Below are 288358 nucleotides of genomic sequence, written 5' to 3' on the forward strand. Positions count from 1 at the left end.
ATAAGAATACATATAATATTTTTTTTTACATAATACTTATATTATCATAAATAAGTTCAATACAAATTATACCTGTGGGCTGTATACTGTACATATAATTACACAATATTATATATTTTTTGTTTTTATAGGTATTCAGACGATAGTCATAATATTAAGAGTAAAAGTATTGATTTGTTAAATCAGTGTATTGTATGGCTGGCTAATTAGAATATAATATGTATTATAATAATATTTAAACCTATTGTTTATTTTATAATTTTTATCATCAGTCAGTAAAGTTATTTTAACACAAATTTTATTCATGGCTTATATTATTTTAGTACTTAATTAATTTATCCATTAATTATTTTCATCCTTAGTACTTTATTAGTGGTTTTTAAGTAATTCTGTTTCATAAAAATTATCTTTATTTTAAATGATTTTATTCTAATTTACAATTTTTATTGTTAGTGTATAATTTTTCAAGAATACTTCGTGAGTACCTAATATAAGAAATCATTTTAATTAGCTTATTTCAGTTAAAAGTACTCGTTTTAATAGTATAACTAGTATTATAATATTAATTTATACGTATTAATTATATTTATTTTAGCTATATGTGTACACATATTATACCAGTATTGAATTCAGTAGATAAAAATATATCAATATAAATTAAATTATGAAACAATGTTAATATATAATTTTTTAATTGTAGAATACCTACGTTTTTATTAATTTGTAATATTTAATCAGATTGCACAACAACGATGACCGTTTATAAGATCACCATTAATAATATGATATACGTCTTGAATTCAGCACTGATAATGAGGGTAATGGTAGATTTCCGGTCACATAAGACTATAAGAGATACTATTTCATTAAATCAAAAATGTATTTTAAACATTATCATTTTGGCTTAAAATATGCATAAAACGATAAATCGTGACAATTTCACTTATTATAACTGCCCGGCAGTTCACCATTACCTTATGTGTGGATTAGGCCTAAAGTTTATACTCGGGGAAACCACATTAAAAAAAACGCGCCACATGCAATACCTCATGCAACATTAAAGTTGATATAATATCGATTTTCATAATGTGCTAAGGTGGTGTGGAAACTTGCATTGAAAATTGAATACAAAGTTCTGCATAAGTTAGTCTTATATAGTGATTTCAAAATTATAAGAATACATAGGCACATTTTTTTTATTAGTGTTTGAAGTTTAAATACAAACGAAAATTCATCAAAATCATGAATATTTGCAAATTATTTTGTAGTTAAAATTTATAAAAAATGTGTAAGTAACTAGGAGTTGAAAATGTAATACTAGATTTTCCACAATTTCGACTTACAATAATTATAAAAGAACTTAAACGTTGGCCAATTAAAAAATGTTATCCTTAGTTTAAATTTTTACAAATCCAAAATTCACTCGTAAAATAACGATTTACTAACAAATAATTTTAGATTTTTGTTATAGTTAAAAATAATTAGTCGTAAAAACTTTAAACATATACCAGTTGTTTAAATCGACATTTAATTTAATTTTTGTACTGCATGATAGTATTACCATATCACACGTATTGTAAGTTAAAGGAAGAGGGCATAAAAAAAAATGTGTACCCAGGGCAGCAAAATCCTAAATACGCTTCTGACCACGACATTGATGTCTAGTAAGTATAGTAACCATTATAGTTTTCTTATATTAGTCTTAGGAAAACTGTCGTCATCAGCATTCAATGTCCAATTTATTCACGTATGTCAGCCCTACTGCAGTTAGATTCTATTAGAGTCTATTACCACATTTCCACATTTTTTATATATACAATCATTAATGTGAATTTATATTTATACCCACGATTAACAAATACTATACATTACACATAATATGCATCCTGCAGGTTATCGTTTTATATTGATAATAATTATTACTATTTACTTATTAGTCATTATAGATTTGATAACATGAATAAATCAGTAGATTACATTGTGCAATGTGCATATACATAATATTAACACATACTATGCAGTATTGCAGTTCAATATAACGACGTATATAGCATGAAATTATAAAGAATTTATTGTATGATGGTCAATGGGGTTTTAGGGCACTGCATACTGCACAACCTAAAGCTGAAAATAATTTTAGTGTTATAATTGTCTATAACATTAATTAATTATAATTATAAATTATTATACGTGTAATTTGGGGATCTTGATTTTAAATATATAGTTAAGTACCTATTTATCGTTCAAAACCGAAAGTTTCCTAGTACCTATATTATACATAATGATTCACAATGTGTCAATTTACAACACTTATTATATAAGTATAGTAGTATGACAATGTTAAATTGTATATTACACTGTCGTTTTACATTTTTATTTATGGACATTATAATATTATACATTTATATCATATATAATATATAATATATGAATAGGTTGGGAACTTCAACTGAACATAAATTCAATTGAGTGCCCGTGGCATTTGTTGTGATAAATAACTAATCGTAGTAATATCATCAGTTATTTATGAGTGTGGCAGATTTGAACATTAATTATTATACAGGTGTTTGTCCTGTTGAGCTATTTTGTTGAACCGAAATCGCCTACATACATTTTGCAACTACAGACAATATAAAAGCGAACACGACCCAGAGACAATATTATGACTCCACATAATAAATCATAGTAATAGCAATAAAAATAATAATAATAAAAAGGGAAGACGACTCACCCGTGTATAGGTACCTACGTCTTAGAACTGTGCGCGCGCGCGGACACACACACAGACATAACGTAATGGGGAATCCTGGTAATGTGATTTGTGAATGTTGTCAAACATACTCCGACGATCACCAAGTGGAAGGGAAAAAAAATCATTTACAGACTCTGCGAGCGGTCCATTTATTATTGACCCTTTAAAATTATTATTTGCCATGTTGAACCTGCGGGTTTTTGAAATTGGGTTTGTTGTGTAAAGAAAGACGGTGTGGGATGGAGAAACAGATAAGTATCGCGGCATCCCCTTGTACACGCCGCGTGTTTCACAAAAAATAATAATAAAAAGAAATACAAGAATAATATTGTTTAAACGGTTTTCATCTCTTTCTTCGTTTTTATTTTTTCTTACCGAAACCGCACACACGACGCCGCGCCGCCTTTTTGGCTTCTTCTTTCACAAAAACTCACTATATCCGCGTATCACCCCTCCCTCGTTACATAGCCAATGGGAAATTAAATTCAAATACATACAACGTCTTCCAAGGTAGCTCTGCTAACGCCATTAATTGTTACATATATAAACGGCGCGGTGAGAAAGGGCGAGTGATCGAGAGGCTGCCGCGTTCAATGAGATCAATGAGAGTCGGCGGCGGAATGTTATATCGTAGTATAACAATATGGTCAATATATGTAAGGACTTAGGGGAAGGACCAATCATTTTCATCACATCCGTAACGTATACGCATATTTTAAAAATCACATAAAGATTTTAGGGTTTACGTATTATACTATTATGTTATTTTGACCATAGCCCTAATCGATTTATCAAATAAATAATATATAATATACATAGCTACCAATGTCCAATACAACAACTTATTGATGTATTGAGCTTAATTTTTTAAGTTTTCTTTAAATTATTGTTAATATGTTAAGCTAATTATACTACAACAATATTTGTTAAAAATTGTCCATAAAACGTAGAAACTAGAAAGTAAGTATACCTAAAGATAATGAGAATCATTTTTATGTACGAAACAAATACATTAATAATTATTATAACTATCATAAAATATAATGATTTTAAAATTGATTCAAACGTATTCTATACAGTTGATTCTAGTATAAGTATTAAGTACACTTATAACTTATAAATTTAAATTGTATGAAGATTTTAATTTAGTTGATTAATATATTTATCTGATTTAGTCAAGACTTAAGATATAACCTAACCTATATGCAAGCTCAATAAATTACTTTAAATTATATTTACGAATTTACTATGTATTTAAAGTACCTATATAAATAATTTAGTCATTGTATACAATTTATATTATATATAATAATTATTTTAATATTATAAAATAATTGTTTAATACTGTCAAATTAATTTATTTTTTTAAGCAAAGCCAACTTATATAAACTTAAAAATATTATTAAAATTGAAAATTGTATACCTAAACATTTTACGAATTTTTGTAAATTTGTTGAATGTCGTCAAAATGTAAATTCAGTCATTTAAATTTGGCATATAATAAAAATCAATGTGACTATAAGTATTTTTGATATTTGTTAATTGCTATAAAAAAAACTTATTTTGGAACTTCATATTTATTTTTTAACCTTTTGTAATAGGTTTTCCTCCAAGACTTTTGATATCACAATATTTGTTCTTTAAATGGTGTTGTGATCTTTCTAGTAAGCAAATGAGGTAGCAACCAATCCTGAGTCTATATGCTGAAAAAAAAATTGGGTTTTACTCTGTAGCGAAAATACAGGTTAGTGAAAATAAATATGTTAGGTGATTGTGTGAAAATATAAGAATAGGATATTTACATATTTTTTTTGCTCCTATCTTTTTTAGAACGTTCAAATATCTATGTAGATTTCAAAAAAAAAAAATTAAGGGGGTACTACATTGAATTTTTTCCAATAGTATTTCACTTAGATAACATGTAATATTTCTATAAAAAAAGCTATGCAAAAATGTTTGTAGGCGCTTAAAAAATTGTAGACAGCATACTGAACTAATACACTTCAGTGAAATTATTTAATTTTTACCTCCACAGCCGAGAATAATAACATTGGCAATTTGAGAATCGTATTTTAAAAACAAAATAAATATATCTATATACAAAAACAAATATTTTTAGTTCAATATTATCATATTTCATTACAATGTTTTAAAATTTGAATTAACTATACCTATTGAATATTCACACGGTTTCATATTTTTTTAAACTTAAACTTAACGTTGAGGTGCATTGAGGACTAAATCGTGTCAAACAGGAAAAAACGCTATCGTGTTATTTTCATTTTATTATACTGTTTTAAGTAAACAACATACAATACTTGACTAACAAATTACATTATCTCATTTTCTATAATTTCACGGCTTACGTGGCTCGTGGATTATTATTTTAATTGTTATTTCCCATTTTTTGCTTAGGCATAATAGTTACACGATATCTAAATCGTTTGTAACTGCAAGTACTGGAGTCGTATATAGACCAAACAATTGAAAAAATAGCAACATTATGTTCCAGCAATCAGTTATAAGTTATAACTATTATAAGCTGTGGTTGACAGGCGACAGTTTATTGGACAACTGAACATAGTATACTTATTTATTCAACACGTTGTATATAGTTCTATAAACGCGGTATAAACATTAAACATGCCTAATATTAAATTTATAATCATAACAATGGTGTAATTTAGTCATGTTTGTAAGGGGAGATGAAATGTTTTTACATTTTACCTATAACCTATAACCTTCTCCCCCACCAAAAAATGTATTTATCATACAAGCATTTCCTTCTAGTGCAATAAATATATGTACGCATATGACACGGAAACAAATAATTACAAAATATTCAATAATATATACAATATCAGTAAATAAATGTAGTTAACTAGTCTAATAGTTATCTTTTATCTAAACACGACACCCAAATCCCCCCCGTATTTACACCACTGTTTTAACATATTAGTGTATTTATTTGTACACTTCAAAACAGACATAAGCAAAGGAAATAATTAAATGAATTATTATAAAAAGGCTTTCTGTCAAGAGGAGAAAATAAAATTTAAGTATACATACGATCAGACCAATCAGTATGAAGTTTCTTCAAAAAATCAGTATAAATTATTATTTATAATATAGATATAAATTTGATGAGATATGAATTATTATATCATTTAAAAAATTATGTGAACAGTTTTAAAATCGTTCGACTCAGACTTAAATTTAAAAAATCAAAATGATGTTCTGGAGTATTTTTACGTTGTTTTAATTTACTAAAAGTCCGTATTTTTTTTTTTTTTTGAAAAAAGATAGTGAATATAAAACGGAAGAAACAATGCGTATAAGAAAAACATAGAACGCATTTATGTTTTTTGATGATAAGCGTATTCTTTAAAAAAGTAATACTCGTATATATATTTTCATTTATATAGAATATATAGATTCTATTTAATAATATTATATGATTATGTCATAAAATAAAATACATTCATTAGTTCATCACTTCGTTCATAATCTAAAAGTAGATTGAGTTAAATCTCTTATAAATTTTGATAATTTAAAAACTGATAATTAAGTATAGTTTGACACCATATACGTAACTATAGAGTTAAAGTTTAGGATTTGAAGAGCTAAAGCCAAACAAATTTTTAATGAGGACTTGGTTTTGTTGGAACTCACAAGTTGTTTTAAGTTATTTATTATTAAAGAAAGTCTATTCCTTGCCTATAATAAAGTTTTATACTAACAATTTAAATCTTTAAATTAAAAATGCTTACTGTTGAATTAATAATGAAATTACTTATATTTTAGACGACACTTATACTAATTTTACAAAATAAAAATTGTTAACTTCATAAAATTATTTTTTAGTTTGACTAAATGATTTGTTGATTTAACCAAACAAAATTGTTGATGATTGAAAGATTGACAGACAAATACTGTTAAATTTAATAGGATTTTCAACAAATAACAATTTATTGGCTCTATATCAACATTACTTTCATTAGTAAACTGTAATTTTTGTAAACTGTAGTGCAGTTTTTCGTCCTATGTGGCTTATTTCCAGATTTTACTTCAAAAATACTTAACACTGTGCATGGTTTGTAGCAGTGAAGAAAAATCAACACATATATTATGTTAACTATAATGTTATACATAGCATCAACATGTAAACAAAATATTAAATAAACAGCAATAATATTATGTTATGTAGTTAAACAAGTATAAAGCTGATAAAATTGACTTTCAAGTTAAACGTACGATAATTAGTTTTAGATATACCACAATTCGGTGTAATGATTTCAATTTTCAATGTCACTATAATGATAATGCTTATAGTCTATTCATTGAAGAAATTATAAAAACATGATAAATATTTAATATGTTTATTTGGCTAGTGAGTATCCTATATATAGTCAAGTGGTGCGTGTTATACTCGTTGGTCTACATATTTGCCGTCGTAACTCCTATGTAAAACCCTGCAGGTTGTAAAAGCGTGTTTAAAGAAAATAACTAAAAATACATAAAAATCAAGTATTTTCGTCAACAAAAGATGAGCAGAGTAAAATCAATAATACTTGTCTGGAAATTGAAAAGAAGAGATGTTCTTCACCAGTCCACCACCACTGTTTACCTGTACTTACAGGACCGCAGTCGGTTCGATTAAATAACTATGAAATACACGAAAGGTACCGAAATTTTTACCTTGATCCCAAGAATGTTAAAGGCTACTCATATAAATTCCCAAGGACTAAAACTTAAAAAGACTCTTTATTTAAAAATTCTATTGGATAAAATACAACATTTTAATTTATTATAATTTAATACGTGCATATAGGTACATAAATAAACTTATGTGTATGTATATTATATAACTATACGAAGAATTAATATATTATTGTTTTTTTTTTTTTATATATATATATAAAACAAATATTCTGTATTTTTATTTTTCAATAAAAAGTATGCTTGCTCATGCATAAATTAATTGGAAATCGTTTTAGTTGGGAGATGGGGTGCACATATTATTATATGAGTGGGTGGATTACATTAAATTATATAACTGGTTTTTATCACGCTTTATAAGGTGTTTTTTTTTTTTTTACAAAAAAATACAAAATTTATTTAAGCTTTATATTTTATAAAATATAAACAAAATTATTATACATAAGTTAAAATATTTTAAAATAATTATAACAACTTATAACGATGACATTTAACTTATTTACAATACTCATTCATTATACTTAACTTAAAAGACCAACCACCAACTGTGAGCTGTCAAAGTCATATGTTTTTCTGTTAGAAGTGTATTGAGTACAATTTATTAGTAATTTGAATTTTTTTTTTCTTAAAAGCATCTCTATGGACTTAAGTAGGAACTTCAGTAAGTAGTATTATAAACACTAAGATCTATATGCTTATAATTTAAATTATTATAATAAAATAATCTATATTATACTTTAAAACTTAATAGTAAGTATAACTACCAAATTTTGATTATTCGTTGTTTACGTATACATATATACTCTCCGTTCATATATACGTCTTGTCTTCCATCGTTCCGAGTCGTGTTGCAGTTTATCAGTTGTCTAACTGTTAAAAGCAGATCCACCGCGCCGTATTGGCCTCTTTCATTGATCGGAAACGAGTCCCCTTCAAAGTAGTTTTTATTTTTGGGAATAAATAAAAGTAGCAAGGTACTAAATCTGGTGAATATGGAGAATGTTCTAGTACTGAAATGCATTTATCAGTTAAGAACAGAAAAAGCATTGTATGCAGATGCTTTTGACTTACTGCAGAATTCATGCATTGTCCTTCCATAAATCTGGCTTGGTCTAATCTAAACTGTTTCTTTGTCGATATTTACCGTGTCTATAATATATGAATACGGCGTTGTCAATTGTTTCAGGAAATTTATAAAAATTTTATGATGTTCTATAGTATGTTTTAATCAGTTTTCGATGTGCAAGGATGACCAGGATGCACGTCGTCTTCTATCTCTTTTAGTTTTTTCATTCATCTATTTAAACTTTTCATACCACTAAAAACCTCGAATATCGTACTATCGTCGTTACTTAGAGTCCTTTCAATATACCTCAGTGAACATATTTAGACACTATGGTGAAGATTTTTTAAATTCAATAAAATATTTTGTATTAACACGTTGTTCAATTTTAGATTACCTAGGCATAATTTGCCTGATATTTATAGTGAAGTTCGAAACTATATAGTTCCAGAAATTTCATACGATATCGTCTACTTCGAACACCGTGTAAATCCAAAGTAATTAATTAAAAGAGTTTAAAATTATATTATTCGTTGCATTGGTTTGTAATTTGTATATAGTTTATAACTACTTTACAGTTACCCACGAAAGAGTTGATTACGCTCTTAATTGAAATTTGAAAGTAATCTTGTTTTTAAATAGCCACACCTCGTATATAAAAGCTAAGTAGGTACTTAAAATCCAAATCCAATTAAATATATATATATATTAAAAGTGACTTATAAAGTAGAAAAATACCATTAGGTTATTGTTGTTTATGGCATATTGATCTATCTACCAAAACCATTAATTGCCTTATATTTTTTAAGTATAAATGTATAGTATATTAATATGTTATTTCTAGAATACAAAAATGTCTTAATTTATTTTAAAACATGATAATATTATGTAGTTACTTTTTTAGAAGACAATTGTAATCTTGAAGATCATCTGCAGAACCAGATAGATACAAATACCATCAGTGGCGTATTTAGGGGGAGGTAATATAGGTGTTAGAACACCCCCCCCCCATCAACATCTTACTCGTACTTATTATAATAATTTTCATTAATATAATAACTTATATCAATGTATATGGTTTTTTTATGTTTTACGGGGGATGTAGAGGCAGAGCCTTGCATCTACCACGACTCTATTAAATGTTAAAACACCCCCGTAAAATGAATCCTGGATACAATATTTTAATGTTTTCTATGGAAATTGGGGTTTTTAATTTTCACTTTCGGTATTTACTTAATTTCACATTTCATATATAACATTATAGAGCCCAGAGCTTGCGATAATGTGCAGTTGTGCATAAAATGTGCAGTTCTAAATAAAAATGTGTAGTTCTTATTTAAATGTTGTGCAGTTCATAAAAAATATTATGATTTGAATTTTCAATAATTAATTTTATATTATGTCTATGAACTTGTAACATAGGACATAGGTACCATTTGACATTTTGTTTCCTGAATTTATTAGAAATTATGATTAAAACATTGATAATAAATATTTATCTATGATTATCAAAAGATTAAAATTACGGTCATAAAACGGTTCTAAAACCGTGGTCATGACCGTTACGTTATGCCGCCAAATATTGTGATTGTGTTCAAATTAAGGTTAACCTACTCTATGAATTGTGATAACATATAAACATTTGATTGTCGATTGATCAGTCTTCTGTGTTCTGCTATTTACAGTGCCAATGTGCCATTATGGAGTCAAAAAAGGTATGTAAAGCAGTTTTGTTTTCTTAGATAGTTAGTGTTTTTTTTTTTTAGTTCTAATATTTCTTTAGCGCAAGCTCTGAATTAGAGCCTGAAATCAAAAAGAATAAGTGATATTTTTTTTACCAGCATACCTGTAGTAGTATAATATATAACAGTTGAATAAATGGTAGATATATAGTTTAGTTAATAACATATACAGCTAGTATAATATAATTATTAATATTATTATTTAGCTCTTATAAAACATCTATAGATGTAAGCACATAAATAATTGTTGACTGTTGTATTTAGTACAGTGACATGTCAAAATATTCCCAACAAAATATCTCACGTAAATATTAATTCGAAATTTTAACCTTTTTATAAAAATTACATAAATATAATACAATTATTATTGAGATTAATAGAATACAAAAAAAAAATAATTAAGAAATATTAAAATAATATGTTTTTCATTAAACATTTTATTATTAATACAATACTAAGTTATATGTGCTATTGATTTTAAATATTTATTGTTATTAATTTCATCAGAGGATATCTTACAACAACATTTAACCACTGGGAGGCGGAAAAAATGACCACGGAAAAAAAATCCACGGAAAAAAAGCCCAAAAAATAAAACCCACGGAAAAAAAACCCAAATTAAAAAACACACACCGGAAAAAAAGCCCATGGAAAAAAAGTGCTATCATTGTAATCTTGTATTATGAAATATTTTATAAACTGTAGTTGATTGTTAATATACAATGGATTTACAATCATATAATATATTTTTAATAATAAATAATATATTTTTAAAATAATTTTATCATATAATTATTTAATAGAACATAGGAACAAAATATTAAAAATACAAAATATTTTCGTTTGTGGTAACATAATAATAACTAATAATTATAATACGAGAGATCGCATAGTCATAATAATTAAATAATATAATAATTTAAAAAAATAATTTTCGATAGTAGTCTATAAAAAAAAGTTAAACTCATTTAAGCAAAATCAACATTGATTAAGGGTTAATTAATAATCATTGATTACATTTGTTTATCATTTGAGACAATAATAAAATAGTGTCAAAACGATAACAATCAATAGTTAATACTATTAGTACTACTAATACTACTTTTATACAATATTAATTGTTGAATTATAAGGTTAATTATAATAATAACTTGTAGGCTATATCTATACATAAAAAAATTAAAATTAACTTAACTGTATAATAATGATAATTAATAAAAAGCTAAGTTAAAACATTATAAAATTTAATTGAATTGCTAAAAAGTATGTATGTATGTATGTATAATTTAATAAAGTATTATATTTTACTACTGTAAATATTATTTAAAATATGTATTTATAATAAATGTAAATATATTATGTATACATATTTTTTTGGGCTTTTTTTCCGTGGCTTTTTTTCCGGCGTGTGTTTTTTAGTTTGGGTTTTTTTTCCGTAGGTTTTTTTTGGGGGGTTTTTTTTCCGTGGGTTTTTTTTCCGTGGTCATTTTTTCCGCGATTCTTAACCACTATAGTCTAAATTTTTTATTATTATTATTATTTTTTTTTTTTTTTTTTTTTTGAAGTATTCCAGCTTTGGATAAATTCTAGAAATTTTTAATTTTAAATTTTAAAATGTGTTAATTGAATAACTTAATTGCTACTGTTATAATAAAGGTTAATATTTTGAGTTATTAATTATGCGGAATATTTTGTCATGAAATATTTTGACTGTGATATTTTGTCGTGGAACCATACAAATTATTTTAGTATTATTTAAGTTGATTTTTGATCATTGGTTTTTACGTGTTTATAATTACCTACACAATACATTCTATGGTAGTAGTATACTCAAAAGTTTAAATTTATGTACGAGTTAATAGTATATTATACATTTTATAGAGCACCTATAAACAGAGATGCAAAGAACCTAACGTGTGTTAGACATGACTTAAACTTATCTATAAGTCGGTACCTTTTGATGTTATAAATAACATAAACAAATTTTGCAATAATTTAAATTTTGACTGTGGTATGTAAACAGTTCGGAACTCCAACATCAACATAGGGATGTAGTTATGGTTTATTTTTTTCGTCTTCTTTTTTTTTATTTTTTCTTTTGAAATGTATTTCTATATACGATTCCGGACCGAAATTAGTTACGCAGTATGGAAGCCAAACATACACAAATTGTATTTTGTCCCACATTACACCTGCTGCATTCCTCAATGGTCTATTATATGTATACGTATTATTATGCAGACCGACTATCACAGTGATAATTGAATCTAACATTATTGTGTAATAAAGGATACGTATTATGTATATATGTAAGCATATACATTATACACTGTACAATCATATTCGGACCGTCGAATCAAGCTGTACAACTGGTCCAGCCGAAAGCAGCTCAAGTCTTTTATGATTTTGACATTATGGAAACCATATTAGAAATTATGTTGATTCATAAAACTTAATTTTTAAAAATAGTTTTGAGTTCCAGATCAACTTTTACATAATATACTATACAGAATTTCATTATTATTATTCATTAAATTTTCATATAAAGATAAATCATTTGTAATAATGTGCATTACACATTTAAACTCGTACCTATACTTATGTTATGTGTTATTATAATTATTATGTAGCCAATATATGATTATAAAGTATAAGTAAAACTATTCTTATACTATTATACATTGAAATACTTAAGTAGTAGTAGAGTGATTTTTAACTTAAGGCTCAATTTATAATATTGTTTTTTAATATTTTTTATTATTATTTGTCTTTCTGCGTATCATTATATACGTATTAATACTCATTATAGTTTCTAAATATTTTAAAAATAATAATAATTTTCATATTTTATATCATGATTTTTAAGGTTTTTAATTTGTAATTATCATCCTCACTTTAACTCTACCTTTACTTATTTTATACCAAAAAATGGTTTAATAAAAGGTGAGTGTTAAACCAATATAAACATATAATAAATTATACTTTAATATTTTATCTAAAAGTTTATAAATATTTAAAGTTTAGAAAAGCGGAATTGTTTATGATGCAGGAAAATTATTGTACTTTATTCGACAAATATTTAAAATTCATATTATTAATAACAAACTGGCAAAAGATTAGTGGTAGCCAGGTATTAGTAGGTTTGGAGAACTAGTTGGTGTTTTTTTTAGTAAGCCCGTGTATCTAATATCTATGTAAGTCGTACGTATACCAACGAAAGTTCTCAATGAAGTGTAAAAATAATGCAACAACTATATACGTTCTAAATCTCATAACTTACCGGCATGGACGCAGTGGATAAAAACGTTATTTGTTTTCTAGCTCATTCGTTTTAAATATATATAAATATATATTAGTGTAGTTCTATTTTGGTCGAGCGTATATAAATCGTATAATATATTTGTAGAAGAGACCCTCTGCAGCAAGTCGTTATTACGCAGTGGTGGCGGCAGAGTTGACGATGACGATCATGAAAATGACGGTGATGAAGATGATTATGATAATGATGATGATGCCGATTATGATTATGATGATGATGATTATGATGAGCAACTTTTGGACCACGCCCAGCTTCCAATGGGCAAGTGGTATGATACCGGGCGGCACACCTGTACCGCCCGGAGGAGGAATAAGGAGAGCGCGAGAGCGCGCTGTAAAAAAGACGACGTCTATGCAACGTATAGCGACGACGACGACGACGACGAAGACCCAGCTGCCGTCGTCGGGTAATATATAGCAACATCAGTGAGAAACCGACGTTTCTTGTGCACGTTAGTACCTACCGTGTATACGTAGTTCGTGTATACAGTATATATATATTACACGTATATATAATATTATGTATCCATGTGCGTACAGGTAAAACGGTGGAGGGGGTGTAGTAACCATAGACCTCATACTTGGTCACATTAAGGTAGTATATGTATAAGGTCTATCTGGTAGAAACATTATATAGCGAGCACCTGTGCGTGTACATCGGCGGTCACGGTATCCCACGGGTACGATCTCTGTTCTCACAGACAACACCGTGGTTGCGTACATCCCGTATAAATGTATAATATAATATGTAATGTGTGTGTGTGTGTGTGTGTGTGTCTGAGCGAGCCTACAAATACCGCTATACCACTGCAAGTATACTATATAGATTACTACTGTTTGCGTATACCAGACACGTAGGTATAGATACATCAGCTGTAGTATATTTGTATTAGAACTGAAACAATATATTTTCGGATACGACCTCGTCGGACTTTTGGGATTTTCTTAAAATTATACCTACACATCATAAATAGCATAACATTTTTTTTAATACCCACTTAATGTCTCAAAAACGCCGATGCGGTTATCCATCTTATATATTGCGTTATCTATACATTTCATAATAAATGTTCTTATTCTAAAACCAACTTTTAACGCTGTTTGGTTTGCTTGACGTGTGAATGAGTTTTTACCTCTGAAAATGATCGATATAACGTCATTTTAACATGTATATTGTATATACTAATATGTAGACTTTGGATATAATAAAAGTTTTTACATTTATTTAAGTCGATACAACAAATCTGTATCGTTTAATGTTATATCTGTATGGTAATATTATTAGAAATTAGGCATTAATATTTATACATAGTGCCAATGAGATATATATTATACAGATTACGGAGTGTGATTCACTTACTGATTTAATAAACTGTCCATGCGCTATCGATAATACAATACAACTACAGTTGTACGAGTGATTAATGATACAAATTATATGATAATACATTGATACTTAAGGGTTAGACCTTTTTAAAATTGAATAGAAAGAATTTTAAATAGGTAATAATATTTTATACAGGTAGTATTTTGACAAAATATTTAATTATACCTACTGCCTCTTTTTTTAAGACTTTGTAGCCATCATAATACATAGTGTAAAGATAACTTATTAGGACTTTTATGAGTTATATATATGGATAGTGCCTATATACATTTAAAACTATATATTACTGGTTCATTTTTATATTACTCATTTAACACGCGATGAGGTGATGAGAAAATAGTATAAATAATATCGTTTAACTGGATAAATCTTGATATAGCAGTAAATTTAATATTGCGGAAGTCACCTGTCATCATAAATAACATTATACAACTCGTTTTGAATGGGATACAGTAAGATCGAAAATTTTCCATTTTTTATTATTTAATTTTTTTACTTTTGTGCATAAAAAATACACCCTTTGTATGCACATGTTTTGACACAAAAATCCATTATGGCTTCCAATATATTATATAAGCCTTCTTATTTGTTTCCATTATTTTTGCCTTTTATACGTCCATTCTCCATAGGTCATTTTTATTTGAAATAAATAAAAAAATTGAAATTATGTCTGTTTTTACAATACAATAGCTATTATTAAAATATAAAATAGCCTATGAATAAATCATGTATTATATTATTTTAAATTTCTATTGACTTTAATGATGTGTGTATTTTTATTAATATTTTTTTGTATCTATATAGTAACATTTAGACGAACAAATTTGCTTTTGCAATTAGTGGTTTTCGATAGAATGTTTTTGATTCTCGGTTAAGAGCCCTCATAATTTATTCTTCAACAATTAAATAACACTAAAAATACAGTTATAGTTTTTTTCACGAATGTTTAAAGTTCAAATTTCGACAAATTTCGATAGTAAGATTTTTTAATCAGTTAAGTTATTTTATTGTAATCGATAACTTATTAACCCTAGGAACTTGAAATTTTTTACTATGTTGCTTAAATATATAATTATTTTCTATTTGTATGTACCCAATGAAATTTTCAAAATATTTAAACTAATTTTACTTACATTATTGCTCCATGGACCTATTTACGCTATTCAACGATATGTCGGTATTTACTTAAAAGTTATATGCAATGTTTTTGTTTTTAGACAAATATTAGTTTAACTTACTAGAAAACACTTCCTATAATATTAATGTTTAATAATTAATATTAATTATTGTATACCTTTTCATTATCACACATAATTGATAAATCCGCTTTTCTCTTTTGCTCAGAATCTTTTTTTTATATCCATATAGTACAATAATTCAGCATTTAATTACAAAGTACATCACATTCTGTTCATCTGCATTCGTATATTACAATAGCTTACTCAATATTATAAGATACATTCGCAAGTGTTTCCTGGATTTTTTTAAAATTTATTTAAATGAATTGCAAGTCTGTAAAATTAAACCCCTGGAGCCTAAAAACTCTACAATGTGTACTATTAATAGTCTAACTGCACCACTATATTTATGATTAAATTAATAAATTATACTATCAAGTAGAACAAAAAACTTATGATTTTTGAAATTTCCGTACGATTTTATGCATTAAGTAAATTTTGGCTTTAAAGCCAAAGTTAAAAGATTAAAATAATTTATCAACTAAATTTATATAAATCTGGCATTGAGAAAATGTGTTGCCGTTTAAAAAAATGCAAGTTGTACCTATGCTCATGCTCAAAATAAAAAGACTAAAAACTAAACTTATATAAATCGTTGAAAATGTATAATTAAATTCTCCTTGTAAGTTCCCATTCTAATTCCATGTCACTGGATAAAAATTAAAAATAGTTCATTTAATATTATAGTAATAAGTAATAACATATACTTTACACATCTTATATTTAACGATTTTATAATTTTAAAATATATTTCACATCTTATAAAATCTGCATTATAATGTACCACCTAATTAACATTAAATATAATTATAATATTTGTGACTTATTAATAATACATTTCTATATTTATGGTATTTAAACATAATTTATTTTTTGTTTAACACTTTTAATTTTGAACTACCTATACATTATTTTCTTGCTATAAATATACCTACTTTACTATGTGATAGTGTAATACGTTAAATTTACCCTATTAATCCTCTTAACATATTTTGGCAGGTAGATACCTGCAAATATACCTACAGTACAGTATTATATACCTACTATAAATGGGCAATCTATATCTGTCAATGGTATATGTAAGGATTATAGTATACTGAGTAGTGAGTACTGACGAGTATAATAGTTTTGCAAAGACGCCATAAGAAGAAACGTCAAAAATCAATTTCAAGCGACAAGAATAAAAAGAAGATAAAAGGGACTAACCCAGTTTTCTACATCTAAGATACACATAGGTTATATATAGGTATAGTTTCTAGAATAATGCAACCAACGAAGCAGTGTTATTTTTTTTTTTTTTACTATACGGTCTTGTTATAAAATGAAATAATTCAAAAAGTTATTGTAATAATATTCTGTCTACAGATTTTTCGCGAAATATATACTTAGAATAGGTATTGTTATTTTTATTTAGGTACCTATATGAAAAAAGGCCACATATGTGTATCTCAATATCATACAGTTTGCCACACCTTTACCTTTATGTTAAGATGACCAAAAAGGATTTTGACACAACAAAATCGGTGACTTGATCCGGAAGCGATCGGTGTCTCGAAAACAATTCACGGGATCGCCATGCAAGGCGATCAACGAACGTTACACCTTTGTCTATTGAAGTGCACAAAAGGCTCCGCAAGACCGCAAGAGCGCCAGTCGGGTTTGTCGGACTATTCGGCGTACGTCGGCGGTCGGGTACCGGCGGCACACGCGACGCAGTCCTCGTGTACATGGAGGCGGCCACGAATTGGGCGGAGCTCCATACACTGGGGTGGGAGAACAGTTGTGGCTCACACCCACAACAACATCACAGAGTCTGGTTCAAATTCGTTGACCTTGTTACCAGGATCGGTTCGGCGCGACTTCAGTGTACCGAATTCGAAGTTTTCCATCATTTTTATACCGAGATCGGTTTTGAAAAGTACCATTTTGAAAAAAATGGTCTAAACATTTTCAGTTTGATATCGTGCATTAAGTTTCGTTGATAGTTTTTATCGATTAAAAAATTAATATCTCGTTATTTCGAATTGTGTAACGTGCGGTAACGGCTAGTCGCCGAACGCGCATTTATAGTGCGGCACACCACTCGGACTAATTTAATCTTTTCCAACTTGATATTTACAAAATACCAATAATCGGGATCCACAAGGTAAGTGAATTATTAAAATACAAGTATTATACGCCAAAATGTTAGAATAAATTAAATATTCTAGGTAATTTATAAAGAAAACTTCAAGTAAAATTAAATAAAAATCATTGAAATTGTAAATTATTATTATGTTTCCGACATAACTATAAAATATAATATAAAATTTAGTCGAATAAAGTGTAACGAATTTTTAGTATTGAAAAAAAAATATAATTTTAGAAAATTCGTCATAAATGAAATTAGTTCAAAATAAAAGATATGTGATTCATAAAATATGTTATCATCTTTGTAATTAATTTGATAAAATTAATGTACTCAACAGTAGTTTAGTATACTATATTATAGTAATTATAATATTATTTTTCATCATCAATTTCCATTAAACAAGATTAATTATTTTTTCATATAGTTATAAATTAATAATATACATTCATTAATTTAATGACTGATCATAGTAATTAATAATAATGAAACTATAATAAGCTTATGATTTCTTAATGATCAAATAAATTCAGTTTCATTTTTAGTACAGCGAAATTCTTATAAATACATAGGTATTTCACACATATCACTGTGTGTCTGTGTCTAGACATAAAAAAAGATTTAAGATCACAAAAATCACAAAATCATATATGGTGTATACCTAACTTAACAGATGCTTACGGCAAACGGTTCTTTATAGGTACCTATTTGCAGGTCTGCATATCCGCAAAATAGATTATATAAAAAAACATTCTCAGCGGGAACAGTCTTTTTTTATTGTGGATACAATTCTTGGTAAAATCCCGTTACAGATTCTTTTATTTAATCTTTTACATATGATATTATGATATAGCTTAAATCATTTAGGTAGTCAGGGTCGAAATGTTACCTTTTATCTTATCTCCTAGTTGGAATATTATAATAGTAAAAAAACCTGATCTATAATAATTTTTAGTAGGTCTATTAATATTACTTTATACATGTGTTAGTTAGATATTCTATTTACATAGGTACATAAATATCGAACGTAACATAGTATATCGCGTACACATACACATTGCACACTACACAGCGATCATATATCGAAATGTGTGTGTATATCGGGCTATATCTGGTATACCTAGACATAATTTAAGAATTAGACATATTATATATTTTTTTAAATAAAATAAAATATTGTTCAATTTTAATTACGTTATTAAAAATAATAATACACTATACAATATACTTAGATACAGTTGTAACCTATAATAAAATAACCTATAATAATATGACGGTGATCCATTAATATCCTGATTTATTATTTAATAAAACAAATTTAAATATAAATAATATATACCTATAAATTTTTGATCTAATTGTAATTTTTAAACTATAATAAGTACATTTTTAAATTATTGACTATCAAAAATTAGTATTTTGGTCAATTAAAAGTATTACATAGTATTTTATATATTTTTCATATAGTATTACATAAAATTACATCATTTTTAATAATTAAATTTAAAAACAACCACAAGTCTGCTTAATTTTTCATTTTTTAGATTTTTTAATCTAAAAAATGATATTGTTCCTAATCAATACTTGTAATACTTACAACATCACATACCTAATTCCCTTTAAAAATATTAAAAATTTCTAATACGCTTGTTGATCAAACACTAAATACAATGGTAGACAAGTATAAATTATATTCAACAGGAGAACAGATTATTCAATATTTTTATTATAATATATATAATATTATAAACTAATATTTTTTTACAAAACTTAATTATTATTTATTTTATATTTCTTTCAAGTATATAGTACTAGAAAATTGTTTAATAAATAATAATAATTTCAAGTTCAATAAATAAAAAGGAGCCGGTCAGTTATTTCTATATGACGCACTCGTCTAGTTTCATTCAACTCGATACAACATATAATGTAGCAATAATTATAATAATATTTCTTGATATTATATTTTTCCTCGTATGTGGACTGTTTAGAACTTCAAAAATGTTATCTATTGTTTTAACTATTTTTTTTTTTTTTTTATGATAATATAATGTTCCAGTTATCTCTCAATAGTTTCTATTACCTATATCTACTGAAATAAAAAACTTAAAACTTAAGATGAATCGCTTTGAGCAGTGTTCGAAAGTGCTCGGTTTAAAATCTACTTATAGGATTTTTCAATCTGATGAATTACTAATGCTTATTGCTTGTATAAATTGAATATTATAATAACATCGCCAGCAGATTTTTGTATCCTCTCTGGCTTCTTTCAAAAAAAAAAATTAACTTAAGTAGTGTCCAATAACAATGTTCACGTATATAAAAACTATTCGTTTTTTTGTTTTTTTTTACGCACGAATCTCTTAATGACGTGTAGCAACCGATTGCTGTATGAGTAAAGGCCGCGGTAATGCGGTGTCTGGCAGCCGGATATGAGGAACGGCGGCGACGGCGGTGGCGTTGTTGCGGTGGCGTCCAGATACCGGTGGAGGTACACGTTGACGTTGATTGTGTGCATGATGGCGGCTGTCGCTGTGGAGGGCTGCGGCCCGTTGCGGGGCCCGTCCAAGTTCCGGAACCCGCGAAAGATGAAGCCGCTGGTGTTTCAGCAACACGAGCCCAACGTCAGCGAGTACTCAATCACCGCCAGCGGACCACCAGAGGGTCGGGTCCAGCGCAACGACTCCAGGTTCATGGAGCTAGTACCCAACTACAATGCGGACATCGAGTTCAAAGACGACGAGGGCACAGGTGCCGATCGACTGATGACTCAGGTAAGGTTCACGCTTTTTCACTCCATTACATTTTACGTGCGCGTAATACGATGACGATTATTGTTATATTATTATACACATCAGATACTATTAGTATCTATCCCGTCATCACCACCAACGGCTATTACCTCGTCCTGGCAGTCTTGTGTCAACCGTGATAAAATATACGCATACGTCCTTTAAAACCGTTATATAGATGGGTATTATTAATCGATTTGATTTGATCTCTTCATGATGTTATATAATATTATGTAGTTAGGTATCATAAAGTCCATCATATCCGACTTGTGCCACGTGCGTGTTTTGTGTCCAAACACTTCCGGTCCACGTGGACCTAGTATTATTTTACAGTCATAAAATATAACCCATAATATTATAATACATGACTGTACAATGTACATTGGTCATAGTTGTATGTATAGCATTCTTCATATCGTCATATCTTCGGTCACCCCGTTAATCGGTAGAATTCGTCTTCGTCCAAACTCTACACGTTTGTTTCCTTTATTTTTCACGACAATCCCATATAATCCGCACCGCGACCTTCTATAAATGACATATATTTAGGTGCCTATAGGTACGAGCCACCCGCCTGCGTCGAGTGTAAACTATTACCTTGACCCAAATTTGTCAGCTGGGATCGCACCCCCGTGTTCCCGGTGACAACTCGTCGCCTCATCGGGGGGTTCTTCGCGTAATAATATTAGCCATTATAGCATGGTTGCTCCAGCACCGCTGCACACGTCTCGCTGTTCTCGGTTTAAGATTTACACATGATATATTATATAATACGTCTATAACGCGCTATTATCATGACGACGGAATGACACATTATCGGCCCGGAACGATAACGCCGTCGAGTGCACGACCATAAAGAAATAACACGAGTAACGAAATCCTTCGTTTATTTATATATTATATGTATATACATATTATACGTAAATATTTTACGATAAACTTAGAGAAATTCTATATGCCTATAGATATTGAATAATACAACACAATATAAGGTATGCTATCGTGTATCCGTATGTTTAAATACTATGTGTATATAATATTTTAATACGTGCGGCGGTGTTACGTGAATGTATATCTATCGTTATAATATTATTATAGAGCGTATCATGAGAATTAATCTTTTTACGTGAAATATTAGACCGGCATAATAATATTATAATGATAATCCATTGGGAGGTACACATTGTCGGTTTTCGCTAAAAATGTTTTCAGCGTCGCGCGTAAAACGAATATCGCGACACCGAATTATAATATTATTATGGTACCTACCTACCTACGTATATTATGACGACGCTCTTATGGAGACCTGCAGCACATATTGTTATTCACGTGCTGTTATGTCATTCGTATGCACAGATCGACTCCGCGCAGCAGCCAGCAGTATATAATATAGTACGCTCTATATATGTGCGCATTATGCACCGAACTCGAGTGTTTTTTTTTCTCGTCGTCATCGTCGTCGACGACTATCGCGACGCCCGTCCGTCTAGCCGTCGTCCGCTGCGCAGAGCGTAGGTATATATTACGTGTAGTTTTTATAATAATATCGATTCGGACGTTATAGAAACACGACGACTTTAGAACGCGTCGAGTCTCGATAACTCGAATTTCAAGGGGGGGTCAAAATTAATTCGAATTTTACGAATGATTTCGTCGAATTAAAAAATTCCGATTTATCGACTGTATATTGTTATTATACCGACACACGATTTTCGGCAGCTCGTCGGTCGTGGGCGACCTGCGGGAGAAAGGTACGATTATAACGATATCGCGGTGCTATAGTCGTATATAATTATTGTGATACGCGTGTAATTCGATCTTTGGATGTCGTCGGAGCGGCGAGGCAGCGTAAACTGAAGGGGGGGGAGGGGCACGCCGCATTGTTTTCGAAACGATTTAGCAGAAGCACGAACGCGGACGAACAAAAACATAATAATAATATTATAAATACGAGTACATGTAACGACGACAATATAATATCGTAATAATATCATTTGTAATATTTGTAATAATTACAATGTTTTATTACGATTTATTATGTGTAGTATACGAGTACTCTATACCAATGCTTATCAAACGCGGCGTGACGGTCGTTACGAAAACCTAAGATAAGCGCGCCATTGTTCGTTTAAATTTGGGTGAAAAAATATCGCGTAATTCGCAACGGACAGCAGAAAACCCGTCCCCTCGCCCCCGTCCGATTTAATTGGATAATTTTTTTATTTTTTTTTTTTTCCGTCGCTCGTAACAACAATTATAACGATAATAATATTATAGGTACACAGTACGCATATGTCGTATAATATTATATATTATATATGTTTTATACGCACACACGCGCGCGCGTAATAATATGTGTATAATAAAATATTCGGGCTCGTGCCCATGTTTGTGTCTAGTCAACAATGCGAACCGACAAGCCGATAACATTGTTATTACGCGTTGTTTGTTCATTTGTCTGTGCCTGCGTACACGTTCTTCGTTCCGTCTCTGTCGGCCGCACGCCGCGGCCGGCGTCGCATCGCGTTATACCGTACGGCCCGCCGCCGCCGCCGCCGCCCGTGTGGGTACGTTTAAATATTATTATTATTATACGAACGTATATAATATAATATACCTTAGCACATAATATTATTATATATTAAAATATATATAATATGATATTTTCGTCGGTCGCGTCGCCCGGCGCGTTCACGGCTGTCCGGTCTCGTTATTTCGCCACAGAGCGTATTTGGCGTTTATGCGTCACCGACGCGCCGCCGCCGCCGTGCACCTGTGGCCGCCGGCTAGCTGGACGGCAGCAGGGGACGCGGTCTAGACACGCGGGGATCAGCGTGTCATCTCTCCTGTCCGCCGGTCGTGTCGTGCGTGTGTAACACACACGCGTTACGCACGCACAAGTGCACACGGGGGGGTTGGCTGCAGCGACCCGCGCGCGATGCTGCGCGCATCCATAGCAGATACGGATCTCCCGGCTGCAATATAATCGCGTCCGTCGTGCGTATACACACGATATCCATGTCGCTCGGTGGTGCCACACGGACGTTTTGGTATTTCGTTTTTTCTTTTTCCGATAATCGATATACCTAACGTCGTGTGTACACCGCCGAATCTCGAGAAAACCATCCACAATTGTCGTGCGCAAAATCTATACCGTCGCATCATCGTCGTTCTCTCCGCGGTCGTTATTGTTAAAACGTTTCACACAATAATAATTATTCTCGTGACCCTTATTCGTACGTGTACATAAATTCCGAATTCGCCGAGTACTGCGTGTAAGTACTGTGCCTTATTATTGCATTTACGCGTACCTATAGCTGCTGCGTAGACGTGAAATGAAATTCAAACTCGTCTATATACATCGTATGTATAATAAGACGAAATAGAGTGGTGTCGAGTTTCATTGAGAAAAAATGTTTCATTAATTTTTTTTATTATGTACGTACATATTCATATAGTATGCAATAACGACATACCATTCACGCTGAATAGTTACGTATGTATATAGGTATTAGGTACATATTAATTTTCATCGGTATCTATTATCCAATATATATATATATGTATATGTATATTATTTGTGTGTGTGTGTAGCTAAGATATCGAATATTATCAAAATTTTAAAAGAAGCCGATGTTAACTATACGTATTTAAATAAATATTATATTATATTTAAACACCGCGATGAGTATATAATATAGTTAAACGCTATTATAGTAGTATAGATAACTGAAGTTTATTACTAATTACGGTAATGACTATAACGACTAATGAAATAGTGACAGTAAAAATGGAAATATACTTATAGTAAGTTGCTTTAAATGTTTCGTTTATATGAGTATATTCAGTATAATACATATAAGTGGGTTATATGATGGGTATCATCGAGTTTTAAGAAAGGAAAGGATGTCTATAAAGATTAATGGATTAAATATATTTATAAAAGAAAAATAACGTAAAAAAGAAAAGATTCAATGAAAAATGGATATAAATGTATAGGTAGGTACCTCGTTTGACTTCATATAGGACGCATTGTAATTGAGTCCACGGGAACAGAGTTTTATATCCTATATATGTATTAATAAAATGTATTATTTAATGAATTCGAATACCACATATAGCTCAATAGCTGACAAGAATCCATAAATAGCATTAAGTGATTGACTTGTTTCTCACGGTTCTTAAATTCTATAATATACCTACTATATTTTTTTCGGTGCATGAATGTTTAACACTTTTTTTCATTTTATGGCTATAACAACAACTATAAATTTATGTATTATTATTTATTCTTTTAAACAAAGTCCATACATAACACAAATCAATGTATGTATATCTGGCATACCAAAATTTTTATTTTTATTCAAAATATATAATAATATATATTATTATTTTTTTTTAATTTTATGTATTTAAAAAAACGTTTTAATGTTTGAATATCATAAAAAATGCATATATAGTTACATACCAAACATATACCGTTATGTGTACGTCGAAATAATATATAAATACATAGAGTTTTTAAAATTTAAAAAATTAAATACACCAGGTATATTTTGACCATTAAATTACGATTTTTTTCTTTTATGTAAATTTCTAATGAATAAAAAATTTATATGGTCGACAACTGAATAAAAATATCACAACGAATACGTAGGTATAAATCTAGAAAAGTACCAGATATACATAATATTAATTATTATAGGTATAGATATAACTAAGACGATAATATAATATGGCATAAATAATATTTTGAAATATTTATTATAGTATGCAAGTATTTTGTAATTCTGTAGTAAATAGATATAGCTAAATATTCTTATAAAATTATATGCATAGTCTCATATAATAGGTATAGGCATATATAATGTAGTGTATCGTAAATTATTATAACGTATGACTGTAAATAGGCATTTAATGTGTCGATGTTCAAAATTTAAAATTATTTTTATACGATTTATAATTTATATGCATATATATAATACATGAACGAAATCTGTTTGGACATTAATTTCAACACGTACGATTTTTAACTTAAACACTACATTACTACCTATTTGTACTCTGTAGTCTAAGTTTTTAATAAAAAAAATTCTGTAAACACATATTTTCACTTCTTCGATTCGTTATATTTTTTTCGTTTTCTGCGTACTCACATAGAAAACTAGCCTATCGTGTTTTTCGGATTTTTCGTGTATTACATAACCTGCTTATAACGCATCAAATAACGGGAAATCAAAAATACCTCTTATGGGTATCCATTATTATGTAGTGTGTAAACACGAAATTCTACCACATCGTTATCGATGATAAATTTATAGCTTTTACAATATAATAAAAGTCACCGGTTGCTAAATATCGTTATAATTTGATCAAAGTTTACTGTACAAAAGATCGAAAATCTGTTGACACGATTGTGCCTCGCGATGTCATCGCCACGCCGCCGTACGCTTCGCAAACGCAGTCGCAGCTCGCCTGCACGCGTACATACCCATACGCCTCGGCCTGGACTCTCGACTGTCGCGGCTGCTTTCACCGGCCATATTGGACGGCGTCGGTGGCAACGGTCTTGGTTCGGATGGGCATATTATGTAGTACGTGAACACGCGGGCGTGGGCGTGGGAACGACTGCACGATAAATCGTGGACTCGCACGCACGCACGAGGATCGATGATCGTCGTCGTCGTCTTAGTCGTCGTCGTCGTCGTCGTCGTCGTCGTCGTCGTCGTCGGCAAAGTCGTAAAAATAAAAAAAAATAAAAATAATAATATAATAAATAAATAAAAAACCACACCAGAGAACCGGTTGCCTCTTCTTTTTTTCCCCTTCCGAGATCGGTCGCTCTTTCTATTGCAACAGCTCCTCGTGTGTATATATATATATACAGAAAGCGGGCCGTGTACGCGGTGCGTTTATTAGCGGGCCGCCGCCGCGAGACTCGTGTACCTTTTATTACATAGACCGATCGTACAGCGCGAGTTTCCCTTCAGGGGGCATCGAGCAGGGGCGGGGATGAGGTAAATCGATACCGCCATCTTGATGGTCACGAGTCAAACACCTCGTGCAGTCAAAATATTCAATCTACATATATATGGTTCACCACAGCTTTAAATACACACACATATATATATAATAAATACACATATTATAGAGTTATCTATATACATACGGTCAATAATAATATAATATGTTGGGAACACACATTTCAAATACACATACACAATCGTCGCAATAATATACTCGAAATCACAATACTTTATTAAGTGCGCCTCGTATTGTCGTATATACCCGCGTGAATTATTCAAGTATATACCTATATAATATGTATAGCTCACAGAGTCTTATTGTATACATACATAAGTATATAAGTGTCCCTTTTTGTGCGATTTCTTTATATAATATCAATAATACCTATTATATAATGTATATATATGACTTAAGTATATTTTTATCTAACTTAGGAAGCATAAATAGTCAGCATCTAAGAATTTTCATTTTTCATCTGCAGGTATAACGTTCATAAACTTACACTTTACAATCGATGATAATATTATAGAAATACATAAAATGAAGTTATACACCTAATACACCACATCAAAATTCATAATTACATAATATACTATACTATGCATATAAATTACTCATATAACCATTATACACAGCCAATAGCCATGTAAATATATTATGTATAGTTAGTACCATTATAATATTATACATTTTAATAAAAAACTTAGATACATTTTGTTAGTAAATTAGAATCTATTTATGATGATACTCGTAATGGTAATTTACATGAAACAAAACTCAAATTTTAGTTAGTTGTTATAATATTGGTTTATATTTTGATATTTTAACTGTATATATAATTTTAATTTTCTATAGCCTATTTCACATAAAACTAATTTTATAATGTTGGTAGGTTCGATGAATAATGTCGAGGTTGGTTTTTATTTTGAGTAGTAAGTCGTATCGGGGATACAAAATCACAACTTCAGACGTTAAGTCAATATCTGTGGTAAAAAGATGTAGGAAATATTTTGAATGCTGGGTGAAGAGGGTGTTGAAAAGGTATTTTAATAAGCAATAATTCAAATAAAATGCTGTACATTTATGTACCGTTATGTATTGAACACAATTGAAAACATTGAAGTATATAGGTACCTGCGTCCATAAATCGTAAAGACCTGTAGCACCCTGTCTTTTTGTATTGTCAGTTGGATATCATTGATAAAGAAAAACATAGCTACTGAAAAACTACTTTGTTACATTCATTGTCATACTTCTCATAGTATCTTGAAATAGGTAAATAAACATTATATACACATATTGAAATCTAATTTTGTTTTCATTCAAAATAAAAGTCTTATTTTTTCATACTAAAACATTATTGAAATTGAAGTCCATTGTTAACAAAACATTTTAAAATATTTTATACGTACCATTTATATTATTCTAAAGGACCAAACGTAAAATGAAGTTTTCGTGGGGCAACTCAGGTGCAACGTCTCCCCCGCGGGTGCATCGATCGTGAAATCGAAATTCGATCCGTCACCCCGAGGGGGCTTAAGGAGAGGAGGAGCAAGTCAAAACGCTAACTGTATACCCATTCGATTTATGTTATAGAAAATATAATATTATTGGAAAAAAAGGCGAAATAATAATATTTTTAAAACTTAGCGAACCGTATCAATTGGAATATGCCTTTGGTGCGCGCATCTTTCGTTCCGGTACAACAGTGTGTGTCCGACCGGCCAGTCTGGGACAATGAAACGTTACATTGCCGTCCCACCCGCTGGCCGACGCGATTCTTGCCAAAATGTTGTGACAATGCATTTTTAAGGTCAGCTCCGATTTCTTACGGAACATTAATAAAATTATATGTGTCTTCTGCGACCTTCGAGCACATTATAAAAACGATTCTACGACGGTTCTTAACTACCAAAATACGACTTCTCGTGTTCTTTATCCCCCTTTACGCTCATACATATCAAGACGGGGTTGGGACTGATATATTGGGCGTGTGATAGAAAGAGTCCAAACATTGAGAAATTATGAACGGTCTGGTTATACAATAGGACGTAAATAATATTTATTCTCCCATAGCGAAATTACTTCTAATAAAGGTTTTATTAGGGATGTTTTATGGTAGAGTTGATTTAAAAAAATTAGAAAATTGAACATTGGGTATATATTTTAATTTAGTTGCTTATACAAATTTAAATATTATATATATGTGTGTATACGTGTATTTAAATGTTTGGTGTTTAAAAAAAAAAACAAAAAATAAAATATTATTCTATGACAAAACCCAGGAGGGCAATTTGGTAAAATTGATCTATTATGTAGGTAATTTATACATAATATTCATAATGTCCTTGATAGAAAAATATCCCAAAAAACTTAATTTGAGATTACTTACATACCCAAGGATTAGATACTACCATATAGATTAGTTGATAGGTACTTACTACTTGGTATTATAAGTATTATTTCATTAGTAAGATAATCGAATACGATTATCTAAATATTGTAAGGACTACATAATCTTCATATCTGAGTATCTGACGGCAATATTTATATAAACATAACATTATAATATAGACCTTTATATTTAAAAATATGAATACAACACTTTTTTTGAAAACGATCGCTACTTTATACAATATTCGAGTCTATAGCAGCTTACATTTATTACGTCTTATTAATTATTACCTATATGGCTTTATATACATTATTTATTATTTGATTAGTTATTGACCGATTAATGTTTCATTGGCATAAATTTAGTAATTTTCAGTAAGCGTATGCTTATAGTGCACTTTTGATAGACGAATCATTTTCTTTTCTCTTAATTTTGTTTATAAATATGAATTAATCAAATCGTAAATAAACACTCGAAAATCTTTTTTACGTCATACTCGGCAGCACGTGTAGAAAAGATATAAACAATAATTGATATAATATATGCATACGATGTACTCAAATCAATTTATGTTTTTATCAATAATTTACTTACATAAATTGAATAAATAAATTATATAAAATGGAATAATCGTCATGAATGATTTATGTTAAGTATAAAATGTCTGTGGCTACCGCGTGGACTCAATAATACGGGTCAACCATATCTATAACATTCGAACCATTTGAGGGGCGCCCGTGCCAAATATTTCGAACGAGATTAATGGCATTGAGTGTACGATGCAGTTGAATAAAAATAATAAAGATAATGAAAAAATGTTTAAATCGTAAAGAAAAAACCGAAACAAAACGTTCTTAAGTATAACTATTGTTCTCCTAATGGACGGGTTATTATGGTAATGAGAAAGAGATCGTGGTCGCCGTCGTTGTGTGTTTTTTCTTTTGCTCTTTTCAATCTATTCTACGGTTGTGCTTGTTGTTCTCCCCTATCGACAGCATATTGAACGCGCATTAGGGAGATGGCCATCTGAACAGTAAATAAATCAAAGCCGCGGTGAATGGGGCAGAGGCGGCGGCTGTAGCGGCAGCAGCAACGGCAGCAAGCAGCATCGCGGCGGTGACTATACGGTTGTGGACATACGTGCGCGAGGGGGGCATTGCGGGGTAGTAGCCGTGACGGGGGGTGGAGGAGAGGGCGGTAAAAAACCCACACAGGTCGACCATGTAACAACTTGTAAAAAACACACCAGCAGTTCATTTTGTCAGACTCGGAATTCTAATTGTCGTCGGACACACAGACAGCATAAGTTAAAACGCGCTATTAAATACGCATTCCGCCGGTTCTCTCGGGGGAGAGACCAGTTTACCGGTTACCATACACTGACAACATGACATTTAAACAGCCATAAAACACTTTTTATTAATTCCCCAACAGATCCGTCACAAGAGATCGTTGTTGTATGTTGTTGTTTTTTGGTTTTTTTTTCAATTCTTCCTCCTGCTCCTCGTCACCCTTACCCGTTCACCTAAACTCCATCATCCTTCCACCTTCTTCACCGCGCTCGCAGGCGCTCGCGCGCGTTCCATCGTGTGTAATGTCAACTGGATTCTCTATATTAGCTGCACACGCTCGTGTCAACACTATCAATTATATATTTATAAACATGCGTACGCTAGACGCCGCCGCCGCCACCGCCGCCGGGAGTTTATTATATGTATACAACTGCAGTGATTCTTTTATAGTCTTCCGAGACCGCGAAGGTAATTAAAAATACACAGTCGTACGGACGACCTGAGGATTTTAATTACATGTTACTCCGCGTTACCTTTTTTGTATATCATCATCTAATAATTAAGTAAATCAGAACAGGTCCTTAAATACCATTTTTTTTTTTTTTACAATAGTGTAATTTTGGAAAAACGTACACAATTTTTTTTTTTACCCATCATATTTATACATAAAATATATGCTATTGTAGAGTAGAGATCTCATTAGTAAAATACATGTTAAAGAAAATAATCTATGGTTAATCTAAATAATATGTATTATAACAATAAATATTTGATTAAGAAAAAAAAAAATTAGGTCAGCATTTTAAAATAATTAATAATTATTTGTTTGTACTTATGATGTATCTACTAAACAATTTTTTTTATCAAAGAAATATTTCTAATTTATATGACTCCTAGGCATAATAATCAATAAATAAGATAAATTAAATTAATACATACAACGACAAAAAAAGAACAATGATATCAAATATTTAAGAAGAAAGAGTAAGGACTATCTAATGATAGAACCCAATATAAAGCAATAAGTGACATTTTTAATTTAACGTTTAAATGAAATCTTTAATAATTTAATTATTATTTTATCAACTAAATGTAAATTACACAAAATTAATATATTAAATTGGATTTTATGTGAAGATTACTATAAATCTGTACTGGAAAATGTCAATTGTGTATTTTACAAATATTTTTATGTAAAGATAAGCATATTTTTAAGTAGTAAAATGTGAAAAATTAAAATTAAAAATAGTAATTCTCATATAATAATATGTAACTATATGAGAGTTTTTGTTGATATTTTGAAGAGTTATTTGCTTTTAAATTTTCTCATTAGTTTTCTCACATAAGAATTACTGCATAAAGAAAACTACAAATAATTTTGAATCTATTCAAGAAATTGAATAATTTAAGCAATCACAGTTTAAACTTACCTCTGTTTAAAGTCTTTTTCTCAATTAGATAATTTATTATGGCTTTTAAATTTAAAATCACGACATACTTTAATGTGTTGAGATGAAGCCAGGTCGTTGTATCCTGTCTAACTTTTTTATATTGTAACATGTAATATTGTACATAACATTATGATAATATGATATACAATACTGTTTCGTATTATTTGATTAAACAATAAATAAATATGTTTTTTTCATTATTATTTGATCTAGAACACTTCTGGATAAACGTGTTTTAACTACCTATATATTATTCGAAATTTGAGACGTTTTTACCCGTGTTGTAGTGTGTAAGACCACAAATTAAATATTATAATTTTTATGAATTATAGTGTTTTTGCGGAATACATTTTCTCACCTACTCAAATTTTTTCTTGGATTATACAAATTATACCCGAACTCGTATCAAAACATCACCTTTTGCATCAGCGAGCTAAATAGATGTTTGGTAGGTTTTTTCTCATTCTTGCTCCTCGTGTTTGTCTTAGAGTGACGTTAACTTGTTTTTCGTCGGTTTCTAATTACACATGAGCTTGTGTTTATCGGATCCTAGGCTTATGTTAATCCCTACATCAGAATTTCATTAACGGATTTCTTCGCCACTATATAACCCAGTTTGACACGTCTCTTATTTACAATTTTTTTTTTTTTTATTATTATTATTAGATGCTCGTGTCTTCATCTCTTACTAATAGTTAAAATGTGTATACATGGTGATCATAAAACAAACCCCTTTCCTACGACGTAACTCATCCATAGGCAAAATCGTAAATATGTCTAAAAAATACTTTTCTCAAATTGAATGTCACATTTTGTTTTGTTAGACGTGAATAAACAAATAAAAACTCTGGAATGAATAATCAATATGTATATATATGTATATATATAGCTCTATGAATACTTAATACTTATTATTATATATTTTTAACCCATAAAGTCATCAAACAACATTTTGATTCATCGTATGTTTATTTGTTCATTTTCCACAAATATTTGCTTTTCACCTCAGATTTCTTTGAACGGTCCCCACGTGCTCGGTTCATGATTTCGTGACGATAACATGGTATCATTGGATTTAGTTAAGCGCCGGCGCCAGCGTCAACGGATTTGTCTGTCGGCTCATTCTTATTTTTTGCTCCTCGCAGTGCAGGTTTTCACACCTTTTTATTTGTTGGCCGTGAAAATCAATCCAAAGTCACGTACCGAGAACAATGCACGGTGTAAACGATTCAGCCAAGAAAAACGATTTATAATGATTATCATTGTATTTTTGACACACGGACGAATAAGCCGATCGATATCGTTCAACATCGAACGAGATGAAACATACGTATTAATTTTCTATTATAATTTTAAAAAAAGAGTTAATACTATAATTATTCACAGCTGTTAACGCAATTTACAGCCGTCTATTACTGCAGTACCTACTGTAGGTCAAAACGTTTACTTTTCTACACGATATGATTTTATTTTTATTAGGAACAAGTCCTGTGTTTCTGTGGCATTGGTTCTGCATCCACCTACAATTATTTGTTTACGTACGAATGCGCGCGTGTTAATTCGTTTTTAAACATATTATATATTATACCACGGTAATGCACATACACACCACTTGTGTGTGTGTGTGAATATGATAACAATGCCGAAGAGGCAAAACGTGCTCAGACTGTGGGCAATAAAAAAATAAAAAAAATAAATATGAAGGAAAAAGAAAGAAGAATGAGAGCCTGCCGACGACCTGTACGGGTCAAAGGCTGTCAAATTGCTCGAACGCGTACCATGAAACCGCTCATAACAATTAATTGCATTGTTTGGACTGCTGCACTATACTATTATATGTATACAATATATATTATACATACACACTGATACACACAATCGTATTACACAATATATACACCACCACGTATTGACGAATGTATATATTATACTTCTTACCTCTATAATATTATGCATACGTATTATATATGTAGTAATGTAGTAGGTATATAATATTATGTTTAATGCGTCCGTGTCTCTGTTCGGCCGTCCCGCCACCGCCGTTGTCGGCGTTTGACACCCGAAACTGAACCGGAGCGGTCAACCAGAACGGTTATGGGTCCGGTAGTATTCTTGTACGTAATGGTAACATATATAATATGTATATAAATATGATCGTTAAACACTATAAAATATACACCTGTAAACGCGATTTAATGCTCTACAGCGATAAACCACATACGATCAGTGGCGTAGTTATGATTTTGTTCTGGGGGGGGATATACAATTTATTGGTTAAACATAAAGTGGGGGGCTCAATAAGTCAATGATTTAAACATTAAAAAAAAAGGCTCTGGGGGGGGATCTATCCCCATATCCCCCCCCCCATAACTACGCCACTGCATACGATAAAAAATATTAAAATCATTTTTGCTATTTTTTCTAGCTGCATATTATTATTGATGTTATAGGTCCTACCTACATAGTATTGTATAGAGCTTAATGTGCAAATTTCAACGTACAAATGTACGTTAACTATATTTTCTTTTCATGTTACAAAAATATACATCTATTATAATTTTCCCTTATAGTTATTTTAAAATTTGAAACCATTATTTTATACGATTAAAAAAATAATTTTTGTGTATGAGTCACTTTTAGCGTGATAAGAATTTTATCGAATAACAAAAATATCGGTATATTAAATCCCAATGTTTATAGATGATAAAAGTATAATAGATATATTACAATTATAGTGTACATTAATGTCTCCACTCTTCATTCAAATAATTTTATTTTAGATGTGAACATTTTCGTCAAAATGTTTATTATTATAAAAATGTAATTGCTTGTTTTTAGTCAATATGTAGACACGAATAAAGTGTCATCCATATCAATATAACAAATTAATATTCAAAAATTCAAATTAAATAAATCATAATTAATTTAATCTTCTTATACAATGAACCTATACAACCAATACATAATATTATTGTACAGCCAATTGGTTCCATATCTCAACTAATTTTTGTTTTTCAAAGACCGGTTTATTTCATATTGGTCGTTGTTACGTTTTTTATCACGTTCAAAAAATCAAACTTCACCTAGTCCGGGGCAAACGGACTTCGTTTGATTAACAATGCGGGCAGCTAAGGAGAAGTCGTTCGGCAACTGGTTTGAGTTCATTGTTCTCAACTATGGTCATTGGCGAACGATCGATTTGTAAATGCAGAATTCAGTTGAACGATTACCATCGAGATTATCTATTGAAAGAAGAAAATAATCTCTTATAAATATTATACCATATTTTTATTTCTTTTATCGTATAATTAGTCACTGATGTTTAAAGTAAATATTTAACCTTAAAAGTTCTAATGTGTATGACATTTTAAATTGTACTAGAAAAAATTCATTTCGAAATATTTGGCTTAATAATTTTAATTGGTTCTATCCTTCTATTCTTATGATTTTGACGTAAAACCGGATTAAATTGAAACCACTATCAATACTTGAAATGTACATAATATTCACACACAAATCGTTGATGACATTTATAATGGAAATATATATGAACATTAACCATTTGCACACATTTTGATGATATTTCACCAAAAATTTAACTATCTATTTGTGGATCCTTACTTAGTCACTTATAATAAACTGACAACCCGTTTGGACGCATCTGCAATAAAAATATTATTTAATTGTTTCAGTAAAATATATTGACGTAGATACATAAAAAGATTATTATAAATTAAAATTCATAAGCCAGCAGTACCTATTTACCACGAAAATATTAAAAATGTTATTTAAAAAATAGCTATAATATAGGTAATATTATAATTTAATGTTAAACTCACTTACCTCTGCGAAGTTATTAGTTTATTTATAAACTATAACAGTAACCTATCTATTATTAAACCACTAATTAAAAGCAATTTGATTATTAATATCTATTAGTAGAATATACAATACAGAATAATTCAAAGTTAAAGCTTATTATGCTAAAAAGCGCTCTTTGAACAAAAATCATTCAATAAAGAAGAAATAAGACAGAAATAACTAATAAGACATAAGTAAATACAGAAAATTAGTTTGAAAAACAATATTATTCATATAAGGCATATTATTGGTTTTCTTTTAAAATTAAAAATTATAAGTACAGCTGTTATTTCAATTAAACAAAAAATCAATACGAGCTCGACCAATTTAGTTGTCCTCGCAATAAATCAATTGTTATTCAACTTTTTAATAACGCATGTTAAGGTATTAGTACTATTAAAATTTTTTTATATTATGAATGATTTTTAAGTGAACTTATTATATAACTGTTAATAATTGTTAATGTAAACGACCACAATGTTTTGGGGCTACTTTTTTTATACTTGTAAAAACAAAAAACAAAATATTTAATTACCTACTAAAATGGAAAATCATTTAAACATATTTTGTTATACCGAGAAAAATCGTTTTATTCGTTATTAAAAAACACGTAGAAATCACGTTCCTCGACATAAATTATTAAATTCAACTACCTACAGAAATAATGTTCGGCAAGCAACGATGTTAAATAATAAATAATATTATACAATTTAAAGTATAGTGCTTATGGTTAATGTGAATCATTAAATGTGAAATTAAACGTTAATCGATAAATCGTGGAAATTCAACGATATATTTTTTTATCACTTCGGAGAACTCGTACTCGAGAAGTTTTATTTTTTATGGGTCTTTATGACACGTCTTTGTGAACATCACCCATTACATGAATATTTTGTGTTGACTACCGCCCCAATAATATGTAGTACACACACAATAATATATTATACACGTATACGCGGAGGACACATTACAATATATTATAGTTTATCCCGCACCTCGCCCTTGGGTGCTTAAACGTTTTGTTTCTTTTTTTCAAACCAAACCATATATTTTATCAAAACACTACTTATAATATATTGGATACTAACAGTTCTGTAATACGACAGTACTATATGTATAATATGGTATAGGTATTATACCGATATATTAAACTATAATAACGATTAATGCACCGCACCATTACGATAATATACAGAGTTTATAGTGATGTAAACTCGCGTATAATGCACATTATTGCACACGTCGGTTATAATATAATATATATAATATCGTTATATACTGCATCAGGTGTCGCTGCGCAGGCTGACGGATTGTTGTTGTACCCATGTCCCATACGGGGTAATAATAATAATAATAAAATAATATCCACCTCTCTGTATTATGCACCGGAGACGCGGAATTCGCCACGAAATGACCCACCGCGTAGTTGTTATATGCCGAAAGGACGTATAAAGTAGCCGACTTCACACGCACACACACACACAAACACTTCATAGCAGGCTTTAAGGTTACGGTGCACACACGGGGTGCGTGTATAATGTATTGTAGACGCGGCGTCGTATACACATACGGTGCAGCAGTCTTCACGGGACCGAATTCGACCGTAAAAGCCAGTGGTACTTTATTAAAATATTGTGTAGATATAAAATATTATCATCCGACTTAAACGCGTAATATAATATATAATATATTAGAATATTATAAGTACCTAATCGTGTAAATATTACCATTTTATCTAAAGATGATTAATACCTACTAACGACGGGTCCACGACGAACGCCTCTCGTCGGGGGATGTAGATAATGGCCATCATCATCGATAACGATAACGATATATATCTAATTAATGTTGCAGCGGTGCACCCGCAACGCATACTGCGATGCAGGTATGCGCGACGACGCAGGTCGGACGGGAGATTTTTCGGGCGGCGGGGGTGGAGGCGCGTTGTTGTCGACCGTCGTACGGTCGTGTCTGCTCCTGCTGCAATCGGGTGCGTATCGACGAAATCCGAGACGGCGGTCGGAGGCCAACCGGGTCCCGTTCGACACTCTCGCGCGGCGCACATTACACGCGCGCGCGCGCGCGCGAGCCCGAGACGACGACGGCGGCGGCGGCGGACGCCCGGGAGGTGCCTGTATAATATAATCTCCTGTATAATAGTAATAATATTATTCGATTATGACCCCCCCTCGGGATCGTGTAAACGATAGGAACAAGGTATATTTTTATTTTATTTTTTTTTTATTATTATTTTATTTCTGGTTTTTTTTCTCTGTATTTCACCCTGTACAATATACGTATGTTATAATATGTTGTGTGTAGTTTTTTTTTTTAAGGAAATTGATTTTGACGGCACCACGCGCATACAACACTATAGATACCGCTATTATGTGTATAGTTTACGACCGCGCGCCACACACTATAATATTTATTATGTACACGGACAATTGAGTCTCCCGTTTCGCGCCACACGGTACTTTTTTTTCGACCGTTTTTTTTTTTTGTGTTTTTTTGTTTTTTGCTCAACACTAGTAGACAGAGATCCCATCTCTGTTCGTTTTTTATACGTATAAATCCTAAATTCTGTGTAAGTACGCATGAATTAAAAGGTCGACTGGGCATACTTGCGGGGTGCATATTACCTATGTACTATATATTAATATGTATATGTTTTGTTAAAGAAATATGCTGAGGTAAGGTAAAAAAAAAAAATACAAAAACGAGTTCTTGGTGAAATCGATAGTGAATTTTGTTCGATGAATTCTAGAAGGAGAAAACGACCTTATTTTTTTTCTTAATAGTACACATATATCTGACATGTTGGTACAATGTATACATACTTCCTATATAAGTATACATAATATATTATAACGAGATTTTTGACAAATTTTTATGATGTTCAAATAATGAATAATGAATTCACTACCTACCTACTTGTTGTAGTGATATGTGTTTTTTTTTATTACGTATAAAAAGAAAAAGAAATATTTCCAGACGCGCGTACTTTATATTCATAATAACTTAAAAATTAATTTAATAGCTTAACGCGAGTTACACATATATTTCATTCTTAATGTTTAACTGCGAAGTCACGACGACAAAAAATATTGCACCTCGCCTCATATATGTTTATACATAATTTATAAATTTATCATTTATCGTGTACATGGTTTATAAATTAAATTTAAAATGTGTGTAGGCCGCATTACTTGAAACACATATTTAGGTTTAACTTGTTGAAATAAAATATAAAGTAGCCGCGCATAACATAGTATTATACATATTAGTAGGTAGGTTAGGTAGAGTTGTACATGACGTTATATTTTATGCGTCGGACAAGAAAGAGGCCTAAGAAGTCGCAAAATAATAGATTTGAAAAATACTTGATTTCAACTCGATCGTTGAAATTATCGGTTTTCTTCCCACAACACGACATAATATATATATACCTATAAGATATACTTATAAAACATCAGCCACACGCGGTCTTGTACACTGACAAAGGGATGTGCTAAATCATTGGTTTATTTTACGTCAAAATAATAATTTGACAAAAATACGTTTCTACAATAATAATAGTAGTAATAATATAATAACAACGATGTATAAAAGAAACCACCCTAGTAGAAAGTGTGTTTGCCGACACCGACGCAGCACCACCTGCCCGGCACCCAGGGACAAGGTGTGTAAAGTCAAAAGAGACTAACAAGCCCGACACGTATATAATAATGTATAATGTACGTAACTGCAGCAGGCTGCAGTGTGCAATAACACACGAGTATACGCTGCACTGCACCGGCGGCGGCACACAGCACTGATGGCGGTGCTCTGCGGACCGCGAGTCGGCGGCGGCGGCGAACGATTCATTGTGTGTAGCCACCGCTTACACGTCGGGTTTATATACATAATATTATAATACGTATTATACGTATAGACACGCTGCGCGTTTGTATGTGTTATTTGTGTGTGAGCTGGCCGCGAGCGCGATCAGAATGCCCATTATATCAAATTGCTTGTCAAAATAAACCGCGAGAGGCGCCTGCCGCCGTCCCCACAAAGGACACACTAACACCGGCCCGGGTGGCCCGCTCAGCAGCCGCTCTTTTTTGGGGTCCTGACGGTCGTCGCCATCGTCGTCGTCGTCGTCGTCGTCGTCGTCTTCGTCGTCATCCGACGGATATGATATATGCGCACATCGTATATTAAATGTATTATTACATTATGTGTACGATGTGTGTACGCGCTCATCGGGCAGATCATAATCTCGTACCCATAATATTATATATTATATAGGTACCTATATACTCGTCCTCCGCCGCCACCGCCGCCGCTGCTCACCCCGCGGTGCGTACGTTCATTATTATTATTTAAGACAATGCCTTTCGGAATGCAGGCCGCACCGAACAAAATGGCCGCTTGTCGGGTCGGCAATTGGGTATATTAAGCGTGGGCGGGGAGGTGGTGGGGGCCGGGCAGAGGGAAATACCGACGTGCACCGTAACGCATTCACCAAGTCAACTGCGCGGCGAAGGCGAATTCGGTTTTTCCCCTTCCCCCGACGCGTTTCCGTCGCGTCGTATTATATTTTCATTCTCGTTTTCTCTCTCTATATTATATTAATATACCTACCTAATGCTGCAATATATATATATATATCGCCGCGTGAACCTATACACGATATTTTATTTATACACAGCCCCGTTCGTTGCGCGCGCGCCCAACTATATACGCCGCGTCTGCGAGGCGGACACGACATTCTTGGTTTTCTCTCTGCCGCTTTTGACCTCGCCGCCGCCGCCGCCGCCGCAGTACCAACACCACACATACACGTTTCGCCCGCGGTGATCACCGGGCCCCGCCCAACGGTGCCACCTCGGCACCCCCCGTGCAGCGCCGGTGTCTCATCATCTTTTGTTTTCCGCGCGTCTGTGCCGTGTGTGTTGTTCCGCCGCGCCGCCTATATGATGATGACGGAGAGCAGAGACGTCGGCGCATCGGATACGTAGTTACGGGTCGTCATGACGTGCAAGCGGGAGTCTACGGAAACCCCGTTGACGGAAAACGCGCGAGGGCGAAAGTCCGATTACGCGTCGAGCGAGTTGCAGGACCTCACAACGGATTATATGGGATCCTTCGATCGATTTCGGGTTTTCGTACGGGTTAGGTCGTAGGCGCTTGACCCGCAGTCGTCGTCGTCGTCGTCGACGTCGGTCGTCCATATACCTAATATCATAAATATAATATATACTTAAACGGTGTGGTTTAACGTGTTTTTTCAATCAGCGGTAGTCACTATATGACGTATATATCGGCACACTTAGTGGCCATAATGTATGTCGGAGCTATTTTTATACAGTTTTATATATTCAACAAGTTCTATAACTACTATATATAACTAATCTAAGGTTGCGTATGACCGTTAATGTTTTATATTAGTTACGATTAATAATCAAGTTCGAGCGTTACTTATGGTCGATGGCTTCTCTTTTATACATTATAATATTCACCCCCTCGTATGTGTACAGTGTACTGCACCCGTACTTACTGCACGCAAGTTGAATATACTCCAAATCATAACAAAATATATAAGTGTAGACTGTAGAGGTCTATTTGATAACCTGAGACAAACAAATTATTTTTATAGTTTTTACTTATATGGTACGATATTGTAAATTGTAATGTTTGTTCAATTAGGATACATTACTATGATAAAATTAATAAAAAAAAATACATTTATCATTTAAAGTTGTTTCTATCTATATGATCAAGTTTTGTGGAATAGATTTTGTAGTTTAAATTCGCAATAATTTAAATTGAAACACACATTGATGCTGTGTAACAAATATGTACACACACCTATACACCTATCATAATGTTATAGTTAATCGTTATCAGACGATATAATCGATTGAAAAAATAACAATAATAAGCACATTTAACGTAAACAAAATCATTGTTTAAGTGATGTTAAAAAAAATATACTGATTCATGACTTGTACGTTTTTCGAATTTAGATCTGTTGTTAGTGTACCATAAATCTTGTCTATGTGGTACATTTCGGTGTCGAAAAAAAAATATAAGCTTGTATAATGAAATTATAACGCGCGTATTTATAAACAATCTAATATAATAATATACACGTGGCAATTTCTCGGGAAACAGTTACGAGCAAATAACGAGTGCAATTTTTCATGCGGCTCGAGGCTCGCTGGTGCTGGCGGGCTAATTTGTCGTTAGTTATCTTAAATAACGATTCCTAGAAGATCCGGCGGACGTGTGTATAAGTTATATCGATGGCCTGGCGCGCGCGCCTTAATAACAGGCATAACCAGAATGCGATAGTCGTCCAATAACTAACTCGCGCGCATAATTCTGTTTAACTGGTTGCCGGAAAGTAGCGACGAGTCGCCGTCGTCGTCATTAACAACGTAAAAAACTATGGTCGTTGGCGATTGTTACGCCGCGGTGTGAAAATGGTGTATAATATATAATATTACGTATAGGTATATAATGTACTTAGTCAAAAAACCTGCCTCTAGTCTCTACCTTGCATTCTTGTGGGAAATTATACGACGACACGCGGCGCTGCATTTTCGGTTGTAACATATATTATAATGCGGCTGTTTTTGTTTTACTCATATTTGTCACGTTAATTTCTATATGTTTGAACAAGGATACATTTAATTAACGTCCAAGCGACGTTGAGATACATTTCGAAAGTATTTTAATTGTGTATAGCAATTACAGATTGTACATTAGATTATTTATCCTTTGAAAATCCATTTTTTAAGTATTTCGTCCAACTTTTGATAATGCGTATAATATATGTAATGCACTAGCCTCTTGATAAGCCATCGTTCTTATAAATGTTGTTTCGTTTTCAGAGGTGTAAAGAGAAGCTCAACACCTTAGCCATCAGTGTGATGAACTTATGGCCGAACGTTCGACTACGAGTGATTGACGGATGGGTGGACCGGGCCGGTAGCAGCCTGCACAACGAGGGGCGGGCGGTAGACATCACCACGTCAGACAGGGATAAGTCCAAGTATGGCATGTTAGCCCGACTGGCTGTGGAAGCAGGATTCGATTGGGTCAATTACAATCGTCGGTACATTCATTGCTCTTGTAAATCAGGTGAGTCCAGGATCACGATATATTTGAAATACAGTTAATATTATATTATGCAACCTATACCTGTACTTATCAAGACTCCTAGTAGTTCTAGTACTTGCGTTTTTAATTTGTTAATGCACTGCTGAAAATTATATGTATGATATGTATATTAGGTATATCAGAACGTTAGGTACCTATATAAGTTTACATATTCAAAATGTAATCGCTATACAATAATTATTTTACAGACTGGCTTGCTATATGCATAATTTTCGAATTTCTAATCATTTCAACCGTTATTAGGTACTTAAAATGTGTTTTACGCATACATAATAACGTGTGAATTTCATCGCCTCGACCGTCCGTTTAATTAATAATAGGTTTAACGTTTATTCATTATTGGTTGAACACATAGGTAATATATTATAAATTTATAATAATTGCAACCCATAGTAATACATAAAGGTTATCGTTTCGTATTAGCTGTATTAAAATTATAAATTTAGTAATTACACAGGATAAGTATACCGTTTAATAATAATTTATATGTATGTACATTGTACAGGTTTCATCACTTCTGACTTCATATTATTATCTCTACGACTTAACATTACAATAAATTATTAACATACTTAGTTGATCGTGATATTCAAATTTCAAAAGTTAACTAATAAGTAATAGTGATAGCGATTATCGCAAATAATAAAGATATAACATAAGTATTGTCCTGTTGTCTAAATTGCGAGCTGTCTTTTACAAAGAATTACTAAAAATTATATAAAATAGTTATTACTGTCATATAAATAACTATAATAAGTAAGTAAAATTTGCGATAAAATGAGATTTGGAGTTTTTTTTAATATACAATTTAGCGATTTTTATTTTACACATTAATATAATGTATAATATTAAAATTCAACGTTTTATACGAGGGGCCGCGTCGACCATTGGTCTATTGAACATTCAGTCATTCAGAAGAATATACCGTCGTTCGTACAGGGGAAAAAACACTCCAACATTATAATAAGACACTGTATATTAGATGTGTGCGATGAGAAAAACATAATGTACATATTTGAAATAATTTTTTTTTCCGCTCACTCGAAAAGTCCATATAAATATTATTTACAAATAGATACATGCGTATACATGGAGAGGTATCTCCGACGACTATAATATAATATGTAGTCATTTAGCCCGGGTAGTTTGTTTAGCCGAATTTCTAAACGAGCGTGTGAGAAAACCTAACGTCGTGTCGTAAACGCGGAACACGTATAATAATATATATGATGTATTGTATAGTATATATACATAAGTACATATTATTATATATAATATCGGTATGCGTATATATACGAGTGCGCGCGCGCCGGGTGACCGTGTGAACGACACAACTGCCGCGATGATGACGGCGGCGGTGCAGCATATAATAATAATAATAATACCTATACATATAAAATCCGTACAAACAAAAAAAATAAACCGGCCGCCTGCCGTCCGTCTGCGGCAAAGGGACTTTCCGGTAAAATCGTCTCGTTTAGGAGGTTCGAAAAGAGATAGAAAAATGTTTGCGCCGAGCAAACAGTAAATAAAACGTTTTGTGAACGACGGCCGACGACGAGCATTATTTATACGCATACATGTGTACACACACAAACGTTCGTGTTAAAATATTCGGAAATTATTGTTTCCGACCGTACACTACGATGTAGGTATACTATATATATATACTGAATACTACTCGCCTATACCTATACATCTGTATAGACATAATAATAATAATAATAATACTCACTCGTCTTATGGTGGGACGATCGGTCAACAAGTCTACCCGTCCGGTCCGTGTCCGTCTCTCATCACGCGTTCGTATTTTCCGTTGGTCCGTCAAAAGGGCCGCGTATCGTTTTCACGCGGCGGCGGCGCGGACGGATCTCATTAATTATCGCTTGCCGCGCGCGTATACACCTCTGCTATCCATCATGCACATTGCACACGCACACTTGTCTCCGGCGGCGGCGTGACGGGACGACGAGACGACGAAAAAGAGGACGTCCGGTATACTCCGGTTCGCTATACCCACCTATATTCTATTATTTTTTTTTTTTTAATATTATTATACACATAATAAACTCGATGTTCACGAAATCGCCAGACTATATAATATTTTAACATAATATTATATAATAATGTACAGTCGAAGGCCGAAGAAAAAGGAGTAGCGGAGCAGACTGCAGTATATAATATTAAATATAACATTATGCATTATGCTTGCTGTAGGTATTTTGTACATTTAAAATTGCAATCGTATATCCGTATATTTCAAAAACATTTGAGCTTTTAAATGTTAGAGGAGATTCATACACACTTCTACAATCCTTTTCCTAAAAACGCTGACTTGGATACTGAAAATATTATCAACGTTTGCATTTTTTATATAGTATATATATTACAAAATATATAATTGTTTATTTCGAGAAATGCATGTGATCGCGTTATTTTTTAACGTATGTATAATGTATATAGTTAAATACGTCGAAATATAGTAAATCATAACATTTGATTTGTTATTGGCACCGTTGTTTTAAAACGATATCGCATTTCTTAATTACAAGGTCGTGTATAATAATGATGATGTCTGATAACGTGCGTACAAAAACTTATTTGCATATATATTTACAACACGATTTAAAAAATGGTTTATAGTTATAAAAACAATTAGTATACCTTTCTATACAAAACGAGTACTAAACGTATTACGATACGTGAACGCATACTACCTATACATATATAATGTACCTATATACTATTATAATATTATTTCCGTGTAACTGTGCAAGTACAGCAATGTATCGGTAGTAAACGTTATCGCAAATCGCATAAAACGATTCCCGCACACGATTTGATTATTTTTAAATTAAAAAAATTAGTAATTGAATAACAAAGTGCCGATAATTATAATAAACGACGTGGTTTTGCGAACCCAATTATTAACAAGAAGCTAGTTTATTGTCGTCTATTGCGTTTTTACGCGTCATTGGCCTAACGGATCTGCTATAATTTAATCGAATATTTATTAAATTTAACCTCACAGTAAAATTATTAATATAAAATAATCCAGTGTACGTTCATTAAATCGTACTGAAATTATATACGTAGTTAAAATCTGCACGTAACATTTCTTTCATAAGAAATCTCATAAACTTAAAACCACGTGTTTTAAATAAAAAGTTCCTTAAATAATTGTATCTTTAAAAGTTTACATTCAAATAGACATTTCTGAATCACCAAATTAATAATGTATACCTATTAATTTTTTTATAATTAATTATACATTAAATAACAATAATACGAAAAATGAATATCAATACTTGAAGATTTTAAAGGATATGGGTATTGTAGATAGGCATAACAATTAATTACTAAATAAATCACTCTGTATAAAGTATAATACATATTATTATGTCGTATATTGGTACAAAAGTACAATTACATTTTTAATGTTGGTGTTTGTGTAAAAAATATACACATAGACGCATATGAGTGAGTATATATACACACTAGGTACGTGTGTCGTGTATATATGTAGTATGTAGGTAGTTGGTACAAGAACCTACACTTAGAGATGCAATTATTCATATAATTATATATCTATTATAGTTTTACATGACAACAATGACATAATAGTAGCCACCCTTAATTTATAATGACAAACATGAAAAATGTCCGTCGAAAGGAGGAAACCGAATTAATGTTATTGATGTCATGTTAAACAATAGAACTCGTATTACCGTGCGTCCGTGTCAATCCTACATAAGTGAACACACAGTTAGTGGTCGTCAAATGTATAACAGTCCACACGAAAGTATTAAAAAAAACCCATAAGTCAGTAGTCACAACAAACTAGTTATTAAAATTAATTTTGTGACTTTAACATTAAATGTATAATATGTATAAATTATTGATATATTATATCCACTACCTATAGAGATATTGCAAAAGATTTTTCTAGTAGGTAATTTATATTCTAAGCGTTTAAGGCTTAGTAGACTATATAAGCTACGGTAAACAGATTAAAAAGTAAAAACAAGTTTCTATATTATATTTAAAATAATTTTATGGTTTAAACAAAAAAAACCATGGAAATCGCTTTGCTGTAAAGTAAATTTCGAATATACTTCATCATTGAGTATTTTGTTGATAACTCCACTGAAGTAATGAATACGTAAAATTATACATAAAAATCATAATAGATATTTAAATCATAGTACTATACAAAAACGATTTTGATAGCAGATTGGGTTTAAAGTTTAAAATATTTTGTAATGTATTTATACTACATACTATATTAGTACAATATAATGTGGATTATACTATTTTTTTAACTTATAAGTTATATAAGTCAGTATCGTTAAACAGCGTAAATTAGTTTGTCGTAAAATAGCTTTAACAAAGACAATCTATCTCATTATAATAAGTAGCGGATCTAGAAATACGAAACTGGGGGGGGGCTAATTTGTGTAACAAAAAGACAAAATATATAATTTTAGTAAATACATGTATATGCATATGTATGTATATTAATTACATATAATATTATACAACACGTCCAAAGGGGGGGGGGCTAAAGCCCCTCGTCTCATCTGAATCAGAGTCTGTTTATAATTATTGAAAATATCATTATGTACCTATATATACAAAACAAAAATGTACGTCATGATAGCAAAAAATTTGTATATTCTACGAATAACATTTTTTTATTACAATAAATTTACTAATCTTGTTATTTTCCGTTTAAATATAATAATTGAAAATATATAAGCTAAATAAAAAGAACTGCGATTGTGTAAGAATCACTTAAATAACTTAGAATTAGTTTGAATTTTTAAAACAGTATTGCGTATATAAATTATAATTCAATAATTTTAGTACGTTTCAAATTTTTCAAATTAATTTTTTTTTAATTCCATCAAAATAATAAAAATAGTTAGAGGATTAGTTTGACTAGCTCGAGAAGTAGTTATTTTACGTTTAAATGACTAATTTCGTAAAAATTTGATCTCAAACACTAATAAAAGATTGAGTGGCTTTACGAATTTACGATAAACCATTTTTTTTAAATTCTAATTAGAATGACTCATAAAGTCATAAGGAATCTTGTATTACATTTTAAAGCTTTCGGTAAAAATTGTAATAGTTTTTATGGCCAACATTAAAAGTGTAGTTGTATAATAATTATTCAATTTTAGTTTGATTTAATATAAATCGTATACAGCTGTATATTATATAAAGTTATAACAATTATAACTTACAAGACAATGCTTAAATGTCATGATATATATTTTTTTTAATATAGCTATTATTATAGACAATTAATAGATAGTCGTAAACTCAAAAGTTAATAATAATAGTAAAGATAATAGATATGCGTATAATTCAACATATTCAGTCATGATTAAAATATTTTAATGTGTGCAAAAAATGATACAGAGATAAGGAACATGGCTAATTTTAATTACATTTTATCAATAATAACTAGTAATAAGTATTATTCATAAGGGTATCAGTCAAAATAATAAGTAATAACTATTAATTATAACCATTATTTAGGATTAATGTACATCATCTTCTAAATATAATATATTCGCAGTATAGAATTTGCTATAATTTATTAATCTTTTTTTTTGCGTTTATTCTTCAAGAAGATAATTTAATTTCAATTATAATCTAATAATTGTCATCATAAGCTTCTTACGCAAAAGATTTATTTTTATTATAATTTCTACTGTAATCTTATTATAATATTATGTACGTATATTACTCATAATATATTAAGATAATTTAATATCTATAACGTATACACTATACATGTTTATTCACAAACGAAGCATTCAACCGAAATCGTTAAATATATAGTTCAATGTATAATGCCATAATGTATTTACCATAAAATCAGTTAAAATTGGTAGGTAGACTAAACCAGTACCAAATCAGTCATAACTAGATCACAGGATTTTTCAATGCCCTTAAAACATTTCATAAATATGTATAAATTTAAATACTAAAAATAAATCTATAGTAAGTATATAATATAAAATATAGTATGACGCAACTATAGCACGTTATACGCCCGTTTATTGACCTTATTGCTTTTTATATAAATAACATGTAGGTATTTATAAAATATTTGGTTTTTTTTTTACTTACAAGCATAAAAAGTATTTTAAAAACTAATTTAACAAAATTAATGAGTTCAAATAATAATAATAATTTTCTTCTACTTTTAATAAAATCCCCCCTAAGAAATCCAACATCCGGCCATCCGGGGCAAGTGTACGATGATATTATAATTTTTAAATAGACGCGATGTGCAAATTAATACAGTTTGAGTATGATTCGACACAATGGCAAATTTTAAATTTTAATATATCGAATATGTTATTGGAAAAACTAAAAAAATAGCTATACAAATTATACTATGCTATATGTAATCTTATTAACTGTGTATAACCAATGGCTGGGCCAGACTATTTTTAGTAGAGGGAAATATTTTTTAGTGGTAATTGGGGAGGGAACGATGTATCTAAAATCTATATTATCGTTATTCCTCTACTTAATATTTTTGTGTACTATTTAAAATGTTCACGTACAACATACAACAAAACATAAAAAATATAATTTATAGTAGATTAATAAAAATTAGGTAATTTCTAGGGTTCGAATTTTAAAACATAATAATTAACTAACAAAGCACACGATTCTTTTAAAAAATCAAAAAAGAAGCATATTTTTTTTTAAAAAAAAAAGGAAAAAAACCATGGCGAAAAATTAACACGAGCTAATTATAAAAATAAATAAAAAAATTTGAAAAATTAATTTAAATTAATAAAAGAATTAACTACCGTCTACTATGTATTTCCTTAGATTTTCAGTATTGGAACTGATTCTATATTGTCCGACAGAATATTTTTATACGTAGAAAACGAACTCTCTACATTACATCCACTGAAGTGATCGGTGCATACTTCATACCAGAGGTTTCAAATTACAACACTAAATCTTAAATTTTAAAATGGTCAACATTGCGATGTTATAGGCATACTGACCGCATAGGTACTGCAGGCTAAATGTAGATCGATAATCTATAGGTTTAATACATTTAATAAACAAGCCGATAACGAAAACAATAATAATCCAATATCCGATATCTAGGTTTTTACATCTTATTAATTATTTTTTTTTATTACAATATTATAATAAACATACTAAAAATTCACAGCTGGAATAATTGAAAAAAGCAATAAAAAAGCAAAAAAATATTTACATAAAATAAAGCAAAATAAATTGGTTTATTTGGAATCAGAATGACGTAAAATGAATTTATGTATAAAAATTAGATTTCTATCTCATATAAAAAAAAAGAAGCATATGATTTAAAATCCGAGTCCTATAGTAATTACCTTCTAAATACCTTGATTATATATACGATTTTTTATAATAAAAGATCATTTATTTTTAACAAATATTTATTATATTATTAATATAATATATTAATGTATAATGTATACATTTTATTTTTTTTCTCCTAAATTATTTGTCTTTAAATTATCTATTAATTGTTATGTATATATTCGAAACATGCCTAATAATGTTTATTTTTTTTAACTACTACATATTATTGCATTATACGCTAATTTGGCCCACAGATCATAATTTCATAATAAAATAATACTCGACCCTTTCTCAAAATCTTAGCGATGACCACAGCTGCAGGTATTAATATAGGGCGCGCAGGGCGTTAGAATGATATTATTTATTACGTATTTTGAATTCACCATAGTTCGTCGACAAACAATACTATTCTTTAATGTATTTTATATCAACATTGTGATAATATTTATGTTTTAAGATTAAATCGCTGATTAATGAGATGAAAATCATAATAATAATAACAGGAGAATCGCGTTGCGAGTTAATCCGTACTAGAGTACCTTAAGTACCTATACGGCTGTAATGTGTCATTATCAATATGATATAATATTGTCACACGCATTGGTTGTATACATATTAATATATTATAATATATTATATTATATGAATTAAAAGTCACCGGACGAGTCTGCGCGAAATCGATATGCACCGAGCACGTTTTTCTCACACGTCTGCGGCCCGCCGCCTTCCCGATGACGTACAACAGAGTCGTACCTGTTGCCGAGCGGACGGCGCAGAGGCAACGATGACGCTCGAGTCGCGTAGTCGCGCAGGTTTTGCATTTCAAAATACACATCAATGCGTTATTGACTGTTCTCGGACTCAGGACACACGATATTTTGCATAAATATAGAGTCATTTTTAGATATAATATCATAGTATTATACATATAATATACACACTATTGAATAATTTCTACAATACTCACTGCTCACAGATCAATGACTAAAATATATAATCATTTTAATAAACATTAATGTATTATGTATATTCGTAGCAAACATTTATATTGAAAATAAATTATTCGTGACATTGAAATTCAACAATTAATATCTAAATCTAAAGCAAAATTATTCGACAAAAAACAAAATATAAATAAAATTAATTAAACAAATTAAAGTTTTGATAATATGTTAATACCCGTAGGCTATAGTTTATCCATTAGTGCGTATAAGTAGGATACATTTCCTTATTTTAGTATCAAATATGCAGAATTATTTTAGTAGTAATAATCCACATAAGTATTCTTGGCCCATTATCGAACACAACTACGTTTTCAATCTATAACGTACTATAAAAAATAAAAACAAATAGCAAATAAGTTAATGATTAAAATACGGTTTGTTTGTTTTTAAAAATAAAAATGGTGAAAGTTAACTTTGCGAAAATGAATCAATGTCCAATATACCTACCTACGTTAAAAATTAAAACAAAAACCATTTCAAGATATATAGTTTTTAAATTCTACTAGTAATCTTAAATTATAATGCGATAAAAGTATCATTTGGCATATACTATCTATGCCATTATTAACTATAATATGACTCAATATTACGGAATATCACAGTATTTCACAAATAATTTATAATTAGAAAATGTGTTGTACACTATACAGGGGTGGGGAAACGAAAGAATCCACCAACACTGCTGCTGCTACAAGACTATATAACTATATACGCTTTATATAATACATTCTGTAAAAAGTATCCTTCCTGTGTGTGTGCGTGTGTTCATCTGTTTCGGCCACAACTATGCGGATCGATGTCCGGCTTTCGTTTGTGTGTCACGCCAAGATCCGATTACACACAGTCTGACACAGAGCACATAAAGGTACACGACCACAACAAGATCATCTCTCTTCGGGGCCGTTTGGTATGACACGGTCAGTGGCGTACATTAAAGTTTCTCGTGGGGGGGATTAAATTATAAATTAAAAGAATATTTTGATGCCGGTATTCCGCTACAGTAATAAGCACACACACAAACACCCAACACAAAGACAATTGACTATAATTAATGATAAACAATATTAGTATACAAAAAAAATTGTACCTCTTCGCACGAAAGATGAATGTTTTTGTAATTCCATCATATAATTGACAAATACTAAATTTCGAAACTAATTTTTTTTCATTTGCTTGCGGGAAGGGATTTATCCCCGTTTGTACACCACTGAACACGGTTAAGGCGGCGAATAGGTATAATACGGACTGGAAGGAGACATATGAAAACAAAATCACTTTTTCCCAAAACCTTCTCCCCCCCCCCCCATCCACCTAGGCCATCACTTATTATTTTACTGGAGAACAAACAATTTAAACTTACGACTCGTACACGAGTGTATACAATATTATGTACCCATATATAAAATAATAATAATATACGTGTGTACTATATACACATATGCCGCGCGCGTGTGTACCTATACTCGCGCTATTATATATATATAAATATAAGCGAGCGGACGTTGTGTAGTATAGAGAGAAGCGTATATACACTATGTGTTTATGTAAACACGACTCGTGCGGTGAGTGTAAAGCAAACTCCGAACAAACTCGTACAAGGGATGATGGTGCATAATTTGTTGTTCTTTTTTATCCTTTATTTTTTTCCAAACATCAAATAATAGGCGATCGTGACCTGTCCAAAACTAGAATCCCACAACTCGTTAAACCGACCGCATACACATACGCGCGTGTGTATAATATATAATATGTGTGTGTGTGTGTGTGTGTGTGAGTACCTACTACCTATAAATATATATATATATATATACATGCAATGCATACGATTAACCTTTTCGTTTTATTCCGTGTTTACCCATATAGCAAGCGCGTATACTGCTGCACGCGCGCATTGGTGGATGAGCACAGAGAACTGCAGCTACACGGTACATGCGTAGATTCTCGCATAATAATAACATAGGTTCACTATTACCGAACGTACGATACACATATTATATAAACCGTCATCGCGGTTTATACCTGTACAGTCCCATCGTATATATACATATATATATATATATATATATATATATATATATATTATATATTTATATACCTATATATGTATAAATGTATTATTATTCGCCGGCCTCCGCGTACGTTATTATAACGACGATATAGGTAACTACCTACCTACCATACCTCATACCTGCCAACAGTCATCCGACTGCCTACTACGCGTGTATACAAATACACAATGCCATCGCATTTTTATTATATATGTATTCGTACATATATAATAATATAGCGTTTTGAATGGGCATCAATATTGTAGGCATATATATATTATATATTGTAGGTATACCTCCGCGCATTGTATAAGCTTATTTTATAATATACAGCATCATATATGGTGTTTATTTATACATATATATGCCAATACGCGCCTCCCCGCAGTTTGTCGTCACGTATATTATTACCCTTTATAAATATTATAACAATATAATAACAATCTGATGCATCCTTTCGCGGATTTCCACAACCGCCTGTATATATACTGTGCGGATGATTACACACACACACACACACACACAAACACTTACATACACAGTCATTCGCACACATAATATGCTCAAGCGCAAACCGAATGTAATAATATTGCTGTCCAGAATTCCGCACTGCTGCAGTACGCGTTTCCATTATGTTATGTATAATATTGTTATTACATTTATTATTATTATATGATGTTTCACGTGTTTCGATCGCCGCACAAAAGATAAATATTTACACGATTTTCAATTTTACAGAGAAAAAAAAATAATAGGTACGCAGGTACTACATATTATAATAATATTATAATCTCGACAAGAATTCCAATAGAAATATTTAAATTGGATTTTCTCTTCGTAATGACTATTGCTACAACACTTATATAATATTAGATACAATGTAGGTATAGGCATATATTTATAGGCAGGTAAGGTAATATACACTAATATACTATAATATATACGCGCGTTTCGGCCGCCAAGCTGTGTGGTTAATTTATTGTTTCATCTGTTAAGTATTCTCCGACAAACTGAAAAAAAAAACAAATAAAAATTATTACTTATTTTGTAAACACTCATTATAATCATTCATATTCGTTTATCAGCTCCGCAGTTGCTTTTACTAATGATATGTATTATTCAAGATAACCAAATAACAACTGTTTATGCTTTATTAGATATATTACACTAAACGTTATATTCTTAGTTTTACAGTAATATTGAAACAGCTATTATAATAATGCCTATACACGTCCGCGGTTGGTTTTCATAGAAATGTATTATGTGTTATGCCATAATATGTGTATTGTGTATTTAATACATTTTTGTAGGTGTCTGAACGAAAAATCAGTAGGTACAATAAAACAAAAATTATAAATAAAAATTATCTCTAGCAAGTTGCAAATCGTACAATTGCAGCTTTATAGAACACAAATATATGATATTAAACTGTAATACCGTACAGAGTTATTACACTAGTCACTTTATAGTAAAGTAATCTCATTAATGAATAACTTATTATTTTAATAAATAAATTATAACCATCAGTAATGATTTGGGTGATGTACACACTTTTACATTTTAACATACGACTACATACCTAACATTATTAATGACAAACAATACATAGGTATTATAATAGTATAACTACTGTAACTATACAATACATTACAAAGTAACAACTATAGTTTCTACAATAATTATATACTATGATTTGCCTATATAAATTCAATGTATGAACACTTGTATTGAAATTCGTAACCTCTCCGTTGATGATGATGGTATGTGTGTAATATATTATACTTATATAATATTCAAATACATTTCCGGAACACGTGCGATCTATGGAAATCTTACAAGGGAAATTGTCAATATCTTCAATCAATCATAATAATCTTACTATAGTCGCCGAGTATACATATACTATATACGATATACTGATATACATATAATTCAAATTATGTAGGTACAATTGTACAAATTACATACTACCTATATTTAAACTTTTCGCAGAAATTATCAATACATTCACTGATGAAAATCTCATCACAACGATAAATTATATAGCTATACACTGTACTGAATATTAATGCCTCGTAAGGCAGCGATTAGTATTCGATTCCGGAATTCATTACATAATTGCATTCAAGAACGTCTAAAGCATTATGTAGTATGTATAACCTACTTACAATAATATATATAGGCACAACTATTTAATGCGATATGTCTCGTCGCCTTCTTCAACAGTTGGATTTTTAAGAAACACGCATTACACATATAGGTCCTACATAAGCATGTGGTGATATATAGGACGTTTAAAATTTCGCTTTCGTATAATATAATACATGGTATTTGTCGATTATCGGTATACCTTACGAGTACACAACTGCACGCTATATCGAAGGATGTGATATACATTATCTCGTACACAACGTATCGGTTTCAAAGACCTATATATATGTAATACCTATTTCTCATTATATATATATAGGTATATGTTAATAAATCGGGGAGCGGTGAATCTATATATATATTATATTGTGTACAGTGTGAGGGGTCCAGAAGGTCAACTGACCCATATAAGTTCATATTTTATATTCAACGTGAGTAGTCACGGCCTGTTTGTAATTTGTACTGATAGAGAAGCCTCTGAATTACTTGATCGAATAAAATTAAAAAAAAATTATACAACAACGAACGTACAATATATACGTTGTATATCCCAGTGTACACATGTATGCCTACAACTTATACCAGTCCTTCGGCTTATAAATACGAATCGTGCAAAAACGTTTAAGTAGTTGTGCACGTATTCTAAATGAAAAAATGTCCAATACGGAAGCGTCGAAATGCGTTTTTTTTTTGGTTTTACAAACATTGAGCGTAAACGTATATAATATGATAGAGTAGGTATTATAGTGTATTACGTATAGTATTTATTCATGTATACACATAATAACGTATCGTTTTATTAAAATTATAATATTATGAACAGACGTCGAGAGAAGAGAAAACTCGTAAAATATAAGACTTAAATGCCTCCTCTCAACAGCGTCGCATCATCAACCGCGGGCGCGCGCGACCAGTTGCCGCAGCGCTCGTACGTTCCATCTTCTAAATCCGTCCCTATCGTCGCGTCGCGCAAGTGTCCGTTTTATGTTTATTGCCTCGGCCCCCGGGGCACCCGTGAACTATCCGTCGCAGCAATATAATACGATATAATATTATAATAACAGGCATTTAATGTCGTATAAACTCGATGTCCCTCTTCAAGCCACTACTCCGATCGCCGTGTTTTTACGGCCACGGCGACAATCCGGTTTTTCGGAAACTCAGAAGTGAACATCGTTATACTACCTATAATAATATTACTATTATTACTACTATAATACTATTATATTATTAATAATAATATTAGTATCGGTATACTTCTTCACCCGCAGCGGCAGGTCCCGAGGGCGATTAGATCACAGATGTTGGTGTGTGATGGCCGTACGCCGGTGGAAGGTGAACGTGGTCGTGGTCGTCGCGTATACATATAACACATACCTACCATGGAGGTATATTTATATATACCTAAATGTATAATATAATAGTGAGTGCACGCCGCACGGACGGAAAAGAATTATTGCCCTTTTTATCTCATTAACTAATTTATCGTGGTCGCACGACGGCTGCAGTGAGAAACGGAGATGTTTAAAAAAAAAAACAAACAGAGCACCACCACTACCACTCCAAATCATTTTTTTATTTTATTTTATTATTATTAGTGTTTTTTAATGGCGTTTAAAAACCAGACAAATCAGTGGCTACGATCTCTACTCGTTCCCGCGCGTGTGTGTATATACAGCGATTAATATACCTACACCGAGCGGGCAAACAATATATTATACATAGTTTATTTTCACTCGTTTGAATCGCTAATTTACCGCGCGATTACCGCCAAGCTCAAACGGATCGCGTGTGTGTGTATTTGCGGCGTATAGAGGTATTCCGCACAGCTAAACTCGACTCTCTTTTTGTTACCGTCGTAATAACATTTTAGGCTGATAATTATTTACACGTTAGCTCTCGGGATTACGGAGGGCCTTAACGACGGAGTTGGAAAACGAATAATCCTACTCGTTCGTCCACAATGCACAACCGTGACTGACACCTCTTATACATACATACCTATACTATAGTAGTGTTCAACCGGTGGGTCTCGAAAGCTTAAAAATTGGGTCGCGACTAGTCTTCTTTTTAGTGCTATAGGTTAGGTTGCTATGTATGCAATAGTGAATAGTTTATAAATACATTCTATAACGTATTGTGCTTTTTGCAGAGACGAAAATCAACACGAGGACGATGGGCTGTTTCCCGGGCGACAGCGTGGTGACGACGGGCGCGGGCGTCAAGAAGCCGATGAAGGACCTCCGGGTCGGCGAGTCGGTGCTGGCGCTGTCCGCGGACGGGATGCTCCGGCCCAGCGAGGTGCTGCTGTTCCTGGACCGGAGCGAGACGGCCCGGACCGAGTACGTGACGCTGGTGACGGACGCGGGCAAGTCGATAACGGCGACGCCCACGCACCTGGTGCTCCGGTGGGAGAAACCGGAACGGTCGCAGATCCGGCACGCCAACCCGGTGTACGCGAAAAGCGTGCGCGTCAACGACACGCTGCTGACGGTGGTGGACGGAAGCGGCGGCAATAAGCTGCGATTGCGCACCGAGCGCGTGGTGGCCGTCAGTCGCACCCAGAAGGCCGGACTTTACGCGCCGCTCACGGTGGACGGCACCGTGGTCGTGGACGACGTGGTCGCGTCCTGTTACGCCGTCATCGACAGCCATTGGCTGGCGCACCTGGCGTTCCTGCCCGTCCGCGCGATGGCCGCGGCCCGGGCGTCGCTGTACGGCCTCGTCTGGCGGCTGGGCCATCCGCTGCAGGACTCGCCGCCGTCGTCGCCGCCGCCCGCGGACGCGGTCAAGCCCGCCGACGGCATCCACTGGTACCCGCGGATGCTGTACGCCATATCCGACTACGCAATACCGTCCAGTTGGATGGACACGCACTGATCCGGCACACTTAATACTGCTGCTGCTGCGACGACATATTTACACCTATTATCGTATAATATTATAATATATTTTTCTAACTGTTGTGATTATCATTTTTTTTATTATTATTATTAATATTTATTTTATATACATTATTTTGATTTGTACACGTATAGTATTTTACTACGCCCCGCCTTACCGCGCCCGCGAGGAGGTGCAGGGCTTTTGGTCTCCTTTTTTGTCCGTTTACGTCCCGTCGTCGTGTACTCGACGACCGCGGTCGTGACGTTCCGGTCCACCGCGCACGGTTATAATATATACCAGCTAATACATTGTGTAGCCCAAATAAAGTGTGCCATCGGCCGAGTTGTATGCCAAAAATTATTAAACTTTTATATTTTTTCGCTTTTTTTGTACATGTTATATTGTGTGTGTGTGTGTGTGTGCATGTGTGTGTATATATGTATATATAGTTTATCGTAGGTTTTTTTAAAATTATTTATTAACGGTGAGGTGTTTCTCGTCCACTTGATAGCGGGAACACGCACATAATTTTGGCACAATGTTTTATATTATACTCGTATAGTATATGGACATCACAGAGATCGTATATAATAAATAGTACTTATAATGTATATGATATTTAAGTATATTCGATTTACTATTATAGCTGTACGTTATGCACCGTCCAGTACATTTAAATGGTACAAACCGTGTTATAACGGAAGTACGGAACGTGTGTTCGGGAAAGTCAAACCTCTTCCAACCCATTAAAACTTCGATGAACGCGCGTTAAACGGCGCAGACTTTAATAAATTCCCCAACAATGTTTAGGGTCATATTCGTGCCTGTGTCTGACGTTTCGTCCTCGTAGGTATTGCATCAATCACGAATAGCGCGCAACGGGTTTTTAGTGTCCTTTTTTTGTTTTATTCTAGTGATTTTTTTTTTTTTTTATGTACATCGAATCCACTCGGAAACGATAATAGAAGTCTAATATCTAAAAATAAACAGTACTTACTATAGTTAATAATTATATTTATTGTAAATTTGTTTTATTTTTACCTTTTGTACGTGGCATTTACTATAATATATTGTCGTATAAACGGACGCATTGTTATTTATATTACACATTGTATGTATACGTGTAAATTGTTTTGTATTATATAACTATTTATTTTTAAAGCTCCTTCAAAATCGTAGGTTCGTTTACAAAATATTATAATTTTTAATGTGAAAAATGTGTGTCTGTATGGACAAATAAAATTATAAGAAATTGAAGTTTTGTACTTATATAATATTATTTTTACCCATTTCACCATCGTCATTCCATTCCATTAATAAATCAAATCAGCTACCTACGAATTGTTTCCATTTACTAATGGTACACAAGGCCGTACTTGGGGGTTCAGGCTAAAATAAATTTACTACCTAATTTACATAGGTAAAATTCGCTATTTCATTTGGACCGTTAAAATTTGCCGCCCTAGACTGTACCCTATACAGTATACAGCCTAAGCGATAATACGGCCCTGCTCAGAAATCTTTTTTCTTACCAATGCAAAAATGTATCATTGATATCAAATTTAACACTTATTACATAACGATGACTTACTCAATGACGAGATATATTATTTAATAGGTATCTTCTCTGTATAGCAAAGCAATTAACTACTTTTTTTATGTATAAAAATTATTTATACTACTCTTCTCAACATTTTATTTAATCATTTATAAAATAAAGATTTAAATGAACAAACAGTTGAACATGAACAAAACAATTTTATTTTTTATACATTGAATAGGTACAAACCTGAACATATTAAATTTAAAATTGAACATTTTGAACACCAATTTTTTCAGCTACGAAAAATTCAGTATAATGATGTGTATTGAAAACAATGTTTTTAGAATTTTAATACATTCAGATACATGATGTTAAAAATTAAAAAAAAGACTTAATCAATTTGTCATAAGTAATTTTTTTGATATTTATAAAACAATTAGATGAAATCTAAAATATATCTTTCATCTACTTTCCAATATAAAATGTATGTTTTAAAATAATGAAATACATTGTTTTAAAAACAATTAGGTATGTTGCTAAATTAACATTGTATATTATTTTTTAAAAATATATGAAATAATGACAAACATGTATAATATAATGAAAGTTTAATGTTTATAAATTTATTTGAGTATATATTACAAAATTGTATAAAAGTAAATTTTTTAAAAAAAGTATATTATTCCATACTAACACAATTATTCTTAATTTTAAGAATAATTTCAAAAGCTCTAGGGTTTGTGATATCAGCAACTAATAATTTACATCCATCAGAAATACCTAATTGTTCAAGTGTCATTTTTAGATTTGGCCTAGTTTTTAATTCAATGGAAGGCACATTCGGCATGTACAATGTTTTCCTTTTGCCGTCTAATTCAATGGTGAGAGCAGGGTTTTTCATCTGATACTGCTGATGTTCGCCAAGCATTTCAATTATTTTTTCCAGCCGTACGTTAGTGTCATCGATATCAAGATATTTAGCTTTATATGGACTACAAGTAATACAATCAGGTTTGCGTTCAGCTTCATATGTATAGGTATATATACCATCGGCATCATTGAATACAGCATAATTATTTAATAATGGACAACAGCTGGTGGCTACTTTGAATGCTTCAGTAACACAAGCTGCAGCTATCACAGCGTTTGTTGATGCTACTGCTGGTATTATATTTTTTATAACACCTTGAACTAATCGATAGTTAACTCCATTTATTCCTAATTTACAAAATATCTGTAAGTAATTAATTACATAAATATAATCAATTTAAAATTTAAATACTTACCAAATTGATCAGCACGTTCAAGAGATTTCTCGTAAATCCAACTAATGTGAACAGGATCGTCTGTATCAATGTTGGAATCAAATGGGTTTTCTTTTTGCCATTGTATTAATTTTACATACTCTATGCAATGCTCAGGTAAACGAGGTGTACTTGCTATAGTACATAGTGGATAAGTCACCTATAAACAAAATTATAAGTAATTAATATGACTGTTTTTTTTTACATACCTGTTTATTGATAAATAATTACAAATAATCAATCTTATATTTGAACTATTGTACAATAAAAGGATAATGACTTACAGAATAAGTTTATTGTTAGCACAAGAGATAGATTTATAGAGATAAATTTTAATAGATACATAGATACAATTAGTCATATTAATGATTAGGCTATTTAAACTATAGCCTAAAAGTCAAAAATCGAAGCAAAATATCGTTTTTTTTATGGTTTACCCAAAAATCACGTAAGTTTATTTTAGCCTATTGGTATCCTTAATTCGACCCTGGATACAATAAATTAACCATGATATATTACGAGGAGAGACTATTCATAACCCAAATTATACTCAATATTTCATATTAATTAGTAATTACTCTTTAATCTAATTTTAGTGGTCTATCTTTATTTAACTGAATTAAATAATTTTGTATACAAAAACTCGACCATGTTATAAGAATATATTATGATAGTCTATCACTGATAGAGAAATAAAAATATCATTTAAAATTCCCGCATTTAACGATTAAGATAACAGCAGTCCCAAGGAGGTTATACAATATGCTTAAACCATGGTCATAGATATAATGAACAATATAATATGATTGTCTGTGGTATCAATTCGAAAATTTAATATCACAATATCATATCACATAATCATATTATTATTTATTACCCTTTCCACAGTGCAAATAATACATGTTCGATGAAAGAGTATAGCTAGTACGTGATTTATAAATTATATAATAATACTCAGAAGTTTAGAAATACTTACATTTTGAATAAAATAATAAAAAGAAGTTTTTTTATTTAAATAGGAGCATTTCAAAAACAATAACATGTCTACCAGATGGTATGTATTCAATGTAATTAATAAATAAATTTAAAATCAAATGAGTAAAATTGTTTGATTTAAAAAGTCAATATATTATTTTTACACTGGCTTATATGTGTAAAAATGTCATTTAATAGTAAAAAAAAATGTTATAGGTATCCAATTTATCAAAGAGGCAATCCTCAACTACGTATTTTTTTGCCTAATTTTTGGATGAAATTAGTACGACCAGAAGAAAAACAACCCAAAAATGTGGTTCAATTTAAGGTACCCACTGGAATGACAAATTATGATATAGAAAATTATTTAACAAAAATTTATAAAATTAAAGTTATAAAAGTTGAATCAAGTATTGAAAATGGTAATATCATAAAATATTTATTAATATAGAAAATAATCAGATTAATTTAGATCTATTATATAATATTTGATAGGTAAACTGAAAAGATCAATTATGAATAAATACGGACCTATTATTAAAGAAGATGACTTCCGACGAGCATTTGTAACAATGGCAAGTAATCTTTTTCTACAATATTAGTAAACTTTTTTCTTATTTATTACTATTAATATAAATTTATTTATTTTTTAGCCTAGAGATCAAGAATTTGAATTTCCTGATGTATGTAATACAGAAGAATCTAAAAAGCGCAATACTGAAGATGAAAAATCAAGCAAAATTAGTCAAGATATGTATAAAGACTATTTGAAGAAACAAGGTGACCGTCCTGGATTACCTGGCTGGTTTTCTTTTTAAAAATCAAATAAATTTTTAATTGTGTACAAAAATAGCAAAATATGATGTTTATTTTACAATAATTAGAATTAGCAGTTTTATAAATAGTTTAAAAATAAGTTAATTGAATTCATAAAATAAAATAAATGTATTCAGAATTCAGGTTAATAATAAATACCAATATTAATTTTATTATTCATGCACTAACTTCCTTTGTTGATACATAATTTGGTCTAAAATAATTAGAACTTGGTAAGTATATCTAATTATTATTTCTATTTCAAAAAAACCTTTATCCTTTAAGTTTATTATTATAATTTATACATACATTAATCCACACAAGTTTTAACCTACCTATTCTCAAAATTTAGAACTAAAGAAGTATAATATTATATATTATGTTTATTTTACATAATAACATTATATTATTTAAACGAAAAAGCTCATTAATTTTTTTTTAATTTCAACTTTTTATAATAATTAGGTATAGTAAGATATATACTTGAACTATATAAAATATAAGCTATTTTCAAAATTAAATTTATAATTAAATTAAAAAGCCTGTATAGTTAAAAAAAAATAATATATGAATTAATATATGTTCATTAGTTTTAAATATTAATATTGTAACTAAAAAGGGTTAATAATTTAATAATTATAATTATATATATATTACATTTAATATTTTCAATTATTAATTTAAAACATTGATAAGGTTTTACTAACAGAAAACAGATTTTCATATTTCAATAAAAAAAATATCACAACAACCCATCAACCAAGATAAATATGCAATATTTGAAATGCATCGAAATTTAAGTAGATTAGCAATAGAATAAAAAATTATTATAGGTAGTAGTATTATGTGTAACAATATACATACATACATAATATAGGCAAAACTATAGATGAGTGTTTGTTAATGTCAACTAGTACCTACACATTTTATGTTATGGAAAAATAATTGAAATTGGTACCATATGCAGTATACAAATGAATTATATTAATAATCATTAATATATTTTGTATTAAACTAAAAGTATAAAATATTTTGAAAATTAATTTATACATTTTAACTTTTTATCTTTATTTAGTTGTATGAAATATCTTTTCAAGTTTTATGGACACAATTTTGATACTTAACTCTTTATTAGTCTCTATGATGAATAAAAGGATTTAGATCGTGTAATCAGAAAAATTCATTAAAAAACTGATTCATAAAATATTTATATACTTAAGAAAAAAAAAATACTTAAAATCAGGCTAACTCTTATAATTAAATAACAAGTGGTTATATCTTTAACGATAATCAAAACAAAACATAAGATTGTGGTTAGTAAAAATATATTATAAAACATATTACCTGTGGTGGAAATAAGTCTAGAGTACAATCAATGCATGGTGTAATTCCAGGTAGTATAACACGGACATTGCCTTTGAAACCTTCAGTGCCACCATCGATCAATGGTATTACGGTGGTATTGTCTAGTTGCTGGTTGTCATCATATGATAACAAAGATACAAGCATTCCATTAATCCATCTACGAGCAACTACAGAATCAAGACCACACACTACAAAATGAAAACCCCTGTAAAAATCTTCGCTCTTGTCTTGTATTTTACAATGATGTGGTGTGACACGGCAGGTAGGTACACGTTCGTTAATAAATTTTGCTGCAACTTCAGCTTTGGAACTGTTTACATCTTTCTTACGGAACAAAAACTGACGATTCAGATTGGACAAGTCTATAGTGTCCATATCTATGACATGTACATCACCAAAACCCATCATTGCAAGATCCTTAAGTAATTCACAGCCCAATCCACCAGCACCAACCACGAGCAGTTTACAAGAATTTTGTAGAAAATCTAATATGCCTGTGCCAGGTTCAAAATCAGGATGACAGAACGGACTGGAACGTTCCAAGATCTTCTTCAAGTGACTCCATCTTTTATGATCATTGTCAGACATTGTGATGTATTTAAATTAAATTACTAGATATTTTAAATTAAAATTAACAAATAGTTTAAATAATTTATAAACAGAAGAAAGTGAAAGTGAAAGAAATTAGTTAAGAAAAATTTTAATAATATTATAAATTACAAAATATTGACTTCAGTCTTCGTGATTCTTTATTTATTTTCTATATCTGTGAATCTGTGATATTATGAATATGTGATAATTCAAAATCGTTATTTATATTGATAACAAATATTTATATTATCTGATAAAAATTTGGGACATTTGAAACACGGCGGTGATTTGAAAACAATATTTTATAACATCCTATCCTTTGATACATGTACTAACTTAACTATAAAAAAAGTATAATAAAAATAATAAAAATAGTATAATAGTTTATGATCTAAGATAGTAAGATCCTATCCTAATTTGCCGGGAGGAAGCAATACGAAAGCGGTCTCCTCCCGGTTCCTGGTTGTCGGTTCAAAATTGAAAAAAAAAAAAGATCCTATCCTAAAAAAAATCAAATAAGTACCTCTACCTTTCAACCCTATAAGTTAATAGATAATAGCACGATTTAAGATTATCATAAGGTATATCGTATATCTTAATCGTGAGTAGAAGCGCCTTATAATTTACTTGTACAGGAACAATAATGTGATATTCACTTAACACATAGATTAGATAATACTCTATGACTTAACATGAAAGAAAATGAGATTTATAGGGTCATAGGGATGATAATTATTGAAATTATTCTTGTCAATTTTTGAAGAGCATGTAAGTAACAGTAAACCTATATTAAAATATATTTTAGCATACCTACTAACTGACTACCTACATTATCATGAGCAGTCGTGATCCTACACTAGAAACTTATTTTACATAGTAGTGATATAGATCTCTAAATTTCTTATTGGATACAAACCATTTTCACTCAAACGTGTATCTACATGGAATATAAATAATAAATGATTAAAATATGAAAAATAAAGTTTTTTTTGTGTACACAAAAATAATTGATATTTAATATAAAATAACAAAAGAAATCTTTATAATAATGTATATGTGTATAGGTGCTCATTATGCATACGTAAATACATTTACTAAAATACTTAAAAACTTCTGTGGCAGGATAGATGAATTAGAAAAGGAGGAAAGAAAACCGATGGCGTTTGTGAAAATTGAACTGTTATGGCCACTAGTTATCTATATTCTGCACGTTTGTCGCAGCCGGTCCCGGCCGGTTGATTGCAGACAGTGCAGTATTGAACATGAGGTTGCAGGCGATCGACTAGTGGTGACTGAACGACTTCTGCGGATTGCGAGAGCGACTCGTGCACTTGGACGGGACAACGGAGGTGGAGGGCCATAACGGAAACTCGGGCGAGTGCAAGCAGTGCACTTGCAATAGATAGTGCAACGGCTGTAAAGGATATCTGCTGCTGGCCGTTCGTGCTCGCAGTCGACGAGATTTCGGGGTGAACTATAGTGCGATGGTTAGTGTCCGATGTGTCGTTTTCGCCCCGGTGCTCCACAGGTCGAGTTCAAACTGACGACCGCCAATGCAGCTCGCCGATGCACTCGGAAACGTTGCAGCTGGTTGCAAGCACGTCTTACAATTAGTCACAGCGTCAACCTCGCTGTACGATGTCGCGGACATCCGTTCCGCCGCCACTTACCCAGAATCTGCGCCACTGCCGCAGCCGCCATCGTCGTCGCTGCGGTCCGCATACTGCGATCAGCGTCAATTTCCAACATCCGGTACCCGAGACGCTGTCCTCCGGATTTTGTATGATTAGTCATAAATTGTATTTTTATACTTAAAAATTTGAAAGTTAAACAACCGAAGATACGAAGTTGACGAATAAGAAAATCTTAGTTCAATTGTTTCAATCATCTAAAGTTAAATACGTATAAAGCTGTAACTTGTAACTACTAATTATCTATTATCGTGTACGTTTTAAATTAAATTTATTAATCATACATTGTTATTATTATTATTTATTTATTTATTAATAGATGCATACAATATTATATTATGTTACTATATTATTATTTTTTTGTTTCGTAATATTTTACACGCACTGGCCTTATTTTTTGTTTAACCTGACGATTCTCACAAAATAATACATTTGGTTCACTTAGAGACTAAACAATATAAATAGTTCATAGTTTATATTTGCTTCTCACATTTGACGTGATATTCGTAAAATATAACTTTGACTAATTGTATTTAATTCAAGTGTCTACTTTTCGTTAATTATTAAAAGTTTGTGGCATTTATCAATACTATTCTAATAGAAAGCAGTATTGGACAATTGTTTAAATTGTAAGTATATATTTAATTATTTTAAGAGCGTGTTTTTCAATAATTAAACTCGGCTAGGTAAATGGTATATTACGTTAATCATTTACACAGAGATAATTATTAAAATGTATTATTTAATTTTATACTTTTATCAATTAAATCGAAAATTGTATTTGTTTGAAGGTGCTATTTCAATTGGACTTGATTTATGTAAGATGACTTTTGAAAATTTACATCCAGAAGTAGGGGCATTGTCGTCATCAACATATTTGTTCGTTAAATGGTTCTTAGGAATCGTTTCTACATTCATTCCAAGCCTCGAACCCGTTAAAAACCCGCTCCTAGCTTTATCGGCACCTCCTAAAAATGATGATACAACCGCTGCAGGGTAAGACACTATAGTAATAATAAGTAACGTATTCAAAATTCACACAAATCAAATACGTATTTTTTAATAATAATTATTATTTATAAAATTAAAGAAAATAAAATAACATCCTAAAATATTTAATTAAATATGTTTCGCACTTACATTGGCGAGTACATTTTTATAGTAATTCCAATCAAGAAAAAAAATTTTTCTTAACGAGTTAAAATCTAAAAGAATTTCTTAATTGATGCAAAGCAATGGAAATTTGTATAATTAAACTTAGATAAATATCTTTAGAAAATTAAAATTGATCCCCGATACCTATAGTCTAACAATTATTATAGTCTTAAGATTATTTTTTTCATATGAAACAATAGCAGCATCAATACACAATTAGAAAACTTGAGTGATAGATTTAACTTATCAGAACCTCGTAAAATTGAGAGCCTGCTTTTTTCGCTCTTCCCACGTGTCGTACACCTATACTCTTACACACGACCACTTTTTCCGTGTGATAATATGTTATTATATAATTTATATCTGAATAATATACAAAATCAACCACGGATCTATCTGTTTTCAGGGGTTCAGCACTACCGGCCATCAGACAGGAGGGTAAAAAGTTTAGACAATACGCAACCGCGCTGTCCGGTGAGTATATCACACACACACACTAATATAAGTAAAAATTATGGTTTATAAGATTTTCCATGGCAGTAATATGGACGGTAATATCTATTGCATAATTATACACCATTGAAAATACCCTCGACAACTTGATGAAGACGAATATTTATTTTTTGCACCAAACGAATTTTTCTTATTATTTATATTCTATATTATCATAATACTCGAGTGCTGAAGTGCATAATAATAACATAATATAAGTATAATATTAGATAAATACGATATTTGAGTGAAATGATGTTCTGGTCATTTGATATTGGTTGGTTGTTGTTATAAAACGGGTTTTGGACGTGCTTGTACATAATATTATAATATGTAGGTTTGTGAATCGGAGCGATTTAAAATTGATTAAACAAAGTCTTCAAATATATCCCTTTCATTGTTAAAACATCCTGCAACTACGTGTATGACTAACCAGTTTGTCTTTTCGTTACAGCAACGGTCGGACCGTTCGCAGTTGGCACGGTGTTGGCATGGATGTCGCCTGCTATGCCAATGCTTTTGTCTCCGACTTCGAAGATCAAAGTAACACCTAATCAAGGGTCATGGGTGGGTTCTTTGATCGCTATCGGTGCCATTTTCGGGTCTATACCGGCTGGCAAATGCGCTGACATGTTCGGTCGAAAACCCGTCATCCTCTGTCTCACCATCCCATTCATCACTAGCTGGACAATAATATACTTTGCGACCGACGTTTGGATGCTATACGTGGCACGTCTGATCGCCGGATCCTGCCTCGGTGGAATCACCGCCACCGTCCCGATGTACATCGGGGAGATAGCTGAAAGCTCTATCAGAGGTAAGCAATCTTTTGCAGAACTTATTATATTTTTATTATTAACTTATTATTTTTATAATTTTCAAACTATTTTACTGTCAACTGGCTATAAAGCTTAAAGTACATACCAAGGTAACTGGGCGAATATATAATATTGTAATAGTTAATAAAAATTATCGTATTTTATTTTTAACTTATAGAATTCGACGGGCATTTCGCAGAGCTATTTATAATACCCGTATCACCCTCCATCGAGAGCGATTAAAAAAAAAGCATATTAATTTAATATTTTATCTTATTAGTTTGATATTGATGATTAATATGGGACATGCTTTATTACAATATTCATTACTAGGATAAATCCTACAGCCCTAGGACTGAAAACACGAAGAAATCTTTAGAATTTTTTCATTGTCTTACATAATTAAACACTATAACAAATTTCTATCGAGTGAAATTTCCAGAACCTTTAAGATTTTTAGTGATTTATCGTCGTTGGTATTTTTGTTAAAATATGTACCCTATAAAAAATAAAATACTTTACATAAATATTATTATAATGCTTTACCTCTAATTCACGGTCATTAAATTTTGTCGTCCGTCACTAATCACTAAGTAACTTATTTCCCGTTAATGACAATATAATATTATATCAACTATAATGTGTATACTATTATTAATTATTATATTAATATATTATTTTATACTACAAACACCATAATATATGTCACATGAAACGAACTTTTTCTGCAGGTGAATTGTGCTCGTACGTGCAGTTAAATGTCACATTGGGCATATTGTACGTTTACGCTATCGGGCCGTTTGTAAATTACTATTCACTGGCCATCATGTGCGGTATACTACCGTTGATTTGGTTCATGTTGGTTCTATTGGTGATACCGGAATCGCCTATGTACCTATTGAAACGTGGCAGGAAGGAAGATGCAGAAAAAGCGTTGGTATGGTTGCGCGGGAAAGACTACGACATTGCCAGCGAAATGGAGACGCTGCAATTGCACATCGAGGAGTCGAAGAAGCACACTGGCAAGTTCAAGGATATGATATCATCCAGAGCCACAATCCGCGCAGCAATCACCGTCTTGGGACTACTCAACTTCTTGTCGTGTTCGGGCATAAACGTGCTAATATTCTACGCACAGTCCATTTTTGAGACCAGCAACTGCAGTGTGTCTCCGAAACTCTGCTCCGTCATCATCGGAGTCCTTCAAGTGAGTATCTAATGGGCAACTGTCCATACTGTAAACGGTAGAAAGACGAAATTTAAACTTATTGATTTTTTATTCCAACTGATCGAACATATTTCCCATACCTACATCTATCAAAGATTTTATGTTATTATATTAGCATTGGTGTTCGCGCCGTCGATATTTAATCGTAGTATAGTCTGCAGTAGAGGGAAATTTATTTTTATTCTTGATTATAGTTCCATTGCAGTAAATTATAGAGTGTTATGTTAAATATAACTCATGACAATACTATAATTTTAAAATATACACATGTACACACTCAATAGTCAATACTGTAATATTTTGAAGCGTTTAATACATTTTCCTTTGATGCGCTATCTGTAAAATAATTAATAACTATGTGTGTAATGAGTTGTAATAATCTTAAAAATCTTTGTAATAAATACACGCAAGTATCAATATTGTATACCCGAAGCGCCGTATTGTATTTTTATTTTTTATTATGTATTTTTGTTTGTCGTTTTATAATAATTATAATAATGTAATCACAATAACATTAGCTATCAAACTACTATTTTATATTTTATAAAATCGCATACAATGTTAAACGCTAAGTTAATAATATAAGTATGAAGTTTGGATATCTAACTTTATTTAACATAATAGTTAAGATAATTAATACAATTATTTTTCTATTATTTTCATAATTCATCCGTAGATATTTTTTAAAATACTAAATTAAGTAAAATAGTATATTTAATCACGATATTATTACTTATAACTATTTATTTTACGTCGAGATATTATATTATTATCATACGAACAATGAGCGAAGTATAAATCCATAAATATTCGATCGGCGTCTTAAAAAATATCACATGTCATACGGACGGTGGACCGAGAAAATAATATACAATATAATATAACAATAACATACCATATATAATAATATGATTAAGTTAATTAATTAATTAACGTACGTCACAGGTCATATTCACTTTCGCTTCTTCACAACTGGTGGACAGGGCCGGTCGGCGAGTACTTTTGCTGATATCCGACTCCGTCATGGCCGTATGTCTCGGCACTCTGGCCTACTATTTCTGGCTTCAGGAACACGGCGTGGACGTGTCCTCGTTCAATCTGATACCGCTTATCAGTTTGGGAGTGTACATTAGTACTTTCGCACTGGGATTCGGTCCCATCCCGGGCGTTATGATCGGCGAGTTGTTCAGTCCGGAATTCAAGGGTTTGGCGATCGGCATCGTGTGCGTGCTCGCTTCGCTGATCGAGTTTTGCGTCGTCAAGACGTACCAGACACTGTTGAATTACTGCGATCACGGCATCACGTTCGCCATATTCGCCGGGTTTTGCGTTCTAGGCACCACGTTCGTGTGGTTCCTGGTGCCGGAAACGAAAAACAAGTCTCTTCAGGAAATCCAGGACGAGCTCTCCGGCAAGAAAAAGCCGAAAGCAGGCCAGTCGCAAAACGCAACAAGATCGCAGCCCGCCAGTGCATGATTTTAATGAGAAGTGATAACATAACAAATTTAAAATTTATAACGTTGCGACTTGGATCGCAATTTATTACGTAATTATTACGTACCCTGTGTTACAACCGCGCGACATATATTATATATTATTAATTGTATTCGCGCGAGTTCAATGAATAAATAATCATAATTACAAATATAATAACGATATTGTGTTTTCTATGATCATTTTTCATTTTTTTTTTTTTTTGTAGCCATAAAAAATGATTAATTGGAAAAAGTTAAAATTCAAAGCAGAGGCGTTATTTGGAGGGGGCGAATGGGGGCAACTCCCTCCACGACCAAAAATTGGTGGGGGCATTGCCCCCACCAACTTAAATATAATATTATAGTTAATTGTAGTCTGTTCCGAGGCGCATAGCAAACTAGTACCTAATATTATGTTCCTTTGCTACAAAAATTATTTTTGCCCTCACGTGAAAAGAGTCCAAGTTACGCCTATGTTCCACTTGGTAGGTATCGGGTTCTTTTTCAAAATTAAATAGGTACTTAATCTATTAAAAGTCGATATTAATACACTTTTTAATGTTTCTGGTACTTTGGCAATTATTTAAATCTGAAATTTGGGTATTGAATATTATCTAAGCCCAAAGGCTATTTAAAAAGCATTTACCTAAGGAGTATAGGTTACCTACACAGAATAAAAATGTATTTTTTATTCAAATTCAAAGCAAATTATAATAATTATATAGGGAGTAACTTTGCTGTTTAGTATAGGTCAATGAAATTGATGTATTAAATTTGAATCCAATGATAGGTATCATTGTAAAGGAAAAACGATTCTGAACTGAGATAATTTTTCAGCCTAGGATATACTTTCCAGTAGGTGGTAAAAAAAGTAGTTTATGTTTTAATGACCTGAAAAGTGAATATCCCAAAATTTAAGTTCTTTTATAATTATTGTAAACCAAACTTATGTAAAATCTTTTATTAAATTTTAACTCTTAGCTACTCACTCAAAATTATTTATGCATTAAAATAACAAAATAATTTTGAAATATTCATGATTTTTATCAATATTTGAATATCAAATGCTATCAAATTATGCCTGGGTATTCTTATGGTTTTTGAATAAGTATAACTAGTATAAGATTAACTTATAAGGAACTTTGTATTACATTTTCGAGTATTATTTACATAAGTATTATTATATAACATTATAACATTATTTACATGTATTATTTTTATTACCTGACAATATCCAATGTTGAAATTAAATTAAATAAATAACCTATTGAATGAGGATTATAATGTGGATCGACAAAAGATAATATATAAACAACATAATTAGTTACAATAATAATACCTAAGTAATATTTAACTATAACTAAGCACACAATATTATCTAAGTATGAAAGTATTATTGTTGTAACGTGTCCTCTTCAACGCTCAAAATTGAATTTAGAGTACCTAATAATAAAGTACACAAATGTAAGTACTACTTGTCTTTATTAAAACAATACAACGTCTCAAGTTAGATTTCGTAAGTACGTGCTCAATTCATGTCTGAAAAGAACTCCCTACATCCATTAGCCTATTGCTTGCCTATTTATGCTCCTAGCGTGTCCAGAATCACTTTGTTATGTTCAAATAATGTATTATCAGATGTGATATTCCTTACGCTATGACGTCTATAGGTCTATCTTTACACTTTCCAATAAGTAATATAGATTCTGGCAAAGTCATTGAATGACAGTGATTATGATTTATGATCACGTGTTTACGTATTACAAAATACAAATATTAATCTAAAAATTAGGTACATAGTGTAAGTTCATTACACTATGCTAAGATGATATAGGTACATGACGTACACATAAACAATACTATTATGCAGAGAACACAGAATCAATTTGGTAGCCTTTATATATTAGTGACCTTATGACCCTGTTACAGATATAAACGATCACATGACTTACATTTATAAAATAAAAAAACTGATGTATAACAAATTTGCATTATAGCGTGATCTTAAGTAATATATTAATTATATTTTCAACAGATAGCCTTCGTAAAACCACTTAAGATTTGATGTTTGGAAAATTAACATTCATCTTTGAAACAACAACAGAGACGTTGGTTAAATTATAGGTATACCAAATTAGAAAAAGGAATCATATAAAAGGAGGACGACTATTTCATTGAAAAGAAGTGTATATCAATTGTTATCCTATTATCCAGTCCAGACAACAGGCAACAACAATACCAAAAAAAAAAAAACAAACGCTAGATTTGTGTAAGTGGATAATTCATTTAGATACATAGATAATACATAGGTACATGTGTTACACAATCACTAAATAATATATATATATCATTTTTTTTTTTTTAAACACGTAAAATTGAATATATGTAGATCCTGTTGGTCATATAAGCGTCATTCAATTAATTATTTTAGAGACCATATTATTTTATAAATCAATAGTGTTATTTGAAGCTTGGTAAGCTAAAAAAAAAATATAATTCACAATTTATTTATAAATGAAATTTTTAAGAAACTTATTAAGTGTATTTATTAGAATGGATTCAAGATTACTGTACAGTAAGATGGTCGATAGATGATTTTATTTGAAGGATCGGGTCTGATACTTATGTTTTATTATGAATTATTATTAAGCAAAAATAATTAGAGATTTTTTTAATTTTTGAAATTATTACTAAATTTACTCAGATAATATAGTATATTATTACCAGAAATAAATTTTATTTTTTTTTTCGAAGGGATTATCATATTAATTATTGAAGAAAATATTACATTTATTATTGAGGGCATATTACATTTTTTATTAGAAGGATATTATAATTAAATATTTTTATTCTTGGAGTATATTATATTATTATTAATGGTGGATTAATAAATTTGTATAATTTATAAATGTATAATGCATATAATATAGGTAGAAATAATTTTATAACTTTATTGTTATTACAGACAAATTTAATGGTGAAAATCACAAAAGAAAAAAACTTAACCTAGCCTAAATTTTATAATAGAGAAAGCAACAATGATAACCAATCTAACTACGAGTTTATTTATGTTAAGCGTTTTGGCTGTTGGCGCTTTGGCATTAATTAATCCGTACATGAGTTCTGAAGATTGCGAATATAACTCAAAAACGTGTAGATTTTCAGCAAGAGTTAAACATAATCGAATAAAATTATATGATATGAATTCCACCGTAGACAGTAGTTGGCGCACGGTTACATCAACATTATATTGCGGACAAAATGATTGTTCGCGTGAATTACATGTTATGTTAGGAGAAAGTGTGGCATGGTCTAAGGGCGAAGAATTAAGCTAACAACAAGGTGTCTCAAAAGCCATAGTGGATAGTATATCAGAAGGAACTACGGATTCAGTATCGCATAACATTGGTATCAATGCTGAAATATTTTCAGCTGGTGTCGAACTAGGACAAGAATTTCATAAATCAACAACTCGTGAAAATTCACTGGAGACATCATTTAGTACAGGAGTTTCTGTTACATATTCATTGTCGAATGAACGTTCATTGAATAGAGAAGAAGTAGTAATTTGCTCAGCAAAAGCTAATGAAGGAATTAAATTATTAGCCAGAACTAATGAATTGCACGTTGAAGCATTCTTTTGTATACCATATGAAGAGGACAGTGATAAACCGGGGTGGTATTCAGCCAACTGTGATTATATTAGAATCGTTATGAGGCCATTTTCTGGTAACAGTATTTCCGCAGATATGCAATGTTCGACAGAAAAATCAAAGGTGAAAGAACCTCTTAAAAATTCTTGCTCTGTGTTTAACGATACCTGCGATTTAAATAGTCCATGTTGTTCCAACTTAAGTTGTGTTAAATCAGATCCAACACAGTTGTCAGGGCGATGTTACAACACAAACAAACCTGGCACACAAACAACATCCAACGGGTTAGGTTATTCATCCAGTACTACCGGCAATATTAATTGTATTCCATTCGACGGAGTGTGTTCACACAGTGACACCTGTTGTGGGAATACTTATTGTTATTATGGCAATCCATCGTGAGCGAATGGCAGGTGTTATAATCGAAATTAGTCTAAAATAGGAGAAAAATAGTTTATATTTGGCTATTTTCTGTTTTTTTAATTTTATATTATATGTAATTTTTTAGCAAATGAAAAATGTTCCATATGTGGATACTTAATAAGTAGTAGGACTAGTAGGTATATTTATTTATTTATTTTTCTTTTTAAACACTTGTATAATATACTGTTTATAATTTTGTTTTTTGTTCCATTTAGCCTGTATACGTTTTGTGTATCCATTTGTTTTCTTAATATTATTTATTGTTTTATATTTTCTTTTTTTTTCTCTCTTTAAAAATATTATGTATTAGCAGAATATTATGTAACTCTATTCCAACACAAGCTTCGACTTAAAGGAGTAGATAATTTGTTTAAACAAAAAATATATATACATAAATATATATATATTTATTGAATTAAAATTACCTTGATAGAATATGTCCAACCAATATTTTTATTAAAATTAATTTAATATAAAAGCATATACTTTGTCATAATTAATATTTACCTAATCATACGTATATAATATGAGCATATATTTCATCAAAAAGTGTATTATTATTATTATGTATAAATATAATCATCAATATACTTACTTAACTTGCTTTATTTAACAAAATATTTATAGGTATAATAATAACCCGTGTTATTGAAGCCTTTACTTTAAATAAAAAAGAATAAATATTTATAAATTTATTAAAATAACAATTATAAGTACATGAAACAAAAAATAATAATAATAACAATGTAGGTACTACATATGTACATGGTTGTAAACATATATCACGTGGTAAAAACAACTAATTATAATTTATAAGGTACGTAATTGTAAAAAATCAAAAATATCAATCAAGACATCAAATAAGTCTGCAGCTCCCTGCTCATAAAGTAAAAATAATATAGATCAATTAAACGAAAAAAAAAATGTTGACCAAACCAACCCTTATTATCAATGTTTCTTATATACTCACAAAACAGTTATCAGTACAAATATACGTTATTATAAAATAATAATAAATAATACATAAAAAAATTTACGTAATACTTTTTAAATATATTTGTACTGTTTACCGTTTTGTGGGTGTTTAAGTAATATAGATATATATATATTTAAAGTTTGGTTAAAGAATAAATGCTTAAAAAATTAATACAACATTTTTAAAAAGTGGATCATTTTCCAGTTAATAAATATCAACAATTTATTATCATATTATTTTTTTTATGAATACGTAATTAAATTTTGAATTTTGACAAAATTCGTTAAAATCTCAAAAATTACAAAATATTTTATAGTTAAAATTTCTTAAAAAATGTTCTGTTTGTACCTTAAATTTGAACATTTAATACAAGGTTTTTTATACGTTTGGAAACCTATATTAAAAATCATTACCTACTGCTAGAAAGTTAAATTTATATGACCGTTTAAATTTAAAATTTTTATGACAAATATTTATCCATATACCTAACTATTTCCTTCTCAATTGATTTTTTTTTTGGTTATAATTCAAAAACGAAAAAATGTAGATACTTGAACTTTTCACAAAATGTTTACATTATCATATTTTTATAGGTGCATAAGATAATTTCAAGATGTTTTAACTACTTTTAAGCTATCAATAGGTATGAACATTTTTTGTATAGTTGTCAATAAAAAATTATTCACTAGGTTAAAATTCATAAAAAATATAATACAAAATCCCACATGACTACATAAATTGTTTTATATTTGTATAAAAATATTAAAAATGCATAGGCACAAATGCACAATTATTTTTTATGTGTATTTAAACCTCGAGGTTAGAATTTTGACAAAATTTTATAAACTATTTTATAGTTAGAAATTCATAAGATATTTATGTTTTATATTTTTATTTTGAAAATTTAGTACAAGATTTCTCATAAATAGTTCATACTGAAACCAAAAAATTTAAAAAAATATATAGACAATTTTCTTAACCCCTTTATAAGTTATAAGTACGCAATTTAACATGCAGTATTGCAGTTAACATCTGATTAGAAGTCTAATCTCGATCAGTGTCATATCTATGGAAGGGGCAACACGTAATCACAGCTGTAGTAAACCGAGGTCCGAGACACCGAGTATGACATGACATAATTGAACTATTTGAACTTTATTCACGTCGGTGGTGAAGTACATCTTAATTTATATTTTCTTCTTCCGGGTTCATTTATATTTTATTATTACCTATATCAAAGAGTGCCATAAAAGTTATTAAAATGTCGTGTCTTAATGTTATTTCTCGTAATTTTTCAACTTCTGTGGCCCGTGCAGCTATTAAAAATATCACTGTTGTCGGAGGTGGTTTAATGGGTTCAGGTATTGCCCAAGTATCGGCCCAAACTGGTCACAATGTAACAATTGTCGAGCTCAATCAGGATGTTTTAGACAAAACTCATAAGAGCATTCAACAGAATTTACAGAGATTTGCTAAAAAGGCTTACAAGGAAAAACCTCAAGAAGGTGAGAATTTTGTTTCAGAAACTTTATCAAGAATTAGTACTTCTACAAAAATAGTTGATGTAGTACAAGATTCAGATTTGGTGTTGGAAGCCATTGTTGAAAACTTGTCTGTCAAACACAAACTTTTCAAGTCCATAGATGACGTTGCACCAGCAAAGACTATATTTGCTTCCAATACGTCATCATTGTCTATCACTGAAATTGCAGCTGTTTGTAAGAGGAAAGACAAATTTGCAGGATTACATTTTTTCAACCCTGTACCGGTGATGAAATTATTAGAAGTTATCAGAACTCCGGAAACATCTGATGAAACTTATGAAACATTAATGGCTTGGGCAAAAACTATTGGTAAAACAGCTATTACTTGCAAGGACACTCCTGGATTCGTAGTTAATAGACTTCTAGTTCCATTGTTGGCTGAATCGGTTAGAATGTTGGAGAGAGGCGATGCTTCTGCTAGGGATATTGACATTGCAATGAAATTAGGCGCAGGACACCCAATGGGACCTATTGAGTTGGCAGATTATGTTGGACATGATACTACTAATTCAATTATAAATGGATGGCATGAAAAATTCCCAGAAAATCCATTGTTCAATCCATTACCAACTTTACAGAAATTAGTTGATGAAAAAAAATTGGGTGTCAAGACTGGTGAAGGATTTTACACTATAAGAAATAACATTCTTATTTATTAATATATTTTGGGGGCAGTAATATAATATCATTTTAATTGTATTTGTATCTTAATTTTTAAAATTGTAGTAATAATTATTGAAAAATGAAAGTTTTGTACACACTTATTGTTTTATTTTAAAAAATTTATATTTATCAGCGTTTCAAATAAACCCATCTATTTTAAATAAATAAATTTGCATTGTATTTTTTTTAAATATATCTTACAATACTGAATTTATTTATAAAATAATAATCAACACTAATGAATATTAATTAGCAGAATTTATATTGAATATTTAAAATTTAAATTGATAGCCCTAGAGATGCCATATTTAATTGTTATTATAAGTTAATTTCTATGTATAAATCAACCAAAAAATTTTTTGAGTTACAGATTATTTAAGAATTAGTAAATGAAAAATGTGATATTCTACCAGTTACCATTGGAAAATAATGTTAAGAAATTTAAAAAAAAAGTAAATTTTTAAATTCAACAAAAAATTAACAAGCAATGTTATGTAAAATTAATATCCATAAAATTTTAACAAACTATTACCTGGTAGGACTTTATTTTTAGTGGAAAAGTATATTGTGTAGTTCCTTATTTATTTTGAAAGAAGTTATTACTTTCTATTATCTTAATAAAATTTGTTGAAAATGATAGCCCAGTAACAAAAAAAAATCAAAAGACATGTGATTAAAACTCATATTATCTTCATTAAGTTTAAAGTTTTTAGTTTGTACCACGGACACTAAAGAAAAATGAATTCTGATTTTTTATTAAATATTCGATATAAACAAAAAGATGAAGATATTTGCAAAATCAATTATAACTTTCTTTGATATATATCTTGATTAAGAAGATGCGTGACATGTTTTTATTTTTCTCATATTTATTTTTATTTGTACAATCTGTATAAAATATATTTACAATAAGCACAATAGGTGGAATGATATATTATAATAGGTCATGGTTAGCTTGAGTGAAGAAACTATTCAGTTATAGCACTTCATGGCGTGGGTGGTGGTGGTTAGTCGACTAGTAGGTCACGGCATCAGTGCGCTTTAAATGTCGCCCGGGAGTGTTAGTGATGAGAGGTTTTGGATGAGGGAGTTACGATGATTTGCAAGTTTAAGGTGGAAACGTTTGTATAAGGTTTTAGCTACTTTTTTGACTGTCGGAATAAGGAGGTCCCTGTGGAGAGTATCATTCGATATGTAAAAAGGAGCTTTGGTTATCTGTCGGAGGTATTTATATTGGAATGTTTGGATTCTGTTCGTGTTGGAGTCATTGGCTGATCCCCAAAGTTGAAACACAATATGTAAACCTAAATATTCTAAATTATTAATTTACACTACAGGTATTATAATCATAAATGCAGCTCTGCTATATTAAAATTAAATGAATATCAAGAGCCAAGCTATATGATACAACTTAGTGATCAATGTACACACTATAATTAAACTTCACTACATATAGTAATAGCAGTTAGTTTATACTACCACCACTGTTGATCATAGATCCTATTTTAATTCACAGGGCTGATTTGACATTTTTTTTTAAAACAATATTTATTGAAAAAAATAAATCAATACAGCAGTTGTTTTTTTTTTATGCTGTAAAACAAGCATTTTTATATATAATATTTATACTTTACAATTTTGAAGCAAAGTTAAACAGAAATAACACAAATAAGAAGTTTAACAATGATATATAATAAACATTGTCTTATAAACATAATTTTTATAATATACTTAACACATACACAACTGAAGATTGCAATTGAATGCATTAAAAAATAGTGTTTTATAAATATATATATATTTTAATCTAATATAAACAGTTGATTTTAGTTTTTCTACCAAAATAAATTAACTAAAACCTTTATAACAACAATAACAAAACGGTTCAGAAATATCAAGTAGTAAGTGAAAAATTCTAGTAGTTAAAAATAAATTACAATATGATGTGCTGTATGGTTTACAATTTTATGACACATGGGTTCTCTTAAGAGTTGAATTCTGTAATATTGTTTTTAATTTAAATTAAGTCTAATATACATACAGACAAATCGAATAAAATAAACATTATGAGAAAAGCAATTATCTTAATAATTACTTTCTCTATGATACCAGTGTTTCCCAACATTTTAAATTGGTCACCTATTATTAGGACCTTTTGCCAAACTTTAAACCAAGACAAGTTGAAGCAGTGTATTATACTATAATAAAATAATTTTATATTATAATATGCTTATGAGTTATGAAGCATAAAAAAACTTGTTACCCAAATTTGGTTGAGAAACACTGTTATACAGGATATATTACATGAAAATTGCAACTATTATACCAACCATAATTTATTTCTTCTAATAATTAATTACATCCAATTTTCACATAATAGTAATTCATTAAAAATTTAAATTTAATTTTTTGTTTGAAAACAACATTACCAAAAACTTCAAATAACAGTTGTAACAGTAAATTGTGAATATACACAAAACACACATTTATAATAACATCAACATTATTACAATATCCAAATCATTAAGGAACATTTTGCACCATACATTTTGTTTTGAATATTTTAAGAAAGTATAAACAACTATACTATACTAATTTACTACTTGTGATGAACATGTTAGAATTGGTCCTTTGTTAATATGTCGTAATAGAATTAACAAAAGGTGAATTCACTAAAATATCATTGAGCTTTTTATACAAAACAACACATTTTTTGTTATTCAAATGTTAAAATTTACGATAAGATTATATTAAATATTTCATCTAATATATTATAAAAATATTTATATACACTTAAGGACGCTCATTCAATTTATATTATAATTTGTTTGATTTTAATACACAATAATAATATGCAAATAATTCATACATAGGGCGTAAGAAAAAATAGAGCATAAAAAAATAATAAAATAGTATAAACTAGGGTGGTGGAATACTATACACTTTTCAAATATTGTTTTAAATGATTAATTCTTATTACATTTTTTAAAATGTAGATTCACTAATAGTTAAGACACCCAATTAATGGAATGTAAACTTTGAGGTAAAAATATCAGTAATAATAAATAAAATAAACAAACTATTATTACCAAAAAATTATTAAAAATTATTTATGTTGCAACAGTCTTACAATTAAAATACATTATTCAGGAATTAATGAAAAATTAAAAACAAAAATATGACACATTTTTAAAACTATTATTGAATGTTATGTATTATAATTTATAATATTCCAAACATTTTAGCTTTTTAACATTATCAAAAAAAAACAATTGTTTTAGATATAAATCATATATTAAAATTAGTTATAAAAAATCTATAACTTACATTTTAAATTCAACTAAATATGTTTACCTTCTTAAACACTATTAATAGTAAAAATTATTTTGAATATAATATCACATATTAGAACAAATGATAATTTTTAATAAAAATAAAAAAGAAAGGGTATAGTTAGTTATTAAGTTAAAATATTTGATAAATGTATTATATAACCATTCCACCAACCAGCAACTATTAACTTTTAAATACTCAATAATTCTTATACCCTGTACAACACTATCTATATTAACTTATTACTTCGAGAATTTTAATTTTTAAATTCATACTGACAACAAAAATAATCAGTCACACAAAGTTAAATATAATAATAATAGTTAATAACTTAATTGTGACAAATAAAAATATATATATATTTATAAACACACAAATAACTTATTATTTGGTCTTAAAATACAATTTAATTACAACAGGGATATCAAGTTGCACAAACATATTTCACGGATGTTCAAAAATATAATTAAAAAAATATTCTTTAAACAATTTTGAAGTAAAAAAAAAGCCAACCCAAGTAATCAAAAAAAAACTTTCACTTGGTAAGTCCAAAGAGAAAAAATAAAATGGTATAATAACATTATTAAGTTTAAAAAAAGTTAAATGATTTGCGTGGTACAACATGAAAATATGTCTATTAAAACAATCAATTTACAAATAAAATAATAAAAAGGTTTTAAATGTATACTTAAAAATAAGTGTGAGACATTTACATACAATTTGATCCACTTCATGTAACAGTTATTAAAAACTTTTAATAGGTTATTCATCAAGTTTCCTTTTTTTCCCTCTAGTATCTTGTGAATCTGCAAACATTAATTTTTATTATGAGTATTGGGTTTTAACAATAATAATAATGAGTTGAAAGATAAAATATAATACATAATATAGGACAACAACATATTAGCTGAATGTTCCTATATGAACAGCATTACATGATATTAATGATTTACTTAAATATTATTTTTATTTAACTATATTAACACTATAATATAGTTAAGAATAGGCTGCTGCATTTGGTGCAGATTTTAGTATTATACGTATCAAATGTGAAAAGCTTATGAGAGCAAGTGCTATATAAATAACTGAAATATTTAATGGTAAATACCTTATATGGTTAAACACTGTTTTGTGTAATCAACATTATGGTCGAGGGAGGATTTTAGAACACAATGATTAAATAATAGAGAAGTTGTAACTATATTACTTTTGAACTCAATAAATTGAAAATATATAATATTGTTTTTAGTTTTTCATGTTTTATTTATCTAGAGCCGTTGATTTTACAATATAATTATAAAATCAATGTTATAGCTACAACTTTAACATATACTTCAAATTTGATGGTATAAACATCTTAGATATAATAAAAATGAGTCAAAAATATTCAACGTATTAATAATGAAATACTATATGAATACAGAATACAACAATATACAATATTTCAAAACAATAATAAAATTAGCTTAACTAGTATATTAAAAAATGATTATTAGGGAAATTAATTAAGTCCTATTGTGCAACAAAGTGAGATCAATATCAAAAAGAAATAAATATCACCATGTTCATAAAAAAAACATATATATTGATTTAATTTTTGTCCATCTATCATCTTGTTTGAAAACATTTGTTCATACCTATACAAATATTGGATAAGACAAACTTAAGTTAGCTAATAATAAAAGTAAATACGTACCATCAGCAGTAGTATCATCACCTTCTCCTGCATCATCATCACTATCATCAGTAGATTCTTGATCTACACCATCTTCCTCATCTAATACATAATCATTTCCTTCGCTTTCTTCATCAATATGGTCTTTTAACAAGTCTTCCAACTTTAAGCCTTCATTATCAGATTCTTGGTCAGATGATTCATCACTACAAGCATTTCCTTTTTCAGCATCAGCATCATCGTCATCATCGTCGTCATCATCACCATCGTCTTCATCATCATCATCTTCGTCATCGTCATCATCATCATCATCACCTTCACCTTCTTCTTCAGCTAAAATAGTTAATTATCTATTTTAATATATACTCTATTAATCGATACATAGGTATTATGCATTTCATAAAATTTTACCTTCAGATTCTGAACCATCTTCTCCATTCAAGTCACTGCCACTGTCAGAGTCATATTTGCCATTGAGATAGATATCTCTAAAATTGTAAATTTTTAAAATTAACATGATAAAAACAGTGGTTAATAATAACTAAATCATACCCATCTAAACATTTAATAGTCTTGGAAAAATACTCTGATACATATTCTTTATACCCTTCTTCTTTGGTTACTTCATTATTAGATAAATCCAAATACCTAAGACGTGGTAGAGATTTCTATAAAAAATAAATAAATATATATGAATATATAATATACATACATGTATTTTATTTAAAATTTTAAATGTTATAGCATTATAGGTACAAATTTTGTTTTATGATATTACCAATGGATCAATTGATTCAATATCTTTCAATTTATTTTGGCTGAGATTCAATGATTTGAGTTTAATACAACCACTGAGGGTTTGAAGACCATTAGAAATTCGATTTTCACTGATATCCAACTAAAAATAATAAAAACGATAAAACAAAGCACAATTATAAAACTTTAATTCAGTAACAAAACTCACAAATACGAGTGAAGGCAATGATGGAAAACCTTTTAAGCTCGTTAAACCAACATTGATTATACTAAGATTCCGCAAACGAACATATGCATCTGTAAGTCCAATTATTGAAGTGCTACGACAATCATCCAAAATTAATTGATCTATCTAAACAAATTAAAAAAATACAATTAATTAAGAGTAGAGTACTTTTTGTGAAAAAAAATTGTTAGAATAATTAAATTATATATATATATATATATATATATAGGAGATATGCACACACATTGTCACAAAAATAATAAAAGGTAAAAAAGGATAATATATTCTGTTTTTACACAGTACCAATAATCCATAGGCTCTCGGATCATAAAATGAAAAATATTGTTATTATTTTTTTTTCTGTTAAAATTAGTTCAATTTGTGTCATTAAGTAAAGGCTTATGTCAGTCTAAGAGTATCACCTAGAAGGGATGTTTTGGGAAACTTTTTAGCCTACCTAAAAATGTTTAAAAAATTAATTATACCAATCAACTAAAAATAACTAAAACATTTTATTCAGTTTGCCCATAGCCACCGAATTAAAATGACCATTTTCAAGTAAGTACTTGAAGTTATTAATACCTAGACTTTGTTCTTCAGACATTGACAACTCGAGCGAGTTTGAACATTTATAATTTATTTTAATTGTCATCGGACAATAAATCATAACCCACGACAGATAATGGCATTCACGAAAACGTTATGTTCTACAACAGTCAGTCATAACTGAACAGGCGTAGCGTGTAACGGATAGGAATATAGGTAATATTGCTATGTTATCGTTTCACGTCACGTATAATATACGGTACACTCGTGTAATACACCATATTAAAATATGTGTACAATTAAATAGTCGTGTATTTTTTTATTTAGTAATAATTCTAAATATTAATCGATTTAACAACCGCATTCAAAGTGAAAAAAAGCATTGCGAGCAGCGATGAGGTATTTAAAATTTAAAAATGGCCGCCGGCCAAATTACCCCCCTTACCGCTCACCCATGAAAATCATGCGAGCACACGCGCCGACGCGCACGTAGTAAGTACACGGTCACCCGCGAGTCGCGACTCGTTGCTCGATGGCGTTTGCGCGGGCGCACACGCACACACATACACATAGACACCTGTCCGTCCAATCGCTTTCGTCGTTATATCGATAGCTTAATTAAAACCGTCGAGGCGGAGGCGCACCGCAGATTTATATTTTATAATAGAAAAACAAATAATACAACGAACATAAAAACAGAAAAAGATGCATTACACAGGACACGACACGAGTACGCGATCACATAACGGCTAGCGACGTTTTTCAAAAAGCGTAGAATTCAACTCTTTCGACCAGAAACATCTGGAAATATCTCAATAACGACCAAACCGCTAATGATTTCGAAACCAAAATGCGTCGTAACCCCTTGACAATCGATGTACCTCGAGCTCAATTCTCATCTCTTTTTGTAATTATTAATTGAGCGGGAAGAAATAAAATTGTTATTCAAGTATAAATTCTCGTCGATGCCGTTTCAATCGATTGCGCGCGGTTCAAGTTCAACACGCCGCCAGCAGTGAGCGCGCACACATACGAGCACGCGGGACGGCGGCAAGAGATCGCGCGCGTTGCACGAATTTGAAAATGAATATCAATCGTTCGACGAAAACTTCTCGTCGTTTAAATATTTACCTCCGAAGGATGTCGGCCCCGTTTCTCCAGTTCGATTCTCTTCTCCATACCGGTATCGGCGTCGGCGTCCGTCGTGGCGACTGTTATTGAACTGTTATACGTAGACACACGCGAGCCGGCAGAACGACGGCTGTTGCGAGGGATGGCGGGTGTATATAGCACGCGCGATCGAGTCGATGGGATCGAAATGTCCAGCGACAGGTTCACAAGGGCGCCGTGGCGGATCTCGAAGAGTGGGCGCGATTTGAAAATACAAAATACGTTTTTGTCTCTCGCGACACGGTCGTCGACGAAAAACGTTTGCGGTCTTAAAAACGGAAATCGAACGACACGAAACACGTACACATGCACTCACACTACACTAGGACACAAACGCACACGGACGAGGGACGACAATAAATAACGCGGTGCCTAGTACCTACGACAGCCACCGTGGTGCGAGTGCGAATGCGTAAAACACGACGTTCACTCGGGTAGTCGCGTCACACGCACACACATCAACAACAAACACACGCTATAGCCACTAGCGCCTGTGGTACCTACGACGACCACGGGCGGCAAACGAGTCGCGGGGCGCAGGCGTACGCACTATGCACGCACCACGGTTTTATGCGGCACCGACGAAGTGTGGTGTTGGTGTACGCCGGAAACCCGACGTGAATCGTGTCCCCCGTGATACAGGCACAGCGGTAGCAGTTAGTAGCTGCAGCAGCCTGCCTCCATTGCTGCCGCGGTTAATGGTTACATAATGTTGTTTTGTACGGTTAACCGCGAAATCGTCGACGGACCGCGGCCGATATGCGACGAGTTGTGAACATCGTTATCACTCGTCAGAGAATTATCTCGTTTATTTATTATTGTGGTCACGGGACAGAATGTGTACAAAACAAAATCGAGAAAAATTGCTACTTGTGATACATTGATTTAAAAAAAAAATAAAAAATCACGATATGGAAGCTGACAAGATTTCAATATTAGAAAAATTGGTCTCTGCTTTAGAGCTGAAAGTATACGGCACAAACAAAGATACGGCAGCTTCTCTGCCGAGCGGTAACCTCCTCGAAGAAGTCAAACAAGTCGACAATAACATTGGTAATGCGTGTATTGGCCATCCATATGCTACTGCATTACTCAGCCATGTAAAACTTTTGGACAAGTTGATGGATCCTTTTTATGAAGACTATCAAACTGAATTGTCTAAACGTGAAGTTATACTATCTGCTGAAGCTGAAATAGTGAAATATGCTCAACAAGTCCAACAGCTCAATGAAAAATGGCCTGCTCTAAATGACAAGTATTACAGTGAAATAGACAAGCACACTGAAGAAATTGAGAAATTAGTTGAGAATGAACGAAAACAACGTGAATTAATTAAACAACAAACTGAACATATAAATACATTATTATTCAGGTAAAATGAAAAATATTTATTATAATTCATAACATTCAAAACTATTTAAAAGTTTCAACTAAATATAATTGTATGTTGTTTTTGTGTGTTTAATTTAGGTATGAACAGGTTATGTTAAAATTTTCAGTGGTATTCGATACACTGGAGAAAGAAATTACAGTATTAGAGTATAAAACTTCAAAAAAACCAGAAGAAGATAATGAAGACGATAAATAATTCAAATGCTAGTGTATATTATGTATTTAAAAAATATAATTATTATTAATTTCCAGTAACATATTTGTATATAATATAACTTGTTAATATATAACCTATAATATTCTTAAAACAAATAAAAATAATATATTAAAATATTTGTTATATAGAATTCATTGTTTTAAGCTAAAAAATTATTCCTATTTCCCTCATTATAGTGCTACACTTATTCGCGACCAACACCTTACCTGGGACTTATCATCAATAATAAACCACTTGTTCTTAACTCTAAAATAAAGGATCTTCACTTTCTACTAATTAAAAACATAAAGCTTAATATCAAGCCCTAGAGGCATAATTAGAACTAGATGTTTGAGGGTGTTTCCTTATGATTTTGTAAAAAAGTGTTTGCATTACTCATAAATGTACATTACAAATACAGTAATACACATGGAAATTATATATTATATTTTATTCTTTACTCTATTGTTTATTTGAATAAAAAAATTTAATATTTTAAAATATTAATTAATTTTTTTAAATATTTTGATGATTACAATATTATTTATTACTCAAATGATCTATTGATTCTTTGTAATCTTACTTTATTAAATAATAATAATAATATAACTTATACTTTTAGTTTTTCATGAGAACAATTTTTATTTTTTTTGAAAAATAATTCAATATTTTTATTTTTATTTCTATAATACTAGTTTTAAAGTAAAAAGTTACAGTAGAACGCCTCTTGTCCACCTTTCTAGTTGATTCGACCATAGTATTATCGATATGAATACTTTAAAAATACATTTGGATTTTCCAATTTATAGATACATTTTTTGAAACTAATTGCCAGTTAACTATTGTTTCTGTATATTTCGATAATCCGACCTTTTTCACGTTCTGATCACATCCCTAGTCACTAAGGTGACGGATTAGAGGGGTTCTACTAGAATGATGTATTAAAAAAAAAAAAAAAATGGTAACATGAAGGTAAAAGAACCAATAAATGTGAAGTCATTAATAGTTATTAATTGACACAAAATAGGAATCATAGAAATATGTTAAAGACAGGTTGTAAAGTACATTTTTCTACCCAACTACACATGGACTTATGTTCAAAATATTGCAATTTTCTTTATTTGTAAAAATTATAAATGTACTATATAATATACATTTTATTCAATTACAACAAAAGTACAAAATGTCAAGACCGAATTGATAGTATTTATGTTACATAAAAAACAGAAGGTAGTTTTTATTAATATATTGTGGCATTACTTTAATACTAAAATAATGTTTAAATGAAATAATATAGCTAGGTACCTTAAATTCCCAATGTAATTAACTAGTCTTAAATGTATTCTATTAAAATACTATATGAACATTGAATCAACATATTTTTCTATATTATATTTATCATAACTTTTATTAATACAATTGTTGGTATAGGTGAAAAATGGGTTATATTAATATCAAGTTATATTAGATTATGAACATTGGACACTTAAAATTATATAACATTTTCTATGTTCAATTTTGTGCTCTAATGATATAAAACAGGTACAAAACTACAAAATATTGCTTATGCAGTGTGCACTAATTAAAATAAAAAAGGTCATAGCGGAATACAATACTCTCAATAATTACGCTACTTCCAAGTTTAGTGGCCGCTTAGCATCACATGCTTAATACAATTTTAAAATGTTAAACTATTATTTAATGTAATTTGATGAGAACTAGTAAATAATAGCATTTTATTTCTTATACTTCATTTCTGCTTCCACATTAATCTTATAACCACAGATCTTAAATTATATTTTAAAAAAAATTGCACATATATTTATAAATTAAACTAAAAATAATCTAGCTGAAAAGGACTGCCTCTCATGTTATATATTATCTATATAAATATGTTTGTTATTTATTATTCTTTAATCCTACAGATTGAATATACTCTTAAAACATTAAAAATGTATTTATAATATTCAGTGCTTAAATAAATATTTATTTTCAGCAGTTAAATAAAATTCTATTTTTTGTTTTAAGTTAATGCAAGTAAGTAAAAAAAGTAAAAAATAAAAAATACGTCAATTCAAATATTTGTTTATGTTAGGAACAGCATACAAAAATAAAATTTTACTATAGAATAACAATTATGTTGCTTTTTAAATACTGAACTAAAAAAATAAATTCAAATAATATTTGATCTATTCATAGAAAAAGTTTATATTTGAAGGAAGCTTGCCTTCTTGCCTAGCTTTATCAACATTTGAGTTAAATTCACTGAAATCAACATAAGGCAATATAGGTTTGATTGAACCACTAGATGGATCAGTTGAAGTTGATGTTGTAGTTTCAGTCAAGTTAATAGCTGTATCTGAAAAAAAAGTTTTGTACAAACAATTTATACAGCATATTATATATTTAATATCAACCTTGATCATATGAGCCATTCCAGCTATGTTGTTGTTCAGTGATTGCATTAGGCATTGCAAAATTGAAATTACGTATCATTAACATAATATTTGGACGAGTAGCCCCAATAGCATTATCTTGTGCTTCATAAGTATCATGATAAATTCTAGCTATATGATCAACAACAGCTTGAGCAACACCAGTTAATGTAGATTGTACTCGTAACTGAAGATATAAAAGAAAATTTAAGTAAATATACTTCATAAAATAATTATATTGAATGATGGATTCATGTACTTACTTGTTCAACTACTAGTAATGCTAATTCCTTGTTCACTTGATTTGTCCCTGTAGCTTCTTCTAAAGTTTTCAGTAGACCCGGAGAAGCAATCATCATAAATCTGTAAATTAAATATTTTTTAATTTGCTCATTTTTAAAACAACTGAAATATTCTACCTGTATGATGAATCAATAGAAATACCCCCAACAATATGAGGCTCAGCAATAATTGGTTCAGATGAAGCTGCACTAAGTTCTTCATAGTCTTTGTAAGCACCTTTTATCATGTAATTACATAAACATCTTGTCGCCGATTGATTTCCAATAGTTCTATTACCTAAACAGTTTTATCAATTTGTGCATATTCTTAGCAATTCATTTTAATGATCCAACCATTGATCTTTCCATCAGCTATTTTGAGTCCAAGATTTGTCAACCTCATTACTTCATCTAAATTTTTTAAGTTATGGTCAACTGTTGGTTGTATCACTCTCAATACTTCATCTTTATCAGTTTTACATAACAATACACGACTTTCTCCAACATTTGCAACATACAAACGATTATTTTTGAGTATTGCTATAGATGCACCAGTACCACACGATAATTCTTCTTCTAGTTCCTTTAATTTTTCTATCTGAAAAAAATCTATACTTACTATTCAAGACTTTTACAATGAATAATATGGAATATTATTAAGATAAAATTTACAATTTGAGGATATTGTTGATAAGCATCGTAATGTGATATTCCTTCGGGAAGTTGAAGTAATAAACTCGCTCTCTGAAGTAATTTATTATCAATAGTTTCAAGATATGTTCCCTCGACAGAAAGAAAACTTTGTCTATAATTTTATAATTTTTTTTATAAAGTAGTTTAATAAATGTTAATTATATTAACGATAATTGCTTACTGAATTATTTCTTTAGCAGCTTGGTCCATTTCAGTAGTAGGCAATTGACCTAATAAAATTTCTGCAGCAATACGATCTCGAGCAAACCGAGCTGTTTCTCCCCCATTATGTCCATTAAAAAGTCCATACAACCATACAACACCTGCATCATCATAACAACATCGAAGGCTAATATCTTCAGATTCCAGTTCATCTCTGCGTTGACCTAATTCATCATATCTTTGACGTGTTAAGTATCCTACACCTAAACATACATGTATATTATAACTGTTTTAAAAAATTTTTGTTAAAATTATTATATTTATTTTCTGCATACCTGATACTTTGCAAACTGGTAAATCATCAGTCCAACTACGATCATAATTAAATATAAGTTTATTGTACTCTGGACCACCTTCAAGTATAGTGGGCATTTTTTTAATAAAAATTAATAACCCACAAATAATTATGATAATAATATACTATACTCTAAATATTTAAATTATAGAAAAATTGGAAAGTTTAATTTTTAAGCTATAAGTGTAGGTATTCATACCTAGTAAATAGTTGAATAATGATTAATGAATATTGAATACCTATCGAATAAGCAGCTATAATAGCTTTACGAATATAATATATTTATTTTATCATTTATGCTTTATCAATGATTATCATTACTTCAAAAAGTTTGATTATACAACAGATAATAAACAAACATCGGCATTTACCAAAATTAACCATGTTGAATACTTAAATATGTTATAACACCAAAAAAAAAAAATATGTAATATATAAAAATGATCCGAGGATTTTGATCGGATTGGAAGTCCGAGACACTGTTCGCATACATTTATCTATTATCTATATTGCAATTATGGACAGCACGGTTAAAGATTATTTTTAATCGTGGTGGGCAGTCAGAAATGTGTTCCAACAGTGGTCAAAATCCATGATCAGTCCATATTAGCGGTTGCGCTGTAAATCGATCTTAATGGCAACTAATCCCAAATTCCGTGTTGAAAAAAACCTAATAATGATGGGCCGATGGCCTAGACGACGGAGAAATCGTGGTAGTCAGCGTGTCTCGCTGGCAAATGGGCGAATTGCCGAGTTGATGTACAGTTCTCAAGATTTCAACCATCCTCTTAATCGCAGAATTTTAATCAAGTCGGATGTCAAAACCCACCAATGCGAGTTTATACATTAACTATATAAAATATATAACATGACTTAAGTGTCGAGGTGCATACTAAACGTATGGTTGTTAACACGTCATTATTTTTTTTTTTTTTTAAGCACAAGTACCATGAACTATGACTGTTATAATTAGTAAGGTACTAATTTATTTTAATAACAACGTTACATTGTCGTTAATGATTTGTCTGGTGTAAATTTCGATTGTCGCACTAAGTACGAAAGCTATGAGTGTGTCCGTGCCATCTATCAGTCATACCACGCAACAAGTTTGTATGTACTAGACCAGCGTTTCTCAAATTTGTGATCGCGATCACCTTAACTAGGGGTCACTTAAGTCAAAAATAATAAGACGCTAATTTACAAAATTAACATTTTTATTGAATAAAAAAAAACACTTATACCTGTAACAAGTTTAAATTAGGTATTACACAAATACACCACTGAACTATATAAATACATATTACGTATTAAGTTCAGTGAATTACACATGATATTTATAAATGGCATACTTCCTTGGATTAATTGGTTAATGATTTGATATATTTATGGTTCAAATTTGTAGTTAATATAGTTATGGGGGGGGGGGGGGGGGGTCGCGAAGTGATAAACCATATTTTATACATATTTTGGGGGTCGCGACTCGCGACACTAAAAAAGTTGAGAAATACTGTACTATAGACATGAATTAAAATATACCTAAGATATATAATATCTATAACCCGCTTTGTAATATACATTTTGATATTAAATATTGAAAATATTAAATTAAGTAACAATACCTTTACCACGGTATGTCGGTAACTACCTATATCATATGAGTATTTGGACGACTATCGAAATCATGTACTGTCGTCCTGAAAAATATATATAAAAAGTCCTCATCACAACATCGCGTAATAGTATTTTGGTCCTATGTAAATAGGACTTGGATGTAAATAATCCAATTTAATTATTTATATTGTACCTATTATTTGTATTTTGAATAAATCTTATTTTAATATTTTCCTATTATTTATTATGAATGTGAAATATAATGTAACATTCTCGTAATTATTACCTATGTAATTCTTAATCTTCAAGACTTCAATTTTGAAAAAGCTTTATGGCCAATGCAATCACGATTCAAGGCCCATCATAACAACACATGCAGTATACGAAAATTAAGAGAAGAGCTACTATCTACGACATATTATTCTCGCCTGCTGAGCATTTACCATGTGGCAGAAACCAATTATAGACTACCTATATGTAAGACATTAATTACCTAGGTTAAGAGCAGGAGTAGCTACAACAAAAACAAACCTAGGTAGTTAAATGAGCCATCAGAAAGGATTGGACACAGCCGCATAGGACATACCTACTATATAAGAAAGTGGCGAAGATCAATCAGAAGATCATTTATTACTGTGTGCCATAGCCCCGTCATTCGCTAGGATGTATGACAGACGATTTAGTATTTCCAGTATTTTAGTTTTAGCCAACTAAAAGGCAATATCAGTTGCCTATACTCACTGAATAAAACAAAATATTTAAACTCTTTATTTTATATTCTAGTCTTACATTACTTTACCTTAAGATTCCTTTATTTATTTATAATAACATAATATAACCCCAGCAACGGATACAATGAGAAGATTTGGATATTTAGAGTGGGTAAATGTGGGTTGCATAAACATTCATTAGTGATTTACAAAGCCGTTATGTAACGAACTTATGATTCGTTAAAAAAAAATAAAAAATATTGGCTGTTGATTTGAACGCTCATTAGCGTTAGGTAACTAGACTAGTCTGAAATATATCGGCTACTGGACGAGTAAAGTACTATAAAGTGTAAAGTACAGGTCCGATTTTGGTTCGGTAACATTTACAAATACCTATTTATTAATATCAAAATTTTGAATTTCTTATTATCAGTTACATCTTTTTTAAAGTCTTAAAACATAATGTACCATTACCATAAAGTAAGAATTTAGGTTTCAACGTCAAAGAGGATGTCAGCGCAGTGTTTATTTCTTTCTCAGAGTCTTAGACCTAGAGAGCCTTTTTTTCCCCTTTTTGAAACCGGGAACGGGTGGGAATTGTTTAGCACAATACTGCCACCCAAACCCGTATCGTTTATTCACCATAACAAATAGTAACATACATAATAGCTATACATACGTGGGGGCCTCTAACCACCCTAGATATTTGACCTTTGGCCCACAAATTCAGTCACCACTCACCACACTATACTAATCGCACCAGCTGCCTGGCCCGCTCTGCATTTTCCTTCCGCCCGAGAATCAGCTCCACCATTTTGCCAGACTTAGATAATAATTATTACATAGGCTCTCTACTCAGACCCATGTGCAACATAGACAAAACGCATTTACACAGAATCATTTTTTTTTTTTTTTGTTTTCAGCTTTTGTGGACACAACCAGGTTTTGATAAGCGATAAAAAAAAATCATGTAAATAGCTAAACCAAAGAGGGATAATAATATAATATGGTCATATGGAACTAAATTTATTTATTTGTAAAAAACACTCCAAGGAGAAAAGAAACTATATAGATTGGACATCAGCTGGAAAGGAAATTTTGCAAATGAAAAGTATTTTCTTGAGCATTCAATTGTACAGTTAATATTTGTTTTGTTTTTATTACCGTTATCATTTCTAAAATAAAAAAACTGATTCTACAGAATACAAACTTATTTTTTCATTGATTATAATATTATAATATTATTATTAATAGGCATTTGTTAAAACATTGACTTTTTGCTGTAGGTATGGTACTGTAGTTTAGTGTATATTTTACATTAACTATTCAAAAATATTCTTAAATTTATCATTGAAAATTATTGAATATATTTCTATGAAAATACAAATTATAACTCATATAATTATGAATACAGATATTTGCAATATTTATCAAAAATTATGTTTGAAAAATAAAATATCACCTAATGAATTTATTGTATCATGTTTACACAATGCAAGGTAATTTTAATAATAATAATAATAATAAAATGTTAGTTTATTTTATTAATTTTGATTTTAGTATTTATGGTGAATTCAATTTGAAAAGTACTACAGTAACAGAACATTCTTGTTTATTAATAGCCGAAACTTTTAAACATGAACCCACTATTAATATTTTGAATTTGTCTGATTGTATTCTACCACCTAATGGGTTGAAAACCTTTTTAAATTTAGTGAATTATTTAACAAATTTAAAGATATTGAATTTAAAAGGAAATCAAATTGGAAGTGATCTAACTTTATATATTTCTAATATATTATCAAATAATACTAATATTACAGAGTATGTTACTTGTTAAATTACCATTTTATTAATTTAATTTATTTTATATAAAATATAGAAATGTATTGTTTATAAATATTTTAAGGCTACGATTGGATTGGAATAATATTGGTGATTCTGTTGATACATTTTCCCAATTGTGTCATAGCTTAATGTCTAATACAGTTTTAAATACTTTAATTTTAGCAAATAATAACCTATGTCAAACATGTGGTTTTCATTTAGCTAAAATGTTAAATATCAATAAATGTTTAAAGAATATCGGTAAATATGATACATTTTTTGAATAAACATATATAGACGTATTTATAATACATTATAATATCTTTATCTATCTTTTTTTGATAATATTAGATTTAAGTTGGAATTGTATAGGTGAAACAGGAGCAGAATTATTAATGAAATCTTTAAAAAACAATGAGATTCTTTTAGAACTAAATATTCAAGGAAATTCTGTGTCTATAGATATATCTACTATGATAGGTATGTTGAAAATAAAAGTGATGGTTAGGTTTAGGTAATCACCTATGTCAACATTTTAAATAAATTGTTGACATTTTTATTATTGTTTGTAGTTTGTCGATAGTTTACCTTAAGCTTAGAATAACTATTGAAAAAATTGTTGTTCACCTATATAAGTAGGTACCTGAATGATTCAAATTAAATAAATTTCGTTTTTCTAAATTTATATTTTATATATTATTTATAATTTATTTTTTATTTTTTATTTTTAACACTGTTGATCATGAGTCATGACATGTCAGTAATAAATTATTTGTAAAATTAATTATTTATTATGATTCTAATTATTTGGTTTATAGCCAAACAACTAAAACAGAATAAGTCAAATAAAATTAAGCAAAAAGAAATTCAAGTCAGGAACTCAAGTCTTCTTGAACATGTAGCATCAGTTGATAAAAATTATCAAGTACAATTGAACATTCTTAACAATCAATATAATAATCGTGTCAAGTAAAATATCTATTTTATTATATATTTTTCATTAAAATTAGCATAATTTATAGCAATATAAAATGTTTAAAGTGAACTACAATCAAAACTACAACTTTTTCAATTAAAAAATCAAGAGCAAAATCAAGAGCTTGAAGAATTAAAAAAAAATAGTTTAAAAGACAAAGAAAATTATATTCTTATTTCAAACCAAGTTAAAAAGATAGAATCAGAGGCATCGTTTAATAAACAAAATTTAAATTTACTTATAAAAAAAATAAGTAACGAAATTCCAAATTCTGATATGGAAAACATGAATTACCCAGAGGTGTTTAGGTTTTTAGATATCACTAAAAAAATTAATAATATTAATGCAATTAATTTTCTTTATTTAGGACTTGGATAAAATATTTTACATTGTATCAAAAATTAAAGAAAATTGTATCATTGAAGTTTTACAAGAAAAAAAGAAATGTCAACAATTAGTAGAAAATTTACTTAAGTTGACAAATGAACTAAAGACATTAAAAGAAGAGTGGCAACATTTTAAATCATCAACGGAACTAAATATTAAAGATTATTCTGGTTACAAATTACAATATAAAAAAACAAATTATAAATTATAACTATTAACTGATATTTAATACTTTTGCTTTTAGATGAATTAATAGCTATTAAAAAGTTACTTATTACTAATATGTATCATCGTAAGATATCAAATAAAATTAGTAATGAAATAAATATGAACAATTTAATTCGACAACAAGAAGAAATAAATACTTATGATAAACAGGTTGCATACATTTATATTTACTTATTTTAAACTAAATTTAATTTTGATTTATTTTAGACAAATGTGTTACTTTCGTTAAATACAAAGATAAAGACATTACATAAAGAAAAGACAGATTTAGAAATTAAATTAGCAGAAGCTGAAACACATTCTGTTGAAGCTACTGAGACAATAAAAGTACTTCAAAACAATTTGATGTTGGCTAAAGATGAATTAATTAAGTTAAACAAAACACAACTACATAATATAGCTGCTCAAACAACAAGTGCACAACTAAACACTGATGCATTAACCAAGGAAATAGATATTTTAAAAGCTGATCTTGTTGAAAAAGATATCCAATCAAAACTCTCTAAAATTGAAATAGATAAAATTAATTCCAATCATAAAACTGAATTAATAAATCTTGAAAATAAATTCCAGTCTAAATATCAAGCATTTAAAGAAAAAAGGTAAGTACCTAATTACTAATTATATTTAATTTAATTCTTTTAAAAGATCATACTGGTGAATTAATTTATATTAAAAAATCTATTTCATTTTATAAATAGGTAAATTAAGTAATTCTAACTAGCTGTATTGCCCATTGGGTAAAATCTATAGTTGATAGATGGTTAAAGTTTAATAATATTTTATTTGTACTTAGCAAATACTATAGATTAATTTGTACTTAGTCTAAAATTGATAAATTTCAATAGATAGGCAAACAAATATTCATTAAATTTGTTTACACTTAAGGACAAGTCCTTATAAGACAAATTCAGCACAAGTTATACTTATACCATATGTCCCTATTTAATAATATCACCAACCTACAACCATGTCTGTGAAAGTCAAGCATTTAGTCTTAATTTGTCAACTTTTAACTCTTTACTTATTTTTGGTCATCAGCCCCTCTTATTTTGAATGGTTCACCAAGTTTTACTTGGTAACTCGCTGGGCCAAACTAGCCCTGGTTAAGGATAAGTTGATTTAATATTGTCGCTAATATAAATACAATTTTTGGCTTTAGAAAAACATAGTTTGTAAATTTAATCATTCATTATTATTAAAAAATTAAAATTTGATCATTATTCATGATTAATTTTGTTTAGTTTTATTTTTATTAGATATAACTTACATGGTATATTATATTTTATTATATCTTATATCATATTGAACCTTATAACTTATGAGGATACAAGTAGTGAACATTTTATGTACCTACTTATGTATATTATTTATTTTGAGATGAAAATTAAATTTGTAAATTTTTAATTATAGATATAGTCTATATAAGCTTTAATAATGAATCAATAATAGAGTTACTTTTGCCAAACAGTACTAACTACCTAGAATAAAATAATTATGTAACATTTAAATGTTTAAATATTTTTTTAGATTCTGTACGAAGTGATGAATGTATTGTACAATTATGTGTGTGTGTTTTTTTTTTTTTTTTTGTTTGTTCTTGTGTCTGTGTACAACATAGCTAGTTGAAATAATGCTTCAATTTCCAACTTGGGGGGGGGGGTAGTTTCCAATGGCAGAGTGAATATCCTTGGAGGTTAAAAGTAAACATTTTCCAACATTCTTCCAAAAAAGTGATGGAAAAACGGGAATTTTTACGCAAAACCAGTTTTCGACCAAATCGATTTTTTATATGGTTGTAACTCAAAAACTAATCACTGTAAACACTTAAAATTTTTACTTGAATAATACTTCAAAATATTTGAAAAATTTATACAAAGTTCCTCATTAGTTATTCTTATGGTAAAAAAAAATGTATAAGAATACACAGGCATTATTTTTTTTTTTATTAGCATTTGAAGTTCAAATATTGACAAAAATTCGTCAAAATCATGAATACTTGCAAATTATTTTGTAGGTATAATTCATAAAAATGTTTGTATAAGTAGCTAAGAGTTGAAAATTTAGTACAAGATTTTCCATAAGTTAAGGTTACAATAATGAATAATTATAAAAGAATTTAAATTATGGTATATTCAAGTCATTAAAACATAAACCACCTTTTTACCAACCACTGGAAATTATATCCTAGGCTAACAAATCATCTTCGTTCAGAATCGTTTTTCATATACAATGATACCTATCATTGGATTCAAATTTAACACTCCTATCATATATAACCCACTTTTTTTCATTAAACATAATAGTGGGATGTTTTGTTTCTAAAAGTTAAGGATTAGAAATTAGAATAATCTCCAAAGTAATTAAAAAAGAAAAATAGACAAAAATGAAAATATTATCTTTCTTTATTATGAATATATTAATGAATGTAAAACAATTTTTACTTAAAATATTTATACTAATTTTTCCTAAAGCCTAATAATATATTTTAAAAATACATTTTTGATAGGAAAGAAGATCTAACTCAATGTGAAAAGATATGTTTAATGTTTCAAGAATATGTTGGTAAATTGAAAGAAGACACTTCCAATACATGAATATTGATCAGTAAATGTATATTAAATATGTAGGTATGTATATTACCTATGTGTTTTTTTTCTTTTTTTGATGTAAAAATATTAATATTTTACTCATTTAATTCTCTATAAAAATTATTTATCAAAAATTTTTATGACTAAATTGTATTTGCTATCTAAAAATAAAATTTAGGCACGTATACAAATTTAATTTATAAATGTATTTTATAAATATTGTGTTTTTTTAAATTAAATAGACCTATTTTGTATGAACATTATAACTTTATAAGACTGGGTTAATTTGTATGTATACACTAGCATAATATGTTATTTTAACATTATATAGACTTTTAAAATGTATGTGTTCTAGAAATATTATTATAACAAATATTTACTTGGTAGGTATTTACCAACTAGTTTCAGGATAGATGGCGCTATAACAAATATGACAATAGGTGTTGAAAAATCTTAATTTACAATATGTATGTATGTATGGTATAATATGTACTTTAAGTTGATTAGTATCTACTAGTTTTAAACATTAACACTTCCAGCTGACTAGTTATAAAATATGATAAATCTAGAAAAATTGTCTTTTACATTATAGGTATTGTAATTTATATGATCAGTGATAATATTGTGAAAACTATTATAGATTAAAAAAGTATCTGAATCTATGTATATAATAAAATAAATACACAATTATTTAAATTAATAAAATGTTAGAAATTAGACGATAATACCTATACATATAATAATAATTTACTACATAACCTGAACATAAAAAATATTTATCCCTAATTGTGGTAATCTGGTTTTGAATTCAAAAGTAATCCTTGTATTTAATTTTTTTTAAATTACTATTAATTTGAATTTCATGTGTATATTGTATATTTAAAAATAAAACGAGTAGTAGTTTACATACCTACTATACACATACAATTTGTACCACCTACTTGAAAAATGTATATTTTTAGCATCATCTAAAAATATCTATACATTTCATCTTCATTTGCTTCAATGAATATATTATTATTTATAACCTAAGTATTTTATAATAATAAATACATTTGAGTTTTAATCATATCAATACTGAATACATTACTATATTATTTACATTTTAATTTTGTAGACATCCTTGGAGGTAAAAATTAAATTAAATTTGGCGCCCAATTATAAGACGTCTTTGATCTACCACAGTTCAGTGTAACCAACGAAACACAAGAATTATGATATGATTTTTTGCGATAATAAAACTTGGGTATTAGGATCACTCATCAGCAATCTTCACAGGATGTGATATTTATTTCATTTTTATATTGCTTCCTATTATTTGTTTTAACTAGATAATAACTTTTTATTTTAATTTATGTTAAATTTAATTAGTTTTAAATATACAATTACGTCAGAACATGGTTGATTATGTGTCATTAAATGATTATTTTTAATTTTTACACACCTATGGGCCCAAGAATTTTCATGTTTAAGGTAATCTAAAAATAGTGAATAGTTAATGTTTATTTAGGTGGAGTCAGAAACAATAAATATTTAAAAAATAAATATCAGTGGAGACTAATTATGTCTTTCACCAAAATTGTTTGTAATTTTTGTTGTCATTGTTTTAGAACAATCTAATGCCAATCAGTTAGTAGTGATTTTTAAAAAATAATAAATAAAAATGTCAGATGACGATGACAAGCCACCAGCTCCTCCGGTCCGTCTAACTAGCAATAGGTAACAATAATGATAAAATCTATTATTTTAAGTTATTTATTTTAGTATGTATAACAGTTTTAGAGTTGCCCGTGGGGATTCAGTACCAAATTTGGATATTATGCGACCCTTACCTAAAGAACCAGATTCAGACCACAAAAAGAAAACTTCTAAAAGCCGTGTTACTGGTAAACTGAAAACACGGGGTACTGGATCTGAAGATAAACCAGAAATATCTTATCCGACTAATTTTGAACATACCATGCATGTAGGCTTTGATGCACATACTGGCGAGTTCACTGTAAGTATCATTATTTTGTAATGTAAATAGGTATATGATCATATGGATACAGAAAATGAACTAACGTATAGCTTAATTTGTGCATATTATTTAACATTTTGCTGAGATTATGCTTTGCTATGTAGTCAAATTGAAAAAAATTAATGTTAATATAACTAGAATTAATCAAAGATTTGAAATTTATGGTTGATATGGTTCTTAGTATATAGGCTTCTTAAAAAAATTAAAAAAACTATAGATATATTATTTATGTTATGCTAAAGCAGATTTTACTTAAAAGCTTAATTGTATAGGATAAATAATTAGTCTCAATTAAATACCTATTTGTAGATCTCAAACTTAAATATTATCACAAAGTAACATATTTTGTCACTATATTTTACTTGTTCTTTTTCAATTAGAGGAGTATAAATTTGAACTTGTGTAGGACTACATAAAAGTGTATTAATAATTAATAGCTTTGATTATAGTTTCCTCAAATCTTTTTTATTTTTGTGTTAGCTTTAGTATATCTAATATCTTATACATTTTTTGAAGACATCTTGTAAACTATTGTCTATTGTTAAATTTTGTTACATTATAATAATCAGGAGGTCAGAATTAATTGTGCTAATAGTACTATAATATGTGTTATAATGTACCTTCTAAGTATGGAAAATACTATCAACATATAAATTAAAATATTAAGGTCACTTAATTATTAGTTTTAGGCTGTTTAAGATTAGGCTAATATAAGTACTATGATTAAAATGGAAATAACAGTAAATGTACCAAGTTTCTGTTAAACATTTTAAAATATATAATATACCATTTTATGTTTAGAATCTTTGGTGTATAAAGCTAATTTATTGCTTACTCTGCTACCTGTATTCTGTAATGATTACTAAATACTATATTATATTACACATATCTTGATAGTGACATAGTTTTTTAAATTTATTTGACATAATATTAACTAAAAAGTAATAATACTTAACATTATACTATTATTAAAAATAATAAGAATCCTATTCAAAAACTTATTCTATTTTAAAACTACTTTAATCGACATAAAAGTTAGATCAGTCAAGCTTTATAGAGTTTATATCAATAATTAAAATAGTCCTAGCAAATTAGCAATTCATGTAACAAAAGTATAATTCTATGTTTAGTATATTATAATAAAAACAATTTTGTTATATTTTAAACAAAAAACAAAGTCAATAACAAAAAAACTGATCTGATTTATTAGAAAACAAATTATAATTAAAATATAATAGTAAATTTTATCTTTAAATCTTATTGTTGGTTAATGACCAACATTGATAACAAAACTGTATCAATCATTATAAATCTAAAATGTATCACTATAATATATGCATGACAAAAGTAAAAAATGTCAAACTTGAATTCAAATTAATATTCATGTTTTTATGTATATATTTTAGTGCTTTTATTTAAAAGAAATGTACCCATAAATTCACTTATTGAAATGCACCCAGTAGTATAAATTATTAGTTAAATATTTATTTTAATTAAATAAAAATCTTATAGTTGATATATTTAATGTTCTTATGTTCATTTCTTGCTGCTAGATATGTCATTATTATGTAAAGATGTTATTTAATCATATGTTGTATATTTATAATCATTTTAAAATTAAAATTGATAAAGTATGATTTATTGTATCTGTACTTTTCTAATGAACAAGAGTATGTTTAACATCATTGTAATACTAGTGATATCATAATATAGTAATAAAAATTCTAGATAAGTACTAAATAGATAACTTTTATAATTTCAAATTTTAAGTGTATTATTTAAAATCTAGAAATAACTTTCCCTAACACTGTTCTTGTGATAATATCTTATTTAACAAACTGAAAACTCATTTTCAAATTTCTAGTCATTAAGCTTTTGGTTGATGTCTGAGCATTCTAAAGTGAAATTTTCTTGTCCTTTTTTATTTTACGTATTTATCTTAAATCAACCTACCCATAAAATATATTTTAGTAGCTGATTATACTAATGACTAAGTCATAATTGTAGTTAAAAAAAAACCCAGTTACAACTTTAATTGACATACAACCTCAGTTCCATTTTAATTTAATAACAGAATGATAACATAGTTTATTAGGAGTTAGAATTAACTACTCTAAATCTCTTCATACTACTTTCATATTACGACATAATTACTGTCAATTTATAATATAAATATAAATTAATAAATACTTCAACACAAAATAGTAGATCAAGCATTCGGTTATGCTTTATAGAAAATGATACAGTTATAGATAATTTTATATCTTAATTTAAAAGGACGTCGGACCCGCATGTGTTGTCTCAGTCTTACACACGTGCAATTTAGTAAATTTTCGTTAAAAAGTTTCAATTCACTCTAATATCAAAACTAAAAACACACTATTGAAACTGATGAACAAAAATTTACTATAGGAAATACCCAGTTTTCCCGGTAGGCCTATCCTCCCATGTACATTATAGGTATGTTATAGAATACTATTTTAATTAGCAAAATTCAGTAAGTTATAAGTTTTGTTAATGTATCAATATTCATAATTTATTATCAAAATATTTTATGTTCAAGGAATAACTCTAAAATTAGTACATTGCTAGTCTAATTGATTTTAATACTTTGATGTAGTATACCTATAATCTGTCCTACATACTATCTAAACCTAATTATTAAAATATAATATAATTAATAAAATTGATAATCGGACAATATCCCTCTGACTGTTTTTGAAGTAGTAGGACATTTCCCCCCCATTTTTTTTTTTAAGTTTATTATTTAATAAGAAATTATTTTTTTTTCATAAATATAATAAAACGTAAAAAAATTGTATATAAGTAAAATAGGTTAAAAATTGTAGAAGAATCTTATCTTAATAGTCTAAATCATATAATTAAGATAGTTTTTGACAACCCAGCAATTGATTGGATTTTAGATACAATTGTAGATTTCAATGTTACTAGTGAATAATACAGTATGCTAGTACTATTATTTTATTGTTTTAATTAGTTGAATTTATCAAAAATATACATCTACTATATTAGGTAATTATAGTAGGTATCAAGGGCAGACTGGGATTAAAAATGTTTCCAGGATTTAGAATTAGAGAGGCCACATCTATATACTTATTGGTTGCACATAAAAAATTATTTTTTATTTAATTTTGGCAACAACGACCACTGGCCATATTAGGAATTGGTTCTGATAGTTATAATTGATTATTTTTATGAAAAAAAAATTTATACTTTATTGAAAAAAAAAAAATTTCTTAAATAATAAACTTAAAAAAAAATGGGGGGAAAATGTCCGCATTGAAAATATATTGGGGGAAAATGTTTTACTATGCCAAAAACAGTCGAGGGAAAATGTCCAGGGGGAAATTGTCTGCCATTCAATAATATTACATAATATACAAAATACTGAAATAAGTAGTTTTGGTACATTATTTGATATGTATTAAAAATTATTTTATATGATACATATCAATAATTTGCATATTTGGAATAATTGATAACATTTCTAGCATGCATTAAATTTAAATCACTTAACTAATACTCATAAATAGACAAATGTCTCTAGAATTCTGTGTTTGTTTTTTCTTGTTTCAAGCTGCCATATAAAGTGAGTAACATCAACAGCTTTGTGAGTAGCATAGATGGACATAAAATGTGTTTGGTGTCTTAGTAGTTACAGCATATAATCACATTGCTTATTATTAATAAGTTTAGTAATATAATAATTATTGTTGGAAAAAATGAACTTATTAATTTATTATGAACAATTTAAATTAAATATTCTATTTTTGTAAGTCTAAGTTAATTGGTAATAATTACAAAAATATAAACTTCTAAATAATTTTATATAAATTAAAATAAAATCCTATGATATTTACAATATTTCTTTTTCATTATTTTTCTTTGCGGTTGTATATAAATTGTTTTTGTGAATTTATATATTTTATTTATTAAAATGTATTGAATTGTTTCTTAAAAAATATTTTTATTGATGTAGGGTATGCCAGAAGCATGGGCTCGACTTTTAATAACATCCAATATAAGCAAACAAGAACAAAAAAAGAATCCTCAAGCTGTTCTTGATGTGCTTAATTGGTTTGATAACTCCAGTAAACAATCAAAAACTTCCAAGTATATGACCACAGCCACAAATATTGGTAATTATTAATGGAGCCAATTCTATTTTGATATTATTTTAGAATACTAATTTTTTATTGTATACAATTTTTATCCAGTACAAAACAGTACTCCCCCTACTGAAGTATTAGTGCGTGGTGCACATAGTGGAGGCAGTTCATCATATTCTGGTGTCAGTAGTAGTCAGCCTTCTTCATCAACAGGTAGCACTAGTCCTTCATTGACCACAACTCCCACAACAGATGAACAAACATCTCCCCCACCACCTGTATCTGTACGTCCTGAACGTACAAAATCTGTGTATACTAAACCAATAGAAGAAGATGAGCCTAGATCCATTACCCAAGAAGAACCTAAAGTAGTTTCACCGGTTCCACTTCACCGGCCTAGTCAAACAAATGGAACTGTACCAGTATTGGATAAAAATAAAAACAACACTACTGCTACTAGCCGTAAAAAAGTTGCTGATAATGAAATATTAGAACAACTTAAAACAATAGTAACAGTTGGTGATCCAAATAGAAAATATACCAAGATGGAAAAAATTGGACAGGGGTTAGTCAAAGCTTTGTTATATTATGTAGTAGTTCATTTCACCTTCATAGTTTATTGTAATGATAAGTTTCCTAATTATTATTATTATTACAGAGCATCTGGTACAGTGTACACAGCTATTGAAACTTCAACTGGTATGGAAGTGGCTATAAAACAAATGAATTTAGGTCAACAACCAAAGAAAGAGCTTATTATTAATGAGATACTAGTCATGCGAGAAAATAAACATGCAAATGTTGTAAACTATTTAGATAGTTATTTAGTACAAGACGAACTTTGGGTAATAATTAAAACAATTAATTATATCTTAATGGTTATGAATTATGATAGATATATTTTAGTGTGTAAGAGAACTAAGAGTGTTATTAATTTTTTTTTTTTATAAATGTCGGTAAAAATTTTTTGGCTAAGTTAAAATCCTTGAAAATTTAATACAAACTTCTTCATTAGTTAATCTTGTATTGATTCAAACTTATAAGAATATATAAGCACAATTTTTTTTTATTAGCCTTTGAAGTTCAAATAGTGACAAAATTACTAGATATGAAACTTGAAACATATACCTTTAAATTATCATTTTCTGTTCATTATTTAATTTTGAAGTCATTAAAACATAAATCACTTTTTTCACCACCCAGTGAAAAATATTACCCACTTGATTTTATACTTATATTTGTTTGTAAAAAACAATAATTTAGCTTAAATATTATTTCAATTCAAATGGCAAATCATATTTTTCTTTTCATAATCCAAAGTTTTTTACCAAAAATTTTGCTATATAAATATTAAATATTTATTAATTAATATAAATTCAGGGTTTAGGTTACTGGAATAATATATTATAAATGGTTTAGGCCGTTTAGGGTACTCTTAATATCTCATTCATCTTATTTAAACATTAGTATTTAAAAGTGTAAATAAAAATGTATTTTATAAAAGGTTGATCATTTAAAAATAATATTGAATGTACTATAAAAATAACTAAATTATATATTTGTTATATTTTCTAGGTTGTAATGGAATATTTACCTGGTGGTAGCTTAACAGATGTTGTCACAGAAACTTGTATGGATGAAGGTCAAATAGCATCTGTGTGCCGAGAAGTTCTTCAAGCACTTCAATTTTTACATTTCAATCAAGTTATACATAGAGACATTAAGTCTGATAACATTTTACTTGGACTAGATGGTAGTGTTAAGCTAAGTATGTATTTATTAAATGTATAATTTATTATTTGTTGTTAAAATTATAAATGATAATTTGAAGATATTCAAATATTTATTTTAAACATTTGAAATTCAATAACTTAATTATAACTTATTTAGTAATTTAATGTTATCTTGATTATTTCAATTTTCATCAATAAAAATGTATTTTATTTTCCTTAAACTTACGTTTTTATTAATTATGATGATTGTATTTTAAAAATAACTTAAAACTTAAAAATTTTGGACTAATTTATTATTTCTAGAAATTTAACTGATGTTTAAAAGAATATTAATTAGATATAATAAGATAATTTTAAATTAATTTATAAGAAATGTTTTAATTTTATATTTTTGATATTAGCCGATTTCGGATTTTGTGCTCAAATTTCACCTGAGCAATCTAAACGTACTACAATGGTTGGTACACCATATTGGATGGCACCAGAAGTAGTTACACGTAAACAATATGGTCCTAAGGTAGACATATGGTCTTTAGGTATAATGGCTATTGAAATGATTGAAGGTGAACCACCATATTTGAATGAAAATCCTTTAAGGGTATGCAAAAAATATTAATTAATAATTAACTTATTATGTATATAATATATTTTAATTTAATAAAAATATTTGTTTAGGCATTATATTTAATTGCAACCAACGGAAAACCAGAGATCAAAGAAAAAGAAAAATTATCACCAATATTTCAAGACTTTTTAGATCAATGCCTTGAAGTTGAGGTTGAAGATCGTGCATCAGCCTCTGAACTTCTAAAAGTAAGATATATAAATTTATTTAAAATCATTAGACATATAAATTTTATTAGTTAAATATAATTTTCATGTATTATTACAACAATTATTTAAGTTTATTTTGATTTTACATCTATAGATAATATCTATATTATGTATTAGTTATTAATTTTCCATCTATATATTATGTTATTTATAGTGCCATAATCAGTAGCATAATAAACCATGATGCAAACATATATTTCAGTACCTACCCACTCATTATCCCCTTAAGGGCTTAATATAATGTATATATATATAATTATTATGTGACTATATATTTTAATGTTTGTTTTATGTTATTGATAAAAGATTATGTATCAATCATCCCACTCTACCCCCCATAAAAAAAATTCCATCATGCCTAGGCTTCATAAAACACTGTTCACCATGCCACTCGTCCCAATTTCTTTTTTATAGCCCATATGAAAGAGTATAATAGAGGATCTTTAACTAATTACCACCAACTCATAATTTATAAATTAACTTCTTAACTATATATGTATTATTATATAGGTACAATACTGATACTGATTATAATTTATTAAAATATGGAAAAAAAAAATTATTTTTATTTAATTTTTTAGGAATAAACTAATCATACATTTTTTTTAATTATCTTAAATTTTAAGAATTCTTTACTGAAGTAACTAAAATATTTTGTTTGCAAGTGTTCCGTAAGGATTTTTCCCTTATCCATGTGGGATCAAATGGTTCATCAAACGGACAATAATTGGTGTTTTACAATTTTTCTAGAAACTAAAAATTATGAAAAATCATGAAGTTAAAAAAAATTAAAATGATGTTTCATTTTAAAAACAAAACTTTAATTTTAAATTTTTTACCCCAATGTTAATAACTACAAATTAAATTTGTTAAATTTCTGTTATGCTTTTTTTAGTGATCAAATTATGATAATAATATTAAATTTGATAATCTCAAGGAGTTTAAATTTAATAGATAATATATGGATAAATAATAACTATAATATTGAAAATAATTGCAGTTTTTGGTAAAATTTATAATCATGATAGTAAAATTTTATCATTTGAATACTTCTACTTCATAGAAACCCTCAGCTATCAAAAACTATTATTATGGATAATAATATTCCTTTTACTGATTAGTAAAGATATGGTATATTGATAAATGATAATTGATATATTAAAATGAGGTATTAAAGTATACAATTTAAAAGACAGTGGGGTTAATTTAAACTGGGGGTCCGTATGGCGTATACAGCACACACCTTAAACACTTAGAAGTTGTAGTACTGGTTGTCTGCAATAAAACAATTTAGACATTTACTAAAATAGTTATAATAAAAATATATAAAAATTTGAATGACTAATTAACACTGTGTTAAAATAATCTTAATGACCAAGTTTTTTTGATGAAAGCTGGCAAAAACTAATGAAAAAATCTTTCACTTTTTATCATCAAATAAAAAAAAAGGTTTTACTATTAAACCATCATAGAAATGATAATAAATATTTTTTGAACTACAGTTTAGATAACTTCTTAATTTTTAAGTATTGATTATAATAAAATAATGTTATTTTGTAGTTTAAAATTAAGAATATTAACTACTTGGAGTATATTATTATTATCCAATAGTAATAATATTTTTATTTTTAAATTAAAATTTTGAAGACTTATAAAATATAAATATGTTTATGATGAAATAGTTTTTATTTTTTCTCTTTAGATGATATACTAAAATAGTAAAATTTATCGTTTGATGAGAACTGGTAGGTCAATAATCTAGAACAGCATTTAGAGGTATTAATGTATTATTATCAATTAAAATCATTTCACAGTTTTTACACATGTTTTATAATATTTAGTTGATAGCAAAAATGTGTTTAAGATTAACTTTTACCAATATTTGATAACATTTAACCTTTTTCATATTCTCGAGAATCTATTTATTAAAAAACAATATTTGTTAATTGATAAAACTGTTCGAAGTACCTAATGCAATTAAAAGCAAAAATTGGTTACCTATTAAATTATTTAAATATTGCATGTATCTAAGAATTTAGTATTTAAAATTATTTATGCAATGTATGTTTTATAAATTGTTCACAGCACCCATTTTTGAAGCTTTCCAGACCTTTAGCCAGTCTAACTCCTTTGATAATGGCAGCTAAACAAGCCGCCAAGGGTCATTGATATTTGTGGTTAAGTATTAACGGTCTTTCTTTGGTTCAAATCCAGCCATATTATTTTATGAAACAATGTCAACTATCAATTGTATTGATTGTTTTATTATTTTATACTTATGTAACATTAATTAACAATTATTATTAGTTATGATCAGAAATAATGTTTGAATATATTCTATTTTTTACATATCTTCAGCCTGTGGTGCTTTATCTTCTTCTTCTCTATCTAAAAACATTTTAAATATGTATTATTGTACAGTAATTTTTTGTTATTTGGTAATTTAATTAACATTTCAGACTATATGTTAAATCACCATTATTTCTGACATAATAAATAATATGTACTAAAGTGTTTAAAATACACTTTAGTTCATAAACATTTTATTTATTTTAATTCTAGGTATTGTTTGTGAGTTTTATTTATTTATAATTTTTATTGTTAAATTAATAGTATTTTTATTATTTATTCTCATCTAATCAAAGCTTTATTATATATTCCGTACTGAATTACATTTACATAATATATATATATTTTAGATTTATTCAATTTTTAAAACTAAGTTTTATTTTATTGAATCCTTAGTTTTTTATACAAGCATTTATAATAATATCTATATTACATATATTTATAGAAATAGATAATTTTTAATGTTAAATAAACACCGGACGTTCGATAACAGCAGGACATTAAAGTGAAATAATCACAAATACAGATGTCTGAACTTTGTGTATTTCTTAAATATACCCAAAGCCTTAGGACTCATTAGCACACAATATTGCTCAACAGGTCAAAAGGGAACTGATATTTAGATTAATATGATTTTGTATAGTTAATATTTTAGACAACTGGAAACGATTGTTGTTTTGATATTATTTGAATCCTAGTATAATTTGAACAGAAATAATATTTCGCAATATTATTTACTTGAGTTATAATATTGTAATGGTATAAAATACAGCATATTCATTAACAATAATGTTATAAAATCAAAGTTTATTACTATGTTTGAGATTTGAATGATATTTTTCTTGTGTTACATGATGTTTGTTTGTTACATATCTAATTTGTGGTTCATTGAAAAGATATTGGTTTTAATTTAATTTACATTTTTATAAATTGTCGAGCATTTTATATGTAAATTTGTTACCCTCATGAACAATAAAAAATATAATTGTATAACACACAACACACCTTAGGTATTAAATGTTAACCTATTAATTGACATATATTGCAAAATAAGTTCAGGTCGTCATAAGCCTTACATATCTCACAAAAATGCATAGTACCTGGTTACCAATCATGAAGCCTTCACCATATGGACGTTGGATCAGCCATTGATAACAACAACTGTCCCGCTGCTAAGAGGATTTAATAAATTAAATTAAAAAATTTTGTTTTCAAGGTTCTAGTCAATTTGTATTCTTCTATGAATGCAAATATGCAAATAATTAAAATTATTTTATTATTGCATTTTAATTCCATATAACTAGCCCATATAACTAATTCTTCAAATTGATACTGGAAAAGCTTAAAAAAAAAATAATACTTAAAAAAATAGTAATACTAATATTATATTAATATTTTTAAGATCACATTAAAAAAAAAAACAATATTTAGCATCATCAAAACGGATAGATAAATATTATTATGTATTGCGCTATTTCTTACCTTATTAAATGAAAATTTGGGGGACCTGGTATTTGACTATTACTCCATAAATGAATAATTAATAATAGTTAGCCTTGTAGATGTAAAAAATGAATTTTTATCTAATGATACCTATATTTATACTGGAATAAAATATGTCTGAATATTTGCTGATAAATGTATACAATTGAGAATTTTTGAAATTAAATCAAATAATAAATCATTTCTTACCTAAGAAAATTGATTCTAAGTGAAGAGGGTTTGTTCGCCTAGATAGCTAATCATATTTTTAGACGTATATCCATGTATTCAATGTATAATATATATAATTGTATTGCTATTATAGTAATTATTTTACTAATGGTGATTAGTAAACTTTAAAAGCTTATACAATTATTATGACTATATATATGTATTTTTATATTTTTTATTTGGTATAAAAACAACTTGTAAGAAATTCTGTATTAACCATTTATATCCAAAAACAAAAAAAATGTTCATACTAAATTTAGGTACATAGTTTTAGAGTTTTTATATTGAAACTTTATTGAAATTAGTTTGTATTAACTTTTATTTTCATTGAGTTAAATCATAAACACAAACAAATTATGAAAATTATGTTATGGTACATGAAACATTTTTAATACATCTAATCTATTGGAAATTTAAACCATTAATTATAAATAATTATACTATTATGTACTTATTAATTATTACATTAGTATTTTGATTAAATGTTCTTGATAAAAATAAATATTTCATTGATTATTTGAATTCAAAATAATCAATGGAATATTATTATCATTAGATAGATATATTTTGTTTTAGGTTATAAGAATGTGCCATTGTCTATTTATCAACTGAAAACATTTTATGTTAATATTATTTAATTTTAAATAAGTACCTTATTCAAAAAAACGTAATTTACTTAATATTAGCTAAGGCAATAAAGTTGTTTCCGGGCACATGAATGTTAAGACTTAAGACTAGGCAAATATGATGTGCAGTTGTGTTGATGACGACTCACAAGTAGGCACACAAATTGTCAATAGTATGTGCAGGATTAAAGAGAAGTCATTGAACTTAAGTTATAAACGATTTAAAGAAAGGATGTCAGTGACTAAGATGCTTTTACATTTGTTCTTAGTACCGATTCAAATCATTTAGATATACATTCATGCCAATCTTTTGCATTAAGTATACATGTGTAGTGTGTCATCATGATTGTTCTCATCAGTATATTTTATCTTTTAATTAATAGCTAAAGTTTAGTCGATAGGTTCAAAGTTCGAACTTGATAAATTAATTCAATTGGAGGAAGAGTTATGACTTATTGTGATATACTGGAAAAGTAGGAATACACATACTGACAATATTTGAGATTATAAAGATAAGGTTTTAAATCATTTAATTAATATAATATTATTCACTGAAAATAGAAACACAAAGCGGTAGAAAGTGTATAAAGTATTCAATTTGGGATTGGGAATCATGTATTGGACTTTGAACTTGTACACGAATTTAGAGATTGTGTAATAAGCCAACAACTCGGGAACGTACAATAATTGATTATAATTTATTGGTACCTAATCAATAAATCAACTACTGAATAGTGAATCCTATGACTGTAAAATACTAAAATGTTAATGCTATGGTAGTATTTATATATTTACATTACGCTATTTAATTATTCGCTGTATGAAACACAAACGCAGATAAATATATATAATATGTATTACATAAACACGAACGTATGGTATATCAATTATAGTTGGTTAAAATGTTCGTGTTTTGTATAATTACTTACGCCGAATCTCATTTTGTTTATTAGACAACGAATAATTGTGATCTGCATAAAATTAATGCACAGTAAAAGATAGCTGATAGATACAAAGAAAATGGGGTTGTCATTCAAATATCAGAGGATGTCAGCGCACTGTTTGTTTTCTCTTTGGTTCACGTATAACATAGACAAAACGCATTCACGCAAAATCATTTTTTGATGTTTAGGGGATTGCTTACCTATATTTATTTAGACTTCCCAAAGACGGTACTAATACAGCCTTAAAGCAAAAAACTAAATTCTTCTTTCCTGTAAAAATTAAAAATCTCAGTATTCCCGAAATGATTTCTTTACAGTTTTAAATCGATAGAAAGGCTCTCTGAATATTAAGGCCCTAATATTACAGCCACTTTGCCGTCATTTCCCCTATTTATGCCACTAATTGTAGTACAGTACTCACTAGTCTTATAACTCCTTTAGGCGAGTTTTAATTAATCTGAGATCTAATTAGGAAGAAATTACACATTAGTTGAGATATTATGTCTGTATATCATCAGCTAAGGTAGCCTAAAAAGCATAATATAAGTAGCCACGTGGGCCGGAATATCAATGGAGAATAAGTTGTAGGTACCTACTTGAATGATGTTATCTTATTTGTGTTAAGATTATTATGGGGGGGGGGGGAGGGCAAACTTTATTTTATGTCGATATACCGTACATTTAAAGATACTTAGAGACTAAATAAACACAATAAATACATTTTGCATAAAATCTAGGGAGCAGTTGCTCCCTTTCGTCCCCCAGTTTACGCCTATGATAATAGTCATTGTAAAACGATTGAGCTCGTTTTCCTTATATAAAAGAACAACATAATTGCGCTTTATGAAATATAGGCTGTTTGTTCTTTTAACAATTTTCTGTTAATATAAAGTATGTAACTTTTCATATATTTTTTTAAATAGTGTATTGAGTGTAATAATGACACAGTGTGAAATAATTTTCTACAAATCCAAGATTTCAGTTTTGTTAGGTTAGTCTTAAGCTTGTAAAATTGGGGAGGGAAATTTTTAAAAGCACCAACACCTATATTTTAAAGCACGCAATCGTGTTTTGTTTTTTCATGTAAAATGGAATAACGCAATTGTGTTGCAGCACGTACCATTGCTGTACGTTTTGAACTTTGAACGTAGCTCGTTGTTCCGATCGTTTTCTCATAGTTATTTTTCCTTAATGTAATACATTTAGTCTACTAATCGACTGAAATAGAATATTTATGAAGAAAATATAAATACGAAAATGAAATGAATCATACAAAAAACTATTTTCATTTTATTTAATTAAACATTTTAAAAATAATTGTTGTTTTTATGAGCGTTCTAGAATAGTAATGATGAAGGGTACCTACTCTTAGTCCGGAGCACCTTTAAAAACATGGTGAACTATACATATATGCTAAGATCCGATTTCCTAAGACCACATTTTAAAAAAATGGTATTTTAAAGTACCTATTAGGTACTGACATTGCCGTACCCAGAAATTTTTTCCGGGGGGTGTCCAAAACGCATATATATTGTAATTTTATTGAATTTAGATTTTTGACCAATCGTGCAAGATTTAAACCTACATTTTCGCCCTATACCCATCTACCCACTAAACCGTTTTGGTTTTAAATCTGCACGTTCTTCCAAAAGAAATAACGCATACCTATACGTCTATAAGACGAAAATACATTTTTTCTCGAATTATCGCTCGCATAAAGTAGGTATTATAGTTTCTCATTCAGTTACGCCACAGATCACATACAGGGTAAGTATATATAGCGTATTATATCGTCTGGTCAATCGCACATCATATTATAATATAATTACGATCGCAACGAGCGCTCGCACAAAACATAATAATAATATATTTACCACGGACGCAGCTGCAGCGGACGGACGGAAGTCGCTGCGACGACGACGACGAGTCGGTCCGTTTACCGAGTTTCGGACGGACGCGAGACGGCGGCCGAGAGGGGTCATTGGTACCGGGTCTCCGTGTGTGGGCACACATACGATCCTCGATCGGGACACATCGGTTTTATAGATTACAATACATGAAATATGTTTATATAACGGCGGAATACAATTTAATGTATTTTAATAATCACGATATATATGTGATGTATATCGTTTAACGAAACGCGATAAATAGATGTAATTAATCGATCGCGTCGGTCGTCGCGCGCACACACACAAACGGTTTTTTCGTGTCCGACTGCGCGCCGGCGATTTTTCGTCCGTTTTCACATTGGCGCGGACCGCCGTACCGATCGCACGTGTTTGCGCGCTTTTATCGCAACGTCGCCGCCGCACGCAACAGGTTTCGCCGCCGCCGCCGCTTTCGTAACTCGTCGTCATCAACCGTTTGCCGCGGCGCGTGTGAACAGCCCGTCGCCGCCTCATGCACGGCCCGACGAGTACCGCCGTGGCCTGCGCGCTGTGGCTGGCCTGCGTGACGCCGCTGCTGGTGGCCGACGCGGCCGCTCCGGTGGCCCGCCGTCCGCACGACAGGCGCGTCCGGCCCGCCGGGTCGACGGTGGCCGCAGCGGACGGTTACGTCGCCGCCGAGCCTGCCGCCAACGCCGCCACGGCCGGCGACGACTACGACGCGTACGACGAAGAGTACGAGGACAGCGGAGATTCACGCAAGCGGCCGCCACCGCCTCCTCCGCCGCCGCCGCCGACGACGACTACGTCTCCGCCCGACCGCCGTACGATACTTTCGTCGTATATTATTACTATGATAATGATGTATAGTATAAGATCGCGAGGTTCGGGGCCTGATCAAGGGGTCGGTTGCCGGTAGGCTAGGGTTGATTTGGAGCCCCTGCCATGGGCGTGACTTGGACTCTTTTCACGTGGGAGCAAAAATAATTTTTGTAGCAAAAGAACATAGTATTAGGTACGAGTGTGCTATGCGCCTCAGAGCAGCCTACAAGTAACTATAATAGTATAGCTCAGTTGGTGGGGGGGGGGCAGTCGCCCCCATTTTACCCCGCCAAGTTATGCCTATGGCCCTACGTTCTACATTCGTAAAAAAAAAATTATTTTCTGCCGCCCCCAATTTAACCATTGGCCGATTGGCGCTTAAGGCCGTTTTGCCTACTCAGCTTATTGGTTAATCAGGCCCTGGGCCGAGGTACGACGAAAATATGTCACCGTGGTTTCCCGAAAAGGCACGAAATCACAACATAAAACCCAAACGGTTTTATTATAATATTATTGTACTAAGTAGGTGCACTGCAGAATGTAATATCCAAAAAATCGTCTTTGAACCGGCACGATTTCCAAAAATATAATATAATGTTTACGTAGGTCCTAAGCGTGACATCTGCAGCACGAGAAATCATTATTATTCTTTTTTTCGACCTCCTGTATGATTTAGAAAAATGTCACTGTGAGGTCTTGAACAGAGCGCTTGTGGCATAATAATTTGCCTACACATAACGCCCGTTTCATATTATGTAGTAAAGTTAACTGTCCACGGAAGTATAGTGGTGTAATAGTCAAATTGAAACTTCCCGGTTTCCACGAAATTTCAGGACGATTTAAAAATACTTTCCCCCGCGTCATTTGAATTGCAGTGCACAACAAACTTATGAGGAATCGTAGTTAAGACTCTCTTACATAAAATATTATCATCTCTTCTCCCATTCCATATTGAATAAGATTAATAATAATAAAGTGAGAACGTTTTCGATTTTTATCAATGACATAGTATCTATTCTAACATAAACATAATAATTGTCATTTGAACGAATCGTTATTAATGCTAAAAATAGATAAACGTTTTTTATACACGTGTCTAATTGTAGGTACATTGAAGTGACATTCTGAATTAAGTATTTTTAAATTTAAAATCTACTATGATCGTATAATATACGTTTATAACAACTTACTCTAACTAAAGTATTTGAACTAATTTGCATATTTAAAAACTCAAAAAATCTTTACCATATAAAATTATGATTATTATGTTAATAATATTCAATGTTCACTGTAATGTTTGTTTATTAAATATTGTGTAAAGTTATCAACATATGAGAACAATAAGATCGATAATTTATATTAGGAATCAACAAATTATTGTTATTAGCTTAAAATCCATGGATAGGATAAGATAACAGAAAAAAGACTTTTCCATGTTTTTGAATTTTCCTTATAAAAATCTTGTATTTAAAATAAAATACTAATTTTTATACTTATAAATAATTACTTCTTATTGAATCGTTTAATGTATATTTAATTTTTTTTTTTTTAGTAATACCACATAGTATTTAATGAATAGTGAGAAAAACAATTTTAAAAATAATGAGGTAGAAAATAATTTTTATAATACGTATTAAAATAACGTCATTTTAGGCGAATCAATGAACAAATCTTCGTCGGACTCATATTCCCCAACTTCACTACCACCTATACAGCCACCTTACGATGTTCAACCAACAGAACCTGATCAACCAGAGCAGTATCCAGAAGGATTATAGAAGATCTAACTACTCAAAGATCTGACCAAGAACCTATCGATACAACAGAAGCACCTGAAAACCCTCGAGAAAGACTTATAGATACACCAGAAGAACCCGTGGAAAGGTCGGAAAACCTTACAGAAAGACAAGAAGAATTTACAGAAAGAGCAGAAGAAACTACAGAAAGACAGGAGGAACAAACAGAAACGCCAGAAGAAGTCACAGAAAGCCCAGAAGAAGCCCCAGAAAGGCGAGACAAATCCACAGAAAGTCCAAGTGAACCCACAGAAAGGCCAGATGAACCTGTTGAAAGGCCAGAAGAGCCAATGGAAATACCAGAAGAACCAGTGGAAATACCAGAAGAACGCACTGAAATCCTTGAAAAACAACCTGAAAATCCAGAAAAACCCACCTTAAAATTAGAAAACCCCGCGGAAATACCAGAAGAATCTCAAAGATTTGAATTCACTGAAATGCCGAATACTTCTAGACCACCAGAATATTATAATACAATAGCTAGGAATCCATCAATTCCACCACGGCCTGTAGAAGAATTTACTAGTGAACCACCATTTAAACGACCAATGAAAATTACACCATATAGGTCGTCATTAAATAAAACCGTTATTATGAACAAAAAACAAGAATTTATTAAAGAATCTCATACTTCCATAGATAGTAATTTCCAACAAGTATTAAGTAAGTTAAATAAAATAACTATAATCTAAATATAATTGAAATATTTATATGTATATTATTTTCACCGTTATTTCTTATGTATAGCTACAACAATACCACCATTCTATTCAGTTCCAATTACTCGAGTAAGTACCTGCATGATACAGTAAAATGTACTTTAAATATTACATTTTCTATCTATTATCTTAAGATATACAAATATTAGAATGAAATAAGTGATTCAAAGCGATAATTAAAAAATAAAGAATGTTTTACATTGTAATAATTAGTTATATTTATGTGTCGTTAATTTAAAGCACATGTCTATTTTTTATAACCAATTTCATTACAAAACAAGCAAATAATATCACTATAATTGTGCAGGGAGAACCAGGTCTTCAAGGCGAACCCGGGAAACCTGGACAATATGGCGAACGAGGTGTCCCGGGTACACCAGGAGTCCCAGGTAATTAATTAATATATATAATATAGTACAACATTTCTAATATTTATAATTTATATCCATGTTAAAATCGTTTAATTTATATTAGTAAATTATGATACAGAGTACCTTTAATTAAAAGTAAATATATGTTTAAGGAATGCCTGGACTTCCCGGACCTATTCCTGATGTTAGCACATATTACCAGCAATTAGCTCAAGTTCACGGAAATCAAGATAAAGGTCCTGTTAATAGTGGTTATCCACCAGAAGCATTTCACACTATGCAAGCACAAGTTGGTCCGGTTGGAATGAGAGGACCTCCCGGTCCTCCAGGGCCTCCTGGGCCCCAAGGTTTCCAAGTATGATTTAGTTTTTAATTTTATTATAATATACAACAAAATATTTATTTCAGTATTTACAACATTATTTATATTTTATTAGGGATCTCGTGGAGAAACTGGCGATATTGGTGCTCCAGGCCCTGCTGGCCCAGTTGGGCCTAGAGGTATTCCTGGACTACCCGGAAGAGATGTAAGTGTATAATGAGAATATACTGAGTACATTCTCAATGCATAATACAAATATATTTTATTAAAATTGAAAATATTTAAAGGTACTTATTTAATATTATTATTTCATAATATAACTTAAATCGTATTATATATTAGGTGTAAGAGTTGACTGATATATGTATGGTTAATGATATGCAAGTTACATTAAAAATCTTAAAATAGTATATGTATAATTATTATCTTAGGGCGAGCGAGGTCATGATGCAGAACCAGGACAACCAGGAACTATTGGTCCTGCTGGGCCTAGAGGTTTACCTGGAATGCCAGGCATACCCGGAATGAAGGTATTTGACTCACACGTATATTAATGTATTAATTAAATTTAAATTAAATTTTATTTTATTAGCTTAAGTGTGTCCAACCATGTATTTTACTATACGCTTTTTCTACTATAATGGAACTTCTTTAGCCACACTCTGTAAACCTACCTATACTTAAACTACTATTTAAAAAATACTTATCCAATCGTCTATAAATAATGTAAATATGTTTTATTTTCTAAAATATAAACATACATTAAATTATAGATTTTTAAATTACTTTCAGTTTTTTAAGAAATACGATAACAAAAATTTAGTTTTTTATTAATTTTTAGTTTGAATGAATTAAAACGTCTATGAATTATAATTATAAAGGCTGATAAAAAAATTATTTCACAAGGTTATAGTTCAAAAATATTGATTTTTAAGAAATTTAATTTACAGGGAAAAACATGGCGAAAGTTGGAGACATTCTTTTTTAATAATTTAAAAATTAATAATGAAATCGAGAGTAATAACTGTATTTATTTATGTTTTTAAATTGCAGGGTCATATTGGTTACCCTGGTGTCGATGGAGCAAAAGGCGAACAAGGTAATATATGATTATTTTAAAATTATAGTTAGTGCTATAATTGTTCATTTTATTTTTAAGGATATTTTGTAACAATATTATTATAGTTACTGCATTCGTTTTTATTAAAACGTACTTTTATACATACCTATTGAATGTAGGTATGCTAAATTGCTTTAATATCATAATAATATCCGAATGTATAATTTATAATCATTTAAATATACTATATGTATATGTACATATATAGTCACTTGTTGAGCCAAGAGCTTTGATTTAAATACCTAATTTTTCCGATATTTATTACATTACCTAAATTAAAAGTATTTTAAAAATACTTTTTTTTTAATGGAATTAAAATTTAATTAAAAAGCCTATTAAACCTATTTAAAAGTTTAAATAAAGTGTATTGAGTGCCTATAAGCCATTTAACATTATACAACTTTTATATTTTAAGATAATAAATAATACATATCTGTACAAATATATTCCATTATAATCAAAAATAATATGTTTATTTGTTTAACTTTTGTTTAAATATATTTAGTAATTTTGTTTGTATTTAATATTGCAGGAGCAACTGGAGAAAAAGGATCTATAGGGTCTCCTGGTCAACCCGGCATTACTGGTTCAGTAGTAAGTATTATTATCTAATATTTTGATGTTAAGAACTAAAAATATATGTTATATGTAATTAAGTACCTATCTAATAATTTATTAATTTATTAGAAATTCAATAACAATAAATTATTTTCATTTAAGATCTTGAGCTTTTGAGCTTTCCTTAAGACAAAGTACACAAAAAATATTTTAATTTGTCAATAAATACACTATTTTATGCATTATGCAATACCAAAAATAATGTGATTAGACTTAGATTGTTTTAAAAACCTTTAAAATGATAAAATAAAAATAAATTGAGAAAAATATTATAATAATATGCAATATGGTGTGTTTTCGTTTTGACGATTGTCGCTATGGTGCTATACGATAAAAAAAAATCTAGTGCACAAATGTATTGTGTTCCAAATTACAATGTATCAATGTCTCATCGGCTTAAATGTCGATGCATGTAAATAACAATAGATGACCCGCGACCGTCCGATAGGACTGGTAGGTACACAATGAATTTGTACTTTGTAAAAGTATAGCTTGTCTACGCCAAAACTGCGACAAATTCTTTCTTTTTTAATTTTGAGTATCTCTCACCGTCATTAATACTTTGATCACTAGAGCAAATTTAAATTCAATGTTATAATAAATCAATTCATCTATAGGAAAAATGATTTTGGATTAGCTCGGTGTTCCATTAAGTATTACTATTTTCCAATTTATTACTATAGTCATAACTATTATTTTAGAGTCTAATTAATTTTTTATTAGAAATACAGATTGCTGAAACTTAAACGAATTATTGTCAAAACTATCATACAAATCATTGTTTATCGTTCAAATGTCAACTTTAAATATTTAAAAAAAAAAAAATGAATATGCAATATTTTTAATATATATAATTCGCTCTATGTACAATTTCTAAGTAACTTTGACATTTTGTATTAAATTTTGAGTATTATTATAGCTATTAAAATAAGGGTTTTAAGATTATTTAACGACATAAAATTTATTTAACCTATTTAACCTTACTAATTTTGTTGTAGGGACCTATTGGCGCACGGGGAGAAAGAGGCAGGGAAGGACCACCTGGACCACCAGGCATTCGAGGTTTGCTCACAAATAAATATAGTATAATTATATAAGAAAAAATGATTTAAACAATTTTTTTTTCAAAACATGCTGAAGGAATATTATATTCTAATAAAACAAATATATTTCCACGATAAGTTAAAAATCTTTAATATTTTTATGTATTTACAAATCTTTAATTTTTATAATTTATATGCTTACAGATTATGTACATATCTTATTAACAATGATATTAACATTGCATATAAATTAATATAATATATATATATAGTTATGAATATCATCTTGGGCCAACTGCTATTGCATGCTCTAATGGCAGTGTTACTGATCTTGGGTTTATTCTTACTAGTAATCTCGATCCGAGTCCCCACATTGAACATATCTGTTGCAAGGCTTTTAAAACTTTAGGATTCGTATTGAGATTATGTAGATACTTTCGGTTAGGCTCATCCTTTAAGGTACTTTATTGTACTCTCGTACGCCCTATTTTAGAATATGGTGCCGTTATTTGGAATCCTCACGACAACAATGACTCTGTCAGGCTTGAAAGGATTCAACGAAAATTCATGAAATATGCTGGATTTCGTTTGAATATCCCCTGTGAACTTCATAACTACGAACCAGTCGCTACTCAGTTAGGACTGGTTTCCTTGGCTGAACGAAGGCGGCTGGCGGACATCAAATTTTTAAAAAATTTATTAGATGGAATTATCGACTCTCCTGAATTGCTTTCCTTAATTTGTTTTCGTGTTCCTCAACGTCCTTCCCGATCTGTTGCTCCTTTTTATGTCCATTTCGCCTCCACAAATTATCTAAAAAATGAACCGATTTCGCGTATGATGAGTAATGCCAATGTTGACCCTTCGTGTTTACTTACTTTATAGCTGTTTTGTTTAACTATATACTACTTATCATAAGTTACATAATTGTATTAATGTCTATGAATGTAATGTGTAATTGTGTTAAAGGGTTATATCCCGTATATTTAATAATAAATAATAAATAAATAAATAAATAGTAACGAAGATAATATATTCTAAACTAAATGAACGACATTTTATAGTATTGATTATTGTTTATTAATTATTTATCATCAACCTCGATGAAAATATTTAATTACATATATAAAAGTAAATAATTATAATCTACAACCATATTAAATTTGAAAATTTAGGCGCTGATGGTTTACCTGGAGCCATTGGTCCTCCAGGAAATATTGGGAAAGCTGGTCCACCAGGATTTCCGGGTTCGGTATGTCATAATACTTTTATTACAATAAATATTTTCGTTTATTTTAGTTTAATTATCACTAAATATTATATATTATTTAAAAATTGTTGATAGAATTAATATTTTGACTACATTTTGTTGCATTCTCTCATAATTTTTATAAATATAAATACGTAACATATTATTAAATATATTTTGAATAATGATTTCTAATTATAGGTTGGTGCAAAAGGAGATATAGGATTACCAGGACCGAAGGTATGTGATGCTCATAAAAATTATAAAAGTTCATGATAATTATACTATGTGGTATATCTTTCATGGTTGAATTGATATTTTTAAATCAAATTATTACTATTATTCTTGTTGTTGAATTAAAATATATATATATTTTAAACATTATAGGGTAGTTTCGGTTTGCAAGGACCAAGAGGTGAATCTGGAAAATCTGGCGAACCAGGCGAACCAGGTATACAAACATTATAATCAATACAATATTTATTATATAGGTACTGTACATATAACTTATATGTATATTTCAACTATAAATAATATTTATTATACTAAAATTTTAGTATGTATAATAAAATATTTTTAAAAATAACACAAATAATAAACTTGAAATAATTTGACTAATATAAAATAAAATATGTATAGGTATTCCGGGAACACCAGGAAAAGATGGTAATCCAGGAGAAAAGGGCAGTCCAGGTATTATACATGATTATTTAGATAAAGTATAAAAATTAGTATTAAAAAAAAAGTCTTAAATATTGGTACCTAGATATTATGTTTTATTAAATACGGAGTTTAATATAAGTTATTAAAAAATTAAAAGTAATAGTTCAATACAAATCTAATTTTGTAAAATATATATTTTAGGTGCTAGTGGGCCCATTGGTCCATCTGGTTTGCCAGGACCTCGAGGTGCTCCAGGAGAACCGGGTAGTGTTGGGCCACCTGGAATAAAAGGAGCTGACGTAAGTTAAATAATCTAATCTCTTAAAAAATTATTTTTAATTTTTCCAATATTATTAATTAATGTATTAAAAACATATAATTATTTCTAAAAATATTATTAGTATTTATTATATTACTTATTTTTCCTTAAAGGGGTTAAATGGCGAGCGTGGTTATAAAGGAGAAGCAGGAATAAAGGGTGAAACTGGTAAGATGCACTATTAATTAAGTATTATATTTAAATGTTTCATAATTATATATTTTAATTTTTAATATGATTATTGTTGATAGCATAATTGTTTTTTGTATAGAATAAAATTTAAAATAAAAAATTTAAATTAATCTGTGATTAGGAGCTCCTGGTCCAAGAGGATTACCTGGTATCGATGGGCCGGAAGGTAAACGAGGAAGAAAAGGTAAATTATACAAATATGTTTTATTAAAGTTATAGTGATAAATATGTATAAAATATCAAGTTTATTTTTAATTAGAGAACACAGGTATTTGTAATAAATTTATGAAAATAATATTTTATTTTATTTAGGTTCTGAAGGTCCTCGAGGATTAACCGGAATTCAAGGCGAACGTGGCTTGCCAGGTAAATTAAAAACTAAACTTATTATACTTATTGTTCTAAACAAATACATTTGAACATTTCTACCCATTGTACACCTAACATGGCACCTTTATATTTTTATTTTTAGGCGAACGTGGATTACCCGGTCCAGACGGATCTCCAGGCACTAAAGGTATTATAGATACTATAAAATATTAATTAATATTAAATGTATGAATGATAATAATAAAAAATTATGTTTATTTATATTATTTATAAGTAAGTATATACATTATATTTATGTAATGTCAATATTATGCAATATTTTTATATTTTGTAATAGGTTTGGCCATGTAAAAACTAATTTACATTTCATAATTTTTAGGGTCAATGGGTGACCGAGGATCTGAAGGGCCTCCTGGTCCAAAAGGTACTATTTATTAGGTATAAGATTCATATGAATAAACAAATTCTTAACAATTGTAAATTTTTTAGGTGCTGTTGGTGATACTGGAAGACCGGGCATAACAGGTTTGAAGTCTCATAATAATCTATATCTATTTATAAATATATCTAAAATAACTAACTCATATTATTTAAAATTATACTTAGGTTTGCAAGGTTTAAGTGGGTCTATAGGTAAACCAGGACCTCCAGGAAAGCCTGGACCACCGGGTGAACGCGGTATACCTGGTGCAGATGGGAAGGTAAAATTATAGAATTATGATTATCGCATATTTAACCATATTAAATAACTAATATAAATTATTACTGATACCCAATAGGTAATAAGTAATAAGTATAAATATAAATTATAACAATGTATTTAATCTTAAAATGTATTAGGAATAAACAAGTATATGTACCTGTTATATTTATAAAATTGATACACCATGATTGATTTAATAAATTAAAACATTGTTTTAATAGGTTGGAGAACCAGGATCACCAGGTCTGCAAGGTTTACCAGGACCAATTGGTCCACCAGGTGATAAAGGTTTAACTGTAAGTGTACAATATATTTCATAAACATTATTTGAAAAATATTATTGTCAAAATCAAAAATTTTGACTTTATTGATAGCTAGTTACATAATACGAGTATAATACCTAAAAATGTTGGTCATTCAATTTATTGAGAACATATAATATGTATAAATTAAATATCATCAATCAGAAAAAGTTGTACTTTGATGCATTGAATAATTATTTTAAAATTTCTAATTATTTTTTAGACAATGGTATATGAAAAATTTATTGAGTTTAAGTTTCAAAGATAGAAAGACTACTAGTGTGTATTTACTATATGGTCAATAAATTATAAAAATAATAATGTTATTTAAACGATTTTAACATTGCTGACATCGTCAATACTAGCCAATAATATCAATACCTATAAAAATACTGAGAAATCATAAGAAACAGTTATTATAATATGACTATTTGTAATAACATCTTAATATACTCTTTAACAGTTATAAACATATAATATATTATATTATATAAAGAAATTTGACATTATTTTAAGTGTTATATTATCTATGTAAATTAAAGTGTTTTTTGAAAGTATTGATTTTTCACACAATTTATAATTTCACAATCATATCAATTCAAAAAAAAAAAAAAAAATTATTATTTAATATTTAAAAGTTTAAAAAATAAATAACATTTTTCCAAAAATGTGTAGAAATTATATTGTAAAAATGGTTTTGAGAAACAAATCAATTTTCTTATAAAAGAATCAATACAGCTTATGTATATGTATAATTAAGTTTAAAGTAAATCGTAAACAATACAATATAATATATAAATATATTAAATTATAAACATTTTTTATAACTAATGTTAATAATTAATTTTATTAAAATAGGGAGAACCAGGAGCAGCTGGTGAAATCGGACCTCCGGGAGCACCAGGTTTGTATGAATTTAATTGTATAACTAACAGTAAAAATTGAATCTAACAATATAAATTCTAAACCTTTAATATCGATTTTAATTTGTACTTACATAATATTTTATATAAAAATAATTTATCGATACCTAATACCGTTATAACATCTATACCGAAGTGTAGCTAAATTGCCTATTCTTAGCGCCGTCTAATCATTTTTAATAATAAAAAGAATACTTCCTTAATTGTTGCCAGATAATTTGGTGGACTATTCTAATATTCAAGTTGTATCAATGTTTTATTATTATCCATAGGTAATTAATTTATTCAAATTGATAATTGTATGATATAAAGTTTACGGCATAATAGTTAACAATGTAAATACAAACAATAGTGTGCATAGTGTTAGATACGTACCTTATCACACTCTTATTAATATAGGAGTTAAGTTTATAGACGACATAATATTTTGAAAATCACTATTAAAATATTAGTGCATCTGAAAACCGTTAAACGTTAACTGTACAATTTGTATATTACTCAGTACATTTTAATTAAAAATAAAATATTCAATTACACGAATTTGAGTAAAAATATACACAGTTTGAAAGTTTAATACAATTTATGCAATTATATGAGAAAAATTGCGTTGATGGTTCAATTATATTATTCAAATAGCTAATAACAAAATTGTATAATATTGATTTATTATTTTATTTTATTTTATTTTATAGGACCCAGGGGTGATTCAGGAAAACAAGGACCTCCAGGCAATGCTGGTTAGTATTATACCATAATTTTACAATATCATATATAGGTAGTAAATTCTAAAGTCTAAACAATTAATTATACTTTTATTCACGATAGTACTAGTAATTTTATTTAAAAACAAGTAACATATAGTTTATTAGATTATATAATTATTCAACTTATGGCCACAATAAATTATAATATTCTTTTTACATATTTTAGCTTTTTAAAAAAAAATTTAAGACATCATTATTTTATATTATTACTTAACTGCACAATATAATAATTCCTTGATATTTGAAGGTATACCTGGTAAGCCAGGGTTAGACGGAGAAAGAGGAGCAGTTGGTCCACCTGGATCCATTGGTTCACAAGTAAGTACTAATTAAACTATTCAAAATTTAAATTTAGTATGTACATAGTGTATTCAATATTTAAGTTGTACATTTATTTAATTAGGGTGTACCGGGAGTACCTGGTAATCCAGGTCAACCTGGTAAAGACGGAGAACAAGGTAAAAAATTGTTAAATAATTAATCGTATTTTGAATTTCATAATAAATTATTTGTTTTTTTCATATAGGTCAACAAGGGCCATCAGGAAAACCAGGTGAACCAGGAACTAGGGGCGAGCGCGGATTTCCCGGTTGGTATATGATATTTATAATAATAATTTAAAAAATATTTTTTTAGCTGTATAGGTATACTGTATAGTGTATACTCGTATTATGTAGTTTTTGTATTAACAAAATTTAAATTAAAAAATAATGATGTTTGAGGGTACATCTAGTAATAATAATAAGTAGCGACTAATTTTTATGTTATGGTATTTCGATACATTTTATTACCGAAATATGTTAAAAATATATTTTAGGTGAGAGAGGTCCTATTGGTCATCCAGGACTACAAGGAGTTAAAGGTGAACCAGGAGTAGCTGGTCCTGATGGGCCAACGGTAAGTTTTTTATTTAAAAATTTATTTACTTAATATTTAATATGAACAGTATAATAAGCTATTTAAATGTAATTATACATATGTTGCACATTCCAGGGACTACAAGGAATTAAAGGTGACAAAGGACATTCAGGATCACCTGGATTAATGGTAAATTAAAATTATTTTTATTAATACAAATGTGAATTTATAGACTATTAGATATCTTATACAAATATTATTTATTTGTTGTAATGAACGAAAAAAGATCATTTAAGTTTAAGTAATATCATTATTTTTTTTTAAGAAATATATATATAAATAAACATACATATATATAACCCAAATTTATTTTAATATAAATTTATATATATATTTAGGGTATACCTGGGTTAAGAGGTGATCAAGGACCATCTGGTTTGAAAGGAGAACGAGGTTTGTAATTTATTTTAATAAATGTATTGTAAACTTTAAGTCCTAAAATTGTTTATTTATTATTGTAGGTTCTACTGGAGCACAAGGACCATCAGGTTCACCGGGTAAATAATTAAAATTATTTATCAATGTCTTATACTATAGTTATAAAAACGTTTTAGTAACGCAGAGTAAATATTATTTGTTCAAAAATATTAATCATTATTTACTAAGTAAAACGTACATAGTTTGCACAAATCTAATAACTTCTATAAAAAAAATCAATTAACAATTATATTTAAACCATTAAATCATAGAAACTCAATACGTATCATAATGTAATATGCTATAAATTTATAATTATTTAATTTGTCTCAGTTAAATTCTAGTTTGTTTTTATAGTAAAATGTAACAACTAAAACTAATAACTAATGACTTACAAATTTATTAATGAAGGTCCTGCTGGTGAAAGAGGACCTCAAGGATTTGTTGGTCCAATTGGTCCACCTGGTGAACCAGCTGAACGAGGCGAGCCCGGATCTACAGGACCTCCAGGAGAACCCGGCGCACCAGGTTGGTATAATATGAATCAAAATGATAAATTATAAAACAGCTTTTATTAACAACTTTGGCAACTACGAAAAAAATTTGAAAATTTTCTTATCTTCTTCGAATACTTTTTCAGGAGCACCTGGTGAAAGAGGGCCATTTGGACCTCAAGGTGTTCAAGGTTTCCCTGGGTCACCAGGATCAGTAGGTATGAGTATAATATTATAATACACAAAAAGAAATAATTAAAAAAATATTATTTTAAAATATTATATAGGTATGCCAGGTCTAAAAGGTGATAGAGGAGACACAGGTTAGTACCTTTGTTAATTATAATTACGATTTTATTCATTACTAAAAAAAATTTATCGAATATAGGAATGAAAGGAGAACAAGGAAATCCCGGCCCAATTGGTAAAATGGGAGAAACTGGACTTACCGGCGCCATGGGTTTAGTTGGTCCAAAAGGTGATTGTTTCAATTAAATAAGAACATTCCTACAATTGTATTTTAAAAACTTATGTATTAAATTTTAAATACATAATTGTATACATATATGTACCTACTCATGACTCATACATAATATAATCATATACATTTAGGCCATTATCACACTGAAATACTTTAATAAATTATAATAGACTAATAGTAAATCAAATCAGTAAATATGTTCCATCCTATCCACTTAGTAAAGCATTACATATTTCAATGAAGTAAAAATCATAAAAATAATATAATGTATATTATACACACATGAATTTATATTATATATTATAATATATATACGAAACTATTTTTTTTACAAAAAACATCTGCCACTATCTACTTTATAAAGAGAATTTGAAATCAAGTGGATATGACTTTTATGCATACCTACACAATAATACAATTTACCCAATCTATGATTATTTTAATTTATTTGAAATTTCAGGTAGTCGCGGAGACCAAGGTATTAAAGGCGATATAGGATTAATGGGAATACCAGGCAGAGTTGGAGAACGAGGACCACTGGTAAAATTACCTACTTATAATTTGACGTGTTTTTTATGTATATACTCTTCAATAACCTGCATAGATTATATTATTATTTCGTTTTAGGGATATCCTGGGCCAACTGGACCTCCAGGACCACCAGGTATAACATCGACGTGTAGTTTAATAATATAATATAGATACTGTTAAGTTCCTTATAAAAATAACATATTATGTTATTTTCAATATAGGTTTGGTTGGAGCAAAAGGATGGCAAGGTGAACCGGGTAAACAGGGCACGCCAGGAAATGTTGGGGCACCAGGTTTACGTGGATTAGATGGTATAATATGCGATTTCAGCTAATAATTAATAAACATATTAATATTTTCAATAAAACTGATAATAATAGCACACATTTTATAATAATGTATCAGTTATACTCACTTAATTAAAATAAATACATATTATTGATGTTAAATTCAATAATTGTAGGCCCCAAAGGTGAAACTGGTGCAGATGGAGCTACAGGACCCCCGGGACCAATTGGTCCACAAGGTGCCGCAGGAGAAAGGTAAATGCAGTATATTTATACTTAATTTATTTTAATTTGCTTTATATTTTTTATTTAATATGATATAATATAAAATTATAAAATATATCTTGTACAAGGCTCAAAAAACGAAATTGATTTAAAGCACAACTTTTTATTTTTTAAATACATATTTACTATGTTATTTTAGGGGATTGACAGGAGTTCCAGGTAGTCAAGGACCAATAGGAATGCGGGGAACACAAGGACTACCAGTAAGCATAATAATAATATTTTATTGTGCTGCTCAGTAAATTACAAAATTTGAACTATATTTTCTTCCTGCTTAATTTTTTTATAAATATTTAATTTTATTATTTTCGTTTAATACTTAAAAGTAAAAAAAAAATATATTTACATTGTTGTTTAGATAATGATATAGAATATAGATAAGAGATAACCATAGTTTTAACTAGTGAACTAATGATGGGCAATGGGCATGAAATTCAGATTTGAATTAAACTCTTATCCGAATTTCACAGATTATCTGAATTTAAAGATTTATTTTTATTGCCATGTATAACAATGGCAGTCAAAAATAAGATATAGGTACCTATTATATTTTCAAAAATTTGTAGAAATTATATTTATTAGAATAGAAAAATGGGTCATTGAAAATTTGAGTTGGATATTCAAATTATTTTGATAGTTTCAATTTTTAAAATCTTTATAGGCCTATCACTAGTTATACATAATGTTAGTTTCATTTTTTTTAAATAAAAATATAGAACATCTAGATTTATAAATACATAGATTTTTTATAAATTTATGTATAATAAAATGTTTAAAATAATAAGGTATATAATATATACATGTATATTTATTTATTTATACGTTAATTATTAACGTGGCATGCATAAATGCCATTAATGGACATAGGCCCCCGTTGTAAATCGGGAATAGGTCGGTTGTTGGTATTTTTTGGTTATATTTTGATAAGTATTACTGGAAATAAAACTTGTGTTGTTGATCATATTGTTTAAGTTATGAGTGTTAGGTTAGTATTTATGAAGTCTCATAAATCTTGACAAAATGTATATATTTTACAAGGTGGGTGGGTGGAAAACTAATTTACTCCACATAAAAAAAAATTATTCTGCATGCCATAGCGTAGCGTTAATAATGTGATTCATCGTGTTATCATCATATATTATTTATTATTTTATTCTAATATATTTAAACTTATTAAAAGGGCGAAAAGGGATCTCCAGGAAAACCAGGATCAGATGGTTCACAGGTATTATATCTACTAAATGCATTTGAATTTAAATTAACAAATTACAAAATGTTATTTAGGGAGTTCAAGGTTTAGCCGGTCCTCCAGGTCCACCGGGACCTCAAGGTTTGTAATTTAAAAACTTTTCAATACTTACAAATTACCAATACTATAGTATGTTAAATTGTTAACATACTATTGTATGATAATTTTTGTTATCTTTAACTGAAATTAGTAATTACTATATAATATATTATAATTTATAGGTGAAAGAGGTCAAGATGGAGCTACAGGTTTACCTGGATCACCGGGAATAAGTGGAAGACCAGGAGACAAAGGTTAGGATCTTAATCAATTCTGATCTTATAACTAGGGATAGGGAGTTTATAATATACAAATCAACCAAACATGGCCTAGAAACTCGAAATAAAATAACAAATTTATACTGTACATAATATACCTACACTACGGTAGAATCACTAGTGTTTATAAATACTGGTATCCATGGGCGCCCATTGGGAGGGTCAAGATAGGGCACTTGCCCCCCCCTCCCTGGACAAAAAATATTAAAAACTTGTAACTTAATAAATAGTACCATAATATAATTATTATCTTTACATTTGAGAATTTTTTATTTTGACCCCCCTAACATTTTACTTATGGGCGTCCATGCTGGTATCTATAACCAATGGTGATATGGTATTACTGTCTATATTATTAATTATTATAATAATTATTCTATTATATATTTATATTAATCTTATAAACTAAGTCAGTATATGCACTAATAGAATTGTGTGAATAATCTCCTAGTATAAATAACTTAGAATTCGTTTAAATATTTAAAAACATTTTTTTTATTTTGCAGACGAAACCATTATATAGATAATGTTGAATCATTTTCTCTACGGTTTATATTTTTTAAATTATTATAAATAATATATATATTTATATTATTATTCATTTAAATATCAAATATTCGCAAAATAAAAATGTCAAATATCTATATAAAAAAAAAACTAATTAGTTACTTGGTTAACATTGTATTTGTATATCACTTACTACTTAGGCATAAAAAATATGCAAAATTCTTTTTTTATTATTTATGTATTTATTACACAAATTAATTTCTGCGTTAAACAAATACTATTTCAGGTCCACCTGGATCTCCTGGTAATCTAGGTAGTCCAGGTTCACCAGGAATGATTGTAAGTTACATGTTTTTATCAGAAAATATATACAAGTATTTATTTACCGATAATATTAAAATTTAGGGTCCACAAGGATTACCTGGTCCAATCGGAAACCCAGGCGAACGAGGTTTACGTGGTGAAAATGGCCCACAAGGTGTAGAAGGACCTCCCGTAAGTTAATAAATACCTAGTTAATTTTAGTTATTTTTCACATCCGCATATGTGCGCTTTTATTGTAATACTCTTTAATTGTAGGGCCAAAGAGGTAAAGCAGGACCTCCTGGAATTCAAGGAGAAAAAGGAGAGAAAGGAGACATAGGGCCGGAAGGAATGAAAGGTAGTATATTACTATTACAACATTAGAGTACTATGTTACACATAGTTAGTATTCGCCAATATTTTTTAAACAATATACTTATGACTTAACTTGTCATTTTTGTACGCACTTGAATAATATATTTTGCATTAGACTTTAGATAATGTATTATGATTTATAATGTACATTGCAGGTCATAAGGGCCTAATGGGCTTACAAGGATTACCAGGTGCCCCAGGAGCTGATGGCCAAAAGGGTAAATTTTTTAATAACTAAACATTATTTAAAAATAACCATATCTAGATCCACATTGCTGTATAATACCTATTTAAAACTTAAAATATTGTATAACTTATTATTTATTAGGTAATAATGGGTATCCTGGACCTCCTGGACCAGTTGGTGAACCAGGATCAAAAGGTAACAGTAGCTATATTTTTTATGAGTTTAATTAATATTAGAATAATACTTTACCTAAAGAATATGCAACTAAAAATAATTTTTGATTGTTATTAGGACCCGCAGGACAAGATGGAAATCCTGGGTTACCAGGTTTAGCGGGACAACCCGGTCCTAGAGGTTAGTTTATAATTGTCATAAGGTTCATTACATGTAAAAATATAAATCATAATAAATATTTAAGGACTAACTGGTGAACGAGGTCCTGATGGAATACCAGGAGCACCTGGTTTACCTGGACCACCTGGACCTCCGGGTGAAGCATTGGCTTATGATATGGCTGCGCTTACAGCATTATTAACACAAGGACATAGCAAGGTAAAATTTTAATTAACTATTTTTAAAGAGATTAACATCTAATTGGAATAGGGACCAAATGATGGCACGCATCAAGATCAACCCGACGAAATGACAGAAACGGAGAGACGCGAATTAATATTTAATGCATATAAAAAATTGAAAACGTCTTTTGAGAAGTTTAAAAAACCAAACGGTGAAAAAGATAACCCAGCCAAGACATGTAAAGATTTATATGCAGCTTATCCTGATCTTGAAAGCGGTAAGAAAAGGGTTTTAATAATTTTGGTTCGATGTTCGATTAAATAAAATACAAACGCTTTCAGGAGAATATTGGGTGGATCCCAATGAAGGAGATGTTCGGGACGCGGTACTCGTACGATGTGATCACATTACAAAGAGTACATGTGTAAAACCTCAACCAGATCATATAGGTCCAATAGATTTTGGAAATAGAAGTCCACAATCAGAAATTTGGTTATCTGAATTTGGATACTCGGGACAGGTTGTAAATAGTGTAAAAAAACAAACCCAATTCTAATTGCATATTTTTTTAGATATCATATAAAGCTGATAGCAATCAAATCACTTTCTTACAACTATTATCAGAATCAGCTACTCAGAATTTAACATATCACTGCAAAAAATCAATTGGCTATTTTGATGCGGAAAACAAATCATACAAAAAAGGATTGAAATTAGTTGGATTTAATGATGCCGATATTACTCCAAGAGGGAATCCAAAAATGAAATACTCTGCTATTGAAGATGAATGCAAGGTATTTGTATTTTTTGTAAATAATAACTATATGTACTAAACATCTTTTATAATTGTTGTATTTTGCAGACTCGGTCAGATGAATGGAAAAAGACTACAATTTCATATACAACTGATCGACCATCTCGTTTACCAATTGTAGATGTTGTACTACGAGACTTTAATGAAATTGGTCAAAGTTTTAGTATACATTTGAGTTCAGTGTGTTTTGTATAAATAAAAAAATAAAAAACAATAATTTGGTAAAATTTTTTTGAATACTTAGTACCTAAGTACATCAGAAAAACACAATAATTTTTGTTAAAATATTATTAAAAAAAATTAATTAATTTGGAACACAAATAGTTAAGTAAAAATATTATATACAATTAAAATGATAAGGCCATTATAACATATATTTATTTTAATTGGGTTAATGAAACAACAGTAGAAGTTTAAAATATGATGACAAGAGGTAATATTTAGATAATATTAGGTAATCTTAATTAATTTTTACTCAGAAGTTTTTATGTTCCTCTTTTACATTAATCGTTCATGAAATCATGAACAATTTACAGATCCCTTTGTGATATATTGAAGAATCAGAACAATCATAATATGTGATGACTTTATTCATTTCAATTTTAAATTATATTTTAAAACATTAACACCAATACAGTAAAAATAATATTAATTATTTAGTTAAAGATACCAGTATCAAGAAGTAGGTATACATATTCCAATAAAAATATCTGAATATCAACTACTTTCTACTTTTTTATCGGCAACGAAAAAAACTTAATTTTCTACAATCACCTACTTGTCAGAATTGCACGCTTTATAATGATGTTGTTAAGGCAAGATACTAGATACTCAGGTACAATAATGTTCAAACTATTATTTGTCAAAGAAAAGTTTAATTGTACCACTTACGTATCATATTTGCTTATAAGGTTAGGACCTTGGTTGTAAGGTGACTTTGCTTTTCATTTCTATCATAAACCATGTATCATAATAAAATTGCATGACAAATACATTTTACTACCAATTTTCATTATACTTCAGTATAAAGTTGCGAGGTTAAATTTAATAGTAAAGATATGAAGTTACTTTAAGAGAACTCCAAAATTGAAATATTGAAGATTGGTGATAGGTAAATGTGATACATTACAATAAATTGTTGTATTAAAAAATCATTTACAAATACTTATTTTTACATACTCAATCTGAAATATGGATAAAAACTAATATTTCATATACATCTGATTCAAATCGACTCATATCACTTATCTTAATTTATCAGAATAGGATATTGGTCAAACTTTTAGTACCTCTGTATTTATGTCCAGTGTTTTTTTTTTTTTTTTGTATAAATAAAAAATAAAAACAATTATCATTTGGCCAGTTTTCTTTAAATAGCACAACAAACCAGTTAAACACAATAATATTTGTCATAAAATTATTAAAAAAAAAAAAATTAATTTATAATATAAAATAGTAAAAATAAAATAAAAACTAAAATGGTAGGGCAGTTAACATTTTTTAAAATTTGGTCAATGAAACAATAGAAGCTTAAAATTATGTATAAGCTTATTAATGTAGGAAAACAAAATGTTGTAAGAATAACTTAATTAAACTATGGTCAAATTTTTAAGGCGCCCATAAAAAAGAATTTTAAATAACTAAATTGAGTAAATTCTATAGTTTTTAACTAAAGTATTAGAAATAACTTAACTTAATAAATAAATTACTTGATAAACAACCATAATATTTTAAGGACGCCCCATATTATTATTATTTTATACATTACACATTTAATTCATAATTATGTATATGTATATATTATATATTAAAAATGTCTTTTTTAATAAAACATATATTTGTCATACATTTAGACTAATTTATTATGATAAAATAATGAGTAGTTGTGAAACAAATAGTTTTAAGTAGGTAATATTTTGTTCAAGTGTTACATAAATATTAGGAAGATATTTAATAATTATATAAATATTTTTCTGTTCTATATAAATAAAATATTTGGTGGGAAAAATATCATGCAAACAAAGGCAGATGGTATAAAAAAATATACATGATATATAATAATGGTAAAATAATGAGCAAAAATCATATCAAAGAAAACATGTCAAATAAAAAAATTAAACTTTCATTAATTTTTTCAATTTCTTTTTACTCGCAATATTTTGTAAAACATAAATTAATAATTATTATTAAAAGAAACAAAAACTCAACCTAAATAAAAATTGGTAAGTGTCATTATAGTAATTTACTTGATTCTAGATTCATAGTCAAGGAACTTATAAATAAAAAGGTATTATATAATATGTGCAATATTGATATAACATGAGATACATAAGTCATAAAAATTTGTTTAAAAAATGCTTAGAGTATGGAATGAAAAAAATATTATATATAAATGTCAAATTATATTCTGCCTTTGTCTGTGATCAGCACCTCACATAGGGTGATTGTACAACTATAAAGTTTTATATAAATTCAATCACTTTGGTTCCATTCGGCTATGTACAAAAATTAAAAATAATAATAATACATAAATTAATTTAATAGTTTCTAACCATGATGATAAGAATACCGAATACTTCGGACTGACGTTATCAACTTTTTGGTTTAGGGCTGCCAAACTTACTTGACAACTAAAAAAAAAATCATATATATATAAATATCAATTGATTAAATATTTTATTTATAGCATTATATATATAAACAATAGAGACATAATAAAAAGTACCCTAATCTTGTGAAAATTTGTATTAAGTATAAAATTAGCACAATTGGCATGTTCTCATTTTGGACAAAGTATTGATTCCAATCCACCCTTCCCCTCACAAATATCCAGAAGACCAGACATATTTTACAAAATAATAATTTTAGATGGGTAAATACCTTTATTTTATTGTATATAGAACTGAACTATTTAATTAGACCCTAATTAAATTTATCACTGGTGAATTTAACTTTTTTTTATTTAAATATAAATATATATACATATTAATGTTTATAAATATGATGCAATAGTGATAATATTTAGTTTCAAGTCTCTTAAGAATAATGTGTTGGCGATTCAACTATAATGTAATATTAGTCAATTTCACATTTTCAAAGTTAAAAAATCAATTATTATTATAATAGAGAGTAAGCAAATTGTGCTAGCAAATACAGCAGATACAGTATAAAAAGAAAATGATAATAGGTGATGGAAAATATATCCTTAATATTAACCAAACGGCTTATCATGTTCAAAAAATAAAGAAGAAAATTAAATTGCCTAAATTTATTTTTTTATAAGATTTGTAAGTTTGGTTTATGTTTCTAACTGAAATTGGATCAAACCACCTCTAAATATGATTTTAAAATAATTATGATTTGTAGTAATAAACTTATTAAACTTACTATCACACTTTATGCTGTGGCTGATGCCTCATTGGAAATGCATTTCGGCGATCTGAATGACCGTGTGCAGGGGGTGCAGAAGCTGTAAAATAAAAAATTAAAGACCGGTATACAAAAATATTTCAATTACGTACTACCTCTTGGTGCATAATAATGACCTCTACCCTCACCATATCCATGAGCTGGAACTCTACTTGATCTAGATTGTGACACATATGTTTGAGGATTGTGCCGCTGTATAAAAACATAGTTTTAGTTTTAAGTACAATATCATGGTTGCAATATCAATAAATTACCATTCTACGTAATGTGGTAATGGGCCGCCTTAATGTTTCACTAAATCTTCGAGCAGGAGTTTTCTTAGGATTTGACGATGGTGTGTGTACTGCACAACACTTTATAAATACTCCCATTATAATTACAAATGTAACACCCATAAGCATACAAGCCCACCAATTCTCCTAAAAAAATGAAAATATATTGTATGTCATTAATCTTATAACTAGTGTTTGAGGATAATATTAATATATTATTAATTATTATACTTCAAATCAAAAACACAAATTTTCAAACATATTTCAACAGAGAACACTTAATGGATCTGGTTCTTATTTAATTTAATATGGATTTTATAAATTAAAAAAAACTTACTAAAGCCCATTGTTGAAGAGTTTGAAGTGTTTGTTTGTTGAGGAGCATATTTTTTAATCTCGCTAATGGACCTTCAGCATCAACTGCTCTACATTTGTAAAATACATCACAGTAACCCTAAATAAATTATATTATTAAGTAATTTCATAATTATAAAGTAATTTTTGGTAACTTACTTGAAAATTATCACATGGTGATCCAGGCCTTAGACTAATGCCACCAAGAGGTAAGTTAACTGCAGCAGCAAATTCACTAGTTGACCTGCATGTTTGTAAATCAGTACCATTCATACAAGCCAACTCACACAACTTGCGTTTGTCAATATTGGGTATAATTTGTGAAGTCAAAAAACATTCGTTTAGACCCCACTCCAAACAAATAGATCCGGTACACTCTCCATTAATGCAAAGCTTAAATAAAAAAAAAATTTAGTAAAATTGTAAATTTAACTCCAGTTTAAAATTAACTTTATTTACAAACCTGTGTTCCCTCATTACAACGAGTTTTATTAGGTTTAGGTGGTGGTACCGGACATTCTGGTGTAGTACCATCACAATAAGAACTATAACTACAAACATCTTCTCCACGGCACATAACTAATCGATTAGATGGAATAAAACGACAGGTATCAGCATAACAACATGGTCCTTGAGAAGGACTAAAATTTAAATAATATTAAAATAAAAACAATTATTAATTAATAATTAATAGTTTATATTGGTACATACCTGCACTCAGTTTGTGCTCTGCGAGCACAACCTCTAGCTGAGATATTACGGAATCTATCTCGATCAGCAACTTGCCTGGGATAACAACATTTATCATCACATTCATCATCATCATATCCACAATCACATTCTTCACCATTTTCGACAATTTTATTACCACAAAATGCTCCTTCGCTGGCTGTACAAGTAATTATAGTAAATATTTAATTTTTGTATATAAATTTATTATTATTATTATTATTGACGTCACGGAAGTATTGCGAAAGCAGTTCCCACAGCGCCGTTGGTTAAAAGTGAAAAAAAAAGATTTTTATACAAACCTTTAAAGCAATTCCTCTTTTTATTATCTTGTATAGCATCTAATACACTGCTGATATTAGCTATACTGCATGAAGAAAATTTACTGTTGTTTGGACGGTCACCACTAGTTGCAGATGCAAACATGATATAATTGCCACTCAAACCACCTGGCCGACAATCTGAAGGATAATCATGCTGTAAATAAAAACATTTTTTAGATAATAGAAATTTTTCATTTAATGTGTTTTACAAACCGGCGATCCAAAATTATGACCAATTTCATGGGCTAAGGTTAATTGTGAAACTTTAGGTGGAACTCTACTATTATAGTTTACAAAGGTAATAATACCAGTGTTTAAACTACGTTTAGTTGATTGATATAAACCACCGATAGTTTCTGTATATGTTTTATACTTTTCACAAATACCACCAGATGCACCTGATGAAAAATGAAGTAAATATAAATATTGCATGATCGCAACTATAAATCTTTTTTAAAATTGGAAAAAACTTTTTATTGGTGACATAATTATTATTCTACTAATAAATAAATGTATTTACCAGATGCACTAGCAACCCATGCTAGGCCTAAGGTTCCTCCAGTGAAATCTCTGTAGGTAAAAACATATGCTAGGCAAAAGTCTTCGTGATTCCCCAAAGAATGTAAATTTAAGAAATTACTAACATCAATATTTTCCATGCAGAATGGATTTTGTTCTCCAGACCATTTGTGATCACAAGGTTCATCATCATCAATCTAAATGACAATAGTAATACAATATTTCCTTATATTAGTTTATTTATTCCAGAAACATTTTAAAAAGCTATTAAAAATGCATTTACAACAAAAATAAATAAAAATATTTGACTTCTTGTCAAAATATTTTAAGTTTTGAGAAAAAATTTTATCTACAAATAAGTATAATCATTTACTTTAATTCTTTGAACTTCAAATTTGATATTTCTGTGTTCTATTCGCCCATCAAATTTAGTATCTCTGTAGATATAATTCACTGCAGTTACATGGTGTGCTATTAATGATAATATCTCTTCTCTTGTTTTTGTTTTATCATAACCAACCTACAAAAAATGAATTTATTTAAAAATATATATATATATATAAATAAATAATATCATGTTTAATTAAATACTTGTTCTTTAATGTGTTTCCATAATAAAGGGTCAGTTTGGATAAATAATGAACAAGTATTGCGTTCTTCTTTAGGTTTAGTAGCACGTTTTGTTCTAACAGGTCCATGATGGTGCTTGTCAGCTGCTTGTCTTGTATATTTATATGCAGGCCTTTCTTCATCTTGTTGTTGAATATTCCAGGGACTACCAGAATACTGAATATTTTCCATACTTTGTTTTGTGGATCCTGTAACTCCACAACCGCTAAAATGACCTGAAATATTTTAGGAGTATAAAATTATATTTATATTAAAATTTAATAACATTAATTTCAAATTAGTCAACTTACTAGAAGAGTTATGATATGGATTATCAACATCATTTTCTTTATAGATAACTGAATGAAAATTATCACTGTCTTTAAGGTGACCATGTGGATGAGTATATTTTCTAGATTTTTCTATATAATAATTTCCTTTTTTTGGTGATATGATTTTTCCTTCAAAAATTCCATCAATAATTGAACCAAATACCACACTGTTGGCTTCATCTGTTAATAAATAAGAAGAAAATTGTTGAAAATTGTATTAAAAGTCATACACATACTAATATAAAATATTATTTTTTCATTTTAAGATTAATTAATTAAAAAAGTACAGTTTAGTTAAGTAATTGAAATTAATCAGTTTGTTGAACTTAGGAATTAATAAAAATGAACAATTAGTATTCAAAAGGTTAAGCATTTTTGTTATCTAGATTCTTAACAAATAAGAATCATTTCTGTATTAAGTAATTACATTTTATAATTATAGCTATTGATATTGGATAAGTATATAACCTTTATATCTATAAAAATATTAAAATTATACATAAATTAAGACATAATACTCACAACTTTATCTACAAATAAGGTTAGACAAAAGAAATTTACATTAAACAGAATCAATTTTGTGTCATTAACTTTAATCTTACAGTAAATATTGAGCTGAAATATCATGAACCTAAATATAATAATAATTTGTAAATCAATTTTTAAATTTTTTAGAATTTAAGCGAGTTTTGAGGATATTTAATCTGCCATTCTTTATTCATAACTCCCTTAAAAATTGAAACAACATAAAAACACAAACAATGTTCTTACTTTTAATTAAGTTGTATAGTATATCTAATCACTCTAATATTAAAGTTAACACAAAATTGATTCTGTTAAACATAAATTTACTATAGTGTATGTATAAGACAGCCAACACATGTTAGTGTATCATCCTTTTAAGTTACACAATTATTAAATATCACAACATAATTACTAAAATGTATATTATTGTGCTTAATACTACTATGTAATTATTTATATTGTTAACTGTAAACATTCTGAATGTTTAAAAATATTTATAATTTATTAAGCTTTTTGTTTTTGTTTTTTTTTTTTATAAATACAAAGTATATAGATATAAACGACATGAATAAATATTTATTAATAGTTAATGGGTAATACTTATTTAATCAATAAAATATTTATAATTGCGATCAAAATAAATACATAATTACAAGTGACACAAATCTAAAAAAATTAAAATCAAAATTGGATACCTAAATAACAAATTATACAAAAAATGATTCAACCATTTAATAGCTTAACAAAACGATTATATAGTATATTTATTTTCAAGATAAAACAATATTCTCAACAGATTATAAATATTATGACTAATGGTTTTCAATAGTTACTTTTTATCTTAAAAAATGTAATATTATTGTTAATTAAAATGTATTATTGTAAATATAAGTTTGTAGGTATATCATACAAGCTAATTATTTTTTTACTAGTTTGGTTTTTTTAATGAAAAATTCTCTAGGTAGATATTTAAGACAATTGTTTAATTAAGACATTTTGAAAATAGGTTATTAATATTATTGTTGAATATTGTGGAAAAAATATTAATCTTAAACAGTAACAATCAAAAAAATAACTTACCGACAATATGTCCATGGTATATATGTGAAGTATCTAAATGAGTAGGATGTATCTGATTACCAGAACTATCTAACACTTCCATGGCATTAGAAAATGTTTCAGTGTCTCGACGAAGTCTGAGTCGAAAGTGATGGCCATGCGCTTTAAATGTTACATGCACATTGCTATCACTATTAGTCACTGATCGCTTGGCCCTATCATGACTTTGGGCCAAGTGTTGATGATCATATGTAACAGGCTCATAATGTGACACGTATTGGCTGAGACGCTTGCCTAACATTAAAGGAATTTAATCAAAATATAGCTAGATACAGGTATAAGATATAGCTTACCTTGAATATTACTGGTGATTATCAAGAGCACAACGACCGTGTAGCTGAGTGTATACATGCTATTAGAATTATAAAATATTTGATCACAGGCATAAAATTTGGCTTATTTTACATTTAATAAGTAGTTAAAATTTTTGAGGTATCTATCAAATGGATGTTGGTTTTTGAGATGTTATTACAATTAAAATGATCAAGAAAATGACAATTTCCGGATTTCCATTTTGACAGGCCTCCAGTACTAATATTCTTTTGTTTTATTGTTATTCATTTTTTGCGATAATAACAAAAAAAAAAAAAATAGATAAAAATACACAGTTTAGCCACTATAATAACAATGTTATCCCGTTGCATATCCATTTAGTTGATATTGTAATACTTATAATAATTTTTAAGTTTAAATTAAATGTTTTTCACCTTTAAACTTCATTAATTACCATTCAAATCATTTGAGTTGATTTAATTTCAGTCTACACTTTATATTATAAATATTTTTTTATCAATATCTCAAAAGTTGTATCGATAAAACATATCGTACGATATCCGTCCATTGGCCACATTGGCTAGTTGGGGCTGATGCAACATTTTTCCACACACATTAGTATTTAGTTGCCACATTTTTCTCTTTAACTCGTCCAATATTTTACAAATCTCAATTTTATATTATATTATATAGTTATAAAGAAGTAAAGAATATTTAATTTAAAATGACTGAAGAAGAAGCTGTAAGTGTACCTTAGTAATATTATTATTTAAAATTTTTTTGTTCTCTATGTTGAATATTGTCATTAATTTAAACATTGGCCAAAAAATCTAAACTTTCAAAATATGTATCACCATACAAACGTTATTTTTTTATGTATCTAATGGAATATTTGAATATTAATTATCCTCGTTTTTAGGATTGCTATTTAAATAAATATTTTTCTAATATAGATAAAAATCAAAACTCTATTTTTGTTTTACCTATTACCTACAATTAAAGTTATATATGTTTATTAAATGTATGCTTTTGGAAAATATCTTAAGAGAATACACAATCATATTAACATTTTATTCACTCTTTAAATATAATGTATATTACTTAAAATTTAAATTTAAATGAGAAATACTTCTAAGTAAAGATATATAACCCTATATTATGTCCATTATTTGATTATCATTGAAATTTATTTTGTATATATTAAGTGTCATTTAATGTATTTATAATTTTTAGTTATTTGATCCTTCCATTAAGAAGAAGAAAAAGAAGAAGAAGTTTGACTTGGACAGTGCTTTAGCTTCTGAAGCTGGCCTTGATGGTGTAAACGAACAAACATTAGATAAAGAAAACCAGGAACCTGGGCCAGATCCTGATGAATTTGATGGTAATTATGTATACCTATGTTATAAAACACAATAGATATATTAGTTATTGAGTACTATTACATTGTTTTTAATGAGATATCATGAATAACAAAAATTTGAAACTATTAAGTAGGTATTAATTATGTATTGAATTATACCTAAACTCTAATAAAAGATGAAGTTAAATACTTAAATATCAGTTTATCCTTCCGTTTAATTTTTAATTGTATTCATGGATAATATATATTTAGTTAATCTAGTCTCTTAATGTTTCAATCTTCATAATTCGATGTATAAACTAATAATCATATCAATCATATTTGCTAAGATTAATAAATTTAATCTATGCTACTATTCTAACTAATAATTAATGGTATTTATATTTTGAAAAAAGGTTTATGTAAATTGTAATTATAGATGGAAACCTGGATCTTGATAACTTCGGTAAGAAGAAGAAAAAGAAAAAAAAGGTCACAATAAATTTAGATGATTTAGAAAGTGCTTTACCTGATACATCAACAACATTGGAAAATGGTGATGGCCAAGGAGAAGCTATGGATGTTAGTTTTTCTATTTCATTTTATAAATATTTTATTTAATTATTATTGTTGAAATTTCAGGATGATTTTGACTTAAATATGGACTTTTCAAAAACAAAAAAGAAAAAGAAAAAGAAGAAAGATATAGATGAATTAGTTGCTGAAGAAATGGATAAGAAAGGTGACAAATTTGATGACAGTAAGTGTTTTTTACTTTTCTTATAATAAGGTTGACTATCCTTTATGTGATTTTATTCAAATTTACATGCTTAAACGATGGCCAGTGGAATTTTGAGTCTGGTAAGGGTTTTGATAAGGTTAAAGTTATTGTGTAGAGAACTTTTTTATTTAATCTGAAACAACTAGGTAACTATTAGTATTTCTATACAAATTGGTATATCCATTCAAATTTAGTTCCTCATTTGGAAATCACAGATATATTCTCAATCAGTATCCCAAAATAATAATATACATAACAAATATTAAAAAGCTTAGTTAACTATCAATTATGCGGGTATACTCTACACTTAATTTAAAAACCTTTAAAGACCAATTGGGCTCAAAAACCTATAAGTTTTAATAAATAACAATAGTAATGAATGATAATTTCTTATATTTCTTGTTTTATTTTAAATAAAGCATGTATAAATTCATGTATTAATAATGTTAACTAACTAAAACATAATTTTTAAATGTATTTAGTTTTATGTTTTGAATTGTTAATTATTATACAAGTGCAAATAATTTATAAATTAAATCAGTTACTGTTTATAATATGTTTATTGTACATTTTTACTGTTCTTTTATTCAACAATATACATATATTTGTTCTAGCAACTGATGGTGAAAGTCATACGTGGTTTGGTTCTGATCGTGATTATACATATGATGAACTTTTAACTAGAGTATTTGAGATAATGCGAGAAAAAAATCCTGATATGGTTGCGGGTAAAAAACAAAAGTTTGTTATGCGCCCTCCACAGGTAGTTCGGATAGGTACCAAAAAAACATCTTTTGCAAACTTTACAGAAATATGCAAAACGTAAGAACATATTTTTAAACAATTAATTTTTAAATTACATGTTTTTAATAATTAATTTATTATTTAGGTTACATCGTCAGCCTAAACATTTGTTAGATTTCTTGTTAGCTGAATTAGGTACTAGTGGTTCAGTGGACGGTAATAGCCAGCTTATAATCAAAGGTCGTTTCCAGCAAAAACAAATTGAAAATGTACTCAGGAGATACATTAAAGAATATGTTACCTGTCATACATGTCGTTCACCTGAAACTATCTTGCAAAAAGACACCCGTTTGTTTTTCTTACAATGTGAAACTTGTGGTTCACGATGTTCTGTTGCCAGTATTAAATCTGGTTTCCAGGTAAGAAATGCAGATATTATCATTATTATTTTTTTTAACTAGGATTTATTTAATAAAGCTTAAATAAAAAAGAAACGTTTTAGTAGCTTTATTTTATATATCTAACTTATAAAACAACAGACAATAGGATATTTTGTTATTGGATAAATTGTATTGAGTTGAATATTTTTATTTGATATTTATTTAATGTGTGACCAATGTGAACAAAAATATAATTCATATTCAATTTATGACATTGAATAAAATCATCCTCCCAAAAATATATTAGAATTTATTACTGAGCTGTTGGCCAATTAAGTTTTTTTAATCGAATAGTATGTTTATAGATTTGCATTAGTTTCATTAATTTTTGTTAATATTGATCATAAACATTATTTTGTGTAGCTTCATTTGCAGGATTAATGACATTTTTTGCTCAATTGAAAGTTAAATACCTAAATATTAAATATATTATACAGGCAATACCTTTCAAACTATGCCACGATTTTTAATCACTATACTATATAGAGTTTAAGTTCTCCAGGAAAAACTTTACTTTAGTTAATGAAATTTCAAACTTCTATATTTTTATCTCAGTTTTTTTTGTTTAAAATTACAATAATCAGTAACTCAGTAGGTCACATACTAGAATAATGCCAATAATTGCATTACATAATATCTATAAAACATTAAATTTTTCAATTTATTTTAATTTTATATTTAAACATTTCTACTTGCTGCTAATAATTTTCTTTCTTTTTTTTTTTTTTGGCATGTACGGTAGATGTTATTAGATGTTATATCCTATATATTTAATATTTATTCTAATTTATTAATTTTGTTTACAGGCCGTCACTGGAAAGCGTGCAGCTATCAGAGCAAAAACTGCATAAATACTATAATATATTTTCTCTTGCGTGCTATACTAGTTCAGCAAAATATAATAAAATAAATATCACATTTTTACAAACTTCAATATGTTCTTTTTATTATTATGATATACATTCATTATAATAAACCTTACAGATTTTATAACCATTCTAAATTTTGTTTTCCAAATATTTATATTGCCCAGTTCCATTTGTTTGTTGAAACGTTTTTAAAACAGACTTTTTAAAATCATTTTGAAATTACATCATATTATATAAAAAAATTAAACATAGTTAAATGCTTGTTTAGCTTATGTCTTTCGAAAAAATTACTTTTTTATTTAATATTTATGTACATTACATTATTGTTAAAAGTTATGTAAATGGGACTGAACTAATAACAAAGAAATAATTAAAATTTGTATTAAGAGTGAAAATTATAGTAGATCATTTTGAAATAATTTTTGTTTTTGTTTTTATTGGAATTTAATAACTTAAAAAACCACACCCATATGTCTGTCTGTGTCTTACAAATATACAGCAAACTACTTATCAAGTTTTAATAATAAAGTGAATTGACTATCATTAAAATTAAAGGTAAGAAAATTATCCATGCATTATCATTTCTATTTCTTTCAGGGTTTTTTGAAATATTTTAATTTTTATACAATTTATTAGTATATTAAATACAAGAAAGCATGAACAATAGTATTCCTCTAAGCTTGGTGATACGTCAATTCACTCTATTAAAGGTATTTACTCAAAATTGGAACTGCTGTATAAAAATTTAATGACTGTTTTTTTAAGACAGACTTGACATATATGGTTTTGGTATCCTCTTAAGAGATTTAAGGTATAAAGAATTATACTAGGGAAGTGTAGAGTATTTGTTTTTTGTGCAAGAATTCATTACCATTAAGCTAAGTATAGACAGCTGTGTCATAGGGGGGGGGACTTTGTCTTGTGTTAAATTTTAAGGAAACGTCAACAATTTAAAGGTTATAAATTAATGAAAGGGGCAAATATTTTTAATTTGCTCCAAGCGTCTAATTATGACAGCACGGCTCCGAGTATAAAAGCAAAATAATTTTCATATTTTTAATCATAATTGTTTTTTTTTTGTCCTGGCTATTTATACCTACCCAATATTAGACAATATTTCAGTATAGTATATTTATAAAATGTTCAATAATTGTTATACTCATGACTTGAAAATGTATTACGATTTATAAGGTTTAGTTTAAGGTTAGTTTTACTGTATACAAATCTAAGAATTATGTTAGCACAATTAATTTTTATAGTCTATTCTTAAAATATTAAAATGTGAATAAAATTTGATATTTAAAGGAACAATAATAATATTATTCTAATTAAAAAACATTATTCTTTGAGATTTAAAACTACTACTAATATTATATTGTATAAACACAACATTTACCAAACCTAAAGAATTAAGATTAATTTTATGCTATTGTCTATTTATACAATGAACCTATAAACACCATTTTATTTTAAGTCTGTATTGACGTTACATTTTAAAGCAATAATTTAATAAAAGCAATATTCTCTACAAAAATTAAACCAACCTTACCGTAATACAAACGATAAAATAAATTACTTTAGTAGCAAATAGCAGTATCAAAAAACATGAAATATATTGATACCTAAAGTACATCTTAGTTCGTGATATAAGCTGACAAACCGATTTTCTCAGAATTATTATTATAACATTAGTTATAACTTTAAACGTTTTTACGTTATTAATGAATTCAAATTTAACACGTTACACGTCCATTACTGAGTGACCCATTTAACATTCAATTTCTAGTATCTAATTTTATTTTACTTAACAGATGGCGCTACTAATACACCTATCCTATTTTATCACTGAATATTCTGTAAACATGGGTTCACACTCTATAAAACTATGCTTTTAACCCAGGTTTATACTGTTCATAGGTTTCACCCTTTAAAAAAGTTAACGAGATTATCCTAGATGTATAAATAAAATACTTTGGCTTTTTGTTTATAAAGATATTTAGATAATTTATAAAAAAAAAAAAGTACCTAATAATAATTTAAGAAAATGTATTATTATTTGATTGAGCAAGTTGACTTTCTGTCCTACTACCTATTACATAATATTTATTAATATATTAATTATTGTTTGTTTGATGAGTGACGAAATTAAATTTACTTTTTTGATTGTAGGTATGTAAATTTTTTTCAGGCTAACGCATCTCAAAAATTCTTGTTGACAGTGAAACAACACCTAACAAGTAAACACTTTATGTAATTGGGTACAGCAAAACTTCTAAATACCGAACGCTCTGGTTAATATTGGTTAAATATTGTCCGTTATTTGGATGTATTTACTATTTAGAGGGGGGGAAGTAAATGAAAAACTTATTTATTACTTATACAATTAAAAGTTTGTATTATTAATTTAAAGATAGGTATAGATAGGTAAGTCATCTGTTACAGAATGAGAAGGTCATTTTCTATGACGGATAAAATAAATTACCTGTAATACATATTAGGTTTAATAATGTGTAAAATGTAAGTAAATTGTAATAAAGTATATTTAGAAAATAGACAATAGTTACGATAAAGATCGTCATAAGTGTTCATTATTTAGAGTGGTTCGTATTTAGACTATTTGGAGGTTTTTTTATGGATAACTAAGTAATGAAAATGTCCTCATAACGGAAAAAATGTCTGCTATCTAAAAGGTTCTATTAAGAGAGGTCTCACTGTACATACTTTTTGTTGTAGGAATTTAAATTTCTAACACACGATATTGAAGTATCTTCATTACTCTTTACATAAAGTAAATTGGGTTCTAAATTCTCAGTATTAAATTTAATAAACTATAAGACATGTAGCAAAAGGTAACACAATAGTACACCTAATGCTAATATATAATACCTACCATTCATTATTAAACCAATGATAATACCTAAATTATTTTCATGTAATAATATTATTTTTTTTTACAAATAGGTAATTCAAATAAAATAACTAGGTATCAATAATTTTTTACGATACCTAAAATCAATTACTACCTATATAATTTTCAAACAAAAGAAACGTAGCCAAGGGAAGGGGTTACAGCCCCCCATTGTTCGTATTTTTTATATGTTTTGAAATATTTAAATATGGAAATCGTCTTACAATTTTTAAATATTTAATTAATATATTTCTTGTTATTAGTTGTATAATAGAATATTTGAGTTAAAAAAGTATTATTATAAGTGTCTGTTAATTTTTTTGTTGTTTTTAATTTTCAATAACTCAAGTCAAGTTAAAAGTATAAAAAGCCAATATTAGTCTTCCCATAACTTAAATTATACCTTTTTTTGAAACTTAACAAAAAGCATAGGTATAGTAATGTACTAATGTAATATAACTACTAATATACGATGTCTGCAGTTAACCTATCTAGCCAATCCTATAGGAATGTCTAATTATCAAATAAATATTTGTAGATACAGATCTTATAATTTGAAAAAAAGGAAATAATATTAGAATATTGATTGCTATAAAATGCACTTTCATACCCACTTAATAATTAGGTTGAGTGATGGCCTTAAAGTGACGTATTACTCACGTTGCACATAGTCACTGCTTACAATACCAATAGCGAAATTGTTAAGTCAACTGTATTATAAATGATGTTTTTGATATAATATGTTACTTTATTTTAATAAGGAACTATTCATAAATTATTAAGTATACATAATATACCTATTAGTTAATTGTTTGTGGATTTAAACCTCTTTTAATTCCATTAAATGTAAACTGCACATATTTATAACTTGTTTGTTTACACAGTCATCATTTGAATTGTTTTGATAAAATATAAAATAGGAGTATGAATATCCAATCATATAGTTGGCTTCACACCTATTTTCGTGTAGTTTTTAGGGTTTTTTTAGTTCTTATTTTTTTATTGCAACCATGCTGAATCGGGTTGTGTAAAAGGTTAATCGTGCTCAATCGGGTTCCAGTCATACTGCACCCAAACATATTGCTTTCATTAATATAGATGATATATATATATATTAATTAATAATAGATATATTAACTAATATGATTTGTGTGTATAAATAAATAGGTGTATCTACGTCTGAATCTGATAACAATTTATCCCTTTGCGTAGGTCACGGATGTGTGGCGTAGGTATTTATGACAATTTTAATTATGGGTGGGTATCGTTTGTGCCAAAATAAAAAAGGTTCGATTTTAATTTCCGCAAACTCTACTTCTACTTATATTATTGAAATGGAGTTTGAGAACCACTACGCCCTAATTCTGCAGTTTTATATTGGACTTTTTCTCTCCTTGATAATTTTTTTCGTTCTCCTAAATATTGATACTAGTTTCGGCTTAGGTTCTTAAAGAAATCGAAAAATGTTTGATAAGGTTCCAGATCTAATATTTTTGAAAGGTTCCAGTTCAAATATTAATATTTTAAATTTAATTTCAGTACCAAGTATATCGAAATTATAGCCATATGCCTGTATCTAGGTACCTAAAATAAATGCAACTTGAGGTAAAAGTTAAAATATATATTTATAAATTATAACCGAATTTTAACGCCCACAACAACTAACAAATAGATGAAAATATGAATGGGGAGCTGGCCAATGTTGGCTGGGATTGTAGTGGATTATAGAGCCCTAGTGTCCCGATAAAATATGTCATGAAATAATTTATGTTGATATTTTGTCTGCGAGACTAAATATTTCGACTAGACAAAAAATATTATTTTGATAAATGGTATCTAGTTGAAACTTGATTGATTAATGTCTTATGAAATCAATTTTAAAATTATTATCCGGGTTTGGTAGCGACAGTTATTTACGAATACGTTCATTATTTTTTTGTTCCCTCACTACAATTATTTTAATTATCACTTATCGCTAATTAATATTTTTTTTGGTTCTGATACCGATTTTTAACATTCCATTACCTTATATTTTGTAAACGGATGTTATGGAGTGCTGATATTATGACGTGTATGATATTATCATATATTCCAACTATGAACAAATAGAATGTTTTAACAACTGATGGTATTGTAACTGCAAAGGAGTAGTACTATATTTCCCGTAAAAATTATACCAAAAACGTTTGTTCTAGCTCAATTATATAAATTATAAGTATGAGAACCCTTTTAGAAATGTTTCCTCAATAGATGAGTAGTATGTATATAATATACGTTACTATTATTCAGAACGAAATTATTCTTTTTTTTTCTGATACAAATATTAACTATAATTAATGCTCAATAGACAATAACTATACTATCCGAAGTATAGATTTTATAATACATTTTGAAATTATTATAATAGTATAAGAAATAAATAAATAGGTACTTATTAAAAAAAATCAAATGTTGTGATTGTTAATAATAAAAAAAAATTGACATATTTTCAGATTTTTGGTATTTTGATGTACCTAATTAATAATAATTATTAATACTCGTATTTTTACTTCATAAAGATGGTAATGTACTAAAACTAAATAAAATTATCAATAACTACAGCATTATTGTGTCCTATAACCTAACCTTATACGCGATTACCTTATATAGGTAATAAATAATAATAATAATTATACAATAATTGTATGTTAAACAATTATCATACTAATCGCATTATGTTTATGTATATTTAATTGTAATAATTTAATACTAAAATATAAAAGTCATAATATTTAGTAAATAATATAATTTATGAAAAAATATATATTTTTTCAGTTTAGTTTAAGAAGTTTCGAATAATAATGGGTGGGGCACTTGGTTCCCTACAGGTTACGGCTTAGGTTAACAAACATGTAATGGTGGGTTGGTTTTTTTACCGCTCCTAAAAAATTCAGTTCAGTGCCACTAACTTCATTATCTATACATTATATATATTATATGCACTAAAAGAATGTAGTATATTTAATGACAATGCGACTTCATGAAACAAGTAATGTCCTCTCGATCATATATAAATCATCCAGAAAAACATGCAAATATATATAAATCAGGGCTTTATTACTTATTAGATAAGTCCGTAACTGTATTCTATACTAATATATTATATTGTATATACTATTCGTTGACATTATTTTTGTATTTCCCATTGCCAACACGCCATTGTTGACTTTATTTAATATTTATTACTTAAATTATAGTTGATTTTAAATGGTATAAAGATTTATTGAAAAAATACCTATACTATTTTTATTTTTACTCTTTATTCTAGCTATAGCACATAAGTACTAAAGTAAAAATTACTTAAGCAATTTATTATTTTGGTATATGGATTGATATTGTAAGGTCTTTACTCTTAAGATGTGTACCTACCTATGTAATATAATTAATAAATGTTTTTAATTTCTTGTTATAAAATAGTTAATATAAAAAAAAATTTACACTATACTGTATAGAGACATAGAGTATATATACATGATTACACGTTGTAAGTTACTACCACAGTGCTTAGCCTGTGCCCAATCATAAGTAGGTATCCCATGCAACCGTGATTGATGTTTAGAGTGATAGAATAGGTTACCTATAGAAATTATTAAAATTTTGTATTTAATCTTCTCTTTAAAATACATTATTGTGACTTATCAAATATCCTTTATGAATACTTTATTAAAATTATTGTAACCTTGTACTCTGATGCAATAGAATGGAAATTCCTATGACCGTTTGGAGGCTTAGCCCTATTAGTTTTAAAATCTATTTAATACATTTTTTAAAGTTTATTATTTTTCCACTTATAAATAAAACTTATAAATTTTAGCATTATATCTATAGATTATAGATGATAGGTGTGCTCTCCCTCTTCACATAAGTAACAAAATACTTACAAGACGTTGCCCGAGGACTATATAATACGATAATTTCTACGTAAGTATATTGTGTACATGTGTGAACTTCGTGAATCATGAATAGGTATCAACTATCATTATGTAGGTATTTTAGATATTTACTTTTAGATTAGATGTTAGCACACTTAGTAATTACTAATTAGTAAAGTATTGATTTGAAATATAAACAACAATAGTTTTTTTTTATTAAAGTTTATTTAATGTTTTAATAAAAATAGTTAAGACAAAGCACAGTGCTTTTGCTTGAAAAAATAAAATTTATAATATCATATTTTTACTGGGAAATACTGTGAGGGTTAGATGGCAATGACACCTTATAGAATATAGCCTATAGGTAGAGCTGTCTTTAGTGATTTGATGCCCTAGAGCTACAACTATTTCAACTCTCCTTCCTTCACTTTTATTTTCACATCGACTTGTCAAAAAAAAAAAAGAAAAAAATAACTTCACGCCATTTAAACATATTAAACGCTAAGCACTAGGAATTTACTTAATTACTATTAATCTTTATCGTTGTCTACACTAATGACTCATTACAAAATTAATTTTATCTGGCCACAACTAAAATACCTATGTTTTATTTTCATTGTACTTTTAACTAAGTACAAAAGTTTAGTAACTAAACACATGCATTAATATAATAATAAGCATAAAAAAATATTTATAGTTAATCTTAAACTATATTTATCATTTAAGTTTATTAAAATATTTAAATGTTAAAACAAAATTATAAATGTTTTATTTTTGTTTGTTAAGTGGCAAATGTATTAATGGCGCCTGTATTATAGTCTAACTAGTTGAGTTAACTCGCATATTCAATATTTAACTAGCCACACGGTGAATGAATTATATTGATAATAAATTAATAACTCAATAATTTTTGTAAACAAGAGATAATTTTCCAATGTTTGTATATTAATATATTAGTTTATAGATTAACAACACAACCGACGACGTCCATATTAAACTCCCGGAACGGATATCTTTTATTGTAGAATAATAAATATATCGTGATAAAAAAAAAGACAATATGACATGTATGAACAATAATTATTTAAAAATTACCCGACATGTCATAAATAATAATAATAATTAAGAGTTATTAATTAATTTTTTTTTTTTTGCTATTTTTTCGGCGCCCTTAAAAAGTAAGCACCCTGGGCACTTTCCCCGCCAAGCCACCCCAAATACGGCCTTGCGTGTAGTAGAAAGCCAAATACATCAGTTTAACAAGTTAAGAAATTTTCTTATTATAGAAGATGTCTACTTGTAGTTTAATAATTGTTTCCATTATCTTCGTGATGGTGTGATTAATTTCAGAAAGGTTATGCGATTATTTTCATACTTAGGCAATTTCATAAAATTGTTTTAGATAAAAATAATTTAGATTAAAAAGAATGTAGTTATTTTTTACACTTTATACCTACACGCTACATATATTAGGTAACTCATGAGTCATAGTATATATCTCACTGCAAAGTTTTCCATCTCCGGGGCTATTATTATTTTGGAAACCACGTTGTATGAGATGGAGAACTTGTCATAAAATTCAATAAAAGCACGTTCCATATAAAATGGGATCCGCATTGTATCTTATTATATTGTTTGCATCATTGGAACAACACTGCAGCCCGTATAATAACACAGAATCTGATGCGATACGCACAATGGCCTCAGTTTGGCCCCCGAGGAGTTCTAATTCTTGCTATTATATTTAGTTGGGATTAATTTCATTTACAGACATACAGCGGAATGTTTAGAAACTAAGAAAGGTTAAAAATAATTCTGAGATAAAAAGTGATTCAGAAAAGAGATAATACAAAAATGATATCAAACAAACTATTACTATTTAAATAACTAATTCACAGAACTTTTTTTTAACAAACGGTCAAAACAAATAATTAAGGATAAATGAAAAAGAATAATCGTAAATAGGTACTTGATATTTTCACCAAATGTTTATACTATCATTATCTATACATGATAATATTTGAACTTTTTTTTGAGTTATTTATAGAAATGATAAAAATCAATTTTTTTTTTATCATCAATAAAAAAATATTTTGTTATGCCAAAAATATTGAAATGTAATAAAAATTGTTTATCTATTTTAATATTTAGAAATATTAAGAATATATAATTACTGTTATATTTATGAGCATTTAAATTTCAAAATTAGTTAAGATCACAATAATTTTAAAATTGTTTTATAGTTAAACATTTATAAAGTGTTAAATTTGTACAGTAAAAACTTAATAATTTAACAATTTAACATAAGTTTCCTCATCATATTATATAGTTCATATTGGATCTAAAAAATATAAAAATATATGAAAATAAATTAAAGAAAGAATATCAATTTTAATTGTTTTGTTATTTAAAAATATTTTAATGTACAAATAAAAAATAAAAATTTGAAACCTTTAATATATAGGTATATATATATTATTGTCTAATAATAATTTATATCACATTACTAATAGTAAAATTAATTATTTTAATAATTTATTTTATTTAATACCAATATATATTTATGATAATACAGGTAATTGATAATCGTTTTTTTTTACAATGAAATCATTGCTTTGAATTCAACTTTAATACTACCATAAGGGATATTCACAATAATAGTGAACTGGTACTCAATGACGAGATACACTCGAATAATATACTGCACAGCAAAACGTTATTGACAGTTATTTTTTTCATATTTTGTGAAGAAATTTTTTCTAATACAGTATCTACACAAAATGATTGTGATAAGCAAAATTGAAGTGTTAAATACTTAAATATAGGTAATATAAGACTTGGCGATACAAACATACAGGTATATCAGTAATTTATCTAAACAGTAAATATAGTAACTTTGTAGTTATCTTTACCAAGTAAAAACTATATGACCTCACTAAAGAGTTGTAAGCGTTTTATAGAATTTTCCAATAACTACAATTTTATTTTATTATTTAGTTACATTTAGATATGATGATAAACTATAATATGTGAATATGCGGTCAACGCTTACACAATATACCACGATCATAAATCATGAGGTATTAAATAAAATATGCCAAGATAAAATATTATTAGGTATGTTATCCTTATTTTCTTAAAATATTGCTAACAAATATGATTTTTAAGTGAAGTTTGTAGTTTAGATTGTTTTATCAAACAGTTATTTTAATACTTTATATAATTTGTTTCATTTCCAAAATCTTCTAAAAGAATCAATTTTAAATTAAATAATAAAATTCTATAATTTTTTTACTGATGAAATTATTGATATTATTTTATTGAGATTTTTGTTTCACAAGCATATTGTACATTATTGTCATAATGTCATTGAATCGTCCTTGTCGTAAATGTAAGACATTATCTCTGTTTTGTTATCAATATTGATTTTTAATTTAGTTTCAACAAAGTTTTCTACTATAAATTAAGATAATGTGTTTTTATAGTCATTGTTAATATTTTGATAAAGATCTGTTTTTGCTTAACGTTTGAAATTACCTTTAAATATAGATCAAATTTAATAAGTGTTTCTAGTGGCTTTCATTGAATTTATTAAAAAATAAATTTTTATTAATTTCAAAATTATTTTTACTAGCATTTTTAATCATTATAATTTTTAATGTATAATGTCACTATGTGCTATAGTTATGTAATAGGTTTAGTAAAATCATCACTTTACATTTAATCTACTCCAAGTATAAGTAAGAAAGTAACTGATGTAATACAATTGCTAATATTGTTATTAATCTTGATAGTTTTGTTTTTGAATGTAGGTAACTGAATTAGAATAGTAAATAAAAAAACAGTTTTTATGAATAATCAATTTATCAGAGTCATTATGTATAGCATATAAGACGTAGGTATATTATTTTAATAACGTTATAATATCAAATTATCAAGGGGACAATGTAGTTTTATAAAATTTGCCATTTGTTACAGCATGAATGAGTCTGTGAACATTATAATTTGTGGTATCCTCTCCATGATGTAAAATTGAATACATTCTAACAAAATAACCATATCTTTTGCAATATCATTAAAAAGAATATATATGTATTATTAGACTTCAATAATCGTTTGCCACAATATAAAATAATGAAATGAAAATTTAGTTTTTTTGTTGAGTGACTTTTTAATGAGTCATAGAAGACCTGTGTTCGTCGGAATTCTGAAGCCTTCCAAAACTCCATATCTTCTAGTGATCTAGAGTATTTACAAAATTCAGGGGGAAAATATTGTCCAAGATTCAATAAATCAGAATTAATTAAATCTATGTCTACAGATAGAAGTCATATAAGTTTTAAACTTTTTACTCAGAAGCTTAATAATTTTTTCATAACTTCTAGGAAAATATTGTGCGTATATTCGAGTAATACTATACTAGTTAATATCAAATGTTTCTAATGGGCTTTCAACTTTGTGGTAATATTAATCTAATTTTTCTCTAAATGATTCATTTTTTATAGGAAGGAATAATTAATATTTAAATAAGACATACGATTATGAATAAAAGAATCTTCTACAATACAAGAATTACACAAATGGTAGGCAGTTGGAACTATATGTTCCTTGATGTTTAATATAAAAGCCTTATCTAGGGCATCATACACAAGACATGACTTGACTAAAATAACTTTTTAATAAAAAAAAATAATAATACATAAACAAGATTAAAATAGGACAGTTACGGAAAACAAGACTAAATGCGTCTTATTTAATTCCAATTGAAAAAAAAGGATACCAAGGTGAAAAACGAGACACTCCTGTTTAAAATAGGATGTATGGTCAATGATCATCCTAGAATAGTGACTAGTGACCTCAAAAAAGTTATGAACTGCTAGGATAGATGATAAATTATTATTTTAATGAAAAATCAACAAACCACTATCGCTGTCTTCTAAACAATTTGATAGTCGAAAATTAAGGATTTTCTTCCTTTTTTTTATTGGCCATAACTCCGCTGTCTAACTATTCAGAACACGAAAATAATTCTTTTTTACACAAAGAAGCCCTCTTTGTATGTACCTTTTTATTTTTAAATAATATTCACACAATTTTATTTATTAACATTTAAAATATAAAATAGGTACCTATATAATATTATGTTTCAATTTATAAATTATAATATTTATAATTTACATCTTGTATAATAATTTATCTATAAAGAGCTAATTTAACCATAACTATAAAACTATTTCTCTTTCTAATAAAATTTGAAAATGTATAATATCAAGATCCAAAATTGTAAAAATTTGTTACATTATGAGAGGTAATATAATACATAATTACATTTTTGGTCAAAAAAATTGTTATTTCGAGGGGACAATAATACAATTAATTTTTTGTTTTATCATGAGATTTCCAATGGAGCGATATTTTCATTCGTTATATCTAGATTTATTTTATATAGCAACTTGACTGAATTTTATATTTTATATTTATAGTTAGGTTATAAAGTATAGTATATAAAGAAGTTTTTTTATTATTAAAAATAATTTCATTGTTAATATTAACTCTGTAGTAAAAATATTTTTTCTTAATTTTGTTCTAATAATTAATAATATCATCTATTTTAATAGTTACCAACATCATTTTCACGTAACTTTACATAAATATGTTGTGAAATATAAGTATGTATAATTTTTTTGATTGTAAAACTGGTATAATGCGTAATGTTTGTATACTTATATACTATATGTTGAAACCTTAGTCGAACCTCAAGCATATTTAAACAAATGCCTGTTCTAGTTTTTGTATAGAAAAAAAACCAACCACTTAGGTATTGGGAACAATCATTTTTTAATAAAGTGTTATATAACTTTATAAAAATGTTTGTTCTACATGCAATTTTGAAGCACTTTTATACAAGGTTGTATACAAGGTGGGAAGGGTTAGGACAGAGTGAAGAGATAAATATTCTTTAATTAATATTTGTTTTAAAATATTCAAGATGGGTTAATTTTCAACTTTAATGGTGATTTTTGATAGTAAATTAAATATAGTTAGTAATATTAGTATCTACTTTGAAGGTGTCAAAAGTAAAAACAAATATCAGGATTCAGGACTTTTCAAAATAATTCGGTAAAAAATAAAAAATTATAAAAAACTGGTAATATATTTTACAGAAGTCAGCTAGTTTTCAACAGAATTGATTTTGTTTTCATTCAAAAATGAACTAACAACTTTAGAAATAATCTCACAAAATACTTTTATTAGTATTCTCTATGCATAATATATTATTTTTAATGATTTGGTTCTTTTTGTGTTCTTTATAGATATTTTAAATGTTCAACTAAATATTTTTTAATTTATTATTTTATTGTTTCATGTCTTTTATCATTTTTGTTTATGAATTGTGAGTTAAACAACTTGACAGTTTAATACAACGTTCCTGGGCGTTTCTTCTGACTTTCAAATGGAGTTATTAATTTGATAATGATAGGTGAAACAAACATTTGTGTATGTGTATCTTTTGTTTTAAAGCTGACATTTTTCAATTTTCAACATTACGAGTGGTTTCTGGTAGCAAATTTCATCTATATTGAGTTTTTTTAAAGTTCGTAAAATTTTATAGTACCTATATTATATCTACTTACTTATAATAATAAAAATAATATATTTTATTACCAGTTGTAGTATCTATCACGAATGCAATTAAGAATCGTTTAATTATTAATTATATACCTAGGAACACCTAATACTATTAAATGAATTATTATTTTATCTTTTTTTAGAATGTTAATAATATAATATTACTTTTACAATTATTTATAAATTGAAGCGAAATTATTAATTCGTAGTATAGTAATAAATGTATATTTAATAAATTATGTATAGTTTATCGGTTACAATTTGAGTTAGTAAACAAAAAAATAGCTTTAGCCTTTTATAGTTATAATTGTTATAAATATACACACGGTTTGTAATAAACTTATTAAAGTATAAATTATTAAGATAAATTGTACTTTAACGATTACTAATTACGATATTTATTTATTTGTTTTTTTTTTATGAGTTTAATGAATCATTATTTTTTTTCTACAAATTTATTTATTTATTTATCATAAGACATGCATATTTATATATTATAAACTGTAGTGCTATTCTAGTTTAATCCTTAAATCCTTTCGGGGATAATTCTTTTTCTTTTATATTGACTCATAAGGTAAGTATTTACACCATTTATACATTTATATTGACGCTCGAAAATAAAACAAAAGTTTTATTAGTATAAAATAATAAGCAAGTAAACGTGTAATTTTGTTCAACTTTATCTAAAATATTAGTCATTACAAGCTATTACAGCTATTTGTTACTTTGACTTATAAGTTTTATAGGTTTAGTCATAAATTATACCTCACAAGTTAAGTCATAATTATATGTGTAAATGATCAACAATTTAATAGTAAAAATAAAAGATGAAAATTGCAAAAAAAGTTAATATAACCAAATTATTGGTACCTACATTACATTTAAGTTAGAATAAACTGCTAGTTAGGTTAGGTTAACTTAATAATAATAAATATTGGCCTCTTGTCCAAATACCTAATTGTATTGACTGTAAAAATAAGTTAATCATCAATAATATATTAAAATTTAAAACAATATCTTCAGTAAGAAAACAATTTTGCGAATTAGGAATTAAAATATAGATTATATTAAAATGGCAAATGCAATCCATATATTATTATTGTAATATTGCATAGGTAACTTTCATAATAATATGAAACAATATAGCTTATGGCAAATCTTTTTCTATGAAACATAGATAATGTTTTTAATGTGAGTTGTACTTTTAAAAACGTATGCATTTATTATATTCTTTATATTGTTTTTTATTGATTCAACTGTGTTTGATTAGCAATATATCATTTGTTATTGTGAGTGTTTATAGTAATAGCAAAAAGCGTAAATTTTCGAACATAGTCAAACGAGCTCATTCAATTCGTTATTGAAATGTAGATGAATTTTGTAAATTATAGATAAATAGTGTCGTTGCCTAAAGGTTATAAGTTCATGATTGATCGTTTATTAATTTGTTAAAGGTTATGGTTTATAATAGTAATACTGTATTACTGTAATATAATAATTGAATAAATATTAAAAGTTTAAACAAGATTAAAAAAATAATTAATATTTTATATATAATTAGCATTATAGATATGATAGTTAAATAGTTTTATAGTTATATTTTAGTTATTATGATATTAAGTATTAGGTTTTACACAAAGTATTGTTTTAGAATATTTAAAACATTAAAAATACAAATTAATATATATATTTTTAAAAGTTTTTTTAAGTTGAAATTGAATATTTTAATGAAAGGTAAAAACTATTGTTATTTTGTTTTATTCGGACACTCTTATTTACATTATTATTTTATAGTACGTTACTATTGACTTTTAGTTAAATAAATTACTTCTTCAGTTTTATTAACCTTAAATGTATATAACTAATATAAATACATAAAAATGATATAAAAGAACGAAAAATACCTTAAATATGTAAAAAAAAAAAAAATGAATAATAATATTATAATATAAAATACATGAATATTCTGATCCTTTGTATAATGAAACAAATTCCATCTTATTTTCATTAATTTTAGGCTCATATAGCTACTTAGAAAATGCATTTTATACAAATATAATAAACTATAATATTATTATATTGAGTGTATCACACTTACGTCTTTATAAAAATAACTTTTAGTGTAGTTATTATTTATTCATTATATATTTTATTGTCAAGTATATAAACTACAATAAATATTTTATAGGATTATAATTTTTTATAATTATTTTGTAACAGATAGATAATAAAAAATTAAGATAGTTGAATGTATTTATTATTATTATTAAAAAAAAAAAACAAAAAACACATAATCTGTACTATGATAATTACTTATAATTACGTACAATTAACATATTTTTATAAATATTCTAGCTGACCAAGAAATGTTTTTCTGTTGCTAGATTTTAATATATTTATTAAGTTGAATTACTTAGCTTGGTCCAGACTAAAGAGTTTATTTTAAGTATACAATTTTTCAATATTTTATTTTAAATAACTGTACCCTGCTCACGTTGCTATGTGCCTTTCTCACCCTTTCTCCCACACTCATCATCGTAATATTTTAAACTGTTAATGTTAATAAATGCATTTTGTTCTAGTGCTTTAAATATGCAATATTTTTGACTAAAAAAATAATAAATAAAAATATTATTTTCGGTTGCCTCATTTCGGGAACATGCAACATTTAACTAGCCTGGTTTTGCGAAAATGATGGATTTCCTAAATTTAACCAACACATTTGAAATTATTTGCTTTGTGTCCAAATTTTAGTCATTGAAAAAGTATAACAAATAGGAAACTGAAGTCATTTGAAATCAAATAGCATACCATTAGTTAATGATGGAAATGGGTGGTATCAGCACATTCTTTCATTTAGATTATTAATTTAGGATTGTTGTTTCTATGACATTTGGATATAATTTATTAACAACGTGTCTATTTCCATTGCACAACGATTTTGAGTTTATCAATCTATGCTGTGATACTTCAGAAAGATCTAATAAATTAAACAATGCAGTTGGATAATTCTTGGCTTCTTTGAGATTCATGACACTATTAATCGATTTGTAGACAACAGACTCACCTATTATTTGTTCTTGAATTGCGTGGTTAATTGTATTAAGGTCAGTGTTTTTTGCTGTCAAAATAACACGTTCGCAAAGTCATTGATGATTTTTATAATTGACAAAAATTTGAGGAAAAATTTTTTTGAATTAATAAATCAATGGATCGAAACAAAACGCAAAAATTATAATGGAAATGAACTGAAACTTGCAAGTACTTTTCTATTACCAAAATTGAATAGTTCTTTTGAAAATCTGGCTGCTTGTGTGTAAATGAAAGAAAAATAACTCAAACATAAATAGAACGAAACGCCAACATACATAGAACCCATATAATAACACACAAATACATAATAATATTGTTACATGTTACAGACTTTGGAGTTTGGTGATTTCACAGATGGTCCGGAAAAATCGTGTCATTGGAAACTTATAGAGGTGTGGCAAGTATAATAAGAAAGACTCGGGGTTGAACACGTATTTTATTGCTATTTTAGATTATTTTCTAATCCCATAAATAGAAAAAATATTTCTTCGTCAGTTCATGCTTATTTATTGAACAATCTTTATCTTTCATTTTATTTTATTTAACAATGTGATAATCCTATAAATCTAGTAATGCTGATTCTGAACAATTTATTGGTACATACATAAAAAAATGTATGTCATCTGTACCTATATTTATAATTATGCTGACTTTAAAACTACAGATAAAAATATACGAGCCGGTTTTAAAAAAAATTGTATTATATTACAAAATATGTGAAAAAAATTTGAAAAATTTGATTTTTCTTGTTTATCAATATTTCAAAAATGTATGTATATATTTTAGATTCTGAATGGAGCGATAAATGTATTGGTTTTACAGCGATATATTTTTGTGATTATATTATATTAACAATTTTTTATACCTACCTATGTGTCTCGTCACTTACCAATTTATCATCTCTGAGTGTTTGAAGCTATACAAATTCTTTAATGTTCTTTGAGCTATTTATAGACATAAGAGATTTTCGATTGAAGAAGTACGAGTATACAAGTTTTTCCTCAAAAGTTGTTCATGCAGAAACCTAAATAAATCGAAAATTAATATTCACCAATTTTTTTAATAGAAATTACAATTATAAATTATAAATATAATAATTATTAACTAATAGGTATTTTAATAAATAATTTCTGTGTAATAAATGTTATATATAGGTATAATATAGGTAATGTATTAATAAGACAATATCTACTCAAATTCGATTATATCATATTTTTTTGGAGACAGCATTATAATATTATACTTTTTGATGGCAGCCAATGGTCATAGATAATTGTATATTTGGTAAATAATAAACACGTTTAATGATCAAGTATATAAGTGTTTTCAATAAGCAAAAATATATCTTTACACAGATCACTAAAAAATAAGTACTTATAATTTACTATAATTTACAATGACTTTTTAGATAAAAAAGGCCTTTTTTAAATTTATGAACAACATTCTTAAATAAAAATTTATATTAATTATAGAAAATATCGATAATTAATATATATAATATATACATATATATTATTTACATTGAATTTAATTTAAAACGTATGAATTGAAAATTAAAAATTAAAAATTGGCTATATTTAAAACCATTAAGGGCCACGTCTACATGTAGCTTCTTATGACTGAGGTTTGGACATATTGCTTTAAATTAAGTATTAACGTATGATGGTAATTTATTATCGATGATAATGTTGATATTAAAATAGATTTTACTATGATGAATGATGATCTATCTTGTAAAATATGACAGTGTGGTAAATAAAACAAAACTGTCTGTTTGCTTATCGTGTTTTTTGAACTCATTATATCATTTTATACTGTTTGACTAACGATTATCGTAATAATACCACATGGCCATATAATACTGGCATAGTGGCACCATAGATATACCGGAGGTACATAGTACATACTTATTATACATATTAATATATTATTAAATTATATAAATAATATTTGTATATAACTATAGAATTAATATGAGTTCTAAGTGAAGCCAAAATGTATTATATTTTTAAAATATTATTGATTATTTATTTTATTAAAAGAGTATTAAAAAAAGCATATTCTATGAATCAAAACTTTTATTTAGTTGTACTTTTTCATACTGATATAGTTATTTGATAATCTCATGAGAGTTTCCATACAGAAAATTCTAAAGATAACTTTTATAAAGGAAGAAAGTAGGTAATCGCTATGATGTGATATGAAGATGTTAAAATTGAATTTTAAGATAAATAAATTGAATTAATTGTTTCTAAAAACATTGCAGCATTTTATCATATTAATATTATTAAACTTTAATTATGATAATAGTTATATTATTCAGTGGCGTATCCACGGGAGTGGTTTTGGGGGTTCAAACCTTTGGGTTTTTTTTAATGTTATTTTTAATAATTTAAATTTATATTTATTTAATAATATTATGTTGTACATATATTTTTATTCCTGTAACCACCCCCATAAAGTCATTCTGGATACGCTACTAATACTATTATACTACAAGACAATTTTAATTGATAAAAAGTGAACAAAATTGATATTTATTACACGCATAATTAGCTCACAAAGAGTTAAAATATTTTAATATAATTACAATATTTTTATGAAATGTTAATAATACATTTGGTGAAAATTTCAAGTAGAAATAACGCTTATACGTTTTCGAGTAAATACAAAAAAACAAAGTCGATTATGTTGAAAACTGGTTTTGCGTAAAAATTCACATTTTTTCTTAATTTTTTGTTTGTTTTTATTGATTATTTTGGAAAGTATAAGTTATTTTTTTAATTTAAAATCTCTGAAGTACCAACTATATTCAATTTTCTATCAAAAATTCGGAAACTTCTGATTGCTTATTCCTTAATATTTTATGGAGTTATTTTTTCTTTTTTATATAATTTGTTGATTGTACATGTTGTTTGTATCTATATAGCGCTAATAATTTTGTTGAACTTTATATCATATGTAACTGGTATCATTATTCCGTATTCAAGTATAAATAAATAATAACTCTACTTTTTTATACATAATTCTACACAATTTAAAATTTTTTTAAAAAAATTATTCATATATCTACAAAGTTAAGGTATTAAAATTATTAAAAAACTTTTATCTATTTACTTTAAATAAAATATGGATAAGTACATTATTAAAAATATTTTAAATTTCATCATGGTAGTTTATAGTGAAAATATAGTTTTTAGTTTCTCTGATGAAATATGTATACTATATTTCGTAGTACCTTATTTAAGATAAAAAATATTGAAGTTTATCTACCTATAGTTTTGTATACCTATGATGGATTAGGATTATTTGAAGTTTATTAAACACGATACTTACTAAAATTACCATTTCAATCGAATTATATGAACTTGTTGATTATAATAATATTTTTGAATAGATATTAAATCATTAATAGAAATCTTTTACTACTTAATTTAAGTATTTAAATATACTTATGTCTTATAGGAATATTATGAATAAGTTTTAATGACAAATTGATATTCAATTTTAATATTTTATTATTTATACATTTACACTTTAAATTATTTAAACCTAACAATCTTTTTCGATGCATTCCATTATGTATCTAATAAAAACCATTTTAATATGTAATAAAACAATAATTATAAGACTACAGCTTAACAGCTCAATAGAAGTATAGATACTATAGTATCTGGTTATGTGTAAGTATAATGTTTCATTAGTTATATTGCGATATTTATTTTTCAGTTCAGTCATCATACTATTGCGTCCACCATGATTTAGGGCAGAATGTGTATCGTAAAGAATATCAAACAATTCGTCAATCTCAACACAATAATGTAATACGATATTTTTTCGTCAACTGGTCTAATAAGGGGTTCTTTACCATTTATTATTATAATATTGTACTTGCGTACTATACGATAGTATGCATTCATTTTTTTTCATTTCACGGACAGTTTTTAAAGACATTTTTTTATTTTTCAACTCGTTCAATGAGATCACTATAATCCTCAACAGACAAAAAAAGAGTTATTATTATCCCGTTTATTATAAGAATGTATTTTTTTTTTTCGATAAAAGTTGTATGAACAGTGGTCAATAGTCATTTTAAATCAGTTCATACGACGACAGTTGTACACATTCTTAAGTATAATCAACTATATAATTTTTCATTGGGTATGATATTTTCAAATGTAACTTAACCAATGTTGGGACACCACCATATTATATAAGGAACCTTATCCGTGCCTGATTACGTTTTATTAGTTTACCTACGAATTACACGTTTTCAATAAATAGTTTAGCGGTGACCATACATTGAACATCTATTTTATAATCAACATTTCTCTTTTCAGTTTTCATACAGTTATCAACGTTTTTACTAGAAAATAACGATAATTCCCATATTTATTGATAAATAACGTTAATAACCGTCAAATAATGTCATTTACCATAACATTGCACAAATAGAAGTCAAAATGGTTTGTGTAATATAATAAAAAAATTTTTTTCCTGTTTACTAACGCAATGTTTAGGAACTTATTGTATAAGTATATTATTAATTATTATTCACTAGAACATTGCAAACTAAACTTTTTTTAGTAAAAATAATAGAATATTTATTATTTTTTCCTATACCTACCCACACAAATCTTATTGTTGTTTCTTAACTCCATTATTCGAAATCAAGAAAATTAAAAGGAATAAGTTATATACATACGACTGTACACTGTATAGTATATTATTATGTAACAAATACTATGTTGTACAGTGTAGTCTGTGTAAATTAAAAATATACTACTGAATCAAAAATAAATCAACTTCATCTATAAAATGTAAGTAATTTATAAAAACTTCCTCTATAAATTCTTTTATTTATTTATTTTTGTTTATGAGTTTATAACCGATGACGTTATATCAGCTTTCGTTACGTCACCGCGTATATATACAACTTCTATATTGATAATATTATAATAAATGCACCTATCACAATATCACATATTGACGTATATCATTTGAACATGATATAATTTTTAGATTCGTAATAAATAGATGTATATATTATTAATAGAGTTAAATTATTTGGTTATAGCAAATAGCCAATAGGTTAGTCAACTATATTTGTTCTACTTAATTTCTTTAATCAGTCTTATCTCCAACGACATACTCAATCCGGCGTTTGTTATAATAATTAGCTGGTTTCTGCCTTAATTAATATTGTGAGCAGAAATAGTGAAGGAGAAGACAACCTAGTGGGACGGGAAGGAACTTTAAAACTAACTTTAGAGAATAGAAGCGTCAATATATCCATCAATTAATTTACATAAAAAGAGTAAGTTGACTCAACTCTTCCATCAGTTAAAGAAACAAGATCAAATTTTGCATAACTGATTGGCAGCTGTGGGGAAATTTTAAACCAAAGTCTATGATATAGACGTATAGTGTTAATACGTATAATATTTTAAGTATTGGAACGATAAACATAAAGAAACGAAGTTTGAGATCTGCTATAAAGGTGCCCATCACACTCTGCAACGGTGGTGGTAGCGTTAATTAAAATGAGTCAGGATACAATTTTATTGCCATCGCAGGTATACATGCTAATGTAGCAAATATATAGCTTTTCTTTTGTTTTTACAACAACGATCAGTATTTAAATACTAATGTAAAAACTAAATGTATTTAAATAGCTTAAAAATAAATTACTAGTCAATCTATTTCAAAAAAATCAGGGATAATCAGTGTCAAGCTGAACTGTTAAAATTTTTTTTAAAACCGGTCAAGCTTCAAATTGTTAGCTCGTGTAGACCTCTATTTAATGTCTATATTTTATACAAAAATAATGATGTTCATATATATGACTGAATGGAATAAAAATAATCTACTGAATTATGTCATTAAACTAAACTATAATGTTATAGAAAAGATTTGTTGTTATTATTTATATTTTTTTTAAATATATATAGTCATATAGGTATTATTAAGTATAAAGGCAATGGTGGATCCAGAAACAAAAAAAAAAAAATGGGAAATGTGTGAATTACAAAAATATTAACATCATACTATCATACATTATAATTATTTTGCCAATGATGTACATTGTACAAGTAATATTGTACAGTTGTCAGTTTGTGTGCCGGTATTTCAATTAAAAAAAAAAAAAAAAAAAACATTTTTTTCACCCGATAGACAGATAACAGTGATTATATTTATTTGTATGATTATTTTTATAAAAATTAAATACAAGATAGACTTGTGTTTAGTGTTATGTTTTGTTATTTGAATATCAAGGTTTTTACCAGTTTATAATTTATTTTGCTAAACAAGGCACTTCTTCAAAGTTCATAGTTCAAATAATCAAGTGCATACTATATAAAAGTCGACCAGTGTCCAAAATCCAAATACATCCTTGTGTATTTTAATGTACCTATGTCCTATATGCATATGTATAAAGAGTAAAGAATATGTGGCTACTAAAAATACAACTATATTTGACAAAATGATCTCACTATTTAAATAATGAATACAAACTAGATACATACTCTTTCATTGCAGTAGTCTAAAATATTATGACAATTTGTCAATTTTATTATTATATGAGTAATCATTTTTAATACAAAAATTAGATATAGTTAGTATTCCCTTTTTTTTTTAGTAATTAGAAAAAACTAAAAAATTCAATATGGAAAAATAAAAATATTTACGAAACACCATTTTTTTACAGCATCGATTTTGTTTTTTTGTTGTAGGTTATTCACAAACAATTAATAACTATAAATTCTTAACATTTTCACAAAATATAATATGTTAACATTATTCATAGACATGGTATCATTTTCAAACTATTTAGGATCATATTTTAGTAATTTATAAATATACGAGTAATTGGATACTTAAATATTTTCAATTTTTTTTTTATACGTAGCTAAAAACTTTTATACCTATTCAATTCAAAAACTTAATACGAGACCCCTTATAAGTTTTTCAATATAATTGTAATTAAAAATAAGTTGAACTTTAATTCTCATTTATTCAGTTCACCTGTGTCACTCGTCATGTAAACTTTTGACAATTATTTTATTCTCCGTCTTATTATAAAAGTGTTAATAATTTATCAGTTTCTGTATCATTAAAATTAGTTATTCTCTGCTGTTCATATAAATTAACTCTAATTCTAAAAACACGACGGACTCTAAAATTCCAAAAATTAAATTATTTTAATTGAAATCGAAGTTCATTGTAGACAAACAAAACTGCGGCCCTCTTCTATTTCTAACCTTCAGGTCTAGATAAGGAGCATACAATTAATCAATTCAATATGAATGGTAAAAATAACAATCGTGTATCACTAATTAAAATAATCAAGCGTCTAAGCTATAATTAAATTCAACATATAAATGCAATACAAATACTTATATCAATGATAACGAAGAAGCAATATTCAATAATAATTAGCACATAGTAAAATATATCCGATGAGAATATGAGATAAATGCACTCACTCGCGAAGTTTAAGTTAGTATCTGAAAATTGTTTCTTTCATTTGTCAACAAACGACAACATATACAACATGAAAATAAAATAAAACACAGATGAATGCAAGGAAAATACTACTACCAATTTTTATCAAATCGGTAATTAATAAATTTTAATTGCTTATGAACTTATTTGTTGATGAAAAACATAGGTATTATAGAAGCCATGTAGAATTAAATTCAGAATTTTTGTGTAAAAGTACGAACGGGAAACTTTGTCACTTTGTATAGTATTATTGTAGTCCATTGTTTTAAACTGCATAACTCGGATACTTTGTACTTGTATACATATTATATTACTTATATACATAAAATATAAGTTATAAACCTAAGTAGTATCTAGGTATAAATTTTGTCAATTATTAAAATGTAAAAATTAAAAATTAAATTAGATACTAATGTTATAAAATACATTATATTTATATTATATATAACTACATAAATAAACAATTTTTTTTTTGATACTAATTGATTAAATAATAGTTTATTATTGTCACCAGCATTGGATTTTTGGTCTCTTATAAAATTATTACTACATTCGTCCAATTGTAATTTGTATTGCCCGCAAAATTGTCCAAAAACTCGAATTAGTTGCGTCTTAGTGAAATGCATTTCAATGATAAACACAAAAGACAATCTGATTAACTTCGATGTCGCGCTTGGGAAATATGTATATTGATAAATTATTATTGATAGGTATGTAATAACCCACGATTTCTTCCTATTTGGAATGTATTATACACTTGAATTTACATCTAAATTGGTCATGACTCATGACTTCAGATATGTTTATATATTATATGCAATATACATATATTATACTTTATGCATATAATACCTAGTACAAAGTTACATCCGCGATCTGCAATCTAGAGTTTTTCCCGACCAAAGTAAAAAGTATCCGAATTTCGCACTTTTAATGCTCGGACGTACAAAGTGATCTAAATATCGAAGTAATTTTCACTCAAAAATCATTATGCTAAAAAAACATCAAAGTAGAAACTCCAAAAATACATAAACAAATTCCTTAGTATATTGATTTTCAGAACTACCTACACTGATCACTAACGTTCATACTACTACAACAAACCTCGTAGTTGTGTCAAATATGGTTAACACCACAGTTCTAAATCTTGTACGAGAATATCCTGAATATGTGCCCACTACGGAAACAACCGTCAACCGTACAGCGTACGTACATGTCCATACGTAAATTTTATCCAAAACTCCAAACCTAACAATATCAATATACCAAAAAATTTTCAAACTAATCCAAGTACAAACGATTTATCCTCAATATTAACTTCCTTCATATTTAAATAAATTTAATTTAAAAAAATCTAATAACCCTTTTCATATCACTTTTGACTACTAAGTAGATACTACTGAACAATGTTATCTAATACTCTTACCAAAGCATTGTTTCAAAATCATTATAAAATGTAAATTAATTAATTTGTCCATTTATTTTAGAGGTACTACTAATGAGTGGTTTTATCCTTCTTGTATTTATGTAATTTAATATTTTTCTTTTCTCTTGTAAACTATTCAATTTTACTAATTGTGCTTTTATAATTATGTAGACTGTAAGTATCTCTTTTAATAATTAATAAATAATAATAATAAATCCACGTTTATTAACGATTAATATAAGAACTTTGGACGAAAATTGTCAAAATTATTTTACTACTAATTAGCTTATAAATAAAATGTCATACAATTTTTAATTGAGAATAGAAATTAATATTGAGTAGATAAATCCAACGAGTAAACAAATAGAAATAACATAATTTCATGAAATAATCTATATTTACGTAACGTATAATACGTCTAATACGTTACAAGGAAACTATAATATTATAAATTGATGCGACGACGATTACAAGTAGGTAATAACTAGTAAGACAATAAAATGCCTAGTTATACCTAACTAATTTGCACTATGATAACCTGGTACCTACGGTTTGTATAACATTAAATTATAAGCAGAGTGAATTAAAATCGAATTGTGAAATACTAGTAAGTACCTACCTAATAATTAGTCTAGGTTCATGTAAATGCAGTTTAACACTAAAAAGGACTATTTATGTCATAAAACTCATGTCTCATTAGTCTTAACTCTTATCTCTCAAGTAATTGCAGACTGCAGTATACGAAAATATTCGTGATACGTATAATAACATAACTCTATTGTTATTGTAATTATTATAATTCGACATAAAAACGTATGCGGAAGGTTAAATTAAACCGATAACACTCGGAAAACTCGGTGAAATAAATAATATTAATTATTATATCATTAATAATATTATAGTGATTTGAATAGAAACGTAAACGTAACGACACCGTATAAAATCTAAATTTGAAATAACAGGTACGTTGGTATAACAGTTTTGAACCCGACCGGCGCGGCGACCAATCGTGGTTTGTACCGGTTCTGGTCACCAGACGTCGCGTCGTCGCGGCGGCTCGTTTTCCCCCACCGGCCGGTGCAATCCGAAAAACGCGGCGCACCACCGACCGCCACCGTGTGATATGCCCGCGGCCGGCTTTCACATTTTGCAGACAGACGCCGGTTTTCGAAGTACGCACAAACACAGCGGCACTCCAAGATCATCGTTATTATTTGTCGTTCGTTTTACCTTCAAGTCGATTTCCTAAGTCTCAACGGACGTTTTGTACATCAACCGACTGTTTGGTAAATAAATTCACGTTCGTTAATTTTGAACTGCACAGGACGTTTTGCGTTATTAATTGGAAGATAATGGAAAACCGGGCAAGGAATACGTTCGTACTGCTGACAATTGTATTTGCATTCGCTTTGCAATGCATTTCGGCGGGAGACTCTACCGCCCCACCTGCACCCCCTGCATCCGTCAACCCTGCATCCGACAGTCCTGCATCTGTTAACCCTGCACAAGTCAACCCTACACATGTTGATTTGCCAGTGGACCACACAGAACACGTCGTCAAAACCGCACCGCATGTTTCAAATAACGACTCTTCGGTAAGTAAACGTTAAGGTTTCTTTCGGAATAGTATAATAAGTGCACTACGCAGAATAGATCACATCATTAAAATTATCGTTTTTATTAGCTACTGTAGATATAATATCGTTATATCGATAAGTATAGTGACTTGTAGGTATGTTTTGTCGTTTAAAAAATGTATCGATTGTTTAAAATAGTCGATGCTGGTGTTTCCGATATTTTGTCCTTTGGTCTTTAAGTTTACATTTGTGGGTCTTTTGATAGTGCAACGAGCTCGACTTCGGTGCGGAAGATGAATAATTGTCTTCGTGCATTTAGTTGATATAGTATAATAATGATATCTTTAAACATTATCAAACGTTGTTGAATAACAATTAAGAATCAGGAAAATTGGACCGGTTTTAAGTTTCGATAAATCACCTGAAAATACACTGACGAAACGAATGGTTTCATGAAAGAAATGTTTAAACTGAAATTCTATGGTAATATCAAACCATTTTAATTGTTTTGGAGATTATAATATTAAATATTGATTACATTATAATATTTTAATTATTAAAACTTAAAACCGTGTGTAATTTTTAATTAGATATTACTGATATTAGGTATCAACTATTGATACTAAAATCTAAAATTGCTAGATATCGTTATAATTATTATAACCACTTAAATTTTTAACGATAATTTGTAATATTCAACTACTTAAATGTTTCTAGAACGTATTTCAGAATAAATAATAGGCAAATATTTGTATTATTTTCAAATTTTAATACCAAGTTTTTGACCATATGTTTATTCATATGTGTAAACTAACTTGGTAAATAATTTATATTGTTCTATATCCTATGTTTCTATAGCGAATATTTTTTAAGTATCAAAAACAGCGTAAATAATCGTTTTATAATTTAGAAAACATTTTATAGTAAAGTTATGATTCTAAATTTTTAAATATTTAAATAAATTTATTTATAATTATTTAAGCTTCAGCGTGTACCTACATTGAACAGTCATAATTTGCAGTTATAGGAATTTTTTATATTTCTACATAGTCGTTTTAATTTGATTTTAATATCTTTACATTAAACATGTATACTAGTATACTTGAATGCATTACTACAATAATCAAAGGCGTTTTTAGGATTTTGCTGCCCTGGGTGCACATTTTTTTTTTACAACTGTTTAAATCAGTTTAAAATAAAACATTCCAGTTAAATGTACTGCCCCCCCCCCAAAAAAAAAATAAGAAAAAAAAGTACTTCCCGGGGCAATTGCCCTCCTTGGACCCCCCCTAAATACGCCACTGACAATAATATAATTTAACCTTTTGTAGATGTATTGAAATTAAAGTTTATAAATTAATATTTTCGTATTTTATTTGTTTAACACATTGTTATGAATCAGTTTGATTCGTATACAGATAACACGAAGTATAATAATTAGTATTTACATTATAATGTTATAATGTATACAACTATAGAAGATAGAGGTTAAAGTCATATTTTTTATAGTAAAATCGCAACGAATTTTTAATTTTTTAATTTTTAAGCGACATACATATATTTCAAATATTTTAGAAACATTTACAGAATTTTTGTTTTCAATTATATTTACATATAGATCTGAAATTTGTGGTTATGTAAAAACGTTGCTGTTATTAAAATTTTTTTTCAATCATTTTAGTTGTTTCTCTCAGTATATAGAAAATTTATCGTAAAAATAGCAATAAGATCATAAGACTGAATTTATTTTATCTATAATAGGTAGTACTATATTTTAATTATCGCTTTCCATATTAATTATGTTATTTTAATGAAATTACTATTTAAGTCAATAAAACATGCCTGCTCTCAAAAACTGTGATGACAATCTTTATTTTAAATATGTATATACAGTTTACTATTACAGCATTATTTAACAATTTAAAAATGTAATAATTATTAATTCACGATTTAAATTTACTTTTATAATTCTCAAAAAAAAAATTAATTAAATATTAACTTAAATTTCGCATAATCACGTCGAACTGAACTCTTTATACACTATTTTTCTTTGATAATTTTATTGAGTTAAATTTTTGTTTACAACGCACGTCGCTTACCATTTTGTTTTAAGTTAAATTTATTAAATATAAAATGAGATAAATAAATACGTCTTACATTGTCACACGCCCTTAGTCATTATTTAAATCATATTATTTATTGACATGACGTATACATAAATAATATGATTAAATACGTAGGTACTAAATAAATACGAAAACTAAATATATATCTAATATCTATAAGTATATATTTCGTATTGATAATATAATTGACCAATAAACTTAATAGTTTTAACATGTTTTCATATTTAAAGTTATTAAATTCTTTACTTACATTTTGTATTAGTTTGATTTTAAGTAACTATAGTAAAAATTGTATAGCAAGGTTGATGTAAAATAACCTTCCAATAATTAAATAATATATTTTCATACGCACATTTGATTATCAGAATTCAGAACTTATATACTCTACTGTGTAGAAGTATTTAGATTCATTCAATTGATGATTCACTGAATGTAAATATAAGGTAACAAACTATAACATATTTGTTTACATTGTTTATAAATTTTTATTTTGTGAATCTGTGTCTGTTTGAAGAGTTTTTAAAACCAATTTATTATTATTCTTATAGGCAAGTATATTGTTTATTATTTTAAAATTAGATGTACCGTATACAATAAAAATTATTTAATATGTTATAAATACCAAGATAGGGATTTACACGTTCTTATAAATATATTAAAGACAAACTATTAATGATAAAACCTATATTTTTGATATATTGTTGGTTGTAATTTTGGCTTATAAATTGTGTTATATTTGTCACGTCATACTTTTTATCTTATGTTGTTTTTGATTAAATAAAGACAGGTACCTACTTTAATAAACTTGAATTACATTATATATTGAGTATAATTATTTTTACTTCCACATATATGTAGTAGGTCGTATTACTCATATTAGTCATATTATTTGCTAAATATTTTTATAGTGATACTTAATCTTCATGATTAAGTAAATTGGTATTAATTATAAAATTTATAATAGTGAAGTATAAACCTACCCATTTTTTTAACGTTACTATGAACTTGCACAGTGTCAGTTAGCCATTAAACTTGTATTAAAAAAAAAACATTTTTCCCTAACCTAATAATTCGGTAGATATACAAGTGTTATATATATATATTTTTTAAAGGATAAGGATAAATGAAAAATAACTATTTTTTAATAATATAATAATTATTAATTAATACTTGTAATTACCTTATATTATTTACTTCAAAAGTAGGTAAGTTTATTTATTTTATGTTAGTTGCTAGTCATAAAGTTCATGACTCATGAGTACTCATTGTTTTCTTTATTACTCTGAAGTGTTTAATTTGCCTAATGATTAATAACGTTATAAAATAGTTGTCTTAAAAGTAAAATTTTAAATTTATGTTCACTAATTTTAGGCTTAATGTTAAGTTGAGTATGAACTTTATTCCATTCGATTTTGGGTATTTAATGAAATCTATCGCATAATGTAGTCTCTTGTTAAAACTTTTAAATATATATTATATAACCAATATATTGACTAACTGTGTAATGAATAATAATTGTTGCCATAATTTGCTTATAAGTTGAATTGTAATCTTTATTCGAAAGGTTCGTACCGAGTAATTGAAAAACTTCTTTTTAAGCCATTTTTTTTTGGTTATAAATTATACTAGTACATACTATAGTTAAAAATTATGTTAGTTATTTTAATCAGTATTATACATAGGATGTGGCCATTTGTTTGATGACAATCAAACTTTATCTCTAACATTTTCACTAAAAATTAGAATGTATTTAAAATTATATTTTAGAATATTTATATGAGTTACCATTTGATTATCAAAAGCCAATACTCTTAAATCCTTTAAATTGATCTAACGTGTGTATAATGTGAAGTTATGTAAACAATATTATATTATAATATGTACATGGCTTAACAACAAAAATTACCCTAAATTATTTAAATATTTGAAAATATTTACTAATTGTTGTTAATGTAATATGCACTTGGTGTAATAAGTAAAATTCATCAACTTGATCGATACGGTAATAACAGTGTTTTGTAGCATTCAACGAGAATGAGTACGCCAGTGTGAAATTTAAAATAAACGCAAATGTACAGGTGTTAAAGAATGCAACACAGTTGTCATAGGTACTTATAATATTAAAACTTAAAAAAAATAATCGTTATACGTACGTATTCAATACATATTATATTGTTTATATGTTTGTGTTTAAAAGTTAAACCTCAGGGAAAAAAAATATAATTTGTTATTTTTCTTGTACTTAAAAACTCACAATTTTGGTCTAAATAAAATTTTAAACTACTCGAAAAATCGTACTATCTTATTGGTTTTTTTATTGTTTTCTTTTATATGTCAGTATTCTAAAAATTAATAAACTTATTTTTCTTATATTAATTAATAAAGCTACAATTTTTACTTTGGTGGGGAGTGTGATAGGAATATAAATTATATGTATATATGATTTGAATCGTTCTGATTTTATTGAAATAAACTTTATTTAATTTTTTCCCCATTTGGTCATTTTTTCTTATTTTTTACATTATTCTTATGATTTTATTTTACTATTCTATTAAATTATTATTTTAAGAAATAAGTTAAATCATAATTACTGAATAGGTAACTGATATAATAACTACCAAATTTATCGAAGTTGTAGTTTTATCAAAATCACAAAAAAAATTTTTATTTACGAATTGGAGAAAAGAAAAATAATCTTTCTTATTATATTGTTTTAGATGTAGTGTATTTTTATAGGATGTTCAAATAATTTAATTGATCGGAAAATGTCAATCAGTTAATATAAGTAATTTTTTTGTAAAATTTGATTTCATATTTAAACTGGACGTCAAAGTAACTAAAATTAGTTTGATAATATTCAATATACAAATAAATGTCATTACCCAATAGGGTGATTCACTAAGTTTTAGTGAAAATAACTTGACCAAGTATATAATCATAAATTTGTTTTTATGTCTAATTAAAATTAATTTTTTTAGAGTTAAATTAAATAAATGATTTTTTTTGATTACTTAAAATGCTTTTCTATGGATTTATTTTGCTGTAAAATCCTAGCCCTATAATAATTAGAAATCTACTTAATTAATGTAACTAATATATCATTATGATGTTTCCCAAATAAACTAGAATTTTCAATTTATATACGTTTCAACATTTGACCCAATGGCCTAATATATTTTAATTTTATATTTTACGAATAGAAATACCGTTTTAATAATTTCATATACATTAGTACATTACTATATACGTAATCGATATCTTTTGTCACCTGTCAACTTTTGTGATGACATTTGAAACTCCGTACAAAAGACATACATGCAAACAATGAATGGTCATAGGTTTATTATATACCTTTACCTAAATATACACATATAATATTTATTATAAACGTGTATAGTAAACATAAATTTCAACTTTAATAGCATTTTCATTTTATTAGGTCATAAAGTTTTAAAGTATATTGGTAAACAATTTAAGAAATAATTTGGCAAACAAGCACATGTCGTAACTGACCATTGTTGTTTCCGAAAAAAAACCATCGCGCAATTCGTTTCAATAGTTTTAATATCCAATATTCGTCAGTTTTTGACACACTTGTTTATGTACAATAATCTCTTTAAACATCGTTACTTGTAGTACCTTTCTTGGTCAAGGTTATTTTTTATTAAAAAAGTTCAAAACAAATCATTATTTTTAAAGTTCATTGCAAATGGGAAAATATACATCAACGTATTTTTATACTTCACTCTGTACTTCATGTTTTTATAGTTACTAATATAATTTGTTGATTTAGCTTACTATTCGATGTATGTAACAAATAGCCTAAATGATATAAAAACAACTAAATAATTTACAGTTAAATATTATCGCTTTAATTTTTTTTTTATAATTACATGAAATAAAAATTCGAATAATAATTTAAAAAAATAATAGTTCCCCAATTCATCAAATAATAAATGCTTAAGTTTTATTTCTTGATTTATATGTAAGTATTGTATCATTGATGAGATTAAGTACTTATAGTTATTGGTTATTGTAAAAAAATAAATCTTAATGGTTGGTACAAAATAATATACTCAAATAGTATATGACTAAAGGTATTATAAATAGTCTTCATTTTAGATTTTAGGCAATAAAAAATATTAGTTTTAATAATATTTATATATCTGAGCTCTCTAGTTTCTATAGTCTATATTATAAATCACTTTAATAATATATTTCTCTCCGTAGACACTCGTCACAGGCTGCGTTGACCATAACTATTATAGCTGATTGATCGATGATCATATTACCTCATGAAGTGAAAACACAATAAATTTTGTTATGAGATATTATTTAGTTTGCATAAAATTGTATACCCCTGTAAATAAAAATAAAAATAGCATTACATGTCAAATTGCCACCGATTCACTGGCGACGAGACCGTGGCATGATCAGTATCGTGTGCTTTTCGATCGTTAAACCAGCATGCAGCTTGCACCGACATAATATATTGATGATGTGCGGCGGGACAACGCACCAGGCAGATAGAGTAATATTACGTTTGTTTCTCCCAAGGTTATATCTTTCTAATACACGTGGAGCCTTCGAAAAGAAAAGATGTGCCATAATTTTTATTTTATATTAATTTATTATGGTTTTTAATGTGCAAGTTTCATTACAAAGTAGTATTTTAATTTTTAATACTTTGTTATTCAAAATATAAAATAATTGAATTGGTACCTACATTTTTATTGTACTCGAGCTATTAATTTAGACTATTAAAAATCCTAAAATAATAGTTATATTAAGTCTAGCAAGAAACTTAGATTGTTATTTGTTGTCGTTATACTTATTATATATAAATGTATAATACTATAATACCACCTATATAATAATTAATAATAATCGTTGAAGGAAAATATAACTGTACATTTTCATTAGTTCTTTAGGTATTTTTAATTGTATATTTTTATATAATAATTTATGTTATATCCGCTTTGTTTAGTTTTACTGCGAGAGATAGATTATTGTGGATGTGGAAAGTTATAAAACTATTTGTAGTTACTAATCAATTATAATAATTGATTCGTAACATGATTAGTGGTATATTATAGTAACTTATAATTTTTTATAACATTATATTTTAGATAATATAATTGTTCAAGAGACTGCGCTAACAAATTATTTATATTATACTGATATTTAGTCGTATTTTATCGTTTGAAATATATTATATAATATTTACACGTAGAACAGACTTGATAAAATATTTTAATAGTTTGATACCAATGTATTTACTTTAGTTTTTAAATGTCTTAAAAAGACTTTATTTTTTAAATGCTCGCATATAAACAGAATTAGATTGTTACAAATCAACTGGAATGTTCCCATCGCATCGGAACCCTCTGTTTTCTCTCTGTAATTAACACCATTGTACATGTTTTCGAATACATTGTAATTTTTTTAGTTATTTATATTTAATGAGAAACACACACGCACATTGCTACTTATGAATATGTTAAAAACCGTTTAAGTCAATGTACTCCAGAGATATAAAAGATTTTCTACCTGTAGGTACCCATTGGTATTCAGTTTACCTGTGTAAGTAATATAATCTACAAGAAACATGTTATTACATTTTTGTGGACTCGTGGCATAAAAACTTGCATAATATTCAGTTTATTTTGATATTTTATTTACTATATTTTAGTTCTAGAAGTTTAAAGATATATCAAATTAAAATTCTTTAATATTATTTCTGTTATCAATACAATTATCAATAAATAATCTTTAATCTATACATACATTGTTATTATGGTAGAAAATTCGATTTAAGAAGGTGGCACTACTATGGGTAGGGACATAGAATAGGTATCCAGTACTTTTTAAAATATTTTAGGGAAAATAAAAACAACTACAAAAAAATCTAAAATATTGCACAAAAACCGGTTCTTGACATTATATATTTTGTTTTTTTTTTGCTGTCATTCGATGATATAATGTCAATAAATAACTTGTAAAGAATTGAAATGTTTATCAAATATATATTAACATTTTCTGAACATTATAAAATTTTCAAAAAATTATGTTGAGCTACTTATACAAATTAGAAATTTTAGAATTTTTCTATAAAAATTGATAAAAATGGTTTGCTCCGACAAAAAGGTTTCTCATAAGTTGTTCTTACAATAATCTAAAATTTATCAAAAATACACTTAAACAAACTAATACCTTTGCATTTCTCTCATAGTATTTATGTATAAGAAAGAACTTGATTGAAAATTAGTCTTCTTGTTTCCATTTTAATCTAGTATTTCCCATATTTTTTTCGATTTTATCCGCACCCACTTATTCGTGATTGCGAAAGTTTCTTTAGACATACGATCCCTTTGATTAGAACGTAGTACTTTAATCCACCATTCACTCTTCAATATATAACGGTTAATATAGACACTCGAGACATAAGTACACATGACGTACTACTTCACGGGTTGGTGGATTTGTATTGTGATTATCATCGTGACCCAAATGGACATTAAATTTCTAGGTTATCTCAAATGATTTACATTTTAAAACGAAATAAAATAAAATTTAATTTGTGATTATGTCATACTGTATCGTATGAACTAAATTGTATGGGCTGTATGCATGTATATTGTATATATTATGGTAACATATAGAATATAGCTTAATATGTTATTATTATGATTACGAGTATGCTTCGAATCATAACAATTTTAGAGTATTCTATTGATTTTTTTTTTCATAGTTAGTTATTATTTAAAACTGATGTCTAATACTATAATATTTTTTCACAATTATCTCAAACAACTATAGTGACTAAAAAGTTTATGTGATACGTTTGCTTGTCAAAATAACCCCTGTCACAAATATTCCTCCATATGGTAGAAGATAAGAGTGTTACGGTTTTTTTTTTTATTATTATTTGTTATGACGAACCCATCATTACAGGATAACAGAAATCGCTTCATGCACCACACCAATATCAAATGTAGATAAAATACAACATGAAAATGTGTTTATTTTCCAACTAATATCATGACATTTTTAAAATATGAGTTGAAATGGTATTTAGATAACGTTATTTAAGTATTTACAAATAATGTAGATATTTATTTAGAAGTAGTATATTATAATTTTTATTTTTAAAGAGTAGTTATATTGTTTTAAAATTGATCTTGCTAAAACTGTGTTCATTTGCACACTGCCACCATTTTTAAACGAAAAAAATAATAAATAATAAAATAAAACGCGACGAAGTTTGATTAAAAAACTAAATATATTTAAAATGTTTTGTCAATTGTATTGTAAAATATTCTTGATGTATATATTATTAAAATAAAATATTTTTTCATTTTCTGAATCGAAAATTCTGTGAACAGTTTAATTTTTAGTATTTGCCTGTTGGTAATTGAAAATCAGTATATTTATATATATTTTTTTATTGCGGCACTGCAAACGGCAACCATTTGCGCATCTCTCTTTCATATTATAACTTTTTCTAATACCTAGACTAAAATATTTTAATGTGAATACTTGTTTAATGCGTTTTAATTTTTACATGAGTTGTTAATATTATGTTATACCACTAATACCTAGTGAAAATGTTATAGTTATTCATATTGTATTTATACGACCAACGGCTGCTAACATGTCCTATTATCGTTGAAACACTTGCGCGTAGTTATGATATAGAAATTACAATTGACTGACAATATTTACTTAGTTATATGTCCATGCAAAATCAACGTGTTTACTTTAGTAGCTTGACATGCCGTAACGTTACATAAATGTTTTAGTGTTAATTCATTGTTAGTAAAACCTATTTTATACAGTTTCAATTAAATTAAAAATAATTATAAATAGTTTTATTTTATATTAAATAAATTATATTGCAATAATGTAATCTTTTATCGTGGTTGTACAAATGTCTATAAGTATTCAACGAACCAATTTTTTTTTAATGTTAGATACATTTATCACTGATTCGGTTATTAGGTAATATAGGTGATACTATAATCTCTTGAATAACCAACAATTTTAAAATAGTTTAAGAAAGAAATTGATATTTTTAATATACTCTTATAATAATTGAATATTTTCAGATAAGATAAATAATCAGTATATTGACTATATAGTATATACATTGCATTATATTATATTTCTTTATTGCAGTTGTGAAATAAAAATGTGTAATGTGTAATACTATAATAATATTATATTGTTATATGCTAGAAGATAATTATTTCTAACGGCAATACCGCGAGTCGTTAAAAATTGTTTTCTTTGTCACATTATAATATACGTTATTTCAAAATGTTGTGTTTGCTTACGTTATGGCAGTAACGGAGTCGCTTGTTTCAAATTCGAGTCTGTTTCGTGTAAAGGGCCCCGGGGCTCTCGTAACTATCCTCTAGTAAGGGGGTGCGTCCGAGGGGAGCAGCCTATACAGTGGCGAGAGGCGGGAAACTGAGTTTTCGCGATGAGCGAAAAAGGGGTGGAAGTGGAGAGGACGCGAATGGGTTGTAATGTGTAGAGAGACGGAGAGAGTTTTCGCACGCGAATAATAAAATGGTCCAGACGGCGTGCGGGCCCTCCGCTCCATTATAATGTATATAATATATATATACACGTTACCCACCGACCAGTCTAAGCCCCGCAGACAGGTCTACGGGGCGTACGGCCGATTGTATGTGCGCGGCGTGAGGGGGAAAAAAAACTTAACCGAAACCCACCCACTCCCATCCCTCATCACCGTCGTGGTCCACACTACCCTTCACCAACACCACTCCCCTCCCCTGACGCGCGTAACTGCATTCACCCTATTGAATTTCTATACAGAGGTAAACGAACAAAACGAGAACTCCGTGCATACAGTATATGGTATATAATGTTTATGTGTGTTTGTGTGTGTACTATGTATAAGGTCTCCCCGCACAGGCAGACTGGCGAGCGGGGTATTGATGAAGGGAGTGGTAGTCGTATAGTGTATCGGGCACGGAAATTCCGAAAAGCCCTCCCGAGCCGTTGATGTCTTTTATCCACGCCACTCATTATTATCGTCAGGTAAACTGTGTGCGCCTATACACTGTGCAAGTATTATTATGCCCTACCTATATAGATTATACATCTAGATGGGACGCAAATCGAATCACAGCTAGTGTTGTCGTTGTTTTATTATACTCGGCATTATTGTTATTCCGATTTATCGTGGTGATATCATAATTTATAATAATTGTACCTAATAACTAATAAGATAGGTAATCGATATTATACATATTTTTCTTATAATATAATATGTACTTTTATATAATAAATACATAGGTTATTATGTTATAATACTAAGATAGTTTTAGGCACGCCTCTTACATCCAAGTATCCAACCCAGTGAATTCCTCGATCGAAGAGGGCGCGGTGGCTAATATAAGTACTTTTAAACACCCCGTAAATACTTTAATTGTGAAATATGCTGTGCATTTAGGGAATTTTAAAACATAAAATGTTTATTTCTTAAATATGCCTAGAAAATTGAAAGTTTTTATTTTTAACGTTATAGTACCGTCTGCACTAGGTTTCTAATTTCTATAAATTACACGAAAATATTTTGGACAGGTACCTATTATATTGACAGAAAAAAATCTGAATACATCTGTCTAAAACTAATACATTTCTTACTTTCATACATCCATGTGAGTTAAGCCTTCTCCCCTCTTTATAACCAATTATTGTGTTAGGTTTTAATCAAGGCAAGCGAATATTTTTACGAGCCCCGGGGTTGATAGATTCCCGGGCCTCTTAACTGATTTATTCGGCTTAATTAAAATATATATATATATATTTGTTGATGAAAAAATTAAGTTAAGTAGGAACAAATTATTTAACAATCATAAAAAATAGATTCATTTAGAGTATTCACTTTGATGAATATAGTGTCTATATGTGATTATGTGAGCATGTTGTAACAACTAATACGTGAATGCAGTCGTTATCGATGAAATATCCATAGATCATAACACTTATGATTTTATGAGTTAAAAACTTAACCTTAACATGAGTAGCACAACTAACACACGTTATAAGAACTATTTACACCTATACAACTTATCTTACATCTTATTATATTTTTAAGTACTACTACTCGTGTATCGGAAAGTACATTTTCAAGATAATTTTTAAATAAACTGTGTCAAACAAACATGTATTGTTAAGGAAATTAATTAAACTAAAAATAGTTCTCTTTATTTAGGGATGACGAAAATAAGTTTTGTTTTCAATGTAATTTGAGAATTGTAATAATATTATTTCATTTTAGTATAGAAAAATATGCTAATGACTAAAAAAAAATGTGTATGGACTATTGGGAAAACGAGTCTGATAGGGGTTCCTCCTTCTCATCTATCGTGGTTTTAAGATTCTGTGGAATAATAGTTAACTGTAAATAGACTGTTGATGTAGAATAAGAATAGCTGACGTGAATATGTTAGCAAGCCATATGGATAAATATAACAATATCAAGATTCAAATTTTTTATAAATGTAAACAAAAAAATTTGAATTCATAATAATAATAAATACATTTTGATTTTATAAATAAGACGCGATCCTCAAGTAGAGGCCACCCCTGCTGTGTAACATGTCAACACATCTACTAATATTGTTTATTTTATACTATAATAAATTAATAACTATAGTATAAGTAATGTGTAAAAAAAATATTATTTAGGTGCTTGTATGTTTTTGATATTATAAACAAACAATATAGTATACCATATACTTAGATATATTTTTTCACATAAACTACATAAGGTCCCAGGAGTTGGCCTTGCTCGACCGGCCCTGCCCCTGACCTCCTCAAATAATGTATTTTTAAATAATTTCTACGCGCATTTACCGCATTTATGATAAGTATTACATAAACAGGTAAAATGTATTTCACTATTTTCGTAAAAGTGTTTCGTTATGTATGAAGTACGATAATTCCTTAAACATATAAGCTTGTACGTCGCTCAAAACTACCCATATATACCCGTGTTATTTTAGGTGCGTCAAACCACCGACACCGATTCGGGCAAAGTATAATTTATTATACATTTTTTTAGACAAATTTCATTAAAGTAGGTCATTAAAAAAAAAAAAAAACTTTTATTAATAGGATTGGTGACTTATAACAAACTATAACCATTATTTATTAAAATAATCAATTACAAGTAAACTTTTCACCTACTTTAATGAACTCGTCGCATGTTTCATTTTATGAATTAAATTAATGTTTAGGTACATTGTACATATTTTTTATGCTTAGTCATTATCCTAATTATGTTTTAAAAATGTGTAAGATGTAAAAATATCATGAAACTGTAAATGGTTGTTTGAAATATGATTTACCTACAAGATAAACACTATTGCCATAATTTAGTATTAGACTCATATGTTTGAACAGTCCAGTGCATTGAACTTTTTTTTTCATTGTGATATGGAACAATGAAAAATATGCTATTCCAAAAATAATTGTATGATTTTTGAGCTCAATAGACTTGGAGCAAATAATGGTGTAATCGAGTGAAGATTGGATTGTAATCGTAATAATTGAACAAAACCTTTATTATACGATGTTATAACTTCACTGAACATTTTAATGTGTACATAAATAGATATTATATTATATAGTGTAATCAACCTTCTTACACATACGATACTCAGTTTTTTAGTTTCAACATTCTACCCGTGACATTTTCTTTAGGTATTTACTGTTTAAAGTTGCAAAGTAGCAAAATGAGTATGAATAACGAATAATTGTAGTCTGGCTGTAATAAGATACAAAGATAATAATATCTATGTCAGTAAATAATTAATGTTAAAACATCAAGAAATATGTTTTATTTTATCCCATATTTGTCTTTTTTCTTATTTTATTAGATATACTTATACGTAAATAATTTGATTTGAATGTTATGAATTATGACGTTACAGAATTATATTATAATTTCATCATCCGATTGTTCCTACCTTTATTCATATTTTATAATAATAAATAAACAATAAAAACAAAACAAAATAAAGTTGAGAACATAATACAATAAATTATTATAAAAATATGTTTTTATATTGTGTTCTTAGTATTACCGCAGGTAATTATGTTTTTGTATAAAATGCCGCCAGACCGATTTTGTTTTCGGGTGCATAATAGACGCGCATTTGGCACACTTGTTTATGATGATCGCATCATTGTTTTACAATAAAGCTGTATTCGTGTTATAATACCATTTAACCAGCAACAACACGTAAAATATTTGTCAATATACTCGATAAAATACAAAATAATATTTAGCCGAACATTTTAGTATTTTTTATTTAAATTTTTAAATAAAGTAAAAATCCACCATAGCTGTTATTTGAATAATTTGATGTATGGTGTAACATTAAAGTTTTAGGAATTTAGAGCAAATATAGTTGTATGCATAACTACTGACTATATAGGTATCTACTGTAAATCCAACACCTACAAAATGTAAAATGGCAGTTGTCGTTTATTTTAATAAGTTGTTATAATTTACTACCTATTATTTAATTGTTTAATAGAGAGAAATACACAAAAGACAATCTAAGTACTAATAGACTATAGGTGCATTTAAAACTAAAAATCTAATGAATGTATTAATAGTATTAATATATTAGTAATTATTGTTCATTATTTTATTATTTTGTTAAGGTACATTAACCCAAAGTCCAATCATGATCAATTTAATTCAATTTGTTCAACCACTATAATATAGTTATAGGCTAAAATAATTAAAAATATTTGATTAGGGAATATTAAACCTCTATTGATTATTGTATACTTATTAAAATATTTTTTAAATGTATTATAATATTATATTTAATTTGTTTAAATGTAATTAACTAATTTTATTTTATTGCAGACACAACTCATAAACATTGAAGTATACTACGAAGCATTGTGCAAGGATAGCGTTAATTTCGTCTCAAAAGAGTTATTACCTGTGTATAATAAGCTAAACAAGTTCATCAATGTGACATTAATTCCTTTTGCTCAAGGAAATGTAAGTTAAAAAAAAATAATAACTGATTTGTTTGGTTGTATATTTATTTATTTATATTCTTCTTTATTGTGTCAGTATTTATTTAAATGTTATTGAAATAAAATAATATTGTTGTTATTGTTTCCAGATCACCATTGACACGAACAAGACTGTTAATGTCACATGTAGACGTGATGGAGAGTGTAATGCTGATAAAGTACACGCTTGTGGTATTAATAAAATCAAAGAGAGTGAAAAACTAATCAAATTTGTGAATTGTTCTTTGACTGAAGGATTCAATAGTCCAAATAAAACTATCCCAATCGAAGTGGTATATGCATTTATATAATTAAATAATTGGTTTCTAATAATTCATAATTTTATAATTTGATTAATCTCTATAAAAAATATTTCAAAATTTAATTGCACTTACTCATTTTACTATTACCATTGATTATAAATATTAGCAATAATATATAATCAATGCTAATACTAACCTTTACTTTCTAACATTTATATAATATCTAATGCTTTTAATTCATATATAACAAAACCGTTCAGTAAAGTATACTTGTCACTTTATTTTTTTGAGCGGTATTAAAAAATGTCATTGTTTACAATTAATATTGTTCAGTCTTCTCATCAAAATATTTATGTATTGAAACAAATTAAACCAATTTGTTTAGCTGTATTAACCTATTAAATATTAACTTGACTATTTAAATTATTTTTTAGTGTGGCAAAAATAGTAGCATTGATAATAACACAATTTCTGAAATCACCGAATGCGCCAATAATACAGATACATGGTCGCCATTATTGCAAAATTATAAGAATATGTCTTCTAGTGCTAATGTGACAACTGTACCTAAAATTTTAGTCAACAAGGTAAATTGAATTTAAATAGTTATTATAATTTCTACTATGATCTCTAATGTGCTTTATTTAATACTGAAGGTTGCTGAAGACTTTACATCAATCAATTTAATGAAAGTCGTATGTAAAAAAATTAATGATAAAGATTTACCAGAGGAATGCAAGACTATTGTTAGTGGATCAGATAATCTTGTTGTTGGAGTATTACCAATAATAATTGGTGCTTTTTATATCATAAAAATGATCTAAGTCTTAATATATAAGGATTATAATATTTTAAGTTTATATTTTTAACTAACTATTCATCTTATAATCTGTTAGTTCTATAAGTATCTTTTTTTATTACCTATTATTGCTCATTAATATATATAGTGTATGCCACATCCTTATATAATAGTGATTAAAAATGTTAGTGTATATCCATTTGTCTCTTAGACTTACATAGTAGTACATGGTAGAAATTAGAAACACATCATGATTTGTAACGGACATTTAATTATGTAAAAAACGACTATACAAAAATGTTATGTATTTTTTTTTTTTTTTTTATCTAATTTTCAAGTAAAATGTTTTTGAGAGGTAGAAGTATTTATGTAATAACCATTATATTTGTAAAGATTTCTTTAAGGATCTAAAATTATTATTAGTTAAATTATTATATTCATTTATTATATTTTTAATCATTATTGTGAAATATTTATTTTTTATGATGTACACACAAATCAATGAATACCAAGTAAATGCCATATTAATTAAAAATTATTATTCCTCATTAATCATTATTGACCTCTTTAGAAAATTATATTGACTAAAAATTTTTAAATTGATTAGTGATTACAAATTAACAATTAAACTTGGAAACCTTTGTTATAATCATGTTAATTTGAGTAAATTTGCTATAAATTATAATCTATATTAGCTTTTCTATTAAAATATAATGAATAGCCAATATCTATATCATTGGTTAGGTTCCAAACATTCATCATATTAGTATGATAATTATTGATAACATTTAAGTTCATACAATTTGTATAATTATTTTATCAATATGCCAATAGAGCGTTAGAATTATATTACTGTAAATATAATTGCTAATGTATATTTCGACATTAAAAATAATGTAAATCAAATTGCAAAAGATATAAATTACTGTGATTGTGAAGAACACATATTAAGAATTATAATAACCACTTAAAAAACTATTAACTGTCAATTAGGTTGTATTTATATGTATTAAGGGCGTTTAAGTTAAATTAATTATTAGGAGCACTAATCTATCAATTATTTTTAAATGTTGTTTGTTTTATCCTATTTAAATAATCAATTTAAAAGATTTTTTGTAAGCGTTTATAAAAATGTATTAATTATAAACATTTTGACTTCTAGCATAATTTTTGTATTTGTCTGTGTGGCTAACAAACACATTCATATTGGCCATCTATAATATATGTTGTAGTAGTCGTATACAATAGCCAATACATTTATAAAATTAAAATTGCGAATAAAATATTTATAGTAGGTAGTTCATACGATCATTTAAATATTAAGAACTAGTTTTATCGATTAAATAAGTCGATAAAATGACTAAGTATTATAAATTATAATACAGTCCTAACAGAATACATTTGTACATTTCTTGTCTTATCCAACAATCAACATTAATTATACACGCAACTAGTTTTATCTATTATAAATTATAATAGTTGTAGATTTTTATCTTTTATCTTCAAACAATTTAGATTTCCAAGCAGAGTTATGAAGTGAATTCACTAATTTTTCAATGATAGTTATTTTATTTTTATGTCGATTTATAGTAGGAAAAATTACTCTGAACTCTAACTTGAAAGTGATTTTTGAACTACGTAATTGAATCTAGTTGATACATTTAAGAGGTCAACATTAAACATTTCCCGTATTTTTATTAATAATAATCTAAGGAAATAATGAAAAAATAACAGAAACTTTTACTCAAAACCAGTTTTTAACAAAATTGATTTATTTTATTTTACCATACTTAATTTAAAAACAAATAACAATCAAAAGTTGAAATTTTCAACAAATGTTTATATTATAATTTTTTGATAATTTTTTTTTAATATTTTTACTTTTTGAGCCATTTATAAGAATGACAAATTTTTGATTTTTTTCTAAACAAATGTCAATAAAAAGTTGTTCGATCGGCTAAAAAGTTAAAGTTAAATACAAGGTTTCTTTATAAGTTGTTTTTAGTGAAATTAAAAAAAAAAGTTAAGTGTAAATACACAATACATTTTGATGAGCATTTAAAATGTAAATTTCGAAGAAATTGAATATTCACTGGTACCTAGAATAACGATTTCTCTTGAAGCGGTTTTCTTATTTTATTGTATTTCAAAAATGAATAACCAAAGATACCTACTTGAAAATGTCATAAAATGTTTTTATAGTCATTTTCTGTACACGGTATAGTAAATCATGAACATTCACGTATTATGTTGTAGTTAAAAATGCATAACAATTTTAATAAACATACCTATAAAGCTATAAACTTAAGATATTTAACGTTTATTTTTAAGGTGCGCAAGTGCATTAATTGTTAAAGTCCTACTACTATTATAACTATAGTTTTTTTTAATAATATCTTATACACATAGTTCATTATACATATAATCTATCACAGCTATGTTATAGTTATAATATATAGTAGACATAGCATTTTAAGAAATATGTGAATATAATAAGACAGAGTTAATTGTGGGGACAACTTAACATACTCTCCTTATATTGTATCATTCTTCCGACAGAAATTATTGAAATTATATAAAATACAAAAATAACTAATCTAACTAATAACTAGTCCATTCAGGATGGACTACTAAAAATATTAATTAAAATTTTTAACTTTAGGTATTAATATACGCCTAATCAATAATAACCTTGATTATATTATAAATATATTATATACCTAAGTAATAAGTTTATCCATAAATTAAGTTACCTAGTTAATCTAAGTAAAATGTAAGACTCTTCTTAATTTTTATTTATGATTACCTAACCCTTTTATGATTATCTATGTGTACAATTTGGTTAGTATATTATTCTTTGATTTGCTATATCTATAGTATACTAGCTTTTAAATTTTAATTTGCAGGGAGTTCATGTATTGATAGTTGCCACTAGTGAATGTAGCGAATATATATATATAATATATATGTACTATTTGTTTTTCTGGAACTACCTACATCTTATTTTTTTTGTTTCGTCACGCGTTTTTTTTGTGTACTAGGGTCTAGGAAACGAAGTTGTTAAATATATGTATAATATATAATAGTATTACCATAATATTAAATTATATGTACAAGTATTAGTACTTATGTTAAAAAAAAAAAAATTAAAACCGTCTAAATAATGAAAAAAACTTAACAAATGAATCAGTTACTCATTAGTCCGTGACTGACTAATTTAATTACACGGCGGGCAAATCAATCAAAGTGTATAATAACGGCAGAGCATCATCACCATCGTCATAACCTCAGAATAACGGTCAAACTGTATTTTTTTGTTTTCAATTCACTTTAATCACTTAGCGTCATGAACAAATTCAAACTACCGAAAATCTCATATGGTTTTCTTCTTAATTTCTTATTTACTTCCTGAGTGTTACAAAGCGTTTTTAATTTTATAGAGCCGAGACTCGAGGTCTAAAACACACGGTCTATCATAATTGATGAGGGCCGTGAATTCATTTTAAGCGCACATAATGTATTTTTATATATTTTTTCAATCAATTACCTAATACCTACGCTTTAAAAAATATGCACTCAAAATAAATTGAAATTTATACTATCACATTAAACATCGTGAATTTATTACTTTTAATATAGTATACCTATATCAATATCAAATTTGACTAAATCTATCTTTTTTTATTAATTATGCAATAAAAACATTAAAAATTTACGTATGCATTTATATGGATAAGTTTAATACAAAGTAATATGTTATGTTTATAATGGTAATTTTTATATCTTATATCAAATTCTTATCAAAGTCAACAAGCCTCGAGTACTGACTAATAAAAAACAATATTTTGATTCACAAATGGTACTTTTACTCTACTATTCATTTAATAAATAATATGCCTAATTATTATTTTGATGGGTCGTAGCCCGTAAATACAAATCTTATATCTATACATTTTGTAAGTAGAAAAATTTATCCAAATTTCTAACCAACATAATTATAATTATTAAAAGTTAAAAATGGAATAATAAAAGAAAAAGTAAAATTTAATATGAAAAAAATATTTATAATTATCTGTAAATCAATTAAATATGTAATTCAGTAATTGTATTGTAAAAAGTATATATAATATCCGTGTCACTACACTTAGATAAGTATTATACATATTATATTCTTAAATATTATATAAACTATTATAACCTATTTAAAAAGAAATAAAAACTATAAGTAATTAATTGGTAGTTACAAAGTTTCTTTAAATAAACTAATTAGCCATTGTGATAATTTTATATAAAGCTATAACCATTAACCGTGAAGCTGATATTTTTTATTTTTATTTAGTAAGTAATTTGATTGAAATAGAAAAAAAGAAGACTATTATATACGTGTGAAAGTGGATTGTATAATATATTAATTGTATTATGTAAAACTCTATAATAGTAGTCTTCAACCCCAAGACCCAGCGGATCATCTATTTTTTAAATCCCTCGGATTGTAGCATTCATATTAAAAAAAAATGTAGGTACTTATCTATTTATTTGATACTAGTACAATAATCTTTTGACAAATAGTTCATATTGCAGTGTACTCGATAATCGTAAGCCTGTAAATGCAGGTGTAAATTTAGGTTCATAAGACTCAACCGTAATACATTTTAGAGAATTATTGTTAGATTATAAAAAAAACACAAATACATTCGTTTAAATGATTGATTTCTACTATGAGTGCCACTGAGTGCCTAAATCAAATTCAAGCGTTTTAAATGGCAAAGAAAAAATAGCAAAATCACGGAACGGATTGTGGTTAATCTTGCATTAAATACAGCGATTCAAAAACATAAAAAAATAAATAGTTGCATCTGATACCTATACCTTTAAAAATAACTTACATACAATCAAAGTATGTCACAGATCAGTAACCGCTTTAAAAAATACTTAAACTAGTCGTAACCCTTTGATTTTCTGTTTCAAATGTCATAAATTATTATTGTTAGCTAATCGTGCATTTCTAATAATTAACATAATAGAGAGGAAAATTAAATTAATTGGACATCTTAACCGTCACAATGATTTTCTTAATAACATTTTTGAAGGAAGAATAATGGGACGAAGACCAAGAGGAAGATCTATTATAGAGTTAATTATTTCTATGACATAAAAGAAAAGATTGGCTGAGCATATCCTACCAACAACTATAAAGGAAGCAGCAAAGGATAGACACACATGGCTATTTCGATAAGGCGTTGCCTTTAGAACATGATAATGAATAGAGCTTGAATTTTTATGAACTAAAAAGTACAGAAATATGCCATATAATATGCAGAAAAAATCATTAAAATATGCAAAAAAATTTTTTATTTATTTAAAATTTACAAATTAATTAATAATACAAAATAAATAATTAATAACTTAATAAATACTTAATGAAAAACATATTTTAGAAAATTTTCTGAACATCTTATTGCTTAATGTATTTTAAAAAATTTTTTCCACGGATTATGATATTCACTTTTTCCAGATGGAATAAATTTGAAACCACGATTTTCTGTTTAATTTAGTGGTGTGTCATACTCAAATACACTTTTATATAATTTTTCCATAGACAGTTATCATTAGCTATTGCTTGAATTCTTTTACAAACTTGAGCTGTTTTACAAAGATCTTGTTCATTCAAGTAGCTGAATATTATTAACACCACTTCATCTGGTACTTCACATTGGAAGCTAGTACTAGTGCTAGCACCTCCTGGAGTTGCATCATAGTTGCCACTTGCAGAAACTAAAGGTTATTGTATAAAATTGCATATTAATTTTAATTGTTGTTAATAATACAATAGCTACATGTTATGGCTAACATGGCTATTGATATAAAAATGAATAAAATAAATCTTACAATAATTATTCAAAGATTCTAATACAACTAATCAAACATATTATATGATATATAAGATTAAACAAAATAATTTACCAAATTCTTGGGGAAATGACTCAAAATTGAATACGACAGGACTATCGGTTCCTCTTACAAATGCAATTTTTTCATCATTACCAGCCTCAATAGGTTTCATTGGTATGTCACTTTGATCAAATTTACGTCTTTTACGTCTATCGTCATCTGTTTGATAGCTGCAATCTATTTTCATTATAACCCCTTTCTTTCTAGGTAACATATCTCTGGATCTATTGTTATTAAATCCAGAAATTTTTTTATTATTAATTAGTAATAACTATTACCATTACTAAAACAATTTAAAATATCTATCTTAAATATAAAATTATTATTATCTAGTAGTATAATTCATTAGTTTTCTATTTAAAACATTTATATAAGTAATATTAAATGTAATTTATAACAATTTAAAAAAAAAACAGTGTCAGGAACAAATTGAGCCAAAACATTTATAATATATTAGATATATACACTACTGTAAATAAACATTATTAATCTACCTTAACACAGGAAAAAATTCCAGCTTTTACTTATTAAATGTTAATTTATTTATTATTATTTTATAAATATGTTTCTATTGAATTAAACATTTAAATACTTTTAAGATTAATTATTAGTATTAAGTCAACTATTTCCTTTGGAATTATACTTTAACATTTTCTAAGAATTAAATAATGATAATTTGTTCACCAAAACGTTGTTTTGTAACGATTGGAAATTATGCAAAAAAATATTTTCAAAGGCGATAATATTTTATAATAATGAATGTTGTTCAATAAAAGAATCATCCTGTATACCATACTTCATTGAGTAAGTCACAGTAATAGTATAAATAGTATTATAGATATCTATGTTAAATTTGGATTCAATTATGAATATCATTGTCAACGATCTAAAACGATCGTGAGTGGAAACTAATTTTATAAATCGCGTGTATTTTATATTATAATTATAATTATATACATTTCTGTAATTTTGTCTTAAAATATCTATTAATGGTAATATATATAGGCGTAGGTATGAAAAAAATTGTGACAAGGTAATTTTTATATCTTATTATATAATAATTATTGTACGAGCAATTATTTTTGATTCATATACTCGTATATGAACCTATTGTAATAAATTTACAATTTTTTTTTATTCACAAACATGAATAAAATTATAATACATTTATTAAAAAAAAGGATAAAAAGTCATTTTTACAGCTATTTATAATTAAATTACAGGAAAATGACAAAACTGCGTCGAAAAAATGTTGAATGAAAATTCTTGTTTTTCTTTATTTGATTTTTTTTGTACTTACTTACTGAAAAATATACTTATTTTTTTAATCCAAAATATTTAACTAAATCCGATTGGTTATCAGAACCACCTTTATAAAAAATATTTAAAAAAATATAGTGGTTCTATAAAATACAAATACAGTTAGTATAATCGATATACTACATGTTCAAATAATATACTACATAAATGCATTTTCGTTTTTAATGTTTTCGTTAATTTTAATTTTTGATAATCCAGTATACTTATTAGATATTATACTATATCCTACACCCATTCCAAAATTATTTTTTTTACATTCCAAAATATTGAATACAAATATACACCCCTCATGTTTTTCAATCATTGTTTGAATATATTATTTAGCTTGTTAGCGGGTCTATGTAAACAAATAACAATACATTAGCTTAAAAAACTCCAGTCAGTTATTTTTTTTTTTTATCTTGTGTTTAGTGAAAATGCAACGTTAGCATGATGTTCGACCGTCAATAATCGGATCCGTGAAGAATTCCAAACGAGGCCAATGTCCAATATATGTATGAGTAAAAAAAAATCCATTGTTCCTATTATTGAACTAGTTGAATGTTAAAAAATAGTAAAAATAATAATAATAATAATAGTTATAGTTTATTATAATTTATAAGAAAAACAAAATCGATCCTATAATACAACATTAGGTTTATATTATGTTAGGAATACACATATATTATACGAGCATCATCAAAATTGAATCAGAATTATATGTTCAATATTATGGAATGCTTAATAGTATAAACTATAAACTTTCGTTTTTCGGCTTAAAAAAGATAAAAAGATGTTTTTTCAGTATCTAACTGCTATACCTAAAATAAAAAACATACCTATATCGTGGATATGACGTGAAATTCAAATTAACTAACCTATAACTAGTGTATATGATTTATATTAATTATAATCTGTTTGCATAGAAATATTACTACTGTATTACCTACAAATTAAAATTCACGTATAATTAAGTAGCCAATGTTTTAGTTTAGGGGATGAAGGGAAAGTGAAATATTTTTCTTAGTCAAATGAATTGAAAATATAATACAATTTTTTCATAACTTATAGGTTTCTTAATAGCAATTTAAAATTATCAAACATACATAAACATGATTTTTTTTTTTTATAAATATTTGAAAATTTAAATTTAAAAAAAATGGTTTTTTAAACCAAAACAAAAAAAAAAAATACTTAATATTCTATAATAATAAAAGTCAATGTTTATGTAGTTATAGTAATCCATAGTCAAGTCTATATCGTACTCGTGGTTCTGAATTTCGTTATAATATGTAGATAGACGTAATCTTATATTTAAGGTCTAAGGATGTACATTGTAAATACACCTTGAAGCCAATTTTCTAAATTTTGAATTTTAAACACGGATATGTTGGCTTATAAAAAACGGATATTTATTTTGTTTGAATAGTATGCTTACATAAAATAAAATAGTTATTCGAATTCCATACGATTTTAATCCAGATTTTGTATTTGTTAAAAACCATCCAAGCGACCTAGTTAAAAAATATATGTAGTTTCATATTTTAAATAACAAAGTTTATGACAAAGTAAATCCACTACAGACATTATTTAATTTGTCAATGGAAATTCCGTAATCCGCATAATAATATTGATAAATATACATATTCTATATGAAATCAAAGGCCTAACATATTTGTCTTGAATCATTTGACTCACAAACAAATCAGTTTTCGACCGATTTTCATAACCATTATGGCTTATGCCAATAGATTTACGAGTTTAATATCAATACGCATAAGTAAAAATGTTCAATATAAATGACTCACAAAAAAGTTTTTTTACTTATTTATAATATTGTATCGTTGCTAATGGTTACAGAAAATAAAATAGTTATTATTTTTGATTTTTTATAATTTTATATTTTTATTTTATATCTAGTAACCTAAATAACTTTAATAAAAATCCATGCATTTTACGGTTAACAATTTAAATAAGGTGTACGTTTAAGTCCTAGAACATTCAATTTATCACGAACAACGCCGTTATTTAAATATTAGGACATTAGGTATATATTATCATAATAATTTATAGTCAATACTGAATAACAGTATAAGGAGTAAGGACAGTGAGAATAGATTTAAATGGTATATATAATTTAAACAGAAACCATCTGCTTATATTTTTAAAGATATTTCATATTTTGTGGTTCTTCAATATTTTGAAAATATCATTGTATATAATAATGTATATACTTTAATTATTATTTATTTTAATTTTAGATAAAAATTACAGTATAATACCGATTATGATATTATTATTATAGAATGTGGAGATGGGTTTCGAATAAATCTGTACTTATCACTCTACAATGTGTAATAATTCTTAAATTACGCATTAGTCATAATTATTTATGGTTTTCAAAAATAAAAAGTAGGTAAAGGTAATGTAGGTTTTTGAATTCGAGTGTATCATCATAATTGAGTAAATCACTGTTATATGAATGTATTAAATTTATACTCAATGATAAATCATTGTTTACATAGAACAATTCTGAGCAATGACAATGTGTCAGCCTTATTTCTAAATGTTTTATTATTTTTATGTATTGTAATATTTATAAGGTTCTATTAGTAGTTTATTTTTTATAAATATACGATAGGGTCTTCCAAAAATATTGCATAGGTGTATATTACTTAAATAATAATTATTATAATTTTACTGTTATTAACTTTCATATAAATTATAATTTATAAGTAAGCTAATATTGCGTACTGTATAATGTCGTGAATAATATATGTGTGTATTACACTTTCAAGTCAACAAAATATTTTCATAATTATGATAAATTTTATTAAAATTTTTATTTTAAAAATTACCTAACACGTGTAAAAATATTGTGAATATAATTTGATATTTTTTATCATTTTATAAAACATTAATGAAGAACTTTGTATTATTTAAATTATTATTTATTTTCTTTTTTTTTAAAAATGAAATTAAAAAAAACAAAAATAAAACTTTTATATTGTAGAGACCAATTTTTAAACAGATACATTCATGCTTAGAAAATACAAAAATAAAAATATTTAAAAAAAATGTTTTCGAAGCAATGAAGTAAAATTTACCTACCTATTAGTAATTAGTATACAATACTGAAAACACCAATATACTTATATTAATAATAGTGTACTTGAATTAATTTTTAAAAAAATGGTTTGGTTATTATTATTTAGCACATTGATGAGGAAAAATTAACATTTTAAATGTTATTCATAATATGTATTTTAAAAAGATACCCACAATATATCGACAGAATACATTTTATTAGGAATCTATTTTATATATAAATTTAGTTCGACATTGAAACCTTTATAAACTCGATGATTAATATGCTGATATTAATTACTAGTTGGCTAATGGTCGACGTAATAATATATTCTAGCACTTCACGCTGTTCACATACCTACAATAAAGACAATAATATTATATAACCGCATGGCAGCATGTGGGATAGGTTGACACTAGAAAACAAATTCTTATAGTACGATGATCTACTCGGACAAGAACGAATTTATTGCGTAGTATGAAAATATGGATTAACCTGCAATACACACGTCAAAATAATTCGAAAAATAACCAATTTGATTAATACCTAATTATGTAACGATTGCTGCCAAAAAAATAAACATGAAAATAAAAACATATGCTCGTTCAAAATTATAATCTATTAAAAATGTACATACAGAACATTATTTTGTTACGACTCTAAATTATACGTTATAAAGTATTTTCAAAAACATCAACATAACCTATAACCTATACGTCGGAACGTCAAGATTTTTGAAATATTGTGTGTTTACTGTTAAAAAATCGTTCTAATTGAAATATTGGCAAGCAACCCGTCAATGCACTCACACTCACGCCGTCTTTTAATATTAGAACTTAGAAGTTAGGTTAGGTTTATTATATTCCTATAAAATAATACATCATTATTATCGAATCATTTTTATTTCCTATTTCGATATAATTTTCCTTTGACATAGTATAGACAATTAGCTACATACTCGTTTCTATATCATATTATTATATAATACGCGCAGTAGAGTTATGCGCTACACAATGTATTTGCGATACGATTTATTTCTATTTTTTACACACAATCACAGTGTACCTATTACTTACACCATAATAATATAACATTCAACAACGCATCAGAAATTGTCCGGTCAAATGCACCGTGTCTCTGTATATTATACGTAGACCGGTTTGCTGATTGTCCGGGATCATATCAATATATAATGATGTAGCACGACGTGGTCGAATTGCGTTGTCTGATCGTCTGCAATAAGCACACAACAAGCCCGTAAGTAGGTATTTGGTTTCGTTGAAGTTCGTCTCGTAAACTGCACAGCTGCAAAAACACAGTCGTCTGCTTACGGCACCAGTCGAGGCTTAGAGAATGCCACACCCGCACGTATTGTCTCCGTCTTACAAGTGAGTAACATAGCAAATTTATGCTCAGCAGATCACGTTTAGTTCCGTTAATTTAAAAACTAGAGTGAATCGACCTATAATGAAACTTAATGATAAGAATATTATCTATGTTCGGATGTCGGTTTTTTTACAACTATTCAGTTTTTAAGTGAGTTATGATCATTTTTTAATTTACGCTGTATTATAAACGCATAACTTGTTAAATAATTGAACTATCGTAAAAAGCCAAGGTACGAACACAGATAATATTCTTACCATCAAGTTTCATAATAGGTCGGTTCACTCTAATTTTTAAACTAACGGAGCTAAACGTGATCTGCTAAACGTAAATTTGCTATGTTACGTGCTTGTAAGACAGAGTCTACACGTGTGTGTGTGGCGTCCTCTTGAGACAATGTCACATTAAAAAGTCGCTACATCAGTATGTGTTGTAGCAAAAATTGTTTTGCGAGGAAAAGAACCGAAAAGGCTACAGTCATAAACTCATAACTAAGAAGCGAAATTTTCAGCACATAAAAAGGAGAATTTAAACTGTGAAATATTGTTTTTGTTTTTTCGATATATAGGAACTACAAAAAAATGTTATTCAAGTTTAAAAATGCGTGATTTTAAAACAATAAGACATTTTTGTACAAGTGATATCAAAAAAATAAAAACGATATTTCATAGCCGAAGTTCTCCTTTTTATATGACGAAAAGTTCGTTTCTTGGTAATGACTATAGGCTACCTTCAAGATTCTTTCCTGCGCAAAACAGTTTTTGCTACTTGTTTTATACTTGTAAGACGGTGACAACACATACGGGTATCCTCTTAATGCTGAGTTGTGTTTATAAATATTTTCCTGCTGCTTCAGGGCACAAGGATTTTGAGAGCATCGGTAGATGCACCTATAAAAACAATAATTTAAAATTGTAAAATGCGTGTTTTGCATATACTGTTGAATACATTATTGATGATTAATCATTAAAATTAAATTAAATTCAATTCCAATTCAATAAGGTGTATGTTCTACATTGTTTATTGTCTTATAAATATTGTATTTATAGTTTTATTATATTGGGTTAGGTCAAGGGTTCTTAAGCTTTCTTACATTATAGACCTCTAAGGCTCTAAATTATATATAAGTACCTATATCTACTTTGCAAGATAAAAAACATTCTAAATTTAATATTCTGATGTTAGTTTAAAAGTATTATTATAGCGAGTAGAAGTCGTAATAACTACTTGCACACTTTTTTATGAAATTATATATACACAAGCATTAATACATTTTTTAATAAAATGTATTCTAGGGAACACTAAGTAACAATATACAGATCTGGGACCTCCAAGGGGTTCATGTGGACCACCACGCCATTTATTTTAACAGTAAACATTTAGGAGTTTCGTTATTTAGAAAATGTTAAACTTTTTTCAGATACTCAATTTTACATCCATATTATTATATATACTAGGTACAGTAGGTACACATTGATATTATATTAGTTGACGATGACATCACTATTGACTTTTAATTCATTACAATAAAACTGAATAATTTTTTTTTTTTAATTATGTGGAAAATAAACGATATCAATACAATTGTATCGATTTATGTTTTATTCGTTCATTTTTATGATGGTGCTATGAGGAGATTTTAGTTGAAAAATTGATTTAAATAAAACAACATATGGATAGGTACTGAATGAAGTATATAGAATGTAAATGTATTTTTGAAATATGATTACCTATATAAAAATACGAATCAGCTGAAATTGACATCTGAATAAGTTTTTTGGTATGTAAGATACAGTTATATTTTAGAGTAATATTTTAGTGATAATTGATGTTGCTATAATTAATAATTATAATAATTTTATTGAACAAACACAATATAAAAAAACAAATACATCATTCTAAATTGAATACAAATACATTCATTGCTCTGCTCAGAATCTAAAACTTTTTACTTACAGTCTATAGGTTGTCAGATTAAATACGTTTTTATAATTAGGTACCTAGGTAATAGGTGTACAATGTACATTGTACAAAGTATGTAACATGTATAGGTACATGCCATATTTGATATTAATTAAAAAACTAAAAAATTATGACCCTATATGTCCTTATAAATAATGATACATAAGTATTTACATTTTTTTATACATTTATAATACTAAATTATTAAATGATGTACTAAACAATATTTGTATTTTAATTATACTTAGAGATAATATGCTTAATATTTATATAGGTAACACATAGAATACAATATTATAAGACAAGACAATCAACGATGAGTTTAATTTATCTGAGATTTGTGAGATTAATTATCTAATATAATACTATCTCATAAAAATTTTCTGTAACAATTTGGTATCTGATCAATTTTTAATACCTATTGGCTATTAGTAATATTTAGTTGATATTTTGAATGCCACAAGGTTGTTTATGCGAAAATAATGTTATCTGTATTATTATTCATGATGAAAAGTTATTTCTACAAGTCCATTCATTTTGATAGCTAAGTGCTAAGGGCTTAAAAAAATAGTAGATGTAAAATGTGTCACCTTGAAATATTCTATCGTGTACACCTGCCGGCTTCCAATAGATTTTTTATTTTTAACAAAGGTATAGCTTTATAGGCTATAAGAAATAATAGGAACATCAGTTTATTAATTATTGGAAATATCAACAGAACCGTATCAAGGTTTCCATGGAAAATTACGGTAACTCTTTAGTGCGGAAAACCTTGATAGCGTTATCAACGACATTATATATATATACTCCCTATTTAATATACATAGTATTTTTTTTATGATGAATATCTTTTATAATATTTTGATGTACTTAAGGGTTAAAAGAATAATATTTTGCATCAGTAAGTATCATCGTTGGTAAAGGTGCAAGAGGAGCAATTGACCACTCAGATACTTTCTTTGAGAGGTGAAAATGTAATTTCCTCGCCCTAAATTTAAAACTTACATTTTTAAATTCAGTATTTTTTAATATTTGTACGTATTGTAGGAGTACTAGGAATGCGAGCAAACAATATTATTACTGTCGATTTATTGCATATTATTATTATATAGTTTAAATATTTAATAAAATCCAATCATTGACAAATTAAACTAGTTTACTGTAATTCAGTTTCGATAAACAAAGGCAATGAGCACAAGTACCTACTACCCAACAATATTATGTTGGAAAACTACTCGGTTAATTTAAAATGTATATAGTGATAACTAACTAACCACTTATTTTAATTTAGATTTTTATTTAGGTATTGAAGTATTCTGAAATTTTTTTTTTTTTTGCTTTGAATTATACAATTAAAAATATATTTGATCATTTAAAAAGGTTAAAACTTAAAAAATTTAAATATTTTTTCAAAAATTTTGTTCTTATTTTGCAGTACCTAACCTTTACCTACCCAGAAATAATATTTTTTAAAATAGTTAGAATTTTTCGAGATTATAAGTTAAGGCACTTAAGTGGATCACCTTGTAATTTTTAAATTTATACACATACCTATTTTATTTTTAATTAATTTAAAATAATTTCTATAATATTTGTACATTTTACAAACTTGTTGAATATTTATGTACCTAGCTATAGTAATAATAATGTGGTCGATATTTTATACTTTTACGTATTCAGTTTTAATTGCAATTCCTACGCATGCAAATATACCTACTGCTGAATTGGTATACTATAGTCACTATCGCAATATAGTACCATTGATACTACTATTATCCCACATAAAAAAATTTAGTATAACAAAATAATTAATTATTCAATGTCTGCAATTACGTCACATTTCTATCCGAAATTTCGAAAGAACTAAATCGAAGTTTTTAGGTACATTATTTTAATTGAATATGATAACAAAATGTATAACAATATACTATTACTACTATTATTGAGTATTATATGAATTCATATTTATGTAATTTATAAATAAATAATGATAAAAAATAATTTTCCCACCCTTTTCATAAGTATATATTATAATATTTTCACACTTTTGAGTTTTGTATACAAAATACGAAGTTTATAATATTGTATGTAATATTATACATAATATAATTAATAGCTCATACAATTTTAAATTCTTACCGGTATAACGGTTTATAATAAATTATATGTTTTTACTTGTTGTTTTTTTCTTAGTTTTTAGCATAATAAACGCCCAAAATTCAAATATTATTAAAATCGATAATACACAAGACAATATGTTGAATTGTTAAGATATTTCAACTTCATAAGAACTCAACTTATAAATAATAATAATACAATTTAGGATTTTTTGACTCATTATAGATAACAAAAGTATAAATTAACCAAAAACATTTAGTTTATCTATAGTGCAAATTGTTATTAGCTAATACATTTACACTTACTCATGCCGATTGCTAATCCCTAACTGTGTGAATGGTTCAATGGTGTAAGTCTAGTCATAACGCATTAGTCATCAATCTTAATTTTATAAAGATATTATGTTGTACCTATGAAGTATATTACACAAAATTGATTACCATTCTTATTAAAATCAGTTAAAACATAAAATCTACAATCATTAAAAATTAAAATAGACTGTAAATTAAAAAGAACAAAATTGATTATAAAAGAATAATTTACATTATTCATTGTTTTGAATATTGTAAGAACATGATAGTTTTTATTGTATTGAATGTAAAAGAAACAGAAACAAAAATAATATTGTTTAAATATGTATTGTGTGAGTTTACTACCTAATACTACTATTGTTCATTATAGTTATATTATACATACTTGCATCAGGCACCACGACTGTAGTACAGCACTACAGAATCAATGATCAATCTATAATAGTTTTGAAGTAAACTACTAAAGTCGTAAAAGTATTATTATTACACTCGTTGTTACTCATAAGTCATAAATTTATAATATATCGCCTAAATACAGTATTAGTCTGGCCCTATATAATATGCATATTTCTCCTAAAAAATTTTAATAACTAAAAAACTTCTTTTTTGTGTTTTGAATTAGTTACAGTAATATTAGGTACTAAATGAAAAACTTAGATAAGCATGCTTGATAAATCAATTTGTGCTGTTTTATATACTATGTAGCTAATATTACATCGGTAATTTAACTACTATAGAAATAAATTCTAATTATCAAATGCCTACTAATAAGTATATTTTGTGAATAGCTTTAATTTATAAATGTAAATTAAATTAATATTATAATAATAATAATAAATTTATATATATATTTTTCTTTCTATACAATAAATAATATTATTAAATAATATCATGTAGAATTAACTGAAATCTAAATATAGATCGTATAGAAATAAAATTGAAACCATTAACTCATCACTTATTTTTACAGTGTTTTACATTTTGATAATTTGTTATACTTTTTTGATTCTGTTATAATATTATTAACTCATTTAACTTATCAGTTATCTGTGTGGACGTTCGTCGTTCATGAACGTCATGTTTTGTAAGCACATATTTTATTATTATCTTAAAATCTTACGTCCGCACAGTCAGCTGTTCGGTGAGATTATAGTTTTAATGTGATAGTAAAGTGTAATGTATATAGGACCTATACAAAATAACCTACCCGCCATATTATCGACTACAAATAAAGAATATTTAAATATTATTGTTATTAATTATAAATTATTCGTTATCATAAATTGAAAAGTAATCTGGCGGATTGTTACCTGCAGTCCCAATGTGTAGGTAGCGCTCTGCCGTCTTCGGAATTGCCGCCGCCACCACCGTCAATCATCCGTCGCGTATCCCTCCCTACCCTTTATTCGACGGTCTTCCACGCGCCGGCCGCCGCCGGTTTGCCAAAACAATAATAAATATCAGTTCACAACGTGCGTTCGTTCGTTTCGTACGATTTCTCTCGCGTCTTTGTAATTTCGTTATCGTCTTTGCGTTTTAACACTTCTAACGGGTATTTTTTTTTTCAAAATTCATACTCGTGCCACTGTCGGTCGATACGGTATCGATATCGCCGACGGTTTGATCGTCATAACTCACAGGCAAGTCACTGGATGCCATCAAACTATTCACATACGTGAACGCTGCACGTGTTCGGACTGTTCGGAGACCGGAATCCTTACAGCCCACGGTAAGCACCATTTAATAATAATAATATTAATAGGTTAATAATATCACCAGTTATAGGTTATCTTTAAAATCTGGATTCGAAGTCTAGTTATTATCGTATTTTTTTTTTAGAATTTAGAGGAATAATAAAAAACGCGGGAAAGTCTGTCTCGACTAAAGATACATTTTAGGGAATCGATGGATAATACCTTAACTCCGGGTGGTACATTTTTTCAGAGATTTAGGGTCCACAGCCTGCAACTATGTACGCCATTCGAAAATAAAGAGATGTGATTACTTCTTATAATAATATAATAAAGTAATTTAATGTAAAAATAAATGATAATTTTATTTTTAAAACAATTTAGGAAAGCCCACAAGCGTGCTTAATTTCCGGTTTCTAAATGTATTTAAAACAAAACAATTATAATTCCATTTACAATTCGTTCAAAAATAGAAATTAAAAAAAAATAAATACCTATTTAGTTTTTATGGACTTAGTTTGATACAATGTGATAATAATTTAATATCGTAATAGCTTATTAAAATGAATTGCAAACAAAAATTCCATGACGAACAAATCCAAATTCTGACATATGTTTATCAAACCTATCAATGTTGTGTAGCTGTGTTTGTAAATTCTTGCTGAATTTTTATATCTAAGTAGGTAATTGCCAGTAATTAATTTTTTTATGAGAAGGAAGGTTGGTAGGAGAGGTGTCATAGCTTTACTTTAAACGTCAACATTTTAAATGCGTATCTGATTTCAAGAAAACTTGATGAAAAATTCAAATCTGTTTTCAGAATTTTTTTATTAGATTACCAAGTCCATTGGTAGATACGTAACTGAATGAAATCGTGTTTAAATTTCTTTGTGTTTGTTAAGACAAAGATTGAAAATAACTTCTTAAATCCCTTTAAATGTTTATTATAAAATGGTTTCACGCAGGATGAATTATTTGAAAAAGCTTATTTTGATTGGAAATTTTTAAATCAATTTAAACATTTTAAACCATAAGGGCTACCCTTGTGTCTGCCAATTAACGGTATACATACCCATCATATCGTAGACGAAACATCTCGTTAAGTGTAGACATTTATTTTGGTCACGTAATAAGTTATACTAAAAACGTTCCAATTCAGTATTTTAAAAATTTAAAAAAAAAATGTTTTCACATCATAAGTACATCATTATTTTTGTTCGTTTTTTATATCAAGATTAAATTTCATTTGAAATGATGACAACGTATAAATGTTTTAATATTCCACCTATATACCTACTTCTGTTTTATATTTTGTACTCAGAATCGTTATAATTAAGTGGAATCTGGATAACTGGTAAATATATAAAAAATGCTGTAGGAACTGACAACTGGTTACTTATTTATATTAATTAAGTATAACAATTTCAACAAATAATTTAGACTTTTATTTATTATAACCAATTAATTATTAGATTAATTGATGTTTAATATGAACTTAATTTCGAAATTTGTAATTAAGTATAATCGTTTTTATATTTGTTATATTATGTTATTAACTTATTATGTTAAGATAACATCAAAAATCTTTCGATAATTTGTGGCTATAATGCTATAAATATTGCGTACCTATTTAAATTTTATATTAATTATAAAAATTGTTCAATTTTATCATTCTTTTTACTTGTTAACTTTCGTTTCAATTCATAATAAATTATTAATTATTATTAATGATTTTGAAATTATACAAGATTTGTTTGACATTTTGACATTTCTATAATATATTATATTTCTTTTTTGGTACAAAAATAGTAGGTACTACCTACTTATTAATTGTTCTTTAAACTGAAAAAAAACTATAATTCATTTTCGTCTATTTTGAATTCATTACCTGACATTAGATATTTTGTGAATATAAATATTATCAAGTCACAGCTATACTAAAACAATATGTTACGTTATAACTAATCGACACTATACTTTGTCTAAATATGTCTAATACCTAAATATTTAAATATTTAATAAAAAGTAAGTGAAATATTACCTATGTTATCTTATTAACTATGAATAAAAACTACTTTATCAAGTAATCAAAATTTTTATGGCTTTAATTTTGAAGTATTGATTTTTCTTTCATGAAAACTAGAATATTTTAAATACTAATTCATATTCAAATCGAAGTAAAAGTTATTAGGTAATTTAAATTTTAAATATCATGATAATAATTTATAACATTATAATATTTGGTAATTTTAAATAGTTTTTTTGTTAACTTAAGTTGACAGTTTAAAATAAAATATTGAAATATTACATTCAAAACAGTTTTTGTTATATTTAAGGATTCATTTTTCAAAGAATAGACATGCAGATTATTCATGAATGCATTAGTGATAAGACGTCGAAATATTATTGAATAGTTTCATCGAGTGCCCACGATTTATGCATTTTGTGATAAGCATACAGTTGTCACATACACGTTGAAGAAAATATCTTTATTACTAGTTTCCTAAAATTTAAACAGTTTTTGTATGTTTTATGTACAATATTATATAATTTATAATTTTATATAACCAATCATCTTACACGTTGCAAAATAATATACCCTATGTCTCTGTATATAATTTTTATAAACCCTTATATACTGGAGACATAGTCATTATTATACTACCATCTTGGCGGCACGGTGCCGCAGTATATAAACATAATATAATATTGTACACACTGCATCCATTACGGTGTAAATTTCAGTTAATTTTGTTTTGCTCTATAAAATAAACGTCTTTTTTGTTTTCTTAACATTACCACCCGCGCCATTGTGCTTTAAAAAACATGACGCGGGTATTATATTATAAACACGATGTACGCCACCATTGCTAGATTTTATAATATGAGAATGATAATCGAAGGGACGTTTGGATTTCATGTACTATATAATTCGGGCAGTGGTATGCTGGTGTAACGCGGGGAACTCTTTTGTGTGCCTGCGACCGTTGTAGGTACCTCTCACTGTGTATAGACGCACGCGATTTCCAACCATCTGTCCCTCTCGCTTTTCAACCACCAGGTATTTAATAATAATAATAACAATACATATTGTGTGTGTTCATTGCAAACGGACCAAATGGACAAGAGGCCTATTTTTTTTTCACTTTATCGCTGCAGCTGTTTTTTGGCGCGCTCAAAATCATTTGGGTCGACCGTTTGCGGCAAAAATGGTTGCATATTTCCTGTTTATCACCCCCCTCCCACCCGAGTCCTTACATTATAGCCTTTCAAACCTGCTTATTTTCTCGTTAATATTTCTGATCCAACCAAGTGGCTGCAAAGTGTAAGGTCAACGACTTTTGTATTTTTATACATAGGTACCTGCCTATAAAATATTATGTATATATTTTGTTTAAATAATCGTCAACTAAAATATCGTAGTTAATAATATAATTAATTAATTATAAGTGCGTATTTATGCTATACAATAATTGTTATGTTATCGATTATTATAAATTAAAACTTTAAAATTCTTAATGTTATATGCAGTATCGCTATACATTATTATAGCTATAACTATATTATACTTATGGTGATTAGCGCTTATACTAATTTTAGCTTCTTAGTTACTTAAAATTAGTATTTAAAATAAAGAACATATATTATGTAAATAATATTGAACTATATTTTATATAGGATACATCACAATTTAGTGAAATTTGATAAACCGTATTAAAAATAAATAATAATCACAGAAATTATATATATTATTGATTATATTTTATATACCTATTGAATATTATGATTTAATTTATATAATAGTATTTAAAAATTATTTTTAAATAGTTACATAAATCAATAAATGTATAATTCAACTATATCGTAAAATTAGGAAACATTTTTTCTCTAGTTTTTTTATCAATCATAAAATAAATTCATTGGACCATTGCACCTAGCGTCCTAACTATAGATATTGTCCTATTTTTTTTTTAACCTATAATGCATCTCGATTGCCAGTCACTGAGAATTGCTAAAATTGATTTTAAATAGAAAATGTTTAATAGAACCATATTGAATTATTTTTTTTTCAGAAGTTTTTTTTAGATATTTGTATGTTGTTTACTTCCCGTACCTACTGAACGTATTGAGTACCTACCTAAAATTAAATTTAGTTTTTCCTCGAGTTTTTCATACGTTTGGCATACTTATTTTTGATGTTTTATAGTATTTCACATTATATATAGCGAGTAAAATAAATAACGTCATATTGTAATTTTGTTTATGATGTACCTCTGATAAATACCTATTAATACGTTCTCAAGACTGTATTATAAGTGAATAATTATTATTATTATTATTGATGAATATCCTGTAATAATGTTCTACCGTTTGTTTTGTGTCATACTTTTAGTACCTACATTAATTCCGCTTCTACGGTTACACAATGACAAATACATAATATAATCTTTAAAATAACAATTTTTTAAGTAGATACATGGATCTTATAACGTGGTCCACATATTCTCAAGGTCTGCATGGTACTCGCCACATTTTAATACAATAGGTGGTCTACATTATTGTTGTAAAAAATATAGGTACCTACATAATTATATAAGTATTATTTAAATAATGAAAAAATTAGATAACATAAAACATTATATTATATTGAAAATAGTGTTTGACGTTTGTTCAAGCTTCACATAATCACACATGATATACATATATACATCATTGATTCTCATCGAAGAGTTTATCATTTAAAGTAATTATATTTTATGGTAAGGTTTGGTGTACCCACTAAAAAAATATCAAGACCAAGTCGAATGTTTAAAAAAAATGTTTTAGGTTACGTATCGGTCATACCAGTATTGGTGTCATATGCAGTTTCCTTTAATGATAAATAAAAGAACTAACAATGTGATGTCTTTCATACGGAGTTCACCTAAATTTAAACCATAAGGCTTAGTCTAACTGAATGTCGCACCAACGAACATTTTAAAATAAAATTACGTGTAGCTCATAATTTCTAATTACAATTATCCGCAATTATCTAAATAAAATTTTTTATCGGGATAATAGGATGTTAAATTCAATGTTATAGGTCAAACTATTTAGTTAATTTATAAATTATTTATGCGATCGCGGTGATTATCAGTTGATATCATGAATAATAAGAATTATAGAACAGGTATAATATTTATGAATATCAGCTTTTACCGAAGCTTTTATAGTTTTCAGAGTGATTCCACACTCTGTTTTTGTATAAGTGTACTTACAACTTATTAAAAATCGCAATATTAATGCATACAGAAATCTATATTTTCAAAAGATTTACATAAGCTAGTCAACCTAATATTATATCATTATCAAATAAATGTTCAAATAATTAGCATTCAACTTCATTAATCCTATAATCAATTTAGGAAATACTAATACAAATATGCATTTAATATCGTACATTTAAATAGATAAGTAAAATACGAGTATACAGTGATGTCATGTATATACTATTTTTTTTTTTTTTTGGTATCGCTGATATCCCGTTCAATCGAAATAAAATACATCTGCGGTGATTTGGTTTGTATTTCAACAGTTAAAAGTGTAGCAATGGTTTACGGTAATAATATATCTGTTCATACTTCACGGGAAGTGTATTCAAATGTTACGAAAGAATCACAGTACCATGATAAAAAAAAATTTGTACCTGCCTAATTATTTACTCATTTTTACTTAACGGTCCAATAGTATACGCGTGTCAAATGACAGAGAAAGACTATAAGCGCCTGGATGCGTTTAAAATAGTAGATACCTATTTAGGCAACTGTGCAAAATCGACTGAAATCCATGCGCCTACTTATTTTTTTAGCAATAAAATAATAAGTCAGCATTATAACATTTAAAATTATTCTGCAACCTATTGCGTTTTTTACTTTTCGGGAACGTATATTGCAAACTTCTATATTTCATTTATTTCAAATCATAAGTAAAATCTATCACGTATAGTTACTTAATTTTAATTTAATTAATTATTTTAATGAATAATTGTATGATTATTATTTATTATTAACTAACCAGTGATTAAAAGCGCATTTATTCAATACATATACAAATTTAAGAAGAGTATAGCATATGGATCCAATTGCAGTATTGAATTAGATAATTCTTATCTTAAAATGTTTATATTACCTAGTGTCCTAATACCTTTTATTAGTTATATTTTTGATGGTGTACAGAAGATAAGTAGAAATAATCTATTTATTGCATTTATTATATGTTAAAGATTTAAATTCATGTAATAATATATATATATAATATTCGTATATGCCTAAAATCATATTATTTCAATCGTATTTCATTTTCCACTAATTATTTAGCAATATCTAAACATGTTGATCAAGAACTTCCGAAATATTATATACAGTGAAACCACTGAAACTTCTGAATAGTTGAAACTCTGGGTTGTCAACATTTCTTCCCCTATTCAGAGAGGGTAAATTTTTAAAACTCATACAGGTAAATTTCTAAAAGGAAAAAACGTACGGCAGGTTAATTAAATTTTATTAATACTTAATATTTTAATGATGTAATAATTTAATATTTTAACAATACATATTCAAATAAAATTATAAAGAAGAAATGCATATATTATACATTGATAGAAGACAATTTAATTTGGTTTTTGAACAAGTTATTTTTATTATTAAACATGTGTTAGTGCGTTTTTCTGTTGTTGTTTTATCATATGTCCACTATCTGGAGATTTTTCCATTGAAAAGTAGAGAAAGTGCCTCAATTTCAAAAAAATACGTCTGTTATTGGGTGATGTCCATTAGGGAAGGTACATCATGAATTGATAATAATAATAAATATTACTCAAATAGTGTATTATAGTGTATAGGCAAGTTATACTATTTTTTTTTATATGTGTTGACAATGTAATTTTAAAAAATTACCTATTTGTTTTTGTTTTTAATTTTATTTAAACTTTGTAAATACAATTAGTTTCAACCATTATTTAATACGATATATTTGTTTAATATATATTTAATTAATAATTTAAACTATTTAATTAGTTTGACTTTATTATAAAAATCAAAAATTGTTAAGGTATTTTGAAATTTGCTTGTTTTTAAATTTTTATATTTTATTTAGATAGGTGTCCAGTATAATTAGTATACTAACTTTTATTAGTATATTAAAATAGCTTTGAAATTGTTTGCTTTACTTAACTGGGGCAACGCTATTTATTTTGATTACTTTTATGCATAGAGCAACGTTAAAAACTTCAACAACATTGTCTATTGTACAATCAAAATAAAGTTATGTAAGTAAAATTAAAAAGTTTTAAGTGATTTAAAAAAAAATGGATTTGATGAATGGTAATAATTTAGAAAAATAAATGCTTGTACACAAAAGTAGGTACCTTTTAACATAAAAACTATGTTTATTGATATAATAGATATAATTCAAATAAACATTTTCTTTTCGTAATTTATCCAAATTTATAACACACATTTGGAATTGAGCCACATCAGTGGCCAAATACTCCGTGTAAAGTTCCAGTAGGTTATTTTTAGTGAACTGTCCGACTGAGACTAGTGAAAGTGTACTACTTGTTAAAATTAGAATTATTTGAATATTCGTGAATATACTTTTCAATCATAAAGTTTGCACTCAATAACTAATCGGGTGTCTGGTTTATTGCCAAATTAATGGGCGTATCAATTAATTATGTATAATGCACGAGCAAATTGATATTGAATATACATAATATTCAAATTAAATAACGTTGGTGTACTATAGTCTATAAATTATATTTACTATTTTTTTGGTATAGCTTGCCGATTAGTTATCCCTTATCAGCAACAGTGCTACATGTTGTAAGAAAATTATCCCTTGGTTAAATCTTTAAATTATAATCAGACCATATAACTGACCATAAACAAAACAATGAACATGTCTAGATTTATAATTCGTCACCTTAGGAAATAATTTTCTATTTCGTAGGTAAAGTTTCGTACACTTTCATTATAGCTTTAAATAATTCATTCTCTACAGTTTACCATTAAACTGTGATAAGGTAAATTACTATTGATAAATAATGCAATATTCGTTTTGTTCTATAGAATAAGTATAATAATACCGTCTAAGGTTGTATTTTTGCTATTTGTAAAAACGAAAATATTTTATCAACCATCCAAGAATGTACAAATTTCTTGGGTTATTTGCCGTATTCGATCTTTCGAAATAGATACAATATACCAATAAACCTGAGATCGAAAAATATATAATTATTTTCGTATACTTTTATATTTAATTTATAAATATATTCATTATGATCGTCCTATTTTTACCTGTATGACCAATACAATAAGGTAAAATTAATTGTATGGGTTTTTATTTTTTTTGGTACCAACTTCCTTGTATATTTCATCAGTGACGGATCCAAGGAAGGGGTGAGGTAATAGGGTAAATACCCCCTTGAGCTTATTTTATACACATTTATTACATTGTGACTTGTGAGAAATATAGTTATATTCAGCGTTAAGTATCGTATTACCCCCTCCCCCCTTGATAAATTTCTGGATCTGCCCCTTTATTTCATTGAGGAACAAAAGAGTATTTTTGCCTAATAGAATATTAGTACTACTTCCACATTATGCCCCCTCCCCTTAAGAATTTACCCCATGGTATATGCCATTGATATAGGGAGTATACGGAACATTTTATGTAGTTACCATGGTGTGGTATTTGGACCACCTAATTCGGTGCATTTAACGGAACGTTGGATAGGATGGTCTATGTGGTTGCTCACCATATAATTTAGTACTTTAATATAACTTTATCTAGAGATTTTATAGTAACGTAGTCGATTGTTTTCAAAAACGCCATAAAATAGACGGTCAAGGTTGTGTTGTGGGAATCGATGAACATATTTTTTGAGGAAAAATAAAATATAATCGAGAATGTTTGTTATGTGTTGATCAAAGAACCGGAAATTAAATAAATTAAAAGCATAATAAATAACAACGAATTTGAACTGCAATAAATGAAATGAATATTATCAAAATTAAGATTCACGGATACAGTGGCCATGAGTAATTTTGATTTATGTTTACACAACAATGACCTGTTGGAGCGCCGATATTTCTTAGATGAAAAACGTGATAGAAAAACACTTGGTAATTATTCAAAGAGAAATTGAACCGGGAATGGCAATTCACAGTGACCGGTGGAAGACATACTCCACATTAAATGAACATTGTTTTATACATAAAACAGTAAATCATAGCCAAAATGTCATTGATTACAAGTGCCTACGTCTATATGATTATATACTCAGTCTATCTAGGTTATTTGGCGTGTCGTACTTGACACTACTTGTATATCTAAAACATAAAAATAAATTAAGATTTACTTGTATATTCTTAAAAAGCAGCCATGGTTGATTGATAGCAATATCTTCATCCATTCATAAGCACAATATTTGACGATTTCCTTCAGAGGCGTGTCTAGGACCAAAATTTAGGACAGGCCTTGTTATAATATATAAATATAATTTTAAAATGCATATTTTGGGTATATTTAAAGGTTAAAAATCAGGGTAGGCCCGGGCCTACCAGGCCTACCCGCTGGACACGCCTCTGATTTCCTTACAAATTTAGCTATGACATTTTTAGTTTACGAGAAAAAAAATAATATGTGAATTCATCAATTATGTACTAATACTTATAGAAATAAATTTATAAAAATGCGATGATTCAATACTATTTTCGGGTATGAGTTTGGTAGATTATGTACGATAAACATGTAAAACACGCGGATCCGGCTCTTTTTTTACATCAAGATCATTGAAAAATTAAGAGTAAAGAAAATATAAACACATTTTTTATTTTGTTTCGTAATTATTTTAGGGTAAGAAATATATTTTTGTATACATAATAATATAATGTATAATGTACCTACTTTCCTAACAATATAGTCAATAATTGTTGTACATTAGTGAAAAATGTTTTTGGTGCGGCTCGCATAATATTTTACCCTACATTTTTGGCTCAGTTGATACTTTACGTTTGACATGCCTGGTGTACGACATCACAACCATTTTATAACGACAAATATATAGCGGACCTACTTATCCAATTAATTTTATTTTGTTGGCATATTGTTTATAGGATAATAAATAATAATATAGTAGTATAGTTAACTCAAATAAATACAATAAAAATATATGTATTTGGCTAAAAATATAATTTATTTTATTTCAGGGCTACGAGTCGTGTTATTTTCAAAAGATATTCCTTTCCACCCTGCAATAATTTGGAATTTTATTGAACGCTGTCTTTATGTAATGGTGCGTTACAGTAACATGACTGAAAATATTATTTTACAATAAGAGATCAAAATCTTGAAATACAAGAACACGCAATATGATGACAATTGGAATCTTAAGTGAGTATAATATTATTTCTCGTTTCTATTTTCTAAAATACATCTTATGCGCACGTGACAAACAATAATTTTTGTGATCTAATGATCATAATGAGAATACGTTTTTAACATTTAAAAAAAATTTACTAATAAAACACAGAGACTTATTATTACTTATTTGTTATTATTGCCACTCGTGTTGTATTATATCCTCATTGCTGTGAACTAATGTTATTTTTAATTCCAAATAAATAATATTATCACAACACTCAAAGAATGATTATTAGTGAATATTGGTTAACTTTATTGATAAGAGCTTTTTTAAAAATTTAAATGGGTATCAAACAGAAAAGTTGTTTTTACGGAAAAAATGAATTAACATTAAATATTCTTTGTATGAATTGAATGTTCATAAATAGTATAATAGGTAGTAGTGATATAGATATTATATATACACGGTAATAAAGCGTAATAAAGTATAGTTGTATACTCGAAATCTAACCTTATAATACGTTTTAATATAATTTGTGATCTTAAAATAATGTCTTTTTGAAATATTATTATAAAATGGTTTTGTTATTTAATTAAACTATAAATTTAGATTGTAGGTAGTCAAGGTTTCCGAAATGTTTTAGATAAAACTACATAGTGTGTGTAATGGTTAGCTTTTGATATAGTATTTATTTTTAAGTATTATTTATCACAATTAGAAATGAATTAAAAGTATAGAGAAAATATATAATATAATGTATTAGTAGCGTCCAAAGTTAATATTAAAGAACTAATGGAAGACTTCAATCTTGTACCGATGAAAAGGCAATATGCTTTATAAATTTAAAATATATCTTTTTGGTACACATACCACTTTATAAAAGTTAAAAATATAAACTAATTTAATAAAATTGTTATAAAAGTATTTTTTATTATTATCGTTTTTATTTTTAGAAAGGAGCTAAATAATTGTAATGTCCAAATTCGTGTATTGCATAATCTGCAAATGAAGTATAAAAGTATAATAAAGTTTACGTACGTTCATGAAATACATGTTTATAATATGCCTATTTACTTATATAATTTGATTATTTCTAAATTCAACAAAATAATTAAAATTAGTTTTTTAAATAGTGGTAATAAATTGGGTAAAATATAAATTGTACTGACTTCTGAAATTTTTAGAATTATTATATGAATATAAAAAAAGATTTAAAAATTTGTAGGTAGTTGTAGTAAGTTCTTCTTTAAGTAGGTACCTATAAAATTATGGTAAATAATTTTTATATAAAACGAAAGTTTCAACTCTTAATTTATATAGTACACCCATCTATAATGAGAATAACACATATTTATAATATTTACAATAGTATGTATTACCTATATTAGTACTTATAGAAGGTACTTATATAGGTAAGGCTGCAAAAGTGGATCTATATAGATTTTATAATGACTTGGAGACTGTACATTATAAGTGCTTTGACAACAAATTCGATTAGAAAGTGCAATTAAATTTTTTTCATTTTTCATAACATTATATATTCGAATATTTCCATCGCTTTGATATATTTTCTCCACTTTCTTTTGCATCATACTCCCTGCTGGACAAGGACGTGGTTCATAGAATCTATGTTGTTTATCAATAGAGAACATGATAATAACAATAATAATAATAGCAGCTGGAGCATTATAACAGTTCGACAATGGCCGAGAATAGATTTCCTTATTTCCTGATGATTTTCATGAATTATAGTGTAACGCCCGAGTTTTCTTTCGTCTATGCTAAATCATTGATAGGCCTATAGCTGTGCGCGTCAGCGTAAACTAACCATTGCAATGAAAGCCAAAAATATATGCCATGTTTAATTGAATATAATCAACCGACACTTTTTACCATCGATCAGTTTAAATGTTTAAATTTACAAATATTTTATGTTTAAATGTAGGTATCTGTATAATCAGCGTATCAAATGATGGAATAAATATGTTTAGATCATGTATAGTAGTTAAATAAATGTGTTCTTAATATACATCTACATCTAGCACGTTATTTTAAGTGAAAACTATTTAGTCCTGAAACCTAAACCTAAATAACTATTGATAAAGTTAATGAGAGTTTTCTATAGAAATTAAAATTTGTAAATAATAAAAATTTAAATAAAATTCGTATAATTTAAATTTAACTATTTTTTATCGTTAAAATGAAGCCACATTTGCATTTGTATTTTGTTGTCCTCGGTTTACGCACAAGTAACAACAAATGAATATTTACTTTCAGCTGACTTACTTGCATTTAACGTTCAATTTTGTACATTAAAGTGATTTGATCTATTATTAAATCTAGTCTTTTCTGATAAAATTTTTTTTTCAGATAATTGGTAAAGCTTCAAGTTAGTTTATAAATTCAAAGTTTGTTAAGTTTAAAATACCCTATACGATATCGTATAATCGTGTAGAACTAGCATCTGTCAGTATGGTTATTCGATATTCGTTTAATCACTAAACTATATCAAGGATGGGTAGGTAACTAAAAGTTACTCAAAGTTACTATAAAGTGCCAATTTTTAGAACTTAAATATCAATGGGTCAGAGAGTACAGATAACAAAAGTCAAAAAATAAAATTTTAAATTTACAATTAATATTTATTGTTTTATATTTACAACATGTTTTAAAAAACATAATAAAATAAAATACCTACAGATAAACGTTGAAATTGTATAAAGTAGGTAATTTGAAATGTAACACGAGCCAGATAAAAAAGGTATACGAGCCATCAATTGCCCATAGCTATATTAATATTTGTTGATAATCATTCATCAGTATCTGTATCTCTAATGAATTTTCATTAAAAAAATAATAACAAAATAGTTATGATAACAGAAAAGTTAGATTTTATCATTATTTACTCATTCTTTATGTATTTGATGAATTTCTTAAATTGTTTTGATTTATTATTTGTGTAAAATGATTGGTACCAAAAATGACTTACTGGCTTTATATACTCGTACGTGGTATTTGTTAATTTTTACTAACCGATAAGGATAACTATAATTAATTCTTGTAGATAGTTATGCATTTATAGTTTCCATTGTGTTTCGAATAATCGAATTGTAGCGTTATAAAGATATAATCATATTTTTGCTACTAGTTTAGTACATATGAAATAAAAATTATGATCGCAGAGCTATAAATTATAAACGTACCTATATCTATGAATTATCATACTTATTTTACAGTATGTATATGCATATAATAGGTTATAAAATAGTCAAGTTATTAAATTAATATTTTGCACCGTATACCTACGTCATAATATGCGTTGTGTATAGTTTTAAGAATATATCATTGTTTTTCGAATTAATTAAACAATTCATTTATCAAAACTTGCGCTGATGTGCAATTTTACATATTGTGTGTAATTCTAGCTATAAATTTATACAATATCTTTTATGAGTCAGTTCTTCAAAAAAATAAAAAAATAATAATATAAAAAAATAAAAATATCAATAGTAATATAAAGTGCATAGTTGTAATTTTACTTTTGAGTAATGGTGAAAAATATATTCGATATTGTGTTTATTTTTTACATATTATTATGTATAAAACGGTGTATCAAATGACTTTTTAAAATATTTTTTTTGACCTAGTATAAAAATTGTTTGCACCTATATACTTCAAAAATTGTATTATCAGAAATGATAGAAATTTTATGTGATTTATAATATTATATATTATATTATTACAATAGTAAGTAAATTGTAAATGTAATCAATATATTGAGTTTAGACTAATACGTGGATTATTCATAATCATACTAATAAAACAAACGTGTGTCTTATAGGCACCTTTAAAATTTTGGTGAAAAAATAACTAATATACATTATACGCAGCCTATCACATATTCACATTATAATAACTAATAAGTCTTAATTGCATTTTAACTGTAAATCGAAGATACAAATGTTGTGGTTTTGAATTGTATATATTATATATAGGTCTGATAATGAGTTAACGAACAACCGAATGCCAAATACTGTCGATAGTCGTGAATATGTCGTTTTATTTTTAAATGGACTATATGAGTACGAGTGAAAAATAACATTTCTATACGTGCAGTCTTCCACTGCCGTGGAACCTACGGATGTCCTTCACAGTCCACCAACTACCGATGACACAAATCGATTGTCGTTTTCTTTTCTGTAGAGTAGAAAAAAAAATATAATAACAAACTTGTATATTATAGTTCCCACTCTGCAGTACGCTCATTTCGAGTTATTACCCGGTGAACCGTGTAAGGAAAAACGATTACCGCACTCGGTAGCGGTTGGCATGGTCGATGACCAAAAACGGTTTTCCATACTTATAACGTACCTCATCTGCCGCTATGCCGCTGCCGACCGTCTCGATTCGAAAAATCATCCGCTCATAATGCGGACGAACCCGTTGATCTCGTGAAATCGCTAATTCGACACGAACGCTCTATCGTCATCACCGCCACCGTCATTATTTTTCTTTGGAAAATTATTTAAAACTATTATTTTTATTTATTTTTTTTTTTGTTTCTCCGGAGCGTCACGCGAATTGACTAATAATAACACCAAAAATTGTATACAACAATATAATATTACACTATATACATTATACATAGCTCTATAGGTTTATATATCATGTATAAACACCATGACCGATTAATAACGTGATCTATATTTAATACATTCGAATTGTCCGCTAACTTTTTCTTCTTTATAAATATAATAATATATTACTTATATTATGCTTATTTAAGTATCTCTTTATATTGTCTCGAGAATAGCTATGCGCACAGTTATAATATATATATTGACATATTATAATGATCAATACATAATAATATAACAATTAATATGTGTAACGATGACTTTCCCGTGCACAACAAGTGGTACCTATGCGCTTAAGTAGCCGATCCACACTCGATCTACAGTCAACTAGACGTGCGTGTGTTTACAAAAATAAACAAACATTAGTCATATTTATTTTGTCCACTTATATTATAATATTATGTAAAAAAGTATCAACTGACAATCTCGACAATGACTGTGCATGACTAGTTCTATCGGCGGCTGCATTATTTATGTCGAAAAATATAAGACAATAGTGTATAGTACCATGTCATGCTCAATTCGTGAATGATTAATGTGCTGTGATCAACCTCCCCCTTTACACCTTTAATTTAACAATTTTTATTTATGTTTCGAACATGCAACACAATAGATCTATATATTAAATCGTTCACTATCCAGCTTTTCGTCCTTGTTGATATTCTAAAAGGTATTCAAATTATTCCTGTAGTTCGTTCTAGTCACTTGTGACAAGCCAACAGAGAAATGTGAAAATCAAAAACCATTAAAATAAATACTATAGATACCTATACTATTTCTAGTAAATTTTAAATAATTCTTAACATTTTTTTGATAATTCATAATATAAATATGAATATGCACAATTTACTATAATATATAATTACCAATAGGCAATAAATATAAATGTATTTTTAATGAAAATATCTGAATAATGTACCTATATGTCTTATGATTATAAAATACTTACGTATTTATATGAAATGAGTTTCATGTGTATTTTGGAGAAAATTGTTGGCATAAACATAGGTAATTTTGAGAGAAATTGATACATGACTCCGAAAACTCTTTATTTTTTTCCTATTTATTTTTTATTATTTTTAAAATTATTTAAACGTAATGGTGGTATTTTACCAAATTTGAGTATATTACTTCAATTATTTTATGTAAAACGTTCTAAGTGAAAAAATAATATAAACTAGATGAAGCAGAACAAATCTATAGGCTTTTTTAGTTACAAAAATAAAAAAAAATAGTCAAACTATACCTACCTATAATAGTATATTAATATAGTGCTATAGTACCTATAGTCTTTTAATGTAATAATAACGGACTGACATATTATTATTAAAAGTGACTTAATTATTGAAATAGTATTCTAACATTGTGATTTACAAACTATCAGATATATGTACTTGTCTTGCGAAGAGGATACTTAGTTCAATAATATGCAATTTGATATAATGCTTGAGTATTGTATTACAATAATCCGAATCCAATGACCAATATTCAATGACACATTTATATAAAAAAAAAAAAATAATAATTATACTTATATAAATATACACTTATGTATACCTACTGATATTTTTATTATAATATATATATAATAATAATTATAATATATAGGTATATATTGGTAATTATATAACTATTTATAAGATTCACCTTCGATATCATGCTCAATGTTATTTAAATCATGATAAGACGCTTTTTCACTTAGTTTCAATTTGTATCTTTATAATTTGAACAGTGAAGGATAATTATTATCCAAAATAATTAAAATACCAAAAAGCTTAAAGCACAAAACGTTGAAGAATATAGTGGTATTTTGTTAAAGTAATCATCGCATCATAAAAACGATTGAGTACTATTTGCATTAAAAAAATAAATATCTATTAAGAATAATTTTTCCTAACGTGTAAAAAAAATTTAATTTCTATTTATGTTTTTTATTCAATTTAAAAGTTACCGCTAACTAATCTTTTTGTATCTCGGTTTAAAAGTTATGTTTTTAAAGTTATCTTATTGATAGTGTAATAGAGTAAACGTGATTATTTTAAATTGAATATTGATTACTGTTATACTATTTTAATCAAAATATATAGGTACATCGGTATATATAAAAACGAATAACCCTTTTCCCCCTTTTTATGAGCTCCCTCACTAACCATGAAGCCCTATTTGTTTATGTAGAGTAACTAAAACTATATTTTATGTTATAATATTATGTTTACTACTTTTAACTGTTAGATTAATTAATGTTTTAATAAAATGCATATTGTTTCTTATTATGTAGACCAAGCTTGTTAAACCACGTATATCCACTTAGGATTGAATTCTTTATTCTCGTGGTAATAAATCATTATCGAAGGTTATTTTTGAATTATTAGTTCAGTGGTATAATGAGTGTCACACTAGTTCAGATAGTTTTGAATATTAATTGGTTTTTACTTTTTGATCACTGGGATGACGTGTTAATTCTCACCAATTAAACTTAAAAATACGTGTTTGTTGTCTCGTATATAAATCGTTATTACGGTAGGTCAATAACTATTTACCGGTATGGCGATGTCGTATAGGTAATTAAAAATAAATAGTTAAACTGTCCATAATCACAATAGTAATCAGTACCTGTAGCTTTAACGTTTAAAATTCAATATTAAATATTATATTTAAAACAATGCATAGAAAGAGCTCATTGAAAAAAATTATAATAATTATGGATATTTACTCTAAGGTCATTACGCCTACCTAACCGGTGCTCCTACTGTATTACAACAGTTAAAGACTAATAAGAGCACTGTACAAAAAATGAAAATTAGACTATTATTAAATCATTGGTACCATTTAATGTAGTTATAGAAAAAACGCAACAATTCGACCGTTACTGTGATATTCCTACACTTCCAATTATTTATATAAGAAAAAGCCACAACTGGTTAAAATCACCTTGGAACTTGCCAGTTGCCGCGCACAACAATAATACGCATAGATACTGTCGGTGTGAAGTGACCACAATATAAAATAAATTCGAACAGGAAATTGAATGCATGTTGTAAAGGATAACGATGGGAAAATGAATAGCTTTGGGGATCTAAAACCTTTAGATAACACATATTAATATTAAAATTACAGGTTGTAAAGTATACAAGCACACGTGGTTAATAAAATATATATTTTTAATATGTACAATTTCACAGGGTCATTTAAAATGTAGGTATAATGTAGCAATAACAGTAATAATGTATAACAATATAGAAAATGTGCTAGATTCCCGCAATCATTCAATTTGTATTTTAACTTGTCCATAATATTATGATGGTATACGTAAACTATTATTTGTTTATTTTATGTTTTAAATTTTATTGTTATTTAGTAAATATGATTTTTTCACCATCGTCAGCATTAGCCAGGATTAAATTATTTTAGCTAAAATATCCTATTTTAACGTTTTTTGTTACGTAAACTCTTGAAAATAAGCCTATATGATGACATCATAATAGTATGATGCCCATTAATGTTTGCTATGGTTTCTCGCTATAGTTACCATAGTGACTAGTTAGTCACCCAAACCAGTGAAAAAAAATGATGTATTTTAAGTCATATTCAAAAACTTGTACTACAAATTAAAATAATCATAATTGCTTTGTGTGTGGTATAATTTTTTTTTTATAAATTATGCAAATTAACTATTTAATGAAATACGAAACATAAAATTGTTAATTAATCAATATTGTCTGCTTAAATGGTTGACAAAGTTTTTTGGTTTATTCAAGTATACAATACTTTTAATTTAACTCACAAAATGATAATTTTAAAGATGATGTTTAATCCTCACAGTTTATCCGGGTAAAACTAATGGATATCGATATTAATATCTATGTACAATATACATACACACACCTCTATTGGCTATTTTGTCATTTTCTTCGAGCTGGAAAATTTAAATACACATTGAACAATTTTTTAAACATTGTTGAGTTTAAACTGTTTAAAGCATACACAAATAATTGGATTATACCAGCTATAATGGACTTATAGATTATTACATGTATAATAATACTAAATACATTAATTCGGTATCATATTTTAATCTTTAATCAAGATGTTTAGGATTGATATTCGATCATCATTCGAATTCCAACTGTATTATTTTTATTTACATTTTCAACTTCTAGGGATTGCTTTTTTACTATAAGCAATACAGTATGATTGAGTGACCGAATTTATATAGTAACTAAAAATTAGTAAATGATTAATTGAATACATATAATTATCGAATGGTACACCTATGTGCGTACGTTAATGTCATTAATACTACGATTTTAAAGTTAAATTTAAAGAAAAATATTTAGAACTGTGATCGAACCATAATAATAGGTATGTTTACTACTAATTATGTTATACTAATGAAACGATTGATCATTAAATATGTATTTATGTAGGTACCTATTATACGTGTTTTAATGAATAAATCAACGTCCAGCAGTCAGTGTTACCAATTTTAAATATAATGTGTATGTTGTGTTAAAAGTCAATAGACATAATAATATTTAAATTAATAATATTCTCCAAGTGTGGAAAAAAAACGTGATTATTTGACGATTTGGTTCCACAGTTGAGTAATTCGCCGTTATTTCGATTTGCGTTGAATGGCTACGACGATATCTTGAAATAATAATTTCGCGCACGGTTACGGTGTTGTGACTTGTGGCTGTTATCGACGACTCGAATTCGTTTCGTATTTTCGTTCGTGTGTTTTATACATGCGACGTACAAAATGTAATAATTAGTTCCTACCTATATAACGATATTTATTATGTGTTTCAGCGATCATTGTTTTTGGCATGTCCGTCTTCGTCACAGATGGGACGAAATGTGTTAAATCGAAAGACGCGAAAGGGTGGTACGTCAACTGTGGCTATCAAGAATTTCAATCAGTACCCAATGACGAGTTAGAAGACGTCGAGGTTTGTTAAAACAAAACGTTAATGAATACATTGAATAGTTGAAATTTGACAGACTTGTTAAGAATTAATAAATGTATATATCTATCGCATTAAACGCGAATATATTATAATGGATTTTGTGCCTGTTCCCCGATGACTCGATTGTATTTTACGTATAGATTTCTATTTGTAAAATTGAATTATAATATTAATTGTTATTGACGTTTGGTATGGAACACGGTGGTCTGTTATATTTCAGTTAGTACCTACTTATTGAGTCCCGACACCCGCCGTACGCTTAAATTGTAGCGAAAATTCGAGCCAACGAATAAAATAAGAAAACTATGTTACCGAGAATTTATAAGTTACCGCCTCGCCTGTAAATAGATCGATCACACCATCGATGTCGTAATAAATATTCATAATAGTTAGTAATTTTTTTTCTCACGATAAACTGATTACTTGAAGTTCGGACCGCATACGCGTTTATGGTCTGTGTGTTTAAGTGTGTATATAACATCGGACACGCCATTCTGTCCATTATACATATTGTACATTTCGTTAATGCGTATATTATACTCATCGATTCTGGAATTTGAAAATAATATCCTCGCATGCGCCTTTCTTGTCCTGCCTGGCGATTTTAAGTAAAAATAAAAATACACGCGCCAAAAAGGCGTATTATATATAATATCATGTTTTTTCTCTCGACCTACAAAACAATAGAAAGATAATTAGACGCGTTCATAAAATTAGTCGGTATTCATAAATCTATGTTTGTTTTTTCTACTTCTGGGAGTGTCCAGCAGGAAATCGTCGATGATTCATCGAGTATAAAACATCACTCACTAACGACGACTTGCACCTTATTATAATATTTGACGAAATGTTCTGAGAACAAATAGCGCGACACCTTACCCGCGTGCCGTGCAATAGAAGTGTACACTGAAACATACGGAGTTCTTGCGTGATACGATGACACTACAGCGAACCTTATCTAATTATACTTACACCAACTGTATTTAGGGATGTCCACCGATTCAGTTAATTTCGCCGCTGCAAAAGGATGTTCTTTCCCAGCTTTAAATACACATAGGACTAGAAGTTATACTATCTTTATTTTATACTATCCTTTCCTCTGCAAAAAAAAAACCTTAAAATTGTATTTCGATATATTACGTTTAACTCGGGTTCTCACGATTATATTATTTATCTTGTAGACTTTCAACCTCGAGCACAACTACATCGGCAAGTTGCACAACAACAGTTTCGCCCCGTACCCGAACATCAAGCATCTGAGGTTGGCGTTCAACAAGGTGCACACCATCGATCAAGGGTCGCTGGCGTCGCTCAGCGAGTTGGACATCCTGGACCTGTCGCAGAACGCCGTCAGGACGGTGCCGGGCGGACTGCCCAAATCGCTGACCCACCTGAACCTGAACGCCAATCCGGTGGACGTGGACATGCGGCCGCTGGCCACCGCCGTCGGACTGCGGACGCTGCAGCTCAAGGGCTGCGACCTGAAAGCGTACCCGGCGCTGGGCATCATGCCCAACCTGGTCACCCTGGACGTGTCCGAGAACTACGACATCGAGGACCTGGACCCGGCCCAGCTGGCCGTCACGTGCCGCCTGGCCCGGCTCAACATCACGGGCGCCAGCAAGCTGTTCCGGCCCGGCCAGCAGGGCGCCCATTGCCGGTGCCGGCGCGTCGTCCAGTGGACCGAAACGCACAAGGTGGCCCTGTACGGTCTGGGCCATCCCGTCCAGTGCCCGGAACCGGTGGACGGGGACGGCGAGGCCGACGACCGCGACGACCCGAACAGCGACGCGTGCGCCCGGGCCCCGGAACAGGCGCTGGCCGTGTTCAAGGAGTGCATGGCCGAGTGGGAACACCGGAACACGCCGTACTGGGCCATCGCTTCCGGTCTGGCGATCGCCGTGGCCCTGATGGTCGGCCTGTGCGTGTGCATGCGCCGCCGCCGGAGGAGACGCCGTCGCCGCGCCGCCGCAGCCGCCGACAAGTCGCAGGCCGCCCAATCGCCGCCGTCGTCCGACGTCAAATCGGCCGTCAACAACGACTCGGCCGGCCACAAGACCGAACCCGCCGCGCTCCTGTCGTCGGCCGCGTGAATCGCGTCTCCGTCCGATTTTTCCGAGTTTTAAATCCTTTAAATTTTTTTTTTTTTTCATTTAACAAATTTGCCCGCGTGTGTGTCGTCGTTTAATGGCCTATTGCAATGAACGCTATGCGTTAAAAAAATATTGTGCCTCCCCCGCGCACATAATATTATATTATACGCGTTTGCATAGTGTACATTCACATATAAACACGATATGCCGTTCACATAAATGTTTATTCTTTTTATTTTCGTTTTTTGTCATACTATGTGTGTACTTATCATATTATCGTACGCCTCCTCTTCCCACGAAGGGCTTACGATTTTTAATATTATAAAAATAATTTACGTAAAAGCGTGTGTAAACGATATCGATGACACGCCTCTGTACGATATGACCCGTTATGCACGACGAATATTATATATACCTATTATATATTATCTATAATATTAGTAATCGAAAAAGTAAAAAAAAAAACTATTGTAATGATCTCTGAGATTTCACATTTAGATCCCTTCGCGCGTAGCGACGCACTTTTTCAAGTCTCGCGACGATCGTGTAATTTTTTTTCCTTCTTCTCGAAGTCTCATACAATATTATCATATTTATATATAGAAAGAAGCTGGTACGTCGGGCGACGTGTGCACCATATTACGACGTATAATATACATAGGATTAAAACATAAGTATACCATAATGTCGCAACGGTTAGTGTTCTGTAAAATGTGGTGGTTCTTGTTTATGTCTCGGACTTCGGAGAGTATATAGAGATATTCTTCCCTGTTATGATTTTACACACACATAATTATAGAGAAACAGTGTTCCGTAGATTTAGGTGCGACCGAATTTTCCGATCAACTACACGAGGATTATTCGTGGCGTTTATACGCTTTCCTGTATTATAATAATCGCATGATATAAACCCATCATGTACTATTAAACGGTAAATATACTATAAATCATTAATAATATTATATATATAAATAAATTAGTCACTAGACATAATATTATCTGTTTTTTTTTTTATTATTATTATTTCAATTCGTAAAACATATTACCGTGTATAATGATGCAATTACTAGCTTTACAATAATAATATATTATATTATAATGAATTCATGATTCGTGCATAAAAATAAAATAACAAAAAATGAATGTTTAAAAAAAAATTCAGTATTTATTAGTTTGGGTTAAGAGACACATAATATTATTATTATTTTATTGTTTTTAATATGTATATTTTATTGTTTTGATTTTATTCCACGTGAACAAAGTATAATGGTAGTATTTATTTTTAATTTTTTGTTATGTGTTTTATAATAATTAAATTTTGATGCTTTATTATTAAATAGTATTATATTTTTTTTCTACTACACTGCCTCCAAACTCGATTTTCCCTGATTTATTTTTGGTCATTTCCATTTAAACGGTATAAGTGTATTATCTACACCCAAAAAGTAAAACAATACGTTTTGGCTGTATAGGATTATGAAGACCCACCTAGTTAGTACCTCTTGTAGGTTTGGTAGTGTTTCTATACAGGTTATGCACACACACCGTTTCCCTGTATATTTAGTAAAGCAATAAGGCTATTTTTCTTTAATTCTTTTTCTCGATGGACTTTAACCCGTGATTACATAATATGTTATTACATTATTTTACTCCGTTAGAAGTATACGTTAGAGTAAAAGGTTATCATTAAGTAGTAAAGTTGCCTCTTTAAATTCGAAACCATAAATAAATTGTTCGTGCAGTACCTGTATAATTGAAAACACATGTGGTGTGAAACACACTAGCCTACTGTGAAAGGTCTTTAGGTATAATTCCCTTGTAATTAACGCTTTGTTGATAACAAGTTGTTAACTTTTTCCCAAATACTTTCTTATCTGTTGACCATTTTAATTTAATATAGTTTTGTATGATATTTAAATATTTTAATAATAAACACTTGAATAATCATACTTATTAGTTATTACTATTTTAGTTTTAGAATAGTATTCTCTCGTTTTTTCTTAGGTAGATTATAGGCGTTTTATCCTATAAGTACCTAATACATAATGTTAAAAGTTTAAACTACACGACGTATACGTTGAGTATTATTATTTATATTAATTCTTTATTATATAGTTTTTTTCTTTTATCATATTGACGAAAATATTCGATTTTTATTTGCATTGGGTATTTAATTTCCTATTTTACCTACAATACGTTGAATTAAGATGTTATTAATTTTCTTTTCCTATTTTCCTATTTTCTATGGTAATTGGTTAAGTATTATTTCTACGTAAACCATAAACACGGGTTAGAATTTTATTTGTTATTCATAGAATTAAATCCAAATCTCGATTATAATTTAAATAATAATTTCACTTATTAGAACCTCAAAAACTAGTTTTAAATATTATTATAATTATTTTCACACTATCCGGTTTTAATAGATACTATCGTGTCTTTTAAATTGTATTTTTACATAAATGTTTTCAAATAATATTAATAATATAACTAAATATATAATTCATTAATTCCTTACTTTATTGATAGTTTTTAAAATAATTATGATATATAGTATAGTGATATAGTTAATTTTTAAAAATAGGTAAAAATATATGGATAAAAAGTATTTAGAACTAACAATTTAATGTAAATCAAATTTAAATTTCCGTTATTTTATATTTTACAGGTCTATATGTAAAAAATACGTATCATCGTTATAAATATTAATTAATACTAAGCGTCTAAGCATTTTTATATACAATTAATACGCTTGAATTTATATTACCTATATTATATTCAATATTCATTATTTATATGCATAAATTAAATTACTGTCATATATGGCATAAGTTTGTCCGATTTTTCAGCTATTTTCGTAATTAAAAATTAAATTATCTTTAGAGCTTAATAATTTGAATTGTTTGAATGTCAAATTTTAGGTAACCACTAACCATAAACTGTTATAATAATATTATTATTATTATATACTATTTTAATATTATACATATTGTAAAAATATAAAAACGTGCGATTGATAATTTTAAATTTGTACATACAATATATAGCTATCTTACCTTTCATTTTACATAACTTCAGGCATTATTTTATTTTAAGTGTTATTCTTATGGTAAGACGAATTTAGAAATGTAAAGGGTAGATTCGGACATTTTAAAATGTTTAAAAATATGTTTTTTATAAATAGGGATAAATTAAAAATCAACAAAATGAAAGAAGTTTTTCAATGTGCAGATATGAACAAAACTATTTAAAAAAAAAACACGTGTCTAGAGTACACCATTTAGTCTGACTTTATGCTACGTTAATAACGGTATATTATAATAATATTTCAACTATTGTCCTTGCTGCAATAATATATATACATGTTAGCGACAATGTTAAAATTTAGTGAATTACTAGTCAGTAACGATAACTTAATGACTGTTTTACTAAGTTATTAACGATTTTTTTTTTTTGTTATTTTAAATAATGTCTAATATATTGAAATAATAATATATATTGTATTATTATTAATGTCAGGCAATGATGAAATATTCATATATTACCTAATCAATTTCATGAATATTTACGAATATAAACGTTCTAACAAAATAAAATAATACTTATTACTTATCACAACATAAAACCAATATTATGGCGCATGTTTGTTTTTAACTTGAATAAAATTAAGCACGTTTTCACGTTTAAAAAATCATATAATTTATTTTTATTAACTAACTAGTTATAATAATATTATCATACAAACCAATAACTGTAAAATATAAATTTTAACTAAATTTGCATTCCCTAATACTATATTAAAACTTGTAGCGCACTCGGTTGCCGTCAAAGTTAAATCCAAACAGTGATGATATCTTCTGAACCCATCTACGTATAAAATAAAATAATGATTTAGATAATAATTTATTATTACGGTCTTGACGATCGTTTTCATTAGGTCTTAAATGTATAATATTATTAATAGGTATATACCTACAATCATGAAATACCGACAATGCTATAGTGTATAATTTAATATTATTACGGATTGTCATTTATCATTGATTTTCTAAAATGTCTAGTCTAAATGATATTCATCATTTAACATATTATGTATTTATTTGTATATAAAAAACTTGTTGTTTAAACGTTTTTAAAAATAATGAATGGCTAAGTACTTAAATACTCATTACCCAATAGGTGTATGGTTTTTACTAGGTTTGTATTTTTGTTTAAAATAAACTATTTTATCTGAATCAATATGTTTAATATGACTTTTATTAAACATTAAGAAAAGAAAAATATATTTATTGCTAACAAAATAGATACTACCTAAATACTATTGAGTAATGAGTAATGACTAATGATAATAGTCTATAACTTAAGGCTGATAAAAAATATAACAAATAAAATTATATCTTTTAATACTAAAGCATAATGTACAACTGCAGCTATTGCCAAAGAAGTCGAAGATTAATCAGATAACAAAATGTGTTGTTAATTTATTGTAGTTTATTGTTATCTACTATTTTATTGATAATAATATACATTATTTACATCTACAATACGTCAATACATAGTCCTATAATAGCCGACAATTATAAGTTTATAATATATACTATGGACTGCAACCAGGTAATTATGACGCCAAATAGCATACCGTTGTCAATATTAAATATTTTCTGAAAGCCTATTAGGTATCAATGGATGAAGTTAGAAAATATAATCCAAGTATGTATACTAATTTTTGTTATATTTTTCAAAATAAAAATTAAATGTACCTAATAATTAAGTAATATTCTATACCTAACAGCGTCTATGTGTTTAGTGTGATTTTATTTTTAGTTTTTGGAAGAAATATTTTTGTAACGATTATACATACCCACTTGCTCACTATTTTGTTTTATTTACTAAAGTGTATACAATAGAATAAATATTCGTTAGTCGTAGTTAACTAAGACCCAGTATTTTATTTAGAAAATAATTCAAATCATAGGCCATTAGCTTTTGAGGTTTATACAGTTATTACATATATACTTTTTTTCTTACAATAATATTAGCTTAATTCTATTTAATTTTCATACGTTTTTTTCTAATTTTAATGTCTTGAGGAATACTATGATGTTTTCTGGTTAGCAGTCAAGACCGATAATCTTGTATGCAGGTTCAATGGTATATTATGCTTTTTTCTTTCTTCCTCCTTAGATCTAGCAAATGTTTTAAAGCGAAGGTCTATATTTTATTATTATTATATTGGTATCAAAATATGGTAAAATGTAAATAAATAAGGAAGTGTAATAATGCATAAAACCATAATATGGTGTATATTATAGGTTTTACAATTTTATAAGATATATAAGAATGTTCTATATTTTTATTGGAAACCAAATCAGTAAAAAATAATTTGAACTTGAATTTAAGTAATAGAGAACATTTTTCAAGATATACTACTATTAATATTTTTATAATAGTAACGGTATTTTCAGACTTTTTTATATTAACAAACAAAAATTGTATTATACATCAATTAAAAAAGTAGGTAGACATTTTATCATGTTAAAAAAATTCTTATCAAAATATTTGATCAGAATTTAAGTCTAAGGTTATAAGGTTGTTCAGAATAATAATATGTTTTTTTTTTTAACTTTTAAGCTGGTTTTACATAAATATTCCCGTTTTCCTATAATTTAACTTTTGTTTTAACCGATTATTTTGAATAGTAAGTACAGGAATTTTACTTTTAAAAATGATTAAAGTATGAATTAGGTTCACTTTTATATCATAAATTGCCCTTTAAGTGGGAGACTGAACTATTTTTACTGCTCCAAAAGTTGATGACGGACACAAAAAGAAAAACACAAACACACTCCATTGTTAAACTATACTACAATCATTGCTCTACTCAGAATCGACAGAATCTAATACAAGTCCCGTTCATTATTTATACTACCTTAGGAATCTATACAGAAAGCTATGCTGCTAAAAAAAAAAAATTGATGTTTTAATAATATAAATATAAAAACAAATTATATGTAGTTATAATACATAGCTATAGTATAATGTTTCAAAAATAAACTAATAATACTTTTTTTTATTCGTTATTGATATTATTATGTTTACGTTTACCATACAAATATACTATTTATTAATTCTTGAAAATAAATTGGCACAAATTATTCATTAATTTACTGTGTATATGTTTTCAAGCCATTTTAGTCGTGTTTAACTTTCATAGTTGTAACAATAGGATTTTCATCTTTTTCTATAGAAAATATCTTATTATTATTTAATAAATTGGTAAAATAAACTGAAGATTTTAATTTTTATAGAAAACAAAAATACAATAATGTAAAATAACTTTCATGCAGCTTCGTAGTGCTATCCACACAGGTAGGTAAATGGTAAGTAATTTGTTTTTGAATAATGAACTATAACAAAATAAAGAAATTAATTTTGTTATTAATTATATTTAACGTAAAAATTCTCGTTTTTCTTTAATTTAATTTTTAATTTTTTCCAGTTCTTGGTAATTATTGGTTAATAGCACCATCAACTGAACTTAATGAACCAAAGAACTGTAAATGAACATTATTACACTTTCATTGAATTCGATTTACATAATGTTATTTAACTGAATTAAAATCTTTTAATACGAACCAGATTTGAATATAATTGTGTTCTGCGCAGTAAATTTATACTTGTAAAAGTGTAAATCCATCTATGAACCTCAATAATACTAGAATAGAATTCAATTTTTTACAATTTACAATGCATACAAAAATAAAATAAAATATGTTATGAGATTTATAGTTACTTTATTATTTTTGAATTTTTATCAAAAATTCAAAGATTTTGTAATAATTAATCGAGGTTAATAGCACGGATTAATGTTTATCGTTAATATTATTATCTATAAACGAATAAATATTTATAATTAATAGATGTGTTAATTTTTAAAATTTGAATACCTACTGATAAACGTCAGACAAAAATGATAAAAGTTTATATACGTATATTATAAATTATCGTGTAATGAATGATTATAATATTCTCAGCAGCCTATTACTCAACTTCGCCCGAGTTAAAATTAATCTATCTTTCTAACGTTTTCGTTTTGCTTCAGTTGAATTGTATAATACAAACACAATTACAATGATTAATTTTATGATTTTCCTCTAGATATATTTTTGATATAAATACAAACAACCGTAGAAAGATTCAATGAAATGCGCAAGTTCCTGTTTGCACGGTTAAATGTTTTATCAAAATGAATATAAAATAAATTATTTTAAATGTTTTAGAACTTGTTCCTAATATTTTATATTCGTCTAAATTTTAAATATTTTTACTATTTTATTATTACTTAACATTACTACTTGAGGTCTAGACTCCAGAGGCTCTTGGCAGTCCACATACTAGTATGTAAAATATGTCTTAATTAATATTATTTTGTATAATGTATGCAAGTATGAAACTATCATGGTTATAAAATATATTTTAATAATTAAATAACGTCATAATATTTTAAAAATATTTTAATTGACGTAAAGTACTGTAAACTGTTGTAATGATTTACAGGTATAATTTGTAATTCTGGGTAGTATAATAATAATAATAATAGCGAGAGCTTAAAAAAAGCTTATACCATTTTTCAATAAATAACTAATATATAAAAATAAACATTGTACCTATTGATTAACTTGAACTATCGTCAAAGAATTCGAAAAAGACCCGTATTTATTGCGCACTTATTTATAAACCCCACATGCTATTAATAATTCACTTCTTCTAAAATGTATAGGACTTAATTATAAAATAAATATGATAGGAGTTATTCATTTTTCTTCAATTAATTATTTCATTTTATAAATAAGGAATGGAAAGTTTATAACCAATATTTGTATTTACGTAAAGTCACTAAAATCCCTGTTGGTTTATTTTGGAGTTCACTATTTACTTTGAATAATTTTCATAAAACTATACAAGATAATTATTATAGAATGGTCATAATAAATTCCATGATATTGATTTGAACAAAACGTGTAATAACGTGTTCGCCTAAGTTCACATACCAAAATATCCGAAATATCGTCACCATCGTACTGATTTACTCGTTTACTTTACACGCATGTCAAAACGAACGATATTATTGTATTAATATTAATTTGCGTTTTACTCTATAAATCATTTTTAAAGGGGTTTAATATAGGCAATATTCTACCCGAGTGCGTGTGGCTCATAGAGCATTGATTATGTCACTTGTCACAGATATTGAAATATATTTATAAATATTTAAATTAAGTATAGGTAGGTGGTATGTACAACGGTGTTCAAGTAGGTACTGTTAAAAGTACGATAATAATTAAAATATAATACATAGGAATATACATTCATGTGTGGAAGAAATCGAGGCATTCCGTAAGATAATAATAATTTAATTATGTATAATAAGTTTATGAATAATAGAACCTATGCAAAATATTTAAAAAAAAAATCATTCCTGTAATATGTGTTTTATGCCGTCGTCTGTGATTCGATTTAAACAAAAAACACGATCGGGGAGAATATTGAATAATAGCAATCACGAATAGCCGTTACACAAAATGATAATAATTCTCATTTCTCTTTCGATTGCAAGTTTTGTTAGGTTATGTATCGCATGTTGCATCCCTTACTCGCTTATCGTTATCACTTGTTTTTGTTCATTATAGAGACACAAATTCAGATTTCAAATTTTTGAACACTTCTTAATTTCATGTCGTACAAGTTTATTATTGATTATTAAAAATTGATTAGAGACTTTACTAGGTACCTATAAAATGTTGCGTTTGCATAATTTCGATTTGCAAACAAATTTCAGCTTAAAATATGTGTCTAAGACATCATTACAGGATGTTCAATACACGGATCGACATATCATACCCCGTGTTGAAGAGGTAATTTAATTTAATAAATATTTCTGAGTACTATGTATATATTATATTAAATGTTATTAATTTATTATAGTATTTGAACCGCTTTATGCAAACCACAAGAAAACGAAGTTTTTTGGATAAAGAACTAATTGTTAATGCCTTGCGATCAGAATATCCAGAATATAATAGAAAACCTTGGGGCGTTATGTCAAATTTGGTTGCTAGAGGTTTGTTTTATAGTTTATTAATATTAACCACTTATCTCATTGTAATGTTGTATTTCCTTCAGCCTTGGTTGTACTCGATAATTTAAAAAATCCAGTAGAAAACATATCATCGGAAGACTCAACAATTGACATAATGTCTTCTGGAGATGAGCGTATTGACATTACAAATGATTTGGATCCTCCAGAAAATCCAAAACACTATATTACCGAAATGAACATTTCAGATTCTGAATTAGCTCAAGAGTATGTATTATATTTATTTTATTTTGTTATGCCGTATGGCGGATTGCATACAATATATCGATTAATTTAATGATTCACTAAGATTTAATGAACCGATCAAAAGCCACTAAATCATGTTTAAGAGACCATAAGCTGATTATTGATTCATTATTTACTTATATGTTCAATAATTATTTATGCGATCTAGAATTATTATAATAAATGTTTGTAAGAAGTATTTATATAATTTATAATACTTAAAATATAATTTTAGAGTTGGATCAAATTCTTTTCCTTGTGATGTAACTACTAACGGTGATAAGAATAAGCCAGCCACTTGTTCTTCTACTAACGTTGAAAAACTGGTATTTAATTTGATAAATATTAAAATTTAAAATTAAAAACATTAATTGATTTATCGTTTATAGCCTGGTTGGGTAATAGACAAAACTCCAATGACGAGTACTAAAAGGAAAAGTAATTTAGACAAAACTGTTGAAGGAATGCCAACACCTATGAAAAAAGTTTGTCAACAAATAGGTACTACAGAAGAAGTATCTTTAACATTTGATGATTTAGCTGGTTGTGATTCCGTGTTATTGGTATTAAACAGAATTTATCATAATAAGTCTTGTTTAGTTTTATTAATTTTATCATATTATGTTTAGGAAATATTTCAGCTAATTATGCATATGAAGCACCCACTAGTTTATAAGCAATTAGGTATATCTCCTCCAAAAGGATTTTTGTTGCATGGCCCACCTGGTTGTGGTAAAACACTCTTAGCACAGGCAGTGGCAGGAGTATGTAAATTCATATATTATTTGTCTATAATATTGTTTAGTATTAACAATTATTGTATTTTAGGAGCTAAAGATTCCATTAATCAGCATTGCTGCTCCACAACTAGTTGTTGGTATCAGTGGAGAGTCAGAAAAACGAGTGAGAAAATTATTCGAAACTGCTGTTAAATCAGCACCTTGTGTACTGTTCATTGATGAAGTAGACTCAATTTCTCCAAATAGAGAAACTACTCGTGATATGGAACGTAGAATTGTTGCTCAATTACTATCATCATTAGACAGTGAGAATACTAATTTATAATATAATTATAATGATTTATAATTATTTATGAATTTAATTTTAGGTTTAAAAGATGATGATAAAGTAATTGTGATTGGAGCTACAAATCGTCCTGATAGCTTAGACCCAGCATTGAGACGAGCTGGCCGGTTTGATCGTGAAGTTTGCCTTGGTATTCCGGATAGACAATCTCGTAGAGCAATGTTAGATCTTATGTGTAAAAAATTGCCAATTGATCCAACAGTTAGCTTGGATAAATTAAGTGAATTAACACCAGGTTATGTTGGTGCTGATTTGAAATCTCTAACAAGAGAAGCTGCCACTGTAGCAGCTAATAGGTAAATATCCCTATTTAATAGTAAACAAATAGTATATATGTACTGTATTGTATAATTTATAATTTTTTAATAAATTAATATAAAGTTTTATAAATCACAACTTTATTTTGTGTATTTATAATTTATATGTTTGAAAAGTAAAATAAATATTTTGTATTGTGCTATAACTAATTATTCTTAAATAGGATCATCTCTAAGGTAGAGCACACTTGGTTTTCACTATGAGCTTTTTATTTTTGACATAGTATACATAACACAAAGTTCAAAAACCTACACTAATTTTTAATTGTGTATTTGTTGAGATAAATATTTTAATATTTAGTTATGTGTTTTAGACTTATTTATTAGTAATTATGATTGGTACTGGTTTGTTATAGCCCCGCCGTGGCAGGTGAAAACTTTATAGCCCCGCCACTCAGGTTTGTTATCACCCCGCCATTCATATAACAATAAATACATCGTATAAATATATATACTTATATATGTATTAAAATTAAAAATTGAATAATAATAAATATAAAACAGTGGTATAATTAAAAATATTTATTTATTAACTATATATTGATATTGATATAATATTAAAAAAAAATTGAATAATTATAAATATAAAACAATGATATAATTAAAAATGTTTATGCGTTATGTTATTCCCAAAATTCTGCTATATATTTTAAAATGGTTTCAAATGAATCACTATTATTCAGTTTTGATCACCACATAAATACTGCCAAATACGAGTCTAAAAAATTTCTATCTGTCCCTCTACGTTTTTTGTAGCCCCAGTTAAGGTTAAGGAGGGCTGAGTGGGCTGCAGCCCAGGGGCCCAACAATTTTATGATATTTTAATAAAAAAAAAATTTTTTGTTTATGCATAAGGGGCCCCCACAATGCATTCCGCCCACGGGCCACCACATACCTAAATATAACTTAAATTCTGTTGTTATATGAATGGCAGGGCGATAACAAACCTGAATGGCGGGGCTATAAAGTTTTCACTCGCCGCGGCGGGGCTATAACAAACCAGTACCTTATGATTATTTGACATATACAAAATTACAACCCTTTAGTTTCGATTGATGTTCAAATATTATTTTAGTTCTCGCATTAGTAATGATTTAAAAAAGTCTAACCCGTGTGTGTTATTTCTGTTGTACTATTGTATAACATATTATAGCAAATTTTCTTCAAAATAATTAATTTTACTATTATTTAGCATTTGAGTGAATTAACCTATTATTAAATTTTAAGGTATCTAAGCGCTCACAAACAATCTATTTGATACTTTCATTTTTATATAAGTTATATTATTGATTATAAATACTAGTATGCTATTACTAATGTAATACTAGTACTTATATGCATTTTAAAATTGTACATTTACTCTTATATTGCTTCTTAATTAAAATATTTATAAAAGCTTAAAGAAAACAATTGTTACAAATTTCTTATTAGGTTAATTTAACCAGTGGAATTAAATTTTGTCTGATTAAATAAATTGTTTTTATGTCATATTATGTACTTTAAATGGTCAAATTACATTTATTTTGTTATTATATAATATAATATTTTTAGTCTAGTAACTTTAAATTTAGTAGAATGTTTCTAGAATGTTAATTAGCTAAAAGTCTTGATTCCTGTAATGTTAGGAATTTTGGATTATTGATTTGTGTAGACAATTAGGCAAAGAATATTTTAAAAATAACAAATATTATATATTCCAGAAGACTTTAATTTAGTTTAATTATCACAAAATATTTTCATAATATTCTTAATCAATTTAAACCATAAAATTACTATTTTGTAAATGTTTAATCTGTAATAGTTAAGAATACCAACACTTAGTTATTCAAAGATTTGAAATTTATTTTTTTTAATAATTTACTTATTAAAGTATTATTTTATTCTATGTATTTTAATAGAACTATTAAAGCTATAAAGATGAGAACTATGTCTGAAGATGTTAATCTTGATGAGACTGAACAGTTGTTATCTTCAAATAAGAATAAAATCAAAGATACATTGAAATTGCTTCGTTCAGATATCTGTATTCCAGAAGAATATTTACTTAATGAATTATGTGAGGTCCAAATTGAATTAAATGATTTCAAAGAAGCTCTGAAGAAAGTGGTTCCTTCGTCCAAAAGAGAGGGATTTGTTACAGTGCCCAATGTTACATGGGATGATATTGGTTCATTAAAGAAAATAAGAGAAGAACTTCACATGGCTATGTTGGTCAGTATATTGAAGTTATTATTTTTTATTTTTACCTATTTTAAGTATAAAAAACTTATTTAATTATTATAGGCTCCTGTAACTCATGCTAAAGAATTCACTGTATTGGGCTTAGATGTTCCAACTGGAGTGCTATTATGTGGACCTCCAGGCTGTGGTAAAACATTGTTAGCCAAAGCTGTAGCAAATGAAGCTGGTATTAATTTTATATCGATTAAAGGGCCTGAATTATTGAATATGGTAAATATAATATACTTGCATAATTTTACATGGTTTAATCAGCTTTATTATTTTATTCTATAGTATGTTGGCGAAAGTGAACGAGGAGTACGCCAATGTTTTCAAAGAGCACGCAATTCACAGCCTTGCGTCATATTTTTTGATGAAATTGATGCACTTTGTCCTAAAAGAAGTGATATGGATGTATGTATAATTAATGTTAATTTTGTTTATGAATATCATAAAAAATAAATTATTCTATTTAGGCAAATGGTCGTTCTGGTCAACGCGTTGTGAATCAGTTATTAACTGAAATGGATGGTTTTGAAGGCGGTAGAAGTGGTGGTGTTTTTGTTATGGGTGCAACAAATCGGCCAGATATGATAGATCCTGCTGTACTTAGACCAGGACGTTTGGATAAAGTATTATATGTTGGATTGCCTGATGAGGAAGGCCGTGTGGACATATTAAGAGCAGTGACTAAAGTATGAATGATATAGTTTAGTTTATCAATTAATTTTAATACTAAACACATGTTGTGTTTTTAGAATCGTAAAAGACCAGTATTGGCTGATGATGTAGATTTGGAAGCGATTGGCAAAAATGAAAAATGTTCTTACTTCACTGGAGCTGATTTAGCTGCACTTGTACGAGAGGCAGGTATTTTATGTCTTCAGGAGTATATAAGTTCAAACGATGTGAATAGGCAATTGGCAATTCAGAGTAAGCACTTTGATGAAGCAATGATGAAAACGAGGCCTTCAGTATCTGCTGAGGTAATAAATTATATTACCCATTTAATAAATTTAATAAATTTAAAAGTATATTTAAGTATCTTATATTCATTTAATGAAACTTAGTTTGGCATCATGTGTTATTGGCACACACTTAAATTTGAAAAATATTTTATGAATTAAGATTAAATTCTTCATCTGTTTTATCATATTTAATACATTGTGGATACAAATTAAATATCTTAATACTTTATTTGTATTCTGTAAATTTTGAAGTTTTTTAATTACTTTTTTAACTTTTGGCTGATGATAATTTTTTAGTTTTTAGTCATCATCATTATATGATTTAATGAGGCTCAGTTACAGCTTTTATCACCCTCAGCAGGAGAGGGAAATAGAGATAAAAAAATTTGGCTGGTTATATTTTGTATTAAAATTGATCAATTTATTTTTTATAATACAAGAAAAATGATTTTTAGCTATGATAAATCAATAATATTTTATGTACAGATTGATTCACCAAACATTTAAAGATAATAATGCTTTGTCTTATTAATTTTATGAATAATTTAGTCTAGGGTTATTAATTATTTAATAAATTAACATTAATTAATTAATTAATAGATTTTTTGCAATTCAATATGTATTTTTATCTTAGATTTTGAAAGTCCTAATCTATAACGTTATTGCAAAAACTTTTGAAACAAATATATGATAATAGATAACAAGTGTAACATTTCTATCACTTTTGTGAGTTTCTAACTTGATTTTTTTTTTATCAAAAATTTATCGAGAATCAAGATATAACTTATAATTTACATTATTTAATAACCATGTTGATACATATTAATCTATTGCTACAATGTATATAATTCAATAATAATAATGTTTCATTTTATTATACAGTTCTAGATAATACGTTAAATCAAAACTAAAATGTTCTATTTTTTTTTCAGGATCAGGCACATTATGAATTGTTGAAATTAAAATATGCTGCACCAAGAAGTTGAAGTATAAAATATTATTTCACACATACAATTAAATTCAATGTTAGTTGTTATGATGAGTGTTTGTTCCTGTTAATTTTTATTGTTTTGTAAAATCATTGTTGAAAAATCATTTGCTGTTGAATTGTTATCTAATGAATTGTAAGATTTTGAGACCTCTACAATTTACTTTGCCTTAGGTCTCACAAATCATCAGAAAGGCCATACTTTTGATAGGTAAATCTTTTTGTATAATTTTTTCTTAATATTTTGTATATTGATATTTTTTTTGCTTATTGTCTCTTGTTCTATATACTTAATAACAAAGAAAAATTTGTACAATATTTTTGTGTAATATTTTCTTTTGATATTATGTGAGTTTTAAGCTAATCATTTGTTTATTGAATGACACTGCAACACGGAGATTTATATACTATGGTTATATCATCTTCGTCTTGCGCTTTTATTTTTATTGATAGGTAGGCTTGTCATTCGTCCCGGTCTTAACATCATGTCCCAGTGTCTTGGCCAGTCAGCAAAAATAACTTTAACATTGTATTATTTAATAACAAAAAATGGAATAATATAACTTATAAATGTAGTTAATGTAAAAAAAATTGCATTGGTGTATTAATTATAAATAAAATATAATGGATATTTATTATTTCCATATAATTATACTAACTATACTAAAAAAAAGGTTATTAAATAATATGCTGTCCTGGTTTTTAAAATTTGGCAACCCTATTGATAGGTATTTGAATTATTTCCATGATCTTTGATTCTATTTTTAGACCTGTCGTAAGAGTTTTTCCTCTCTCTTGAATAAGATCTATCCCTCTCTCTACTCTTCTCTCTGTATCCTTTATTATCGTATGTATCTTTACTATTATCTCTGTATCTATCATTGTTATACCTATCAGGGTAAGGACTATTTTCTCTATAATTGTTCCAACCTTTATAATTTGATTTGCCTGAATATGGACTTTTATCTCTGTTGCGTGATCTATCTTCAAAATTTACTGTCTTGTCATATTTTTTCAAATTACTCATTTCGGTGCATAATTTATCAATTTTATTCTTATAATAACTGTCTATTTCTTCTAATTTTGTATTTAAACGTTTAATTTCTTGGTTACTGTCTCTAGTTTCGGTATTCAATTGCATAACTTGTTTGTTTAATATTGCCGTATATTCGTTAAGTCCTGAGGTTCTTGAATTAATTCTAAATTGCATTAGTTCGTATTTTTTCAAATTTTCTTTTAACTTTTTTAAATTACTGTTGTCGTGAAGCGAAATTGCGTGTAATATAGGTTCTCTTATGCCTTTAAGTATATAAACACAAATATCTTCCTCTTTCATATCTTTGTCTACTTGACTACATAAGTATTCTATTTCTGTAACAAAACTAGAAATTGACTCTAAATCGTTTTGTTTCCTATTTTCTAATTTGTCCTTTAAAATTATGGAGTATCCTATAGGTTGAAATTCGTTAATAAATTCACTTTTTAAATTTTCCCATGACCAGTTCCGTCCTTTGTTTTCCAAGTTTTGTAGAAATTTATTAGCTGTGTCTTTTAAAAATATTGATAAAAATTTTATTTTTTCATTGTCGTCCCAATTGTTTATTTGTGCTGCTTTCTCATATTGTAAAATAAATGTTTTAATGTCCCCTTGTCCGGAAAAGCTGTCTGGTTTAATTATCATTTTTTCCATTTTGTGTTTTGAATTTTTATTTACTATATGTAGTTTTTCGGGTGTGTTCTCTATTACAGATTTTGAGTTACTAAAAAAGGTAGTATTTAAATTTGATTCTGTTTTATTTGCACTTTCAATATCTTCGTATATATGTTCTTTTTTTGTTGTTTCGGTATGATCTAAGTTTATTAAGTTGTTATATTTGTTATCAGGGTCTTGTTCTAAATTATTTTGATATAAATTATTACTAGTGTTTAAACATTTATCTGCCTGAGTTATTAATTTATTTGCGTTATTTCCTAATATGTTAGATATTTTTAAAAGGTCGTTAGCAGTTGTTTTTGATTTATTATTAGCGCTATTACTTGTTTCCGGACTTGAATCACTTAAATTGCTTTGTATAAGTAATTCATTATATCAATTCTATCTGTTATTGAATTTTTTTGAACTTGGTGTTTTTGTGGCTCGCTTAGGTTTCTTCTATGTCGTCTAATTCTATTATCCCCTTATAATATTTAGATAATCTAGCCCTTAGGTTATCTACGGTTCCTACACTTTTTAATTGTTTAGATTTGCATGCTTCAATGAGGTTTGGTTTCTTTTGTAAATAGATATCTGTTAATTTTGTAATTTTTTCCCCAAAAGCTATAAGATGTTCGTCATTCATATCATAATAAAATTAATTTACTTAACTTATATACTTAAAACTAACTATTTAACTTAATTTAATTTAAATTTAAATTTTTGCGGTCATCTATTATGAAAAAAAAAAATCCTGTCTAAAGAAAAATAATGTCTAAAAAATTCCTGTCTAAAAAAAAATTCTAGTCTACAATCCTAATATTAATATCTATGTATATTACAAATAGTTGCTCACCTTGACGTATACGTCGTATTGACTGTAGACGGTTCGCAAAATTGTACTCACGTGGCACAAGCTTTGTCTTGTCGCAAGACAAAATCGAGCGTGTATTTGTTACCTACACGGTATACGTACAAACACACAAAATCGCGTTCTGGGTTTCTACCGAAACGTACACAATAATTGTCGTACTTCACTTGTACCAAAAAAAAATTGGGTGTGAATCCAGACCACACGTAAAATTGTTGTACTTCTCGTACATATACACTTCGAAAAAAAATAAACGTGCCAAGGTTGAGGTACCAGGGCACACGCACAAAAAAAAAATGTCTCCGACCGTGGATAAAAACCCCGTTGGGCGCCACTTTGTGGTATACCGGTATTTCAGTATACGCGGTATAACCAACTAGGTAAGTTTTACCCCCGTATTCTCTAGTTAATGACACTCTCTAAAATGAATTAGAATGGCACTGTTAACTAGGGAGGTACGATGGGTTTGCGGTAAATCAACTATGCCTTACCCTCGTACTCTTTAGTTAATGACACTCTCTAAAATGAATTAGAATGGCACTGTTAACTAGGGAGGTACGATGGGTTTGCGCTTGTCGATTCTTCGCTCCTTTATAGTGGAAACGACTCGAAGATTACCTATACCCGTGGTACGTATATCTCGGCGCTGTTTCCTATATAAAGGTAGGAACGCAAGGAAGACTTAAATGATATCCAACTCGGGTTGTCCTGGTCGGAAACACTTTTTATTAAACTCAAAAACATAAAATAAACAATCAAAAATTCTATTAATTTAGTCCGTACTACAACCGCCGTTTCACACGTGCGATCGTCGTACCTACACTCTCGCCGACTCACTCAGCGACAGCCGGACTCCCCCTGCCCGTGCGTACGGCGGTCTTATATACAAAATTTGTCTTGTCGCCTCAGCACATTTTGCTTCACCGGCCTCTCCCGTGTTTTATTTAAAAATATTTTTCTTTATACATATTAAGTAATAATTTGGACGACTGTCTACAATATACGACACAATTAAAAGTTAATAACATTCACATAGACTATAGTTTTTATCTCATTTTAAGTTTTACTTCTGTTAAAATATTATGTTTAATACCTTTCTCTAATGGTCCGCCACTGACATCTGACATTATTATAATGCGCTTACTGCAAACCTCAAATTTATGTAATATTGTCTCGCTGTCATCACCCCGTCTGCCCGAGAAAGTTTTATCAAACACTCAGCAGATGCTTCCTTCTGGCTTCTTCGAGTAACTGCACCTGTGTGGTCCGGAAAACATGTATGATAATTAAATTATATTGGTAAAAACTGAATATTTTATAATATTACGATGGGTAGGTAGGTTATTGATTTACATTATTTTCTTCTAATGCTCCTTTTTTCTAAACGTTTTTCATTTCACGAGTAAAGAAATCTACCTGCAACAACTATGTTGGATGCGGTAGTGCGGAAAAAGAAAAATCAGTGAAAAAGTAAAATGCAAATGTCTTTTGTACAGCCAACGGTACCAGATGTTATACAATGGATATTTTATACGTAAATTGTTCATTATCACTTAATTTTGGTGAGTAGGTACGTATAGTTTGAACTGTTTGAAGAATGAAGATATCAATAATATATTTTTGAAAAAAATCTGATGAATCTAATGTAACTGTGTAAGGTAAGTAGATGAACGACTATAACGCTAAAATGAAAGTTTTACTATTATGTATAAAAAATAGTATATTAAGTCAGTATCGATGATAGTTATTTAAAACTTATTAAAAGAATAGAACTCCCAATAAATCCCAATCTATCTTTATATAGTATTATATGAATGATTAATAACATTATCAAATCTTAAATAATGTCTACACATTATTAATTTTTTAAAATTTAATTGCATAATGAAAAGGCTCTTAAAATACCTTTATGTCTTAATGTATTTATTATGTAGGTCTAAGTCACAGTTACGACCGGGAAATCCGATTCCGTTATCGTTATAGTTATCTTGATATTGTCACGTTTCATCACGAACTGTCAGTTCCCAACGGCTGGCACGTCTTTTTTCACTCCGAAGCTTACCCAAGGTGGTTTTACACAAGTCGAGGAATATTTTGGATTTTTTTATGCGAGCAAAGTTTGCATCACTTTTCAACAATTTTGATCCCGTTGTCAGGTGAAAATCAGAAATGTTATACTTTTATTATATTTTTATATCATACAGCACATAGGAATCGGAATTTCCCGGTCGTTTGGGTGCGATAACCGGAAAGTACCACGATATAATATAATCGTGTATACGGTATGGTATACTTCTAATAAAACAACGCGATGGTAATATTAAAATATTAATCTAACTGAATGTCACAGGGCCATTCGGACTTTAATTGATCGGAACAACAGCGTCGATCGTCTCGGAACAGTTGGCGACGGAGCTTCAAAATAATAATATGAAGACGAAGATAATATCGATGATTCTTATATTCTTAAAAAACTAATAACAACGTTGATAATAATGCGGCTGTTGCGGTGACTGCTGGTGAGTAAAGATAAATAATATAACTTGCAGTGCACGCGTACACAGACAATATATAATATTATTATTATATTATATTATTGTTGTTTGTCATTTCTCTCCGTACACGGTTTGTCGTATATACGTATACAGAGGAAATGGGAAATAGAAATAGACACATCCGTACGGCGTAAATCATATATACATACATAGGTACTGTACGGTTGCGGTGTGTATTTGGCGGGGCCGAGCGCGAGGGCGACAAGCCGACAAACAAGTCGGATCGCACGTACAAGTCCGCCTCCCGCCGCCGCCGTACCGGATGCGTCGTAATGAAAATTTTAAAAGCGCTCGGGGATGTCGCTCGCTCGCTTGTGTGTGTGTGCGTAAACATCATAATATTTTCATATATGTTTATGTGCACGTGCGTGTGTGTCCCGTTATAAATGTATTATACGTCTGCAGTTGTGTGTGTGTGTGTGTGTGGCGACAGTGCACTGTGGTTTTTAAAAACGTTTGTCCGTCATCCGTGTCCGGTTTTGTGCCCGCCGCGTATATGTGTGTGTGTCGTGTAGTATATGGAAAACAAATGGACCGAAAACGCCGGAAACAGGAAAAAAGGGTCAAGACGCACACGCGGATAATTCGATTTTATACCCTTACCCTCGCGTTTACCACACACACACACACGCGCGCACCTTCTGTATACTCGAGTATTTCTGCAGGGTCTATTGGACGGCGATGTATACATATATATATATATTTTTAGGGGGGAAGAGAGGTCTTAAGTCTTCGGGTAGTGCATGAGCGTGCACATAAATTTAAAACGACCGAAAAAGCCTTTCGCCCGCTTGTCACTATATGTGTACAATAATATATACGTATACATTCCACGGCGCATCCTTCGCGAAGTACTGTTGCTATTGCTGCTGCCGCGTGTTCGGCCGACCACTGTTTTTCGGTCGACAAAACAAAACAAAACCCGCGTAGAATATTATTATATATCTATACACTTATATAGTAAATAAGAATTACGACCGTCTAAAAAAACAATAAATATACGGATACACTGATCAAAATTAACCGGTCGTTCGGAAAAATAAACTGTTCTACACATATAATAACATGACGTACAGAAATATACCTTCTGCAGTGCATCGCGTAGTATAGACACTCGTGGAAAAAATTCCTGGTGCAGTATCCAGCACTACAAATAGCGAAGATTTTTGAATCGCAAAATTCGGTAATATATTTGCCAATTATATTGTAATATATTCTGATGTGCTATTATTATACTAAAGTATTATACATTGATTATTTGACTTACTAATCAATCATCACAAAGTTCAATTACTCAATTATTTGGTTGGACAAATGCATACAGTTTTACAATTTAGATAGTTAGAAGACCGCGGGTGAATATTAAAAAGTAAGTACATTTTAATCAATTATCGATTCAAGTCTGTTGATTATGCGATTTATAATATAGGTATTAATACCTAAGCTAGGTCATAAATGATGTGAATATAATATATACTTTTAAAAATAATAATACAATTAATAATTGCGGTTTTACGTAAATGGGCCCGTGTGAAATCTAAACAGTTGTTTAGTGGTAAGGAGGTGCCGCGATGTCGCAGTGATGACTGAATTTTGAATTAAAATATGCACGTCGTGAGGGTAACCGGCAAACGCCCGTGCTCTCTAATATATAAAATTATATAATCGTCGAGGGTAGGTACCTAAATATATGTATAAGTCAATTAAATATTCCCGTGCGAAATGCGCGGTTCGACGACTTCGGACGACGAAGAGCGAAATTTTTCGAATATTCCACCGTTTGCATCTCCCCCCCGTATGCGCACCCGATCACATTTCATCTCGACCAACTCAACCCGAGGTTTGTGTTTGGCTATTCAAATTAATTTCATTCCCACAAGAATAAAAATAATCCTTTTAATTAATTATATAAATTATATTATCGTCAAAACCGGTCGTTGTTGGTGTTTTTCACGTATAAATCGTATTATAATTTTTTTTCTGGCACGACCGTATTTAAATATTCATGTTTGCATCAGGGGTAGCACTGCATTATAATAATATTTTCAAAGTTTTTGGTTCGTTCGGATTATTAAAATATTATCTCATTATTGTCTTTACTTTTTCCTCGTAATACAGTTTTCTGGGTATTTTTTCTTTTTTTAAATTAAATACATTTACTGTATAAAAGCGGTTATTTACTTTAATTTTTTTCTCGTATATAAGCTCGTTTTTGTTTCAAAAATGAGTTATCCTCATAACTGCAAACAGGGAATTAAGTCAACGGGGACTTGAGCCCTATCATTTTTTAACGGGAAACTGACTTTGTTCCTGGGGAGCTTTGACTCACCCCCCCCCTACAATCAATCAGAATAATAATATAATTTAGTTTTTACTAAAGCTTTTCTAGAAACTCTATATAGGTATATGTAATATGTATTATACATGTCTTTTACTAAATTCATAATTGCAATATTAAATGGATTCTTATGCGTATTGAAGATTGTAAAAATCTATAAATTATGATGTTATATATAAATGTTTTATATCTTTATTTATCACATTTTTAAGTAGATTTTAAGTATAACCGTATTATGTGGCTAGCCGGCTAGGTATATCGGATATCGTTAAATAGCTAAACGTATACACTAAATAACTCTCTCAAGTTTCAACATTATATTTATTTGATATTTTAAAGATTTTCAATATTTGTATGGCAAAAAATTAATATTCACTTAATATGTATGGTTAATGTTTCTTTTTTTGCTATGTATATACTATTGTTTAAAAAATAACATGTACACAATTTAAAGATGTCAACTAGTTCAATTTTGCCATCCATTTTTTTCGATAAAATTCCATTACTTATTATTATCTCCATAGCACTCTGGTATTTATTAAATAATAATTAAATAGTATATCTATTAATGTTGCACAAAAAATAGTCAATCTAACGACAAAAGAACAAATTTTTAAATTTTTAAAAATATAAATTAAATTAAATTTCAAAAATATTTATGTTAATACTATATGTACATGTAATAAATTAATAAATTTTAAATTTTATTGAATTAATGAGGGCTTTGTGTTGTATTAGTTATTAGTTACTACTTAATAAGTTATTATCAAAAATCATTTATAAGTGCATTAATGCATTATATAATATTAAGTTAAAAAGTTATAATACATACGCAAGGTATTATGGTTTCAAAAATCTTTTATTGTAACAAAATTATGTACTTAACTTAAATAAAATGAATGCGAAAAACAAATTAATATATTTTACACGAATTTACCAAAAGTTATTTATTACATATCTAGTACAAATACAGAGTATACAGACATACATAGTCGACGCAGGATATGGTCAAAAAAAGTATAACATACTATATTACGTTAGTGGATTTGGGCTTGCTGATTCCTAAGTTCCAACCTTTTCCCTCTTATAATGATTATCCTGTCAATAATAAGGAAGGATACAATGCCACTTTAGTACGTGATGTACTACCAGAATCAGATATACCTATTATACTCAACTACTCAAGTATACCGCATAGAAAAACCTAACCTTACGGATTTACAGTATACAGTATACTGACAAACTGGCCAGAAATATCATGTTTATGTAAGCGTTCACTATTGTATATACTATACTTATTATCTATTCATAGTTTAATAGTTTATATTTTATTTTTTTAGTAAATCTTGAACCTAATTATTCTCCAGACATATAATTATAAATTACCAATGTTTCTACATTAGTAATGTAATTTACAAAAAATTACTGATCCAACTGAAGACTGGTACTACTGTAGTGTACAATATAGAATAGATTTAAGTACAAAACATTGTGTGTACATCGTGTATCATAAGTATGATATACGCGTGTAGAACATACTACGTATAATAATTATTATTAATACTTAGGTAATAATTATAATTTATAATAATAACAGCTGCATTTTTATAGAGCACTAAACAGAGATGGCGTTGCTGGTACAAATAGGTTTTAAGAAAAGGAAAAGGCATTGACCTTGTTCAGTATGCTACGAAGTATAGTAGTATACATATATATATTATATTTATCATATTATGTATACATTTGTACAGGTACGCCACAGTACCCATTCCATTATAGCACGATTAATGACTATCAGAATGGATTTGAACATGCATTGTTATTTAAGTATTTTAATTACTTATAATTGTATATGATGTAGTTAATGCTTAAAATTTGTTGTTGATGAAATGTTGTTATTATATCGTGTGGGAAAAAATTGCAAAAAATTGTTTGGAGGTGCAGGGATTTGAACCCTGGACTTTCAGCATGCGAAGCAGACACTCTACCACTGAGTTACACCCCCAGACGTAGGATTTTACTGAAAATGACAACATTTAGGTAATCTTTAGATTCACTATTAAACTATAATTAATATTCTATGATGTATCATAATATATCATAATAATATTATACAATATAATATATCAGCTATAACTATTATTCATTTTTATTTACTAACTACTTTCTAGGTGCCGATTTTAAAATTAATTTTTGCGATAGAATTTGAGGTGTAACGGTGCTTATTCGGTTATCAATATTGAAATGATTAACTATTATTATTAACTGTAAAGTGTAAGTATTGGTTATTATAAAATATAAATTATAATACCTAGTTAGGTTAGGTATATTAAGTATAAATATAAATAATAATTATAACTAAAATCAGTAAAACCCAGAATACGGACTAAATGGTTATTTTGGATTATTATTGTTTCGTTATCGGCTTGTTTAAGTATATTAATAAACGTATATATTATTAGATTATCGATTTACATACCTAAAATCTACTACCTGTAGTACCTTACTGTCAGTAATCACTAATCAGTATAGGTACTTATAACATCGAATATCGATATCGATCGTTTCAAATTTGAAACCTCAAGCTGGTATGAACTATGAAGTACCTATGCACCGATCACGTCAGTGGATGCATAGAGTTCGTTTTCTATGCATAAAAATATTTTATTGGACAAAGGAGTCAATTTCACTACTGCAAATCTAGGTAATTTTTTGGTAAATAATTCTTTTTTAATTTAAATTAATTTTTAAAACATTTTTATTTATTTTGATTACTACCTAGTTCAAGCTAATTCTTGGTAATGCTTTTTTTTTTAAAATGAATATGCTTCTTTTTTGCATGCTTTAAGATACAAACCCTAGTAATAAGTATAATAACCATTAGGTTAAGCCTATAAGATTGTAAATTGTAATACCTAATAATAGTAGTAGTACTCGTTAGGTTAGGTTAGGATTTTTTGAATCCTTCGTCAAAACATTTGAATATTCTAATATTTTATTATTTTTGTTACAAAAACAAAAGTATTTATGGTTATCGTAGGCTCTGTTCTATAACTGCGACAGGTTATCAGATCATCTAAGGATATCGGCAAGTAGGCAAGTAGTGTCTTGTTGAGATATTTGTAGCTTCTGCCAAAACTTGCCCATAACTCATAAGTATTATAGTTAATTATTTGTAATTAAATTGTTAATACATTTTATAAAAATAGTTCCAAAACTATTACGTCAAACTTAAATACATCGAATTCAACCAGTGTCTCTACCTGGGGGTGTAACTCAGTGGTAGAGTGTCTGCTTCGCATGCTGAAAGTCCTGGGTTCAAATCCCAGCACCTCCAAAACAAGATTTTGCAAGTTTTTCTTATGTTTTACCATTTTTTGTGGTTACTTATAGAAATTTGGCGAATTTAATGCAATAGTATATCATTCTAATCTATATTATGTTTAATTTTAACATTATTTGTTTAGTTTAAAATATGTACGAATTGGGCATTATGCAATAATATTATGATAAATAGAAAGTCCTAAACGCCAGTTTTTAAGGAGTTTTATATAGGCAATTTTATCAACAATTTAACATTTTCAATTCACAAATAAATATTTAGGTATATCTATATTAAATTATATAACACATTTACAAATATTTTTGCAAGTCCGACGTTTGGTACAAATAACCTCATCAAGAGGTGTAGATTAATTTTATTTATATAGTTTATGTGATCGTCAAAACTAAAAAAAAAAAAAAAAACAAAAAAGTGAAGAATGTAATAGAAAGAAAATATCTTTATCTGTGGCTTGTTGGTAAATTATTTATTATTATTGTTACAGGGTCGTTTTAAAATCATAATTCGTAAATAATAATGTATACAGTTTCAATATATTTTATATAATTACCACTTTATTCATGAATTAAATATGTATTCTGTAAATAAAGTTATATACATATATATATATTAGGTAGGTATATTATATATACACTTTTATAGTTATGGTTAATTAATTATTCGGTTAATTGGGACAGTCGGATAATGGAAACAAATAGGTCATCCCTCAATATATTGCAACTAAGCTGATTCTTTCTATATATATTATATAATTACATTTAAGTCATTTATTTATTTATGTAATTAACACATTTGACATTCTCTCGACTTATTTTGTTTTAAAATTACAATAAATAATAATGATAATTATAAAAATTAAACTTAAAATTAAATCGGATGATAAATTATTGATATATTATTACATTCGAAAAGCAATTATTTTGATCGGATTAATATTAGTGATAACTGGCTATTCATATATTATATTATATTACTACCTGTTAACTTTAAAACTATTTACATTGTCATAAACATACAAATTTACAACGAATAATATCCTATACGTCATTACATATACGTTTTGTTGAAATAATTCTTTCCATATGGTCGTTTTCAACGACCTACCACAGGTTCGTAGTACATTAGTAAAGTTAATATACATATATCCAATAAAAAACAAATGTATAAATACAACTGGTCGATTGTCAATAAATCACGACGATATTATAATCGAAATCGAGTAACTCTTAATTTGTCCGTCGTGATTGTTATGTATAATATGTAGTTTTATGATTTATTTTTTAGGCTCTGGCGATGGTTTGGACGCAATTATAATTTTGACGTTTATTTCGTTTTGCTCATCCCGTTGTAGAATATTGATGTGTCGTGTGTGTACTACCGTAATTTTGAGAGAATAACGTATACTTTTTTTTTTTTTATTAAACAAGAAATAACAAGAGTGTAGATTTATTAAAAAAAAAAAAACCTGCGTATTTTCGCTCGTTGACCTGCAGTACATTCCAAACAAACATTAAACTCGACGGCCAATTTCTCTGCAGAATAATTTAAAATTCGTAGCTATTATCTCAGAGATGCCTTTGGAATCGTTCACTCCTATATAATATATATATATAAGTGTGTTTTCGTCGTAATAATATTCTAAAACAAAATAAATAGCGTTATAAACTCGGAATAATACGTAAACTATCTCTCCCGTTGCACTCGGACGCAGTAAACGTACATCGAGTGTATACTTGGGAGTTATACGTATATGCGGACAAACCTTCGGAGGCGTGATGTCTGCCGTACGCCACTTATCATAGGTACCTTTATATATAATGTGTCGGTATCTACTACATCATTAAGCCTGCAATTCGTAAGTGTGAGGACTCGTCGTAGATCCCCACAGATCGATGGACGGGCGGGGTCCGGGTAAAGCGATCTCTGCCATTTAATTAGAATACACGTGCGTGGTCTGATTTATCGGGTGTCCGACGACGGCCGCAGTCTTTTGCACGCGCCGTGTGAATCGCCGACCATCGGTGCCTAATGAGTGCGCTTTACACCGTCATCGTCGTCGTCCCAGCAACATCACTTCCGTCCGACACCGCAACAGCAGACATTCTTATGGTAATGTACATTATTATTATTATTATACGACAACGACCGCGGCGGTGGCGTACGATTAATTATTTAGAGCGAAAAAAAACGCAAAAACCACCACCACTGCAATTACCGTCGCCGCCGGCACCACTATATTTACATTTATCCGATATCAGACGATAACTCGATCCGTCGTCGGAAAATAATGTACTCAAACCCACACACGCAAACACTAATATAATATATATATATACATATATATATCATAATAATGTAAGCGACTCGGGTTATAACGAGAACGGTTCGGTGAAATCTTTGCGGTCGTCGGTCCAAGCGATAGAAGCGCAGAGACTTGATCGCGCATATTATATATTTAGCACACGTCGACCGGTCACGATTCATCTCGACGAACGGACTCGGCCGAATTGAATGGGAGAACCGAACACGCTTATATATATGTACATAGTTAAAATAACTTTGAATTAAATTATTCTGTGTGTCCGGCGGTTTTGTCACCTCTTTTATAGAAAATAATATAATATATATCGACCGAATATGGTCTGATGTACGATGAATATATCATGTGTAGCCGTGTGACTATAACGATAGTGATTCTCACGCAAAATTATCGACGACAAGTATACATAATTTAGATATATCTATATAAATATTATATGATGGCGGTAATTCGTGACATAATACGTATATTTGTTGACAGGCAATTGTAGAAATTCGTTAAAGCAATAAATCGTTTTAACGCAAGCGGTTGTTTGGACGTCATATTGTTGTTGTTTTTGCAAATAAAAATGTTATCGTATAACGGCCGATTTGTAAGTTACTTATATATATATGATGACGTATATACTATATAGGCTCTGTTTTCGATTAAAACTTATATAAGAGTAGCTAAATGCACGGTGCAGTGCGAGTGTTTTTATTTACCGGGATCAGGACTCGCGAGAGATAAAACTTTGCGTTATTTTTTTTTTCTCGACACTGTACACAAAAATCGATTCGAACACTAATACCTACCAGCAACAACGTCAGAGCAGTACAGCAGTGACTGGTGCAGTATATAAGGATAGTTGTTTGTAGTATAGTCGTACACACGATAACCCGCCGAGGGGACACAAACGTCGTTATCAGCAGAGTACAAACATGAGCTTTTTGCTCCCTTATATATATACGCACACATCCGTCAGCGGGATACAACACAATGCGAAAATGTTGCCTTCATGGTGTATTCGTTTTTCGCCGAATAAAGAACGAGTCGGAGGCGGTTATAGTGGGCGGAGGATTGAGAGTGACGGGGAGAGAGAGTTAAGAATGAATTGTCGCGACTGTTACATTCCCCGTCATCCGCTGCTCTCGTATAAATTATATTATATGCGCGTACGGGAAATATACTCGACGTTTTGCTCCGATGTCAATTTGTGACTGAGAGAGAATAATATGATATAACATTTACCGATTTACCCGACACAAAAACCCTAAACATAACAATATAGTATTACGATACATTGCGTCGGAGACCGTTTGTTCGAAACGGTCGGTATATATGTGTGTGCTTACTATATTATATATATATCATACGACATTATATTATTATTGTATATACGCGTAATACAACAGACTGCGAATCAATTGCAGTTTGGTTCAGCGGCGACGCTTGAGCTCTAAAATCCTATAGATTGACAGAACCGCAGCCAATCATTTTTAACGAAAGCTCGATGATATCGATTTTCGTTTAGTATGATTTTTTTGTCGACAGTGAATTGTCGTGTCAGCCATTGGCGGAAATCGTCGAGAGAGGCTTAGGGTGGATTAGATTAAAAGTCTTTCGAGTTCGTCTGAAAACGAAGAAAAAATAAATAATTGTAATATTTTCCTCTATACATTTTGATCAAAATAATATCCACTCATATAAAACTGTATACTAGGACATAATGTTATGAGGTACCGTGTAGAATGTTTTTCTAATAAAAATGATGTATAAGCAAATCGGAGAACTCGCTTCTGCTGCATAAAATTTCGAATTCGATAAATTCATTTAATCGTAATAGTATGTATGAGCCATTTGAAAAAAATTGACTTATGACTTACAAAATAAAATCGTGCACATCGTTATCTTTTCAATATTTTTGAATATTAATGAATGAATATTAAGAATAATCTGTAAAGGATATTGTAACAAATTTCAAATACTGCATTATAATTCGCAAATTATCGAGATTTTGAATACCATTTTAAACACAAATATAAACCTGAGAATTTTATAATATTATTATCCGCTACAGTAAAATATTGCAACAATTTTTTTCGAGTGACACTTTAGCACTCCCTCTCCGCAGTTCTGTGATGTTGACATTTTTCTGTGACTGCCTACGCGTAACCTCGATTTTCGTCTGAGCGGTTCTTGGACGAGACGAAAACATAATATATATTATGATTTATATCGTCGCAGTGATTTAATAAGCCGTCTATATTCGGTCGCGGGTAATGAATGCGTATTATTATATTCCGTATAGTCGACTCGTCGGCGGTCGGTCCGCCGAAAAGGAATACCTATACCTAAAAGTATAAAATTATATACAAGTATATAGGGTCGGATATCGATCGGATTGCGTTTCCAAATTGTTTTGCTTCTCTCCGTGGTCAACGGTTATTGTCACAAGATGGACCATTTTTTTTTATTATTATTATTATCGTTATTATTATATATACCTACGTTCTCCGAGTCCCGCGCGCCGTACTGCATATTATATACGACGACGCTTACAACAGCTGTAATAGTCGTCCGTCGCGTCCGAACGTTAATTGCCGATCGGCGAACATTGATAACGATATAATATAAAATATCGTAGGTACCTTTATGTTATATATACATACTTACAATAGTATGTTCTATGTATAGGTATAGATCTACGTGCGTGTTTCTACAACAAACGACCGTTTTTTTTTCTACATTTTTGTGCCATGTCTTACAAAACGGCCACTCAATAAAAATCGCACGCCGCAGTAATAATACCAATGGTAAAAAATACGTTTAAAAAATCAGTAAGATACATTTTTTTTTTTTTTTTTGTTATCTGCGATCGATTTTCGATTTGACTTGACGACGGCGCTATTAGCTGCCGTCCAGTCGACGCGTGATCGCGCATTGCTTATACCTACCGCACATAAAGTACACGCTGGACGAGACTTTTCTACACTGCCATTAGGTAATATTATTATTATTATCATCACATAATATATGATATACCTATAATTGTATGATGGTGCAATCGTACAGGTTAGAAAGAATTACAAACGTCAAGCTTGTGCGACGAAAAGAATGTACGTATTTAAAATACATAAAAATATTATAATATCGGATATAAGTCAAAAAACACTCTTTGGTTCCTTGTATACGTCAATACAATTTTCTATTCTGATAGACCATGCTTAGTTTTTAAATCAAATATGTGTCATACGAACAAATTAACAAGTTTAAATAAGTATCTATGTATATATATATATATAATAGTTATTAAGAAAAAAAACACTTAAAATGTTAAATCTCAAAATATAGCAAACGCTTATTATGAAAATTATATGTATAATATATTTATTATAATATTATGTTAAATAGGAGGAAGAAGCTAATGCCTAAGAAAGAAAAAGACAAAATAAAGTAGTCATACGCAATCCATTAATAATGTAAACGATAATTATATGATTCATAATGAAATGTGAACGTCGAGGTACAAATGTCGAATCGAACGCTTACAAATCGTGTAGCCTCGTTATATTATCTAGCAAACGATCTCGTAAGTAGAAGTGTTGACGTATAAAAATTGAAAAGGTGTGACCAATATCGATGGATGCTCATCAAAACTACAGTGTTCTAATTGTTTAATTGGATGTCATAACAATAAAAGAATATTGTTAAAAAAAACGTATGTTGAAACTTATATAAATTTATATAAATTTGTTTCCATAATACAAATTAATAAAAATATATAAATTGTTTTTTAAATAGGCGTATTGCATTTACTTTAAATGGGTTTTTCAGGGTTTATAATATACTGTAGGTACCTGTGTTTCTAATACCGGCATTATAAGTATAACATTTTTAAAAATATTTTTAGTTCTATTTGATTAAAAAGTCATAACACAATATTAATGCTGATCTTAATATTGGGTGTAATTTTGGTCCTGTTATTTATTACGTATTCACATAATATTATCTGGTAAAAATGTGGTCCTCAGTCAGGATCACCAGGTGAAAAAGTTCTGGTGCTGCCACAACGCTACAATAAACGTACTTCATATTACGCAGAACAATGCTTTCCGCGCTTATCAATCACGTTTTGATTCGAATCGTTCTTCGGCGTTTTTATTATGTTATCCTGTCATAATATCGTGTCGACTTAATTGGATAAACATTGAGCAGTTCAGCGTTGTAGTTCCGCTTATCATTGAAATACGTTAGTAACTATCTCGACAGTCGTCTGACTCTTCGTCAAACGTTGATGGTTTCTATATTTCAATTCCGTTAAATTTTGACACAATAATTGTTCACAAAAATCAAACTATACGTACCCAGACAATTTTGTTGTTTGTTCTGTAACTAAACCATCACTTGTCTTTGGTTTTTTTTTTAATTATTCGATTAAAATAATTTACAAATATTTGTCACTCAAATGTTTATTCGAATAAAGCTCCATATTGTATTCAATATTATTCATAATTCAATAGTTGTAAACCAATCTTTAAAAGTAAACATAAGACAGAAATATACACAGTATAATTTATTTTTCGAATCATATAATCTCGAGTACCAACAGTTATTATGTCAATATACAATGTGTTTAGCAGCATTTTAATACAAATTATCTATAATTATTCTAACACTAAAAAAATCTTATATAATAACAATAGTTATTCAACAATATCGTATAGATATTAAAAATTAAGATAGTTATTAGTCAGTGTATGTTATACGTTATAGTATGTGTTAGTATTATTTTTTATCTTTAATTTTAAATAGATAAACCATGTTCTATTTTTACTTTAATAATTTTTAGATTTTTTGCGTAATTCTGATTCAAAACTGCAAAATTACATTTGGAATGAGATCTGATAAGTTATGCGAAGTTAAGCGATAAGAAAATTATATAATATACAAAATAATTGACATAAAGAACTTTAAATTATTTATTGATATTTATTATTAAATTTATAATTAACGTACAAACGAAAATAAGTGTATTAGGTTATGATCGGCGTTTGAATCGTAATATTGATTTATATTGACCTAAGTGTCTTACAACGCCATATGATGAAGTTGAGACATATTTTAAGAAAACAATTTGTCTTGGTGTAAATTACAATTACATTACATTAAATTTTACATTTAAATTGGCTCCGTCCGATTTGACATTTATTACATTACCTATTACTCGAACTGTGTTTTTATCTTTTGTTTTACTCTGTTATTAATCTTTTATTTTTATTGTATTTTAGGACATAATCTATTGAAAAACATATTGTTAAAAGTAAATAGTGGCTTATTGACCTAAAAACCAAGTTATATAGGTACGTTGATTATAGTTTAATTATTATAAGCTCATATTAGAATTTAGAATATACAAAAATATTCATTATGTTAAATGTATACAAAATATTAGATGATAATAATTATACCATTTTTTTTCAGAATTATATATATAAATCACGGACACAACTGACTAAAATCCATTTGAACGCTGTAAAAAACAAATTGTTGAAAACAAATCCTAACCCTGTATACTAGCATATCTATACATATAGTGAATCGTCTGAATCACAGTAAAATATTGTTAATAGGTAATCATAATAACTGTTGTAAAATTTAATTATCAGATAGCCCATGTATTTTATTCCATAGTTATGAATTTATGATTAATATCTATATAGTAAATGTAATAATGCGAGTGCAACAAGTTGTTCCATTGCTTCCGAACACTTATTTCTGTTAAAGAGACAAAGTTAACCGAATAGCCCCGACACACAAATAAAATCATAATTATTTATTCATAATATATTATAAGCTGCGTGTTACAATTCATAAATTAAAATAGCACACAACTATTCATCGATAATCTGCACAGCTAAATAAAATATTATCACGATCATTAAAATTGCATGATGAATTGCATACATAAAAAATGTATAACGATTTTCGACATTAAATCTATTATTTATATTATACTTTAAATAGGCAAATATAACATTGCTGGGCACGGTACATTCAATAGGTATAAATTATTATAATTCCGAAAACAGTAAGTGCTTAGAGGAGGGGAGTGCAGGTTATTCGACTATTCGGACTGAGACAAATTGTTATTATCCTTTATCGACGACGTATTTGGCATGTAAAGTGGAAAGTAAATGTGCTCTTGTATAGAAAAAAAAACAAAAAAAGTGTTAATGGCGTGGAATTTTACATTGTCGATAACCCGTTTGTATCGACGACGACTACAGCGGTTGGACAATAAATATTACTCTAATAAATAGGTATAATCGTTCCCATATGTACGCAATTATATATATATATTCGCGTGTACATATCGAATAAACCCTGTTGAATGAGTAACCATACTAACCATACGAAACTGCATTCTTATCGCCGAATTCGGATTAAGGAGAACGTTTATAATTATTTATGTAATATAATATTATATGTATTACAATGTATAAATTCCGTATTGATAATAATTATTAATTGGTACGTCTAATGATATATTTTTATGTTTTTTACGCAATATAATATAATATGAACTTTGTGGCATGTTTTGCGGTCGTTGTCAAAGACCAAAGTTGCTATAATATTATTATAAATGATATAATGTATAATGTATTATTATTATGCGTGTGCTGACCTGCAGGATCACGCTATTCACCACCGTTTGATACGAGTCGAGCTAGAATGTCGTTTTCTCTGTTTTTCCATCTTTGCCGCGATCTATGAAATGATTTTACGCCAGTAGTGTATAGATAGGTATTGTATGTAATGATAGTATTGATATGAGAAAATTTACGTACATTCGAATATTATATTTCATTTTATTTAACTTCGGAGGCGATAGTTTTGAATATACCTATACCTATTATATTTATATATATATGAATAAACCGTATCCGTATTGTAGAGATTGCAACGTTATTGTGTAGTTTTCATGTTTCTATATGACTATATGTATTATATACGCATTGTTGTATGCGTTAAAAACAATAGCGTGCAACAGTTCTTATAACATGAATTAGGTACTTACGCGCATCGATTGAGTTCTAGGAAAAAAAGCAATAATATTATGCTTTATGAAACGTATATACGTCATTTTTTCCTGGTGACGTGCTTAAAATTTTTAAATTATGAGAGGGGGGTTAAACGGTTAATAGATATATCACATTATTACCTTTTGTAGTACATTTACCAGCATAATATATGGCACATTTTTCTGCTATTTTACCTGTTATTATTTTTGTTTGTTTTGTTTAAACGTCGTAAGCGAGCGTTCCAAATCTTTCGAGTAGTCACATCCATCGATTGGCCATTTAATCCAGATATACTTCGGTTGTGGCGAGTCTATATGACATTAATACTGAACGTATTAACCGGGGAATAAGGATAGCAGAAGATAACTCGACACTCGAGAATCGTAGAAATAATATGAATAGGTAGTATATATACTCGTATATACGATTAAAATTAAGATAATGATTTCGTCACATATTTATTATTTTTCATAATAATTATTATAACAATATTATACGTACGTGTATATAACCTTCACGCGCGCATATTTACCTATTTCATAATATGTACTGTGTAATTTTTGTTTTTTTTTTTTAACTTTTATCTACCATAATAAATATTATGGTAGTATAAATTACATAATAACATTTTTTATATGTTTACTTTACTCATTGAACCCTATTGCAGTTTATCGTCTCGAGTAATCAGATATACTTAAGGACATGCGGATACGAATTGAACACGAATAATGGATTAGGTATACAGAAATATCGGCAACGAGGCGTGTATTTTGTACATATATTAATTTATTATCAAGCACCTATTATCTATACACGCGAGTATTTTTGAATTCCACAAATTTCTTCCGCTGTGTATCCTTCTTTGATTTTCCTATACATAAATGGAATCAAATTTCACTAGCTATAAAGAGTTGCTTTTAACGTGTGATTATTCGAATACATATATACGTTCATTAGTATAGGTGTAAATCTTCATTCTACACTCACACATAATATATAAAAACAAATAAAAACAATGTTCTATCAAAAATTATCTATACGATGTAATTTTACTTTTAACCGTTTAGCAGTAGAAATATTATTCATGTATTGTGGGTTTATAAATTTAGGCATACAGAAAAAATAATACTTCCATACTTTTAAATGATAAGTTCTCGTAATGTACATACAGTTATTTACTTCAATCTTAATTTAAAATGTACTATATAATATAGCCTGCAATTTAGGTTATTAAAAAAAAAAATCACAGTAAAAGATGAAATGATTATAACTGTTAATGAATTTTAATATGTTTAATACTTTTAATGTAAAATATATTATAATATACAATTATAATTTTTTGATTTCAATTGATCATGTCTCATACCATCGTATAGTAAAAATATATATTGACTACGTCTGAGAAAAACCATGTAAATAATATGCACCTTATTGTGATTTTCGGATCTGTTGTTTTTATTTTCATTTGATTAACAATATTTTCATTTGTGATTTGAAAGTCAAAAAGTTTTTTTTTTTGTATAATAAAAAAACATATTTAACGTATCTTGTTAAATTGTTTGATCTCTTAAAGTTTTTATCATAACACCGCAATATAATTATAGCCTATAGGCATCCTGTTTACAGTATAATATTATACATAAAATTATATAGCGTTATTCGCCAGAGAAACGGTGATAGTCAAAAATGTTTTATACTTATGTGTTTATACCTTATAAATTATAAACGGTATATATTGTGATAATAATAACATATAATATTATATACACCGCGATATTACTGATGAAGGAAGTAAGTACCTATACAGTAAACTTGTGTTAACTATTAGTTTGGTCATGTTTAGACTGGGTTACCAGATGAAGATTAACTTTTTTCAAATTAAATTCTACACAAATGTGTCTGACCCTTCGCCGCGGTGATTGCTTAGAAAACCTATGCTCTCGATTGCTGGAGAGGAAAACCGCACCTTCGGAGTTAATTGGAACACTGTCAAAAATACGAAACCACACGGATTGGCACCAAATTACCAGGGTAGTCTTTTATTTTTTTTTTTGGCATGGTTTCCGATTGGATTTCGGATTTGTACACGAGGCTAACATATTATATTATTACCGTCTAGTGGAATTAAAACCCTTATACGGGGGACCGGTAGGTATATGGTCGTCTCGAGGCCGAACGTATAGTAGTTGTAAAGTATTTATACACGATATGTACATTACGGTATTTTACATAATAATAAATAATAATACATAATATTTCATCTGTACTACAGTATGTATTTGGCGCATATATTGAAAGATAAAGTAGGTATGCGTCGTGTTGCAGTCATATATTTGTATACCTACTTATGCCGTATGTATACTGTGTACTTATTATATATGTGTTGAACGGAACTGCACCACGAAGGGTCATTCGGCACTCAACAGTATATTATAATATACAAATATTGAAATAGCCAATCGAAAGAGTGAGAGATTATACTTTGCCGATGTTTGCGTCGGCATTTGAATGGGAAAGTCCGTCGTAAAATGTGTTATTTTTACCCTTCGAAGAGATCCAGTGTATGAAAAAAAAATAAAAAAAAAAATGACCAATGGACACACACGAGGTCCAACAATAACATATTGTCCGGCGATTAAGGTCGCTTTTAGAGTGGGTTTTTACGAGGGCAAAAATTGTCCACAATCCCCTATTCCTATAGTCCGCATCCCCGTCCGCCGTGTTTATTCGAACCCGTAAAAAGGCGAAATGCTTGACCATTTTTACACACAATAAGGCGTCCCCGAATTTATTTTTATCGTCTACAAAAAGCTGCTTTTTATTACGACCTTATATATTTATATTTACTCGTATTATATCGGAATATCGTTTCGTTTCGGACTCTCGGATATTATTATTTATTTTTCATTTTTTTTCAAGCCATTATATTATACTACATCCAGTGATTTAAAAAATAAAAGTGACCGTTTTCTTTTTAATATCGAAACTGTTTCAATCACTTTATAATATATTATATACATTATACATATATACATATATCTACTCCCTATTCTTAACCGTATACAGTTATTTTACCATGTGTTCTCTTTTTTTTTTTTTCAATTGCCGGCCCGATATATATATTTTAAAGTTTTTATAGGAGGGTCAATCGTAAATCATACAAATGTTTTCACTGCAGGATTCATATTGAAAACATTATTCTGCACTTCGACGACATTAACCCATCTGACGATTCCTAATGTTAACACGACAACGACGAACACACACGATCGAACCAATGACACGCTGCACTGCTGCAGAGTCACAATAGAAGCATAAAATTGAAACGGTTGATATGAACCATAAACATATAATTTACCATCACACTGTCGTCTAAACATAGTTTTCGTTTTTAATGAATTTATTTTATCGTAGGAAATAATAAAATCTCGACCGGAATAATTTAAAAAAAAAAAAAAAATTATTTCTTCAATCACACACAGCCGCTGTCTCGTAAAGCTGTTAACACTTTTTATGGAACTAAATGGACTTATTACGAACTCTGTTTTCCCGGTCGTGTTTATTATCGCTAGTCGTATAATATTATTATTAAACATTTTATACCTACTTCCACCGAATAACATTGATTGGTAGACGACAGAATGGTCTAAAATGTATATATTAAACTACATAAATTATTATATTATAGTATCTATTCGTATTATGTAACGCGATTAAAACAATATAAAGTCATGATTCATAGGATTATTTAAATTTAAATATAACCGCTTTTTATTGTCATTCGTACCAGTAGGTAATGTAGGTACACGTCATGACTACTTACACGGTTATATACTTAAATATTGTAGATAAATATTGAGTGTTAATATTTTTAATAGAAAATACGTGTCAAATGCGTTAGGTTAATTAAGCAGTTTATTTTATACAAAATATATTACAATTTTATAGTTTATTTACCTATAACCTACATCAATATTTATTTTTGCAGTTTTACCACTTCGTGACTGTGTTGGAGTCTTGCACAGGTATCTACACAAATGTTATGTAAATTATAATAACATAATGATGTACAATGTTGTAATTTATAACTATTCAAATAATCGTTTATCTACCGGCTACCGGTTTAAATTGAACGCAGTGAACTAAAGTAAAAAACGAAAAAAGGACGCTATATAAAGAACTAAGTTTAGCGGCGTGTTTTAAAGTTTTTCGACTTTTACATTGTCTAAGCATTTACGGCCGTAGCTCGGACTATTGTGTTTGAAAATATTTCGCGCAAACTATATATATATATATATTATTATTATTATAAAGTGTTTTCAGTGCGAAAACAAGACTTCTGTTGTTGCGATCAGTTATATACATATTATACGAATACGAGACTATAGGAAGAAGCAAAAAAAATCGTTTTCGAAAAAGAAAGAAAATATGAACACAATGTCTTTGTTAAACATCTGCACAGCACCGTCTGGAAATACGCGCGCGCGCGTTCTCGAGAACCCGTTTGAATATTTTCATAGTTATTATTGTTTGTGACAAAAAACTCGGTGCCCGGGCTACCGGGTTAAGATTTATCGTTTTCAGCTACCGAAATATATCTGCCCGCTTAAATATTTCCATTTAGGCTCACTACAGGTGTATAATAATATGATATATATTATATAATAACGTAGTAAAATATTATAGCGAACACGAAAAGAGTGGACAAAAAAAAAAAGGTAACAATAATTGCCAACTCCGGACAATAGGATCGCGCGAATAGTTATACACGCAGCGATCATATTTTACGTAAGCTTCCACACAGTTATATACGTTATTATTATTATTATTATTATTATGCAGCACCACAGGCGTATATTTGTGTGTGGTGTTTTTAAATGACGTCTGGCGGTGGTTTGTGCGGCGGCGGCGACGGGGAGGGTAGGGGTCGACTACATATCTGACATAAATATATAATTCACGACTTTGCACGACGTTATTGTTATCACAGTGTATGTGTGTGTTTAACCTATGCGCGCGACCGGGAAAAAAAAATGTGCGATGCGAAAAAAAAAATATTACACACACACACACATCTATGTAGCAGCAGTATGTATATAATAGTAGTACACGATGATATAGGTATAAAATTGAAAAATATATATGACCGGGACACCTCGTTGTCGCGCCCGAAGATTAGATCCGAACACACGTTTCCGTGAATTTATTATTCCATTGTGTCAAAAATCCTCAAAAGCCTCCGCTCGCGACACCGTACCTATGCGCTAGCTGCTGCTGCTGCTGCTGCGGGTCAAACGGGGCGGCTTCGTCGGGTTCCTTCCTCGTTCGTGAGCGCGTTCGATTCGTGTTTTATTCGTTTATAATATATGTGAATGTTTATTTTTTTTCCACACATAATATAGGTAAGAATTTTTTTTTCTCTCTGCCGGCTCGGTACCGACGGCAGAGAATTCGACCGAAACATTGGTGGTTTTTTTTCTTCTCATACATAAATACACCTAAATACACTGCAGATATAGGCGTTGTGCGCTCGCTCACGACAATTGTAATTTTCCGTCGCCTATCGGCCGGTTAACGCGTGTACGGTGTACGGCGGCGCATATATTATATTATTGTGTGTATTAAAATTCCTTTCGGACGGTTTATTAACGCAATTAAAACAAATTATCACCGATAAAAGTACATTAAATTACAAAGAAACAACGAGAACAATAACGAACGATAAGAAGTGCGTATTTTTTTTATTTTTTTTTCATTATTGCGAATAGGTACCTATAATATAGAGGCCCCGTGTATATATTATTAGTGTATAAATGCGTACAGGTGCGCGAAGACTTCTTTGTCGATAACGTTTTTGCGACCGTATTATAATACATTATGTTATATCGACTCGAGTTGTCGACACGACTACACGCTTATATACATACTATTTTACATTTGATAAAATTTTATCTACAATGTACTACAAATATATCAACCATAATTTTATTATAATGTAGGCACCGCCAACGGTTTAATTAATCAGAATTAATATTTAATTAAATTTAATCACGGATCGTTCCAATTTCTAATTTTGTATGACTCTTTCACTCGTTTTAAAGTAAATCGTATACCTATCAAACATTAATATGATTTACTTTTGTCGATTTGTTAGCCCAATTGTAATAATATTTATTAACGTTGTCTAATGTAATATATACTTGTGTACCTATAAATATTTAAGTACAATATACATATTATTATTTATCATTTATAGAAGAGAATAAGAGGCAGATACCATTAATTTATTATGTTATTGCATTTGAGGACTTGATTATCTGTATTTATTTATGTTTTTTAGACGTATATAATAATATATTACTGTAAAATTGAATTATTAAAAAAAACTCCATAATAATATTATATTAGATAACTTAAAATTTAATAATATATACATTTTACAGAAAACACACAGGATTGATTCAACTAAACTGAAATTTTCTATGGTGAAAAAAAACTAAAATATAATGCACTGGTATTCCAATTATAAAATATCGCCATAATCATATTATGTGGTTATTTCCTTTTGATTTTAATGCTGAAAAGTACAAATATGTACCTATTAATTATTATATAACAGATGATGTTTTTTCGTTTCAATTTTATGAAGTATAGATACTTACGAAATGAATACAAAACAATTTAACTATATTGTTCAGATAAGTTTAACACATTTCTGAAGTTTCAACGTTCTTAAAGTGTCTCAAAACGTGTTTTTTTTTTTATAATTTTATATTGTGTAATACAATATACTATAGATGTACTTATTGTAAAAAATGTATTAAACTTCGTTCAAGGTTAAGTCCTGGACCCTGTAGGGTGTAGGTAGATACTTAACTGGTGTAGAACTTCGTATTGCCACAACAGTTCCCATACTTTTTTTACTGACTTGCCATACATCTACGTACGCATATACGCGTTAAACAGGTTTCTGTATAAAAAACAACTTTAAAGTTTAGATAATCAACGTATATTATATAAACTTGTAGATTTAGAATTTTTAGACTATTATTGGTCAGTGGAGCATGTTTAATAGCTAACAAATAATTATATTTTCATCTTTGCATAGAACTTACAATTTAGTGTTTCGTAGATATATATGATAAATCATCTTTATCGAAAGTAATCCGCATGATATAATAATAAATATTGTTGTCAGTTATACATTTTCATGTGTCATCGCTCATCGCGCAAAATTAACTAAAATTTTTTATTCAATCCAGCAGTAGAAATAATACACTACTAATAATGTATCGATAAATGCAAATTAAATAGGTATTGGTAAATAATATGATGCAGACACGAATTTAGTAAAGTGAATGAGTGGTTTCTTTTTGAGGATGTTTGAATTGGACTAAGTTTGGATATAACTACAGCACGACGGATGTTTAATCAATAGTTTAATACGCATCAAATTTGAATATCATGCATTTTAAAATCAAATGATTATAAAGTGAGATTATCTGAATTTTAGGTGTGTAAACTTATAGTATAAAATATAATACGTGGACGAAGATTGAGGGATGCTAGGAAGTGCTTAGCCTTCTCAAAAACATTGAAAACCCTCAAAAAATATTGATCTTTTTTTAAAGTGTAAAATACTTATTTTACAACAGTTGTCAAAATCTTGTAATTTAGAAACATTTTTTCCCCTAAAATTTTATTAATACATAAAATAATAGTTTTTATTCTTAAACGTCAAGACTCAAGACAAGTGTTGAGTATATAACATACTAACATTTTATTAATAGGTACGTGAAAATATTGTAAGATCATTTTTTAGAAATATTTTTATTAGGAAGTTAAGTAAATGAAATTAAATATCAAACTGCACAAAAAGCATTAATCAAAAGTGTATTCCCCAGTTTATATAAACTTATTCAAGTAGCCATTTCTTTACCTATTGTGTCAGCTGTGTGTGAGAGAAGCTTTTCAGCTATGCGTAAGATAAAGGCATAGCTAGGTACTCATTTGTATATTGTAAGACCGTTTTATAACTCGACAATTTTGTGCATAGAAAAAGATATAATAATTGATATTTAAAATGTTGCTACATCTTGTTGCTACATTTTTCATCTAAAAAAAGACGTATTGCTTTAAAAAATAACATTTATTTAAGTTGTAATATGTATATGTAATGATTTTAATAAATATTATTTAATTTAAATTATTTTCCATGTATGTAAGAGGGGGGAAATACTGAGAAAATTATTTTAACTCTCCCCCAACAGCCTCAAAAAGTCAAATCTTTGCCTATAGCAATGTATTCAATCAAAAAAATTAACAACTAATGAATTTATCATATATATATATATAAACAGTAATTCTAACAGTTTATAGGTTCCTTTATCTCTTCCGATAAATGCAGCCTTGATTATAAATTTAAAACTAAAAAATGCTTAGTTTCCTGTAAAATTGTTTACGGTAAAAATTATGCATAGTGTAAAATACACATATAAATTTAAAATATCTCAAGTATTTAAAACTGCTGTCGAACCATTTATTACAAAGTTCAAAATGCGTATCAAATTCAATACATGGTTCATTCTTATAAAATATGATGTATTGATGTTTAATGACTAATTTGGAGAATGACGATAAAGTGAGTATCAGAGTTGCAAAAGTTGTATCATTGAGGTATTAAAAACATTCAGAATTTATCGTCCAGCGATTATCGGGAAAATAAAAAAAAGTGTTTTGAGAGTTAAGTGCTAGCAGAATATACTTACAAAAAAAAAAAAAAAACACTATTAACGTTGAAATGTTTTATTAAGTTCGAGTTCAGTAATGGATTTTGTCCATTGAATTTAAAACGTATCCGATTAAACAAGCGTCAGCGTAAAATTGTCGACTTTTTTCTTTTGCTTTTTTTAATTGCAAAAAAAAGGAGCATTTTATGCCTCCGCTTATTCGAGCATAAAACATTCAAAAGACCTTAAATTTTCGCCCCTTCCTCTTTTTTAGTTTAAAATGTGTTCGACGGGGCAAAAAAAAAACTGTCAACTTTTAATTCGGTATCGGTGTTTTATAATCTTAACGACCTTTTAATACAAACTTGAATAAAAGTTTTCCCAGAATGAAATTTGTGAATAATGTATTAAAAAAGTAACTAAGGATAAATATGGTAATAATAAATGTATATTAAATGACTATACCTTTTTATCATTATTTTGGTTCTTAAATAAACAGCGACGTTAATATATTATATGTACTTTTTTTAGTATAAAATTATATGGCTTAAATTATATAAATTATCACAAGTTAATAAAAATTATGTTATCTACTTAAGACCATCAATTTGTTAAACATAATATAAGTACTCTGAAACGATTTACTCAATAACAAAATTAAGCGTATCTAAATAAATAGTTTAATATTATTTATACTTGAACTTAATTTATAATGATTTATTTTTAAAAAAATTAATAAGACTATGTTTTAAATACAACATAACATTACCTATGTTTTACTTGAAATAGGGGAGGTCTAAAAAAGGGGGATTAAAACAATTTAAGCGCGTCTATGTATATTTTTTATCATTTGTTATTATTACTTATTTTATATTATGTATTCTAACTACACATATTTAAAAAAATTCGAAGAAGTTATTAGATAACAATATTAACTCAATTTTTTTTATTCACCATCGTTTTACTTTTATTTAGAACCATTAATGGTTACCTAGTTAAACTGTATATAAATTATATATATTCATTTTTAAATGACAGATGGTCGAAGACTCAATGGAATTCAGCTGGTCACTAACGTATAAGCGAAGGACGTTGGGTTGGTCTATAATAATTTATATACGGACAGGTGTGATCAAATGTTGAAGTATAAAATAACAAAAGAGGGTTAAACAATCCGATTGTAAATTCAAAATTGTATCAAATTAATTAATGGGGAAAAAATTCGCATTTAAATGATAAAAATATATGAGTATTATCAAAACAGTTAGGTATTATGATTATTGTATAGTGATGTTTTACAAGGATGGTTACTGGTTTTGTATCCATACAAATTATTCGATAAACGGATGTCAGCTATTATATATTTATATTAAAATTAGGTAAGTTAATATTTTTAGTTGTGCCGAATTAAATAATTTTGGTCGCTCCATTTATATTACAATTTATCTATTGCAGGTCGGCTAGTCGGTATAAGTACTAAACATTATATCCTATAAATTATTTACTATTTTACACATTTATATATCTAATATCAAGACAAATGTGTCAGCTGTCGAGACACAAAAACACGAGAAGACGGTCCTTTAGCAGACGCTGAATGATGATACCATCATTTAATCAAGACTTCGCTACAACTCGGAAGTACCTATAAATAAGTTTAGTTGCCTTTTTTTTTCTATATATTATTTGCGATCTTTTTGTATAAAACCATATACATAGTTATAACTACGCGAGTAGTTTAAATGGTTGACATAGTTATTGTATGGTTAATAATTAAAACATTTTTATGTTAATAAAATATATAGCAGTCTGTACAGTTTTGTGGATGTTGAATTTAGGTTTGTGGATTTTTTTTTTTTTTTTTTGGTTCCTGTATCAACTACAGTATAAGGAAATTTGTATAACATTTTTAATTTCTAATTACAAAAATTCAACGCTCATTAAACTTTTAACTGCAAAACAATTCGAAAATATTCGTGATTTGGACAACTTTTGTCAAAACTCTATAATTTTAAATGTTTATTAATATAAACACGTCATATTGTAAAATCAATTTCGCCTCGCTCAAAGTCTAAACGGGGGAAGTAAATACAACCGCTCTGCTGTACAGTAGACGTAGAATGTAAGTACTCATTTGTTATCACTTATCAGTATCGCCGTATGATTTATCGCTGCAACGACTTGTCCACACAATGTATTGCATTCCGTGTTCCAAAGTTAAGATGACGACGATACTGTGTTGATAATAATATTATATTTATGGGGCATGGTTTGGCGTGGTGTTTGACCACAGTTACCGAATGGTGCTGCGGTCGAGCACCGTCCGACGTTGCTAGCTTCGGATGGGTGACCACCCTGGTTCTTATGTACAAAGTCATGTCCCACGTACGAACACGTGTTACAAAAACCAACGGAATAACCGTACTCTACTGTAGTACTGTAACAAAATGTCCCACAACTTATAGCCATTTGTTGCTGACGTTTAATTAATAGAAAATAGTATTATATATAATTATTTCGTTTGACCCGTTGTAACAGATGATAGAACTTCGGTATACTTTATACTCAATGGCTGCGAACATACATCAATAGATAAACTATCGATATAAGAGCGATCGGTGTTTAATTTTAAAAACTAATAATTACATTCGAGTAAATTGCCTCATTCGCTCGCCGTTTTAAATATTTTATCGCGACGACAAAACTTCAAAACATAATAATATAATATATACTTTGAAACTATACAATATATAGTGACGATCGAGCTTATTAGGTTTTAGACGTTTAGACGTTACTAAATTTGACGTAATCCGTTTTTAATCTATAATACCTTCTCATATAATGAGCGCAATGATAGATTATCTACATAAATATATTAAATATAATTCCAAATTTCAAGAAATAGTATTTTTCGTTTTTTAGTATTAATCACACCTATTTAAGTATAAATCGCTTAATATAATAATTTTAATTATTTCAGATATAAATAGATTTTTGATGTGCACATCGATAACTAAATCTTACTGTTTTGACTGAAAACTTTAAAACTTAAAAGTTTTTGATCCAATACTAAATTTCGGTGTATGAATATTAATATATCTTTGTGTAGGATTAAATCGTTAAGAATTTGTATTGAACGAAATAAGACTATATTATTTAACTATCTGCTATATTTAAATCTACTATTTTTTTTGCGATTGACGATAGACACATTTTTTTATCGTCAATTATATTATGCTATGTAGTAGTGTACAATAAATAATGTATAAGTATTAAACAGCGACTTAAGTTTCTTTTATTTTGTATATATTGTTTAAAACTGCACTGTCATAAATGATTTTATCAGTATATAATATTATAAGCGCTTAAGCGTTGTTGTCGTCTGCACTTGGTCGGCACGCAATTTAATATTTATTGAAAAATAACAACCGGAATTTACATATTCGCACGCGGTAAATCCGACCGAAATAAATGAGTATAAAAAAAAAAAATATATAATCACCGATGTAAAAATAATGTGAGTTCTTAAAAAGCACAAATTATAAGCTCCACACCTCACCTCCACGTGCAATAAACGCTTCAATACGCACTAAAAGAGAATCGAGCTGCGTCGTGAAACTTGAATGTAGCATAGGTATATATAAATGTACAGTCGTAAAATATTATAATATTTTAACGACAGTCACGCATGTCAAGTTATTAGCCTCGTAAACGCGCTAGTATAATGTAATATATTATACAGTAGTTGTACTGTATATCTACGTATGCATGTAACGTGCAGTGCGCAATTCGCAATTGTTTTCATTCATTATCATCAAATCATACGTATTCGCAAAAGGAAATTATTCCGTTAAATGAACGCATTCGGTTTTATGGTTTCCGATTTAGCGGCGATCCGATGAATTATTGTAACTATAGGACGTGGGCCGGAAGGAAGAACTGTTTTTGACTAATAGACAGAACATTTTATAATAGTTTTTTTTTATTCATTTTTTTTTTTTTTAACAGGACGAGTTTAGATTTTAAACACTAGAATTTAATTTACTTTACCTATATATTTATATTCTACCCGTTATGCTTTTCAGTGCACAGCTCTTTAGCTGCAGCGTATTCGATACTGATCAGGTTCGAGAATGCTATATTATATTTCAATCACATTGAAAGTTACACGAAATTATTTTTGCGATATTGTTTTGCTCGAAACACGTAGGTCTTCTGTTGAGCATTCTAGTCGATTGTAGTTGTCCCTTTGCAAGTAGACGACTTTAACACTGCAGATTACAAGTCACCCGACCGTTTTTTGATACGCGCTGATGAGTGATTGCGTTTGAACCGTTCTCGTACAATATCTATACATAGTTTTTCAATTTATTGTGACTGCGTCGTTTTAGCGCAGATGAAGTTATACTTACTCGTACAGCGTAGCGTCTCGTAAACCGCCCAAAGTTGACGTCGAAAGCGTAGCAGTGTAAACCAGTGTTTGGAAATAATTACTTTTGATACTGTGTAGTGTTCTACACGACTATACCATTACACGATAAAAACAAAGTACACTATAATTATAAACGTTACATTTATTTGAGCGTAATAGATATGCTTTATATAGTATGCTATTTTAACAATTATAAACAATTTTAAAATCCATTATATACTTATTATCGTGCATATAATGCGCCTTGGTTAAAATCTCTCGAGGAATTGTTAATTAATGTACCAGCAGTATTCACGAAAACTTAACTATTGCGCATTAATAATATTTTGAAACATAAGTATTTCGTTGGGATACGCGTGTAAACGGTTCTAAAGTTTCTATTTTTCTAATGCATTTTAGCACTATCTTTCTTATTTTGATTTTGGATAACATAGATATATATTTTAATTACTTATAGAAATTGTGAAAACTATCAAAACAAGGCAATACCTATTTACGCTACACTTATTAGCCGAAAATGATTCGTTTCAAAAGTAGTTCATTACGGTCTGAGTGATGCACCTTCTTCAGACAAACGTGTTCCCCGCACCCCCACATTGGAATTTTCAAATTTTTTCTAAACCAATTAATTAGCATATATTTTCACGATCGATCCCGCAAATCTATCGCCATCCGCTGGTTCGCGAAATCCGTTTTTCTAATTCGTGTATGCCCCCCCCCCCTCACTACACGAAATACTTGCGATTCAAAAATCTTTTCTTGCCCAATAATTAGCATGCAATCGCTCAAGTACGATAATCGGAAACCGGTTAACCAAAAGGCGCATAACAATAATATTCGTGTGGTGTATGCGGACATTGCTCGCTGCTAAAAAATTCGCTCATGAGTCACGTCGGCGAGAACGGTTTGGCGGGCAGAGCACATTCAAAGGGTATATATATACACGCGCGCAACGCGTATTTATTATTATTTCAATGATTATTATGATTGTTATTGTTATTGCTGTATACGCGCCGGGGAGGGGGTCGCGTGCAAGACGTCGTCGTCGTTTTTAATAACGACGTGTGCAGCTCTTGTATTATATATACATATATACGAATATAATAATAATAATACATAATATGATAATATTTTCCCGATAGCCTTTTTGTCGGGCCACTTGTTTTCCGTTTGCGCGAGCGTTGTACGTGTTATTGTTATTATCACACTCACATACACACACACAAACACACACATATATATATATATACATACGATACATGGGATACAGTTGTAGTTGTAGTAGTATATATAGTGACGACTGCCACGACGACGTTTGTCGCCGCGCACCCTTTTTACACGTTTCACGCGAGTCTCTTGCAGCTGTTGCCGCGTGTTAAAAAAAAAAAAAAAATTCAACTTGAAAATTCAACGCGCGACGGACGGACGAAAGGGGTTGAAAAGTGTAAACTGTGACTCTCGCTCTCCTCCGGTCCCCGGACAGTGTAATATTAAACGCTATATTGCGCCTCGTCATAAGTCACGCGGACCGAATACGCGCAGCAGTACACGCATACATTTACAACACACACATATATATATATAATATAATGTATAGTTCTTCCCCCGTCGCTGCTGGACGCTCCGACAGTTGTTACTCTACGACAAAAAAGGGTTGTTTTTAAAGTTTGAGCGAGACGATCGCTTCTTAATGTACATATATCATACACGCGAATAATAACAAAATATTTGAGTGTCAAATGTTAGAGTGGTGGATGGTACGAGTGTAGGTTACGCGCACATAAATCGAATTTCAACTTATTATTTTGGGTATAAAACGGAGTAAAACATTTTTTGGAAACATTATAAGATACATTTTCAATTCTAACAGTTTATAGTTTGTTTTTATCTGTAGGTAGGTATATATAGGTACATTATTATTATTTTTATCAATTTCAATCGATATTCGAATTTCCACACGTTTTACGAATTATATTTTTATTTACACAAACGGTACCTAAGATAATACAAGTCTTATTTATTAAAAATATCTATATGACTGTGAATTCATAATTAATTTTCACTGTAAAAAGCAAAAAAAAAAAAGTAATCAGTGAGCAAAACAATAATGAACATTTTTTTAAATGTAAATGGATGGACAATTAAAAAATAATTTGACGGGGAGGAGAAGGAAAATGACTACAAAAAAATTGGAAGGATGGCATCCCTCTGAGTATCTTTCATACAGATTAGTTTTAATTATAAAAATCGTTCATGACTACTAAAAAGTAAAAATAGACGATTTATTCGTATAAGTAAATATTTTTTCGGTGAGAATGAACAAATCGAATAAATTTTTGATTATTACAGTGGGTACAAATTAAAAACTTCTCTATTCATTATTAAAACTATAGCTAATACAACTATAACTTAACAAATTAATTTCAAAACATGATTAATTCTATTTAACTAAGTGCATAAATTTCATACGTTGGTACATATTTTTTTTTGTTGGCGAAAAGTTACTTGACGTTGAATAAGCGATGGTGTAATTATTTTACGGCGAAATGGCCACGGAGTAAGGGTTACGCCTTTTTTCGTCGATTCTGGATGATGAGAATTTGCCTAGCTTACACAATAAAAAAATAAAATAAAAAATACCATGTATATAATATAAGGATTTGATATCGCTATATACAAACGCAGAATATATATTATATTATAAGCAGGTCACGTTACGAAACATTACACTGCAGCAGACACATATTAATTTAAAACTATATAATAACAGTTAAACGACAAGAACCAAGCGAAATAAACATCTAAGGCTTTATTCACGATTTTTGGAAGAAGATTTCTACTGCGAAATGTTACTTATTAAATTGAATATATGTATCTCGTCCTCTGTACTGCTCGTTTAAAAACACACACACGCAGTGAAACGGACAATATTGTGCTGCAGATATAGGTATGTATGTACAGTTAGACTCGTTTTAACAACGCGGTGGCTCGTTTATACGTATACACAATACGTAAATATATTTATATATATAAAACTAACGTCGGGGTTTTATCGGATTATAAAAAGGCGAAGCAATAATGTCGTTGAAAAAAAATTCAAGTACATAAGGTCCGTTTATCGGAAGAATTTGGATCTCTGCCACCGTCCGCCACGAAGATTTATTCTCATTATAATATTATATATTATATTGTACAATAACGCGTTGGGGATGATTGTAGCGCGTATGGTCGTCGACTCGACAGGGATAGCGCAGTCAAACATCCGGACATTCGGGACGAGATTTATTGTGCTTACATGCATTATATACTTGAGATAGGTGCGCAATTGGTGATGGTAAATTTCTTAAAGGCATACGATGTATATAAATAGACGCGTATAATAATGCAGTGACCCTCGATGCTGGAAAACGCAATCGCAAAATAAAACGCACACGATTATATATATATATATGGGTTTGTGTGGGTGTGAATTGTATAGTTCGTGTAGTGGTTATTATCGGCCCGATAGGACGTAATATATTATATTATATCTATTATAGGTTTGGTAAATGTATATTCCGTTAATGACGAGTTTTATAATCTCAAATCAATACGTATAGCTGATTATAAATAGGTAATTATTGTCGACAATACACGTTTTCTATTCTGATAACCAAACTCGGCGTTTAGTTGAAAAATGTACGAATTAAGAAAAAAAAACAATTAACAAATAAGGCGAATGAAATAGTCACACGTTAATAATATAATGTACACTGATCTTATGAGTTGTCTGTTTAGCTCTCCAAACGTGTTAAAATTACACTACTACTCTACCATACACACTTTCTATGTAAGTATATAATAATTTATAAATTCACTGAAACAACAATATTTACTTTTCAATAATTAATAGGTACCTACTCATATAGTCATATCGTTAGTTAGGAGTGAAGGGAAAAACACGTCTGTTACCCGTTACAGTTTAAATACAGAACACGACTATTCACACTAATATATAGCCTGACAATCACGTTTTGGTTCTAGCCATTGTTCGACGTGTTTATCACGTTATTCTGCAATATTGTGTCAAATTTATTAAATCGACATGAAGCAGTTCCTCGTTGTAGTTCCTCTTACTACGGAAATATTTCAACAGATTGGGCTTATATTAATAATAATATATAGATGGTACCTTGTTAAACATTGATTGTTTCTATTTTGATTTTTTGTATAGATTTAAACACAATTTATCATGTTTTAGCAACCAAACATGTAAGGATGACTACTTTAAATTTTAAAACTAAAATTTTTGTTATTTGTTCTGTAATTAATTGTTATCTGTTTTGGTTTTGTTTTATCAATAAGATGAAAATTATCCTTAAATGTCTATCACTAGTATGTGTCACTTAAATAAAATGAAAAATTAAGTACCACGTTATACTGTGCAATATTCTTAATTTAAAAATGAAAACCGAATGCTATTTTAATATACTATAATTTGTTTTTCAGTTTAATTAAGCAACTTATTAAAAGTAAATACAAATCTTGATAATAATAAATGTAGCAAAATTGTTGAATGTTAACAAAAATCAGGCTTTAGAGTTATTTATCGGTATTTATAATTTTTTTTATTTAATAAAATTGTATTTATCAAGTATCTGTAATTTAAAACTAAATTTATTTGGGTTGAATACATTGAGAATTTCTTAAGTTTGAAGTCTGAATATTATTTTATTTTTATGAGGTATTGCGATTTGTGATACACATATTAAGAAAAATTGCTATGTTGAATAATTCTAAATTAATAAGCATGTACTCAATTTATTTCCAAATTTTGTTCTCAGATTTTATTAAAGTCATTAATTTTAATGAATTTTCTTCAAATTCATTAACTTGTTATGTTTTTATATCACTTAAATATTTGTCTAATGAGAGATAATTTATGTTTTGATCCACGCAATCCATTTCTATATATACGTTTTAACATATGAGCAAATACTGTGTAGGTACAAAGTTTCAAAATATTGTTCGCATGTTTTGTTTCATTTAGTTCAAAATAACCAAGTACCAGAGTAATTTACTTATATCGAAATATGAAGTATAATAATATGTGTTTCACTGACATTTTTGTGACTTGCTTGAGTACATAGTTAAATTGACTTAGCAATAAGTGACATTTGCCAATATTTTACTGGTAATATATCGATCTACGATTACCTTAGAAAATACACATTGTACGTGTAACTGTATAAGTAATGAATCGTTTATAAAACAAGTTTTTGGTGTATTACTTATTAACATTTCTTAGCGCCATATTACATCACAATAATTGTATATACATTTTATAAACAGTAGGAAAACCCCATAAGGGTACCTTTTTCTTCAGAAACCATTGTAGGAAAGCTATAAATATATTCTGTAGTAACACATATTTTTAATTGTCAATATTAGGTATTATGATAAGCTGATAAAATAAAACTTTTATCACACGGCGTTATGATTAGGCTATTTAGGTACATTACAGCGGCAGCCGTGTGTCTATTTTACTAATAATAAATAATAAGTACCTACTTTTATACTGTACAATAGTGTATAGTATTAATTTTTTTTACGAATTTAAAAAAGAAAATATCTATATTTGTACCGTAAAAATAAATTGTTACAGGACTTGTGTATCGTATTTAAATTGTTAATTAAAAAAAAAGTGTATGCGCTAAAATATTTATTTTTACCTTTAGCTTTGAACTTCTTATAATTTAGCACCTATGTTTGTACACACATTATACTATATAAATACATGATATCGGTCGTAGCTCTCAAATTATGAATTAGGGTTTCAAAAATGCTGTATGTATTCGAGTTACCTAGGTACTGGTCAAAATGTACCTATGGGTGTTCAAACGTCGGAATAAAAATGTTTAATAAGCATTTAGATGCTCATATCATTATTATTCTAATTTATGTGGTGTGAGTATATGTATATAGCGAGTAAAACACGATTTCGTACGGCTTTTATCAGCGAACGGAATCATTTACAATTTATACACACGTTTTCATACATTTTTTACCTAAGTTTTTCGTACAATGTTGTCAGATTTCTATAAGGTTACGTATTTGACTTGATATTATAGATTTTAAAATCGGATACATCACTAAATATCTCTAAGTCGACAAGACTTGTACATGTTGTTTAATCCAACCATACTATAGCTGAGATTAAGACTTTTCGAGTTTTATTTTAGTGTACTTTACACAGTACATATATTTTATATACACTTTAATTATTAATTGACACATACATAACTATAGTAGTTCATAAATATATAAATTATAACATTCAATGGTGTTATAAGTTATCACTTATCATTAAAATATCATATCTTAATTATGTTTTTTTCCAATGTAGTATCCAATGTACAACTCATAGTTCTATAAGTTCACTTTCTTCTATTAATTGATTATATCAGTTCTAAAGGAAACACAAGAAAAGATTTTTTTATATAATATTATCATCCAAAAACCGTTTCAGTCTAGTAGACTTAACCAATATACAATGTTTTGATCAAACAAATAACTTAAATAATATTATATACGATTCACCAAAATATAATATTATAATACTTATATGAATATTTTTTGTAGTTAGAACCATTAGGTGTCGATTTTTAAAATAATTATATTAAATATTAAACTTAACTAGTAAGCTGTTATTATTAAAAAAACTTATTATAAAATCTATTTAACTATGAAAAATAAATAAAAAATAACGATTAATATGAAAATTAAAAATTAGAAAGGTTTCGGGAATTCTGTTATGTTTTGAAAAATAGAAGTTATTTTGGTTGTAAGGATTCATTTAATTTAGTTTCATATTCCTTGAATATAGTTTTTACTTTTTTTGTGTGTAATGATTATGCACATTGTAAGAT

General features: G+C 28.3%; 19 protein-coding genes, 4 long non-coding RNA genes and 2 other non-coding genes across 32 annotated transcripts; 17 read left to right on the forward strand and 8 right to left on the reverse strand.

Moving 5' to 3' along the window:
- Nucleotides 1-285: 285 nt before the first annotated feature.
- Nucleotides 286-5837, forward strand: LOC126555943 (uncharacterized). The gene is made up of 3 exons (XR_007607030.1): nt 286-477; nt 1556-1664; nt 5168-5837. It is a non-coding gene; the product is annotated as an uncharacterized LOC126555943 (long non-coding RNA).
- A 4347-nt stretch (nt 5838-10184) lies between these two features.
- On the forward strand, nt 10185-17614 carry LOC126549037 (prostatic spermine-binding protein-like). The gene is made up of 3 exons (XM_050197385.1): nt 10185-10249; nt 13683-14046; nt 17219-17614. Exons 1-2 carry the CDS (start codon nt 10225-10227, stop codon nt 14003-14005), a joined length of 348 nt encoding a protein of 115 aa, XP_050053342.1. The 5' UTR covers nt 10185-10224; the 3' UTR covers nt 14006-14046; nt 17219-17614.
- Nucleotides 17615-18018: 404 nt separating this feature from the next.
- LOC114122492 (desert hedgehog protein) lies at nt 18019-60073 on the forward strand. Its single transcript, XM_027985170.2, has 4 exons — nt 18019-18365; nt 20725-21121; nt 43050-43299; nt 58083-60073. The coding sequence occupies exons 2-4, from the start codon at nt 20780-20782 to the stop codon at nt 58808-58810; spliced, it is 1320 nt and encodes a 439-aa protein (XP_027840971.2). The 5' UTR covers nt 18019-18365; nt 20725-20779; the 3' UTR covers nt 58811-60073.
- An 877-nt stretch (nt 60074-60950) lies between these two features.
- Nucleotides 60951-65574, reverse strand: LOC114122478 (nedd8-activating enzyme E1 catalytic subunit). The gene is made up of 3 exons (XM_050197363.1): nt 64799-65574; nt 61646-61823; nt 60951-61577 (listed from the first exon to the last, which is right to left on the reverse strand). Exons 1-3 carry the CDS (start codon nt 65405-65407, stop codon nt 61039-61041), a joined length of 1326 nt encoding a protein of 441 aa, XP_050053320.1. The 5' UTR covers nt 65408-65574; the 3' UTR covers nt 60951-61038.
- On the forward strand, nt 62541-63630 carry LOC114122479 (39S ribosomal protein L23, mitochondrial). The gene is made up of 4 exons (XM_027985152.2): nt 62541-62717; nt 62855-63060; nt 63134-63213; nt 63292-63630. The coding sequence occupies exons 1-4, from the start codon at nt 62704-62706 to the stop codon at nt 63454-63456; spliced, it is 465 nt and encodes a 154-aa protein (XP_027840953.1). The 5' UTR covers nt 62541-62703; the 3' UTR covers nt 63457-63630.
- Nucleotides 65575-67546: 1972 nt separating the features above from the next.
- Nucleotides 67547-72447, forward strand: LOC126549032 (facilitated trehalose transporter Tret1-like). The gene is made up of 6 exons (XM_050197354.1): nt 67547-67730; nt 67893-68097; nt 68663-68730; nt 69203-69565; nt 70298-70773; nt 71740-72447. Exons 2-6 carry the CDS (start codon nt 67925-67927, stop codon nt 72268-72270), a joined length of 1611 nt encoding a protein of 536 aa, XP_050053311.1. The 5' UTR covers nt 67547-67730; nt 67893-67924; the 3' UTR covers nt 72271-72447.
- Nucleotides 72448-78445: 5998 nt separating this feature from the next.
- On the forward strand, nt 78446-79697 carry LOC114130161 (hydroxyacyl-coenzyme A dehydrogenase, mitochondrial-like). The gene has a single exon (XM_027995071.2). It carries the CDS (start codon nt 78583-78585, stop codon nt 79522-79524), a length of 942 nt encoding a protein of 313 aa, XP_027850872.2. The 5' UTR covers nt 78446-78582; the 3' UTR covers nt 79525-79697.
- A 1762-nt stretch (nt 79698-81459) lies between these two features.
- LOC114130113 (acidic leucine-rich nuclear phosphoprotein 32 family member A-like) lies at nt 81460-87338 on the reverse strand. Its single transcript, XM_027995011.2, has 7 exons — nt 87196-87338; nt 85501-85644; nt 85315-85434; nt 85089-85204; nt 84948-85024; nt 84558-84869; nt 81460-83667 (listed from the first exon to the last, which is right to left on the reverse strand). The coding sequence occupies exons 1-7, from the start codon at nt 87241-87243 to the stop codon at nt 83624-83626; spliced, it is 861 nt and encodes a 286-aa protein (XP_027850812.2). The 5' UTR covers nt 87244-87338; the 3' UTR covers nt 81460-83623.
- Nucleotides 87339-87943: 605 nt separating this feature from the next.
- LOC114130129 (uncharacterized) lies at nt 87944-88959 on the forward strand. The gene is made up of 2 exons (XM_050201660.1): nt 87944-88606; nt 88705-88959. The coding sequence occupies exons 1-2, from the start codon at nt 88146-88148 to the stop codon at nt 88820-88822; spliced, it is 579 nt and encodes a 192-aa protein (XP_050057617.1). The 5' UTR covers nt 87944-88145; the 3' UTR covers nt 88823-88959.
- A 1932-nt stretch (nt 88960-90891) lies between these two features.
- LOC114130105 (TGF-beta-activated kinase 1 and MAP3K7-binding protein 1-like) lies at nt 90892-92977 on the reverse strand. The gene is made up of 8 exons (XM_050201649.1): nt 92729-92977; nt 92413-92656; nt 92211-92343; nt 91893-92136; nt 91677-91836; nt 91521-91620; nt 91240-91444; nt 90892-91181 (listed from the first exon to the last, which is right to left on the reverse strand). Exons 1-8 carry the CDS (start codon nt 92823-92825, stop codon nt 91012-91014), a joined length of 1353 nt encoding a protein of 450 aa, XP_050057606.1. The 5' UTR covers nt 92826-92977; the 3' UTR covers nt 90892-91011.
- Nucleotides 92978-93142: 165 nt separating this feature from the next.
- Nucleotides 93143-101539, forward strand: LOC114130136 (leucine-rich repeat-containing protein 45-like). 2 transcript variants are annotated; one of them, XM_050201645.1, is made up of 10 exons: nt 95975-96568; nt 96630-96893; nt 96979-97157; nt 97248-97376; nt 97715-97865; nt 97938-98172; nt 98240-98429; nt 98504-98637; nt 98695-99089; nt 100997-101537. In XM_050201645.1, the coding sequence occupies exons 1-10, from the start codon at nt 96444-96446 to the stop codon at nt 101082-101084; spliced, it is 1890 nt and encodes a 629-aa protein (XP_050057602.1). In that variant the 5' UTR covers nt 95975-96443; the 3' UTR covers nt 101085-101537. The 2 variants fall into 2 exon arrangements, with proteins under 2 accessions (XP_050057603.1, XP_050057602.1); XM_050201646.1 differs by lacking the exon at nt 97248-97376 and having other exon boundaries at nt 93143-96568; nt 100997-101539.
- Nucleotides 101540-102339: 800 nt separating this feature from the next.
- Nucleotides 102340-112679, forward strand: LOC114130142 (serine/threonine-protein kinase Pak). Of its 3 annotated transcripts, none has more exons than XM_050198145.1 (11): nt 102340-102551; nt 102689-102797; nt 102855-103077; nt 106697-106729; nt 107099-107258; nt 107337-107793; nt 107887-108073; nt 108804-108996; nt 109363-109559; nt 109637-109774; nt 111881-112679. In XM_050198145.1, exons 2-11 carry the CDS (start codon nt 102742-102744, stop codon nt 111962-111964), a joined length of 1728 nt encoding a protein of 575 aa, XP_050054102.1. In that variant the 5' UTR covers nt 102340-102551; nt 102689-102741; the 3' UTR covers nt 111965-112679. The 3 variants fall into 3 exon arrangements, with proteins under 3 accessions (XP_050054102.1, XP_050054103.1, XP_050054104.1); XM_050198146.1 differs by having other exon boundaries at nt 106697-106708; XM_050198147.1 differs by lacking the exon at nt 106697-106729 and having other exon boundaries at nt 102341-102551.
- A 5151-nt stretch (nt 112680-117830) lies between these two features.
- On the forward strand, nt 117831-119916 carry LOC126555842 (synaptic defective enhancer 1-like). Its single transcript, XM_050210744.1, has 2 exons — nt 117831-118140; nt 119792-119916. The coding sequence occupies exons 1-2, from the start codon at nt 117831-117833 to the stop codon at nt 119914-119916; spliced, it is 435 nt and encodes a 144-aa protein (XP_050066701.1).
- On the forward strand, nt 117886-137470 carry LOC114130153 (collagen alpha-1(I) chain-like). Its single transcript, XM_050198144.1, has 55 exons — nt 117886-118140; nt 119792-120597; nt 120682-120722; nt 120961-121042; nt 121177-121379; nt 121462-121551; nt 121778-121876; nt 122400-122445; nt 122999-123060; nt 124083-124146; nt 125303-125379; nt 125578-125616; nt 125764-125827; nt 126016-126069; nt 126241-126338; nt 126472-126526; nt 126672-126734; nt 126863-126916; nt 127023-127067; nt 127260-127304; nt 127370-127405; nt 127487-127581; nt 127805-127879; nt 128744-128789; nt 129501-129545; nt 129820-129890; nt 129976-130030; nt 130099-130161; nt 130390-130469; nt 130566-130619; nt 130829-130883; nt 130952-130987; nt 131319-131435; nt 131548-131619; nt 131689-131724; nt 131790-131879; nt 132343-132422; nt 132510-132546; nt 132635-132724; nt 132877-132955; nt 133125-133188; nt 134166-134210; nt 134270-134315; nt 134456-134527; nt 135345-135397; nt 135464-135553; nt 135638-135719; nt 135892-135954; nt 136065-136118; nt 136215-136277; nt 136342-136475; nt 136527-136716; nt 136781-136959; nt 137012-137233; nt 137302-137470. Exons 2-55 carry the CDS (start codon nt 120225-120227, stop codon nt 137446-137448), a joined length of 4470 nt encoding a protein of 1489 aa, XP_050054101.1. The 5' UTR covers nt 117886-118140; nt 119792-120224; the 3' UTR covers nt 137449-137470.
- Nucleotides 137471-138601: 1131 nt separating this feature from the next.
- Nucleotides 138602-146027, reverse strand: LOC114130150 (disintegrin and metalloproteinase domain-containing protein 10). 3 transcript variants are annotated; one of them, XM_027995057.2, is made up of 16 exons: nt 145758-146027; nt 145426-145698; nt 143800-144000; nt 143471-143724; nt 143253-143399; nt 142881-143076; nt 142574-142758; nt 142340-142514; nt 142020-142197; nt 141772-141949; nt 141468-141701; nt 141292-141408; nt 140937-141101; nt 140811-140874; nt 140641-140722; nt 138602-139883 (listed from the first exon to the last, which is right to left on the reverse strand). In XM_027995057.2, the coding sequence occupies exons 1-15, from the start codon at nt 145813-145815 to the stop codon at nt 140643-140645; spliced, it is 2505 nt and encodes an 834-aa protein (XP_027850858.1). In that variant the 5' UTR covers nt 145816-146027; the 3' UTR covers nt 138602-139883; nt 140641-140642. The 3 variants fall into 3 exon arrangements, with proteins under 3 accessions (XP_027850858.1, XP_027850856.1, XP_027850857.1); XM_027995055.2 differs by having other exon boundaries at nt 140775-140874; XM_027995056.2 differs by having other exon boundaries at nt 140778-140874; nt 145758-146026.
- A 284-nt stretch (nt 146028-146311) lies between these two features.
- On the forward strand, nt 146312-149978 carry LOC114130149 (eukaryotic translation initiation factor 2 subunit 2). Of its 2 annotated transcripts, XM_050198149.1 has the most exons (8): nt 146312-146479; nt 146971-147121; nt 147519-147661; nt 147722-147839; nt 147908-147940; nt 148475-148682; nt 148750-149023; nt 149851-149978. In XM_050198149.1, exons 1-8 carry the CDS (start codon nt 146462-146464, stop codon nt 149893-149895), a joined length of 990 nt encoding a protein of 329 aa, XP_050054106.1. In that variant the 5' UTR covers nt 146312-146461; the 3' UTR covers nt 149896-149978. The 2 variants fall into 2 exon arrangements, with proteins under 2 accessions (XP_050054106.1, XP_050054105.1); XM_050198148.1 differs by lacking the exon at nt 147908-147940 and having other exon boundaries at nt 146313-146479.
- A 26532-nt stretch (nt 149979-176510) lies between these two features.
- Nucleotides 176511-194399, forward strand: LOC114130152 (GILT-like protein 1). Its single transcript, XM_027995058.2, has 5 exons — nt 176511-176982; nt 192013-192153; nt 192281-192463; nt 192868-193020; nt 193090-194399. Exons 1-5 carry the CDS (start codon nt 176740-176742, stop codon nt 193255-193257), a joined length of 888 nt encoding a protein of 295 aa, XP_027850859.1. The 5' UTR covers nt 176511-176739; the 3' UTR covers nt 193258-194399.
- Nucleotides 194400-198698: 4299 nt separating this feature from the next.
- LOC126549396 (uncharacterized) lies at nt 198699-199401 on the reverse strand. The gene is made up of 2 exons (XM_050198474.1): nt 199197-199401; nt 198699-199007 (listed from the first exon to the last, which is right to left on the reverse strand). Exons 1-2 carry the CDS (start codon nt 199396-199398, stop codon nt 198784-198786), a joined length of 426 nt encoding a protein of 141 aa, XP_050054431.1. The 5' UTR covers nt 199399-199401; the 3' UTR covers nt 198699-198783.
- A 4401-nt stretch (nt 199402-203802) lies between these two features.
- Nucleotides 203803-207584, reverse strand: LOC126555250 (uncharacterized). Of its 2 annotated transcripts, none has more exons than XR_007606794.1 (4): nt 207510-207584; nt 205761-205847; nt 204648-204876; nt 203803-203928 (listed from the first exon to the last, which is right to left on the reverse strand). It is a non-coding gene; the product is annotated as an uncharacterized LOC126555250 (long non-coding RNA). The 2 variants fall into 2 exon arrangements; XR_007606793.1 differs by having other exon boundaries at nt 205737-205847.
- A 3199-nt stretch (nt 207585-210783) lies between these two features.
- LOC114130839 (uncharacterized) lies at nt 210784-234229 on the forward strand. The gene is made up of 4 exons (XM_050210197.1): nt 210784-211077; nt 221290-221473; nt 230894-231033; nt 232233-234229. The coding sequence occupies exons 2-4, from the start codon at nt 221452-221454 to the stop codon at nt 233142-233144; spliced, it is 1074 nt and encodes a 357-aa protein (XP_050066154.1). The 5' UTR covers nt 210784-211077; nt 221290-221451; the 3' UTR covers nt 233145-234229.
- Nucleotides 234230-241813: 7584 nt separating this feature from the next.
- On the forward strand, nt 241814-248423 carry LOC114130838 (nuclear valosin-containing protein-like). The gene is made up of 14 exons (XM_027995905.2): nt 241814-242059; nt 242130-242265; nt 242328-242508; nt 242762-242852; nt 242916-243089; nt 243156-243290; nt 243355-243571; nt 243635-243908; nt 245828-246140; nt 246213-246380; nt 246444-246563; nt 246626-246844; nt 246908-247135; nt 248050-248423. Exons 1-14 carry the CDS (start codon nt 241943-241945, stop codon nt 248101-248103), a joined length of 2427 nt encoding a protein of 808 aa, XP_027851706.2. The 5' UTR covers nt 241814-241942; the 3' UTR covers nt 248104-248423.
- Nucleotides 248424-248520: 97 nt separating this feature from the next.
- LOC126548930 (uncharacterized) lies at nt 248521-252714 on the reverse strand. Its single transcript, XR_007603046.1, has 3 exons — nt 252575-252714; nt 251763-251926; nt 248521-248624 (listed from the first exon to the last, which is right to left on the reverse strand). It is a non-coding gene; the product is annotated as an uncharacterized LOC126548930 (long non-coding RNA).
- A 715-nt stretch (nt 252715-253429) lies between these two features.
- On the forward strand, nt 253430-257598 carry LOC126548931 (uncharacterized). Its single transcript, XR_007603047.1, has 3 exons — nt 253430-254593; nt 256525-256828; nt 256903-257598. It is a non-coding gene; the product is annotated as an uncharacterized LOC126548931 (long non-coding RNA).
- On the reverse strand, nt 257496-257567 carry Trnaa-cgc (transfer RNA alanine (anticodon CGC)). The gene has a single exon. It is a non-coding gene; the product is annotated as a tRNA-Ala (tRNA).
- Nucleotides 257599-258827: 1229 nt separating the features above from the next.
- Trnaa-cgc (transfer RNA alanine (anticodon CGC)) lies at nt 258828-258899 on the forward strand. The gene has a single exon. It is a non-coding gene; the product is annotated as a tRNA-Ala (tRNA).
- Nucleotides 258900-288358: the final 29459 nt, after the last annotated feature.

Source organism: Aphis gossypii, chromosome 1, assembly GCF_020184175.1.
Source record: "Aphis gossypii isolate Hap1 chromosome 1, ASM2018417v2, whole genome shotgun sequence".
NCBI lineage: Eukaryota > Metazoa > Arthropoda > Insecta > Hemiptera > Aphididae > Aphis > Aphis gossypii.

Bases quoted from the DNA above. Each gene is read 5' to 3' on its own strand.
- LOC114130105 (XM_050201649.1), bottom strand. From the start codon at position 92,825: ATGCCCACTATACTTGAAGGTGGTCCAGAGTACAATAAACTTATATTT. The intron at 92,657-92,728 runs GTATGCAGAAAA...ATGTATGTTTAG, and splicing joins ACCAGTTTGCAAAGTATCAG to GTGTAGGATACTTAACACGT. The intron at 92,137-92,210 runs GTAAATTTTATC...GATTTTTTTCAG, and splicing joins ATCAACAATATCCTCAAATT to ATAGAAAAATTAAAGGAACT.
- LOC114130142 (XM_050198145.1), top strand. From the start codon at position 102,742: ATGTCAGATGACGATGACAAGCCACCAGCTCCTCCGGTCCGTCTAACT. The intron at 107,794-107,886 runs GTTAGTCAAAGC...TTATTATTACAG, and splicing joins ATGGAAAAAATTGGACAGGG to AGCATCTGGTACAGTGTACA. The intron at 108,997-109,362 runs GTATGTATTTAT...TTTTGATATTAG, and splicing joins AGATGGTAGTGTTAAGCTAA to CCGATTTCGGATTTTGTGCT.
- LOC114130153 (XM_050198144.1), top strand. From the start codon at position 120,225: ATGGAAATACCAGAAGAACCAGTGGAAATACCAGAAGAACGCACTGAA. The intron at 127,068-127,259 runs GTATTATAGATA...CATAATTTTTAG, and splicing joins CGGATCTCCAGGCACTAAAG to GGTCAATGGGTGACCGAGGA. The intron at 127,880-128,743 runs GTAAGTGTACAA...TTATTAAAATAG, and splicing joins CAGGTGATAAAGGTTTAACT to GGAGAACCAGGAGCAGCTGG.
- LOC114130136 (XM_050201645.1), top strand. From the start codon at position 96,444: ATGAAAATACAAATTATAACTCATATAATTATGAATACAGATATTTGC. The intron at 97,377-97,714 runs GTATGTTGAAAA...TTTGGTTTATAG, and splicing joins AGATATATCTACTATGATAG to CCAAACAACTAAAACAGAAT. The intron at 98,638-98,694 runs GTTGCATACATT...GATTTATTTTAG, and splicing joins TAAATACTTATGATAAACAG to ACAAATGTGTTACTTTCGTT.
- LOC114130150 (XM_027995055.2), bottom strand. From the start codon at position 145,815: ATGTATACACTCAGCTACACGGTCGTTGTGCTCTTGATAATCACCAGT. The intron at 144,001-145,425 runs GTAAGTTATTTT...ATTTATTAACAG, and splicing joins ATACCATGGACATATTGTCG to ATGAAGCCAACAGTGTGGTA. The intron at 142,759-142,880 runs GTAAATACATTT...ATTTTTCATCAG, and splicing joins ATGGGTTGCTAGTGCATCTG to GTGCATCTGGTGGTATTTGT.
- LOC114130129 (XM_050201660.1), top strand. From the start codon at position 88,146: ATGGAAGCTGACAAGATTTCAATATTAGAAAAATTGGTCTCTGCTTTA. The intron at 88,607-88,704 runs GTAAAATGAAAA...TGTTTAATTTAG, and splicing joins ATAAATACATTATTATTCAG to GTATGAACAGGTTATGTTAA.
- LOC114122479 (XM_027985152.2), top strand. The intron at 63,061-63,133 runs GTAATATCATAA...AATATTTGATAG, and splicing joins TGAATCAAGTATTGAAAATG to GTAAACTGAAAAGATCAATT. The intron at 63,214-63,291 runs GCAAGTAATCTT...TTTATTTTTTAG, and splicing joins GACGAGCATTTGTAACAATG to CCTAGAGATCAAGAATTTGA.
- LOC114130838 (XM_027995905.2), top strand. From the start codon at position 241,943: ATGTTGCGTTTGCATAATTTCGATTTGCAAACAAATTTCAGCTTAAAA. The intron at 242,266-242,327 runs GTTTGTTTTATA...TATTTCCTTCAG, and splicing joins GTCAAATTTGGTTGCTAGAG to CCTTGGTTGTACTCGATAAT. The intron at 243,572-243,634 runs GTGAGAATACTA...ATTTAATTTTAG, and splicing joins ATTACTATCATCATTAGACA to GTTTAAAAGATGATGATAAA.
- LOC126549032 (XM_050197354.1), top strand. From the start codon at position 67,925: ATGACTTTTGAAAATTTACATCCAGAAGTAGGGGCATTGTCGTCATCA. The intron at 68,098-68,662 runs GTAAGACACTAT...ATCTGTTTTCAG, and splicing joins GATGATACAACCGCTGCAGG to GGGTTCAGCACTACCGGCCA. The intron at 69,566-70,297 runs GTAAGCAATCTT...CTTTTTCTGCAG, and splicing joins AGCTGAAAGCTCTATCAGAG to GTGAATTGTGCTCGTACGTG.
- LOC126549037 (XM_050197385.1), top strand. From the start codon at position 10,225: ATGTGCCATTATGGAGTCAAAAAAG. The intron at 10,250-13,682 runs GTATGTAAAGCA...ATATATTTGTAG, and splicing joins CCATTATGGAGTCAAAAAAG to AAGAGACCCTCTGCAGCAAG.
- LOC114122492 (XM_027985170.2), top strand. From the start codon at position 20,780: ATGAGGAACGGCGGCGACGGCGGTGGCGTTGTTGCGGTGGCGTCCAGA. The intron at 21,122-43,049 runs GTAAGGTTCACG...TTTCGTTTTCAG, and splicing joins CCGATCGACTGATGACTCAG to AGGTGTAAAGAGAAGCTCAA. The intron at 43,300-58,082 runs GTGAGTCCAGGA...TGCTTTTTGCAG, and splicing joins TCATTGCTCTTGTAAATCAG to AGACGAAAATCAACACGAGG.
- LOC114130149 (XM_050198149.1), top strand. The intron at 147,662-147,721 runs GTTAGTTTTTCT...TTGAAATTTCAG, and splicing joins GCCAAGGAGAAGCTATGGAT to GATGATTTTGACTTAAATAT. The intron at 149,024-149,850 runs GTAAGAAATGCA...TTTTGTTTACAG, and splicing joins GTATTAAATCTGGTTTCCAG to GCCGTCACTGGAAAGCGTGC.
- LOC126555842 (XM_050210744.1), top strand. From the start codon at position 117,831: ATGCACGGCCCGACGAGTACCGCCGTGGCCTGCGCGCTGTGGCTGGCC. The intron at 118,141-119,791 runs GTACGATACTTT...ACGTCATTTTAG, and splicing joins TACGTCTCCGCCCGACCGCC to GCGAATCAATGAACAAATCT.
- LOC114130839 (XM_050210197.1), top strand. From the start codon at position 221,452: ATGATGACAATTGGAATCTTAA. The intron at 221,474-230,893 runs GTGAGTATAATA...TATGTGTTTCAG, and splicing joins GATGACAATTGGAATCTTAA to CGATCATTGTTTTTGGCATG. The intron at 231,034-232,232 runs GTTTGTTAAAAC...TTTATCTTGTAG, and splicing joins ACGAGTTAGAAGACGTCGAG to ACTTTCAACCTCGAGCACAA.
- LOC114130113 (XM_027995011.2), bottom strand. From the start codon at position 87,243: ATGGAGAAGAGAATCGAACTGGAGAAACGGGGCCGACATCCTTCGGAG. The intron at 84,870-84,947 runs GTAAAATTTTAT...TAACTATTTTAG, and splicing joins AGATGGTTCAGAATCTGAAG to CTGAAGAAGAAGGTGAAGGT. The intron at 83,668-84,557 runs GTACGTATTTAC...TAATGTTTGCAG, and splicing joins TGATGATACTACTGCTGATG to ATTCACAAGATACTAGAGGG.
- LOC114130161 (XM_027995071.2), top strand. From the start codon at position 78,583: ATGTCGTGTCTTAATGTTATTTCTCGTAATTTTTCAACTTCTGTGGCC.
- LOC126549396 (XM_050198474.1), bottom strand. From the start codon at position 199,398: ATGTTACCTAGAAAGAAAGGGGTTATAATGAAAATAGATTGCAGCTAT. The intron at 199,008-199,196 runs GTAAATTATTTT...AATAACCTTTAG, and splicing joins GTCATTTCCCCAAGAATTTG to TTTCTGCAAGTGGCAACTAT.
- LOC114122478 (XM_050197363.1), bottom strand. From the start codon at position 65,407: ATGTCTGACAATGATCATAAAAGATGGAGTCACTTGAAGAAGATCTTG. The intron at 61,824-64,798 runs GTAATATGTTTT...TTTTGTTTATAG, and splicing joins TAGACTTATTTCCACCACAG to GTGACTTATCCACTATGTAC. The intron at 61,578-61,645 runs GTAAGTATTTAA...TTTGTAAATTAG, and splicing joins TGAACGTGCTGATCAATTTG to GAATAAATGGAGTTAACTAT.
- LOC114130152 (XM_027995058.2), top strand. From the start codon at position 176,740: ATGGAAAACCGGGCAAGGAATACGTTCGTACTGCTGACAATTGTATTT. The intron at 192,464-192,867 runs GTATATGCATTT...ATTATTTTTTAG, and splicing joins AAACTATCCCAATCGAAGTG to TGTGGCAAAAATAGTAGCAT. The intron at 193,021-193,089 runs GTAAATTGAATT...TTAATACTGAAG, and splicing joins CTAAAATTTTAGTCAACAAG to GTTGCTGAAGACTTTACATC.